The 221,858-nt window shown below is 43.4% G+C and overlaps 6 protein-coding genes, 2 long non-coding RNA genes and 1 other non-coding gene across 20 annotated transcripts; 6 read left to right on the top strand and 3 right to left on the bottom strand.

The window, feature by feature from the left end:
* The first annotated feature begins 19,449 nt into the window (after window positions 1-19,449).
* On the top strand, window positions 19,450-71,147 carry RFX8 (regulatory factor X8). 6 transcript variants are annotated; one of them, XM_072849725.1, is made up of 15 exons: window positions 19,450-19,721; window positions 42,153-42,214; window positions 44,042-44,128; window positions 48,105-48,167; window positions 49,712-49,775; window positions 50,778-50,912; window positions 50,998-51,075; window positions 51,588-51,701; window positions 52,350-52,500; window positions 53,936-53,994; window positions 58,236-58,392; window positions 59,947-60,041; window positions 61,198-61,312; window positions 66,842-67,133; window positions 70,972-71,098. In XM_072849725.1, the coding sequence occupies exons 1-14, from the start codon at window positions 19,683-19,685 to the stop codon at window positions 67,099-67,101; spliced, it is 1,479 nt and encodes a 492-aa protein (XP_072705826.1). In that variant the 5' UTR covers window positions 19,450-19,682; the 3' UTR covers window positions 67,102-67,133; window positions 70,972-71,098. The 6 variants fall into 6 exon arrangements, with proteins under 6 accessions (XP_072705826.1, XP_072705830.1, XP_072705829.1 ...); XM_072849729.1 differs by lacking the exon at window positions 66,842-67,133 and having other exon boundaries at window positions 70,972-71,147; XM_072849728.1 differs by lacking the exon at window positions 44,042-44,128.
* LOC140646187 (uncharacterized) lies at window positions 58,944-74,235 on the bottom strand. The gene is made up of 3 exons (XR_012040355.1): window positions 74,008-74,235; window positions 72,940-73,141; window positions 58,944-64,501 (listed from the first exon to the last, which is right to left on the bottom strand). It is a non-coding gene; the product is annotated as an uncharacterized lncRNA (long non-coding RNA).
* CREG2 (cellular repressor of E1A stimulated genes 2) lies at window positions 73,542-95,376 on the top strand. Of its 2 annotated transcripts, XR_012040354.1 has the most exons (5): window positions 73,542-73,955; window positions 76,289-76,458; window positions 88,213-88,326; window positions 90,147-90,712; window positions 95,140-95,376. XR_012040354.1 is itself a non-coding variant. In XM_072849738.1 (4 exons), exons 1-4 carry the CDS (start codon window positions 73,554-73,556, stop codon window positions 90,292-90,294), a joined length of 834 nt encoding a protein of 277 aa, XP_072705839.1. In that variant the 5' UTR covers window positions 73,542-73,553; the 3' UTR covers window positions 90,295-93,689. The 2 variants fall into 2 exon arrangements, 1 of the variants encoding a protein (XP_072705839.1); XM_072849738.1 differs by lacking the exon at window positions 95,140-95,376 and having other exon boundaries at window positions 90,147-93,689.
* Window positions 95,377-96,979: 1,603 nt separating this feature from the next.
* On the top strand, window positions 96,980-131,307 carry RNF149 (ring finger protein 149). 4 transcript variants are annotated; one of them, XM_072849736.1, is made up of 12 exons: window positions 97,013-97,645; window positions 105,112-105,362; window positions 108,287-108,355; window positions 111,258-111,340; window positions 111,819-111,915; window positions 112,444-112,473; window positions 114,752-114,797; window positions 115,169-117,249; window positions 120,485-120,739; window positions 121,491-121,570; window positions 126,591-126,650; window positions 130,996-131,307. In XM_072849736.1, the coding sequence occupies exons 1-8, from the start codon at window positions 97,186-97,188 to the stop codon at window positions 115,225-115,227; spliced, it is 1,095 nt and encodes a 364-aa protein (XP_072705837.1). In that variant the 5' UTR covers window positions 97,013-97,185; the 3' UTR covers window positions 115,228-117,249; window positions 120,485-120,739; window positions 121,491-121,570; window positions 126,591-126,650; window positions 130,996-131,307. The 4 variants fall into 4 exon arrangements, with proteins under 4 accessions (XP_072705838.1, XP_072705837.1, XP_072705835.1 ...); XM_072849734.1 differs by having other exon boundaries at window positions 97,016-97,645; window positions 114,602-114,797; XM_072849737.1 differs by lacking the exon at window positions 112,444-112,473 and having other exon boundaries at window positions 96,980-97,645; window positions 114,602-114,797.
* On the top strand, window positions 117,567-117,682 carry LOC140646754 (small nucleolar RNA SNORD89). Its single transcript, XR_012040559.1, has one exon. It is a non-coding gene; the product is annotated as a small nucleolar RNA SNORD89 (small nucleolar RNA).
* Window positions 123,565-136,808, bottom strand: CNOT11 (CCR4-NOT transcription complex subunit 11). Of its 2 annotated transcripts, none has more exons than XM_072849733.1 (7): window positions 136,363-136,804; window positions 135,459-135,623; window positions 131,303-131,455; window positions 130,548-130,750; window positions 129,584-129,786; window positions 126,560-126,656; window positions 123,565-123,907 (listed from the first exon to the last, which is right to left on the bottom strand). In XM_072849733.1, the coding sequence occupies exons 1-7, from the start codon at window positions 136,787-136,789 to the stop codon at window positions 123,710-123,712; spliced, it is 1,446 nt and encodes a 481-aa protein (XP_072705834.1). In that variant the 5' UTR covers window positions 136,790-136,804; the 3' UTR covers window positions 123,565-123,709. The 2 variants fall into 2 exon arrangements, with proteins under 2 accessions (XP_072705834.1, XP_072705833.1); XM_072849732.1 differs by lacking the exon at window positions 123,565-123,907 and adding an exon at window positions 123,980-126,003 and having other exon boundaries at window positions 136,363-136,808.
* A 12,698-nt stretch (window positions 136,809-149,506) lies between these two features.
* Window positions 149,507-156,816, top strand: LOC140648005 (uncharacterized). Its single transcript, XR_012041051.1, has 3 exons — window positions 149,507-151,122; window positions 155,691-155,772; window positions 155,882-156,816. It is a non-coding gene; the product is annotated as an uncharacterized lncRNA (long non-coding RNA).
* Window positions 156,817-161,533: 4,717 nt separating this feature from the next.
* TBC1D8 (TBC1 domain family member 8) lies at window positions 161,534-213,724 on the top strand. Of its 2 annotated transcripts, none has more exons than XM_072849703.1 (20): window positions 161,534-161,677; window positions 176,963-177,073; window positions 182,047-182,165; window positions 184,017-184,245; window positions 187,964-188,204; window positions 195,749-195,956; window positions 197,137-197,331; window positions 198,597-198,779; window positions 199,181-199,331; window positions 200,227-200,441; window positions 201,298-201,415; window positions 205,590-205,875; window positions 206,386-206,515; window positions 206,814-206,912; window positions 207,474-207,542; window positions 208,899-209,139; window positions 210,398-210,463; window positions 211,084-211,173; window positions 211,315-211,415; window positions 212,754-213,724. In XM_072849703.1, exons 1-20 carry the CDS (start codon window positions 161,551-161,553, stop codon window positions 213,225-213,227), a joined length of 3,453 nt encoding a protein of 1,150 aa, XP_072705804.1. In that variant the 5' UTR covers window positions 161,534-161,550; the 3' UTR covers window positions 213,228-213,724. The 2 variants fall into 2 exon arrangements, with proteins under 2 accessions (XP_072705804.1, XP_072705803.1); XM_072849702.1 differs by having other exon boundaries at window positions 176,963-177,118.
* Window positions 213,725-214,346: 622 nt separating this feature from the next.
* RPL31 (ribosomal protein L31) lies at window positions 214,347-219,875 on the bottom strand. Its single transcript, XM_072849713.1, has 5 exons — window positions 219,741-219,875; window positions 218,908-219,024; window positions 217,179-217,304; window positions 214,963-215,075; window positions 214,347-214,413 (listed from the first exon to the last, which is right to left on the bottom strand). Exons 2-5 carry the CDS (start codon window positions 219,012-219,014, stop codon window positions 214,382-214,384), a joined length of 378 nt encoding a protein of 125 aa, XP_072705814.1. The 5' UTR covers window positions 219,015-219,024; window positions 219,741-219,875; the 3' UTR covers window positions 214,347-214,381.
* Between the last annotated feature and the right edge of the window lie 1,983 nt (window positions 219,876-221,858).

The raw sequence follows: 221,858 nt of genomic DNA, 5'->3' as shown, positions 1-221,858 counted from the left end.
AAGGAGTGGTGGGCAGTAATGTGAGAGCAGGAATTCCTCAAGTTGTTATTGCACAGAGATCTAGGTATTGTGAAACTATGTCCTAAAAGTTGTTTTGGGGTGAAAGAGTTACCTCAAATGGCATTGCAGTATAGCCTAGGGAGACAAGTCAACCTTAGTCCTGTAATAATTAATATCACAACTGTGCAGCACAGGAGCACCCAGCAGTTCTAACTCGAGCCACATCATGAATGAACATATGACAATATTCTCATGAAAATAACATAATACAGTGTTTATATCTTTATGGTTTTATGCTGGCTGTGGTGAAGAAAGATGGTACCTGGTCCATCTAAAGCTGTAGGACATGAGAAGCTGATAGCTGAAATGGTATGAAGTTTGCCAGGACAATGTGCTCCCAGAGAAATCCGTGAACAAATCCGAACCAGCAGAGTAAAGTTCAGCAATTTGCATCACCTAGCTGGGGCATTTTGAATCTGGTTCTGAACGTGCCCACACAGGATTTACATCCATGCAGCCGCAGCCTCTGCGAGGAGGCTGCTCCCGTCCCTGGAACAGAACAGGACAAGGAGGGGTGATTTCGTGCTGCCACGGTCTTTCGCTGACTCCACATCCCAAATTGATCTTCCCAGACTGAATTCACAGCACAGCCCAGGATCTCACACTTCACATCAGACTGGGAATTGTCAGTCCTGCAGGCAGGATTAAAGCTGGCAAAAATGCATAAACCTGGTATAAAAATACTGTTGCATGCTTGGGCTAATTGAGAAGATCCCGGGTATATTTTTGGACACTGCCTGTGCGCTGAGTTTTAACAAGCTAGCTGTTTCTGGTCCTGCTATCTATCACACAAAGCATGCAATTACCGAGTGTGGCTGGCTGTCACAGGCTATCTCTGCTTGCAGCTAAGCTGGCTTGTAGTTATCTTCCCATGACCCAACTGTGACACTTATTTCACCTCTTATACAGCGCCCTGAGCCATATCTGTAGTGGCTATGACCAAACTTTTTTGCTCCCCGTCTGAGTCAGAACTCCTTGGGAAGTATTGCCCCTCCTCACGTTTGTCTTGATGTGCCTTATCTCACCCAGGGGCACCTGGGGATGCTCACCCAGAGTTTCTGAGATCTGTGCTTCGGGATGACGAGCAAGGCAGAGAGACAACCTACTCACGCCACATTTGTGCCCTGGAATAAGAAAAGGTGCTCTACCAACATGATGGTGACTGTGGCTCTGCAGGCGTTTCTCTGCAGGCAGTGTTTGTGTGAGGACATCCCAACCCTTCTCCACCAAGCACATGTGCACGTGTCCTATGCTTTTCCTCCTGGTCTTTGATTCCTGTCACTGTGCTGTCTTTGTGGTTGTGCTGGTGCCTTTACTTGCAGAGCCATGTGATCAAACAGATCAGAACTGGAAATAACCCTTGTTTTCAGATTTGGGTTTTTTTTATCCAGCTCAGTTATGCTCACGGTGTGGTGAAAGAGCAGAAAAAAGCAAAGCAGTGAGCATGGAGGTGGTTGGATTGCTCTTTCATAAGCCTCCAACTTATATAAACACAGTTCAAGTTGAGTCTGCAAGCCTGCCAGGCTCTTGAGGAGATAGGTGGGGATTACTTCTCGAGAACTTAGGCATTGTTTGGCATGGCCCTGAACAAAGTCTTGATGTGCCATGTACCAAGTCAGAAATGTCACAGTGCCAGGATGCAAAGGACTGAACCTCTATGAATTTACTCTGTCAATTCAAATGTATTAAAAAAATTCTGAAGGAGTCGTTTCATCCCAGAACATCTTCTGACGGAGCAGGTACTGTCAGTCCCCCTGTAGCCAGCTTAAACCTGGTAAAAAAAAGCATAAAGCTGGCACAGAAATATTTCTGTATACTTGGGCTAACTGAACGGAAGGAAGATTGTTGTGTGCTTACATATGATCCAGAGCAAGCTGATCCCAAAAAGCCCTCAGGTAATAACCAACCTGTAACCATGGCCTGAGTTGGTAAAGAAGTCATCGCATTACCAGAATGAAGCCAATGCCATTCTACCAACGGTGGGCTTCTGCAAGAAAGCTGTGAGAGCATAAATTCCCATAGGCCCCGGTTTGAGTACAGCTGCCTTTAATCCTGTGAATTTATCCCTGTGTTGAACTTCATGCGTTGAGCAAACTCCTTGTGAATTCATAAATTTTCAAGGACTGTGGCTTCAGTGGGATAGATTATAGAAATCGAAATTAAAGCGTAAAGCATATATTTTAAACAAACATTAAGGTTACTGAAGCCTGCCCTTTGAAAGCTTTCTTCAGTTTCCAAGTGACTTTTATTTGAATGTTGAAGGGATTTCCATTTTGTGTTATATTTTACAATGAGTAGGGAGTTATGTTTTGAAAGTAACTCTAAAAATGAAGAGTGAATTATCACCAAAATGCAAAAGAAATTTAAAAAAAAAAGCATAGGTGAGAATTAACTGTCCTTTCAAATGAAAAATTAAAAACTCCAGTGCTGTTGAAGGAAACTTAGAACAAAAATGATACCACATCAGGATTTCCACAATTAATACACAGGCTTAATTGGTTTAAGTTTCCCTTTCATTTTATACAGCATGAGGTCCACAGAGGCCATAATTTCATGAAACTCTGGCTTTGTGAGTGAAACTAACTTAAAATTTTCCCTCTCCTCCCTTCCCTGGCACCTCGTACCTGGCTTCACACCGCAGAGCACTGCCCTCTCCGTGGGCAGCTCCTGTTGCCAGAACAAGGGTTTGCAGGGCTGAGCTGCACACTGGCTTAAAAATAACACTCCCCCAGAATAAATTATTTTTAGCATGAATCAGTTCTGATTTCTGGCGTGACCCCACAGACAACGGCAGCGGCATCACCGAGGAGGCCGTGAGGGCAAAGAGGAGCATGTGGGAGACTGAAATGCTGAAATGGCACTGGCAACTTCTTAAGTTGGCTCCGACAGCAAAGCCAAGATCTCATGGAGCTGCTGCTGACACGTCAACAGAAATGCCAGGGAAAGGTCCATGGGAAATGAGAAAGCCTTTAGGCATCACCATGCAGCATACAATTTAACAAAAGACACCCACTGGTCATAATAGATGGTTGAAATGAAAAGTACTAGTCGCCCTTGGGCCAGTGATTGACACAATGTAATCCTCCAGGTATTGGTTTTTTAAACAAAATGTTGTCATCAAAATATAGTAAAAGGTTGAATGTTATGGGGCATTGCTGGGTTTTGATGTGAGGCAAAGTATTTTAGCTACAGTTTGGCTTGAAAGGGCATTTTCTGTCCTTTTCTTCTAGATCTTGTTGATTTACCAGGTGGCTCTTCTGTATGGTACATTTACCCTCTGTGATCTGGTTTTAAGTAAGCCAGTTATTGGGGATGCTGTGACACGGCAGTTTGGTGAAGCTCCTTAGTGTAACTGTTAGTGAAGAACTTCCTGATCAATTATTTTATCTTCTGAAATGTGGAGGCTTTTAGGTGTCTTCTGGTCATAACAAAACACTGAATAAAGAGGGTCTACAGAAACCTATCATCGACGAATAAAACATGTGGGATTCACCTGTCCATTTTGCATGCCTATATCTAAGCTGATCCCCTAAGCTTCCTTTAACAGTTGACACAAAGTAAGCACCTCCACGGTACAAGTTCATCTCATCCTGAAACAGACAGCTGAAGTGGCTCAGAGGAACCGTATCTTAGCCCTGACTGTGAAGAAGGCATGGTGAGTTTGGACACTGAAGCCTGCGCTGAAGACATCTTGGGTCCGTGCGATGAATCCCGTGCAGCTGGTCAATGCTCTTTCTTGCAATGCCAGTTTTTAAGATTTTCAGCTGTGCAGTCCTGCATGCATTGGAAGTTGTTTACCCGTTTGACTAGCAAAGTGAAGTCAAAGGGATGGATATTTAACTGCTGTGAATTCACGTAGCTCTTCTTGTGAAACTGCATGGAAGCTCTGTTGACCAACTTCTCCCATTTAAGACTAGTGTATTTACTATAGGCAGTCATCATCAGAAACAAATATGCTGTTAGGCAATGATGAATAGGCAATTTTCCCTTAGCTCAATTAGCTCTGAAATGGAAAAAGCAGGAAAATTTATACAAAGAATAGAAAAACAGCACATGATTTCCCAACAGCACTTGAAAACCTTTTCTGCTGCTTTGATCGTTCTTGTTCCCTCCTCTCACAAGCCCAGACTGGAGCCGTTACTTGGGCTAGGTGTAAATACGTAGGGACAAATGATGAGATGGAGGCGTACACCACAGGATAAAGTTCCAGTTCAGAAGACAGCTTAAGTACTGAAGACAGTGGGACGTTAATTGCATGCAAATGCGTGCTTCTGAATAAGGGCGTTCCCCCAGATCAGATCCTAAGTACTTGGCAAGAGCACTTTGCAGAGTTCCCCAGGACACTGCCAGATGTACTCAAGCCCTGCCTGCAGTTCCCTTGCTGATCAAGTCCTTGATTTCCTCCAGGAGAGAAAGGATATCTTTACACTAGTGTCGGGATCTGAAATTCTTCTCACTGAGGCTGAATGTGAGCTCACCAAACTAGTTTTCCCTTACTCTTGAATCTTGACAAGGCTGGGGGTAAAAACCTCTGCAGCTGGAACGTTCTTGACCTTCATGAAATCACGCCAGCGCAAGAAGTGGTGGAGATCATGCATCTCCAGCAGAGTGGACACCTGTGCAGCAGAGGAAAAAAGGCCTAGTCTTGGTGTTCACTCATCTCTGCTGGGAAATAACATGTAGATATATTTTCATACCATTGAAAATGCAATACCAAGTGCGTGAAATTACAGAGTTTTAAATAAGGGCCAGTTACCTTAGCGTCAGGCATTCCAAGCATTTTGTAACAGTTAGTCACTTTCCTCTCACCACCAAAATAACATAGGATGGAAACACTACAATTTTTTGATGAAGAAATTTTACACTGGCGAGGTGTAAAATTATAGCTAAATATCAACCTTCTCCCTGCATCACACAGCAGTTTCCAACATGTTTGCATACTACGTTTTACAGGACAACAGCTAATATCTACACTTAATATCACTTAAATCTTATCTAGTTATCAGACATGTCTGAGCACTTTAGAGAAAAAAAAGATTATTGTCTTTATCACAATGCTGAGAAATTGGAGGTCACAAGTTCTTTTATACCAGGAACTAATTTGGGATTTGGGGTGCCTAACTTGAGACAAACTATTTTCATTCAGACTTTGCACACCATTTTCTTGGCAGTTGACTTTATAGACTCTTTCTCAATCCTTCTTTTTCTACAATCCTAACATCCCAAAATGTGTGCAGATCTCTAAAAGTTGTGGCTTCCCTTGAAAAATCCCGGGGCTAAGCTTCTTGCCCAAAGATGACTTGCGTGATGAAATCTGCAGCTATACTGCCTTTTCACAGAAGCCTTGCAGCAACATTAAGGTCAAGCTCCTAGACTGACTGTCTAAGGCACCCAGGACCACACTGCACCCCAGCACCCATACCACCATAGTGTGTTTACGCAACTGGCTTCCTATCGCATGTGCAGGCATCATGCTGCGTAGCCAAACCACCTCTTCCAAGTTTGATCAGTCTTCTGTCCAGATGCTGTCCAGATGCATGCCAGCCAGTGCAAAAAGGGATAACAGTTTTATGCTATGTTGCCTCATCATATTTCAAAAGACAAAACAAGACAGCTCGTGTCATCTTGCAGTGCCCTTCAAAGCATTGGACACTTCAGCATAGGGCCTATCACTGCCAAGGACATATATTACCTCCTTGCTGCTCGTCATTGCAGGCCAAGGACAGTTTATGAGTAAGAAAGTTCAATCAACAGTGTGATGAGGTGAAGATCTTCTGCCCTAGTAAGGTCCTGTTGGTGGATGTATGCAAAGGAATCTGGACTAACAATTGCAAAGGAGGATCTAAGATATCTCCTTACTGAGCCATCTTGTCCTGGCTGCAGTTTTCCACAGCTCTGGACTCAGGGCTGAGGAGCCCGGCCACACAAGGAATCTGTAGGTTTTGGGGCCCTTGACTTTGGCCCAGTGTAGTAGATGAGGTCCCATTACTCAAAGTGCCCTTTAGCTGTAGCCCTGAAATACTCACTGTTGGAATAATAAAGCTGCCCCTAGATTGTGTGTATGAATTTTGAATCTCCAGCGCTCTGGGGTCTGCCTGTCCTTTTCAGTTGTCTGTTTGTTTAGTCCTATTTGTAGGCAAAGAGACGTTCATCAAATTTGACTGCATTTTGTGGTGTGTAAAAATTTACTCTAGGCAATAACAGATAGACTTCTGCACAAGTATCAGAGGTGGGAATCATCCTAAATGCCGTAAGATGTCTACAGTATAGAAGTCCAAACTTGACCTCTTCACATCTCTCTCTCTTCATAACAGTCAGCCGAGAAAGAAAGGCATTTCGTGAGCATGATTCATCTCATGTAAAATAGGTCACATGAATTACTTTCTAGAAATGCCTATTTCTCTGTATTGACTGTGAAGGGAGTCTAGGTGCATAACTCAGGCATAAATGGTTATTCTGCAAATGTCCAGCGTTAGATGGGATGAATCCCACATGCCTCGTCTGGACTTAACACCCTATGGAAAGACTTTTTTCCTCATCTACTCCCATATCAGGTGTGCATTTATCAGCTGCTCAGGTGTCTCTGAGTATCTGCTGCAGAAGAGCTAATCTGTCCCTTCACCCAGGAGTGCCAAACACCACTCCATCAAGATGGTTGAGGGAAAATACAAGTAAGGGTAGTGGGACTTGGCCGCGGGACATGAGGATCAGCAAGCAGGATCACAGAATGGTTAAGGCTGGGAGGCACCTCTGGGAATTGTCTAGTCCGACCCCTGCTCAGAGCAGGATCAGCTAGTGCAGGTTGCTCAAGACTGTGTACAGTCGGGTTTTGAGTATCTCCAAGGATGGAGACTTCACAACCTCTTTGGGTGGTCACCCTTTTAGTAAAGAAGTGTGGGGTTTTTTAATGTTGAAATGGTATTTCTTGTATTTCCATTTATGCCAATTGCCTCTTGTCCTTTTACTGGGCACCACTTAGAGTCTGACGTCATCTTCTTTAGTCGCCCCATTGGGTATTCATACACATGGATCAGATCCCCCCTGAGCCTTCTCCTTCTCCAGGCTGAACAATCCCAGCTCTCTCAGCCTCTCCTCATATGTCAGATGCTCCAGTCCCTTCATCATCTTCATGGCCCTTCGCTGACTTGCTGCAGTAACTTCCTGCCTGTGTTGTACTGGAGAGCCCAAACTGGACCCAGCACCCCTGATGTGTCTACCAGTGCTGAACAGATGGGATAATCACCTCCCTCAGCCGGCTGGCTACCCTCTTCCTAATGCAGCCCAGGGGCTGCTGGCTTCATCTTGAGCAATTGCAATAGACAAGGGCAGAGGGCAGCTGCCAGCATGACTGTAATTCGCTTCCCAGGAATGCCAGAGGCTTCTAGTTAAAGAGCTGCAGCCTTTAGGCAAGCCAAGTACAGCATGCTAGGGAGGATGCTTCGTGGGGAAACTGTATGTGTGGGAGGCCAGGTAGGGAGTTCATAAAGGAGAACCACTGTTCTGGTACTAGCCTTCAGTTGCAGCTGAAAGAAGAGCTATATAGAATCATTTAGGTTGGAAAAGATCTTGTGGTTGGTGGGTGGGTGGTAAGGAAGGGGCAGCTGCTCTCCACACGAAAGGAGATTTGCCCTGTTGCTGGCAGATGGGGTAAACAAAGGAAGAGAGGTAGAGTGTGAAGAGGGGAGAAAGTGGTGGTGAGGCGCAAGCAGGTGTGTCCACAGGCATAGGGTCTCCAAGGGCATGGAGCCTCTGACATTTATGCAGATGGCATTGCCTGTGGTCCTTCTTGACCTGCATTTATCAAGGCTGCTGCCATGGTTGCAGGTGGCTGGAGAGTCCCTTCAAGCATAGGATCCTGCCGGAGGCTCTTGGGTTGGAAGGGGCCCCCACCACCCTTGCCTGGCCTGTGAAGAACACAGATTTACCATGCTGATCGGAAGGGTATTCTCCATTCTGGCTTTGAAGTGATATTGTGCACAGTACTAGCAAGCCTTCAGCCTCTCTTAAAGATCTTCAGGACAGATAAAGATGGAGCACTTGCTCCTGCAGAGATCCTCAGGGAAAAACTGCAGAATACAAAGGATCAATGGCCATGACAGAAAATAATTTCTGCTCTCTGAAACATGCTCCTTTGCCCTATGAGTGGATCACAGTGCATAGGGTCCAAGCGGCCCATTATCTAAAGCATAGGATTATCTAAACAAATATAGCATACAAGTCATTTTTTGGATGTTTTGGTACCACACGCTAGCAAAACTTGTGAGAGAAGCTAGGTTTGTTGTATTAGGAGCTTCAGCAGGTCATTTCATCTCCCCTTGGGCCTTTATTTCTCATCTCTCTCAGAAGGGTGCTGTGAAAAAGAACACGTGGCCGGTGAGCGGCACCGGCAGATGAACCGAGGCTGCTGCTCCACAGCCATCTCATGTCTTCCCAACCAGGTGGGCCCATCTCCTCCCTCATGGCCTGGTAGGTGTTGGGCCAAACCACGGGCAGAAAACAGCTCGGTGTTTTCACCCGGTTAAGGTGATGAAATGGCTGCGGCGAGGACCCAGAGAGCACCAAAGCTGGCACCGAGACAGAGCCGAGCGCCTGGGCAGGGGAGGGCTGGGTGGTGGCAATTCACAGGCACAGCGGCCGAGGCTCTTGCAGGAGGGGAGCCAGCAAAACGCCGTCTTAATTCTTCTGCACGCAAGCTATTTGCCAGTGTCCTGTTAGCTACGAGGGGACATTTGCAAAAGCTTTATCCACCTGCATGAGTCACTGAAGAACGTTGCCTGGAAAGTTTTTTTTTTCTGGTTTGCCCAGTCCACTGAGATGAGTCAGGTACTAGTGGAGATAACAAGAAGTGTTCACCAAAATAAAAAAATGCCAGCGTTCAGCAGGGTGGCACCCCTGCTCAGTGCGTGCTGTAAAATTCCAGCAGGCAAGGCAGGCCGCTTGGCTCTTGCTCAGGAACCGGCAGGAAACAACCCCCACTAAGCCGTGATTCAACACCAAGAGAAAAAAAAAAGAAAACCCTTCCTCTGTAACAGGGAGCATGGATGAACATGGCTGGATTAATAAAGCAATGCTGCCCTGTCACATCTGGAAACCCAGGCTGGGGAAAAAAAAAATCCAATTAGCTCCAACTGTCCTTACCGTAGTGGTCCTAAATCAGTCCCTAGAGAGCCGTTGCATCAGATAACTGCATCCCGCAGTGACTGACTACAGGCTCTACAACATTTGCCCCAGATGGCAGCCCCTGGCCAGCAGAGAGGGGTGCCCATTAGCAGGGAGGCAGAACTCAGCTGAAAGTGCCTCCCCCAGCCTCAGAAAGGTGGTAATGGCATGAAACAGAGCTGCTTGCTAGCAGATGCCCCTCCCATGCAAAAGAGGTTCCTGGTCTAAATTAAAAAAATAAAAAGGAAAAGAAAGAAAGAAAACAGACTCTACAAAATATTCTTCTTTTTTTTTTGCCTTTTTTTTTCCCTTCATGGTAAAGCACCCAGGCAAAGCCAGAGCTTGTAACCTTCCCTTATTCCAGGTGCTAAAGCTTGCTGTGTGCAAAAAAAAAGCACCGTGAGAGACTGGCTGGATTCTCTCAGTTAGCAGGTGTTAGAAGCCTGCAGGGATCTGCAGGTTAATTAATCCTGACTTACCAGGGCTGGGGAGGCTTATTAGCCTCCACCCTAAAAATGAGGAAGACAGGAGGAGCGCTCTGGGGGGAGGCAGGTAGTGTTTGTGGGGAGAAGCTGAGGCAGAGCCAACTCTGGGGAAGAGGCTTTAGGTGGGGCTTATGAATTCATTTCTCATCCCTTTTCTCTCAATGAAAGCAAAGTTCAGAAGAAGTATATTTTTACACTTTAAAACAAGCATCTAATTTGTCGATGGTTAGCGGGAGCTCTGGTCGCTGCCGTGCAGAAGCCAAATGAAATCTCCCCACGCTCTACCGCAGAGCTGGGCAAGCGCTTTGGGGTTACCCACCTTTGGTGTTACCCACCTTTGCTGTCTCAGGCCCTAAATGAGGAATTTTTAAGGCCCCTAAGCAGGTGGGGGGGATATTTGGCTTGCTGTCAGGGCTTGTGAGACCACACGCTTGACTTGATAGAGTTTCTGTGCTCGCCCGCCTGCGTGTCATAGGATATATGTTGCTTTCTAATCAAATCCAAAATGTCAGGGAAGGTATCGCTGGCCAAAACCCTGTTGACTGTGGGGGAGGGAAAGGGGAATGGAAACACCACAGGAGGGGGATGGGCCAGCTGTTTAGCATAGCTACAGCTTCCAGCATCTCTGCGATTGTTTATAGTTCAAACAACTGGCTGATGGCACCCACTTGCACCTTCTTGCTCAACAATGCTTCTATCTCCGCTCTCCCCCCCTCCTCCTTGCCTTTGAGGTGTTGACACCCTGACAAACTCAGCCCTGGCCTCCCCAGGCAGCAGGGCGAGGTTTTCCAGGGAGGGCTGAGCTGTGCATCCCAGCTTCCCAGCTCCTCCCAGCTCTTGCCCACAGCATCCTCTGGGGCAGCTGGGGCAGCTGAGGGTGGCAGGCAGGACGGGGCGGTGGGAGATGGCACACACGCAGCGGGTGTGTGCCAAACTGCAGACCTGATGCCCAGGCAGGTATCAGTGAGGAAGAGGGACCACGGCCCTCCTGGGATGTGCAATTGCGCTGTCTGGGAAAGGAGGAAAAGAGATGCCTGCAGAGCTCCTGCTACGGGAAAACACAGAAAGCCCCGCGCGCGGAGGGATGGGCAACCCAAGGAGCACCCTGGAATAAGGGCAAACAGGAACGGGAGGAAAACACAGAGGTTTAGCATGGAGGGAAGTGAGAAATGGGGAGTAAGCGATTCCTTCAGGGCACCATTGGAAAAGAGGTCAGAAGGGTGGCAGGCATAAAAGTGATCCTTGTGGGGATCACCCTTGTGGGTGTGCTGGGCCTGTGAAAGCTCTTCTCTCCCCCAGTTCATTGGACTCAGACTTCTCATCCATGGTGTGTTCTCAAGGCAAACGCAGGTCAAAATAAGCCCTTAATGACAGTAACCGTTGCCTTTGATAGAGCTTAAAAGGGAAGACTAATACACATTTTTTTCTTTTAAAAAGAAAAGCGTGATTGGTGTTCCAGGGAGGACTACTAGGCTCCAGGCTATCACTTGTCCCGATTCTCAAGGAATAAATCAAGAGAAAACTCCCGGTGTTTCATTTCACGTGAGAAATGAGAAGGAGCTCGTTCCCATTTCAGAGGGTTTGCTGGGATGCCCCTTTCCCTCCTCCAGCATCTGCAATCAAGATCTGAAAATTACAGAAGCGATGAGGGTGGTGCTCACCGCCCAAGGATAATTCCCAAATTCCCCCCACACACACGCACACATCCCACTGAAAGCTGTTGCCTGTAGCGGATTCAATCTTGAGCCACCTAGTGGCATTTGCTAGAAATAGATATTGCAGGCAACATCAGGCTAGGAGCCCCCCAAAAAAGGCCAGAGGTTGAGAAAGAAGTTTAGTGGCAGCTCTGTGGTCCGTCCATGTCTCACCCAAATTGCACTGAAAGCCCTTTTTGTTGCTGGCTGGGACACCCTGTTCCTAGAGCATCCTTTGGGGCACGGACCAAATGCTGAATATCTCAATAGGAGGTAGCAGGGGGTGCAAAGCCATGCAGCCCCTTTCCCAAGACCCAGCTTGTGCTGGTTTCCTGACCCGGCTTGCGTTGGTTTCCTTTGCTCCGAGCTGAAAGCGCTCACGTGTTGCGAATGCCTTAGATGAACAGAAAGCCTTCTCTCCTGTATAGAGGATGTATGGGGGACTGTGTAGGGGCCTTCATGGGGCTCTGGGCAAAGGAATGAAACAAAAAAAAAGGGTTATTGTCCAGAGGCAGGGGAAGGGGAGGTCTGCCTGGTGCCATATGCCTCCAGGCACTGCTGGGGGGGAAGGGGAAGCCAGGGGAAAGGAAGCCCAGGTGGCCCCAGGGTATTTCTTAGGGTGATAAACTGCTGTGGAATGAACGTCCGAGTCTGGAAGTAGCCAGCCTGCATTACTAAGTTTTGAAACATGTGAAGCAAAATTAAACTGGTCAATCTGACCACTACTCATTGCATCATGTCAAAGAATAGCTTGAGTAGTTATTTTTCTCTCCTGCTTTCTCAAGAGGGAAACCCAAATCTGCAAAAATCGTAATTCATTCCCCCTAAAATCAGCACGCACCAAAAAAGGCAGCTCTTTAAATATGCTTTAGCCTTTTCAAGTTCCATGGCTATGAAGCTTTATACAATGCAAATACTTGTTTTACGTGAGAAGATGCTAAGCTTCTCACAAATTCATCACTTGCCAGAGTCAGGGGTTAATAAAAGCACCAAATGTCACAAGACTTACAGTAAAATCATAGAGATTCGCAGTATTAATATATGTTACTTTGTCTTTTGTATTAGTTTCAGCCTTCTGAAAGCCAAAGTTTCCTTTCTTTTTTTTTTTCCTCTGCAGAACATAACCCAAAATATCAAAAAGCCAACTGAGAGTCTGGTTTAAAGAGCAAGATACACAATATGTAGAGGCAAGGGTATGGCAAGAATGCTGTGATTGAACATATCAATCATTTCTATGGCAACAGAGGAGGATATAACAATACCATAGAACTGAGCAGAGGAGACTGGGCAAAAAAAGATCATCATTATACACTACCGATATTTTCATTTACTCGTTGTAGAGATAGAATCACAAAATGCAGAAAACCATACACAAAATATCCAAAATTATTGTTTATATTTCCACATTTATAATTTACAAAAGCAAAAACTATCTTGTATACAATGAGTGTATCCTTGTTCTTCCAGGGAGTGTTTGTAAATCCATATGGCTATAAACAAAGGATATGTTTTGTGAGAGTGTATATAATACAGTATAATATACTGGGGGTGTGTGATGATTGCATGTACAGACACAGAGACTGAACCTTAAATAACCACAAAGCTTTTGCCTTTCTATACTTCTCAGATGAAAATCATAATGTTTAACACAAAGAGTGATCATTTTCATATTTTTCTCATAAATGTATTTATTTCTTCTCTTTTTAGTCACCATGGGTGGGATTTAGCTTGCCTAAATTATAGTGCCTGGATGTGAGATACAGCCTAAACTCCCACAGCAGCCAAGGAAGACTGAGCCCATACGGTCAGTGGAGCCTAGCAAGCTACTCTCCTCCTCCTGAGGTAAACCCCAACGCTTGGTCAGCCAGATTGCTCTCCAGACTCCGCTAACTATATGGTCTAGATCCTTACTGACTGTACCAAGAGCTTAGACACCTTGCTCCCATGCAGACACTTACGTTTAGATACCTGAGGCACACTCCAGCTGCCTGCCTGTCGGTGTCTGACACCGTTTCAGACCCCTTTGGGTAGCTGTGACATCCCCATGGGGCTGGTGGAGGACCTGTGGGAAACTACTGGAGCAGCAGCTCAAGACTCAGCAGGATATCCAACATCAAATGGCACCGGAGCCGAGGTGACAGAATCAAGCCCTTCAGAGGGGAGCAGCAGGCAAGGAGTCAGGTGTGAAGTCCATGTGGGGAGTCCAGGGAGCAAGTCAGGATCAGCAGGGGATGGGGGGAGGACACAGGTACACCTGCAACATAGCTGGGGCAAGGACTGGGCACCAGGGTCTGAGCTCAGAGGCAGCCCCTGGCACAAGGGGTACAGGGTGCATGTCTGGGGGTCCTGTGGGAGGCTGGTCAGGGCAATTAAAACCTCCTACGGTGCACACGGGGCCCTAACACTATAAAATCAGGGTGAGCTGAATCCTCACCCTTGGTGTTTACAGTGCAGAGATCTGCATTTGAGCCCGTCACCCACGCTTCCTCTCCAGTAGCTGGAAAGAAGCAGGCGCTGCCAGGAAGCTCTATCATCTGTTCTGAAGGTGTGCTATCGAAAGAGAGAAATTACACCCTGGAAATACCTATATCTCTCCTCTGCCCACAAAGGGAATCTCAGCGTAGATGGGTTTGCTGTAAAATGAGTCAGATGAGCCCTGCCTGATGTACCTTTAAGAAGATCCAGAATGAGCACAGATGGCAGTAAGCATACATGGGTGTAGCCCCATAATATGGAGCCTTCCTGTCCATTCAGAGGCATTATCTCTATCATGATATTGGAGGCAATATTAACTAAATTTCTTAGATTAAACACTGATGATGTCATGAAAATGTTTACTGTTGGCTGAGTCCTTAAAGGTTATTCCAGTTCCTATCCGGACGACAGAGAAGGTATGTACTGCCTGTCACTGCTGTTCCCCGTGGGTCTGTCCTTGCTGTTTTTCCTCTTTAGCGGCCTCTGCGTGGCAAGGCCATGTTGAAATATTGTTACAGATTTCTGATATCTGTAGTTTTAGAGCAGGGGAGAACAAACAACAAACTCGCACACAAAACGGAGATGGGTATTGGGGGTGATAAGCAGTAGACTGACAGCTCTGTCCTGGAGCCCTTCCTCTGTCAGATAGCACAGGCCCCCTCCCCTTGCCAGACAGCTTCCACGCCTGACCCTGTAAGAGGGCAATACAGCCCCGTATTCCTTTTCTCAAAGAGGTGGTAATTAGTCCTGCACACAGTGGTAGCTTTGGTGATCCTGGCACCTCCATTAACAGAAGTGGGAACAAAAACATCAGCTCTCAGAAGGTTGTCTCTTCTCTCGGAGAAAGCTAGACATGACTGTTTTGAATTAAGGTACAAAACAGCCTCCCACACAAGGCCAGAGATGGTGCTGAAAGTCTCCTGCACACCTACGTATAAACACATCCACCACAGAATAGATCATAGAATAATTCAGTTTGGAAGGGACCTATCTAGCTGCCTCTCATCCCTCTGGTCCATCTCTTCACTAGGGCTCTTTCAGATCAGGTTGCTCAGGGCCTTGGGCAGCTGTGTTGTGAGCATCTCCAAGGACAGGAGTTCCAGAGTCTCACCAGGCAACCAACTCCCCTGTGAGGTTTGGTTTCCCTTTTATCTGATCGGGATTGCCTTTGTGGCAGCCTGTGCCAGTTGCCTCTTGACTTGAGCTTGGTCTTCACTGTAGTCCCTCATAGCATCCTTAGAGCCAAACTGCTGAAACGGATGAGTGGACTGTACGGTGGGTGGAAAGCTGGCTGAACCGCTGGGCTTAAAGGTCTGTGGTCAGAGGTACAAAGTCCCGCTGACAGCTGGTTGCTAGTGGTCTCCCTCAGGGGTTGGTACTGGGGCCAGTGCCATTTAACATCTTTGTTAATGAGCATTGCTCTCCCCTTGTTCAGAGAGCCGGTCATCTCAGCACAGAAGGCAGGCAGGGTGGTCAGGTATGATTTGTCCTTCCTAAGCCCGTGCTGGCTGTTCCCAATTACCTGCTTGTTCTTCATATGTCCAGTCACAGCTTCCAGAAGATATGCTCATAATCTTTCCAGGGACTGAGGTTAGGCCAACCAGCCTGCAGTTCCCTGGATCCTTTCTCACCCTTCAGGTGTGACGTTTGCCTTTTTCCAGTCGTCGGAGGCCTTCCCTGATGACCACAACCTTTCAAAGATGGCAGCCAGCCATGGCTGTCTCCCTCAGCACCCTCAGATGCATCCCAACAAGACCCATGGACTTCTGTCCTGCCTGTCTTCAGACCACGTACATTTTACAATACCAAAACACCATGTCCACCACAATTGGATGTTACACAGCCAGTGCCAGGAAGCGCAATCTTCTAGCTTTGTTTTTCTAGAGAATCTTTCCTATCTTTGTAGTTCTGGCCTGGGAGATTAAACAGAAAATCTTTCTGATCTCCATACTGCTGCTTTGCAACTAAAAGTGGCAGTGTCTGCAGAGAGATGTAAGTCAACCTTGTCTTTCCTAAAAAGGTTTGCAACCACCATCCACCCTGCTCTTAGAAACTTTGCAGTCCTTAAAGGAAAAATTAAACCTCCTCCCTCATAAATGTCTCCAAAAACAACACAACACTCCCTGGAGAATCAGGAACTGGAAAGCAGGTGTGGAAGGTCTGATGGTTTTTCTTCCTTCACACATTCTGCTACTGTAAATAAGCTACTTCTTGTACCAAATCCTGCTGCTTGCTTAGCCACAAAGGGTGGGATGTTCCACGGCCAAACTAGCTGCAGACTTCCACATCTGAGCGCATTGCATGGATCCCTTCACAGTCGATGGAAGGAAGCAGGCTTTCCTACCTTTCCTCATAAGGTAGATACCTAAACCAGGTCAGACGTTCCTCACAGTTACTGGAATGGGACACAGAGGACCAGCTCAGATATAGATGCCTGCACTGAAGGTGCTCAGTGTTAGTTGAGATGGATGCTGCCTGAAATGCATATTAAAAAGTGTCACAGATCTCTAAAAGCATGTTCCTGGCTCCTATACCGGCCCTCCAACTAAACTCTGAGTCACCAGAAGAGTCCTGGTAGAACAACTAAATCTTTGGACATATTAGAGCAAATCTGGAGGGAAGCAAATTCTAATTCCTCCCTGAAAGTGCCTAGCCATTAATACCAAAACCAAGGTGTTAACTTGACTACCTTAGATGATTTTGAAGACAAAGATGATTTCTCAGAAACTGCCAATTCATAAAGAGGTTTTGGGTGTGAGAATACATTTCTTGTGCTAGCTATGTCCTTGTGCCAACTGTCAGAACATGTCCGCTGTATACTAGAAATTATCTCTTTCACTGGCTTGCGTGTGGTGATTTACAGTTAGAAAATAAGTGTAAAACTCTTTGTGTGGCTATAGCTCCATAGGCTTACAGACAGCACAGGATAGAAGACAGTAAGGAATCCAACCCCTTGCTCTCAACAAACATGTTCAGAAGTTGAACGCAGGGATTAGCCTAGATAGATACTCCCTACAATATTACATCAACATCATGTTTGCATGGTTACTCCCAGTCCCAGAACAAACAGTAAGGAAATAGTGAATCAGACCAGAGAGGTTTCCAGAAACCTGAGCAGACAGACTGACTGAGGTGCTTGTGCAATGAATAAAAGTACTGTCACTTCTCTCCAGCCAAACTCACGCAGTAATTTACTCAATGTTGCGTGAAGCACCTGTAAAAGTTTCAACATGAGGGCTTTTATCATTCTGCTAGAGGCTTGAAGTTGAAAAAGTATTCTATTGTCTGAACACACAGTACATCCAAGAAGGATTTTTGCTTCAGGACAGATAATTCCACAATTAACTGAAACCTGTGCTTTCTCAGCTGAGCCATGTCTGCATCCCTACTTCATTGTAGGTCAAGGGCTGTTATCCTGATTTGGGTCATCTATTAGAAGTAAGGAGGATTTCCCCAGAGAAAGTATTGATGAAAGATGGAGGTCTAGAACCAACTGCACTAGACGTTGAAGTGTTTCCATTGCATTAACAGGTATTCTGAGGTGAATCGAAATTCCTTCAAGTCATAATATGCAAAAAGATAAAAAGATATGTGAAAATATTAAAAACAAAAAGATAAATCTTTTTTCATTCCATGAAATTACTTAAGATGTCCCTGGTTTTACTTCATGGCTTTTAATGGACTATTGTCAGAGGGCTATAATCTGTGCTACCCCAACTTTTTTATTTACATATTTATTCTCTAGTGGATCAAGCATCACAGATTCAGCAGCTCCCGTCCTGCATGACTTAAGCTCAGAGAAAGTAAAAGCAGCTGTAATCTGTACCTTTCAGGTATGAAACACTTCCTCTAAAATTAAAAAGACAACAGAAAACAAACAAAAAGAACGCCTTTATCTCTATGCGGAGATAAATCTATCTGTGAAGGTAACACGCGTAATGAGAGAGGAAAAGGTGCCAGTAGACAGGTGTGACCTGGCTTTCTTAGCTATACCTTTATCTAACTGGGTGGGGACACAAAAGAAACAAAATCTTTCTGTTTAGCTGTGTCATTATGGGGTGAGGCACCCTGGCTTTGGTGCACTGAAACTCTGACAGTGGGTACAGTCATGCTCTCCCACTAGCTTCAGTTGCCACATCTCTTTCCCAGCTTCTCAAATGTCCTCACTTTCCCCAGCTTTCCTCATCGCTGGAAAGTGGTTATGTATCCAGAAAGGCACGTCCCTCTATCTCCTTCCAGCATACCAGCGCGTTACAGTACCGCAATTTATCGCTTGCATCTTTCCCCTCATCCCCTTTGGTCATCTGACGGTCTGGGCAATTTGATTCAACAGATGAAATCCAGCTTTCCGATATGCACTCACTGCTCCCACTGGCTCCAGAAGAATTTGTGTGTGCAGTACTAAATGAAGATTTGCTCAAAGGAATTTAACAAGACAGCTTGTCACCTAATACATATGCAACTCCGTCTGTGACAGAAAATATGCCCGTTAATAGTTTCAGAAAGAGGAATTTAGTTTATAGCTCTTTTCAAAGAGCAAATAAAACATTTGGGTGCACAGCGAATAGAACCGTGTAATTTCATTTACTGCAACTTCTAGGATAAGACAATGGTTTGTCTATTGGTGATTAGAAGCCATTCTGCAAATACTTTACTGAATATAGCATGAACTACCTGCAGAAAAGTCAAAAAAGAAGCACAGTGGTGTGCGAGACACTGTTTGTCAGCAGGGAACCTTTAGTCCTACAGTCCTGAAACATGGTGCTTAGCACTCAACGTGAGCTGAGAGTCAAATCCAATAGCTTACAGATATCAAATATTTTGCAAACATCAAATAAAATATTTCACAAACAAACCAGGGTTTGAATATTGTTCCAAAGTATTTGGGCAATACTTTGAAATGTATCTATTCAAAGACAACTGGGAGTTTTCAACTCTTCACTAACTCCAATGGGCCAGCTCCAGCATAAGTATTGTTTTTATCTGTTTATACCAAGAGAGTACAAAAATTCTAACACTTAATATGTTTAGCAAAGCAATGCTATAGCTGGAAGCAGCACAAAGGACATACGGCTTCTCTGTGCTGTCCGGGGATTAAAATTGGCAAACGTGTTTCACTAGCCTGGTTTTCCAACAGAGTCACAGAGCAGAAAACAAGAGAGGCACTTACTGCACTGAGGTATCTCCCTCTCTGAATGAAGGCTTGCTCCTTACGGAGCGCTTCGTGGTGTCAGGGTGAGACCTCACGCAGTGAGATGTCCACCACCTCCCTGGGTGACTGCTGGAGTGCCGAGGAGGCTCTACAGTCTGGTAGAGACCGACCTCCTAAAATAAAACCTGACTTGTGGGCTAGTCCAAGGACAGCTTTCTGTCTTGCCTGGGGTACATAGCCAGGCTTAGCCCGCACCTACGAAGATTTCTAACCACCTCTTCCTACAGCCCCATTAGCACAGCTAACGTGTTGTAAATGCGGTTTTATGAATCACTCCCTGAAGCTTTTCAGATGTCACTGAAGGGTCACGGTAACAGAAAATAGGGACCATATGGCTTACTCACAATGGCTTCCGCTCCTCAGCCCAGAAGAGCAGAGCTGAGACCAACCCCAAACCCTCCAGCGTTTCACAGCCCTCGCAGAGCCCCCGGGAAGCTGGAGGGGGGCTCAGGACACGACTTGTTGCCCGTGCTTGTGTCTAAGCTGCCTCCTGCAGCAGGAGCTCCTGGACTGACTTTAATGGTACTTATATATGGCTCTGTACGAGATGTGGGCTGCCTCCAAACCCCGGGTTACAGCTCTGCAGCATAGCCTCTCATGTGCCCCTCCTTGAAAGTCTTCCCCCGCAGCCGACAGGTAAGGATCATTAATGGGATAATAATCCTGGGATGGGGATCTGGGCAGCTGCAGCCAAAAACTCACCCTCTGCTGGCACTTAAGAGGGATTTTCAATAACCTGGAATACAGGTTGAATTTTCTATGTATAAATACCGGATGCAGCAATGTGATTAATGACAAAGTTATCTCCTGTGATGAAACAGGGAAGTTTGGTCCAGAGCCAGGGCTGGCAGGTGAGGGGAGCTGAAGCTCGGGCAGGGAGAAGGGCCATTACAGCTCCTTCTCCCCTGAGCTTGCAGGTCTGACCAAGCACCACTCAGGTCTCAGCTCTTTTTTTAGGCTTTGCCAGTCAGGTTTAAGTCAAATCTCTGTTAGTCCAGCCCAGCATTAGTGGTCAGAGGTGGTGGTACAAGAGATGCTATGGAGAGGCACTACAGAGAGAAACCCTCAGGAAAAACCCAACCCTGAGTGAAGTGTTTCAGAAACTCCTGATGATCTTTTCCTAAGATAGATCAGGCGCCTCACATCTGATCCCATAGCAGAGAAAGAGGATGTCACAGCAATTGCCTGGAGACAGAGAGACTGTCACACCAAGGACCACCCTTCCCAGACTAGCAATGTGACATGCCCTCTGGTGAGAAACCCATGGAATAAACCAGAAAAATCCCCACATTTTGAGCACTCCCAGATTCACCAGGCCACCGTTAGGACCGGTGATCTTTTTCCCATTTGGTGGAAGACTTAAGGCCAGCCTCTAGCCAGAGGGAGACAAGTCCTTCAGCTGAGCTGGCGTGGCATGAGGCTGTTTCGTACATCCACATCGCTCTGTCCCTGGGGCTCCGCATCCTCCTCTCTCACTGGTCTTTCCCGCGGCATCTGCCGAGCCACTTCCTACGTACAAAGAGCTTTCCACCAGCCCTCATCTCTCCTTTGTGACCGTAGAGCCTCCCTCATCCTCCTTGGCTACAAACACCTCCTTTGTGGCTCTGCCACACCAGGGCAACAGCCCCCAGCCCCAGAAATGGCCTGGCGTGGACCAAAGCTTCTTCCTTGGCCACGCTGCTCGTCTGGTGGCATGGGAGAAGCTGAAGTACGACATGAAAAAACCTGTTTGCCAGAGTTGCCAAAGGTAAGTCTGTTTTGCTTCCTTGTTTGCGGCGCCTTGACGAGGTCAGGTCGAAGCATCTGGCAATGAGTGACTAACTCAAGGCCGCCTTGTGAGTCAGCAGCGCAGCCTGGCAGGGCTCAGGAATGCTGATTGCCGGGTCTTGCAGTCACCACTAGATCATGCTTTCCCTGTGGTTGCCCTAGCAAAGCTCTCACGGGTGAGTACAGTGCAGAAATATCTCCCATAATGAGGATTTCCCACTGCAATTCTTGGCAAAGCTGAATCGCTGCAGATTTATGAGCCTCTGTTCAGATCTTCTCTAATTCCTCTTTTGAAACCCCATTACCTCCATCTGTGTTGCCTTTTGCATCAATCAGCCATTTTTACTTGATGGGCTGTTTTTGTGTTTGTTTTGTTTCTTGCAAACTCTGATAGAATTTCGCCAACTGAATTTTGTAGACTCCTTCATTACTCACATCTTGTGTGCAAACAAATGCAGCCTGCATAAGGAAAAAACACAAATCAGCACAATTTTGGTTTTCTAAGAAAGCAGAGAAGTTCTGAGTTCTACCCAAAGCAAAGCAGTTTCATTGCAAAAAGCAGTAATAACTAAGAAAGATGGCAGTACTACATCCAAACGATTCAGACACATTGCCCAGAAAATCTTTTTCCAGTCCCAGAACTGATTATTTTGCAGCTTCCATTTCAATTGCATTCAATGAATGAAGGTCAAATTCAGCCTCAGTCCCAAATGACGAAGAGTGACCAAACTTAAGCCTAGCAGGGCTGCTGTGGGCCTCCATGTCCTCTCCAGAGGTGATTAAGTGAGAGTTTAAACAGAAACAGTGAGAGTTTGCAGAGGGCCAGTGGATAATCATTTTGCCTTTATAAATCATGTCGTATGGGCAAGAGATGGATGAACAAGTATGTAGGCAGACATCCTCACAAATGAGCAACACCAGGACCATTCTCTGTGGGTAAGGCCAGCTGGGATGGAGCAGCCCACACCCGTTATATTCAACTCCCTTTACTTCTAAAGCGGAGTCTTTACTGGGAAGCAGATCTCGACTGTGCTAGCTCCCAAATCCACTGGAAGAGCATTAGTCCCCGCGGGCCAGGCACTGTTTTAACAAATGAGCAGTGTTGATGACCAGGGGCCAGCGGCTGCGAGTGTCCTTGTCACTGTCTAAGTAATTAATACAGGAGGAGGGGGTCATTCCACAAAACACCAGCCTCATCTGTGCACCGGGCTAGGACGTTATACAACGCTATATACATGCACAGGGCTCGTTCTTATCCCTTCCTTGCAGGTCAGTGCCCTCTCCTCTGCGCCAGCACAATTGCTTACATGATCTGGGGGCTAAGTCGGATCATTTCAGTGACCAGCACTGATCTCAATAAGCACATGTGATGGCACACCCGAGAGGGCGGTGAGCTGAAGTGGGGTGGTGCAGGTGAGGGCTGAAGCGGAGGGGCAAATTTCACAGTGTCAGCCAAATATTGTATTTCTTTTTAAAAAATCTTTACTTTATTGAATTACTGCCTATCTTTAGAACTTGCAGGATTTGGTCTATTCATCCAGCAAGTTACATATTTTTTTACTTATGAGAGATGCTGACATCTAGAATAAAAGAAAAAATTATGATGTGATCACTTTTGAATTAATTTTGTCTGGTGACATGACTTTTCTGAAATGTTTTTGTCACCAGACATTACATTGTAAAAATATTCTCGGTCATTTCAGGTTATGTGGAAGCTTTGCCTTTTGATCATGGCAACTTTAAACCCCCTTGGCAAAGAAGATGATACTTCTTTTTTTTTTCCTTTTCTTTTCCAATTTACAGCAAAACAGTCTGATCACAAAAGCTCCATTCCAGAATCTTTTAGCCAGATTTGATCATGAATTATAGAAATGCATTTCTTTCAAAACAGAACAAAAAATATAATAGAGGTTTTGTCATGTGTTTTAATAGTAAATGTTATTTATGATAACTGTCAGAAAAAATCATGTCATCTAATGGTCACAGGAGATCACTCAGCACTCTGCAGTGCTGCTACTAGTTGTCACCCCTTTTGGGAAGAAATAGCAAGTTGAGACTGATGTTGACATCCCAGCCGAAAAAGCTCTCTTTGAAGATGGCTGTGTAGCAGTACCACCATTGTACCCCTTTGATTACAACCTCGTGTGGCAACCACATGATCATTTGATTCCTTCAGAAAGCACAGCTTAACTAATGCATTTTTCTGTATGCTACATGAGTTTTGATTGCTTATACGTTATATTTCTTATGTGTGGGGAAGGGGAGGGACATGTTTGACAAGTAGTGCCACTTTACTTCATGGGTGCAGTCACAAATCCAGCTTGAAAATGTCCAATATGGTGTGTGAATGCATTTTTTTCCTCAAGGATGGCTCCCAGGCACAACAAGCCTGCTGAAGTTTGCTTTCACTCCATAGTAGCAGGCATTGTGTGGCTCCTACTGATTTGCTGTCTTTGTGTGACTGCTTTTTAGGCCCAGCTTTTCTCTTCCCCTGCTCCTCAGGGTACTGGAGCTACGGGAACCGATTCCAGCCAGCCTTGCACACCACCAGCCCCACTGGAAGTAGTGGTGAAGCCTGGTGGTTTTGTAAAGCTTTGGTCCTTCTCCCTGTCTCTTCTTCCCATGGGTGAAGGAGAACTAGCATTACGGATAACCAGGACTGGCAATGCAGTATTGGAGAAGAAATCTTGCCTTTGCCCTTCAAGCACATAGCAGCGTAATCAGCTCTGGGTACATCCTTTCTATCCAGCTCATGCAGAGCATCAAGATTTTCACACCTGAACAAATTAAAGAAGCTAGTCAGAAGCCATCTACAGGCTCATCTAATAGAAGCTGGATCCTAACTGTGTCCCAATCTGGATTCAGGACAAGACATAGGATAGAAACAGTTTAGATTTTAAGTCAGCATAACCTAAGAAGCCCCAGCTAGCAGCGTTCCTCCTGCAGCTGAGGAGTCAATTACTCAGCAGCCTTATGTTGGCACAGCCTTGAAGTCTGTCATAGGATATAGCCCAGCATGGGAACAGTGTCAGGCTGCTCACAAGAGTCACAGGCTGGCCACCCCGGCTTAGAAAAATTGGTTTCCATCAGTGCCTTTTGAGCAGACATCCATCCCCCTCCTCTGGGAGTCTGTGCTGATATTGTCAGCAATGAGATGCTGTTATTCTGACTTGGGGAAGTAGCAAGAGTCCTGGTTGCACCAAAATAGTGTAAGCTGTTCCCTGCGAGATGCATCAACTGCATATTGGTGTGAAACCACACTTCTGTCATTCGGCCTTCCATTTTTTTGTGTTCCCCCAAAAGCCAGTGCACTTTACAGCTCCATACATGAATACTACCAAATTGGACTTGTATGTCAGCAGTATGATGACCTGTTCCCCATTATACAAGTTTTTGTCAACTGTTGTCTAGACTAAAGCAATGCCATGTATATGAGCAAGAAGTCATGAGCCCTCAGGAAATTCCAGCAAGTACAGAAGGCGGTGACACTCCTTCTCACTAGCACAGACTAGGACAAGTACCCTCTTTCAGTGTTTTCATACAATGCTGAGTCCAGCCCAAGTCTCTTGTCTCCAAAGCACCCAGTGGCCTGAGTCCCAAATTCACCTAAAGTTCCTATGTGAAGACTGTGACGACCAGCTTTGCTCCTCACTTGAAAGAGAACTTCCCATAATGACAAACCTCATCTTACGGGAACTCCCCCAGAAACTATGAACAGTACAAGCCTGCATCTTTTGTGCCAAGTGCAAGACCTCTGCTTTAAGCCTCATTTTTTTACTGTACTGAAGGTCAAACAATTATTTTGGTAAGGCAGGGAGGTCCTCTCATCCCTCATCTGCTGTAGGTAAATGCATGGCAGCCCTATCCACGTGGAAAGCTAACCTTAGCAGCGGTCAGTGTTGTTCCAAGCAGGGCTCAGGCAGGCAGAAGTCAGCAGACCTCCAGTATCCAGCAGCCTCTCCGTGGATTAAAAGCAGGTAAGAGCATGGTCTTAACTGCCTTTGTTCACAAGTGGTAGCAACATTCTGATTTAGACTCCGGATATTCTGATCCATATTCAAATACTCGTCATGTTAAAGTGTGGTGACAAAGCTTTTTTCAGATGTGCTCCCGCATATGTCAATGCATCTGTGACCAAAAGACACAAGCAAAGGTAACCACTTACAATCTGAAAATTGTTTGCTGCAGGAAGGAGAATCCATTCAGGGATGTTAAAACAGTTTTAGATTGTTACCTACAAGGGAAGTGCTCTTTTCTCTTTCTAAAACCCTGGATATCTGGCCCAGTCCTATGGAGACTCCCAAAGTACATCCTCATATGATCCCTCCTATTAAAGGGGAAGGGGTAGTTCCGAGAATTGATCATAGAGTCATCAGGGCCTCATGTTGCTGAATTAATTTCCCCTACTCAAAGCTGTAGTATCATGTTCTATAGGTGGATGGGCTTTCAATATGTATCAAAGGAATAAACATCAGCGTAATTTTTGATCAAAGAAAAAAAGTACTTCCTGCTCCTTGATTTTGTGTTTGTATTGTGTATTTTTCCTCCACAGTCTGAAAAGGCAAACGTTGACTGAAGCCATGAGTGTAGCTGAAGATACTATTCTTAGGATGGGGATTCTTCTGTACTCGTTACTTTAATCAGCCAATTTGAGATAGATAGAGAGAGATAGATATATATGTATGTGAGGGACAAACAGCCAAAAAACATAAATCTTTGCATTTCAAGAACTCCAAAGGCTTGAGCAAGCAAAATGGCAGTCAAGTGTCATTCCCTTCAAATAATCTTTGAACTATAACCACCATGCAGAAAGATATATTTCATAATATAAAAGATAAACAGTGATATAAAAGGCAGATAGGGACATGCAGAAGAGCAGCAGAAATGGCTTTTCCAGGGGTAGTTCTGTCCACAAATTGTTATGCTTTCAGCTGTACAACCTGTGCTTCGCAACACAATATAATATTTCATGACCAAGAGGTGCTAGATTTTATTCAGATCCCTCCTGTACCTCCATTGAAAAGGAGGCCTTGACAGACAGGAGTAAACATTATCCCATCACTAAAGCTGTTTAGTAAAGCTTGGATTCTGTAGATGAAGAAGGATTGTCAGGAAATGTCGTTACGTGTCAGGCTCAAGTCTGCCAGTCTTATACCATGGTCACTGGACAGGGAGAATCTCCTCTGGCACAGCAGGGGTTACCAGGCTTCTTCACTACTTAGCACAGATTAGGAAACAACCTAAGACTAAAGAAACCAGTTGACGAATAAACGCCCTGGCAGTAAGACACTGAAGGTCAAATTCTGAGCCTAGTCTATAGCTCTATTGTATTTGGATATCAAAGCAGATAGCTGAAGTATGCATGAGTATGCATTCATTCATTAATAAGGGGTTACTGTAGTACATTTTCTCCTGATCCTTTTTTTTCCTCAGCTCAGTACTTTCAGCTGTGGTGAGGTCCCCAGAAAGGTTACGCCGATGTAGAATGATAAAGTTGCACTTAGATAATGATGATGAGGCTTTCCAAAGAGCTCAGTTTCCATACGGGCTCATACATGAAACAATCCAAATTTTGCTGAGACCTCGCCCAGAAACGCTAGCTAAACTCAGTCTCTAAGAGTTGCCGAGTTCTGTGTACTAACAAAAGGACAACTATAAGGGCCTGATTAAAAAACCAAGGCAAGTCCCAGTTGTTCCAGACTATCAGAAGTTAGTGTAAGCAGCCATGATTAAAAGCTACATTGGCTTTGCAGGATGACTAGCAGCACCACCGATGAGGCAAGCGTTGAAACTGGCCACAGCATAGGCTTTCTATCCTCTCTGCTTGAGAGGCATATGAACCATTGCTTTTGGGGAAATGCACAAATAGGTTGTTTTTCTCTGAGCTACAAAGCTTGTGGTTAAACCACACTGAGCTGAAAATGTAAAAATCTCACAAGCCTGCAAAATGCTTTTCACTGTCACATGTAGAATTAGCAACAGTATTTGTGAGGGGGGCTGAACAGATAAAATCTGATGTTGTGTGCGCTGATTATTTCTGCCCTTGAACAAAACTTCCCAGGTCCTTATGCTTCAGGCATCTCTGCTAGAGTTGAGAGCAAGTCTTTTACATCTGCGTTAAGCTGCAGTAAAGTCTCTCTACTTTAAGAGCTCAAGCAGACTTTCCTGGTTTTAACCAAACCTGGATATTGCACCTAATAGACAACACTACCTCTCTATTTATCCAGATATTTTTAATGTCTTAGAAGCAGTCATCCATATTATTAGGTGTTTTATAATTAAAATACACAAAAGAACAGGATTAACTGGCAGAACATGAGCAGCTACCTACCGAACAAAAACAGACAGGGCAAAATACCGCATTTAATAATATTACTAATAATGAAAAATTACTTAGGATTTAACCATGCACAGCTTATTTCCCAACCTTTTATCAAAGGGCTAAGGGTTTTTAGCATGCACTAATAGTCAACAAATTGGGCTTCGGGAGACTGAAAAAGCGTTGTCATACACACGCTCAAATGATCTTCCTTTCTTTCAAACTAGCAGACAGTGAATACTAACCTCTCTGCCATTAATGTGTTCATCCATCCCTTATTTGAGGTTCTTCCTAATTCCTTTGATTTCTCCCTGAAGGTGATAATCCACTCTTTAATTTAAGAGTCATGTCTTATTGCATTCATTTTTGCATGAGCAAGAAGAAAGCTGAATCAATCAATCAAACCTGTGCAGAGCAATACTAAACACAGTACCTCTTGATTAAATCTCATTTTCAAAGTAGAATTCGGCCCAAAGAAAGTTAGCATTTCAATAATAATTAATCACAGCATTAAAAAAACAACTTGTCTTTTTATGTAGTTCTAAGACTGTGCTAAATTGCTCACCTTGAATCAAAGCCGTAGATGTGGCTTTGTTTTTTGCCTGTTAAAATATGACGTTACTCTGGCCATCGCTTGTACATTTTAATGCAACTAAGGAGATGATGTACAAGGAAGAACCCTACAAAGCTTTGCCAATGGCTTCTGGTGAGTTTTGTTGTGATTTTTCAGTGTCGACTGAGCAGGGTAGCCCACCATTTATAGGAGTTGCTCAGGAGAACCCTTACTGGAGGTCCCTGGAAATTTCCAGACAGGTTTCAACAACCTCCACAATTTTATTTCACCAAACATGATTCAGTTATTTTCTCAATAGAAGAAGGTTGCCTTTGGGGGAAACAGTAAACATTACTGCGGGTTTGAAACATGTTGAAAGGCTGAACCTCTGTCACTTGCATGAGGAATACTGTAGACTGAGAAATTCTGAAGAGCCATCTCACATTCCCGGAAAGTATTTGATTAAGAATAGTCTGAAGTCCCATCCTCACATCCTAGCTTTTTCCCATTTTCACAGTGACTAAGCCTGGTCTGAACTCAAAAGCAGCAGTAGAAAGTATATTTTCTTTTATAAACAAATTTTGGTAAATTGCAGAAACTTGTTAATACTACACAGAGAATAAAGCACTGTGAATTGTCTATCTGAGGGCAGTAGGAGTGCATTTGAAAGAAAAATATATGAGGTACATTTTCTAAAATGCGCCATAAAGTGAAGTTTTGTCTGCTATTATTCCTGTGATTCTATCTTCCGTGCTGGAAGGATGGTCACACTACCACTGGCTGCAGTTGCAATGAGGCTGCCTGAGCAGAGCGACTGTTCGTTGAAGTTGCCTGGTTAGACTTTAACATTCAGCAGTAATGTCATTCAGAAATACAGGGCAAAACCCATCTCCATACTCTCAGTGCAGAGGCACTGAGCTCTCCAGGTGGACTCCTGCTTAGTAACTAAACAACCCCATCCTGCCTCTCTAACTCACATGCGCTGACCTTACCACAGGATTTTCTGTGGCAGATTTTACCTTGAATCACTTGTAGATCTGCAGTTCATGTCTGAAATGTGCTTGTTATAAAACTGTGACTGAATTACTTCAGTGAATAATTGTAGGTCTGAATTTTGTAATCCAGATGATTGAAATTTTCAACTGGGAATGTACCTTCTGCAATAAATCAAGTAACATTAATTTCTGCCCCATACATCTTTTGATCTACATTGATGTAGTTTTTTAAATTAACAAGTAGAGTGTGAATGTTAATTGTCCCACTGATTGTAACATTGCCAAGTTTTGCTTTGCTTTATCCGCAAGGATCGTAACATTTAATTTGAATAAGTAATCAAAACAAAGTCAATAGAAAATTCTGAACTGCCTTTTGGTGACCCAACATTTGAATTACATGTTTGCTTCCCATGAGTAAGTCACATGGGAATTCTCACAGACAAGTACTATGCTAGCAGAGCTCACATGATCACAGATTCATAGAAAATAAATACGAAAATATTACAGCCACAGTTAAATAGCAGTTCCCTTTTGAATGCAAATGAATATTTAGGGTATGTATTCACTCAAGTGAATACACTCTAGTCCTTGCTCATGCAAAAATCCATCCGTACTAACCAGAGGGCCAGTCCCATGTTAGAAATAGCACACAGTTGAAATAAGAAGTTTGCAGTGATGGAAATGTTTTATGTAAGCCATCTGAGAAATGCTTAGCAGTAAGGAATGTATTTGTAAATGTCAGGAATGATGGAGTGTATTTCAAGATTAGGACCACAAATCAGGACCATAAATCAAGGATATCGACCAGTCCAGAGACCCACCGTGGCTGCTCATACTCCAACACCTCCCAGAGCTCCTTCATGCCAGTGCTGTAGAAAAACTGTAGAAACAACTGTAGAAAAAGCTATGGGGTCAGAGTATAAATACACAAGCTGCTCAGAGGGGGATTTCATATCAAATGTTTCACAAAGGTTGATTTTGTAATTTATTCCAATGGAAACAGAGAGTATAAATTAATATAGAAGGCATCTTCTCATCCTAACCCATATCGGTCTAATCCAATTTGCTAAATGGGGAAAAAGAGACATACTCTCATTCTACCAGAGCAATTGTTCCCAACCTTTGTTCAGCTTCGTGTTTGCCACTTGCTTCAGACCCAACACGATGTGTGTGGGCCCACAATATCTATGTCTGTTCTAGCTGCACCAACTGGCCTAAGAAAAAGATACTATTTATTTCTCTTCATAAAGTTTGTCTTGGCTATATCTTTACACTGCTGCAGCTACAGCAATGCTGCTACTAGCAACATAAATGTATGTTCTACTTGTTTGAACAAAAGCCAAACATGGGCAAGTCACAAATGCTTCAGATGCAATTAAGAAAGAGACCATGCAATGATCATGGAATAATTTAGGTTGCTGGGGATGTCTGGAGGTTTTCTAGTCCACCGCCCTGCTCAAAGCGGGGTCCTAGTGGATGTGAATAACTCAGATGGGTCCTGGGACTTTCAGGTTTCATTATTCCTACAGTGGTTATGTGGTAATGCTTATTAAGTCTGTTAGGGTGTTTTCTCTCTCTCTCGAATTTATTGGTAGTCTCAGATACAAGTATTAAACGAAAATATCATTTAAGTATCTATAAGCAAGGCATAAATCATGCTATCTCCTGCTACATTTTCCAGTCTGAAGGATAAAACAAGATTTGTAAAAGAATAATAGGAATATAGGGCTTGCAAATATGAAATTTGGAGAACAGTTATACAACTGTATACGGTTTTAATCATGTCACTGCTGACACTACATGCACACAGTATTTCTTTGATGTGCCACTTTGGTCTAAGACATTCAGAAGGTGGGAAGATAAAACTACATCACTCGTAATACATGCTTTACCTTCAAAGAACTATTGAGGCAGGATTTTTGTTTGTTATAATAAAAGTCATTCTCAGAGGAGATTAACTGTTAACTGCATCGTCATTTAATTATGTCGAACTTATTATGCTGAAGCTTTCAACAAACACTTTCAAGAAAATTATTGCTTAATCTAGCTATTTAAGTGAAACACTTTTACCTGTCATTTTTAATTTAAAAAAAAAAAAAAAGAAAGCATCTCTTTTCACAGTAAAGTCTGTATTTATTCTGGTGGAGGAGGGAGATGTTTTCTCTCTTTTCAAAACTTTTGTAGCTGGACTTTACCTTGAGCATATTTCAAAGCTGCCCTTAATGCCATTCCTTCCTTCAAAACTAATTGATTCACTGTGTAAACATTCCTGATGCACAAATACAGCCACGGGTCGTTTGCAGGAGGTCTGCAAATCAGGCGCAGGAGCTAATGTCAGAGCTGCTGTTTGATCCACCAGCTCTGAGATAGATTAAGCTTTTCTGTATGACTCACCACTGCTTTTATTGTGAAGAAAAAAATATTTTGTTTCTGTTCGAATTACTGTAACATGCAAAACCAGCATCGCCATTTCAGAGTTCATAGCACAGCCGTTAATAATAGATTGTCCTATTAAACAGAAAGTTAACTCTATTATGCATCCGGCATGTAGAAAACAAAGCAAAAAGCAAAAGAATGAATGGGGGAAGCACAATAAAATGCTACTTAGACTTGGAGGAGCAAACACAGCATCTTCTGCCAAGCAGAAATGAAGCAGCTGCTTTCTCCTGCAAGCATTACCTCAGCCACTTCTGGACAGATAGGCTTTTATCCATATCTCCATCTTCATGAGTCACCGTATAAATTGTTTGGCTGCGCTGAGCGGGTCTAAAGAGGGAGAAATATACAGAGCAGGTGTCATCAGCATATGGTGGAAACCACCGTCCTCAGCTCCATAGTCATCCTCCCAGAGCACTGTGTATATAGGGAGCACAAAGGGCGACCGGCCGAGCCCCGTGGGAAGTGTTCACACCAGAGTCCCTCAGGACAAGAGGGACGGAGTTGCTCAGGTAGACCCTGCTACCACTCGTGGCAGGACCAAAAGCAGTCAAAGAACATGGAGACACCTGGAAATGCTGTCATGGTGCCCTTGTTCTTCATCCTAGTCAAAAGGAGGTCAGTAGCCAACACTGCCCTGGGCAACATCTAGGATGAACATTGAACCAACAGAGACTTAAGTGTTTCAGTTACTGTGTGGAAGAGATTTCCACCCAGTCTCCCCACCAGACACTCCAAAACAGGGTGATTTGAGATGGTGTAAGGACTGGAGCAATTGTCAGTGATTGCCCCCCATCTCAAGTCACCAGACCCTAAGCCTTTCTAATGTCTACCCATCTTTCAAGCGATCTTACTCATGCAATGATTGCATTGTTTGAATCAGTTCATTCTAGTCCCGACACATCCCGATTTACATACTATTTTGTGTTCCCAGCTCTGTCATTAATGTTTAATGCCTTAATTCAGCCATCAATCCCCACTCAGCAAAACGATTCAGCTAAGTACATATTTAAAGTTAAGCGCATTCTTAAATGCTTTGCTGAAATGAAGCGGTCTTACACACATGCTGACATGCTTTGCTGAACTGGGTTTTCATGCACAAGAGTTCACTTGCCATAGGCACTTAGGAGAGGAGCCTTCCTCTCCCTCATTTGCTTTCATGTTGAAGTGTGTGGCTTGTGAAGGACACAGAGTTTTCTATAATGTCAAAGCATTATATTCAAGGAGAAGGTGGTTGCAATCCTGTTTTGGTTTTGCTGCTGCTCCAAACGTCATGACACAACCAGATATAATCTTTTGTATTTTCTGAATTCTGTCAAGTTGATTTATTTTAAACTAAAGTTTGAAAGGTAGCTACGACTCTGAAGATCTCTCTTCACAGTAAACTGATCAGATTGAGGTAATGCCTGATCATTGGCATTATTCAGATCTCAAAGGAAGGAAAAATCAGTAAACCTTTGCACAGATATAATTTTGTCCCTGGTAGGTCAACTAGTAGAGATAAAAAAAAAACCACCAACGAAATGTACTGATTGATTTCTCAAAGCAGGATATTTACCTTTGTCCACCAGGACTCTTACTCCAACACCAAATTCTTTTAACTTTTCACATTGAAAATTTGATAGTATGTTGCTCCAGGGCCTTGGTTTGGTGGGTGGCAGGGAGGGATTTGGTTTCTTGTTTTTACTTTTCCTCTTTTACCCATTTCTTTCTACAGGAGAATGAATGAAATAAATACCATAAAGGCCTTTTCAACTCTAGGGGAATACAATCTACTACAGTCACATATTTTCATTGCTGCTGGTAGTGGTGGAAGGAGTAGTGGATTCACTTGCTTTCATGACTGTTTTATACATACTTTAGCTTAAGTGCTTAAAAATCTTATAAAGCGCTTATTTTAAATATTTTAAGTATTTGAGAGATGTTAGCACTTTACTGTTCCTTTACAAGACAGCTGTCTCCAGCAATAGCTCCTACATGGTCTGTTCACCTCTACAGCAAAGAATAACTCACAAGGTTATTCTCCTCTTGAATACGGGGGGGGGGGGGCTGAGAGGAGGGAGTACTCTGGAGAGGCAATTTTGTGCTGAAGACACTCATTGCAAAATTTTGGAGATGTCTGTTACCTCAAAGTTTGATTTAAAATTGTCCTAGTTACGGGTGAAAGTCAGAGGAAAGAAGCTTCTTTAGCACACCTTTTAATCAGTTCAACCATACTCCTAATTTTAGGTCAAAATTTTGTTCAGTCAAAGTGCATGTTCATTAAATATTCTTTCGTTTTACGCAAGGAGGATGTCCATGACAGCAATAAACTGCTTTGCAACTTTCAGCTTATGCAAGAATAAAGACTTACTACAGCTTGATCTAGTGTACATCCACCCAGTCCTATCTGACTGGATTAAATTGAAGAAGCAGATTTCAGGTTTTCATTCAAATTCTACTAGCAGCCTGGTATTTAAAATCAGAATCCCCCTTCTTTCCCACCCCCCCAGAAGTATTAGATTTATTACAGAAGTTAAAGAGACATTTTCTGAAAATCTGGAAAAACCCTAATCAAATAATAGTAGTTTCAAGATCTGAACAGTACACAGACCCATCTGTCTCGTTACTGTGATCTGGAAATTGGGCAAGAGAAATTCTGTGACCTGCTTTAATCTCTCAAGCCATGGACAGTAACTGGGAAGTTTCTTTGTGCAGCATTCACTTCCTCTCATCAAAACTTTCCTGAGTAGTACGTGTTGTCCAGGGACTTTCTGATCTGTGTGACTCCCCTTGCTTTCAGTCTGTCACCACAGAAACAGTCCATTTATCGTTTTTCAGTTTTAGATAAGTTGTAAATGTTTTTTTCCTGCTAAGGCATCTTTGGACCTAGGGAGCTTCACGAACTTTGTGAAGTTTCAGACAGGCCCAGAAAGCCAATTGTTGGCCATGAACCTTGAGAACTACGACCACACCTGAGAGGCACATGCCAACGTGTAAGCAAGCCAGTTGTTGGAAACTGGAGACGAGGTTTCCTCTTCCCCAGGTACGTTAAGCGGAAGGCACTGCTATGACCACGGTGTGGACAGGCACACCTGAACCGGCAGTGAGTGTGCCAGGCACGGGCACAGCTGCAGTCTGGTAGGGGCGGCACAGTCTTCAGCATCTCCTGGAAAGCCCACCTCAGAAGCTCTGTAGGTACTTACATGGCAAAACCGCACAGGTCTTATGGTTGCTGCAATTTGGTTGCTGCAATTCGATTGCTGCTGGTTCTTATGACAGCTGTTTTAAAGCAACTTGAATAAGCTTTGTATTTGCAGGAGTATTTGCTGTGTAAGCTGAAGGTCAGTAGACTATGGAGACACAAAATCAGACAACAACCAAGAACCGTAACGGAGGGAAGCTTCCACAACAGGTTATTAAGTACAATTATCGATGACAGATTGTACTGGTTACAATGTGTATAGTAACCTGTGTTTTGGGCAGACATCATTTTCAAGGCTTTGGTTCGGGGCCCTGTGAGTGAATAGCATCTTCCCACGGGGTTCTCAACACAGCGCGAGGCTTTACAGATTAAAAGCAACATGTATTATACATGACATCTGCGTGCGCTGCTCCTCAAAAGCAAGCTACATGGAGGGACCGGAAAACCAGCAACCTGCCACTATAAATTCCTCTTTCCTGGTCCCCTGTCGTCCCCCGTCCCCCCCCTTTAATATTGCTGCCTACCCACACGTTGGCTTTGGTCACCTTGTCACAAGGAAGCAAGCCAGCCAAGCCAGCCAGCCTGTGTCATGCGTGGGCTTTCAGCAGCTAATTAGCATGAGGCAGCCATGGGAGTTTCGGAGAAGCTGAGCTCTGGTGTAACCCAATGCCTTCCACTAGGAAGCTTTTAGAGGCTCCAGCCATACATCATTTATTTTTGCCAGTCACACGGCAGTAAAGCGCGTTTTGCATAATGGACACTTGCAATGGAAAAGTGCTTGCAGGGTTGCAGCACGGCAGACAGCCCTTTCATCTACCTCTATCAAAGAGAAATTAAACAATTATGGGAGTTTACAGCATTCGTGTAGAAAACTCGGAAAATAATGCTTTAAAGGCATGCGAAACCTCTTAAGACGGCACCGAGGCCACTCAAACGTAGCGCCGCACGGTTGTTCATTTACGCCTCTTTCCGGCATCTCCGTGCCTCCTGATGGACGGGGAGTTCATCTTCTCACCTGCGGTTCCTATCAAATTCAGACTGGGCCACACAGGACTCGGCGCCGGGAAAGGCTGCAGCCCGGCCGGCGTTAGCACCTGAGCCGCAGGTCGCGCCCAGCCGCCCCCACCCACCCCCAGCCGCCCCCAGCGCTCGGGTGTGCGCCCACGCCCGAGTGGGCGCAGGACCCACGCCCCCGCGCCCCGCCGCCCCCTCTGCAGGCGTGCAGCGGGACGCGGTCAGGCCGCGCCCGCACGGCGAGGAGCGCCCGGCCCCGGGGCAGGGCCGTGCGGCGGGGGGGGCCGGGCCGGCTGCGCCGCCGCCCCGCGACCGGGAACCGGCTCCGACGGCGGAGGCGGCGCGCGGCCACCCGCCGCCCCGCCGGCCGGTACCCAACGGCACGGCACGGCACGGCAGGGCACGGCACGGCAGGGCACGGCCCCGCCCGGGATGGCGGAGGGCAGCCCCACCTCCCTCCTGCACCTCTCCATCATCCGCTGGTGCGTGCTGCCCCCTTCCCCGCCGCCGCGGCCCGAGCCGGCGGGGCGGCCGGGGAGGCCCTGGCCGAGGATGGCGGGGGGAAGGCGGGGGGAGGTGGCGAGGCTGGTCTCCCCCCCCTCGCCCGGGGGTCTCGCAGGGCCTGCCCGGTGGGCTTGCAACAGGGAGGGCAGGAGTCCGACTTTTAACGCATAAGCGCGGTTTCGTAGGACAGAAGTCTGGGTTGCTGTAAAGGCCCCACCATCATGGTGGTTTTGCCATGAAAGCAGGGAAATTTCCCTGAAAGTCCATCTCCCACCACAAGTCTTACTGACGTGGAGGTGGTTTGGCGTGGGGGAAGTGGGATTTTGTCTCAGCCTACCTGCTCACTGGGATCTGGCCGTCGGGCTGCCATCCGCTTGACGCGATGCTGCAGTGCAGATGGCGAGGACCATCCGTGGCCGGACCACTCGAGGCTGGCGTGCTTTTACAGCGCGCCACGGGTGGCTGCGAGGCTGCACGGCCGGTGGCATGCTGCCATTCAGCGTGACGCTGAGCGACCGACATTCTCCGAGGTTATGTTTCCTTGAGGTGCAGGTAATGGTTGAACTCCTCAGTGAGATACTTTCTGTGGTGGAGTAAGGTTGTCACCGTCATCTTCTTGTGCTTTGAGAAGAGTGTCGTCTGCCATGTGACAGCGAAAGAGAAACCAGGGTTACTTTCCTTCTTTCCCCAAGCACAGCTGAGTCCAGCTAGTAAACAGTGTTGGAAATTTGTGTGAAAGAGTAACAACACATGCAAGCAAACTTTTAACTTGACAGCAGCTAATCTTCAATCTTTTTATTCCCCCTCTCAGTAATACCTGAGCAGCGGGAGTTAGTCTGTGCTTTTGCTGTGGCAGAGATACCACTACTCCCATTTTAGAAGGACGGAAGGAAGAGATAATCCAAGGTCACCCAACAAGTTTGAGACACTGCATAAAACTGAGTCACAAACAATCCTCGAAAGGATGAACCGATGATTTTTTCATCACAACAACCTTCTGAATCACCTTTTCATGTTTTGAAAATTTTAAGATATTCACCTTCATTTTACAGTTGGTGCATTGACAATAGCAAACTAGATTTTGGTCCAGAAATAGTTTACCAGCAGACTTGCCTGTGTAACGGCCTGGCTGCCAAGGGTTCACATATAACAGGTAGCAAACCCCAAAACCCTGAAGTCCATTTGAGGGCCTAGAACCAGCAGATAACAATCCCAATGGAAAGCGTGGATAGGAAGTAGTAGATAAATGGAGGAGGTCTTTCCCCGTGTGTTTCTTCTTTATCCTCCATCTTCCTCCCTTACCACTCTTTCCTTTTGATTTTGTTGTCTTTATTAACAGTCTCATTTTGATGCATGCCATAAATGCTCAGGTTTTGAGAACCTCGGGGCTAATAGGCAAGAAGATGAGCGCTGTGCTCTTTGTGGATTTTTTTTCCTGATAGACAGTATTTTTGTGTTATGTGTCAGCACTAAGAATGTGTTTGACTTGTTATTTGAAAAAGGCTGGCAGTTTAATAGACCATAAATTCACGAAGTGAAATTCCCAAGTATTTTGTCACTAAATAGTTAAATGCTGAGGCAAAATTATTGGCAGAAAACAGCTACTGAAGCATGAATTAATTTCTGCTGCACTTCCAATGACTCTTGTGGTGTTATATTAAGGATGAATTTGGACTTAGGTTTAATCTCCTCTGGGACTGCTCAATTACGAAGGGTTTTGAGATGGTTGCTCTAGAAGAAACAAGCATTTCTGCCTGCTGGGAGGCAGAGCTCAGTCAGGACTCTTATCTAGAATAAATTTCATTTACCTTTCAGCCCCATGACGGGACATACCCCATCAACGCAGCAGATCCCCTATCTTTGGTGCAAGTTCCTGCTCATTTCTAGCCGTGAAGGCTTTGCTGTCGGGTGGTGGGGCTGGAGGCGGTGAGGAGCTGGCAGGGAGCCCAGCACAGCTCAGCCCCGGCGCTTGGCAGCCCCAGCCCCTTGGGTTGGTGGGTGACAAGATGGGCTGCGAGGACGTAAAAGTGAGGCATTTCGGGGCCTTTTGCTAGGGAGAGGGGAAACCTGGGGGAGGCAGTCAGCCTTCTTCCCTGCAGAAAGGGGAGGAGGCATGAAGAAAAGGTGAGGTAGACATCGTCAGACTGCACAGCCATCATCTTCTTGCTCAGTCTGTTCTAGCAAACCAGTTGGCTGAAGACCTTACCCACTGTCTACTGCCAATACAGCTAATACAGAAAGATAAACACTGGGTCGCCTGAAATCAGGCTAGTAATAAAAGAGAGGATGCTGACTTAAAATCCAACCGGCTTATCTCACCTGGTGGTTATGAAAAGTCTGCTTTCCCAACCAACTCAATTATCAGTAAAGACACAGTGAGTAACTGGCACTGTGCTGCACTAGCATTCAGCTGATAAATTAATTAAGTATGCATAAATCATTTGGTATAACGGAAGCAGAGTCACAGTAAGAAAACACTGTCATACGATCCGTGTGTCATGCTTTGAAAATTAAGCTCTCCGCTTCTTTGCTCCGGCTTTGCTCCTGCATTTGTACTGCAGGAGGCTATTATCTTCTGCCATCGAAACCACTGGCATTATCTCATAAGTAAAGGTCTCTTTTTTTCTCGTGAAGGTAATACTTTAGGCTAATAAGTAACTAAGTTTATGTCTTCCTCACCTTATTTACACAAGTGCTTGCATTTACTTGACTATGACCATTCTGATAAGTAGGATGAGTAAGGGATTTGGCCAAAGGATGAGTATTTAAACACCTTAACCAGTTTCAGTCCTGGCAGTTCTGTCACATAGTAACTGTAAATTAAAATTCTGTTCTCTCATTAAGCTTGTGCTAAATTCAGTGAAGTTGTAGGAGAACAGAATTTAGTCCTTCATAGTTTGCGCACTCTCTGTCCCAAAACATCATATTGCACATTTTAGATGGAAAAATGCTCGTATTATTATTTTTGGTATAGCAGAGACCTTTATAATGAGAAGATCAAAGTTACATCCTTTGATGTAACAAAGTTACCATATGAGAGATGCTAATACTTTCTGTATCGGTGTTAATGGTATACTGATATTACTAAGTTGCATTTTTTTATTAAAAACAATGTGGTCTAGTTAATTTCTTAGCAGAGTCTCACATGACCTTGGAAACAAGTAAAGCAGAACTTAGAAAGTTAAAACCAAACATAGAATATATGTATGTATGTATATGAAGATGCATCATTTTTTTCCCAGAATACACATTAACATAAAAGTAGTAGCTCTCTTTTTGATTCTACACTTCTATAAAATTGGAGTAACTATTACAGAGTTCACTGTAAACCTCATGAGCTATTAAAATCACAAGCTAACAATTCTTTCTTCTAATTCTGACAGAAACCAATTGATGTTTTTGTTTTAAAGGATAGCTGATAATTTCTATTTGTGCGAAGGATGCACTGTACCCCGTTGGCTACTATATGAATTGTATACGGAAAGCTGCAGTCCAAATTCCAAGTATCAAGTAAATTCAGCCACCTTTGGAAAGGTACAGAGTAGATAGGATATACAAGATAAGAAGCAGAGATACCTGAACAGAGATTCTGATGATCAAATATACACACTGCATATAAAAAGAGATTAAATAACAGAGAAGAATGAATATATAATGTATTATGCTTGTGTCTTTTCTAGTATATTTCTGGTAGGCCCTCATGTAGACATAGTTATACTAGAGAAAAGAGTATTGTCTGTGATGGAGTTTATTTTCTTCAGGGAACTGGTGTATGTTACACTAGCAAAGATTTCTTTTGCCAATATATTTTAGAAAGCTTTACCAGGGTAAACAGTGCAAAGTTAATAAACTCGTCCTGAGGAGCTGATTCTTCTGTCCTTAAAAGACCCCTTTGGTTGTTACATAATTTTATACTTTCCTTTTTAAGTATACTTGGAGAGATTTTGTTCCAAACACACCCTAAAAAAGTTGTTATAGAATCATCCAAGCAAAACAAATGCAGATGTAAAACCCAATCTCCTTTGAACAGTTCCACTCTTCTAATTCGTGGAGGTTGATACAACCCACAGAGCAATTACCACTTAGAAAACCCAATTGCAATTCAGCTTTATTTAACAAATTAAGGAAGATAGAATGCCTTGTGATTATTTGTTGCTCAAGACTTTTTGTTCAGAATTTCCTATTTGTACCACTAATATTATTCTATTAGTGCCCATGATAGCAGCTATTAAGCATTTTTTTAACACAAAACCCAAAATAATTTAAATACAAGTTGTGCCTGAAATAAATTTCATTTGTGGGGATAACCTCGTTTTATGAATCATTTATCTCAACTCAGTTGAATCTAATTTTTTTAACTGGGTAAGTTAAATCACTCTTACTTAAAATTAAGATTGGAATGAGTGATCCAGCATGATTTATTACTGTAGCTTAATGGATCATCACCCATCAGCCGAGCCCATGGGTAGAATTTGCCTGGCTCGGGGTAGATGTCTGCCGTGAAGCTAGTTGCCTTAAAATCTCTTGGTAGTCAATGGAGAGAAATAAGTAGTTACATATGATTCCTCTCACCCTAAATGAGTCATCTCAGGCAGCTTGGATGAGATGTGCCTTGGAACTGCCTGTTTTTCTCCACTGACTACAGAGTCTGCAGCGACTAGCTTAAACATCTCTACCTTGTAACCATGTAGGTAAGATTAATCCCATCCTGTCTGTACACTTTCAGGTGTTCCAGCACGATTGAGTTACCACCTGTAAGCTAAGCCTTCTTGTGGTTTAAGTTAATGCATTTTACTTTTAAGTTGGGACAGGCACGGATGAAGCATGAGTCTGGTCACGCAGAAGAGCTTAGCTGATAAGCCATAGTTGCTGTAGGTTGGTGCTTGCAAGTATTTGCTCACAGCCTTAAGCAACCCAGTGCATTACAGTGCAAGTTAACACCTCCCAAGTGAGCAAGCTGGGGTGCAGCTCCCCAATGGCTTGAAATAGTCTGTCCTTCTGCAGCAGGAGGTGGGACTGTGCAGCAAGAGGCTGAGGAGGGCAGGAACTGCAGCAACGCCGGTTTGAACTAAAGGTGCACATGTAACCGGTTACCACAGCCTAGCTAATGGCTGAGCTATTAATAATTCACCAAGCTGTAGCAACCTGACTGCATTACATGCCTGTGGACTATAAGGACTTTTGCAGTCAAGCCCCGAGTGAATCAAACTGTGATGATTTAAGACACTACTAATCTCCCCTGCCCTACCCCTCTCTGCCCAAATACACCACTGTCTCTGTAGAATAGGCAGTGGGAAGAAGTAATGTGTCTCATGCCACAGAAGCCCCAGTTTCATAGGCTGCCCTTTTAGGAAAATGGGATTACGCTAAAATACCATCTTGAGAAAGGGAGCAGCTGCGGTGGGTGCACGCAGAAACATGCAAAGAACAGGACCAGTCCAACACCATTAAAACTGGAGGTGCATGTTAGTGTGAGTTGAGGAAATTTGTCCCTTAGCAGGCCTTTGGACCAGCAAAGTAGACTTTGCACAGAGTCCGGACTTTGCATTGCTGAGTGGAGGCTCTCCTCACTCCTCACTAATGTTGAGTACTCAATCCTCTGTTCCTGCTATATAGGGAATGTTAGCTCCAGCTATCCGGGGTTAGTCTCCGCCTTCACATTATTCAGCTCATGCAGAATAATCATAGTGAAGTGGATTATTACCCTGACAGTATCTTATTACTCTGTGGGGCCTAACCTTGACAGATGCTGCGTGACCTCAGTTCACATTTACCACTGCGGGTGGTCAAAAGGTTGCTTCGCAGCTTGATGATTCAGGTCCTTTTAAAACAGATAAGTCAGGCCCTATCCTGCAAGTACTCCTTGCAAGAGTGAGTGGGTAGGTGAAGTCCCTTGTGTGAGTAAGTCCTACTTGAATGAGTAAGGCTTGCAAGTCTGGCAGAGTCCTGGAGAATCACGGCACCTTCGAGTTCCCCTAGCTGATATACCCACCTGACTGCGGGTGGTCTCCTGGTGTGTGCACTGACTGTGTTTCAGTGCAAGGTAAAACAGACTAGTCTAAAATTTCCTACCTGAGGGAGATAATCCCTTAAATTACTTAGAGTTGGATCCACAAAAGCCTGATTGAGTTCAGTTGAACAGTTACCATTTGAGAGGTATGTAAGAACAGGTATTAGCCTGCAAATGATGGAAAGCAAAAGAAGAGATTAAGGAGAAAAAAAAATTAGCAAATACGTTTTTGCATTTTAGAATGAATTTACCAAGTATGTCTAATTTTCTGTTTGTTTTTTTTAGCTTGTTCGGTTAGTTTTCCCGGGTCTGGGGACAAGAAGGCTGGGCACAAGAGGGAACACCAGGTATTGGTTTTGCTACCTTTGTTTATAAATGTTATTTATAACTGTTCTAATAAAATTTAAAAATGGCTGAATGTTCAGCTCCAGCACTGTAATACAGCAGCTGAATTGTTGGTTGCAAGTCTGTAATACATCGCAAGATCCAGAGTGATTCGTGATGTCACCAAGAACATTAAAATAGAGTCAATTCATGAAAATCACATCATCAGAGCTGCTTTGGTAGGGCATGAATTCCAGATCAGACTGGTTTTTAAAAAATTAGCCCTTTGAGTTGCAATAGCTTTTACAGCATGGGTTGCATGAGGCATCTGCCAGACATCACAACCTTACTCAGAGCTCTTGAGACACCGGGTCAGGAAAGCCTGGCTCCGGGATCCACGGGGGTGGCAGCCATGATTAATGTCTGTGTTGTGCTTTTCATCCTTGCACATATCTGTGGAGTGACCCAGCACGTACTGGTGGTCAACGGAAACGTTGTAAACAGTTTAAAACCATTTAAATCAGACCACCTCAGATCCTCCTCCTGCATGTCCTTTCTTTTCCCTTCCCTCTCTTCTTCTAGAGCACAGAGAGTTTGATCCTCTTTCATTGATTCAATGTCCAAACTTATAATCGCACTCTGAACATCCAGACTGGAAAAAGGGATGTTTTAAGGGCATTGAGACACAGTAATTTTGGGAGCATTTTGAGTAGCTGTCATGTACTGGCTTTGAGACTGACATGCCCTTACTTGATTGTGACTTTTCTCCACTAGTTTGGACTTGCTATCAGCTTGATCCAGCAAGATCCTTTATTTTGGGAGTGCCTCATCACAGACACTCCCAGGCTTCTCCTCATAGCTGGCAGGATTTGGGACGGTGCGTGATAGCCCCCAGCCTGTATGCTCTCTCTTCCCATCAGCAGAAGGTTCCCCTCTGCTGGCTGCTGGTGGCCCAAAAACCACTGCACTGCTCCCCTGGCTTCCCCGAAACCCAGCCTGGGAAGAGCCAGCTGGTAGCCCCTGGGTAGCAGGGGTGGTGACTCTGCTGCTCACCGAGGTTGGGATAAACCTTAGAGAAGGTCTGGCAGGTTTCTTGGGTTTTAGCTCGTCATGACCACCTATGGGCCACCCAGTACCTAAGCTACTGTGAATGGCTGTGGAACAACTGCACTAGATCCTTCAACTTCGTGGGTGTCGGTCTCTTCTCCCAAGTAACTAGTGATAGGACAAGAGGAAATGGCCTCAAGTTGTGCCAGGAGAGGTTTAGATTGGGTATTAGGAAATATTTCTTTACATAAAGGGTGGTCAAGCATTGGAACAGGCTGCCCAGAGAGGTGGTGGAGTCACCATCCCTGGAGGAGGTCAAAAAACGTGTAGACATGGCACTTCAGGACATGGTTTAGTAGGCATGGAGGTGTTGGGTTAATAGTTGGACTAGATGATCTTAGAGGTCTTTTCCGACCTTAATGATTGTATGATTGTATTGTATGAACTTCCATGGGGATACGGGGTCCTCTGTCAGCTGGGACTCTAGTCCCTGACCTCACTAAGTGTCCTGTACAAATCTGTTGCACCTCATGTGCCAGCTTATGTTTGTTCGTTTAGAAGAAGGTATCGTTCCAGGGCAAAAACTGTTAAAAAGAGTTTCTAAAGAGTTGGTGCAATTATCTTCTGTTGGGGAAAACACATTTTCAACAGAATTTAAAAAAAAACAAATGTAGCTTTTTTTACTTGGTCTTTTCTTGTTTAAATAGGACGATCATCTGCTTTCAAAGGAGGAATATGAATTATTTGCTGACTTGTTGAAAATCATATGCTTGTCAGTTTGTAATTTTTTTTTAATTTTCTAGGTATCATTATGATGGAATAGCTATCAAGAATAACTCTTCCTTTTATGCACGTTATTACTCTCTTCTGTCTGAAAAAAATTATCACAGGTTTGTTTTTTTAAATGTTTTAATCATAAAATGACACATGACAGTCTATATATTGTCTGTATATAAAAGTCTGTAAATCATCTGTTGAACATTGACAACTACTATACTTTTCTTATTATTATGCTATAAAAGTGCTGTGCCATTAAGTGCTGTGCCCTAATAGAGAAGCTCCATTTTGAAAACATGCCCTGCCTCATCAGACTTCCTTGAATTGGACATTTTAGCCATGCAGATCTTAAGAGTAGGAACTCGTGCCAAACCTAAAAGAGGAGCTTAATATATTGAGATTCTAAATGGCAGCTCAAATAAACATATTGACAGTTGCTTCATGACATTGTAGCACCTTACGTACTAAACAGTAGGCTGAAGAGACTTGTATTAAAGTATAAATGCACTTTTGAAGTGTTTTGAAGTCCTACACGCAGTCATGTTATCTAGGTATTTTTGCTACTTGAAACAATGAGGCATATTACTTTGAAAATACTTCCTTCACTTCATTTTAAAATTTCAGATTTTAAAATCACCTCTTGTAAGGAAACAACAATGAGAAAATTTATAAGACAAATATAAATTGATTGCAAAAATTAGAAGTCTGAAAATAATTGATGAACGTAAGATGCTTTGGCAGACTACACTGTAGACATGAGCATGTTCCAGTTGTAGGCAGGTGAGGAAGAGTTCTCATGGTTAAGCTCATGGTTCAGATAAACAAACCACAGGCTTGCGTTTCTCCCCAGAAAAAAGGAAGGGAAATGCTGCCATGCCTTAGCAGCTCTACACTCCTTTTAAACGCACAGAAGAAAAATAGGTGCAGCCTATGCCTCGGACTTTGGAGACCAGGCTCATATCCTCACTCTCTTACAGACTTGTACATGACTTCAACATGTATACGGATAATTTCTGTACTTTGTTTCCATTCTTTAAAAAGGAGATACAGCATTTTTCTATAGCATGAATGTTAGAGGGATACAAGTAAACCTATTAAGCATCCACATATTCTGGTGATGATGAAAGCTGTTCCAGTGTCTGTGATATTTTACAATAGTTACTTAATTGAATGCATGCTCTGCGAGGGAACAAAAATTATACCCATAGGTTTATTGCCCTTCTCCATGGGTTTTACAGCAGAGTAATGTTGCAGCAGTCCACAGAGTAGCAACAGTAAAGAATGGGACAGGGCAGAGGATCAGGTTCTGCAGATGATCAAGTAGCAATCGGTTGTTGTGAGATCAAACAAATTATTCATAGGCAACTTGAGGCTCGTTTCCCATGAGACCCTTACTGAAGTCATATCCCTCGCTACCTGTGCACCCAGTATAACCAGAACAGGCCCAAGATTTGATGTCTGTAACGAAGAAAGGTCTTGGCCACTGCTCAAGGAACATTGCAGGTCTGTGGCTGCCTCTCTGCTGGTATTTCTTCAGGGAAAGAAAGGTGTTTCCCTGCAGCATCACTTGAAAACAGCAATCTCGCTGGGCGTAGTAGGAGAGCTGCTAGTTCTGGTGGCAGAAGAGATGAGAGAGAGAACAGAATAATTTGCATTGTTGCTGTTTTTCCCCCCAGCATAGAAACATGCTGAAAAATTACAAAAAGTAGGAGGAACCAAAGAAGCGATGTTGACTAAGTCCAGGCAGGGTGCAGAAACAAAGCCTTTAGCCACTGCTGGGAGCCAGAAGCACCACATATGCCAGCATAGCTTGTGTTCTTGGCCCCCCTCATGGAAATGAGCCCTGTTCCCCAACCAGCTGGGGAACACGCCATAGCCCATGCTTAACCATAGGGGAGCAGCTGCACTGGCTGCAGGCCTCCCTCTCCTCCACCAGCTGCCAGAGATGCCTGCCTGGACACCTACTCCTAAAAAACTATATTTAATTTGGTCAAACCAAGGAAAAGGAGTTGTACTCCAGGGAAAGGGCTGACATCAACCAGCCATCTAATGATCTTGATATAGTTTCTTGGGATAACTTTTCAGATTAAAAAAAAAAATCAAAATATAAAGATCGTATTCAGACAAAGATCATCTTTTGAGTTGCAACAGAAAAGTCTCTTCACTACAAAATTATCTTGTCTGATGCTTCCTTCATTTGACAGTCACTAAGCTGTTGTGTGAAGCCTGACAGCTGAAATTAGAACAGCTTCCATGTATGTCTAAATGCATGTCCCTGTCCTGAGTCAACGTGCACACCTGCAACACCTGGGCGGCTGGGTCTCACAGTTACTTCTTAGTGTCTGATAAAGGACAGCAGGAAAAAATGGAGAGAAAGCAGTAAAAAAGCACAAAACAGCCAGAGAAGCATGAGTAGTACAACTCCGAAAAAAATGATTAGGCCACGTACAAAATAAGCAGCAGCTTCGATCAAATAAGCGAGTTTGTTTCCATCTGTTTTCAGACTTTTGTACATTCTTTGCAAATAAATAGGAACACATCAAGGAAATACCTCATCTTTACTGTCCTCTCAGTAGGGTTCAGTACTTTTTGAAATCAGAATTGATTTTTCATGATCCAAAGAAGTTGATAAAACCAGCAATGGCAAATTCTAGATTTTTTTTTTAATGAGAAAATTGAAATTTAGAAAAAGAGTAATAGTAATGAAAACTTGAAGACTTTTCTACCTGCAAGAACAGATTTTGTTCTCGCAGAGGTAATCGTATAATTGCAGCAGGGGTATTTGACCTATAACATCTCAATTTTTGAGAGTGTGTTGGTGTGGAAATTTCCAAATTATAGTGAAGAAGATTTTTAATATACCCTTTCAGCGCAGTCCAAATGCTGGTCTGTGGACCAGACCCAGCTAATGGGATATACTTCTCTGGCTTCTTGCCACTTCCCTCTGGCAGAGACAGGGGATGTCTGTTTGAGTAGGGAATGTGTCCTAAATAACTATTGCTCCCTCCCATGCCCGAACAGAGTCCAACATGCAGATGCTTTTTCTGGTGCATCTACCTGAGGGGAAGACGGAGCCGGGAGCCCAGCTGAGAGACCAACACATCCACCCAACCTGCGGGTTGGTGAAGAAAGGGATGGTTTCAAAACTATGATCCATTCCCTCTAGTTACTGAAAAGAATATTTCTTGGCCATATTAAGATAGCTGGCAATTGACATGGTGCTGGTAGTGAGGAACTGGGCCTGTGAAGGCTCTGGCAGGTTGGGAGCTTTGCTTGTTGGTGTAACAGAAATGGCAGTAAGATTTTAATGGTTTGCCTTTGACTACAAAGAAGGCATTTGCATTTTGATAGTCAGCGGGGCCTCGGATGTGTCTGTTGTCTGAGTTGGAGTGATGAGGATGCTCTTATACAGCACCTGTGAGTTGGTTCATTTAGAAATCTTGGACTTTTGACGACGTGTACTGCGACTCTGACGATGATGTTGTGGAAGTAGTGTAAATAAACACAACTGTACCCAATGAGGTCTCCAAACGTATTACGGAGATTTAAGGGAATCTGGTATTTTACTGATTTGTGTTACAATAGGGTAACCTTTAGGAACGGGAGCTTTGAGGGCAAGGTCTCCCTAAAATGGTACTTGCTGTGGCAGATCAAGGAGGCTTGGAGTACAGCAGTGTTAAAAAAATGCCAGTGAGTTCTGGCTTTGCAAGAGTTACTTTGTGGTTCTAGTAATAAGGAAGGTCTGGGCTTCTGACTTTCTAGTGAAGCAAACCCATGATTTTTTAATAAAAAAAATCTGATATGATTCTAGCAAATTAGTTTTTCTAATCTCGGTGTAATCTGACAGTCAACAGCACGCACATTCACCACCCTCTATCCTTTCATTTTTCCTTTGTCCTTCCCGTTCGCCTCCTCCGTTAGTCTTTTTGTCATCCCCACCATTGTATTCCCTGTTTTAGCTCTAGTTCCCACCCCATAGCATCTTCCAAACTCTGCAAGAGACATGGCGAAACTCCTTGTCATTTTGCTGCCACCCATTGTCCCCTTCTCCCACCCACCTCCTCTTTTGTGTGTCCTGCCTTTACCCAGGCACCGCTCTCCAGGGGAAGCGAGCAGCTCTGCCTGTCAGCCGAGCACCTCTGCGGGCACTGGGTGAGTCCGAACCCCCTTTGCTACCAGCGGGAGTGCGTAGATGTTAGCTTTTTCCCTATGTGGTTGCTCTTAATTGTCTCCCAGCTCCCAGCCGGCTGCTGGGGCGCGGGAGGACCCACGCAGCACCCCTTCTCGCACCTCGCCGTCCCCATGGGGGGAGTGGAGCGGGGGGCCAGCCTGCGGCGGGAGCCAGCCCACCGGAGGAGAGCGATGCTGGTACGTGTTGCCATAGCAGCAGCAGCAGAAGATACAGCTGGCCGCCTTCTCGGGGAGAGCAGGAGCTGGGAAACAGTCATTAATTTTGTTTCACAGTCTTTAGAAATCTGCAGGAAGGACCCACTTGAAAGACACGTTATGAAACATCTCTACTTACACATTCTGCCCTTTGTCCAGCCACCGACTCTAAAAAGTCTGGGAGAAAGAGTCAATAGCGTTACCAAACGCACCCAGCGTGAATGTCGTGCCGTGTCTCGGGCAGCCAGCTTGGTTGTTTTGCTGGAGCACTGCCTTCACGGCAGAGTAGTGGCAGAGGGAAAGGTAATTTTTCGGGTGGCAAGGGCCAGTCCTGTGGACAGCAGAGAAGCGAGAGGAGGCATTTTCAGTGGCTTGCGTTTCCAAGCAGATAAGCTGTTACATTTTGTCCTCTGTCCCTTCAGGACGTATGGTGGTACCCTGGTTTATAATACATCACAGCAGCGAAGCCCAGCAGCCAGGATCTGATTAGATAGCCTGAGTGTTGGCAGTCACCAGTGGAAGCACATTTTCTACAAAGCCCCTGCCTGTCACCCTTCAAAACAGCCGAGTCCAAAAGGACCCTGGAGTTTGAAATGCCTTCACAGACAGTGAGCAGGTGTCCGCAGCAGATGGGGGCTTGACTGGAGGAATCCAACTCTCACAGCACGTCCCTTTTGCTAGCATCCCTCCCGTAGGATTAGCCTCAGCAAAACAGGCATGGAGAGAGGCAGGAGATGGTAAAGCAAGAAAGCAGCCTATTGTCCTGCAGCCCTGGCTTTTTAGCCAAAAGCCAGTGGTCAAGCCTTTGCAGGTCCAGGTGAATTCTGACCGTGTGGAACATCACGGCAGGCTTGCAAAGTAGATGGGGGAAAGTCAGAAACAAAATGCCGTCTAAACTGATATAGGGTGCAGAAAATGTAATTACTGTGAAATCAAAGCACAAGGATGATTATGCTTTCATTATTTGCATGTTTATAATCACTATTATCATTCCAAACGAACTGCAACTACAAATACAAACCCACGATTTTGGTGCAAGAAGTTGGAAGACATTGCACTGTTAAATGGCTAATACCTTGCCACCTTTATAACGATGGTTCAGTTTTATCTTAAAATTAAGACATTGGTCTTCAGACTCATTAGAAAATCATGGGGCTGCTGAATGACAGGAAAGAGAGTGGGTTTTGTTTCCCAAACACAATGCTCCGATCTAGTGCACTCTATCCAGTTTGAGCTCGTTTTCTTACTAAATACAGAACAAACTGGTGAGCTTTTTAAAGGTTTTCTTCCTGTTGTATATTTTGCCACAGTGGAAACGCCTGCAGTTATGGAGATGCAGCTGGTTACAACACCAATAGCCAAAAAAAAAGAACAGTGAGTTTCGGATACATTAGACTTATAACAAAATGTCTGTGTGTTTAATTAGAACTGCTATATAATATGTTCTGATGAAATACAGTTAACCCATCATCTTCTTCAAAATAATCTTTGTCTGCGTAATCTCACTAAATGCTTACTTCCCCCACTCCAATTTCACCTGGTAGCTAAATATTTTTGTTGTCTTAACGTCGGCTCAAATAATTTTATCTGTGCTGAGAGGGGAAATTGTGGCTGACAGCCCAGGTTTTGAATATTAGAGGAGTTAATGGGGCACAGCCTTCCTTGCCTGAGGCCCACGGTAACAGACCCTCATGCTGCTGAGCCGGTGTCTTTTCAATGCACTCAGAGTTTACTGGCACGATAAGTATTTAAATACTAGGAAATGATAAAGAAAAAAGAGCTCAGCCCCTGCTCACATAAAAGGGCAGATGCGAGGCTAATCTGTGGCAGTTTCCCATAAGCGTGCTGTCATGGGATGGCTTGACACCAGGGTTGTTGGAAGTCAGCCAGCAGAGCATGAGCCACCAACTTCTGTGGACAAAAGTGAGGAAAAAGGGAGAGACTGGATGTCTGTCTTATTTTTACCGAGCACTTGGGTGCGGTAATGAGTGTTCTGAAGTGGATGTAATGACAGCTGATGAGAAATGTGCTGCCACCCCGACAGCAGAGCCAACTATCTGCAGCCTTATTTAGAAGGTTACAACTGTGACATGAGTGCTATAGGAAATATATGTGGAAGATATGTATAGCATTAAATACTCACTGGTTTTGAAAAGAAATTCATGTACTGTTTAGGATGCAAATAGTCAGCCATGCTTGTTTCTTTCATCCACCCCTACTTTCTAAAAAGAAGGCCAAGCATTCCTCTGAAGAAATACATCTTCTTAAAAAAGCATGTTATACAATTTCAAGAAAGTACTTAATACCTTTAGCAGAACTGACAAGATAATTGTGATCTTTTTTTTTATTGTTCAAAATAAATTCTGATGCATTGAGAGCAAGAATTTGCACTGTTCTCCATCTGTCATTTATCTGAAGACTGAACAAGAGAGATTTCAGTACCCTTGGCCTGAATTCAGCAGATTCTATCTTTGGGAGCAAGAGCTAGGGAAGAAATACCCCTACGAAATGGTACGTTCAAGTATTTGGTCGTCAAGCAAGTTAGCTCTTTGCCTGTGTGATCTTTTTGTACCCTCTTTTTGGTCACCTTCTCCAGGTCGTACTGCTTGCCAGTGAGTACTACAGCCATTGTCAAGATATTTTACATATGGTGAGAAAGAGTGAGCTTGACAAGGTATGCCTTTGCTTTAATAACACTCATTCTGACGACAGCAAACAACTCTAAGGATAAAATTGTTTCTCGTAGCTTATTTACTTGATGGTTTGATCTAAGGTAGATGATCATTTATATACAAAAGGAGCATTCAGTCAAATTATTCGGAAATTCTTAACACAACATGCTCCAAGGATCTGAGTTTGTAGGCATATCCTGAGCGCTCCTGGCACATCAACAGGTCTGAGCCCAGCACAAAACACAAGGCCGTGGACACAGATCTTTCACTATATCCACATATCCATGGCACAATTCTTTCTCTCCTCTTTCTTACGCTGCCTTGTGAGGTTCAGCTTGTTGCCCCAGGATGCTTCCACTTATGCTGGAGCCCGGCCAGGATGGGGCCAGGCCAAGAGCCCGGCTCCACGGTCATTCTTTCACTTCTGTGCTTATGTGTGTTGTTTTACTGAATTACACTTCACATTTCACAAGTGTAAAACCAGGGAAAATTCATAAAGGACTTTGTGCGACAGGTGGAAGACTGTATCATGTCATTCTGGAGGTCTCTGCAGCCTGAAAGAATAGCACTTATGTCCTTGCCAGATGTATGCCAGCTGTTCAGAAGCTATGACAGGCAGCTATTCAAGGTACTGTAGACACACTTGTTTGTTGTAATTATGTTATTACGTGTTTGTGTCTTTTTGGTAGTTCTACCTGAGGAGAAGGGCCAGCTGTTTCTTGTGTGCTGTACAATGGGATTTTCTTTCATACCTCAAGTCTGTTCTTTGGCTTCTTCTGAGAAAGCACAGCATGGATTTTGAAAGGAGCTAGTGGAATTTGAGATAACTTCCATTTTGCTGCTATATATTCCTTTGAAAGTCCCTAATATCAATGGAGTATGCTGTTATAAATGTGGTCTGTGGCTCTGGCATGAGGTTATGTGACTGAAATGTTGACTGATAACTGTTTTCCAAATTACGAGAGTTATTTTTCCTTTGAGAACACTACTGTATTTCTCGGTGACATTCCACATAGACATATGCAGTTTTCTGATCAAAATAATTTGCTTCTTATTTACAGCAGGTCATTAAGTAGTGTCTAGTAATTAATTCAGGAAATGACATTTATTGTTAGGATCTTTTTCCTTCTGCTAATAGCTTAGCTATTGCTTAATTGGAAGAAAAAGCCAGGCTTCTTTACATTTACATTTAAACTATCAATACATTTTTGTTTCATGCTGCTGTAAATATCTGTAGTACTCCAATCATGTGCAGCTCCATGAATTTGTATTCTAGGAAATGGAGAACATCCTACTTCATGATTTCCTGGAGGAACTACCTGTGCAACACATGAAGTCAGTGAGATTGTTCAGTAAAAATGTTGAACTTTGGCTGCTTAATGCTTTGGAAGAGTTTCCATTACTGCTCCAAACATCCAAATCTGAAGGTATGTTGAGTAATAGAGAGATTTTCATAAAATAATCTTTGCTTAAACTGCAGAGAAGATTGTGTTACAAGACTCTTACAGAAATTATTTTAAAAACTTCTTTAGCTGATGTAACTTCGATAGTAGGACTAGAGTTAGTTGGGATACAGTTAAAAATAAATAGTCTCAGATAATGTGTGAGAACAAATTTAAGCCAAAATTATTCCCAATTCATGGTACATGAAAGTGTACTTGAATCTTTTTAAAGATCTGTCTCTTGCCATGATCACTTTGGCTGCGCAGATGACTGAATAATATGCAGTCTACCCTCTGAAATTTAGGTATTGTTCTGTCTCTTCACCTTGCAAGTGGTTTTATGCAGACAAATTCATTAATGGCTACAGCGCAGTTCAATATAAAGGGAAAAAAAGCCATAGTCCCGTAGGGAAACTATGACTCTGTCATTAGAGGTGGATTTGAAAAAAATCTGTACTATACAAAGGTGTCTGTATATGTGTGTGTTTGTAAATATGTACGTACATACATACATATATTTATATATGATGCTAAAGATTCTGGCTAAAAGATAAGGTCGCTCAGTTGCTCATTGAGTGAAGACCAACTCCTCAGTGGCAAAGCAGGGCTCCTGTGTAGACAAAAGATTGTATTAGCATTCATATGCTCGAGGAAGACTTGCAGATAGTCTTAATTCTGGCATTTCTTACATTTGAATGCTTGACAGAGCAAACTTAGTAATATGTTTTTAACATGTGTGTGCATGGAAGTATATGTAATTATTCAGCTGCGACCCTTTGTATATGCATCCTGGTCTTTCTGGTTTGTACAAACTTCAGAGAAACAGAAATTTTCACTTGAAAACCATTGCTTGCCTATGGAAGTTTGTAAGTTGCTTTATACTTGCTTTTCCTGTAACTACAAATCAGTTATTTTATATTTTATTCTTAAAAAAAGATATTATTGGACCATGCTTGTCATAATTACAACACATTATAAACAGGAGAAAGTAGAACCAAAGAAACCAACAGTGCTGCAGAATTACAGATGCATAAAGGTGGAAAGGTAAACTCTAATCGAAATATAGGAGGTTTAGAATTAAAGTTGCTTTCATTCACCTTAAACCATACATGTAGAAGGGTGTTAGTCTTGATAAAGAAGTATTTAATGTAAAAAATATTAGGAGTATTTTTCCTGTGTGTTATGCGTTAACAGATTTGCAGTGAACTAAGAGAGGTGACCTGGGCAGCTTCTGCTTGCAAGCTTTAAACTGCAAGGGTCCCCAGCCCATAAAGCTGGCTCAGTGCCCCTGCTGTGCCCTCCATTAGCCTGTTACTCCCCTAGGGACCTACTTTCTAACTTAAAAGAGCTGTCTTCATTAATGTCTTTTAGACTGTAAAATATTAATGATATGAAACATCTGCCTCTTTTTCTTTAACAGAAGTTACAGTGTTTATAAAAAGACTCAGGAGAAAGACAGACCTTTCTAACATGGCCAAGGTATGTTCCAGAATCCATAGAACAAAAAAGCTGGGCATCTCATTCACTCAAGAAGCCCATCTGCAGTTTGGACTGTTTATGAGATGCTCCATTGTAGGACAACAGCAGCAGCACAGGTATTCTTAGCTGCATACTGACCATGGTCCAAATCATGCTCACCCTCCTACCCATCTCTTCCCACACTGTAAGTATGCTGAGGGGGCCTTTTCCTCCCTATGGATTCATGAAAGCCTCTGAGATACGGTCAATGGTCCCCCATGGAGAGGAGAACATCACAGCAGCTGGAAGGGTCAGATGACAGTTTCCAGTATCTTCGCTCAGCCATGCAAAATCCAGTCAGATAGCACATGCTGGAGTTATTCTAAAATTAATTTTACATAGCATCCTGACCATTCTCTCTGACGAGTGCTGCAGCAGCCTGCACAAGGGAAATCACTAATACGCCGGCTGCAGAGAAGCTGTGTGGTCAGGGAGCAGGGTGTGAGGTCTGTAAGGGCACAAGACCCTCACCTTTTTCATGGATCCCAGGGATCAGCTGGCAAAATCTTCTCCATCCTCTGACCGGACATTGTTGGAAGGAGTGCTGTAGGGAAGCATCCTCTGAAATTTCCTCCTCAGGGTCATCACTCAGACTGGTTTTTTCCTTGGGAAGAAGGAGACAAAAATCTCTCTGACAATTAATATCTCTGCCTGCTTTTTGCTTTACAGTATCATTCTTTTCAGCTACAGTGACAAAGGAGCTGCATCCATTTTAACCCGTTGAACACTACAAAGTAAATCGTTTCATTAGCCTGTACTTACTCAGTTCTGCATTACTATGAGGGGCTGTACCGTCCCTGCAGCCTTCCTTCCACTGGTATCCTTGGATACTTCCAAAACCTTGGGTTTTGACGTGGTCCGGGCCACAACAGAACAGATAGGTCATGAATGGAGAAGAAAGCAGAAGAGAACAGGCGGTATATTGTCTCCTCTTCTTCAAATGGCAAGTACAAGATTTTTCCAACATGCTGCCTGGCTTAAATCACTACACTGTGCCCCCAAAATAGAGGGGAGGAAGGAAGGGAACTGTGGCTTCTTGGACTGCACAGCAGTGTCACGTTCTTCCTTAGTAAATGTAGCTTTTCTTTATGGGAAAACTTCATCACCAGCAAAATATAAAAGACACACCTCACTTTTTAAAAGTTTTTAAAAACAATAATAATGCACAAACACGCATAGGTGCACTAACACAGGCAAAAGGTTGACTTCTGTGAAGGTGCTGAGTACCTGTGGTTCCCATTTGCTGCAGCAGCCCTTGGAGATACTAAATACTTGAAAAGCTCAGCTTCATGTGCTCCTAAACAGTGCTTCTGATGCATCAAAGAACGTGATCCAGCAAGACTGCAAGTGCCAGCTATTCCCAGTCATTTGCATTTGATTTGTGCACTCAGACTTTACATCATTCTTGTGCTCGAGCCATGATGTCAAGGGGCTGGTTGTAGCTTTTTGCTTCTTCCTTGCCTATTCCTAACGTGCAGAAAAGCTGCAGAGTCAACACTGAATTTACACCCTCAAGATTTAGGGCAAGAGAATTTCAGCCTAGTCAGGGGAATTCTCCAGCAGCAGCCTCTGGATGCTCTAAATCCCCTTTACGCTGTTTAACGGGAACAAAGTGAACCTCGCAGACCTGAGAATCTGGCTCAGATCTACACTTAGAGCTGAGCACATTCTGAGCCTGGTTCTTGTTCATGCTAACGAGCTCTTGGCACTGTTCTCACAAGTAAATGATGTTTGCACCTTCTCTAGAGCCTCTTTAAAATACAAGGGAAGGGCAAAGGAGCTCCAGTGTACCTCATGATTAGTCCCATCACAATTTAAAAACAATAGTTCCAATAAATGAAATTATGTAAGTCTTGTAAATGAGCATCCTCATAGTCTTTCAGCGGTCACATAGGCTCTGTTACAACTTCTGTTGGAGATCTTGCCAAAGCCTTGGATACTGGGCTCCAGCAAAACAGCGTAGGAAACAAATACCGGCTGAACATTTTCCTGCAAATGCATCTCCCTGTCCAACGCACACCAGAAAATGGTTAGCTGAACACCGCAGATGTTTGAAACTTTCAGCTTGTGAGAAACATGCAGATGCTTCATGGGGAGGTGGACATCCCTCAGAAAGGACCGCTGAGTGTTTTAGTCAGTCAGACCCGATCCAAGGCTTCTGTGGACTCGTATCCCGTTTCCCCTGGTGGCCCTCATCAGATGCTCATGTGAAGTGGGTATGAGTAGAGCAAGTGATACCTCACTCCTCCTCCATTGTACTCTCCTGGCTTCCAGCCATCTGAGATGAAGGTTATATCCACATCTTGGTATTTAATAGCTTGATTTTGACATCCACAACATCCTGGGGTAGTGAGTTCCAGGGTTTCATTGTTTGTTGTGTGAAAACATACTTTATTATTTTAAAATTTCTACCCTTCTTCATGCAACTCTCCCTGCAAACCTCCATCATGGCCTTCCTCAGTTATTTCCATCCGAAGCTGAAGTTTATCTCATCTTCTCACATAGGAGTCATTTGATATTTCTAATCATCCTTCTCAGTTTTCTCTGTCTAAAATGCACCTGGAATTTCAACTAGAGACTGATGGTCAAAGCAGGTGAGAGTGCTCCTAATGAGAAGTACTACTGAGGAGCTGCGCAGCTGCAGCCTCTGAACAGTGTAACCACACCGTCCCTTGTAGAGTACTTTGCAATAATTTAGCCACCTGGTGAGAAAATAGGAACAATTTTGGCAGGGTCAGCACTCAAAAGAAAAAAAAAGTAACTTTCCCATCATGTGTAGATAAAGCAGGCTGACAGCTGCTACTACCTGGACATGCAGAAGTAATTAGAGCATAAAAAGGTGGAAATTCCCTGCGAGAAAGGAATGTGAATATGATGCTTGTCATTTCCTGGGGCTGATTCCGGCCTCTGGTAAGCTGTATTTAAGCGTTGTCAGAGCTGGCTCTCAGTCACTTAGAGCATGGTATTTAGTATAGTGAAGTGCAATGGCTAAAGGGACCAGCCTAAAACACTGGGGCATGGAATCGGGCGCTAGCAGCATACTGAAGATGCCGCCCCTGGTAGTTCCCAGCCTTTGGGTCATCTGTTCTTGTTGCAAGCAGCAGCTCTTCTTCTGACACTGGAAACTCCAAGTAAAATAAGAAAAAAGACTTTGTCTTTAACTTAGCTGAAGGGGATTACCGAGTGCTTTTGGTATTTCAGTAAAGCTAGCAGAATGATGAAAAAGAAAAATCGCTAGATTGGGAATTATGTTTGCAAACAAACGGTCAGCTGCATTCACTGCTGCTTGTGGGGTTATGGTAAGCACCTGGTGAATGGGATTTGTTAAAACGTTTACGAATCCTGAAGTTTTGTTGAATTTTACAAAAAATATTTTTCCCCTGGAAGGCCCATCTGGACATGGATTATTCATATAAAAGCCCAAAATTCAACAAAGACTTTAGGATCTTACTGATTTCAGTATGGAAGTGAGAGACTAAATGTATGGATTAACAAATTTTAACAGATTCAGGTTTAATTTCCTTCACTGTTTTCATAATTTCATCAAGAATCTGAAACAATACTGTGTGATATTAGCAATTAATTAAAAAAAAAAGTGAAGAGATGAGGATCAAATGTTAGGCTGAAAATTGTTTGCAATATCTATGTGAGTAATACTTTTTGGGACAAATATGAAACCAGATTCATTCACAAATGACTCATAAGCAGATAAATGGGATAAAATCCCAACTAATATTATCTTAACTAATACCATATTTCTAATGTTATTTTTACCTTCTCAAAGGTTTGGGCAGCTTGAGAAAACTTGCCTTTGAATTTAACTGTGCATGTACTAAGGACAGGTAACATCGAGGGAAAGTCAGCCCTGATACACCATTCCATGTTTTGGACAAAATACCATGATTTGGCATAACTATAATAACTTGAGGCAAAACCAATTGCCCAGGCAATTGCCCAGATACTTCAAGCATGTTAGCCTTGTCTGCTCCATCACAGACAGCAACAGAGAGTGTCATTGAAAAGAATATCTCCCAGAACAAAAAAACTCTTGAAGACAACTTAAGATTCATCTCCTTTAATTTTTTTTCCCCCCAGTTTGGAGACTGGTTATATAAAGTCTAGTATTGAATAAGGGAAGCTTTTTGACTGAGTTAAGGGCTTGAGAAAATGAAAGGCATTAACTGTTTTCTTATTCTCTATAGACAATGAGAACAGTCTTGAAGAGCAACAGCAAAGTCACTGTTCTGCGGTCAGACTTGCATGCTGTCATCGATCAGGGATTTCTGGATGTGCCTGGAAACCTCTTTCAAAAGAAGTTTAGGAATCCAGAGGAGCTGCAGAACGATATAGAACTCAAATGTAATGTTTTTTTGCTATATTTTGTCTATCCACTGAAGCCCTTGCTCGTCATTGTTAAAGCTCCAGCATTTCCTTTTGTTTATTCATGGCAGCTGCCCTAATGGGAATTACAGTCTTGCTGTAACCCGAAGTACTGGAAAAGAGCCAATACAAATGAGAATGCAGCATCTAATATTATCCTTTTAACTTTAAAGGTTAAGAATGAAAAGCTTTCCGTTCTGACTCTCTCAAAGCTTTCTGTGGCAGCAGGAGTGGGGTTTGTGTTACTAAACGGTGCATCTTCTAGAAGAAGGTTGACGAACAGGGATATTCATTTTTTATAATTTTCTTTGACAAAAAGAAGTTTCCAAGAGTTGCATTTCACATTTTCCTCTGTTATTAATCGAAGTACACAAAATCATTTCTTGTGGCCAGATTTTTAAAATATTGTATGCTGAACTGGATGAGGGCTATTGGCCTTTCGGCTTTTGTGTCCTTTCACTGTATTGCAGCCCGTGGGATCGATGTGCTGCTGTAAACAATAAAACACACAGTTTGTATGCAGCCATGACATAATGCATTTGCCAGCTTAATGAAAAAGGATGGGAACATAATGGCAAGTTAATTTTTAGATTAATGGGCTGCCATTTAAATTATTAGCAAGAGATGGGCAAGTTGGATGAGGCTGTGCACAGAACTGACGGGGGGAAACCTCAGCTCTTTGTTCCTGGCCCGCCACCGACTCGTTCGCTGACGAGGGATGCGCCACAGCCTTTCTGTGACTGCTTTCAGCAGGAATAATAATTTGCCTTCTTCACAGAACCATCAGGAAAACCATTTAAATGATATTTATATACAGCTTAAAATAAAAAACACTGCACAGAACACTTTTATTACATTTGCTCATTATATTAATAATGGTCATATTCTTTCCAAGGTGGATTTATTGCATTCTCTGTTTTCATTGCTCTTCCAAATTGTTAAGCAAGGTTTCACAGACCGTATCCATATGCCTTCTTGAAGGAAGACGTCTCTGTTAGAAGGGTATAAATTCAGAGAGGTGCTATAGTGTTGTACCGTCTGGCACTGGGTGGTAGGTTCCAACTTTTGGGGGAACAGGTGCATAGGTATTTAGCAATATAATTTACATTTCTGATGGTCTACAGAATATTCTGTATTTTCTGTTATTGTTTTAAAACTGTTTTCTCCCCCTCAACAGATAAAACAAGATTTTTGTTTTTCTCAACGACATAAAATCTCAGATAAGTAAGTTGGTATTGCATATAACCAAATTGCATATAACCAAATTCGCATTTGAAGTGTTTATTCTTGCCATGATGACTAGGTCAGTGTAGATATGGTGGAAATGGACATAAATATGAATTCTGACTGATTCAAAGTAGCGCACTATTCCTCACTAAAGGAATAGTATTATTATATTAATCATAATGCTATAAACAGATGTCTTAATACATTTTAAGCTAAAGAGAAAAGAAAAAAAGCTAAAAACTGAAGAAACAAACCAAAAAGCAAGCCAATCGCTTCAAGTAATGATCTCCCTTCTACATTTCATAGGTTTGAACGACTTAATGTCTTTGCTGGCACCTTCCACAGATATTCGGGTTCTCCTGAACTGTGTGTCTTCAAATCTTCAAGCTTTTGTCATTCAGGTATAAAATTAATTTAATTATTTCAGAAAAGAAAGAGTGATCACATCATTTATCCTGCTACATGCTGACTGCCACTAGTCTGCAGGAGCTACATTGTACACTAGCAACCTGACCAGACTGCAGATTTGCATAAATACAATTTATGCATGCTGCAGAAAAAGGGGGAATTAGTTGTCATACACAAATTCCATCTGTGCAAACAACTACAAGCATATTTCTGCGCATATATCCACTTGGGTGGTTTCAGAATCTGCTCTCATTTTGTAGACACATATTATAACAGTCCCTAATAAACCAAAATTTGGAAGAAAAATGTTAGTAAAAATGAAGAGAACAGTTCATGATTCCTGAAATTGTTGATTCATGAAACTGTTGGCTTTTAGCAGGTGGTAGGAGAGTGATAATTTCTAGTACAATGTCTCTAGCTCTTGTGAAAGATTCAAGTATGATCATCCTCGCATATGCACCTTCCCATAGGTTACCAACGTTACCACCCCTGTTCCATCACTGATTCAGAATTAGCAGTAGCTTGATGGCACCACTGCATTTGGTCGGTTGCCAGACCAATTAATTTGGGTCTGGGCAGTGGTCAAAGTCTTTTTTTCCCCCTTTCTGAAGAAGCAGGGTAAACTGTACTTCTTTAGTTTGATTATTTCCTTTTTTTTTTTTTTAAAATTAAGAATAATGCTTTGTAGTTCTGTGGTGCCTTCATCTTATAGGACCCTCAGCTACCTCATGGGATGGTATAGAGAAGATGGAGCAGGACTTTTCCTGAGGGTTGATAGTTACAGGGCATAAGGCAATAGACACGAATTGCAGCAAAGAAAATTTCCAATAGATAAAAAGAAAAAAAAAAAAACATGACAGTAGTTAAGCATGGGAAGAGGTTATCCGGAAAGGCTGTAGAATCTCCATCCCGGAGGTATTCAGAACTTGGCTGGACAAGGCCTGAACTAAGCTGGCCATGCTTTGAGCAAGAGGTTGGATTAGATGATGTCCAAAAATTCCTTTCAACCTAAGTTATTTTAGGATTCTAACAAAAAAACCCTGCTTGTTCCACCTTTGTATGCAGTTTGTACAGGGAAATACTCTGCAACACAATAAGGAATTCTTTTAGTCAATTTTATCATAAACCAATGTTCTTCTCTATCTGCAGCCAAGCAGGAGTAAAGAGGAGTTTATAAGACTGGCATCGGATTTCCAGTTGAGATGGAGCTTCCTACTGAGTGCAGTAAGCAAGGCTATGACCCTCAACTATGCAGACAGTTTTGGTAAGTAGGATCTTTGTGACTCTCATCTGATACGCCCCTTTGCACCCTGAGATGGCAGAGGCACCAGATTGTAGCGGATTGATGCACGGACTCCGATCGAGGGGTAAATCGAAGACCCTTTATTGAACTATTACATGGCTTATATACTTTCCAATTGTTTGTACGTGCGCTACTGAGAGAACTCTTATTGGTTTATACGTCTTGTTCACGCGTCCTTCATGCGTTCCTTCAGCTAATACAATTGGCTATCTTTTTGCAACTTTGCAGTTCCCTTCTTCACAACAAAAAATCACGAGCTCGCCTTATCTCTCTCCAATGCTATCCACTCCTACTCCTGACACACAGCCTCCTTCCCTCAGGCATAACCCAAACTCTCAGTACTTCAATCTTGTTAACCCTTTTACTCCTGCTATGCCTAATTCCTCCTCAATTCCCCCTTTTTGTTTTTCAACAACATATATTTTTTACACCATTTTCTGCAGCATTCCTTGGACACGTGACAATAAACAGGGTAAAAGCAGCAAGATACATAAAAATATACCGATAACCAATAACCCATTTTTTAATAATTATTTAAGCCACCCACTTATCTCAATCCGCAAAGCGGGCGCTAACATTACTGGTGGTAGAATTACATTTACCTGCAGCTAGCACTCCACTTGCTTCTTTTTGTATTAACCCTACCTCATCTGTAGGCAATCCTACAAGACATGTATGGAATGGTTGTTCCGGTTGTTCCCTAGATACACAAAAAGCAGTTTGATTCAGCGTTCGCGCTAAAGACACCCATATGTTGCTACTGTTCTAGGTTATCGTTGACACGGGGTTCGCTGCTGTTACGGTTGTCAGTGTCAGCAGTCCCTATGTCATTAGCGAGGGCAGGCTCGTTGGTGTCTTCATGATTCGCTTTTTCAAGGGCCGGTCTTACACATCGAGCGGGATGCCAACACCTCCTCCTCGCTGCTTCCTCCTCTTCTTCCTCCAAAGGCGCGGGGACGGGCAAAAGCCTTCGCGTAGCGCGCAGCAGCTCTGCGGTCGCGGGACGGCCCTGCACGTCAGCCCCTGAACGTCTCGAATTACAGGACACGCTATGAGAGCAGCAATATCCTGATCGCCGCTTTTTTCGGCTTGTTGCCGCAACTCCTGCCAATGTTTCCTTGGATTATAATCTGTTTCAACACATTCAAAGTCCCCTCCATTTTTCTCCTTGTACGGGATGACAAATCCATATTCATAGGTGATGGTGGCGGTGGAAAATCGGGCGAGGGAGGTGCAGTGGGCGCTAGTTCGTTAGCTGTGGCAGCCGCCGCTTCTTTTTGTCTTTCTCCTACAGTGGCTGCTGCAGCAGCAGCCGTTACAGTGCGATCTGCCTTTAATTGCTTTAATGAGTCTGTAACTAAGCGCCATGCCGTTAACAAGCCTGTAGCACTGGAATCCCCCCTAGTAGCCGTGTCCCATAAAACCTTTCCAGCTGTTTCCCATGTATGTATTTCAAATATCTCAGTCAATTCTGGAGCTACACCTTGGCCTTTAAGCCAGGCGAGCAGCATGCGCAGTTGCGTCTCATTATACTTAATGCCGCGCTTTTCTAATATCTTCTTAAACATAGTTACCACCGATTTTTCTTCTGCAGACATTGTTGCTCCCATTGTCCCTGGCTGCTCACCTGATCTAGGTGATTACTTTGTCCGGACTTTTCAGCTCCCCAGCCGCTGATTATACGTTCAGCCAGGCTCCGCTACCGGTCGCTCTTTCCTGTGATTCTGTCCAGTAGACTTCAAGTTTCTGTCCCGCAGACTTCAAGTCTCCTGTTCGGGCGCCATTTGTAGCGGATTGATGCACGGACTCCGATCGGGGGGTAAATCGAAGACCCTTTATTGAACTATTGCATGGCTTATATACTTTCCAATTGTTTGTACGTGCGCTACTGAGAGAACTCTTATTGGTTTATACGTCTTGTTCACGTGTCCTTCATGCGTTCCTTCAGCTAATACAATTGCCTATCTTTTTGCAACTTTGCAGTTCCCTTCTTCACAACAAAAAATCACGAGCTCGCCTTATCTCTCTCCAATGCTATCCACTCCTACTCCTGACACACAGCCTCCTTCCCTCAGGCATAACCCAAACTCTCAGTACTTCAATCTTGTTAACCCTTTCACTCCTGCTATGCCTAATTCCTCCTCACCAGATCATTTAAACTGACATAAATTCACGCTACAGTCAATAGGGACATCGCTGCTTCCTACTCCTGTCCTTGCATCAGGCAGCACCATTCGCCTGGTGAGGTAGCTAGCCAGGTCAGGGAAAAGGAACGGTTAGTTTTCAACCAGATTTGTTTTCCGCTCTAAACTCTAGGATGAGCAGAAGGGAGGAAAGTAGGTGCGTGCAGCTGGGGATGGCGGGAAGGGCAGGACTCCTCTTTCTGCAGAAGCTATCATTTGTCTGTGGAAATACGGGGAACAGCAGCCCGAGGTGTGAGCCTCTGCTCTCCGTCCCTACAGGAGCTGCACACCTCAGCAGAAGGGGTCTAATATCTAATATCCCAAACCATAAAAACTCCAGATCTCTCAAGTGGTAGCTCTCAGTCCTTCAGGTTTTTTCTGTATAATCCAGCCAGAGCAGAGCCACTGTGATAACTGCTTGCCAAAAAGGTAATTAGTTCCCCTGACAACAGCTATATGCTCCTTTTCCTTACGCCTCACACTGACATAAGTGTTTGCCTAGCCAGCAGCAGCCTGTTTAAGCCTAGTCACTCCTTTAGCTGGGCTAACTTTCTCTCTGTTTTAGGGCTCTGAGCTGTCAAGCATCAAATCCATCCCACACCAGTGCAAGGCAAGAGAAGCGAAGGGACTGTGCAGTCACATTCACTCCAAGTGGCTTGAAGTGGTACAACCACGTCTTGAATCAGTTCAGTCTCTTCCATTTCTATATTGCATCAACCCTACCTGCCTGTCTCTTAATTTGTAAAACCTTTCAGAGGCTCACTCTCTATTATTCATTCTGCAGAAATGCACCATCTCCTGTGAGTGGCATCTGATCCCAAACTGCATGAACCATTTTTTTAGATTTTCAAAGGAGCACCTTCATATTTTTTCCTCTTCTGTTGGATGGGGCTTCACACAAATAGCCAAAGAAAACCTTATTATCTTCTTTGAAATTCCTCTTCAAAACCGTACTTTCATGTGTTTCCTACAAAGACATAACAAAGGGGTGCGTTAAGGTTGTTGCCTTTTGTATTCTTCAGTATTCTTCCCCCACTAATGTCTGTGTTTCTGCATGTATGTGTGCACCCCTTTTACACATCTAGCTGCTACCTTTTGCCTTATATTTAGATTGTAAACTCTCTGGAGCGGGATCACAGTTTTGTTCTGTGTCTGCAGGGAACATAGCACAGTCGGATCCCTCGTCCATCAGCTGCTGCATTACAGTAATAATAAAATAATCATTCCTTTCTCTCTCTCCAGAGGAGTTCTGCACAAAACTCTCCAATGTTACAGGCAATATTTTGGGCAATGAGGAAATTAGGAATGAATTCCAAGAACAGCACTGGAAGCATAATGTTTATTGAAATTCCCCACGATGATGAAATCCTCTTCCCTCTTTCCACCACAAGAAGAGTTTAATGAATTGCCTCCCTGTTCTGCAGTTGTCGGTGGTTGGGGACACAACTGATGGAGAGCATCCCTTCCTCTGCTGAGCCTTCCTTAAACTAGTTACAAATGATATTTTCATCCCACTTATGACAGTCTTCCTACTATACTTCAGTAACACTACGACTGAAGTTATTCTCACATATGAGAGAGTTAAAAAATGTCTTTAAATCTTTCTCTGTGAAGCTCCAATTAATTTGATCATTATTATCTTCTTTCGTGGTTCTTTAAGATGTTGGGCAATTATGACCTATCAATGTCCCTTCTTTCCCATGTTTCTATTCTGGTAGGATTTCGAGTTTTATCGGACAAGGCTGAAGCCATTATGCTAGCAAGCCATCTGGTGTAAAAGTTCTGTACTCAGGGTCATTGCTTTTCAGAAATTTCTTAAATCTCAGCATTTCTTCCAGGAATGGAGGGCATCCTGCAAGTCGAAATATGTAGCATCCACACTGAGGAAACACAATTACTTTGGGAAATGTGTGAGTGTCATGGTAATGCAGTGTGCCTCCCCCCAAAATAAACCACATACCAGTAACCAAAACCAAACTTACTTCTGCCCAGGGCTCTTGCCTTGGAGCTTGGCACATCTGGCACACATAATACACTGGCATACTCACACCTCTGAATTTAGGATTGACTTTTACACTTTTCCAGCCCAGCCTCCACACGGGTGATGCCCAAGTGTGATCAGAGGAACCGTGCAGTTACCCCCGCGGTAAGGCAGCAAGGAGCAAGTGTGCTACAGCAGCCAGGGCTAATGGGACCTCTACAGCTCTTTCAGCTCCACCTCCTCTCCAGCAAATGTGCCGCTACATATCTCCATCACCGAGCTTCACGTCAGCTGGTACACCTCCATTTCCTTTCCAGTCTCTCTTCCAAGGCATTCAGGGATGTATTGCTGAGCCACGCTGGCTGGACAGTGACCTGTGCATTCCTCTTTTGCAAGCAAGCTGCTCCAGCCTACTCCCTCTTCAAAACTGTGTCCCTCTGTATTATCCCAAGGGACACCTGGACTGATAGTTTTTCTTTCACGCTTACTCTTATTGAACATATTGAAAACACCTGTAGGACTGTTAGAAACACTCAGGGACTGCTAGTGCCAGGTCTGTATAGTTTGAACTCCAAGTATAAAAGTCCCTTTCCTCGTCCCGTGGATAAACAAGTACTTCCACTTACTTTTCTATAATTTAAAGATGTGCAAAAGGACAAACAGCAGAAGCAGCAGCTTCTCAGACACAGATAACATAAAAAGAGGCAGTATTTTTCATTTTTAAAGCTCTGTAAACCTTGGTCATTCATATAAATCTCCTTGTTGTGTCCATGTAAACATGTTTGTGGGATGCAGAGGTTATGAATTGCTTGGTGAATTCCTGTGCAGAGGGCTTTCAACCAAGGTATGATTCAAAAGTCAATGGCCTCAGTGAGTCTCTCCTGGCTTTTAGCAGTTATGCCCCAAGCCGCAAGGTAGGCCATTTAATGTCATAGACACAAGACATACAGATGTCTGCAGGAGGGTTTGCTTGGGAAGAGGTGGAATGATCTGTCCAAGGGGAAAATGGGGATGATATATGACTGTTGATAAGCCTTGTAGTAGCAGTGAATGTGGGGGAAGAACTTGAACAGGAAGGCGAATAAACACAAGTACACGTTCCTCTCTAGCTAAAATAAGGGGAAAAGGCTTTTGCTTATGTTTAAAATCTGCAGCTGGTGCCTATTTTGCTGTGATATTTGGAAGTAGTAAGTACCATTTGATGAGTGCTAGTCTGCTACTTTGTCTAGCCCGTTACTATAATGAAGCCCTTCAAAAAAGAACACATCATGAAGATAAGCAAATGAAGAGGTTGTTAAAATTATTTTTGTTTTTCTTTAAACCTAGGATCCTGGCATTTGTTTAATTTGCTACTCATGGATTTTGTGGCTCACATTTTCCTGTCCTATATAGAGGAGGAGGGAGATGAAAGTTTCTGGGTCGCAAAGCAAAATGAGCCCCATGTTCTGTGGGCTTATGAGCCCAGCCATCTCTGGGGCTATTTTGCAGAGGAGCAACCTCAAGCTAACGCTCCACAGACAGCTCTCATAACTTTGATGCAGAGCCAGAATAACTTCGGATTAAGCAACGTTTTTCCAGAGTTCTGAGTTGTTCGGTGGACACAACCACAGGCAGCAAGGTGAAAAAAACATTAACTTTAAAGAAAATCACACACAAAAAAAAGTTATAAATTGCGTAAATCAGGAGGGATCGGGAGGGGTGTGGTTGGTTGGGGGTTTTCACGTGTGTAAAGTAGAACTAATGAAGTCTAGGTTCGCATGGAGCTGTGTCCACTGTCACCTAAACCTCAAGCCACAAAGCATTCGCCACATCCCGCCCCCACCCCACAATCCTGTCAAGGGATCGTAATCTCCACACCACCCACTCCCCCATCACCGCAGTTCCCCAATTCTTTCCTTAGGTTTCCAGCAGACCTTTGGCTCTCCTTCAGATTCCCCGAGCGTTGTCTAAGCAAGAGCAGTGCTGTTCTGGTGGGCTGGGAGCAGCTTGTGGGCTAGCTGTCAAACAGGCTGCATGTATTTATTGATCAGAAGAGAGAGCGCATGGTGTGGTCTTTTCTCGCTGCTGGAAGCACCAAGAGGCTCTCTTTCCTCCACCTGCCTGTTAGTTTTACCAAAAGATGCAGAAGTATGAAATCCTTGAGAGCCTTCTGCTCCAGCAGACTTTCTTGCAGTCAGTCCACTGCTTCAAACATACTAGCATAAGGGATGACATACAGGTAGAAAACAAGATAGACTCTAAGTCTTCCTAGGATACAAGGCTAAATACAAGGACATATGGGAACACAGATCAAGCCTCTGTGCTTAATAAAAGTGGTGAATTAGACATTCAGCTGTTTTCAGATTTCTCTTCCATGCAGTAACAGCACTTGTCTTAAATCTCAGAGAACATTGTGTTTTCCAGAAAACAGTGCTGGACAAATGTTAATGGCACCAAGACTCACGAAGAAAATTATATTTTGGGGGTGATTCTGCTATAGTTATTTTACTCCCAAGATGTATTCAGCTTCCATAAACTAGGACCAGGACTGGAAATGGATTGTTTTAAAAACACATTTATTAGTTATAAAGACCCTTGGTGGACCCTTGTTTTTTAAATATAAGATACGCTAAAACTAGCTCAGCAATGAAAACTGGAGGGGAGAAAGAAGGCACAAAGGGGACAAACCAAGAACGATTTATACATGTGATGGGCATGTTTAATAGCTTTTGTTATTTTTCAAATGTAATATAATGACCCATCCTGCCATACCACCTTAACATCAAAACCCAAACTGAGCTGGGTGCAGGCTACGAGCGAGGAATCTCTAAACCACTGACGGTCAGAAATTAGGAGATAAACCAGTAGGAATCTTATTCAATGTCTGCCCTGCTTCCTATGCCCTTTCACTGTGCTGCCCATAGGGGCTTTTGCATGGCCCACTCTGCCCATTGCAATGCTCTTATGTGGGTGTCAGCAGACAAGGGTTTGACCCAGGTTTTGTCTGCGTAAGTGATGTGCCTATAAATATGTCTATCAGTTTTGCATATTTTGTACATGATCTCAAGAACAGAGCAAGGCTGATTACAGTGAGGGACGAGGGGTGTCAGTGTAAGAGAGGAAGGGTATAAAATGTGCAATGGGGAGTACGACGACTTGAGAGAAGGTACGGAGGAGGGAAGGAGACAGTGAAGGATTGGGAGAGTGTAGAAGAGCTTAGAGATTAAAGATCCCAACAGCTGATGGATTCTACCAGTCCACGTGCAAGATGCTGATAATGGTGGGATGAAAAAGAGATCCTAGTAAGAGCCTGCTGATGCTGTGGTTCAAGTGTTTGCAGTTTGCGAGGGAGCTGAAAAACTTGAACCTGCAGCTTAAAAGGGTTTCAGGACCGAGTAAGGGTTTCAGGCAGAAGTGAGCACTTCTGCCTACTTGTGTCCTTCAAACGGGTGGTAGCTCCCACCTTGACCATCGCAGGCTCCTTTTTGGGTGTCAATACTAATTCCACACGTTGCTGAAAAACACAGCTGCCAAAAGCATCTCCATCGCCCACCACTTTGTTTGTATCACCATCTCTGTAGATCCTCTGAATAGATTCCCGCTGCACGAGGATTTGTGTTCTGTGACTTTTGATCACCAAAAATCATCATCATGCTCCCAAGCAACCATCTGTCCCTGCTCCTGACTAATCCCCCTTCGGCCACAACCCGTTCTGCGGGGTATCTAAACCCTCAGCAGCCTTAGCGGCATCCACCGGCCACGCTGCTGTTTCCTGGACCACATTTCTGCTGCCTGACATATCGCTCTGTGCATCACGAGTGTATTTCATAATTTTTCCTTTTAACTCCTTTACCTCATGCAGCCTCTGCAGCTCTCTGCGACCCAGTGTCTTTCGTCAGTTCCCATCCTCCACTCCGTCCTCTGCCAACAACACCAACCTCCGTATCTTTTTCATCTTGTCCCACAAGGCATTTCTATGCCTTCTCTACAGCCTGCTTTGCTTGGGAAAAAAATCTGTTCATCGCACCTCCACCCTCATCTCATTGAAATTAGTGCTAAAAACTCAGTTTTGCTAAGAAACCCTGGAAAAACGAGAGGGAGGACTGGTAACAGAAATCAGAAAAGAATCTCCCAACCTCGCCCTGGTATCAGCAGCATCAATATGTGTCTGTGGCTTAGCAGATCCCTTCATGATCTTTTAGTTGTCACCTTCATTCTTCCTCTTCCTTCCCCATCTGTTTTTGGTCCTCCATTCCTAGTTCATGCTGAATGTAAGTTACGCTCCTCGGCAGAGAGACCATGTTTTACCATTTATTTTGAACAGCACAGCACATTTCTGAATCTTTTTTTTTTTAATATATATAACTTGAAGCATGAAAATAATTGTTAATAATCTTGAAAATGGAACACATTCCAAGTTGGTGACAGCTCCCATGGGAAACATTATTTTATATGAAAAAATGTAGAGGGCGGGGAGTGAGACAATACAAGGTTTGAACACACTGGCTTGACGGGGAGTGTGGCAGGTGAAATGCTATATAGCCAAACGCACGTCGTATGAACTAAGAATTGTTGAAACCGGTGGCAGTAATGAAGGTGCTCTGAGCGAGCTGTAAGCTATAAAAGTGCAGCTCAGAGAGCACTGGCCCGATCTTTATTCCTTATCACAGAGGTTGCAGTTGCTTTCTCTCAGCACGAATAGCATTTTTTCATCTAGAAAATCCCATTCTAGGCTTCCTCTCTTTGTTCACTTGTTACCAAATTAAAATCCAATTAAACTGCACACCTGCAGTGGGTTTATCTGCAGAGCACCGTGCTGTAGCTTTTAATCCAATTCCACACCTCCGTAACATACCATATACTGCAAATCAGGGCACAGAGAGACTGAGGTTATGCTGTCCGTAGCTCTGTCGGCAGAGAGCAAATCAAACACTTTGATTTGCTAAAAAGAGAGAAAAAATAAGGACATGGTTAACTACATCACTTGAAGGAATGACGAGTGTTCATCTGAGTGGTCTGTATAATCCAGGATACAGAGATCAAGCGAAATCATTAACTAAAATGATCAAAAAATGAGAATAAAATCTTGACCCTGCTTAAATTCAGTGGCAAAACTTCTGCTGATTTTAAAAAAGCCAGGATTTCACCATGAAAAAGCAGACCCCATCGGGGGAGAGACAGGCTGAGATTATTTGTTTTGAAAAAGAATAGAAGGGTTTATAGCAGACATATAAAGTGTGAATGATGTATTAAAAAGTGGATGTGGCCTCCTATCAGACCTTTGCCACCCTATGAGGAAATCCAATGTGTAGCTCCTCTTGTTGGGTTAATTGATGTAAAATAAGGTTGGGTATCTGCAAAATACCTTGGGTTCAGCAGGAAAGAACAGAGAATACTTTTTTATTCAATGAAGGAAGAAACAACGATTTGCAGTCCCTACAGTCAAAACATTGCCATATTTCTTTTCTAATTTTCAGCTCATCCAGGTCATTTTGGAAGAGCAAATTACTAAAACTTTTACTAAGTTGGATCTCCGGAAGGGAAGCACTTCTTACTCAAAAAGATGGACAGGCACGCTTTATTTTTGCCTCTGATGAACAGCAAATCTTCAGAGAAAACCAGCCTGACTTGAAAATTCTTTATGCTAGACCATTCTTACTGTTTGATACAACTTTAAGAAACACTGTTTTCATTCTCTTAAATGCAAGATCTTCTTCTGGAACTACTAAATGCAAAACTGTGCTAGCAACACAGTTATTTTAAGTTGTCACATGATTTGCTTGTTTGACTTTATTTGAATAAATCTTCAGAAGAAAAAGGTGAAATGTTTGTGGTTTGGTTTTATCTATTTCTTCTATTTTTTTGTCATCAGTAAAGCTGAAGGCCTACCTGAAGTCATTGTGGTAAATTTATCTGGAAGCTACAGAATAGATGAATGACTCTGTGTCAATGCTGCTTTGTGTCTACAGTGCGTAATTTAAAATTGGTATTTATTGCATATGGAATTTAGCATGAATTCCTATGTCTTTAAAAATTCCTGCTTTGTTTCCCATTTCAGCAGGATACAAGAGTCAATATCTCACATGTAATTCTATTAACTGAAACAAAATAGGTTGTATATAATGTTATTGATTTGTTTATGTCAGAAACTAGGTTGTTTGAACTTGTTCTATAAGCAAAGTACAAGCAAAGACTCTATAAAGAGAAACCTTGGAATAAATTGGTATGAACTAGTAAATACAGAGTATGAAATTTGTATCTCGCATGCATCAGATTGCATGAGGAAATTCCCTGAAACACCAAGGAATTGGGGTTTTAAATATTTTTGAAGAGCACATCTGCAGGCAGTTGACCGGGCCTGGTTGTTATTTCAAGAAGGGACAACTGCTTGTTATTTTAAGAAGGGACATTTCCTGAACTAGAAAAAAGCACTTGTCAGGAGCTTAGCAAGCTTTCACTCATATTGGTTTTGGAAAGCTACGTTTATTTTCCACTTGTATCTACATGCTTTTGTCTCAGTTCAAGCACTGGAGTGGGAATCAATATTCCAAAGGGTGGTATTACAGCAGATGTAGTCAGGGCCATGTGCTAAAGGAAAAGAATCATAGAATGGTTTGGGTTGGAAGGGACCTTTACAGGCCATCTAGTCCAAGCCCCCTGCAAGAGCAGGGACATCTTCAAATCGACCAGGTTGCTCAGAGCCCCATCCAGCCTGGCCTTGAATGTTTCCAGGGATGGGGCCTCCACTACCTCTCTGGGCAACCTGTTCCAGTGCCTCACCACCCTCAGTGTAAAAGGCAGTCGTGTATTCAGTTTTGCTGATAAGATTAAGAGTTTTGTGGCAAAATTACATACTCTAGGGAAGTATCTTCACAGTCTGAAAAATTCATTTGGGCCTTAAGGCCCATTATACCCATTTTCACCATTCCTTCAGGTTTCTTATGGTGATGATAAAAAACAAAACAGGGGGTCTAGGAAAAATATAAGCGAAAAATACTCAATATTTCAGTCCACTTCTATTTATAGAAGTTTATATTCTAGATTAGATACGCAGCATATTCTCATGGAGCAATTAAGCAGAAACTGTACCAGCAGACGGACCTTGTGATCTGTTCTTCACACATTAAGGTCGATTAGATGTATCTGAGAACCTTGCGAAAGGCAAAGGCTCCTGTGAGATTCATTCCTGCCTGTCTCCTATTGAACCCGTACTCCTTAATCTGCATGAATGCAATGAAAGTTTACGAGCATATATTTTAAAGAATTGTAAGTTTGCATTGCCATACTGAAGGAATCTACCGCCAAGAACAGAAAAGGCGCAGGGCTGCAAAAGCGCCTTTATTAAATAGGGCCATTGATATAAATTCAAATCTACACGCAAATCTTTGCCTAATTAAAGCCTTGCCTGGGAAAGATATAATTTAATAGCAGCTCCACGTACTTACATGTCAAAACGAATCCGACGAGCACCACAACTAATGAGGCCTGCCCTCCTAGGACCTGGGGTCTTGCTGCTGCTCCACCCCAGTGTCCAAATGAAGCTTTCCCTGCACCGGGAGCGTTCACGTGGGCACGCTCCCGCGTGGATTCTCTCTTTTCTAATAAATGCAGCGATCGCACCGCCTCCGCCTCGGTGGTTTCACGTGCCTGGTTTTGCAGGGCATATAGAGAATTATTTTGTGAAATACCTGCCCGGCCGCACGCCTGACCGAGCCAGCCCAGCCGCCTCCCAAGTCCCCGGCAAATGACACGCAAACACAGCGTAAACCCGCAGCGAGACCCACGTCCCCGGCTCGGCCCCGCGTGGCCGGCGGGCCGAGAGGGGCCGAGTTCCGCCCCGGCTGCTCCCTCTGCGAGCCCACGCCGCGGGTGGCTGCCCCACGGGTGTCACGGGCAGGCGTGGGCAGAGCCAACGCTACGGTTACCCTAGGCGCAGGGGTTGGGGAGGGGGGCAGGAGACGAAGGCGCGACGCCCGGCCGAGCGGGGCGGGCTGCGGGCGAAGCGGCCGCAGGAGGGTGCTGCAGGAGGGTGCTGCGGGCGCGGGCGGTGCCGCAGAAGATGTCGGCGGGGCGGCGGCTGCCGGCGTGGTGGTGGCTGCCGGCGCTGCTGTGGGGCGGCGCGGGGGGCTACGTGGTGGTCAGCTCGGTGTCCTGGCCGCTGCCCGAGGCCGGGGCGGCGGCGGACGAGCTGCACAGCTCCTCCACCGAGGAGGCGCTCCCCGCGCTGCTGGAGGAGGCGGGCGGCCTCTGGAAGCAGAGCTACCCGGCCTCGGCTTACCGGGAGGACGCGGGCCTGGGCTCCGGGCCGGCGGGGCGGCGGCCGGGGCAGGGGGCCGCCCCCTCCAGGATGTTCTCCTACCGACGGGAGGGCGGCGGGGCGCCGGGCCGCGCCGGGACCGCCCGCTTCCTCGCCCGCCACAACACCTGGGGCTTCGTGGCTACGCGGGCCGCGCAAGGAAAGGTACGGTGCCCCCCGGTGCCCACGCCCGCGGGCTGCCGCGGTCACGCGTTACCTGCCAAGGAGCACCAGCCCCCCGGCCGCCCGGCGCGGCCGCCGGCAGCGGCGTTGCGGTCCGTTCCGCCGGCAGCAGCGCCGGTGTCGGCAGCCAGCGAGTGCGCGGAGAAAGCAGTAAGCACTCTTTCTAGGAAGAGGAACCGTGCTTGGAGTGCGGGAGGGCAGGCACGCTAGAAACCCCCGCCGGAGGGGCACGGAAAAAGCAAAAGCTTTGAGCCAGAACCACAGCTGCAGCGCTGGTTTTGGGGAGAGGGCGGTTCACTCCTTGCGGCACCCTCAGCCCGCTCCCGGCCGCGCTGCCGGCCCCGGCCCCCGTGGGGTCCGCGGGGCCCCGGCCCCCCTGGGCTCTGGCTGCCACCCGGCGAGGAGGAGGAGGAGGAGGAGGAGGAGAAGAAGAAGGAGAAGGAGAGCTGCTGGGCTACCACAAAATCTGTCCGTCCCGCAGAGGTCCGGCTATACCAGCTTAAAGGACGATTTCTCTGTCAGAAGCATTAAGCAAAATAGCTGGGCTGCACTGGAGGATCGGGGTCATTATTTTTTCCAGCTTTAAAATATTTCCCTTTTTAAAGTGAAAGGTTGGAATTAGGCACAGCATCCAGTGCCACTCAGACAAGAGGAAAAATTAAAAAAAAAAAAAAGGAAAAGAGAGCTTTAACTTTTTCTTGAAAGTACCCACCGGTTGATTAACGTACAATTTAAAAAATAGACAAAGTTAGAAGCACTTTAATCTTCGCAAAGCTTGGCTGAGTTGCTGGCAGTCTATGTTATTGCAAAATACAAAGCAACAGGTTAAAAAAAGATACCATTAAATAAACTTATACATACACACAAGAGGCTTGTAATTCTGCATCAGTTTGTCAGAAATCCTGTTAAATCATACAGTCTTAACTCTCCTGGTTTATGGTCTCGCCAGAAACCCTCGGTGGGATTACAGCCATAATACAGCTGCAGTTAGCTGTCTCTAGTTACAACACAGAAGGAATACAGAAAAATTGGATTCATAATAAAACTTGGAATTGATGAGGGGGCTGTTGCTGCTGTGAATTGGGGAGTAATGCTGCCTGTGATCGCAATTCTTTTTGAGAATCCGCTGTAACATTAACCATGCATGGCAGGCTGGGCATTTTACGCAATGGAAACATGTCCTGCAATATTACTGACAGCTACTATTTTTTTTATAGTGTCACTCAATAATAAACAAGTATTTTTAGTTTCTAAGTTATGGAGCTTCATTAAAGCATTCCTTCTAAGGAATGCTAACAAGGACCATCTATAAGCACCATAAGCATTAAAATTTTAAAGGCATATAAACATTAAAAATCAGAAAGCATGCAATCCAGGTAATAACATCAGCCAGGGTTTTCTTATTAACTATTCATACTTAATTTGATTTTGCTGTAAAGGATTTACTGGTTACATTGAATTAATGTATCGACTGATAATTTTACTATTTAACATCTAATTGACCATGAGGAAAGAAATATCTGAAGACATGAAAAAACAGTAATTCATTAAGTATATGTCATTGCAATTTATAATGGGATGAAAAGCATAGTAGGAGTATAAACCATTATGGAGAGTATTAATGTGTGTCACTACTGGGCAAGGACATTTTTGCATGCGTTATATCCACTGTGTGTACACAGGTCAGTGTACGGGAGAAAACTTTTTGAAAACTTGGCTCCCTGGTGTCCCTCCTCCGACCAGGGGGGAAGGTTTGCTCTGGCTGGCTTGGTGGTTGGGACCCCCCCCCATAGCTGATGTTCCTGCCCAGGCAGCTGAGCTGAGTTTAAACACAACTCTAGCTAAAACGCCTTCTCCTCTCTCTTGGCAAACGGATGCAACCACATTGCAAATCAAGGCTGAAAGGGGAGGCAAAATTAGTGTAAAAAGGAGGCTGAATCAAGGCTAAATTAGGCTCCATATCTTTTTAGGTTTGAGAAAAGTTTTAGAGTAAACATTTCTTGATGTTGATGGCATTGATTTTAATGCACTTAAACATTTTTAATTTGGTAGTTCCTTTAAGCTCAGTGGAAGAGAAAATGTTCTCTATAGTGTCATGGACAGGACTGGAAAGAAGAAATAAGGGAGAGATCTGTTCCCATAGAAGCATGATAGATCTAATTTAGAAGAAGGTCTGCCTCACGATGACAACAGAAAGTGGGAGACTGAGCAATTGTGGGTGGCCGTCCTCTCTGCTAGCACCCTTGAGGGAATCCCCGACATTGTACACCGACTATGTGCAAAGATGTAACCAGTTGCTTATTTGGATTTTGCAGATCCAAGGTATGCCCTATGGGAACTGTTTACTTCTCAGCGATGGTCCTGTCAATAACAGCACTGGAATCCCTTTCTTTTACGTGACTCCGAAGGATAACACTGTGGCAGATCTCCTGAAGAATCCCGTGGCTTCTCTGACCCTGCCAGAGGCAGACGGAGATTTCTGCAGGTAACAGAGGTTTATCTGCCTACTACCACCTTCAGTGGGAACAGAGTCGTCAGAACAAAATGCTGGGTCCCCACCTTCAATGTCCTGCATTTATTTTTAGCTCTCACCATCAGCTACAAGCTCCTCCTTAGCTTTGTTTTGCAGTAAGTTGCCCCAGTAAAGCATGGTAAAGAAAAGCAGAACTGTCATTGAAGTATATTGTCGCATCAACAGCTGCAGTGGCTTTCAGCTCACACATTAACATACCTAAATTTTAATCTCTTCTGGGAGGTGCCAGATAAAATCTAGGTGTTCAAGATCCCATTATAGCCCATGGCAATCCAGTCAATGAAGTCCATAGAGTTTCGAGGGCTATCCAAGTCACAGTAAAGCAGGCACCCTTGCTCTGCTGAACAGCTCTGGCGGCCCTGCCCATTGCGTTGACAGGGCTCTAGCTCTCCAGGGTCTATAAGGGGACCTCAAGCTCTTAGTTCACAAGTTATACACTCAGGGCTATGCCAATCAGTCTAGTTTCCACCTCTTCAGAGGGTACAATTGAGTGTGGTGTTATCGCAAATTTTTGGCGCTTTGTGTATCATGAACAGTTGGCAAAAGATCTCCCACATAAAGGAAGCCAGGCCTGAGATTTACTGATCTACAGCTGGCCCCAGGTTCGCCTCTCCAGAGACAGCAGTGAGTTGACTTCTTTCTTCCTAATCATGTGTACAAGGAATAACTCCAGATCACTGAAGCTTTACATGTGTAAAATGTATGTACGTAAACGCGAAGATGATTCACTTTTCCCCTCCATGCTTGTCTCCTTGAAAAAGACATATCTCTGCCATATGTTTGTTTACAGTCAAACATGTGGCAAACTTGGCTGGGTCACCCTTGTGTGAAGTGTTATTTCCAAAGGCCTTTTTACGTGACGAGGTGCATGACACCGAAATTGTGTCAGACAGGACTCCGTTACCAAAGCAGATCTTAGCTGATATTCTAAGGAGAGAGAAGAACTGGAAATTAGAGACTGCTTCAGAAAGAAACAGGATTGAAAGTTTTTACCCCAGCTTAAGGTCCTCTTTGGGGGAGGAGTGGTTTATTTTAAGAACTGGATCCCAGATTTCCCCAGCCTTGGGTATGATCCCGCCTCTCAAGCCCACCAGCTGAGAACAACACTGGAAAAAGCAGTGAATGGCAAATATGAAGCACATTACTGTTGCACTTGTCTGTATTTGCTTCCAGAACATACTGTCTGTTTTCTTAAGAGTTATATGGTGGCAAAATGAAATGTTTCTTAGTCCTAAGCAGTACAAGTGATTTCAGGCTTGAGGAGGAATTAGGCATAGCAGGAGTGAAAGGGTTAACAAGATTGAAGTACTGAGAGTTTGGGTTATGCCTGAGGGAAGGAGGCTGTGTGTCAGGAGTAGGAGTGGATAGCATTGGAGAGAGATAAGGCGAGCTCGTGATTTTTTGTTGTGAAGAAAGGAACTGCAAAGTTGCAAAAAGATAGCCAATTGTATTAGCTGAAGGAACGCATGAAGGACGCGTGAACAAGACGTATAAACCAATAAGAGTTCTCTCAGTAGCGCATGTACAAACAATTAGAAAGTATATAAGCCATGTAACAGTTCAATAAAGGGTCTTCGATTTATCCCTCGATCGGAGTCCGTGCATCAATCCGCTACACAGGCTGACATCCCATTCCCAAGGAATGGAAATCATGGCTTCCTTTTGCAACGTCAAACACCTAATAGCAACCTTCTATCGCAACATTTGTTAAGGTAATTCAGTTTTGAATGCTTGAGAAGGTCAACAGAGTGGTGAAGTTAAGACCAGAATGGTTCTGCTTATTCCTTAAAATTATTTCATTAAATATTTTGAATTAATCATTTCAAATTTAAGTAAATGTATCAGTTATTTCATAACAGGCTAAGGGAACTTATTGCTGCATTCTAAGCATTTTCATTCAACCAAATAGTGAGCTGAATATCTAGACCAAGTGCTTAAAAATGTGTGTTAAGCCTGATGTCCTAGCACCTACCCAATGCCCTATTTTCAGAGACTCAAGACTCAGAGCAGCTTCCATTGATGATAACTGCTGGTGTTGAGCACTTCTGAAAACTACGCGCCCATTTAGGCACTTAAGTGTGGCCTTTCATCCCTGACTTTAAACATCCACTCTTGAAAGTCTTTGCCTTTTATGTTTTAGCAACGTCACCACCCGATTTACCTGTTTGGAAAGTGCCAATTCACCAACAAAGGAGCAATGCTGCATGATTTATAGAAATACGAAATTCATACACACCACAACCCTTCGAGAATATTTATTTGCTGTCTTTCTATTAAGTACCCATTAATTTCCAAACCAAACCACTACCCTTCTGTTCCGTGTGCCAGAACGTGCTGCTGTTCGTCTTGCAGCCAGGGCACCCTGGATTCTGCCACCCGACTCTCTAGTTCCCTCCGCAGCCTGAGACCGCACTCTCTGGCGAGAAGAGCTCTCTGGGCACCGCCAAGGAGCTAAGCCTGGATTTCCAAGACAGCTGAGGCCAAACTAATTACCAGTGGCCACATCCCTACTCTCCCTCCCTCCCTCCGGTCGCGTGGTGTCCCCCCGCCCCTCTCTCTCACATCAGCTCTGGGCTTCGCCTGACCCTGAGATGAAACATAAATCTGAAGAAAATTGACCCCATGATGAGAGTAAGGTCTTCTGCCAGTCCTTCTTTTCTTCCCATGGCCGCTGCTGCTGCTGGCCATGCAGTCCCACCCCCTCCCTTCAGCTGACCATATGGTGGGCCTATTTTAGCTCAGTAACCGAGCAGAAACCTCTTCCCTTTTTTTTGCTGGATTAGATTTCTACTGGGTTAGTAACTTGCATCAGCTCCCCAAGAGCCAGAGGAGTGTAAAGGAGAGGGGAAAGGAGAAGGTGGAGGAAAATAGGACATCCTCATTTTAGCATGTAACCGTACTGTAAATATTGAGCTTACTACTGACTTGAGTACACAGATTCAGAGTCTGATCAGTGCTCCTTGCATTATTTATTTTGTTCTTACATTCAGTTTGTTTTTCATTATTTCTGGAGTTCTCATCTGGAACAGATGTTGGCTGGCGTTAGTGCAAAGAACAAGCGAGAGGGAGAGTGAAAAGCTGGGGCATTTGTGGAGCTGCAGTTTGTGGTTTTGATGATAGCTAGGAAAATGTGAGCAACCTTTGGGGCTGTCTCACAGCCAGGACACATGTGGGCACTGAGACTTTGACTTTCTTCTTTCCCTTCCCTGTGTAACCAGGGTCAGAAATGAATGTACATTTTAAACTAGCAACCCGTGAGTGATTTTTACATTTTAAACTAGCAACATCTTAAACTGCAGCCCTGTGCAGCATCCTCCCGTTACCCCACAGAAAGGGCTTCTGTGGGCAGGGCAGCAGTGAAGAAAACAACAAGCGTGCCTGGGCTCTGCTGCCGATGCTTGAGTTGCCTGTCCCCCGCAGTGCCTGCAGCACTGGATGCGCTGCTGCGAACGCAGGCAGCTTGCTAGCTCTGCCGTGGGCGGCCCAAGCGTCCCTTTTGGGGTGCGCTCTACCTGCAGAGATAGCCGGGCTGTGCCATGCAAACAGCGCGTAGCGTCCTTACTGCAGAGCTTTATGTGGCGGCTCAGGTTTTGTATAGCAGGGTTCTTCCACTTCTTTACTCACACTCTGCGAGAGGCAAGACCTTTTACTCTGAGAGACCTCAGGTCCTACTAGTATTAAAACACTATCTGTGAGGTGTTTTTTGCAAAGGAAAGCGTCATTCATAGATGGCTTTAATACCCGAAGTTGTCTTGGTCAAGGGCATCATTAATTGTTTGGGCTTCAAAATAATTATACAAAATAGCTAAATGAATAATGCTCTACGTGAGAAAGTTCATGTCCTCGTACGCCAGCAATAAATCTGTGGCTTGTTTTCATGTGGAATTTTATTAGAATTTCATTATTAACCTACTCGGAGTTGTAAGAATTAAAATAAATGTGAAAGCTGGTCAATGCCTGTAGTCAATGCTCCTGGGAGTATTTGGCACTCTCCTGAAAAATGCTTCTGACCTATTGCACGCAAAAGAAATCTCTGGCCTTTAGAAAGAAAACAGAACTGACATTTCAATAGTCTTCTTGTATCTAATGAGTATCAAGTGACTTGTGTGCGTGTACATCAGTTTGATATTAAATTTATTTAGTAGCAAATTTCATTTGTTTTGTTTCCGAACAGACTCAAGTTTCAAACCTTGACAATAAATATTTTCACTTCCAGGGATGTGAGGAGTCACAGAGTGGCCTTTTTGGTGCTCCAGCCTTAATATTTAATCAGCTGGAGAGAAAATGTGAAAAGCCTAAACTAATAAGACAAATAACATTTAATAATGAAAGAAAGAGAGCTGCGATGCATCTGTAGGCACTAATTGCAAGACATTATAATGCTGCAGCTACAGTCTGGATTCCTCATCCCTGACCTAGAGATTGCCATCTCCCAGAGGGAGACGGGCTGCGCTTCTCTGAGAAGGCTCTCTGACGGCCAGGCTACAGAAAGCATTTGTTAGTAACTACGCTGCATCCTATCTGAAGGCTGATAAATGGATAATAGAGGCAAGAAAAATTAAATGGTTCAGGGCTATAAATAGACAAAGCTGGCATGTCTTTGCCACAGACAAGCTGAAAAGATTGAGTCCCATTCTTATAGCTTTCAGAGGGAGCAAGACCGAGCCCGACATTAAAGAATAGAGCAGCTATTGTTCTAAATGCGTCTCCCAACACACAGGCTGCTCAGAGGATCTCCCTTTCCAAGTAAGCTCCTGGGCCTGCCTCATTACAGCTGCAGTCTGGAAAACAGGCAATTAATTTTAAACGTGTGTCGCCTCCTTGACATCAGGTTCAGCACATTCGTAGGGACCAACTGCAGCTTTCTTAGAGAAGGAGCAGTTACACGGCTGCCGTGAACTAGTTTTCACACAAAGGAAAAAGAAAGAAAAGCAACGAGCTTTGGGGTCAGTCCACCGGTTGGGTTTTCTTTGCTATTGGTTTGGAGGATGGTGTTTCAAATCCACACTGCAGACTGCGAGTGATTTTGAGGGACTCAGATTCCTCTCCTGGTTTATGACCTGCATCAGGGGTGGCTCCATCAGAGCCATTTTACCCACCATGCTCATCTATTGCTTGAGGTAGCAGATTGGCATGACCAGGCAGACATCTGCAGTGGATATAAGCTGGCTCCGTAGGTTTCCTAAACTCTGCACTGAAAAGGCTGACGGGAAGCGCTGAGCATGTCCAGCACTTCTGGATACCACCAGGCCACGGGAAGAGGAGAATAATTCGGTGGGTTAGGGTCCCTGCTGCGTGGTGGATCGGCAGCGTGCATAAACTGCCGACTTCATTCCTGGGCAATCCTGAGAGACGATAAGCCTGCCGTGGATCGCAGACACAACTTTGAGATGTCAGTTGGCCATCCAACATATAGCTGCCTCTGGGTTTGCAGAGTCGCTGTCTGTTAATACGTGGATGAATATAACAAAGAAACTTGGCACTGCACCTTCACACAAAGAGAAATGATGCACGCAGAAGACAAAGGCTGAATCCAGACATCCCTCAGTTTTTGAGATCCACCTCCTGGTTCTGTGGCACAGACGCATTTCTAGTTCTGGTATTTATATTGGCCCTTTTTAGTCACAGGCAAATAATTATGTCAGTAGCTGTTCCTGAAAAATCTGTATTTAAAAAAATCAGGAAGACACCAAATTAGAAAGTCAAATATGAAACCTACTATCATCATGACCCAATGCACACAATATAGCTCTAAATTACTATTTTTACTGTATTCTTAAATAACCAACTTCCCAAAATCCCTTTCTAGTGAAGTAGTACGTGCTTCTCTGACTCTGTTTACAGAAATAGTTGGTGCTGTGATTCTTTTTTTTCCCCTGTGAATTGTCTACGGTTAAACTATATAAAAGCTTCCTGTCTGAAACATAGAGTTCAGCTAAAGAAATGAATTGTTATTGTCAATGAAGACAGACAAACAGACTGACTTCACTTAACAAGTTCTAACTAAAACATTCTAGGAAGGATTATCTTCTAGGAAGAGTGAAATTATTTAAAACACGGAAACAGGTATGCTATGAATACAGGCTCACTTAGACGCAGAATAGCCATTGTACCAACACTCTTCAGCTCCCGAGCCTGGCTTCAGATTCAGAACAGAAGACTGCTCTTCCAAAAGCAAGAGCAAAGATGTCTTTTAACTATCTTTGCTGGCTCTCAAACACGGCTGATAAATTCTTGTCAAAATCAGAGCAGGGCAGGGCAAAACTGCCCAGCTGTATCCAGCTGAAGGCCAGCAACAGCTTTTCAGATTACGAAACTGCTTTCAGCAGAGATTTTGTTTGACGTTCATGCCACGCAGATTAGCAGCACCAATACCTTCTTTCTGCTTCAGAGACTCTGGTAGTTAGTGGTGAGCAAATGAAATGTATGAGGAGGATAACTTGCTTTTCAAAATTAATCACATTTATGAATCAAAATTGTAAGCACTTTACAATAATTCTCTGAGGACATAGCATTTCCTCCCTTCCTTCCTGTCGATTTTAGGGGACAGAAATTCCTACGATGTATGGTATATACTAGAACATAACTCTGAGCCTTCACCTCGTGCCCAGTTTGGGGCTAGGCGAACAGGAGCCCCACGCAGGGCGGCGGGGTGCCTACCTGGCGTCCGTGGGAGATGGCAGGGATGAGCTGCTCCAGCAGCCCGTCCCCATCTCCTCATCGCGCGGCTTCGTATGGCGGCGGCTGCCGCTGCAGGAAGGTTAGGATGTGTGGAGACAGCCCTTACGCCACACAGGAGCTGCATGCTCTGAAGTAGAAAAAAATGTAGGAAAACCGTTCTCTGGGGCTTTCTTCTTGGTGCTCTGGCTCTCCTTTTCTGCAATAGGAGAAAGCTCTTTCCCAGCTTCTTTTCTCTTCCGTTCTGCTCAAGAAATAGAGGGGTAAAAGCAGTGCTTTCTCACAGGGCAGGGAGAACTGCGTTCAGGGGAGATGGGGAGGATTTATGGATCCTGGCAGGGAGGATGGAAGGTCCTGTCTCCTCAGGGGGCTGGGGGAGAAGGATGGCCGCTCCTCTGTGGGAAAAGGAGGCTGGGGAAGAAGAAAAAGAGGGATTCCCTTCCACAGACCCCTGCTTCCTCCCCCAGTCCCTGGAGCATTACTGAACCCTCCCGCCTTCCTCCTACTGATTCCTTCTCGGGGACACCTGGCTCTCCTTCCCAAGTGCCTCCCAAACTCCTGTTTTGCCTTTACTGCTGATCTGTGCCACATCTGTTTCACCTCGCTAACGGACTGCAGAGGCTGAGAATGAAGATAATACTCAGGGATACTTTGGGTCAGAAACCAGGAGACAGAGCATCGTCTGTCAAAGCAGAGATCTCAACTGCGAAAGGGAATCCTAACAAAGTCCCAACATCATCGCCTTGTGTGCCAGTATAACTGCATCAGCCAGAACTATGGGTTCATCAGATCTGGACTTGGCTAGCTGTTGTATAGGAACCTTCTAATTAAAATCCAAGAGATGGCTAGTGTAGTAAACAATTTAATGAGTAGGTGGCACTCTTTGCTCTGAACCGCTCTTGAACCACGACCCAGAAGCGCGGAAGTGGTACGCAGTAACGTCAGTGGGACGTGTTCATCAGCAGTGCGCTTTGAGGCATTGCATCGTTGTTGGGAAACATATTTCGCTTGGACACAGACTGCTCCTTCGTAAACCTCAGTAAAGCTGGCACCTTTGTAAGTGAATGCAGCTCACGTGCTCATCTGACATGCTTGGAAGAGACAGCTGCCTGGACCGGGTCAAACTCTGCATACCTAGGTTGCTCACCGTAAGCAGAGGGAGGGAGACAATCAGTTCTTCTCCCTTCACAAATCAGATGAATAATTAAGACAATCTTGCTTAATGCACTGTATTCTTATAAAATGCATAAACTGAATCTTCTTCCATTTTAATCCGGCTTCCCTCAATTTCTGCAACAAGGTGTATGTATTTTACATAAGCATAAAAAAATAAAGGTGTACCCTACTGCTCGATCTCCTTCCACAATTCCCTGCTTTCTCTTCCCCTCAGTTCCTATTTTATTGTAGCCTTCATGAAATCCTCTCCAGGGAGACAGAGGACCTGATTCTGGTAAAGACAGGGCCTGCAAAGCCACCTCGGGTTTCCTCGACAGGGAGACAGTGTCACCGGCGTGCCGTCTGTCCCCCTGGCTCTGCTTCCGCCTCGCCCCCAGTCAGCAGCGCACAAATGTTATATACAGCCGCTCCTCCGCACCTACTTGTTCTTGTGCCAACAAAGATAAAAGGAACCCAAGGACCGAGAGCTGAATATTATATATACAGAAGGCAAGAAGCGACTAGTGAATGCATGACTAGACCTCTACAGATGTGAGGGAGGAATATTTTAGTAAATATACCTGTTTATCCCTGGTATCCCTTTATTTCCTTTAGTAAAAATATGAGATATATCCCTGGTTATATTGCTTTACTCCTAGGAAGCAAAGGCTGCATTTACTTTAGTTGCACTGGTAACACCACTGAAAATTCAAGACCTGTTCACAATGGAGTTAGAAGTGGTAGCTGTAAGTTTAGTGAATTTTGATGGTTTTAAAAGTATAAAAGTAATCACACATTATTAGGGAAATACTATGCCAAAAACAATGCAGAAACAGGTTTACTTCAGAGTATGAAGGGCTCCTTTGATAAAGAAAATACTAATGCTAATGTAAGATTAGATACAAGGTTCCTATTCTGAAACAGAAAACCTATGATAAGAGGCAGTGCTAAAAGCAAAGTCAACAAAGTAATAACACAGCGTACCGAACTCAATGTGTCTTTGTCCTGTTCAGCTCTTCCAAAACTTCATCTAACATAATCTCAACAAATAATTCGTTTGCCTCATTTCCCAGAAAAACAAACTGACCCTCCAGAATATTATTCCAATGTGCAAAATTCAGTTTGAATAACTTTTACTGGGAAGATAGTATTGTGCGTGTCGATCAGTGTAACACCCTGACTCAGGAGAACATAGAGAAAACTGCAAACAGAAGAAGGAGCCAGGGAAAAAAAACAGGAATAAAACCATTCCAGATATGGGTGTACAGTGTGTGGGTTTTGTTGTCAGCCAAATATGTGGAGAGCAGTTTTTCCTGTAAATCGGGGAAGAGTCACTGCTGACACTAGTCCTATCAGGCAAAACCGTCTCGGCAAAGGCAGGCAGGATTCACTGCTCTAACCACAACAACGTCAGGTCTATTGCCTACTCAAAGTCAGTGAGTACGTTTTTAGAATAAACATGTACTTGCACAAAAAGATCAAATAACTGTAATTTGAGAAAGTGTCAACCCAAAACCTCTCACTTCTCCTGCTCCTGATCACACCCAAATCTATCACCTTGATCCACTCTGTGAAATGCAGACATCCTTTAAATAACAATCCCTTTCTAATTCCTCTCTGAAAGTAATTAACAACATCTTACCTAGGAGCTATACCCAAGAAAGGCACTTGCAGATAACTCATGCTTTTCCCAGCTCTTCAGTTGTTTCACGATACTGTTAGGCTGCGGAGCAAATGGTTTCATACACACAGATACACAGTTATTAGTTTAAAGCAATCTGAACTGAAATTTTGCTAGTGAGAAGTCCCTTCCCTTCCATATTTTTAAGAATCATCTAGTTATAAAGATATAAAGGTATGTAGGGGGTGTTGATACAGTATTAAGATTAAGCACAAAAGATAACACTAGATCAGGAGACCACTTCAAATGGACTTTAAGGCTCTGCTATCCAGGGCCAACAGTTGGAAGAGCGTGGATCCGCGCTGCCCTGGCTGCTGGGCATGCAGGCCCTCGGCTGACACCCTTTGTCTGTGGGATTCAGCTCCCCTCTACAGCTGCATACCCTGTATTTGCCTGTATTTATTCGTGTTTTGGTGGGTGAGCTTCTCGTTGGACCATGGACGCTGAACGGCCACACAACACCCAAAGCCACCAAACACCAAAAGAAATGCCAGGAGCTACGGGTGTCCCCGGGGCATGGAGCTGTGCTGCTTAGGGACAGGACGCTCTCGGGCCACTGTAAGCCAGCTGTGAAACTGCATCTTCAGCATGCCGTAGGAGTTAGCGCTGAGGATCTACAGCGTGCCAAGGTGACCACGTAGACAAGTTTGTACTCTGAATACACACCGATAGAAATAAACCCAGTGCCAGGAAATGCAGATTTTCAGGTGCTCAGAACACCATTCATTTATTACTTCATTAAAAAAAAAAAAAAAGTACTAGAGAAAATTAGACCATTATTTATTGGTGTGCACAGAAAGTCTGAGCTTGATCTTTGGCAGCTGCTCTTCCTCCCATGCAGAAAGCGCGGTAGAGGAAAAAGAGTACGAGTGGAGTTTGTCCAGAGGTCGTTAAGCTGAACACCCCCTTCAGACAACTGCTGCTCCAGACTGAACAGGATGCTGAAAAAACATCCCAGAGATGATGTGACTGCAAACGGCTCTTTGGAGCTCAGGCTACAGATGGTGCCAAGTGCTTCCCGGGCATAGCTGAGTATCAGTCAGCCCGCTATATATACTTTCTTGCGTATCTCTGTTCAGGGCCCTATCTATAAAAGCAGATACTTTATCCAGTGAGCTACACAGTCTTTCATAACCATCTGTGGGGAATCTGCAGGTGTTAAATTAGCTGCAGGAGGATGCCCATATGTTTCCTGCATGCAATAGACACATACTGAGAATTATAACCAAAAAACCCCCAACATTGCAGATTGCACGCAGTTAAGGCTAAAGGGCTCAAGCCAAGATCTTTTAAGTAAAATCGCACACGGATGAGATGTAATTTACTGTGATTTGCTGCTTCCGATTAAAACACAGAGAAGAAGAAATGCAGTCTTCATTTCCTAATGTAGTTTTTCGAGTTTATGTTCTTATGTGGGGAGACGGTCCCATGAGATGCTGAGCAGTCTCAAACTGCTGGCAATGGGACTTGGGGCTGCTCAGCACTTGCCAGGATCAGGCCTTTGCTGTCATTGCATACAACTTTTTTTTTGCGACTGGTCAATTTACTTATGATTTATATCCTTGTATTGTATATGTCAGAGTCAGCAATTGCCCCACAGCTACTAATGGGGGCTATTTATTATTACTGTATAGAAAGAGCCAAAAAGCAACAAGTACCTTCCCCGTCTTGGTCTGAAGGATGAAGGCAGTTGGAGATTTTTTTTTAATAGATCTTACTTGTCTCTTTGGTGTAAAGCAGTTGAAAAATGCATAAAAATGAACAAGGATTGAGTTTCTAGGATAGGCACAAGGAAAAGACCTTACGCTTTACACACAAATGCATGTATGCACACTTATTTTGTAGGCATAGGCACAGACTAACCACCTCACTAGTTCTCTTCAGAATCCTGAATTGAGGTCTGTACATATGTCTGGGAAAACTGCCATTTTCACATGTTTTACAATCTAACATATATTAATCCGGTTTTTAAGAGCATAAATTAAGATTAAGCAAATCTCTACAGCAGAGATCTCTTTCAGGTGAGTATTCCTTCAAGAGCCCCCCCAAATGTTACACCTGCATGTAGAAAAGACCTGCAAGGCTTGACAAAATATCGCAGCTTTTTATATGCGAGCAGGAATTTGTATTTCTCCAAAACCCTTAACAAAGAAGCCAAGCTATTACACATGAGTATTTTTCTCCGTGCACAGAAAAAATGTAATTGATCCGGAGGATCCAAGGTGTGCCAGGCTGACTCTCACGGGACAGATGGTCACGGTGCCTCCAGAGGAAGTGGAATTTGCCAAGCAAGCAATGTTTTCCAGGTCTGTATGTAACAGGCACGTAGTAGAGTGCAACCCACAGGTTTGAGACAAATATACGGATGTGGCCGTTTGGTACGGAAAATCTGAGAAGTAACAAGCCTGGTCTTTACTTTGGGGTCACGAAGCGTGTTGGCTCCTGTGTGGCTTGGAACGACAGGCAGAGCTGTGTGACCTCCTTTTGACTCTTGAGATAACGAAATATGGAAATGCAATTAGTCAGTGTTGGACTCCAGTAAGGCACGTGGTTTATAATCTGCAGATTATGAAAATATTTCACCTGGCTCCGAGGAGAGATTCCATAAATCCAGGCTGTATTTGTTACCTTTAATGATTCTTCCCCAGTTTAGGACAGGTAGTGCTCTTCAGCCACAGCCCCCTACTCAGAGATGGAGCAGAGCTCTGCTGCCTTTGGGCTCGTGCCTGTTTGCAGGGTGGAGCTTATGGGTTTTATTACCTCTCCTGATGTACCATGACAACTGCTACCAAAGCTGTAATACCTACAGAACAGTCTCCTTTGAACAGATGCAAGCATACCACCCTGGCACATACACGCACACCCAGGGTGTGCCCCCGTGCCCTCCAGTGCGTCTTGAGAATAACCGGCGTGAAAAGCCCGAACCTTAGCTGGGGCACGCACCTCCCACACAGGCTGCCAGGGATGGTCCTCCAGGCGTACCCGGCCTGGTCAATCAAATACTGCTGGGAAACTGGGGTAAGCTGGGATCCAGAACAGCCCAGAGCTGATATTCTCTCTGGCCTGCTGGAAGGGGTTAGGGTGGAACCCTGTCAGCAGGTCTCCCATCAATAGCAAAAATGGGACCAGGGATAGACGGGGGCTATATTGGCACACAAGCCTTTCTTACAAACTTTGCAGAAATCAGATTCCTACATGAGCCAGAGTCCACCAGCACCTTGGCAGGGGATGCTCCACTGTCAGGGAGCAAGAGCCAGACCAGCACAGTGAGGGCTGCCAGGGCTCACCCCATCCAATGCCAGCAGCAGCTGGAGCCACTACCCAATGCCGCAGTCGTGGGTGCTCAAAGGGACAACTCAGAAAATGGTGGAAACCCCAGGCCAACCCAGAGGTTGCCAAACCAACCATCTCCTCTGCAGGGGCAGAAGGGCACTAGGCCAACCCTGCCCCAACTTGCACTGCTTTCCCCCTTTCCCCCCTGAACACTGTGGCTCGAGCTGGTGTATCCGCTCCATGCACCGCTGCCAAGCATCCCACAGCATCCTCTGCAGATGCACTTGCGGTGGCTTGGGGACCAGATGTCTGCACTCAGTATTGCTGGTGGGGAGGGTCTCTTCGAGCTAGCTGTAAGGGCAGGCCCAAGAAATGAGACAGAAATAGAGGACAAGAAGGCTCTAGCAGGCAACAGCTCGAAGAGGCTGTGCTCTGCCTGCTAGCCAGTTTTATTAGCTCTCCTGCCGTACCACAGCAACTGCTGCCAAAGATGTAGTATTTTCAGAACACTGTTTCCTTTGAACAGGTACAAGCACAACCCTGACACATGTTCAGAGAATCTCCTCTAACTGTTTTTCACTTACTTGAGACCAAACAACATCTGCCTTTAGAGATGGGGTTCTGCGAAGGGGGAAGGTGGTGTTCGCTGGCTGCCTTCGTTGCAGTTCTCACCAGACTGAGGTGTGGAAGATATAAACCTTACTGGAAGGGAGGGCAAAAAAGATGAATGGTGGTGGTTCTCAGATCTCTGAGGTTTCACTCTGGCTAAGCACACTAGGTTGAACTAAAAAGCAGACTATGCATATGCTTTGGCATATCTTTTAATTTTTTTTTCTTTTCTTTGTCCTTCCAGGCACCCGGTGGTAAGAAAGTGGCCTCGCAGCTATGAGTGGTTCTTCATGAAAATGAACATTGAGCACATCTGGCTTCAAAGCTGGTATGGAGAAGTTTCTGCCATTGCAGTAGAAGAGTATTTAAAAGCAGTTCCAAGTAAAGGATGATTGAATGGGCTTCGAGATAGAGATCTTCTGAGTTTCCTTTCCAAACACTTTTAAAATTTCATGCTGGATGGTTACTTTACACCGATTTTTTTTTCCCCAAAAGGCTTCAAAATAGCCCTGTCTTACGTGGAACAGAGTGAAAATAAACCAACACAGACTTTCAGATTCTAAAGGGGAGGTGGATCCTAGCCCTACCCTGCAATGTACAAACGTGTCATTTCAAATAGGCAATGCATCATCTTTGAATGCTGGTTAACAATGCTTTGTCTGTTTGTTTTGACTTTTATTGCTGTGCACCCACAGGGAAACTACAGTATGTGCTAAAGATAATGATCCGATTTACAGAAAAAGCAAATTGCCTACTCAGAACCCCCTATGCGTTGTGGAGGTATTACTGCTGCTTGGTGTCCCTTGATTTGTAAGTACTCTAAGATAAACTTAATAGCTGCAAATTTAGATATTTTAAGTTTTAAAAAAATATTTTGCTAAAGCTATCCTCATTTGCTAACTTATATTTTCTACATGTGCTTTTCCCTAATTATCTAATTTGATATTTCACTTGGAAATTGAGTAGAAATTCTCTCTTTTAGTAGAAAAAAATGCAAGCAGCTCAAACAACACGGCTCCAGTATAACTTGTCTCTCACTGACACAAAGCTGGTTAAACACATTAAGGGCCCAAACCAAATCAGCCCAACAAGGATTATCCCAATACAAGTATAAACATTCTCATAAGAAGAATTTAAGTAAATGTTCTCAGCTAGCCTGTCCCTGTTATGAGACAGGAAAAGTATTTTTAATAGCCTGTAGTGCAAATTTTTTTGCATCCCTTCTCCAGCCACCGCTTTATTTTTAACTCATTTGTGCAACTGATTTTTGTAAACCATCACTAACTCACATAGGGGTGGAGCCAGTCCCTTAACTCTGTTTCCTCACCAAGCGTTAAAGGGCTTGTTCATGAATTTATTTTTCAAAGAAGCCTAAAGATAGGTAGATATTTCAGGCCATGAAAAACTCATTTTCCTAGTGTGGAAAGTGCAAACTTTGTTGCAAACGCATTATGAATAGGCATCTCGTGATAATACCAAAAGAGTTCCAAGGTATTTTATTCGCCTTCAGCCCTTTCTCTAGATGTCCTGGTAAACTTATTCTGCAGTTCCTAAGGGTATCACAGAAAGAAAGGTCTTGTGGCTAACCAGCCAAGTCATTACACAGTTTGCAAATTATACGGCTGTTCTCCCCGTTACATTAAGAAAGAGACACATTGAGATGGGGTTTCTGTGCCTGCGGGGAAGGTCTTCCAGCATCCCTGGGAGGGCACCCGAGCTCTGGACGCCAGCCCGCACCACGGCTGGGCTGAGAAGGAGCCTGTGTCCCTGGGCGAGTGACCTGAGCTTGTACACGTTAATCCCCGGGCAGAGCTCAGAGGCAGCTGCGTGAGCTGTAACCAGCTGGAAGCCAATTAAATGTAGCTGAGCTTATTTTGGTTCAGGCATGGAGAGAGGGAGTCATTCCCGGAGTGGAGCTGGGCACCACGCTGGTTTAACTACCAGGGGCCACTTAGCCCTTGGGCAAGTTCAGGGCTCTGGGCATCACTACCATACCTGATATTCTGTAAGAATCAAAGACAAATGTGGGGGAAAAACTTTGTTTAGACACTTATAAGCATTTTTTTTCTTGTCTTACTGCCAGAGACTCTGTTAGCAGTGCTGATCTTTTGCAGAGGTAATTACGCAAAAAGAGGAAGCGTCCTGCCTGACTCCATTTCCTTTTTTTTTTCTTGGCAAATGAGCAGCATTTTCCCATTTGAGTTTGCCCCAAAATCTTGCACTGTGTAGTACTGAAGCAAAACAGCCCATGCTGTACAGATTTATAGAATAACATCAAGTGAAATCCTCCTCGATTAATATCATTTTGCCGTAGAGAGCTTTGTCCACTATGGATTTGATACTTTGCCCATTAGGATTAATGGGACTTTAAAAACTGAGTTCAATAGGCAGAGCACTAGACCCTGTACGGGAATCTCCACAGGTCTCACACACACACACACATACATATTAAGTAAATCCAGTGTCCAAGCTTAATGTTTAAACAAGCTGAAGAAGAGAGGAAGAATTTTCAAAATCTGCTGTTACTATATTCTCAATTTCACTTACATCTTTAGGCAGCCTGGTAACAGTGAGATGGTCCTATGTCCTATCCGCTAACCTATTAACACTCTTGCCTTAAAGCAGTCAGGGATTGTATCAACGATGTTTAGTAGAGCTTTACCTGTTTAAGAAGCTAGCATGCACTAAGAAAGGTTTTGAATTTACAATACCCTACTTGCTATAGGCTGTCTCCCTGCACACCTAATTAACTGGAACAGCTTCTGTATTGTAAATTGACACATTCATCAAGAAGCTTTTCTACATGGACCTGCCGTGAGGCTCTTCACAGAACCTCAAAACATGAAACAGCGATGGCACGTAAAGTGACAAAAGGGGCTTCATGAAGAAATGCCGTCTTAAATCACCTGTTCTCATTTCATGCTTCCTTCTCCCAAGGAATAGCTACCATAAAAGTCCTTGAAAGTCTGTAGAAATTCATCAAAAATATGACCTGTAGGTTTTGAATGGAATTTTCTGGAGCAAAAAAAGGAGAGGAGATGGTAGTTTGCTTAATTGGGCTTTACGTTATTAATTATATACTAGTTCCAATTTTTGTTTAAACTGACAAATGTCTCAAGTGATATTGGTCATCGTGTGGTAAGTGATGTTTGTTAGAGCTTTTAACCCAAAGAGTGTTACTGACATACCATAACAAAATCATAGTTCCTTGAGACTGTAAAGGGTCTGATCTTGCTTCAGTTCAAGTCAATAGCAAAAATCCTATTTATTTGTTGTGCTTTAATTATTATATCAAATAACCATTTTTATAAAAGGTCTTGATAAGCCCTTGTGAATTTATTAAGCATTTCAACTAGCTGATGTGTAATTTATTTCCATGTGTTCTCTATTTTAGTTATTTCTGTAGCTTCCTCCAAAAAGCTTGTTGTGCAACATGTATTATTTAAAACTTTAACTGTGGTTTTGCAATATTTAAGAGATGCATTTAGTCATGTCTGTATACTTGCTGAAAAAAGGAAGACAAAGTTCTAAACTTGGGTTCTCACTTTTTGCTAATTTGTGCAAACATAATGCATGTACAGGATTTAAGCACAGCTAGTTTAAACTGCTGTTCTTATTTAACCAAAGAATGCTCCATTTCTGATGAAATTGTCATCATTTCAGTGGATGAAATGCAACGTGTCTCATTTCTGGATGTGTACTGGGATTTGCAATGTATTTTGATTTCTAAAGATACTGAATGTTGTTAACGAAATGCCTATTGAGGAGAAATGCAAATAAAACAAATTTCAAAGTGGAAGCTGCAGTTAGAATATTCTTGAGTCTGCAGTGTAGCATTAGCCAGAGTAACTGACCTTTTGCTGACAGACATTAGAATTTCTATCTAATCTGAACATCTGCCTTTTTTTTTTTCAGTTTTCCTGAACCAAGCTAATTTCTCTCAAAATACTTCTGGGAATTGAGACTCAGATCTGCATTAGTACAGCCTCGCTTTTCTCTGGGGAGAAAAGTCTAGCCAAGCACCTTTCATCTTTCCTTCATCTTCTCATTACTGTCAGCTTTGCTTTCACCGTGGCAGTTAAATGTCACTCTTAACAATGTTTGCTCTTCTTTTCTGCACGTGGGGACTGAGCACTCACCTCTCAGGTGCGCATTAATGGTGCTTTGGAAGTTTCCTCAGTGCTACTTCTTCCCTTGCTAGCTTTGCTCTTACAAGTTCTTGTTACAGCTTGTTCTCCACTGTCTACTTTCCTCTGGCACGTTTTCTTAAGCCAAGGCTGACAATTTACCTTTTCATCTTGCTTTCCCGCACCATCTCCTTTCAACAAAATTCAAGCTCTCCGACTAAAATTCCCACTTCATATCTGATAAAGGTTATAGGAAACAGCCTGTGTTTCCTATTTATGCCTTACAGTCTTTGTCTTGCCACTGGTTGGACGGCATTCGCTGTGAGGACCGTGACAACAGTTTCCTAACCTGTACAAATCACAGTCAACATCAGTTTCCTATTTCCAGTGCCTCCATACTCTTAAAAGAACATTTCCTGCAGCTGTTCTTTTCCTTTTTACTGACTCTTTTTACTTTTATCCCATTTCCGGAGTGATGTCTATTCTCATTACACTAAGTGTCTTTCACTTTTTTTACCAAAAAAATCTCATTTGAACAACATTTCTAGACTCACTAAAGTACTGTCACTTTTTTTGATCTGCTTTTTGCCAAACACTAAATTCGTGCTCCTTCTGAATTGCCTGTCACTTGCCGTCCTTCAACACAGCTCACTCTTTGTAAGCTGCCTCTACTCTGCCACCACCTCCACATGCCCTCTCCCATCTAACATTCTCCTGTTCCTCTGTTGCCGTATCCGCTTTTTCCTGATTTTTTTCTTCATTAACTCTAGTTTTTCTGTGTTCTTCCCTCAGCTTCCAATTCCTTCTCCACAGCCCCTTACACATTACTTTGTCTGCTCAGTCCTGGCTGTCTTCTTGATTTTGCTACTTCAATCTTGTTCTCACAATGCTCAGTGCCTTTGGAGAGAGTCCTAACACTGCCAAGTATTTTGGGAGAATGCTAAAGAGTTACTTTAACGAATACTTCGGGTTTGAAATTTATTTATTTATTTAAACACCGACTCTGGAACAGAAATGGGAACATACAGGCCTTGGTGCCAGCACAGAGTAGGGCAGTTCACCGAGCTCACGGCTTTTGTCTGATGACACCTTCTGCACAAACTATTCCAGGCTCTACTAGACCCCGTCTGTGTCAGCAGCCACAACATATAATCGTGACTAGGAAGGAAAGGACATTACCTAAGTTTGACAACATAGGTAACCATGTATGATCACACAACTGTTGCTTCTGAAGGAAAAATGGGTGTATGAGACCGTTCAAAAAGGACTGGTAGCTGGTGAAAACAAGCGATCCATTTCAGAAGCTGGAAAAAGGTACAGATGTCTTGTATGAAAAAGTAGGTAAGACTTTAAACGTGTTTATTTAAGAAGTATATATCAAATATTTCTAGTTAATGGAAAACGAGTCCATAAAACGATCATGTTTATTCACTACCTTTATCTCTTACTGCAATACATTTTTCTCCACTTTTTTTTTACATGGGACTAACCCTCTTACTGTTTTTCATCTTTCTGAAAGGAGCTCCCCTCAGTACAACAGCACAGGCACCTTTCCTATCCGAACCTTGAGTGGCTTTGCTCCCTTTCTCCTGCCCTGCCGCACATCACGCTGCTCCTGGCTGGCTTCATCCTCGGTTTCAATACAGGCTGGGGGATGATGTGATCAAGAGCAGCCCTGCGGAAAAGGACTTGGGGGTACTGGTGGACAAAAAGCTGGACATGAGCCAACAATGTGCACTCGCAGCCCAGAAGGCCAACCCTATCCTGGGCTGCATCAAAAGCAGCGTGGCCAGCAGGTCGAGGGAGGTGATTCTGCCCCTCTGCTCCGCTCTGCTGAGACCCCACCTGCAGTGCTGCGTCCAGCCCTGGGGTCCTCGGCACAGGAAGGACATGGAGCTGTTGGAGCAGATCCAGAGGAGGGCCACGAAGATGATGCGAGGGCTGGAGCACCTCTCCTATGAGGACAGGCTGAGAGAGTTGGGGTTGTTCAGCCTGGAGAAGAGAAGGCTGCGGGGAGACCTTGCTGTGGCCTTCCGGTACTTAAAGGGGGCCTATAGGAAAGACGGGGACAGACTTTTTAGCAAGGCCTGTTGTGATGGGACAAGGAGCAATGGTTTTAAATCAAGGGAGGGCAGATTTAGACTGGATTTAAGAAAGACATTTTTTACAATGAGGGTGGTGAGGCACTGGAACGGGTTGCCCAGAGAGGTAGTGGAGGCCCCATGCCTGGAAACATTCAAGGCCAGGCTGGACGGGGCTCTGAGCAACCTGATCTAGTGAAAGATGTCCCTGCTCTTGCAGGAGGCTTGGACTAGATGGCCTGTGAAGGTCCCTTCCAACCCACACCATTCTATAGATTCTCACCAGCCCTTCTCCCCGTCCGGCCTTGTTTCCCGCACACCAGCTGCCTGCCACTCGGGAGGACCCACTTCACCCCGGAGGGAGGGCGAGGTGTGCCCCGGCGGGTGGAGGAGTGACTCATTTACGGTCACGCCAAGTTGATGGACTGGACTTAAAACTGCCACCCATCGCTAGGGTTAAAGGCCAAGCAACGTCCAAGGGCTCGTTGCTACGGGGAGGCCGGCGCGGGGAAAGCTGCAGCGGACGCTCTCCGCGCAGGAGGCGCTTGAGGCTAATCCCCCGCGGGCACCGGTTCGGCGCAGGGGGCCGGCTTGCTCCCCTGCCCCGAGCTTGTGCCCCCCGACCAGGCCCGGCCCAGGGCGGGCCCCTCACCGCCGGGCCGAGGCCGAGCGAGGCCGCACGCGCCGCGCCGCGGGCGCGCGCCAGCAGCCCCGGGGGCGGGGCCGGCGGCGAAGGGGGCGGGGCGCCCCTCGCGGCGCGGCAACGGCCGCTCGCCCCGCCCCGCCCCCTCCCGTCTCCTCCCGGAGGGAGGGGAACCCCAAGGGGCGGGGCCGCGCCTGCGCGGCCGGGCGGGCGGGGCGGGGAGGCCCGGCCTCCGCCTCGCCATTAGCCGCGGCGGCGGGCGGGCTCCGCCCGGGGCGGGCAGCGGGCGGTGCGGGGTTACCTGCGCGGCGCGGGGCGGCCGCGGGGCTAGAGCGAGGCGCGGGGGCGGCGGAGCGGCCTCCTCCCGCTCCTCCCGCTCTTCCCGCTCCTGTTGGCGGCGGGCCGCGTCGCGGCGGCGGCGGCGGCCGGGCCATGGTGCGGCGCGCCCGGCTGGCGCTGGTGGCGGCGGCGCTGGTGGCGCTGGGAGCGCCGGTGGGTCAGGGCGCGCGGGCCCTGGAGTGGTACACGGCGTGGGTGAGCACGGCCTACGTGGAGCCGCTGAGCAACCGCACGGTGCGGGGCAACACGGAGAGCGGCCGCTACGGGGACAGCTCGCCCAAGGAGAGCGCCCAGGGCCTGGTGGGCATCCCCCGCGGCGCCTCGCCGCGGCACATGGAGGGCTGCGCCACCGACACCGACTACGACGTGCCGCTGCCGCCCGGCGGCCGCGGGCCCCCCGAGGGCGACCCGCCGCCCTGGATCGCCTTGGTGGCCCGCGGCGGCTGCACCTTCAAGGACAAGGTCACCAACGCGGCGCGGAAGCGGGCGGCCGCCGTGGTCATCTACAACGAGGCCCGCTTCGGCAACAGCACCGTCTCCATGTCCCACCTGGGTGAGCGGGGACGTGGCTGGGCGCTCCCCGCGCTTGCGGAGGGGCCGGGGGGGGCTGAGGGCTGGCGGCTTTGTCTACCGCCGGTCCGCCTCGGTGGCGCGGGAGCGCGGCTCTGCGCGGGGAGGGATGGGGATGGGGGACGGGGGGCAGAAATCCCCGTAAAAACGGTCCAAAGAGCCGGGTTTTTGTTTCCTCTTCCCCCGTCCTTTAAACCCCGCTGGGGGAGCGCCGGGACCAGCTTCTGTCTTCTAAGTTACAGCCCGGGTGCCAGGGAGAAGATGCGGCGAAGCCATCGAAACGGGCAGCCGTGTAATAGACTGCGGGCGGAGGCACTGGGGGGCACGGGTTCGTTTAGAGCTACCTTTTTGCTTTGTACCCCCTGGCAGAAGGGCTACAGCGGTGACAGGTAGGCTGCTTTCCGCAGGCAATGTGGAAACATGCCAGGTATCCTGAAGATGCCTTCTGGTGCCTTTGAAGGCAGAGCCGTAGCTATTTGAAGATAGCTTTTGGTCCAGGCTTTATTGGAATAGCTTCATCGTCCTCTCCTGCGCAGGTCTGTAAAGGATGGGAGAGAGATATAAGCATCAGGTAATTCTTAAACGCTTGCAAATGCGGCAGGAAAACTGAAGCCTAGAGAAAGATGTTGACTCGCTTGTCTGAGCGTGCTGATGATCTGTACCTACAGATCTGTGATTTTTGCTGAGATAAGAACCCAGATGTTGTGTTGCTGCAGTCTCTGCTTGGGCTGTAACACTAAAAGTCTTGCTGGATTTTTATGAACATGACAACATCAAATGCTTAAATCAAAGGGGGAAAAACCCTCAAAACTCTGCTATAAAATGTGTTTGTATTTTTCGACTTCTGAGGAATTGGAAGGCCTTCAGAGGAGGATATGAAGACAAAGCAAACTAAGTAAAAAAAAAAAAGCTGCAAATGTGTGTTTCAGATGGTCTTGGTATAAGGAGTTTGTAATGCCCAGGCTATCCTTGGTGGTGAGGAAGGGGAAGATGAGGGAATTAGTTGAAGTAGAACTGTAATGCGTTTCTAAAGAAAACAAACTTACTTTAATATAGTGAGCTGAAAATCTTAGTTAGGGAGCTGTTGCTTCATAGCACGTAGGATATATCGGACAGAAAACAATGCTCTCTTCTTGGAATACCAAGTGGCACCAACTTGGGGGTTGGACGTGTGATTACCGTTCAGGCTCTTAGCCTGCTGCTTGCTTGGGTAGATCTGCCTGGCCCATCTCTTGTGTTCTTAATCCACTGTGAGAGTGGAGGTGGGATGCTAGGTAAGATGTACCTTTGATTTTGATCCCATGTGGCAATTAAGGTACTTTGGGCAGTAATTCTTTCCTCTTTACCAGCTCTTGGTTTCTTTTTGTGGCTGTCACTCTGTATTGGCCAATCAGTACAAAATTTATTTTTCCTCCCTGTGGAAATTTTCCCATGTTCTCTATGCCCCATCGTAGCCTCTCATAAATATTATTTGCTCTTTTTGTGGAATCTCTTCCTCGTTTTCTCATCTTGCTTATTGTATCAAATTTTTCTGATTTTTCTCTTTTTTGCTATCATCTCTGTGCTGCGGAAGACCTTCTTAAGCTTATGTTCAGGTTTTGACTTGCTGGTATAGTTACATCTATCAGTGGTATAAAGAAAAGCACTACCTGACTGCTGGCTGTTTTTTTTCTTCTTAAACTGGCAGAATGTTGCTGAGAAAAGCTCTACCTATGTAAAGAGTGTGATTTAGTATAGTGTATATACAAGAATACATTTGTACTTACTTATACTGACTTTGCAAATGCAGGTTGGACCTCAGAATGGTTTGTATGGGGCAGGAATATAATAATATATCACAATATAATCACTAGCTCTGCTGCAGTAACAAATCTTTGTTTCATGGTCGAAACTTTCAAACATGTGAATGTTTAAATTTTTCAGTGCACTTTGGGAATATGGGGAAGAATTACTATTAGTATATCCACGGACTGGATTCACAGATCCAAGAAATATCTTGGATTTTTTGAAGGAGAAAAAGTCTGTGGAAGACAGATAAGAGAAAACGTGGAATGTAAAGCTGTATTTTACAGGATCCAAGTTTGCCACTCTGGTGAAGGGATTTGTGAACTGACACATGAGGAAACAAACCCTGCTTCTGGGAGGAGTGCTGAGAACAAATACTCTGGGAAATCTGCAGTACTGTAACTAAGGAGTAGAGTTATATGCATAAGGAACAGCCACTTAATGGATTTGCAGTTAGTGGCACTGAAAATGATGTGAGATTGAGCAATGGTTATGGCCGATAGAGGTGCAGCCTGAATTACGTGAGGGTGATAAATGGGTAACTTTTCTGATCTCCAAGTTTCATCTTTTCATCCTTCTAAAAAAAAAAAAAAGGGGCCTTTGAATTTTCTGGTGTGTGTGATGCGTGTGTGCTTTTGTTGTTGTTTTTGGTGTTTTTAGACTTATTCCAACTTGAGTAAAAAGAGAGATTCTTGATTAGACAAAGTGATTTGCTCTAGCTGGTGTCAAAGCATTTGATAAAGGACAAATACTGCAAATATTCTGCAGTTCAGTTTTTTGTTTCATGGATACCTTGGGCGCTTTGTGAGTGCAGAGAGTAGGGATTTTAATTAAAGTTTTGGAACAGCAGAGCCCAGAGTTTGAATATATAGCCTTGCAATCCTGTCCTTCCTTCCAAAAGAAGGTTCTTCAAATACCACTCTACTGATGTGTCTCGTGTTTTTCAGGCCTTTGCTCTCTGCCTGAATTACATTGTTCAAAATGCTGGATGATTTCCCTCCTTGAGGGAAGTAATAGTGAAACAACTTCACGTGTGGCTGAGGAGTTTTTTTCCAGTGGAAGATATTAATTTTAGCCAAATGACTAAAGGAGTTGTACTTCAGTTATTGAGTCTGAATAGTATAAACTCAAACTTCAGTTTTACAGGAATATAGACTTTGCAGGCAGTCTTAATTCTGTTCCCTTGTGGTGGTGGTGGTGAACTTAATATAATACAGAGGCTTTTAATTCCTTTCCAAAACCAAAATAAATATTGTATGTAAATATTAGCTGGGAGTGGGTTGGAGAGGAGTCTGGAGAAGCAAGGTGTGGAGTATTGTGGAGAGCAGACTAAGGAGAGTTAGTGGCTCAGTGCTGGGTGAGAAATTAGGGGGAGGCAGAGGTGTATTGCAGTGGAAAGAAAAAAGGGTCTTCTGATTCTGTATTTTTCTGATATACTTCATGCTGGGCATCTAGCCATCTCTGAATCCCCTCTCAGGCTAGGATTTGGTGATTCTGATCAGAACGTAAGTTTGATACCTTGAAGACTATGGAATAACATACTGTGCTTGACAGCCATGTGATGTTGTGGAGGAAGGGGGACTGGCCGTAGTCATTTGAAGATAGATCTGGAGTGGAGCTTTGGTGCATGGCTTGTGGGTTTAAGGGAAGCTTGGAACTTAGCTTGAGTATATGACTTTGGCTACGTAAAGAAAATGGTCTTTGATTTGGTGCAGCCTTGCCGAAATACACCCAACTAGTTCTTTCCTTCATTGTCATGGTTTTTTTACACAGGTATATTGAACAAAACAGATGCGAACAACTTTGTACTCATGATTTTAAAAGCTCGTGCTAGCTCCAAAGTGGCAGTTAGGGTTATTTTGGCATGTACTTCAACTCTTTGCTACATTGCTTTCACTACTACTTGGGATTCCCAAGTGGTGCATAACTTTTGTATTACTGATGCTTTCTACCGAAAGCTTCTGGTACTGTACTACTAAAATCAGTGGCTTGTTTAACTCAGACAGTGACTGTATGATGTTGAGCTGCTATGTTCTGAAGAACAGGAATAACTTCAAAATGCTTATACCTATTTTATATGTTAAGAGTGCATATGTGTTGGAAACCTATCTGGAAAGAGGAATGTGTACCAGTGTTGATTGCTTGACTACTTGACTCTTCTGGTTACGCATCCTTCTTCTTGAGGCAGGTGAAAACACAACATGCAGCAGGGATTTGGTGAGATGAGGTTGGGGTAGGTGGTCAAGACAAAGCTTGTAATTGGATTGTTAGTGTATGTGTTGGATTAATGTGTTTGGTAATCCAACATTTGGTAATTCCAATCCTGGAATCAAGATCTATATCTGTACTACTTTTTCCTCTTCAGGAGAGTGTCGTTTTCCTTTTGCAAGAGAAGACTAGCAATACTAGCAGTAAAACTGACCTTGGCACACTGGCAGGAAACATAGCTTCATCTTCAGAATTCCAAATTTGCCCTCCTTTCCAGGTATCCTAAGGATCTGCCAGCTCACTCCTTTATTTGGATGATAATGTTAAAAAAAAAAAGTACATACCAGATTTCAAATCTACCCAATTCCACTGAAGCATCAATCGAACCTAGAAAATAAAACAAGTTTACTCTGGCAGAGTAAAAATATGGTTATTTATTGCAAAATTAGAAAGTTATAGAAAGGTAAAGCCAACAAAACATGCTCTCAGTAGATACGTGTATGTGACATTTGGAGTTCTTTCATAAATGCGATTTGAGGTCTCTGAGTTGTGTTGCAGCTGAAGAAGCTGGTGGAATGACTCAACAGCATTTCAGTCTTTGAATAATGTGCTTCAGAACAGAAGTCTAAAATTAGCGAGGAATGAGTTAAAGCCCTTAGTCTTACAGGCTGCTCAGGGCAGCTGCTTCTCTGAGACTGTTCTTGTTCCTTTTGTAATAGTGGATTACAATTATTTTTTTTCTTCCCCCTCCTTCTGTCTTGTGACCTTCAAGGCCGTCGTGTTATTTGCATGTATTTTTAATGGCAGGTTCATCACCAAGTCTTTGAAACTGTTAAAATGTTTTTAATGGGCATTTATTTAAAAATGTATGGCATACTTGTGTTCTAAGACTAGAAGGTGTCACAGTGTCTAGCAGCCATTGCACAAAAGTATCCTGACTTCCATTTCAAGGAAATAACTGGCTGATAGTTGGACATGTTAGTGACAAAACACAGAAAGGCATTACTGATTGTTGTGGGGTTTTTAAATACTTCTTTGTTAGAAATTGTGCAGAGAACTAGATAGCAGGGTTAAACTGATTTAAGATTTTGGGATTGAGGAGGAAACCTTTATTGATTGAAAAATTCAGGCTGCCTCTAGTCTTGAGACTTTCTTTTCTTCCCCAAGCCTGAATGAAACAACATAAATCTTCCCAGCACTCCTGTACCATTCGCTAGCCACCCTTAGGCATCCCTCCTGTTATTTGTAATTCTTACAGTTGATTAAGGACGTAGGACCTAATCTCCTGATTTAGGTATGTGGATAACGGTTTTCAGCAATGTGAGATAAATTTCTGCCTTCATATATTCTTTTCTTGTTAATGCCCTGCGAGATTGTGCAGGGTCAGAAAGCAAGGAGCGTTTCATGCACTCTCTTCTCTACGAGATTCACGAGTCTCTCTGATAATTATTTCATGCTGGTTCAGAGAGGAGAATAATATTAATTAACCAATTCTTAGTATGCTTGGACTTGTGGTATCATGTGGATCGGTACACTGTTGGTGAGTAGAACTAATTAGCGGAGCCTGGTTGCCTGTGGATTTGTCCTGTTGGTCTTCAGCTTCGCTGCTTCATGTCCCCTAATGCACCCACCAGGCAAGGCAACACGTGCTGGGAGCTGGGGGGGTGCTGCTGGCGAGCCGAGTGGGGTGCCTGAGGGGAGGCACAAGTAGGGCCTTTCCCCAGTAGCATCTTTTTCTTTGTCTCTCCGCACCATCCTCAAAACTTCCAGAAATGTAGCCCCGTTTGGAAAATCTGCTCTCTTGCTGGGCCGAGATCTGGCAGACTGGTATAATGGATCTTACAGTAGGTGACCAGAAGTGGGATGGTTGTGTAAGGTGAAGCTGAAAAAGGGTAACTGGCATTGAGATAGGAGGGTTGTTCAACTAATAACTGGAACCTTTAGTATTTCATCCACAGCAGACCGTCTGCACCTTATGGAGGGAGGAGCTGCTATGTACAGGAGTGAAACTTCCGCAAGTTCCCCTTGGCATGGTAGCAGAGTGGCCAGGTTGATGAGGTGTCACAGCCAGAACTGACTCAACTAAAGGAGTTTGTTTTAAACATTTCAGGCAAATAACTCTTTATCTTAGTAGGCAGAGAGGTGGGTGAGTCTGGAATGCTGCTTTGACTTTTGAAAATCCCCAGGTGATATAATGTTATGAATTAGGCAACCGTTTACTTTGACGTAGCTTCTCAGTAGTGAGTCTAACACAGCCGAGGGGGAAAAAGGCTTTAAGTCTTCAGTGGGAGGTCTTGTTGCAGGTCAGTAATCTTGTGAATCTAAAAAGGTAGCTGTGACATTACAGCTTTAGCTTTCTGGCTAGGAAAACCCCTCTCTTTCTTCTTTCCCTGCTTTCTCTCTGAATCAAGCTTAGTTTCACTTCTCAGAGGTAGGCACGCAAAGTAAGCTATAAAGCCATGACTTACCAAGGGCATATAGCAGTGCTGGTATGCACAAAGTAAGAAGTAATCAAATAAAAATAGCATAGACCAGTGAAAAGGTGACATTTTTAACAAGTACATTTGCTTGTAATTTATTTTGTAATACTTAGGTTAGAGGTTCCTGAGACAATACTAGAGATGCCTCCAGACAAAATGGAATAAAACTCTAGTCCCAGAGGATCTTTGGTTTCTGCTAGTCAGTCTTGACAGTGTCTTATTGTTTTTGGTGGCAGTATAGTACTTAAAGTTTGGGGGTTTTTTTAATTAGGTGCTTCTTCATATGGATTGAGTGCTTTCGAGTTCTAATATAGTAGAAAAATCCTTTGGTTCCATGCTCCTGAAAGAGTCCCAAAGTATTTCTTGACAAGTCCTTGTCATGAAGTCTCATTACATTTTTGAATATTTAGTATTGAAGAATCTTTAAGTATTTCAATGTTTAATGTGATTTAATATTAAATATCTGAATCTTTTTTCTCTCTCTGTTCACATACCCAGTGTAATTGTGCTATGGATTCAGATTCAAACTTAATTGAATGTGTCTCTCTTCATGGTATTCACATACTGTCTCCAGCTGCAGCTAAAATTCCCACACTGACAAATAAAAGACCAGCTGTTCCTGAGTTGCATGTTAGAACTTCAGCAACTTCAAGAGGAGATGTGTATAACTTGCCTGGGTTTTTTGCATGGCATCCACATCCCACCTCACTGTGTGCAATAAGGAGTATAGGACCTTGAACAGTAAAGATGCATCTGTTGAAGTTTATCTTGTGTTTGAGAGTTTCATAAAGTAAATAAAGGGTTCTTTATTAGTAAACTTTATATCAAGTCTGCTATGCCTGACAAAAACTCAGAGCTTTTCCTATAACTTTGCTCGCTGATCTTAACTGAAGAGGCCCAGATTACCATAAAGCCAGAATGCCTAAATTTTTACTGTGATGACTGACTTTTTTTTTCTTTTTCCCCCTCACAACAGGAACAGGAAATACAGTGGTGATAATGGTTGGCTATCCAAAAGGAATAGAGATATTGGAGCCAGTACGAAGAGGGATTCCAGTAAAAATGACTATTGTTGTTGGCACGCGACACGTGCAGGAGTATATTAGTGGTCAGTCGGTTGTGTTTGTAGCCATCGCCTTCATCACCATGATGATTATATCACTCGCTTGGCTCATATTTTACTATATACAACGTTTCCTGTATACAGGATCCCAGTTTGGAAACCAGGTAATTGGAGATGGTGATGCTTTAGAGCATTTGCCATCTTCTCATGTCAAATCAGTTGCCTAACTTTGCTTGTTTATTGAAGCATTCTTGAAGATCTTTGCCTTCTTGCTACTCTAATAGCTGTGAATGCTACTCAGTAATGGTTAGTGAGGCTAATAAGCAGTGTGCTAATTGGCATCACAAGTTTGGCTAGTTGTAATTATTAGATACCTGTATGAAGTGGTGGGAAGTACATTTAGTCACTTGTCAACAACTGACTAAAGGCAGCTTCTTGTGTGATTTGTCACCTAACTTAACTTCCTTCCTTTTGACATTAAAAATTATTTTCATTCTTCTGTAACTTTCATTCTGAAAGTACTAATTTCCCTAACCAGATTTTTTTTCTAATGGAGAGGCACCATGGTAATTTTTTTTCTTAAGACCCACAAGTAATTAGGACTAAAATTTTGTTTCTAAAGCTTTATGAAAATTGCTTTTGATACTTGTAATCCTACTACTCTACTGTAGAGTACTGAATGGCAGCAGACGAGAAGGAGCGTGTGTGGTGAGATTCAGCTCTTTTGGACTATCTGATGCACTGAGAGTGGTGGGAGTACTGGGAAGATCAGGAAGGAATAACTTTGCTCCTTAATTTGCCCTTTCCAAATCGCTGCTGTTCTTTGACAGGTTAAAAAAAAAGTCAGCTTTACTTTTTTCCCCTGAGGGAAGTACTTCATCATAGAATAATTTAGGTTGGAAGGGACCTCTGGAGGCTATCTGGTTCAAACCCCTGCACTCAAGAGAACAACTTACATGAAGTTGTTGAGGACCTAGTCCAGCTGAGTTTTTAAAATATCTTAGGATGGCACTTCCTGTGCTTTTCAACTCTTGCAAATAGGTTAGGTTTCTTCTGTGGTCATCAGCAGCTCTACCACAGTTCTCTACTAACAGTGAAAAAGAAAGTTGCACTTGTTTTTCTTTGCAAGCAATTCTCTGGCGTTTTTTATCCTCAGTTCAGAACAACAAAAAAAATTGTTTCAAACGACTGCTTATCATGTGGACTTCCTCTGCCTTCTGTTTGAACATGTAGATTCTAGCTTTGGGGGAGGAGGGAAGGGAGTTTTTGTTTGCCTTCAGGAGTCTGAGCTCTGATTAGGACTTACAGGACTCTTCTAGGAAAATACTTAATTTCTCTTTTCAGTAACTGAGGATAACACATAGGACTTCTGTATTGGTTAAGCTGGCGGTCTACTTGAAATGTTGATTCCCCAGAGTCTTTTTTACTAAGCTTTAAGTCTGAGAACTCACATTCTGAGAATACTTCCAAGAAAACAAAATTTTTGAGAAGTATTTATTGAAAAAGGGGTGTGTTCTTGTGTTGTAACAGTTGTTTGAAGACAGTTGCTTCTTCCTGTTATATTGGCTTTAGGATAGCTCATGCTAAGGCAAGTTCAAATGCTTTATCAGTAGTCTTAAGAGCGTTTTTTAGGTTGAATGTGATGTTTCCTAGAAATGTGTACCACAAACTTGTAATAGATTTTGCCATTGGGCTTGTCATCTAAATGCCTTTTAAATGAAATTGTGTAGCATTAGAAGGTTATGCCGCTTTCCTCAATTCTCCTTCTTTTAAAATGGCCATTGAAAACAAAAATTTATAAAACTTTGCGAACAGGTTGAAAATGTTGTGAATATGTTGGTCAAGATATGTCAAGAAGTCTTAAAAGAAACAAAAAGCCACTTTTCTAACTGAAGTGTTATTTTGCTTGGCTTATTGACTCCAGTATAAGTAAAACTTGGAGTTAAGTATGCCAGGCTTTTAAGCAAGTTACTGTGTAGCTGCTAAGTGAAGGTGAAGACGGGTATCTTAAGATTTATTCTAACATCAGTTTAGCAGTAAATCTTTGGAAGACCTCCTTGCTACTGAAGATGAAACAGGACTGTGCAGAAAACCCTGAGCTGATACAGAAGGTGAAATAGACTGCTGCTGCTGGTTGTCTGTCCATTTCTGAGAGAACTTTCAGACTAGCTCTTTTAACACCATAAAAAAAATTTAAAAAATCCCAATTTTCAATACTGTAAGCTTGTAAAATTCTATAAGTCACTGTAATTATTACAGAAAAAAAGCTGCCACTATTGTTTTTTGATTCCTTTATGGTATTTCATCAGTGAGGGTTGCTGCTAGACAGATGAACATCTGTTAATCGGGAGCATTTAGTTTCTCAATTTCTAGCAGTAGCTAGCACTTTGTCTTGGAATACAGTGCTACTTTCTTTTCTTGCTTCCCCTCTAAGCATAATTAGGACTGTTACTGTATAGAAGTCCAGTATGGTGTCTCATGTCTGTTAAGCCTTTCTTGTCATCTCCTTTGCATAATGTGTCCTTTCAGTGCAAAGCTTTGTACAATGTGTGGACAGTGTTTAACTGAGGGGAGGCATTAATAGCTACAAGCAGCCTTTTGACCTGGTGGCCAGCTGTAGGCTGCCCGGCGGGATTCCACCTTCTCTCAAGCTTGTGCAAAATGTAAGGTGTGCTTGCTCATGGACTTGCCTAACTAGAAGGTCTGGTTATACAGCTGTTGTTTCAGCTCTGATGCCTCTAAAGCCTAAATTAGTGTCAATTTTCCTGTGCGGGAAGGCCCTTGATGCAGGTAGTCACGATACAAGGCTATGTATGTCAACTTGGTCCGCCTAGTTCTGCACTGGTTGAGTTCATTGTAGGAGCACTGTGCTTATAGATCACGTTTGCTGCTGTGCCCCAAGAATGCAAAACTTGCAGTTCTTCAACATCTGCTGGCTGGAAGTATTTTGTAAACAAATTAGCTGGCCAGAGATGAACCTTTAAATGCATTCAGAAGACTTAGTAATCTATGTGGAAAGTATTTAAAAGGTTTGAAATGTAACACTTAAAACTAACTTGTGTACTAATATTTAAAATCTTTATTCAAGGGACATAGGAAAGAAACCAAGAAAGCAATCAGTCAGCTTCAGCTGCATACTGTGAAACGTGGAGAAAAGGTAATTCAGTGGCTCTGGTTATTGCTGTATGATTTAAAAACTGTTGTAATGTCTTTATAGAATTTAAACTAAAATTCTTACAGTGTAATTGCAGTATGACTTAAAATTTTAGGCTCAATTTAGCACCTTTGCTTAGAAGGCCAAGCTTAAAATTGAAGAGTCAAATATGAACTACTTATTATGTGCAGCAGAACAGCCTTACATTTCATATCTGGTTATACAGAATGTTGCAGGAGACTACAGGGCTGATACTGTAAAGATGAGGAAACACTAATATCTTATCAGCACTTGAAAACATCAACAAGTGGATTGCAAAATACTTCCTAGGACATATTGATTGCACAGTTCTTACAGCTGATGTAATGTTTTCTTTTCTTAAAAGAACATCCATCTTTTTATTGATCAGAAGGCCTTACAAATCTAAAAAGCTTTGTAAAATGAGACACTTGTTCCATCTTCTGACATACAATACATTAAGGAGCTGTATAGACTTGAAGCATAAATTTTTTAGAAGTACATTTCTATCTGTTAAAATAAAGCTATTCTAAAAATTAAAACAGCTTTCAAAAAGTTAGCTTTGACAGCATACGGCCTAAACTCATAGCTGTATTAGAATAACTGAAGTAGAAAAAGCCAAAGTTTTGAAAGAAAATATTTTAGTCGGAGTTTCAGGCAGCTCTGATCCTAGATGTTAGATTCTAGTAGGTTCTGCTACTACATAGACATTTTTTTCCACCCTTATTTGTCTTATTTGATTAGTTTTTACTTAAGGACTAATTTGCTCAGGAATGAAAAACAAGGATTAGTTTTTTAATCCATGAATAAAATTAAGGTGAGAGAGAACATTTATGTGTAAGAACTTCAAAAGCTGTGGTTCAACAGCAGCTGTTCAGCTCAGGTCACATGCTACAGAGAATATGTCCTTCGTTTAGTAAATCAGTTTTGAAATGAAAAAACCCAACTGTCTTTGAACTTACCTCTTTTCCTTTTATGCATTCACCATGTTTAAGTAGCATTTTATGAGTATTTGTTACTTTTAATTATATTCTAAATTCCATCAAAAAGTAATCTATTTCAAGCTGTGAACAGAGGGATGTTCATACTTCTGTTCATACAATGGTGAGATCAGAGATCAAGAAAGATGGAATTGAACCAAAACTTGTGTAAATATCAAAGTGTAACATCAGCATAGGAAGAAATGGATGTAAAAGGGTCATGATGAAACCTATGGTGAGAACCACAAGGAAGCTGTTAACTGCTTTTAAGTTGATGTTCAGTAAACCTCTAAAAAGGATTTGTATTACAAGATTTTTGAAGTGCAGCAGGTAGTTCCTTCCCATCAATATACCTTTGACTAAAATAAATAAAATGGGGGCATGTAACTTGTTATGTAACTTGAATGTAACTTGTTATGCTGGTTGTAACTACGAATGCCATGTTAGTTAAGCAGAGTAGAATGAGATTAGATTAAAATCTCTATTAGAGGGTTTTGTGCTTGGTAAATCATGTCTTCTAACTTGATTTGAATCAGCCTACTATCAGCAAATTTATGTAACTTAATGATGCAGAGGTACTTTCATGAACTAATGTAAATTTATCTGGAAATACAGTCCTATCTACTCTGTAAATGTGCACTTTTTCTTTAAATGTTTCCTTTCTGCCATAAGATTAAAAGAGTGTATTTCTTTTATTGTGACGCAGTACAGTCTTTCATTATCACTTCACTTGGGGTTGAGGTATTTAACTAAAAATAGGTCAATATTTTAAAAGTGTATTTGCTATCATGTAGATCTTCCCTGAGAAGCTTATGGGATTATTGTAAAATGGACACTCATTTGAGCATGTGCTACATATGGTATGCTTGGACTTTGCCTCTTGTACAGAATAAAAAATACTTGTTATAGAATAAATACTTGTCTTAACTTTGCTTATGTAAGAAAAACATAGTCTTAATTTTATTTACTTGAGAATTTAAGGCACTAACTATGTAAATTGATAGCATGCAAAGGAGGGAAAAACTTGCCTTGAACTTGAAAATTTGCTTGCAGTACTAATTCATTTGAGTGTTTGGGGTAAATGAAATTGAAGTGCTTCAGTAAGCAGTAAACACAAAATACTTATTTTGTGGGGCATGAAAGGGAAGAAGTTGGCCCACTGTCTGTTCTTCTAATACTTATGTTTTATACAACCCAATTAACATTTAATTATTTCTCTTGTATCTGGAGATATCCATCATATTGCACTGCAACTGTAAGCATGGCTTCAAGAAGGCAGTAAGACCTGTTAGGAAAGATATTTAACCCTTAGAAAGAAACAAATTGAAGTGGGGAAATACTGTGTTTTGACGGTCTCTCTGGTGTAAGCTTGGAGAGAAGTTTTAAAAACCATCCCAAATTGCATGCTTCAGTTCTCTTCTAGCTACCAAGGGATATCTGCTAGGATGTGGTAGAAAAAGAAAAAAGTGGGGAAGAAGGGGTATGCAGTGTTCAACCCCAAGAATCTCATCCTACTTAAGCACTTGCAAGTCTTTGGGACTATCAGTTAAGAATTAGATTGTGCGCTTTCCTCTAAGCTGACCTCTTTTAAAATTTTTGTTTTATAGTTACTTTAAACTGAAATTTTACTGTGCTCCCATGAGCAAAGCCAATGTTTGAGACGTAACAAACTACTTAAGGCACCATGTATAGCTATTTAAATTCGAAAATCCAAGTTTGGCTGCTTTTAATATTTGGTATCACTTGATCAAATTGCCTGTTGATGGAATCTTGAATTAAATGAGGGAGATGTTTTTATTTGCTAAACCATTTTATACATATTACATTCTGTGAAGCTAGCTATTGCACAAAGCTTGTTCTGTAATGAAATATGGATGTAATGCATTTAAATGTGTTGTCATCTTTAGGGTTTAGATGTTGATGTGGAAAACTGTGCTGTGTGCATTGAGAACTATAAACTGAAAGATACTGTCCGAATTCTGCCATGCAAGTAAGTTGCCATAATTATTCTTTTCTCTTTAGCTTGTTTTCCCTAAGAAATGTGTGATGAGCTTTCTGGAAACTTCTGAAACTCTGGCAGCAGAGCTGAAGCTGTGCCATTTGTATGGCCTTTTACACGTTGAAGGGCACTGGGAGACCATTTAGCACTTCATATCTATGCAGGAAGAGGGAGCAATTGGGAGAAGTGTAGGAATGAAGGAGAGCTTGCTTAGTATCAAGCTAGAACTGTACACTGCTGAACTGGTATCTCTGTGGTGTCCTTGTGGTTAGTAACATCTCTTATTTCAGAAAGCCGGCATGAAAGAAGATGCTTCCAGAACTATGTCTGTCCTAGTAAATTAAGCAGTACCTAATTGTGAAGGTTATAAAGGAATGAGTTTATTCTTTAATGCAGTAACTTGCACTTCGTTTGAAGGAATAGTGTGTGGCTTTCATGGTAAGTTCTAAAGGGCATTTCTTTTCTTTAGGCACATCTTCCATAGAACGTGCATTGACCCTTGGCTTTTGGACCACCGAACTTGTCCAATGTGTAAACTAGATGTTATCAAAGCTTTGGGATACTGGGTATGTTGCACACTTACTTTAAACTTCAAGGTAGAAGTACAGTGCGGGAGGCAAGACTTCATGTAACTGTTCAGAATGAGAGCAGTCGTTACTTGATGAGACTGAAGAAGCTGGGCAAAGATGCAAGAGTAATTGAGTGAGAACCAGAAAAATAAGGGAATTTTATGGGTAAGAGCTTAAACAGTGTATCAAGCAGCTTCCTGAATCCTCTGTGTACTCTTCTGTGATAACCAGTTTTTTCTATCTCCAGCTGATGATATTAAGAAAGTTGAAGCAGAGGTGAGGCAATTTGCCCAAGCTGCAAAAATATAACTTAATTCAGTAGATCTAGAGCATATATTTGATCTTGTTGAGAATGGCAATTCAAAGGAAGAAATTACAGTTTTTCTATCTTGAGTGTTTGTGTACTTCCACATATGCCCAGTGTTTTATCCCTGTAAATGAGCCAGTACTTAGAACCTTCCTAAAGACATTCACCAGAAATTGGTTAAGTAGAGAAAATGATGTGCTCTCATTTCTTTCTGACAGCACCAGAAAAGAGAGATGAAGACACATGCGGTAGGTTACTCGGTCACTGTTGATAAATAGTCTTGAGTTCCACTAACATGCCATAGGCATGAAATGTACTTCTCTTTTACTGATCTACAGAGATCTTCAGAAAACAAGGGTGTTCCTTGGTTTCAGGGACCTTCCTTTCATAGATTAGGTCTGCATTTTGACTAGCTTTCCTCTTATTTCGTTGCAGAGACTTAGCAGATCTATAGAAGACTTTTATGAATTACTTGTTTGTTTTGTCAAAGGTGACAATACTCTTGCTGTGTAATATATACCAGATAGTGGTGCTTCTGTGTATAATCGGACTTTACCCAAGAGTTGCAATCTTTTTATCATGTGAAATAGCTATTACTACTGTAATACTGTTATGTTAGCAGCTTATTTTTTGCTCACGTTCAGTTCTTGGAGTTGATGTAACTTGTGTTATATGCAGAAGGGTATATATCCTTTTCTATACAGTCTGAAAACTGAAATACTAGAACCTTCAGAACACTTACTCTGTGAATTCATGCTGTTGCAGAGGATACTGATACCAAGCCTAACCAGGAGGAATAATACCTCCTCTGCTTGTTAGGCAACATTAATGCTGGAAAGCAGGTTGAATGGAATTATATTGAATACAGAAGCCCAGCTCTTTTTTCTAATGGAATGGCGGAAATGTCTTGCTTATGCATCAATCATTCAAGTCCTACTGAAGCTAGTAATGTGGGAAATCATTCAGCATTTTTTTCTAGCTTAGTTTTCAGCCTGATCCAGGTTGCCCAGATTGTGTGAATTTTTTACTGATGTGAGGGGAAAAAAGGTGCAAAGAGCAAGGCAGCTTCTTTCAGCAGTGTGCTTGCTGAGTGGCATAACTGCAGACAAGAATGTGCAGCCTTGTTATAGAACTTTACTAAACCTTCTGCAAAGAGGCTGAAGGCTCAATTCAGTTTTATGGAAAATAAATACTTTGGATGCTTCCATTTTTAAGACAGAAGGGACTAAGTCCTATTACCTGGCTTTTCTTTTGTAAAGAGTGGACTTCAGTGGGCTAGTTCTGCATTATGCTATTTCTTACAAGAAAAGAACTGCAGTTCAACATGTCTGACTTAGGGTGTAGTTGAATCTTGTAGTTTTAGTGCTTATTTAACTGCGTAAGATTTGGAAACCAAAATCATTAATGCCCTCCACCCACATACCTAGTGATTAGTATCATGTGCCTTAACTTGTGTTCAACGGTAGCAGTTCTATAGCTTATTAAAATTCAGTACATTTTAAAATATGCTGCTCTGGTGCTAAAGAAAGGATCAGCCTAGAATTTCTTAAATCTTAAGATGGGCCCTTGCTAGTTGTTTGAGGAGGGGGGAAAAATACTCATTATGAAGCCCACAGAATAGCTACTTGTACTGCAGTATACTTGCTTATATATAAGTAATGTCAGTATATCAATGGCAATAGCGTAATGAAGGTAGTCTGTTTAATTTGAGGAACAGAATTGTGCATGTAGGACTTCTAATTAACTTTCAGAATGGATCAGAAATAGCTCATGCTATACAGTAGGTGAAATAAATTCCTTTGCCTGTGCTGCAGATGTTTTGTTCCTGCAAAGTGACAAGCCAGCATATTTGCATTTTTGAAACAGACTTAAAGTTAGGCTGGAGGTAGAGGAGGAGGGAAGCTTGTTCCGATGTCAAATGTTTGCTCGCCCCAGTAAAAAAAAAAAGTCTAAGCTTTCCCAACTCTATTATGAAAAACAGCGGCTTCCACAAACTCACGAAGGATCGATAGGTTTGCTCAGCAAAGACTTTGTATGTGCTGAGCCTGCTCCTAACCAGACTGGTGCAATACTGTTGCTACAGTGTTGAAATTGTCAATCTAAAAGGCTGGCTGGTTTGACTCTTGCCGTTGCTGTTCATTACTTTGGAGTGGCTTTGAAAAGTGGCTTTTCTTTTGCTTGGCTTTGTATCTTTGCAGTCAGACAATAACATCAAAAGCAGACGCTGCTCAACACTGTACCCATGAGCGCATAGATAATAGGCCAAAAAAAGATGGTCTTTTTTCCAATAAGGTGAGGTTACAAAGTGGTAACGTGGAGGAGTGTTGATGCCTAATGGTAGACAAAAGTGTCAGTTAAATATATTTAATTTTGAAGGGGGACCCTGAAGATGTACTTGAAGTTCCAATACCTGAATCAATAAGCGGCAGTGTTTCAGTCGGAAGTCTGAGTATTGCTTTACAAGATGATGACAGAAATGAAGTAAGCGAATTGTCAGCTTCCTCTACTAATGAATCTGTATTGCAGTGTACCAGTTTAAAAGAGGACGCAGGTGAAACCACAGCATTACTTGGTAAGTCATAATTTGGTTTATCACTTGACAATTCTTAATGCTATTCATTGCATTAGAAGAAGCCATTCTCTAAGTGATGTTGGTAGTGTTAGTATTGCACTGCAGACCAGACTGAGTGGTGACACTACTGGTGTTCAGAAAACACAAGTAGGTAGATTTTGAGAGAATTCTATCGAGCTGGAGAAAATTGGTCTTGAGAGGAAAAAAAAAAATGTAACAGTGTCTTAGGAGTATTACTTAGACAGAATCTTGAGAACCTTAGGTATATATGGCTATGAAATTTGTTGCCAGAGTTTGGATTAATGTAACAGATGAAAAATTGTTTGTTGATTTACCATTTTAATACATTTTTTCTAATTCCTGGCTTCTAGATGTGGATGTCAGTAATAACCGGCATGGAGAACATCTGTCTAATGGAAATTTCCACTGAACTGCTTCATGGAAGATATCTTGAATAGACTGTCGAAGAACTATTATTTTTTATTTAATTAGTATGGACTTTTGTCTAGTTAATGGAAAAAATAACAATGTAAATTATTTTACCTTTCAAACTTTTCTAGCTGGTGTTCCAAAAGGGCTAATAACTAAGAATTTTGTACACAGGAGGATTTTATAAAATCTCCTCTGGATATCTCATCCTAAAAAAAGATGCAATAACCCTTTTTCTGTAAGCATTGTTACAATGTCATTGTGTTCCAGAGGGCTGTAACAAAGATGAAGACTAGGCAGTGAAAAAAATGTAGAATGTCTAATGGATAAGTATTTTGGATGCACTATTTACATTCAGTATGTACACATGAAGAACACTTACAAGACTACAACTATTAAAATGTTCTGAAAGTTCTGATCTGTTGCAATCAGAGATGGATATTCTTAGAAAAGACATAATCTAACCTTGAAAGAATCAAATAACTTCATGGATATGTTGCATATCCTTTTTTGTGATGAAAAAATCGCTAGTTGCAACTTTCCTTACGTGTAACAAATACTAATCTGACCTTGTAATGTGTTCTGCTTGGAGTGGATGCTGAGAGAAAAGGAGACTTTCTCCATCTTGCTAGCTTTTATACTGAATTTGGCAGTAATAGGTTGTGCTAGGTGGTCTTCACGTGCTGAGCATGTAGACTTATTTAGGTATATGCACACTGGTTACCTCTTTCAATCTTAAACTCAGTAGAACAGAGGTAAAGGGCTAATTATGGCTAAAATATATTTATTAGTCTATTTATAAGAATTTACTTAATTCTTTCTTATTCCTGCTCCCATCCTGTCCCACTTTATGTACAAATTGAAACTGTTTCTTAGGATCTACAGAGTTCGGTTTTGTTTTGTTTTTTCTTTTCCTTTGCATAGAGATGCTGGAATTCTTCTCTTGGATATTCCACATTAGGAGTTTTGACTGGGTTTGCCATTAGCTTTTATTCCTTTCTTTTAGATTAGCAGTATTGTGCCTTATAGTAAAACACTTAAGAAACCTGAAGCATCTGAGAGTAAATATAAACCCTGGCATCTCCCATTAAGACCTCTTACTCAAATATTTATATACTGTAAGTGGTATAAGGAATTGCTAAACTGTTTTGTAAAGAAATATGTATATTTAAAACACTACTTATTAAGAGTGTGAAGTGAATTGTTTAGGATTTTAGCACTGTCATGTTATAAATAATAGATGCTACATTCCTCAATTTTCTTTTGTAAAGCTGTTACTACAGGTTGCTTAAAACAGTGTCTTTTACTAGACATTTGTTTTAGAGTGCATTTTGTTTTTAAAATGTATATTTGGAATGTTTTTAAGAAAATATGCAATTCTTTTTCTAACTTATATTGAGCTTCAATAGAAGCAATAACTTTTTTTAATTTCAGAATGAATGTTCCAGAAATGACAGAGGTTTCAGCTGGGGAAATATAATCTGAACTTCTACTTTGCAGAGCAGATGTTTCACCCTAAATTTCCTTCAAAATATTCCTATTAATGCCTACTTTAAAAAAAAAAAATCTGTCTCTTCCCTGTAGGAGTGTAACTTTTAGGTTTACTGGAAAATTGTCAGGTTGTAGTTCTGATGTCACCAGCAGGTGCAAGTTTTTGTGATGCCTTTATCTTACAAGAAGCACATGAGAATGGAGTATGACTGACCAACCATCTCAAACTGAACAAATAAAAAAAAACAACCCACAACTAAACCAAACAATGTATAGGGACATTTATGTCTCCAAAAGAAGCTTATCAACGTTTCCAGAACTGCCTTTTTAACTATCTCTTCAATATTAAAATCTAAGTCTTCTCCCTCTTCCTTAACACAAAACTGAACATTGATGTAGTAAATGTTGAGAGGGTTTAAACTCTAGCTCAAGGAGGAACCAAAAGGCGTTATCAACAGAAGTCTTGTCAGTCTGTGGATTGTGTCTTGCTGATACCTGCAGCGCAATATTCATGCTGGAGGGGAGAAATGTGGTAAGTAGTTCAGCATTTATGTCATACCTGTAAAACCAAAAGCTTTTCTCAAAGCTGAGATCTGGCAGAAAGCTGGAAGAAAAGCTAGGGAACCTGCAAACTGAAAAGTGTGCTTATAAAATCTGAAGTGTAAGTAATACTACTGACTTGGGAAAAGATTGGGAAAAGTATGAAGATTCCTGGAGTACGTTTCTAATGCTGGCACTACACTGGTTTTGTTTCCGCCTTTCACAAGCATAGTTGCAGTTGTTTCAGTGAAATCGGTTTGCACATAGTTCATCTTCGCTATAGTTAAGTCTCGTAAGGCCAGCTGTGCTGCTGAGGAATGATGACAATAAAAGGCCGAATTGCAGTGCCTCCAGCAAGCAGTTTGCTCTCCTCGGAAGCACGATGACAAAAATTGTCCGAAGCGAATCATTAGTCTGACCTCAGTCAAAAAGCTGACATGCATTAGCAAAAAGCAGTAGGCTAAAAAGTACGGGACAGGAAAGAGACAATCTGTGGAGCTTAAAACAGTAGCAAGAGAGGATTAGAAATGTGGAGCTTATCACCTACTGTTATCTCAAGTTGATTACTTTTAGAGTAAATGGGTGTAAGCAGCTATAGGTAAGTACAGGTTCCCAGACTTTGCTGATCTGGACCTACTGTATTGGATCAAACTTGTATTTCTAGTTTCTAGCACTTTAACTACCAGAAGTTTATATGAAGGTCAGAACTAATGAGTCTTTCCATGCTATGGATGTTTCTGCAGGATAGGTGCCTTGTGACTCCCTTCCCTCCCATGTGGAGTATCTTTAATCTGCCTCTTCTGCTTAGGCTATGCCCTGCCTAATGTGGGAGCTGATGCTGTACGTGTTTTGGGTTCCTTCTGCCCCCCTGGCCCAACCTCTTTCTGTTCCTAGCTGGGCATTTTTCATAAAACATGCAGGAACTTGTCTGGGGTCTCTGTCTCTTTGTCAGATTTTACTGAAATCAGGCAGAGGGTTTCTTACTAGAGGCATTCATGTGGGATGATTATGCAAAGCTAAAGCATGGTGCCCACATGAAGTAGACAGCCTCCCAATGGCGATGTTGAATAAAACAGTTGGGGAAAATCCCAGGCCAGGACTAGGGGATGTTGTAGAATGAGTTTTGTTAGTATCAAGTTCATCGGTATGGCTTCGTTAGTTCTGGTGTTACTGTGAGGGAGAAAACTGGTAATGTTCAAGTGATTTTAAAAAGGAGCTATCTACAAGTCAGAATGGACTGGTGTTTAAAGTGAGGCTAGAGGCCCTCTTTGTTCAGAAATCTTAGTTTATTAATAAATTCTCCAATTTAACATTTGTAGACTAAATTTGATAGTAAATAAATGTTTAAACTAGTTTCAGCTTTCAGACTCAATAGCAAGCAAAAATGATCAGAAATGTCTACGGTTCTAAATGCATGTTAATAGTGAGTTTAATTACCTGCAGTACCAATTTAACTAGAAAATTTGGATTTTCTTTTACTGACTACCCCTAGACTGGATTCTTCTTTGGCTCTAAGCAATGCTTGGAGGAGATTCTTTGCATGTATTAGGGAAGTTTGATTAGATAGCAGTAAGTCCTTCCCCCTACCCCTCACCCCCCCCCCGAGTATGTGAATGTAGTCCAGTAACCTGTTGCCAGTAATTAGTGCTAGATTCTGGAGGTATGCCAGAGGAGTTGTAGGATAATTTAACTACAGTGAGAATGCTTTTAATCCATGCTGACTTAATAAATTGAGCACTGGTATATTCCTGCCAAAGCTGGGCTGTTACACTTTGGGAATTCCAGTCCTGTGCTAGAGTGTTAACTGGCATGGAGAAGCACTGTTGCAACAACTTTGTCAAACATGCAAAGACTCTTTTTAATCACTTCGTTAATCACTCAGGAGTGGTCATTCTGGTTTTCTGCCTGGCCTGCAAAGCTTTCTCTAAGATGAGGCAGGCAGTAGTAGCTGTGCAGAGAGGAGCCCAGCAAGTGTGTAGCGATGGTTACCCCACTTCCCATGCCCTGTGGTTCAGAGGATGTCTGAGGCAGAGGCAGTATCTACCCTTGGAGGTTTTGATGAGCTTGATCAGAAGCAAAAGGTGTTGGTTTTACATTGATGGCAACAGATAGGACACAACAGGTTGGGCTGATTATTTAGCTGCCCCATAAAAGCAGACTTCTGTCTAGACATGCACCTCTTGTTAGTAACATCAACCGTACTTTGCAGTATACACCAGTAGGTTAAGAATGGCATTCTGAATTTGTGGAATATTTTTTCAGTTGTTGCCACAACATGTAATAAAGATATGTTTTTGTTATACATCAACATCCCAAGGGTTCAGTAAAACTGGGAACTCTTGCTCAACAGAACCTTTAGCACCCTAAATCAAGCCAGTAATGATGATACTGTGGTGATGGGGGTGTGTGGGTGTTTGGGGGTTTTGTTTGCTTTTTGGGGTTTTTTGTTTTGTTTTTGTTGGTTTTTTTTGGTGTGGGGTTTTTGTTTTTTGAGTGGAGAGGTTATATGTGCAGTTTTCATTGGTTTGATTTTCATCACTCGGCACTGAATGCAGTGTTTCTGTGCTGGATGAAGATACTGAGATCAAGAAGAACGTACTGAAATCTAGTAGAGGAGTCAGCTGGCAATATCTCATTGGGTTAACCTGGAGGGAATGGAGTTCTTGGTGTTGGCTGCTGGGTGAATCAAATTGTGTTTGCAGCTGGACAAGAGACTGTTCTCTTCTCTATGTCTCCCTTCAGCCACCGGGCTGGGTGAGACTTTGCACAGTGGCTTAGACCAATTTAATAGCTTCCTGCTACAAGGAGAGAGAGTGGTCCTTTCTGGTTTCCTTTTCTGCTCTATTTACTTCGCTCTGTCTTGCATTCAGATTAAGAGTATGCGATAAACTAATTAAGCTTAAGTGGCAGAAAATTAAATCTATCAAAGCTGTATTTGGACAAGCTAGGAAACTGAATATCCTTACTGTGCAATTGGCTGAGTTTTAGAGCTGGGCTAAGGGGATGAGGAGTTGAGGTGGAGGAGGGAAGAGCAAGACTCTCCCCTTGGGTAAGTTGAAGAGATGCAGTTTTCCAGTAGGGCCATGGTGAATTACAATTCCTGAAATGAAAGGTGGCAGTGGCATAGTTTTTTGGGTTTTCTTTTTAATCAGAATGGCTATAAAAATTGTAATATGTCTTCTGTCCTTGAGACTGATCTTTACTAGATGTGTTCTTTTCTCTCATAGGTGATATGTGAAGATTTGGGAATTGGAATTGTAGATGAAACATGCACAAATCAAGCTGAAGGCTTTTGTTTTTTTCAGTATGGGTCCTGATCTCTCTCCTCAGATATCCTGCTGTATTGCAAAACTTGATTTGAGAAAGTTTTAAAAGTAGAATGTCTCTATAATTGCATGTGTTTGTGTGAAGAATGCATTGCCTGGAAAATGTCCACTATACTTCCATTGGACCTGAAGCTACTTTTCACCATCTGAAACATGGTAATGATACTGCATTTTTAAATGATCATATCCTACTTAATTCAGAAGAGCAAAATAATTTGAGTTTCCATTGTTTTGTTAGTCTGAAGCTTAAGTCCAAAACTTTGAAGCCAGTTACTTCTACTATAAACACAGCTGCAGAGAACCATTTGAACTTGCTAGTCTGTCAACAACTATTCACAATCGACTGTCTTTTATGGTAACCTTGTACTAACTTGGTTGCATTGTTTGGATTAAGCACTGGGCTATGTCTTTTCCACTGTGTATGTACAACTAAGAATGTCAAGTTATGCATTATTGTTGTTGTAACTTAATGGCTAAAAGCTCAAATTCCATAATAAATTATACAGACCTTTTAAAAAGCAATGTTTGAGAAGCTTGAGGGTTTTGTTTTCTTTGCTACACTTATGTCAATGGATCTTGGACACTCAAGCAGCACAGCACAAAACAAGCTTAACTTTATGCTGGGTAGCTAAGGGGAAGATCCTTTTGCATGTTGTAGAGTTTACCCCACCACACCCAGGTATTGGTTACATGGGGAAACCTTGGCTGGCTGCTAGATACCCACCCAGCTGCTCTCACTCTTCCTCCTCAATAGGACAGGGGAAGAAAATAAAATGGAAAAACTCATGGGTCAAGACAGTTACCATCACAGGCAAAACAGACTTGATGAAGATTAATTTTAATTTATTGCCATTTAAAAACAGAGTAGGACAAGGACAAAACTAAAACTACCTTTCTTTTCCCCCAGGTCTTCCTAGGCTCACCTCTATTCCTTCACTCCTGACTCTTCTACCTCTCCTTTCCCTGTGAGTGGTGGCAGGGGGCTAGGTAAGGAGAGTTGTGGTCAGTGCATAACCTTTGGTCTCTGCTGTTCTTTCCTCACACAGTTCCCCTGCTCCAGTGTGGGGTCCCTCCCATAGGCTGCAGTTCTTAAAGAACAGCTCCACTGTGGATCCTCTCTATGGGGTGCATGGAGTTATCACAGAGGTGCCACCAGCCTGGCTGAGGGGCTCACTTGTGCCAGCTGGTACTGGTTGGGTCTGGCACAGGGCAGCCCTGGCTTCTCCTCACAGAGGCCACCTTGCAGCCCCTCCACTACCACAACCTTGCCACATAAACCTGATATACCAGGGAATGTGGGAACCTTCCCTCCTAACAAGCAAACAATGCAAAAGCATACAGCAGCAAATTCACTAACAAGTTTGAATGTTTTCATCAATGCACAGGGCTCTGAAATTAATGGACTGTGCCTGTTTCCCAAGTACAGAAATAATTAGAGAAGTACCTATGATAAAAATTGTAAGACTTTCTTGATAATTGATTTGATGATTTGATAATTTTGAAAAAATTGATTATTTTTTAGTTACAGGACAAATCCAGGGATTGGGGATTTACATAAATAAATTTTTCAAGCAAATACTGTGAAGAGGCAGAACAGCTAGGCTTTTGCTATAGCATCATAGTAGCAACCTACATTTTTTTTTGTCAAGGCTTAAATTCTTTTAAAGTAATTCATAAAATCATAAGGTAGATTACTACTGCTTCAAGGCATTGCAATCACTATTACTTTGTTATAAGCTGTAGAAACTAAATTCCAAGCAAAAGCCTAAAACCATAGAAGATAGTCAAACTGTACTTCAGCTTTAGATGTAAAGCATTAAGGTACAAATTTAGTGCACAAGCTAGGTTAACTGTTGCTGCTAACAATGACTTACAGCAAGTGTCTTGGGTTTTAGAAGGAATGTCTAGAATTGGAACAGACCTTAAATAAATGCTACTTTAGTTGGCCTAATACATTTTAACTCTGGGAAGCTATACAAGTCTAACCCCTAATGACTGGAGAACACTTCTCACAGGACTTCATACCAAAAGATTATGCTGCATGAGATGAGAGATCAATGGGATTTTCAATCCAAGCAATTTAGCAACTTAAATTACTTGGAAAGAAAAAGCTAAGAGACAGTCTGACCTTGCATTATTGATCTTGCACTTCATAAAAATTTGAGAAGCAGATGCAGATTTAAAACAGCTTTCATTTATCAAGCAGCATTAAATTAGAACTAGCTAGCTTTTCAAGTTATTTTCCTTTTCAGTCTCAGGGCTTAAACAACAGCAGCTATTCTACCATCAGTTTAAAATAATACTTCAGCAGACTCCTTCCCCAGTTTCCCCAACACCAGGCATCTAACACTTGAATGGTACTCTGACCGTGCTTTAGAAGGAAGAGGCTATTTTAATTTTGGTAGCCACAGAGCAACTGCCTATGCAAGCCTTGAAGTGAGAAGAGGCTCATGACTTGGATTTTTATGGAAGAAATGGGACCATCTTTCCTCAGAGAAACATTCTCACAAGCATGAAATAGCTGTGGTACTTCAACTACTGATGGTATGAGGCCAGTATTCTGGAAAAATGCAGCGATCTTGAAAAAGAGAGTACTGCTCTGAGCCTACAGCACCCAACACTTTGTTTCTGCCATGTAACAATAAGCCTTTAGCTTTTTTTTAGACATCAAGACAGACTTTTCCTTACTTGCTGGAAACAGCATGCATCATTAGAAGTTGTATCCAGCTTCTGGGTGGTCTTACACAGTAAAGAAAGGGCAAACAGGAACTGAAGTTACTTACTTCAGTTGACTTTTTGACACAAGGACAGTGAGTGCCAGATTAATACTTAAGTTTGCTGTGAAATGGCAAGTATCATTTACTTCTCCTCTGGAATTAAAGCCTGTAGTTCAGGATATGCATATCACATACAGAGCTTAACCCATAGTCAAAACCAGCATAAGTGTAAGGCCTAACACATTTCACAAACTCAAGCATATGTATCAGAAAAAGCATTATTTATTGTTTAAATGCATAAAATGCTATTTATAGTGTATTACATCATTAATCCAGTGATTTAAGTTTAAAATATACAAGTAATTGGTGTAGAACACTGGTGCAGGGGGGGTTGCCAGTGACACAGTGGTTATTTTGATGTTTTTGTCTCTGATGGATTTTCCCCAGTGTCTAGTGTCTTCAGCAATCTGAAAAGGCCAGCTGCTTCTCGTATCCGACTGAACTCAATACAGAATGCTTGCACTTCTATAAACAAGTCCTGTACATTAATAATTTTGTTTCTGATTAAAGACTGAAGAAAGACACAAACAAGACGTACCAGGCGGTTCTGAAACAGAAGAGATACAGTTTCATAATCCAAATAAATGTTTGTAACCAAGTCAGTTAAAGGACTGTTGGCCCTGAGGCATTTCAGGAGCAATTTAGCTTCAGTAATAATCTTGTTCCCAAGCTTTGTACCTGCTGCCCCTACTTTTCTACCTCCCATACTGCTACTGTATTTAAAAAAATGGACTCCTCTGCTTTATAGTACTTTACTTCAGGATACAGAAGCTTTCTCAAGATTAATCCCATGCACAAATGAAGCACCAGATCTACATATGCACTGTACTTCATTTATTATGTAATCTCTGAATAAAGTTGGAGAGAAGGGGTCATAGCCCAAGATGATGTCATCACCAGGGTCACCCCTCTTGCTTAGTCTTATCTTCTACAATAACACCATAAAGAAAAATGAACAAGTTTCACATCTCCAAATTCCCCAGTCACCACATGATTAAGGCACTCCAGCTGGGAAGTGACAACAGCAGAACTGATCCCAAACTTGCTTTGTGGGAAGTGCTCTATCGCTGAATTAGCACATGACCCTCTTGCTCTATCTTAGAAGGAAAGACAGTACCAGGGACACCTAATCCAAGACAACACTTCAGAGCTCATGGCTGTGAGCTGTGATTTTTCCACCTGCACCAGTGAAAAGATGGGATCTCAGAAGTGTTTCTCCTTCCTAAGGGCTGCTTAGGTAACACCTCGTAGAGCACACTGGGAGCTGGGGAGACCTAGGAACTGGCACCTACAATTTGTCATACACAGATCCAGCCACTAACCATCTGCTTTATACAGAGTACATTTTTCCTCAAGGACAAAAGCAGATCTTACTTTATCATTAAAGCAGTCTCATACTTCACAGTGTGAGAAAGTGTTGAATCCAAACCTTTCTCTAAAAGCAACTACATACATGAACGATGTTTATCAGACAGAACTGAGGGGACTTGATAGATTAAGTGTCCAAAGTATTTTAGATTATTTGACACTGAAAATAAGCTACCAACTATTTTTACAGAAACTCAGCATACTACTGCAAAATTTGCTACCTATACCAAGAGAATTCCGAAACTGAACAAGTTATTTCCTTCACTGCAATCAAAAGGAATCACATGTTTTCTCTGCAACACAAATTAAGTTACAAGAGTAATAACTGAGGAACATGGAACTCAGAACAAAAGTACAAATGCAAGATGCTGGCTGACTCCCAATCTCCGAGGATTGTGCCTCTTTCACTTCCAATAGGAGTGTTTTTGTACCGTGCTTTTCAACAAAACATCTTGTGTCTCAGTTGCTGCAAGGCCTCATATACAGTATTAACAAATGTTAGAGCTCACAAGCTTCTCATGCTACTTGGTGATCAGTATGTGTTCCTTGACCTTCTGTGCTTTTTTATCCCCCATGTGCCTGAAGCACAGCTGCTGTATGCTCTCAGCAGCCCCTCTGAGCACAATGTCCCACTCTGTGGGCATATTGTCAGCTGCAGCCCAGGTCTGCTGCTATTTTCCTATTCTGTAATAGGCAGAGCTATTCAGCAGGTCACAGATCAAGCCACCCATGTGTTATCTGGCAGAGTCCCAAAGCAGAGAAGCATCAGCAGCCACCAAAAGATAACAAATTGTTAGTCATCATCTGGAAGGGTACTGAGAACAAGACAGAGGGGTTTTTGCTGCTATGTAAAACCACATTGCACCCATATCCTGTGTACTGCACGCAATTTTTGTCTCTGCAGTTTAAGTACAGCTAGAGAAGGCACTAGAGAAGGACAGCAGCAAAGCTTAAGAGATAGGAACAGCTGCCTTGTTTCAAGAGACTAGAGAGGTTGCAGTCCTTCAGTACTGAGAGGAAAAAGCTGAGGCAGGACTTGGTCGAGATTCACAAAGCCTTGGCTAACTGAACATGGAACTGTTTTTCACCAATGATGTATCCAAGAAAACAAGTTCTACTGGGCACTTGGTGAAACCAACAGATCGGTTTAGGATAGAAGTACCTTGCACAGCATGTAGACAAACTTGTGTGCCAAAGGCGTGGAAACCTCCCCAGGGAGTAAAGATCCTTGAAGTGGCTACAACTTGCATGCTGGTACTGAGGAAGTATGACAGGCTTGGGAAGCAGAGAGTATGGTGTTAGGAAGACAGAAAACAGAATGTTTGTAGGTCTTTGAGGAGATCTGCAAGCTGCTGTAGGTCAGTAATAATCATGACTGAAGGGCAAGACTTCCACGTGAGTTTTGTAACATCACCTCAAAGGTCTGGAAGTGGTGGGCACACTTGTACAGAAAATAAACTTGAAGCTTCAAACTAAGCAGAAGCCAAACAACTAATACTGGGGGTGAAGAAAAGGCACACTGAATGACAGATAAACCTTTTGCTTGGGAGAACCTGAGTCACATAAAACAGCAGTTTTGCCAGGGAGAAGTGTATTATGTCTACAGAAAAACAGGGAACAGTAATTACCTGTGAAGTCTCAAAAAGGTGAAGAAACATCTGTTAAGCACTATAAAGAACTGCATAGTGTGTTAGGAAAAAAATGTGCCTTTGAAATAAGGAACCAGTAGGACAGAATAACTTAATGCTATCAGCCTTATAAAATCTCAGCACATATTACACAGAGCAATATAGGGGACCCTTTTTCCTAACCAATTTACTAACATACTCACCTGCATATATTTGTCTTTAATCTGTTCACAGGTGGAGATACAATTGGAGATATAGAGATGAATAAATTCAGGCGGGAGATCAACTGCAGTAGTAAGCCTGTTCAAATTAAAAATATCCAGCGGTTTATGTAGCCATAAATCTAGCACTTGCATTGCAAAACAGATGAGTTAGACCTGTGATACTAGTTTATTCCCAGTCATGTCATACAGAGCTGATTTCCGACAGCTTCCACAGACATACTTCTAATCATTTAAATTTCTTTATTAAGAGTCCAAAACTTTAACTCTGACACAGTACAAAGCTCACTTAGATTGGTTTCTAGTATATTTGACACACCTACAAACATTTGCTATATATTACACAAATGAGTCAGTGATACTAGTTTACAATTTACGATGAAGCCCCCAAGCTGTCCAAGTACCAAGATTCTTCTGCAATAAGCACTGCAATACAGTTTTGCTTATTCATATTTGAATTTCAAGTACTGAATCTAGATGCTGAACTCAAACTTTAAGTATACAACCAGAATAACTCCTTTGTTACAGCAAAAGATCAGTTTCCTTAGTTCCTTCAGATCCAAATTGTAGTCCTAGGAATTGAAACAATACTAGTATCTACAGCTCAAATAAAGAAACCCTGACTAGATGAAAATGTTAACTAGAGATGCACGATAATCTCAGAAGCTTCTTGCTACAGAAGAACTGGAGAACTATTGCAAAGAATGGTATTAGTGTACTTTTTAGGATTAACAGCAAAGCATACCTACTTGTGGTTTAACAATACTGACTACTAAAGTATTTGAGCTGCCACTGTTTCGTAATTGAAAAAGCAGTACAGCTCTCTCAAGATAACAACATACACTAAATGTAGAACTGCCATAAAGTTACAACAGAATTTGACCAAAGTAACTCTAATCACAGTCCTATCTCAAGTGGGGGGGAGGGGGACAATAGGGAAAGCACTGCATGTTTTAGACATTTCAGTTTCAAGTTTTTGCCTTATTTCACATAAAAATCAGTGTCTCCCTGTTTGCATTGACAGTCATTTTGCAGTTTGAGAAAAGTTGTTCCCATGGTAGTTACGCTGTGGGAGACCAGCATGCCTGACTGGTGGCATAGCTATCCTGCACAGGAGTAAAAGCTCTTTTCTTACCACTCTTTCGGCATGTTGTGATCATTAGCCCAACTTCAGGGCAGTAACTGCTGTCAGTCTGCACCAGTAGGGAGGGATTTATTTCAAATATCATTTGAGGAAAGAAACATTTCTAAGGTGCAATTCAATTCTGCTGGAAAGAGACTGCTGAATAAGGCTGATCTGGTATTTCACATTCAATAATTGCCAAGAAATTAAGTGGGAGAGATGTACTTTTGTAGTTTGTGGGGATTAGCTGTCTGCAAAGTTTTCCCATTGAAGGGGCTAGCATTCTGTTAAGAAAATGGGTTGTACCCATATGCAGAAGTTATTCCCAGTGAAGACAGGGCATGAACATAAAGCAGGATGGCTATTTAATAATGCCGCCTTTTGTCCACTTAAGCTGCATCAAGAATGCAAGTTGTGTTTAAGCAGATTAGCTGTGTGGCATTAACTTTTTGTGGGGGATTCTCACAACAACTGCCCTTTGTCCCACTGTAGTCTTCTATCTTCCACACAAGCATACCTCAAGAAGGATCAAAACCAACATTTCCAGATATCCTAATAAAACACAACTGCTACCTCAGTTGAAAAAGAGAAGACAGAAGCTCAAGATGAGGCTAATTTTTAAGATACGAGAAAAGAACGTGAATTCTTCATCAGGCATGGCTGGATTGTGACCCATTACAGGGAGTGACAGTCACTACAGTGACAAAACCGTACACATCCAGTAACTGGTCATTTTGCAAGCCAGTAACTAACCTTGCAGCTTCCTGGGACATAGGACATGTACTTGCTAGTGAAATGTATACATTAACCAGGAACCTGATGTCTGAATAAAACTTTAGGCATACTGTAGATTGCAGTGACAGACTCCCTTAAGTGATAGCCATTTTAAATAGTGTTTTGAGCTGGACATATCAAACAGTTTGATAAAATGATTTTCTAGTAATTATCGACTCCAGTTGAAGTTACCCACAAGACAATATGTATTTCCCCATTCTTTTCAAAGTAGAAACACTTTGCTAATATTAAAGAGTAAAACTCTTTTGTTTGAATAAGACTCTCCATTCTTGGAGCAGGGACTGAAAGATTAACTAGCATAGCACCTGTGCAAGAAATGTGCTTTTTACCATACCTAATACAGTAAAATATAGTATGTTATAAATAATTAATATAAAATTATTAATTAAAATATTTACTTATATAAAATTATTTATAATTAGTATTAAATGTAATATATATGCCTCCACCATCACATCCTTCTGATGGGAAATTGTGGGTTTTTTTCCTGTTAAGTTGCAGCTTTGCTACTGCTAATAGGAAGCTGGTACGGTTAGAGTAATATTTTAAAATAGCACTGCTGTAAAAAGGAACTTAAAAAATGGCGGCATTCTCTGAACTTAGCACTGAAGATGTTAGAAAGCTCAATTCTTTATTACCAACCCACAGCTAACTTTACAAACAGTCTGGACTAAAATAAGAGGTTTTTTCTTTAACTACATGCACCACCAATAAGGAACTACACAAAAAGCAAGTAAAGCCTTTATGAAAGAAACAGACAGTCCAGTAGTTGTAGAAAGCAACAAATCCACAGCACTCTCTTCCTCTGCAGGATTAATCAGAGCACACTAAGTCTTATTATTAAAAGAGTATTAAGAAAAACAAACCAACACAAACAGCATAGAGAAATTGAAAAGGGAATGATAGTTCGATACTCCTTTCCTTCACTGTAATCTGACTAGTCATTTCTTCAATTCCTGTTACTTTTGGTAGTCTTTGGAATGCATCCAAATACAGCCCTGTGGCCAGCCTCACAATCACTTCATAACTGTTCAGGTATTTATTTTATATACTTAAGGAAACCTTCTTAGATTTGAGATAGTACTCACCGATTTACAACTTCCATTGAATGTAAGGACATGTCCATGTTGACCAAGACAGAAAAATACTCTGTTATCTGACTAGACTGCATCAGTTTCAGCAACATTTCTATAGCTACTAAAGGATTGTTTTCAACCAGGTCTGGCAATTTGGCAGGAGTAAGACCAATATGGTAAACAAGCTTGGGGTCCTTTTCTAGTTCTCCAAGGAGCTGTAAAGAAAAAAAAAAAAAGACGTGGGGTTTTTTTTCTTAACTATTCACAGTACTGCTTGAAGAAACTGCTATAATACATCTAAGCTACAGGAGAATGATAACCATTTAGATTTAGGCATCTCTGTTGCAAGAGACTGGAGGTATACTTTAAAATTTCCGTGTAAAGGCAACTGTGCCCATAAAACCTTTAATAAGGCATTTAGTACTCTTTCATCAGTGGGGGGCAAGGAAGGGAGGAAAAAAAACATGAGAAGTTTCAGCCTTCTTTAGTTTCCTGTCCAGCAGAAAGAAACCTCAATTTCGAGTTCATTGTTGTCAGAAAAAGTTCTGCAAATAAAGGATATTTTATAGTGCTAGCATAATGACTATCAAAAAAGCACACTGAAATCAGGGGTAATACTATCAAATGGGGGGAGGGGGGGGGGAATCAATGTTGGCATTTCTGAAATAATTACTTATCAAAAGCTTCCACAGAAGCATAAACAACTTTGTTATAAGAAGATTTTTTCCATGCAGAAAAATATTGGTGCCACTTTTTCATCAACTGTAACTATGTCCAGTCAATGCTACGAAATTTAAAGATTTCTTTCTTATTCATACAAACCCAGGTCAAAACTCTTGGGTTTTTACAATTTAAAGTCCTTGGAGCTTCCTGAATCCAAACACAAATCAATTAAAGTGATCCAAGTTTTCTAAAATACATGAGTTAGACAGCTTGTTAGAAAATCATTTTAGACAGAGAAGTGCATGATCCTTACCTGTGTTTGCTGTGGGGAAGTCAAGGGACTTTTAAAAGCTTTTGCCATGATTCTTTTTATCTCAACTCCAGTGCTGTTCTTAACGCACATTGACTTATCCCACTGAATTGTGTGATCTGGCTCTATTGGATTTAACCATGCCAATTCATCCTCACATATATGGAGTGGAGGCGGTGGTCGAATAAACTCTGGTCGAAAGTGACCTAAAATGGCAACAACGTGAAACGTTTAAGCTTCAGGTATTCAGTTTTACATCAGTACAAAAAGACAACCCCTGAAGCCCCCATTTCTTTAAGCTATTATAACACTGAGAACAGCATTACAATCTTATTTGCCTCCCAGAAAAACATTTATTTATGATTTTCAGTGATGCTGTTACATCAGCCTGTTTTTCCTCTTGATTCAGATCACTAAGTTATTGATTCTATGGTCTTTTTTCCTTCCACAGTAACTGCTTCCCAGTCCATGCAGATCTTAGGGGACTAAGATCGGAGAGGCATCAGACCCAGTGTTTTAGCCAACAGAGGACACAGGTAACAGCTTGAAGACAGACTCCAGATTTTTAAAAGCCTGGAAATGTGAACCATGGAGTCTGATCTGGAGACAGCCTGACAAAGTTTTGTACTGTTTCATTCATCTTCATTGCCACTTCATACCTTGAAAATACTTCTGAATTACATTACATTTCATCTGGAAAAGTATAACAACATAGCATGTCATGAGTTACAGAAACAAAGATGTGAAAGTGCACATACTTTCTATAGGAGGTTTTGGTCCACTCACTAAGGCTTCCGTGATCTGGGAGGCAACGGAGCTGTCAAAACCGGAGTTGGAAGAATCTGGGTCAGGATCGCTGAGAATGCTGGGGAAGCTGGCCTTGCTCTGTGTTGGCAACTCGGACTGACGTTCTGAAAGAATAATATTAAAGCATAAAATTGAAACAGAGATGCCTGGAATACTAAAAGTAGTGAGAAACAATCAGCTTTAGAGAAGAGCTAGCTTAAAACAGATAACATCAACATGAAATTTAGTACTGTGTCAGGCAGTTAGTACTCAAGAGTGCCAGCTGACAGGCGAGGGACAGAAGCATACAGCAAAGACAAAGAAGAAATAGAAATGAATCTGAAACATAGTCTTGACTTTAGAAAAGGTACATAACTGATGTAATCTGCATCTGAAAGCACATTAGTAGATTCACATGGTACTCATGAAAGAGTTCACATGCTATATCTAATTTTGCAATCACTTCTCAGAGCAGGGAAGTGAAAAATCTGCAGAGATACATTTACAGACTCCACAACAATAATGGTCATACTAGACCTGAAGTTAGCTATTCAAATTTATCCAACACATTTCAGTGGCATTGTCTAAGCTACTTTTGCATTCGCTGTCAAGCTACAGCAAGTGCTTGTGTGGGAAAAGATGGAGTTTAATTGTTAGGTGATTCTACATACATCGTCATTAAATCAAACCTGAGAAGAGCTGAAAGCACCCCTTTAAAGGCCAAATTACAAAACAGAAACAAGTTACATAAAAATAATATTAAGTTTAACTGAAGACTTGAAGAAACTGGCCAAAAATAAACTACGGGGCTCAATACTTGCATTGTCAGATTTTAGGTGTTCTTCTATCACAGTCTATCACTCTTCTGTATCTGAAGACTTAATAGCTGATCTTCTATATTCTCTGTACTATTTTGAGAGATCATGTTTTCCATTGCTTTGGCAAAAAAACCCCAACAGACAAAAACCAGAAAAAACCCACTACAGAACACCACCTGACACTCCTTCCCCACCCACCCCCTTAACAGAGAACATTAAGCAGCACATTAAGCCTTAAGTAATCTGAAGTCCAAAATTGTTGGTACCACACAAGGAATCCCTTGAAAAAGTTCCGTGTGAAACTAAACACCACTTTTCCTGTCTAAGTGCAGTGCTGTCAGATTTAGTGTACTGTCCCTATCACCTCTAAGCAAAGTGTGCTTTGGATATGGATATGGATAGGAACCATTTCATACGACTCCAGCCAAATCCACGAGATGCCAAAACTGTGAGTGACAAAAGCATCATCAAAACAAAGCACCACCCATTGCTAATTTCTTTTTTGGCTTTCTGTCCTACCTTATCCAATTACTTCAGATCATGCAAACATTTGCATATATGCTCACTGAAGCAGCACAGCGGGGTATGTTTTTCTGGCAACAACTAGCATACTTTTCAGTTATTTCCAAAAAAACAAGTTTTAAAGTCAAAGTCCAGATGAGCTGGTTTATAAAACACGTCTTCTACTTCATAAACTGTTTCAAACTCCAGCTTGTAAGTACTTTCATGTAGCCACTGAACAGAAGGGTTGATTTAACAAATGAAGTTCTATGGAAAAAAGGTATTGGGTATCTTTTTTCAGTCTTTTTATTTACAGTCTAGAACTTAAATTTATCAGTTGGTAGAAGTAAATCACTGATGTGTTTGTATCCCCATAGTCTCAAATGATTAATGATGCTTAATTAGAAATAGAAAAGTTTAAGATACAGTCCTTCAATCACTGATTTTAGAAGTCTGCATGAGTCCTTAGTTATATGCATTGACGCTCAAAGGCTCACCCTCACTGCTTCAGGAATTAGGCCTGGATCAACAGTTTCAGGTAAGCAGAAGCGAGAATTAGAACATGCTGCTTTAACAGGAAAGAACATAGCATCCTGAACCAAGACATTTAACTTTGCCAGAAGACCCACCCCTGCAACTAGGAGAAAGCGACTTTTTATATAGTTACACACCAGATGAACAAAACCAAGTTAAAGGAAGAGATGGGTGCTTGAATGAACATTCTGTAGACCAAAAGGAGAACAGAACAAAGCAAGTTTTAATACGCATTCCCAAGATGCTCTATTCCAACACTCTACTTTTGGGGGGAAAAAACCCAACCCAAACCAACCAAACAAGAGAAAAGCACACCCAGAAAAACTACCAATACAGTTGCAAGTGAATTGTCACAATATGCTCAAGTTCAGAAGACAAGCCATGTATTTTTTCCTCCCTTTACAAAAAAAGGATTGGTATAGATACACTGATTGAAAAAAATTAATGCTAAATTATTTAAGTTGATTTTGCAGGTATATTCTAAAGCAAGTCAAAATCATCCTGCTTTAAGTAGCCCTGAATTCATCTCAGGGACCACAATGTTGAAGGGCCACCAAGTCTTACAACTGTTATGTTCTATGAAATGTGGGGGGAAAGGGTGTAAATGCAACCCCTGAAACATTGTACTAAGCACGATAATACAAGTATTTATGCACTGTGAGCAGCATAGCTTCATCCTGCATATTGAATCATTAGGAGAGATATACTGGAAAAAATTCACAGACCTTCTGAAACATGACAAATAGACAGTCAAGAAGCATCACAATGTTAAAATGAGCAAAAGATTTATCTTCTAAGAAAGTGAATAGAAATCAGACATTTATTCTGGGGAGCTACAGCAAGAAGCCTGAGAAAGACAGCATGAAGCTTTTTCAGATGCAGCCTGTTTTGTTACATAACTCCTACAACTGCTCGTAAGCAATTATGCACATTTACTGTATTGTGTAAATAATGATACAAGCACATCTTACAGGGCTTCATTTTGCAAAGTCCCATTAATGACTTTATACTGTACTTTGAGCCATCAGCATCTTCTGTTTTAAATCTAGGCCATGCATTTTAATTTGTCCTTGAGTACCCATCCATACAATTACAGTTTTGAGGTTCTCTACATGTTTTATTTTTAACGAGAACAAACCGTTCAGAAGGCAAACACAGTACCAAGGGGAAAACACGTAAAAACAAATGAAAAAACTCCAGGCTTCTTCAAGGCATCACATATGCCTTATATGCTAAAAATCACAAGTTACCTGAAGTTTCACAAAATCTGAATTCACAAAAGTATTCTAGAAAACACAGACAGGATGAACAGAACAAGAACCAGAAGGGTTTGTTTCCCCCTTGAAGTTATGTTAGGGTATTCAATTTGCATTTTCAAAAGATCCCGCAGTCTGGAAATAGTAGCTGAGGAGGACACCGGAGAACATTTGTACACTGTGAACAAGCCAGTAACAGATTCTACAGAAATAACGATGATACCAAGATACAACTGCAGGATGGAGAAAGCCTAGTTAGTGCCTGACCTCAGAGCAGTAAACCACATTGTACAGATATAGAAGTGGGACGGTCAGTTTTCAAGCAAGTAGGTCCATTTGCACGTACCTAGGAAAAAACCACTATTTTTTGCTGTCCAAACTGGCTCCTTGTTCCCAACAATATTTTCTATTTCAGATTAGCTCCAGATGTGACTCATCAGTCAACGTGATCAGAACAATCATGTTCCTGCTCCTTTCTCCTGTCAAAGGATAAGCATCACATTGCTTTTCTTTTCAATCCAGTACGAGTAGACCACCTTCCCACTCTTGAGCTAACGCTGTAAGATGTGACTATTTTATAAAACTGAAGATATAATTCTAATAGCCAACTTGTCAGCTGCAGCTGACATACCGGCATGTGACAGTGTGACAGTTATGCTATGTTCTCTCATACTAGAAACACTGCAAAGAGTGAAAAGGGATAAAAATACACCAAAAAAAAAAATCACCCAAAAAACCCCCCACAAAGCTTTAGATGAAGATCTTCCTGTACTTGCAAAATGTTCTCATGTTTAAGGCAGTGACATATATACTTAAAAAGCTGCTTGTTAGGTAGGATAAAACAGTTAAGGTGTAATCTCTGCTTGATGTTTCTCTGTGTGCTTGAACATGGGCTTGAAGACCCTAAAGCATAGTTCAACTTTTTCATATTTAGGATAGACAAGAACATTTCTCAGGTCACTCATAGCCATGTTACAATTTCCATTTGGAACTGAACCACAGCCACAAATCTTCCTTACCTGCTAATGCCAGCTGAAGCCCACTGATATCCACTGACTGGGCCATGTTCCCCACGTCCATTGAAGCAATCTGCCGAGGAGTCTTCTTGAACAGTTCTCTAGGGGGGGCCAACATCAGCTGAGAAAGAAAGAATTTTTCTGGAGGAGTTATGGGAGGTAAGAAGCCTGCGGAGACACAACGAAAAACAATCCCCGATTTTTAAGGCAGTAGCATTAATGGTTTCCATATGCTTCATGTAGAACAAGCAAAAATAAAACGCAAGCTAACGTGTTATTTATGGGAAGATCAGTGCAACCCAGGAGTCTTCAGGAATACATACAAAACCGTGATCTGCTCAGCTGCTGAGGTGATCTAAAACACAATGGTATACTGATCGGTATGATGCATCTCAACATGCAACACCTGATGCCAAGTCTGTCATAACTGTTTCTTTACATGTTTTCTAATTTAGACAACTAGCGAGCTATTTAATATGACGAGATGTTGCAATTCATATTGTAAGTTATAATTTTTTAGAAACTGATCTACCCATCGCTGTCACGCATGTATTTACTGAAGCGGGAAAGAGTGTTTTATGTCTTTCTTTAAGCGGTTTGTTTCACAGTTACAAAGGTGGCAAAAGCCTCCTGTTACCCCCGGGTTCTTGTAACGGCTCACTCCCAAAACTCCGCGTTGCGGCCCCAGCAAGTGGCCTGTCCGACGTCAAGCCTAGAGACGCCGGCCCCGAAAGGAAGACTCCCACCGCTTCCTCCCACGCCGGAAAGCGCAAGAGCCACCGGCGGGAAGCCGAGGGCGGGCAGCGGTGCCGAAGCCCCGCCGCTGAGCGCGGCCTCCGCCAGCTCCTGCCCCGCCGGCAGCCCCGCCCGGGCTCCTCGGCCCCGGCCCCCCGGCGGCGGGACGCACCTGAGAGCGGCGTGCGCTCCGCCTCGTCGCCGCCGCGCTCGGGCGCCGGGTTGAGGAGGTGGGCGAAGACGGCGGCGAAGGGGTTGGCGGCGAGGGGCTCGGTGCGGTACATCTCCCAGAGGAGGTAGAGGGCGGTGAGGCGCTGCGCGGGGCTAGGCAGCAGGTCGGGCTGCTGCAGCAGGAGGACGAGGACGGAGCCCAGGCGGAAGTGCTCGGCCTTGCCGAAGTAGTGGTGGAAGGCGCTGGAGAGGCCCTCGAAGGTGCTGCCGCCCGCCTCCTCCGACACGATACTCAGCAGGCTCGACAGCTCCTTCGGCGACAGGCTCATCCTGCCGCCCGCCGGCCCGCCGCCCGCCGCTCCGCCCGACTCGCCCGCCTCCGCTCCCACCTGAGTGCCGGGCGCCGGGCTCCCCCCGCCCCCGGGCATCCGCCCCCGCCCGCCGCCGCCCGCTCCGGCCCGGCCCGGCCCCGCCGCTCCCCGCTGCCGTCACGCCGCGCGCTGTCGCGCCGGCCCTGCTTTACGGCGCGGCCGTAAGGCGACGGGGCGTTCCGGCTCGGCGCCGGGGCGACGAGGGGGCGCGCAGGCGATTGGCCGCGCGGCGGGGAGCCGCCCTCCGGCCCGCTGTCCCGCATCGCGGAACGCGATTGGCCCGAGCCGCCCGGCGGGGGCGGGGCGGCCGCGGGCGATTGGCTGCCGCCGCGGGCTCCGCGCGCTCCCGTGGGGGCGGGCGGGGGCGCGGCGGCCGTTGGGGCCGGCAGGGGGAGTCCGGCGGCGCGCGGCGGCGGGGCGAGCCCGTCCCTGAGAGCGGCGGGAACGGGGAGCCGGCCCGGCCGTCTTCCGTCAGCGGCCGTGGCAGCCCGGCCTTGCCGGTGGTGACAGAAGGGAAGGGTGCCGGCCACCTCCGCGCCCGGCGCACCTCCGCCCTGCCCAAGGGGCGGCCTGCAGGGCAGTGTCCGCCGCAGTCCGTGCAGCTGAGAGCTCGCCGCTTTGCGGGTGGGGTTCTCGGCAGAGCCGAAGGAGAGCGAGCTGCCGTAGCGCGGGTGGCTGGAAGTCGGGGGTGGAGGAACGTCGCTGTCAAGTGCGGCGGTCTGCTCCGCCAGCTCGTCGTGCGGAAGAGCATCCTGGGGGACAGCAGCTCCCAGACAGATCGGGCATAGCCTGGAGAAGTGCTGGGGGCATGGCCTGGAGGCAGAGCTTCCTGTGGTGCGTGCGGAGAGAGGAAAGGCTTGGAAAGTCCTGAGAGCAGAGCCTGCTTCTGCTGTCTGATCCTTCTAGTATCAGTACTCCTGCCAAGTCACCCAGCCCAGGAGACCTTGGCTTTCTAGTTAGCCGTGCTGCCGTAAGAGATGGGATTCAGCTTCCAAAATAATACGAATTGAAAGCTAGTGTTCTGAGTACAGGCCAAGTAACTGATGTGTTCTTTAATTCACATTATTGATGGGAAAGAAACCAAGATCTGACAGGTGTAAAGGCTTCACGTACATATACAGATGTTAAAAAATTATGACTTTGGGGAAAACCAGGGTCTGCAGCCATGTGAGGTGTGATCTGAAAGCCTTGTTGATAGAACAGCTACTCACCAGCTGACTAGATCGCAGGGGGAGGTCTGCTTGCAAGATACACAGCTAGAATAGTAAAGCAGATGGAAGAGGATGCCAGTGAGCTTCCTGCCGTGGCCAGCGGATTCAAGGAAACAAAGGAGTCCTTGGAAGTTTGGGCCAATTCAGAATTTACTAACAACTGCAGCGAGGGCTTTAATGGTAAGATTTAGGAAGAAGATCAAAGGATTGCAAATTTCTGAGGAAGTAATCTGTGTCGGTGTGCAGTAGGGCTAGCTGGAGAACTTGGGGAACATGGACATAAACAAGAGCTTTCCACCCTTGTGATGTATAGAGAGAAGACGTTGAATATCTTCAGTCAAATAATGGGAAGGCTCAGTAGTTCAGAGAGGAAGACTCTGTGGGAGAAGGTTCCTCATAACTCATATGGATTTCTGTGTAAGTAGGTAGAAAGATGAACTTTGTCAGCTGACTTGAACGCTCAGTCCGTGAGAAAACATTTCAGTTTACAGAGGAGCTGAGGATATGCAGAACAGGCCAACTTTGTCTTCCCCTCTGTCTTGCTGACCTGTAGAGAAATTGTAGTTCTCTGTTCCTGTCAGAGAAAGAGGTTTGGTTCTGTGGGGTTGAAAAACTATTGTAGTAGACTGGGAAGGTGAAAAAGACTTGAGAGAGTGATAGCTTATTGAAGTGAAACTAAGTGTTCCTGATAGGAGTGACTGGTCTAAAAGAAAGAAACTCGTGTGCTTAGCTGTGGCTATAAGTGTCCATAACTGTACACAAAAACATAGGGTGATGTTCATCCAGCTCAGCATCTTGTCCATGACTGCTAGCAGAAGCGTCTAGTGTACACTTGGCTTCTGGCCATCTGCCATTTAGGTACTTCCCGAGTCAAAGGTTGAATGCTCATTGTTGTGATTCCCAGCCCCAATGAAAATTTTCTTCCCTGAGCTCAACTTAAGTGCTCTATGAACCCATTTATATTTTTGGCGTGCAATGAGTTCTGCAGTTTAAGAACCATGCTGTGCAAATCAGTACTTCCTTCTCCACTCTGTTCATTGCTCATCGTTCTGTGCATCTCTTACCATGTCTTACCTCGGTTGTTTCTCTCTAAGGTCATGTCCCCTTCTGTGGCATCCTTGTTCTGCTATCCTTGCTGCTGTTCTCTTTCGTTTCTACTTCTACTGTATCCTTTTTGAGGAGGGACCAAGCTTGCATCCAGTGTTCAAGCTGTGAGTGTCCCATAGATTTATACACAGTTATAGTATGAGTCCTGTTTATTTCTCTTTTCCTTTTTCATGTTTGCTCTTTTGAGCCGTGAACCTGACACTACAAAAGAACTGGCCTCGATGACTTCCTCAGTGGGAATAGATAGGTAGCACCCACCACTACAAAAGGGAAGGATTCCTTCCCTTCCACTCCACCCTCATTGCAGTATTTTACTTTCCATTTAGCAAATATTTGCTTTCACTGCCATTTAATTCAGTCATTTAATATTATTAAAATCTCCTGCAGCACCTTCCTGACAGTTTTTGTTTTTACAGTCCTGAATTATTTTTTTTCACCACGAAACTTAGCATGTACCCGGGAAGACTGCTTCATCCGTCCCTTTACGCACACACGGGGGTTACTCCTCAGTCCAACCTGTGTGCGCACAAGTTCTGGTCATTGCTGTAGTTTCATGCAATTTTCTCAGTATAGAAATTGGACTTGGTGGCTTATAGTTTGTTGGATTATCTCCACGGCCTTTTTAAAGATTGGTATCAGACTTGCCATCCTTATTTCTTTGATACTGAGACCATTTTGATGAGCAGGTTGCACATCGCAGTTCATAGTTTAGCATCTTCATCCCTCAGCTGATAAAAATCTCTTGGGTGAATCCCATCTGATCCTGGTGATGAATAGTGACTCATTTTATGCATTTCATTTCACATCTCTTACTAACACTTCACTGTGAGACAGTTCTCTTCACTTGTACCCCATCAGTAAAGGTTCTTGTCTGGGAACATCTCCAAGATCCCATGTAGAGATGCAAAGAATTAATTTAGCTTTTCTCCGATAGCCTCCTTCCTTGACGCTTTTGTTGTGCTGTATGCTGTATGCTGTTGAGTGTGTGCTGTATGCTGTATGAGGCTGTATGTTGTGCTCATCTGTTGACCTCAGACTGATCAGCAGATTTTCTGTTTCTGATGTGCTGGCAAAAGTTGTATTTGTTCATTTTTGGGATGAAGTTTATGGTTGGAAATGATCACGCCTAAAATTGTGCCTTAAATTGAGGGATGTTTTGCTGGGTGCTAATCCACAGTCAAATAGACCTGTGGTGCTTCTGTCCAAGTGGTCTTTTTTGTACAGCATGCTCCTAATAACAAACTGCTGAAGATAGCAGAGCAAAAAGAAGCAGCATGGTTAGAAAGAGAAAGCTGCCTCTTCTTTTCCGAAAAAATTCAGAAATGTAAGCCACTCTTGGATAATGTAGTTACTGGAATAATGGATGTAGAATTGCAGAAATTGACTTCAGAGCAATAAAAAGTTTCCCCAATGACTGAGATAGCAAAAAAATTGTGTGACTCATATGTGGCTAATGCAGCCCTCTGAAATTATTCTATGCAAATTAAAAGGTTTCTGGTCACAACAGGAAAGCTAACAGTTTAGAAGATGGAGTACTTCATAGGAAGTGGGATGGGCACAAGCATCAGTTGACAAAGGGGATTCTAAAGTCATGATGATTTTAAAACAGATTGCCATTTCATGGTAGCAAAAAACTCAGAAATCTGAGAAAAAGATGGGGGTAAACTATTCCTGTGGCAGGAATTGTAGTAAATGTGTTGCAAAAGAGGCTTTCTGTAACTGCACAGGGTGCTGTATTTTGTGGGCATGTGAGTGTGTTGGATATTCTTGGGTTCAAAACTTGTGTAATGAAGAAGCAAGAGTATGTGATACTAGTGCAGACTCAAATACATGAGTTCTCAGTCAGATTTGATTTCTGAAATGGATCACATTACACTCAAGGAGGAAGGTTGGGGCCTCAGCTACCTCAGTGGGTCTGGGTGGGTCAGATTCCGCAGGAGATACATCACTGCAGCACAGCCTCGTGGTGTAAAGGGAAAGGTTCAGTTTTCTGCCTTTGCAGAAGAGCTCCTCCGGGACCAGGCTGAGCATATTCCATTTCTTTTAGATGGCTTGTAGAATAGCTATTAAATGGTCAATAAAAGCATAAAATATACCCGTCATTCTTTATGTTCAGGTTTGAGTAAGAACCTCAGTAAAAATCATGCTTTGAGTTCCTAAAGAGGGATAAAGAGATTTGGGCTATACTTAAATTACAGACTCTCAGTCTCCTTGTCTAACTCTGTCCTGTTGCCTCATAAATGCTAATACAGATGCACAGATTCCAAACTAAAAGTGACACAGACAATCTAGCTTGGCAGGTAACCCTTTGCAAATACAAATAAACCTTTACAAATGATTTGACTGTTAGTATGCAATTGTTTTAGTATTTAAATGAACACCAGCCTTTGATAAATTGTAATTGTTGCTGGAAAATTAGATCCACGACCAAAGGAGCACGTTCAGTTTGATTTGATTTGATTTCCTGAGCTAAGGGAAAGGCTGTGTAATTTAACTGTAGAAGTTGTTTTTCCTTCTTTCCTTATTAAAATTTATTATGTTATTGTTTTCTATTGTATTTTAGATGACAGACAAGGAACATGAACTGCATGGTGGGCACTAGAAAAAAGACTACTAATGAAGGAGCAATAGAAAAAGACAGCATTTGGAAGGAGAAAGAAAAAGTGGCAAAGATGATGTATTAAATTGACTTGCTCTGCAGCAAGTATTTGAGTTTCTTCTAGCAAAGAGGCTGAATACGTAGGAAACAACTCCCACCAGCATATCTCTTATCCCACATTTCATTTGGGACAGACACAGTGGGAAGGAATTAAATCACACCTTAAAGTCAAAGGGGAAATTAAAGCACTTCCAGATTGTTCTGTTTATTCTCATGAGACCTCTCTTGTACACAAATTCCCTTCCATAATCATTTAAGTGACCTATCCCATCTACAGTGTATTTTAAATAGCAACATATCAGAAAGAGGAAGGAGTAGGTGCGTTTTGTATGCATCTCTTCATGTGTATCTTTCTCGTGACCATTGCATGTTTTTCTTCCGAGTTCATCTCTTCAATTCAAAACACAAGATGGGACCACCAATGCAGAAACTGATTCTGTTATTCCTGGGGTAATCAACAATGTTGGCACACTAACAATGCCTAAAAGCCTTCCTGAGTAACTGTATGAGAACGCATCTTCACTTGTTAGTCAGACCTCAAAGATGCCAAGGGATTCTTGGATACAGCTTGAAGAGCACTTAAGAAACACCAAAAATATCATAGCATGAATGGCTTCATAAGTGCTGAACGCTCGGTGGCTTAGAAGTAAACATGTTCGTTGCTGAATTCTTTAACTACTGTGAATTTTAGTGATACCTCTGCATTTTAAGCCAGTTTTCAAATGGCGGATGCTCACATATGTAAATTAATGTTTGTCCACTCACTTGGTTTCTTGAGTGTTAGACACTTCCAGAAGAGATGGTGCTTTGGCCCCAATTAAAATCAATGGTGAAACTCCAGCAGGGTCATATTGGCACATAAAAGCAGCATACAGTATGGCTATTTGCATATATATCTTTATGTAGACCCTTCTTCTGACTGGGAAACCCTTCCCTGATAACTCAGAAATATTTTTTCCTCAACAAATGATTTGAAGCAAAGTGATATTTTCATTTGTCCTTTTTTCTTACTGTTTAATCAGGCAGGGATTTTTTAAAAATCCATCTGTAATTCTAAAATAGCTGAGCACGTGTTTTGTGTGAAAACATTCAGTATATGCATTGCTTGGGAACTCTTCACTGTTAACTTTAATTTGAGGACTCAGCATTTATGATTTGAGCTATGCAATTGCACATCTGACTCAAATGGCACTATTTCCATTCCCTGGCTCGATGAATTGATTTATGCTTTATGTTCCTGTTTTCATCCAAAATCCATTTCAGTTGAATCTTTACCTATGCAGATAAAATTGCAGGAGGAAGGACTTTATGCTTAAGCTACAAATTTGAAATCCACCTTCTGAAAGAGTATTCAATAATTCAGAGCTGATTAGAGAGCTCTTGTCCAGGAAATGGGAGATTCAGGTTCTCTTTCTTCCTCTGCCTCTAGAGTTTTAAAGTCCAGCCCAGGCTATGGCTATTAGGAGCAGAGGGGAGTGTTCACCTCCTCTGGCTGAAGTTACTTTGCTTTGTTTACAGGGATTAAAGATTCACTGCAAGGGAAAGGGAGCAAAAGCAGGCTCTGATGGTTTTAGAGTGTGCTTGGTGAGATGCAGGACGGTGGTCTGTGCTCTAGTCCTGCTCCAGGAACAAGGCAAGCGTGTGCTCAATGACAATCGGATATAAAACCATAAAAATACATGTGTGTAGGGGCTGGAAATCTGTTGTCCCTCTTGCCCATTTAAACTCCCATCCATTAGGAGAGTCACTTCTTCCCATTCTTTCCCTGCAGAAAGATAATTTCAGAAGTTTAGTAAGGAAGCTCTCTTTCTCTCATATGTATATAATTGTATATGTACGCACTTATTCATGTATAAACATACACACATATTTAAATATTAAACCAAAAGTTTCTCATTAGAAATCTATTTCAGATAGGGAAGAAGTAGGTTAGAGTATCTGCTGATGTGACACTTTTCCACGTGACATTTGACCAGAAAGATGCTTGGAAAAGCTAATTTTTAAATGTGCTTTCAGGACCTGATACAATCCTTTTGTGCAAGAAGGCAAAATGTCAGTAGTATTTTTAGGGTCATTACTGAGCATTGTGGTGTAGTGATATATATAGACCAGGCAAAGAGAGAACCTCAAACTGCAAAGACCCATTTATAAAAGTATCTTTAAAAATAGTTGACGATTTTGTTTTCCTCCAGCAGTGGTGCAGCTCCGCTGATTTGTATCCTCAGGGTTCTGCGTCATTCGTTTTCTCATGTTCCCATATGTTTCAAACACCCAGTGAGCTCTTTGCTTTCCAACTACCTACAAAGTTTCTCTTGTGCCTGACTCTTTATTGCCTTCTAAGTATCCTGCACATCCTCAAAGTGTCTTGTTATTCATCCCATCTCCTGTTTTATGCTGAAAGCTTTTAAATACATTTTAATGATGCATAACAGCAATATAATGAGCCTAATAGCATGCTATTGATTTTCATTTGAAACACTGACATTTGAACATTTCAATAGCCTTTTAACAGTGTGTATATTTAATGTGATTCAAAGACAAGGCAAATGCAACACAATATCTGTCTACTAAAAAAACTCCACAATCTCTATCTACTGAATGTCTCCCCACCTCACCCGCAATCTGTTTGTTGCCATCAGCCACATTAGAAGTGCATAATTTTCAATGTCTTAAAACAAGCAAGCCATAATCCTTGGTACAAGGAAATAAAAGGGAAAGACACAAAATCACTGTATCCAGCAGCAGCTTTGCTTATCTGCCCTGGTCACGATGAAGATATTAATGATTCAGATCCAGTCAGTGCTGTCAGAGAATGCAACGTTAGCTCCATAGTGAAGTAAATTGCCCAAGGATGCCCTCTAGATAGGAGATAGCTGAGTTATGGGACACCCTAACTCAGGCTAAGTGGGTGGACTAAGAAACACAAAAAAGAAAAATGAAACCAGCAAACATACACATCAACATAAAATAATGGTTCCCTTTTGATGAATAACTCAGTAATTGCATCCTATGGAGAGTGAAGTTTTCAGGAGAGGTTTCTGAGAAGTCAATGAGCAGGATGTGAAGCAGCCATACAGTGCCCTGACTAGCCTGCATGTGTGGCTAGTCAGACATAAAACTAACAGCAGCATTGCCAGGCTGCATCAGCCATGTATTTTCCTTGTGTTATAAGTAAAGACCTTCTTTTTCCAGTGCTGTGACATGTTTTTTCAGGGAGTATTTATAACAAACGAATACAAGTCAAGTTTACATCAAGTATTAACCTTACCCTTCTGCCTTTTCACAGCATCACTCGTATTCTTTGCACACCAGTTGTCTGTATGGCAACATAAATGTGCATGACACTATCAAGATATTAGGAAATACAGTTTCTGCCCTATGGGTTGATTGAACATAAGGTAATACAGAGAGAGAGAGAAAAACAAAGGACCAGGGAAACAAGGAAGACATGCTTTTGTAAGGTCTTCAGTTTGCTTGCTCTCCCAATGTGCAGCTGTTGGTTTGTAACCACATCAACCAAGAGGGATCATCTGACGAGTCATGACTCAGACTTTATTGCAGTTGAGTATAATTAGACAGGATTTTTGATTTTGAGCTTAAAAAAACCCCCATCTGCTTTGATTACCATTTTGTTCATATTTTTTCCAATCTCTGTGCTTTGCTTTCAAGATCATGAGAGTATTTCGGAGAATACGTAAGTGATTAGTGTAAGTGAATAGTGTAAGTCTAAGATGCTTTTTGAATTAGTAGTAGTTCCCAGTGTGCAAGTTAGGCTAAAATTAAGATACACGATTCTCAGAGGTTACCTAAGAAATTCAAAGCTATTTAACAAATAAAGTACGTAAGACAGGCATGGGCACATGTTTTGTGATTAAAATGTAAGTAAAGTTCTATTTTTTCCTATATCAGAGACTCTGACTTCTAACTACTGACAGAGATGATCAAGAAGACCATCTTCATCTGGTTGACAAATTTGGAAATGGGAAAAATAGTCTATCTTGAATAGATGGTGGTAGTAATGAGTAACTCTGCTGAAAGCAGTAGAGTGGAGCATGGGTTTTAAACCAGTCTGAGAAGAAATCTCAGATGCATATAATTGTAGACAGAAGAAATGGCTGTTATAATTTTATTTAAGGTAGGACACATGAATGGTCTCCTGGAAGTACCTAATTCTCTTGGGTGACCGTGGAGGGATTATAGAATGATCAGCTCAGATGTCTCATTTTTTACCTTGAAGTTAGGACAGATCAATCCCATCCCTAAAGCCGTGCTGAATCCCCCGGAGAAGCAAGAATCAAGTCTGAAGCCAAGTTGAGGCTAAGTCCTAGTGAGAGCCCCAGTTACACCTGCAGGCAAGATATATGTTCCTTTTCTTATCTTCCAACGGTGTACTGTGTCTGTTTTTCCCAGACTGTGCTGGTCTTCCATATTTTAAATGTAAATTCTTCAGGACGAGGACTGCCTCTAGTGACATGTTTACATAGTCTTTAGCGCAGTGATTGCTGGGACTGCAAAGTATCCCTGTAATGGAAATTCTAGCATGTCTCAGGAAGAAGGGGCTTCCGTGCATAGGCCATTGAAGCAAAAACTAAAAGGTAGTGCAAAAGCAAAGGAGATGGACGATACAGCCACTTCTATTCTGCCAACCCACTATGAGGGAAGCCCCCCTCGGCTCCTGCTGTATGAACCTTTCTCCTGTTAAGTATGACTATAAAAGCCCAAGTCACAATGCTGCCTGTTCAATGAAACCAAAAGGTAGTAAATTCAAATCTTGTTAACAAAAAGCATTTTATGTACAGCATGCATAAAACGAACTTACTGCCTCAGACTGTCACCGAGGCCAAGGTTGTAAGGAGGCATATGACATTTTCAAAGATAACAAAAATATCTAGTATAAGTGCTTCTTCAGCTTACACAATCTATTAATGATGGATGAGACCCTTTTGGGAGTATTTCCTCTGAAGTAGCTAGTCTTGGTCACCGTCAGACAGGAATCTCTAGACCACAAATCCGATCAAATATAGCAATTTCCGTGTTGCTCCCTTACACCTGTGAGAGTCTGCTGACTTCAGAGTGCATGAAGGATTTGGTCTAAAGCACATCATCCATCATCAGTGCAGAAGTGCATTCATTCTGTGGCAGTGTGAAAAATTGCCCAATGGGCAGTTGGTTTGCAGGCCAACAATGTATACACATGGGTAACGTGGCATTGGTGTACAAGAGCCTGCATTCGTTGCTGTGCTGTCGTCTGTCCAAAAGGATCCCAGGTTTTGAAATTCACGCACCTCCTGCTCTTCCTTTTAATTCTCTGCTCAAAATCCAGTGCAAACTTCCTCTCCCATCCTGACTATTTATAAGTATACATAGAAACAAATGTTTTGTAAAGATGTGAGAGACATTCTGCTTTATTCCCAGGGGTAAATAAAGCCTTTTATTTTTAGCCCAGTTTCCTAAGGAAATGAGACTGATGCAATCACATTGTCTATTTGTCTGTCTATCAAATCAGCCCCCTTCCCCCCTTCCCTCCCCCATCAACTTCTGACCATTAATCTTTCCAGCCAGATCTGACAGAGAGGCAAAATTCTTTCAAAAGTGTTAAATGCACGGAAGCTTTATGAAAAAGAGTGGCTGGGCCAGAGGAGAGACCTTACCAGTTCCCCCACTGGAGAAGTACTGGTTGAATTCAGCAGGTCGGCAGCGACACGCTGGCAAGTCACCTTGCGTGTGGCTGTAACCCTGCCGTGATGGACGCTGTCTCCCGAAGGTGCAAGAACAAGAGGGACTGGGGTGGCAGTTCAGAGGTGCTTCTGGAGGGGCTCTCCTGGGTACTTGGCAGTAGTTCTGGGGTGGAGAGAGAGAGGTGGCACAGGGGAAGGGAAGGAGCGGGGTTGTTGGACACGTGGGAGGCAGGGGTCAGAGCACTCTTTGGGGTTTTTCTTTATATCCCAAAGTGACTGAATTTTAAGGTCATGTTCTGGGGAGCTTCTCAGTGGTGGCTCAAGGAACAGGGTGGAAAAGAAATGCAAAGCCAGTGCTAGAGAATGGTCATCACTGTCTTTGCCATTACCTGACAGATGTTTCCTGGGTAATTCCTGTCATGAAGAATAAGTATGGACTGGAGAAATAGGGGCAGGTTCACATCTAACCAGTCATTTAATAAACCCTTTGCACGTGCATCTGCTGCCTCAAATGGAGAGTGCAGATTTGCCCCCATATTAAGTTGTGGGCAGCCTCTGAGCTTTTCCGGTGTCCCTGTTGGGAGACTTTTACCTACCGAACATACCAAGTATATTCGGACCAAGGCAAAAGCCCAGCCTGTCCCCTGGCTGCCTGTAAGGTATGGTCCTGAGCAGCATGTGTGTTTCTGTGTTGGAGGGAAGTATATAGCATAATTATTTATTTACTCTACCTGTGTTTGCAGTGATGTCTGGAAAATAGTTCAGATGCCTGGAAAATAGTCTTAAGATAACGCTAATATTATAAGCCTAGTGAACATCAGTTCGTATTTCCACTGTGACATATATATTCTCTTATCTTTCAGCAGCACAGCATTGTCCCCACTGACCTGTGTTTTAAGTCTCAGTGGCAATGGAAGTGCATAAACACCTTGGAGATGTATAGCATGATGCCACATTATGGGAGAAGGGCGCACAGCTAAAAGGAAAAGCAGATTTGGTTTTCAGAGAGCTTCTCCAACTTAGTCTTACATCTGCCAATGCCTTCCTAACATCCTTATTATGATGTTTGAGAATTTTTTTTAATAGAGAAATTGGTAAGATCATTTAAGAGACTAAGCTTTCTTTAGTTCTTCCCAATTCAGTAATATGCTGGTCAGCAGATAATGTTTAAACATATTTTTAGCGAAGAGATAAGGTCTCTTGTCACAGTTCTGGAAGCAGCTTCTTCTGTTAGGGAATTCCAACAAGTCAGTACCCTAAAAATGTATTTAAAACAGTATTGGTGATATGCCTTTTCTTCAGTTGTCCTACCCTTCCTCATTAAACTTGTGCTACTTGCTTCCCAAATTCTTTCAAGCCTAAATCTGAAGTATCTGAGTGTCTGGAAACTACTGTCTTGCAGGGGATTTGGAACAGAATAATGGGTGGAGATGAGATAAAAGAGAGACCAAAAAAAGCAGTAGCCCTGTTGTGATGAAAAATGTAAATAAGAAAATTCTCCCCCTCCTCCAACAAAAAAAGAAGCTTTCTTAGTAGAGGGAATAGAATACAGTTTTCTTCTTGGATAAGATGACAGGGCAGGAATCTGTTGGGGGGGGAATAAAGGTTCCCCTTCTCCTGAAAATGATTAGTGATCTTGGACACAGATCCAAATTATTTTGAATGTGCTTCACCCTGGAGTGCATGGGAAAGGAAGAAGAGTCAAGAAGTACCTACAGCATGAAACTCTTCCTCTCGCATACACAAATTGTGATGCACGCAAGTGCACAAGCATGCCACTTGCAGTACGGAGATACGAGACCCTGTGGCATCCCTGATTTCTCTTGCTGTCCCTGCCTATCACAGAAGACTGGTGTCCTTAACTGACACCCTCGCAGAAGCTGTGAAGGTGCAGAGTGCTGTGTTAACACAAATGGCACGGAGCACAGTGGCATCCAAACAAGTTTGAAGGCTGGGCCATTTTGCCTTCAGCAACTGAAACCGTTCTGCACATATTTAATATATAATTAAACCTTCTGTTCCCATCAGGTGGTCTGACATCAGCATATAACTTTGCATGCCAGGACAGAAGATGGTGAGGTGGGTCAAATAATGTAATAATGGGCAGAAACATCCTATTTGTAAGTATATTACTGGAAATAAACTGAGTCCCTTCTCCAAAGGGGAAACCCTAGGTTTCCTCAGGATCCTTGTTTCAAGCACTATGCATCCCGTGCTTGTGTCCGTAAATGTTTCCCTGTGACCAGCCACCATCTGCAGATCTATGTCCCTGACTGCCAGTCATTCTTGTTTCTTGCAGAGATCACACCAAGGACACACACATGCAGTCAGTGTAGCTGGAAAAGTGCACTCTCTCCCAGCCAGCTACTATTTCATGTGTATTAGCCACCGGAGCCTGTGGTTTGGCATCAGCAACCACAGCACAAACATCTTACTATCACAGCATTAGCAGTTGTCTAATCAACACGAAAACGGTTACCTAAGCCTGGCATAGCCATCTCCCGATTAGTGGCGATGACCCATTCGTGCACTGGCCCCCCTCCCTGGTTTATTATAGCACCTGTGGGTCAGAGCAAGCTCTTCACAGGGCTTTCACTGTGCAATAACTCTGTAGCTGCTGCTCATCACCCCTACTCTAGATCCTGATGCAGTTTCACAACCCTGTGGCACCAGAGACCTCAGCTGGTGAGGGCTGAGGCAAACAACAGCTGTCTCCCTTCTGCTACGTCAGCAGCACTGTTTCTTTGCTAGGAACTATCACTGTCAAATAAGGGTTAAAAAAAATGCTGCTGAAATGCCCTTCATGGCCAGAGCCTTCTGTGTGCATCCTTCTGAAATAACATCACAGTCCAAAACAGGAACAGCTCATTCCCTGCTGCAGGATCCATGCCTGGGCAGCAGCTGGAGAGGACACAAGGGAGAAAATGCTGAATCAGAAGTATTTTTTTTTGGTAGTTTAATAATGGACTAGGAACGTCTGGGAGCAGGAGTTGAGGAAAGACAAACACATCTTTCTGCAGCACGCAGTGAAACAGTTCCTTAGGTAGTTCATACCGGTGATGCTTTGAAGTCCTAGCCACTCTCCCAAAACTCCTCGCGTGGACTTGCATATAGAACTGTGAACCAAATGTGTGCTTTTGGGCAAGTTTGGTTTGTCTGGGTATCCACGCCCACATATGTAAGCCAGGCTAAATCCTACAGCGAGAAGCGGGCAGAAGTCTAACTTGCCAGACCTGCAAATGTGTTGCAGAACTGAAAGCGTCAGGTCCTCCAAGTCCTAGGGCTGCTTCTCGGCCAAGAGAAGGGCAGAGCGGTAACACAACTAGCTTAATTTCAGTTCCCCCATTAGTTCACTGCTTTCTCCATGTAGGTATACAAAGTGCCTGTATGGATGTAATGTTCCTGTATTTTTGCAGATATGTTGTCTTTAGAAGATGGCATGCCCCAGCAAGCTCCTCGGTTTACAACATCCTTCCTCTGGCCAGAAGGAGTTACTGCAGCTTCCACAGGCCATGCTGGGGCTGAGTAAACTTTATGTCACATTGGCACAAGGTAGATGGGCGGAGAGCTACTATAGGATAGTCTGATAGCATGAAAATGCTTCTGAAAATGCTTTTTTGTTAAGGTCCTGAGTCTTGTTCCTGGAGAACATAAGCACTTCTGAGACAAGCCACGGTGTCCTTCAGAAGACTTAATCTGTACCACGAATGGATCAACTCGCATGCACCTGCCACTGTGAGTACAACCTTGTAAAAAGGAGCACAGTGAAATGTCAATCCTGTACTTAGATAAATGGTTTCAAGCAAAGAGTGAGTTTTCTCAGTGCTGTTTATTTATGATCTGAACATTCAGAGCATTGCAAACGTCTACTTGATCAACAAAGGAAGAAACCAACTCTGTATTTACACAGCCTCGTGCCAACCTCCCTGTTCCCAGTAACTCTTAAACCTGTGGCTAATTTCAACCAAAGCAGAGAGAGGGGCAGAGGCCTGGAAGAGATGGAGCTGTACAAGCTCTGTCAGCTGGAAGCTTGCTGGGAGGAAGGGCTCTACCGTGGAGTCCGCCCTCATTTTTGCTCTTCGGTCTCTCAAGTCTAACCAATTTTCATGCTCTCACTTCTTGGCCACTCTGCAGCTGTGTCGGACCAGCCAGCCTCAGCACGGAGGCCTTGGGAGGGAGTCCAGGACCATGCTGGAAGGAGGGGAGACAGGAGGCATTGCGGGAAGGGGGGACTGAAGCTGTAAAGGCAATGTGGGGATCTGGGGAGGGGCTACAGGGAGACTATTACAGTGAGGGAAGGCAGAGAGGAGAGCGGAGGCTGTTACAGGTTTTGCTGGTTCTGCTGCCCGCAAAATCCTCTTATTTGGCTTGTGAAAGGAATGTGAAGGTGCAAGACAATGGGAATTAATAAATAATCAGTGATACTTGGTGCTTTTCAGTTCCAAGTGTTTTATAAACATTAATGAACCTTCATGGGCTGTTGGAGAGGTATTTAAGCTGTATTCCATTTTCATAGATAAGGAGATGAAAGCTCTGGCTTAAGTCCAAAGTTTTCAAAAGCAGAAACTACTTTTAAGAGCTCCCCTTGATGCTCAGCACCAGAACTCCAAAGGGACTGATTTCACAGTTGCCATCATTGTCAGCTATATGCTGATTACTTCTGCAAAGCTAGGTCTAAACCTGTGCATTCAAAAGCAGCAATAGCTTCTGAAAATTCAGGCTCTGTTGGCTTGTTGGATTTTCCCAAAGTGTATACGGAGAGACTGATTTATGAGAGAAACAGATATGTAAAAACATTTTAATTTGTTGCTATTGCACCATGACAAGAATGGAAACAAAGACTTTGTGGGCTTAAGACCCTTACAAAAAGGGCAAAGTAAAACAAAGATTAAAAGAAAAGACTTCCAAGCAAACCCATTCATCTGTGTAAATGGGAAGGGAAGCAGAGCATGTTTTCAAATCTTTCTACATCTTCCATAAAGACTAGGCAGATGGTTTGGGTGCATTTCTGTAAGTGTGTGATGAATATTTTATTTCTGAAAAGAACAGAAAACATGGATGTGTATGTAGTCACCAGCTTCACTGAAGTGAGGGAGAAACGACGCAGGTCTTCATGAGAAATCATGTGAATTGGTAGTCCAGAGAAGAAAAAAAAAATTTTTTATATAGCAGTATAATAAAAAAAGGAAGAGAGATTTCTAGTTATTTTCTCTGGAATGATGCATTCCCAATTTTAATTGTTGTGTGGCTATGTTTGTTTCAAAGACTAACGTCTTGTTTGCCTACCTGCAAAAACATGGGTGGTGAAAAAGCCTCCAAATTCTGTAGAAATGGAGGGTGTCACGTTTAAATTAGCCAGCAGCCAAAACAGGAGGAAATCACAGAGCTTTCACACAGAATATAGCAGTCAGGTAGAAGCAGAAATGCAGTACTGATCAAAGAGAGCAGGTTCAAACCCAGTCGTAGGCATGTGCAGCACGGTTCCTACCCGGCAATATCAGCGACGTGCCGAGTACAGTCTCAGCATAACCCTGAGTGTCATAGCAGATCAGTGGGAAGATGTAAGAATCACAACAGAAATGCTCCTTTGGGGATCCTCAGCGCACAAAAATGAATAAAAAATTGCCAAAAAAAATTATCTTAAAGGGTACCTCAAAGGCACTCACATACACATTTTAAAACTCGCCTCCAAGCGCTGACAGCTCTGTGACAATCAGGTTTGTGCTGTGACACAGTTTTGCAGCCGCAGCTCCCCACGGGTGGTTTCAGATCCTCAGGAGGTGAGCAGAAACGGCGGTTCCTCCCTACGCCTTCTGCCGCACTGCCGTGCCCAGCCCCGGCAGCCCCGGCAGCCCCGGCACGCTCACCCCGACGCTGCTGGGGTGGTAATGTGGCGTCAAGCTCTACGGTGGGAGATGCTGACTCCTCCACAGCTGCCAAACAGGTGCGCAGGATTCACGAAAATGGAAAGCAGTGGAGTTTTGTGCGGCTTCAAGCTGGTCATAGAGTCCCTGTGTGTGCAGGCTTATGACAAATCCCATGGAACAGGAGTACGGCACCAGACCCTGCTGTGTATAGGCAGGACGGAAACCATAATAACTTTAATGAGACAATATACTTTCATGTCTTTCTGTTCTGCAACTCTTGTGAGCCTTCAGTCATCTCTGACTGAGAAAAAGGCATGGTTATTTCACGATTTCAAAAAGGTTTCACTGTCTACACGGACGATATTCCAGGGGATGGATGTTCAAAGGAAAAACAGGGTAAGCACCTAAAGGAAATCTTTAAAACAAAAAGAACCTCTGGCTCCAAGTGCAGCGAAGCAAAGTGGAAATTCTGCCAGCTTTCTAGGCCATACTTTTAGTGAAGGTGGATTGTACCCAGATCCAGCAAAAGACAGCTATGGTAGAAATACCACTGCCCATCTTCATATGGAAACAAGATGGGGCACTATAAACAATGCTGGCATACTTTTGGAGGTGGTTTGGGTTTTGTTTTTTTTTTCCAAAAATCACCTGACTATTGCTGAACTCCTGAAGACTTTTTGATCTTGGAAGATGAATTAGAATGGGGATTTTGGATCAGGAAACAGCCCTGGAGGAAGTTGCTGCTAATACTGGCCGCTCCACTTCAGGCTTCCTTTGAGACTGCCTAGCACGAGTGAATGCCAGCAGCTACGCTTTCAGTAGTGTGTTAGTGCAGCAATACCTTTTTCCTATCAAGGTCATTTGCTTTTGCTGCTGAAACACCACTGCTCTACAGAAAATTGCAGTTAGAAAACAGGCAGGTCAAAACTTCCATTTAGGAAGTTTTGTCCTCTCTGCTCTGGGCTTTTCACCTTGTCACAGGTTGAAGAGCCCTTGCACCTTTACCTCTGATTCTACCACCTTTGTTCCTGGCACTGCTAATTTGTACAGTTGTTCAAGATCCTGTATCACTGAGTTTAATTCGTTACATTCTAAAAGGTATCATCAAATCCCCTGGCTGCCTCCTTCATTCTCCTTAAAGAGTGCCAATGTATTTTAGGAGGCCAGCTCTTCCGTTCCCACTGCACTATAGTGACTATGCCATGCCAAAAATAAATGGTATTCTTGGAATGCAGTTTCTTATATCGGGCTGGGCATTCTTCTCCTTTTGTACCAGTATAATTTTAGTGTCTCATTTCAATGTCAAACTGGATGATATATAAAAGTCCTGAGTGGATGGGGTCTATTCATAGCTATGTCTTTGAGAATGAAAACACCTGTGAGATGAGGGGTCGAGCCCCTGGAGGATGGACAAGGAGGGCAATAGGAGAAGTACCTTCTTCTTTCCATGATACCAGAAGTCATCAACAGCATCTCCTCTCAGCTTCCCAGGGTCATCACCAATGGGGCTGGACAAGCTGTGATGAAGAGAGGTCTTCTGCACCTGCTGAAGGTGGAGAGGAAAGCAGGCATGACTCAACTCTGGTGGACTGCAGAAGCATTATTAAGCATTGTAGGGGGGTGTCAAGTGATTGGCAGGCAAGTCATGGTCACAGTCCTCTGCTGTCCTTTGCAGAAACAGTGGCCATGAAGCACTTGCCTGGGTTTCCCCTCTATCACCTGCATGCTCTGCAGGGATTTGCTGTATGTGAGTATAGGGCTAACGGACTGTTTTTTCCTCCAGTGTTTTGGAGAACTGGAAGTTGAGGGAGACAAGAAAAAAGTTGGAGAATTACTGCCTTAAACCACATGCACGTATTATTTTAATTACATGTCCTGAGAGGGGTGTCTTCTTAGGAAATGTTTGTCAAACCCCTTGAAATGGGATAGCCCTTCCAGTGTTACAGTAACCGTGTGGTTCCCAGAAGAGATTTGGCAGTCCTAAATTGCAGAAATGGGTTTTGCAACTGGAAGTCAGGGAGCGATGCTAGGAGTAAAACAAGAAGTGGAATCAGCAGCAGAAACATTTTGGACATTGCTATCCTAAATAGTTCATCAAAAGACCTAGCACTTGAATGCGTTTGGCCAGCTGAGATATAAAAATGCACATTATAATGTTGACAGGGAAAAAGCCATGAAATATTATTGCATAAAACTGTGAGTCAAGACCTCTAATCTGTTTTTACAGTGTTGTCTTTAGTTTAATTGTGCTTGCTCCTGATAGTGTATTAGATCTTCTTATATCTTCATTATTACACAGACATTAATTTAATCAGAGATAATAAATTAAACCTCTGGAATTAATTACAGGTCGTAATAGTTTTGTTACTTTACTAGAGCAGGCAGGAAGACAAAAACATGTGGACCCATAAACATGAACTATCTTTTGCAATCCAGTCATTACAGGGTGAAGATGATGAAGATGAAATAACTTGGAAATGTAGCTGAGAGTGGTCAGGCATTTCCACAGCAGTTCTTGGTATGGAAGACCTCAAGTACCTTTGCCATCTCCTGGATCCTTTCAAACCCAAATGCATCTTGTGTTTGAATCTATTTAAAAGATCTAAGCTTAAGAATTGCTTTTGCAGATTCCTGGGATCTGACACGTCTGGCAGGAGGGGTCTTTGCAGCGTGGTTTCAATGGAGGCATGCTGCCAGGAGTTGGGAGCTGCGTGTGGATTACCGTGATTTCCCTTTGGGCCCTCTCGTTTCTGCCAAATTTGAAGTGGACTTTTTGCAAGTGAGAAGCAAACATGGCCCCTTTCCAACAGGACAATGTCTGGGAGGGTGTCTGACCTGAAAAACCTTGCAGCGGAGCCTTTCAAAGCATCTTTAAAAATCCCCTCTTGTAGGGGATTTCTTGTAGTGAAGAAAGTCATTAGCTGGGCATAGGAGGCAAAGGACATCTTACTTGGTTGCCTAATCTCTCTGAATCTCAACTGAAAGTAACTCCGTCTTATACTATTTCTAAAATGCCTCTAGTCCCTTGGTACACTATTCAGCACAGTGAAAAACTTCCTGGTCAGCAGGATTTGCTTAGTATTTAATCTAACCTTTCCTTTTTGAAAAAAAAAAATCTCCTACTGCTTTGAGTGAAGTGCTTTTTAAATGCAATAAATACATCATCTTCTTTGTGTTTAACACACCGATACTTGTAGGCAGCTATTTTGTGCTCCGCTTCAGCTGTCACTTTCAGCCGAGGTACACATATATCAGACCCATCCAATCTGAGCTCGCAAGTCAGCTTTAAACCCTTAATCACTTCTGTTGTTCTTTGTTAAACTGCCTCCACTAGATCTACATCGTTCAAGCACCGAATTACTCTGAAATTAATATGATATATCAAGAAAGGTCCCTTCGGACTTCTGTAGAGCAGTACTGTTATCTACCTGGTCTATGATGCGGATTTGTCTCCACAATGCAAGAAATATGATCCTATGTTACATGGAAAGCCTGGCAGTCTTAGCAGTGGGGGATTTTGGATTTTGAGGGTCCTTTCAAGGGTGACCCTGTGCCTGGAGCAGTGTGCTGAGGGCTTAAGGCTGCTGCCGGGTGCTGACCAAACGTCTCACCACGTCTGCTCCTTAGTTCGGTGTAGGGAGATAAGGTCTTTTCAAAATCCAGCCATGTATCAATGGAGAATCCATCGATATGGAGAATCCGAAGACTTGTGGCTTCAGTTCTTCAGAAAAAATCCCTTCCCTGCTGTCGGAGTTCTCCATGGTTTTCAGCCAGAGGGCTGCAGACCTCCACATGGGCGGGTGGCTTCAAGGGGACATGCCACTAAGAAAAGCAAATGTATTGATGCCTGCTGACAACTGGTCTACAGGAGGCTGAAACCGTAGTGGAAAACTTTGGGGGCTGCAGAAAATAAAGGGTTGAAAACAGCAGCTGTTGATTAATCTCTGTGAGGCTTTTTTTTTGTCTCCTGGTATAAGTATATTTTAGTTATTTTTCCCTAGATGTATTCACCAGCAGTTTGAATTTCCAAAGTTAGATTCACTAATGTGTATTATTTCCCTAGCACCCTAAACATTATTTCTCTGCACTCAATTCTGCCTCTAGTATGTCCAAACTTGGGATCATCTGAGAATTTTATCAATTGTGTCTTGGGAATTGAATTAGCTCACTGATTAGGGCTTTTTCAGACACTAATAAAGACACAAGATAAAGACTCAACACTGGAAACATGGAGATGATTGGATTGTGCACCTGCAGAATGCTAGCCAAATTCCATCTAATTTGTTGCTATAAGTATAAATAAATTAATAAGCTCCATCTTTAGGCTCTCATTTCGTGATAAATGCAAATGAATCTCCCTACGGTCTCCTGTCTGAAAGATCAGCCTGGTTTTTTTCCCCCAGCCCAGGACGTGCATTTTCACCCTAGTTTTCCTACAATCACAACATGACTAAAGAACTAACCTATCCAAAACATTTACATAAATAAAAGTTAGTTTTCAACTAGTTTAGTTAATGCAATTTACTAGAGGAGGTCTGGTTGAGGGGGGAGCATGGACAACCTGTTCTGGTGGCCGCCCATGTGTGTATCAGCTTCAACTATGCAACTGCAAGCCTCGGAGCCTATCCTAGAGCATCGCACGCTCTCCTAAGTATGTTCAAGCTTTTCCAGCCCCCCGCCGATGTAGGCTCAGAGGGTTCGGTACCCTCTGCAGAGGGCCAGGCAGGCAGGAGGCCCAGACCACCGCAGCTGCCTGTTTCCTGCCCATGGAGGCATCATTCGTTTTATGCACATGAGGAATCCGCCTTCCCCAAGCATCTTGGTGACATCCAGAATAAAAATGATATATGTGCTTGATGGATGAAAAAGATGAAGCTGTGGGAAGGTAAAGGGCATGCCTAGGGCTGGGAAGGCAGTCACTGACAAAGGCAAGAAGGGAATGCAAAGTTTTCCCTGTGCCTGTCTCCTGTGCAGTCTGTACTCTGTTTCACGGATGCTCAGGATCTCTGCAGCTTATTCCAGGTACGACAGAGGCTGTGCTCTAACGTAGTCTGAACGGCAGACTGCCTACCTTGTGCTATTTGGTGCTGAAATCTAGGAGGGATACATAGCACCATAAATAACCCAAACACAGTCATTTCAGAGCACATGTTAAGGGTGGCATAAGGCCAGAAACCTCATTTTCTTTCAGTTCTTTCCTTTCAAATACATCTTCATTTTTTCTAAAGCTATTTTTCTCCTGCCTACTAATTTTAAATACTTTCAGGCAATTGAGTAAGATAGTCCTATCTTTTCTAGACTATATCAGAGAACATATAAAAAGGTGTATGACTTCTCACAGCACCCTATTTTCTGCCTAATAATCTAGATTCCCGTCCTCCCTGGTTTTATTTACCTCTCTAGACACTAGCGTTATAAAACTGTTGCCTCACAGGAAATTTCAGAAGATCCTCAGATCATCCAAATCCTGGTGAAATAGCCAGTACATAGCTGCAAGAATTTCTCCATGAACATAAACCTTTTGTTAGCTGTTGCCAAAGACTATATAGTTAGCAGGTAGAGGCTGCGCCATTTGGTGATGAGACATATACGTGTGGGGTCTTTTTTCCTTGCCCGTTTTTGGTTAAATAATATAATAAGCATGTTCAACTTTTTTCTGCAAGCCTTTTTGACTTGGAGGTTATGGGTGCCTGTTTCGGTGCTGAAGCAGCTGTGTTACTGCTTCCTCATGCCTGTGGCTGCCCGTCTGTCTGAGGTTAGGAGCGACGCAGAAGAGCCAGAGGAAGGATGTGTGTGAACGGTCCTCAGCCGTGCTGCAGCCAAGGCCAGGGACCATTCGAAAGACCTGGCCTGGCGGTGTACGGGACGTGATGCACACTGAATGCTTCACGCTGAAGTGGCTCCGGTGAGTTTGTGTGTCCTGCTGACTTCCGTGGGGAAGGAGATGCCCGGGGGGCAGGCGTGAGGGTGGGTAGTATCCTAAAACTCACAGCATGTTGGCAACGAGCACCTCTCTGCAGCCTCCTCGGGATGTCAGGGAATGCTGCACGCAATGCCACATTGAGAAAGAAGTACACTCCTCCTTTCAGTAGATGTGAAGTTGTTTATTACAATATGTATTACAAAGTGCTTTGTTTTACTCTGTTGTCCTGGATCAGTTTTCCCTCTTCTCATCCATCCCCCTTTTCCCCCTCTGAAGCCATTTCTCAGAGGCTCTTTGCTAATTACCTTCCACCGGTTCCATGTGTTGAAAAAGCTGCTTATTTAGAAAGCATGACTGATACCGTTTTCATTGAATGATTGTCGGGCCAACTTGGATGTGGTTACAAAGCCCATGACTTTGAAGGAGTACTGTCGGTGGGGTTCAACCGGAAGCGTGTCTCAAGATGTAATTAACAGAAAACCAACTGCTTTGCTCTTTTGCTAACTCTCAAGCTCAAAAGCAGCTCAAAGGTCAGCAATCTGCTTGGTCCTCTTCTCAATTACGTCTCAAATCAGCGTGCCCGAAACCCAAGGTTGAATGGAAAAAACGCTCCAAAAACAATAACAGAACTTAATATTCAAATATCTGGAAAGGGAAGAAATATTCACCATCTCACTCACTGAGCATTTAAACTTTAGAGACTTACATGTCTTCAGGATTGTTTTGGGGGCAGGGGAAACCTCTGAGCTATTCTTATCCTGAAAGAGCATTTTAAATAACTCCTTCTTACATTCTCATTAATTTTTAAATACATTGTTATGTGGTTGTCCATCATCTCCTCCTTTTAACAACTTTTATTTGTATATCAGACAAGTAGTACGCTTCCATTCGATGTATAAAAGTGAAATCATTGCTTTACACCGAAATGGTGAAGAACACGGATCGCACAGCCTTGACTAGATTGCAGCTGAGTCCAGAATTTTGCCTGCTAAATGTTCCCACTGGCAGCTGGAAACCAGTCCACACGGGCACCTTCCAAATCCCAGTTAGTACTTACCGCTGGCTGTGCTGAGGAGCCCCGGGCAGCATCAGTCCCTTGCAAAGAGTTGGGAAGTTCACAGCTCACGTCATGATAGCTTCACCTTGGTAAAGTGAAGCTCACGTCCATTTCCATAATCAAAATTCTCTACTAAGAGGGATCTTTGCCCAAATTATGAGGTTGTGATTTAACCCACAGCGACTGAGGTCTTTAATCCAAATGAAGAGTATGTGAGGTTTGGCTGCCTGCTACTGCAGTGGTTATAAAGAAATTATTTAACGTTCGCTGTTAATCGGAAGCGGAACGTGACTGAGAGAAAGTACACTGCTCATGTTTTAATGGCAATCCGAGTTACTGAAAATGTAAGGTGCAGTGTCAGAGCATTACCAATGTAAGGTGCTGCAGCAGTAACCATTCCTGCAGGTTCAAAACCGATCCTACCGACAGCTCAACCGCAAGCAGTGCCGGCTTATTTCTTAAATGGAAAAAACCCCAACCCTGTAAAATTAAGATTCTGACTTTTCAGTTGAGATAAGAAGTTTCAAGCACTGGCATTCAAACATCAAAGTAAATAGCTGCGGGCTGGCGCTTTAAGCTGTGATCTAGAAGAAAACAGGAAAGCAGAGCTCCCCCCGCCGAAGCCAAGGCACCTTTTCCTTCCCGCCATCCCTGACGGCTCCCCGCGGCGGGGGCCGGGAGACACAGACCCACGGGTGTGGGTGTGCACCTGTGGGCCACATGCCGAGTGTGCCGGCACAGGCTGGGGAGACCCGGGGGCCTGATCCAGACGCTACCGGCTGTAAAGGGGGAAGGCGGGTGCCGTCCCCGCGCACACCGGCGGCCGTCCGGCCCCAGGCTGCCGTACGCCGGGCTGCAGTGCGGGTGCAGGGGGTACGCCAGGACCCCGCGGTGCCGTGGGAACCCCAACGTGCCGCGTGTGGGGCTCGGGGCGCCATGAGACCCCCGAGAGGGAGAACCGGCCCCCCCCGCCCCGCTCCCCCTCCCTCCGGTCGGAGTCCCCCCCATCTCCGCCGTAACTGCCCGGCGGCACGCAGCGGCGCGGATGGCGGGAGCCGCCGCCGCACAAAGCCCCCGGCTCCGCGGGGAGGGCGGCCCGCACCCGGGCTCCGCCTTCGGCCCCTCCCCGGCGGCCGGGCCCGCGCGGAGGGAGCTGGAGCTGGAGCCGGAGCCGGAGCGGGCGTCGCGCCGCGCAGCCCGCGGGGGGCGATGTGACTCGGGCGGCCGCGGTGCGGTGCGGAGCGGCGGGGGGCAGGCGGGCGGGCTTGGGGGGCGGGAGGGGGGGGAAGAGAGAGAGGCACTCGAGCCGGGGAAAGATGTGGCTGAAGCCCGAGGAGGTGCTGCTGAAAAACGCCCTCAAGCTGTGGGTCACGCAGAAGAGCAGCGGCTACTTCATCCTGCAGCGGCGTCGGGGCCACGGAGACGGCGGCGGCCGCTTCACGGGTACCTGGTGGCGCGGGGGGCTCGGCGGGGCGCCGGGCGGGCCGGGCGGCGGGTCCCCCCGCCTCTGCTCTGCCCCGCGGGAACTTGGCCGCGCCGGGGGGACCCGCCGGCGGGGCGGGAGGCGGGAGCGGCCTCTTTGTTCGGCCCGCGGCGGGGCCCCTCGCCGGGCCGGCTCGGCATGGCTCGGTTCGGCACGGCTCGGTTCGGCACGGCGCAGCTCGGCTCGGGGGACAGCGCGAAGCGGAGAGGGCGGGGGCGCGGGGCGGGCGAGGGTCGCCGCCGGCCCGGGGCATCGCGGCTCCCCCGCCGCGGGCGGTGCGGAGGCTGCCGCCGGCCGGGCCGTGGGGACGGCCCCGGCTCCCCCCGAGTTGCCCCGGGAGCAGCTTCGCGCTTCTGTAGCCTTGAGCGCCGCTAAAGCCACTTTTATTTTTATTTCCCCTCTCTCCCCTCCCGGTGGCTTGCTTAAACGTGACTAAGGGCAAGCTCGGAGCCCGAGGAGGAGCCGCCGTGCGGAGGAGCCGCGCCGGTGCCCGGGGCCGGTGGAGTTGGCTGGGGGGAGCCGCCGGGAGGTCGGGGCCGGCCCCGCTCCGCGCAGGGCTGGCTGCAGCCCGAGCGGGCACCGGGCGGAGGTCCCTGGGCTCGGCGGAGGGAGGCGGAGGGATGGCGGGGGTCTGCTGGCGGCAGCGCGGCTGGGCTGTGCCCCCTGTGCCCCCCGGACCGGCAGCCACCGGCGCTGGGCTCCGCCCCCCCCCCCTTTATATAATGGGAGTTATAGAAATGCATACAGGACTTGTGACTTTTGGCCGATCCGTACATTACGGGGAGGGGGTTGTTAATTCAGTGTTGTGGAAAAGTGGGTCCTGACTTATTTGTGCATTAAGTGTACTACGGCTTATGTGGCTGTAGGTAGGGCACGTTATATCCATGTGGCACTCTAGGTACGCGTAGCGAGGGATATATATGAAGAACAAGGATCACGCTCTACCCTCTCAACAGTATAGAGCCGTGAATAACTCCAGCGAGAACATCGCGTTGGGCTGCATTGATGTTGTAGAGTAACTGAGTGAGGAATTTGGGCCAAACTTTTGGTTCAAAGACATCAACAACTGAATTCAAACAAACAAACAATACTTTGGAGAAATAATACAGTTTCACAGTGTAGTTCTTGCTTAAAAGCAGATGAGGCTGTTTTGTGCCTTCTAAAAATCAGAATTTTTAATGGTGGCTTGTATATTTGAAAGAATAGTCGGGTATTTTCAAAATCAATATTTTCTAGGCAGTTTAAGAAGCTACAGTATCAGGTTTGATATTTATTTTATTGAAACCTTTTGCTCCTGAACCATTGCCCCTTGCCAGTCGATAACACCGCTTTCTGCATGAGTTGGTTTTTGTTTTGTTTTGTTTTTTTTAAATCAGAGCTTCTTCTAGCTGTGGAGTCATAAAGGAGCACAAAACTTAATTGTGGCTTGGTGGATCCCATGTTATCAATGTATTACTAATGAAATGCTAGCTGTGATAAGGTTAATGGAAGTTTTGCCATCGAGTTAAACAACCGTCTACCCTCATATTTTCCCCTGCCCCCTGTGTGGAAGTCATAGGCTACTCTTTTGTGATTGTAAGGACGATGTGGATTAATTTTCAGAGTTAAAAATAGCCGTTTACAGCTGCTTGATTTAGGTCCAGGACAATCATGAGGTTCAGCTCCACAAATGTTAACTCCTCGTGCCTGAGCTTTTCGCAGCAGAAATTTGCAAGCTTAAACCAAGCAAACTGCTTTTCTCTCTGGTTAAGTTTCAGGTGAATCATTTTGCTGAATCTACAGTGCACGGGCTTGCATAAATCTCTTTTGGCTGGCAAAGGAAAGCCGCTCCTGTCAGACAACGTTTTCCGAAGGAACTGTAAATTCTGACAGTCTCTTAAACCTTTTGGAAATGCTTGTATTTAAAAGGGCTTAGAAATTAGAGTCCTATAAACAAAAAGCAAGTGTGGGGGAGCATTAAGCATAGCTGGAGTTAGATGGATAGCTTAATTTTTTTTCACAGTTTTTACTTGGGATGAGCGAAATGGAGCCCTGTGCTGAGAAACAGTTGGGCTTTGCTGGGAGCTCTGCTTTCGATGCAAAGCTTACCTCCTGATTCTTGCTGTATGTGACTGTAGAGACACTTTATTAGTACCTGCCTTTTCCAAACTGACAGATACAAAGGGCAGTTCAGCACTACCATATTTCAGAGTATGGTCTACCAAGCTGTAGAGCCGTAAGTTAGAAGATTTTGTTTGTTTTACTGGGGAAGCAAAGCTTAAGTGAGAACAATATCCCTATCTGTTTTCTTTTCCCTTTAGTAACTTGAGCCCTGGCCAGTTGCAGTTACGTTTGATGGAAAGGTAGAAGTTTCAAAGATCTGAAGATCCTGTACGTGAAAGCAGGTGCCGTGGTAAAAGAGAATCTCATAGCTCCTCTGGTGAGGAGGAGGAGGCTGCCCGTCCTCAGGCTGTGTTAGACCCATGCGGGATCAGCAGAACAAAACCCCCAGAAGACTAGATTTCATGAGTAAAGAGTGCAGGTGGGGCAGCGGACCACCTGTAACGTAATTTGCTTTAAACAGGGTGGAAGGGTGCGATGCCTGAGCTGCCCTTGCGCGGGTACAGTGCAACTGCAGCATGGTATTTGCACTGAACCTATGTGAGGACAGCTGTTTTATGGCCCTATTACTTTATTCACATGGGTTTTTTTCTTCTAGGATGCTTCTCTGTCCTTACCAGGGCATTTTATCCATTATGTAAGAGTAAGTTAGCACAGCTGGAGGGTATATTTTATGTGGATTTAATTCCTGAAGGATGGACTAGAGAAGATCTCTCACACAGAATCGCTTTTCTTCCATATCGACATTTGTTTCTTTGAGTACTGTGTTTCAGTCAGACTCTGAGCAGATGTTTGTAAGAGAGAGACTATTTACTGCTGTTATTTAATGTGCGTCCTAGGGCAGTTACTGAATGCACACTGGGCTTGCAAGCAGTGGGTACAAAAAAATGATGGAGGCTGTGTTTAACTCTTCATTACCTGACCAGTGTCATTCTGGTTTCTGTCTTCCTGAGGGCTATGCTTTTCAAGTAAATGTTTAACTTGCCACTTTACCTGGATCTCCACTTGAGAGCTCTGTTGGATCAGAGACTTAGGAAGGAAATTGGTAATGTTTTAGAAAAAAATTACAGAAATGGAATTATAATTTTTTAACTAAAACTACTTTTATAGATTTTAAAAAACTATTTAGCTCAGCAATTTCTGTTGGCTCTGGGTTTTTTTTTGCCTAATTGGAGACCTCTGGCTATCCCTACAAAAAGACTTGTGATGTAGCCATGATTAACAGGTCAAAGTTGTTGGATTTGGTACTTGCCCATATCTTTGGTTCTGAGGTTACATATTAATGATAAGCTTGAGATGCCATCAGTAGTCAAAAATACTGTCAAATCCCTTATGGTAGAATAGTGCAAGATGGTTTAGCCTGTAAGGGAGTCACTACTTTCATTTTTATTAGGGGATGCTGAAAGCTTCATTCACCTTCCTGTTTGATTAGATTAGTTTTGTGCATTTTGACAGCAACGCTGCTTGTTCTAGGAGGTGTTGGGAATGATTTCATCACGGGCACTGGATGGAGAGTAGGTTTTCACTCTTCGCAAGCAGCTAGCTTTGCAGTTGCTGTTTACACAGCACTTCACATTGCACACTCTTAGTAGAAAAAAACCCACTTGGGATTCCTTCAAATACTTGTGAATTTTCCCTTTTATAAATAAGGTTAAATGAAGTTTTAAAATGACCTCTTGTTTCAAGCGGCTTTTTGTCTTTACTTTTTGAGATGCAGTGCTGCTTTCACTTCTTGCTTGAAGTAGATCAATAAAAGATTGTTTTGTTCCCATTTTACCTGTGTTTTTAATTTAGTTATGATATTTCCCCCTACTATTCTTCCAGTCTCCATTTTCAGATCAGGGCACTTTCCAAGCTGGTTGTGGTCTTACATCGTTTGCAACTTGCAGAGGATGAACATTTTGAAAAGAAATTAATTTCTCCTTCAGCTCATATAAACCTTTATGGTTCACAACTTTAAATATAAGATAATACACTGGCAAAAAGAAGCATCTTCTGTATATGAATCTGAACCTTGTTATTGCTTTAATAAAAATAAATGCAGAAGGCACAATAAATACACTTCCTTGAGCTATATGCCAGCAATTGAAGTAATCTCCCATCTTAGGATTTTTTTTTTTCTTTTAAATAAAGTTCTTGCAGGGTGATAGCTTTCAAACTGATCTGTAGAGCACCTCTTGGTTGTGAATGGAGATCGGACTAGTTACATGATAAGCCCTCTTCCTTATTTTCCCTTTGCCTGGATTTTAATTTTTGATGCATACGGAAAAATGGCTATTGATTAGCTCTTTGTCCTTTTTATGGAAATTAAAAAAGCAAAAGATCTTTTGCTGCTCTTTCATACTCTCTAGTCCAACCAGTACTGTAATCATCGTAAATACATCAGCTTTTAGTAGCCCTGTGCATCTCCCAAGGTCTGGGTAAATAATTTTGTAATAGAGCCTATTTCAGAGAAAGGCAGCGAGGGGACCACGGAGGTTCAGGGTTCCCATGACTCAGATGGGATAGCCATCTAGGTTGCCCCTGTTAGTTACATTGTAGCAGGAGAGGGTCAAAAATATGGTGAAGATTTGGATTTTTAGTAGGGAACGCAAATGGGTATCCCCATAAACTTTTTTACCTTTTGGAGGGGTGAAAGGCAAAATGAGTAGCATATTAAAAGATCTGTCCCTATACAGTCTTCAAAACAGCTTGCCTTTTCGTCTTAAAATACGTCCGAGATACCAAAACAAGTTACTGATAGATAAAGGCTCAATCTGAGCTCTAATTTAAAAAAAAAACCAAAAAGTGCTTTTATTTTAAATGCAGCAGATTGAGGAGAGGAAGACGCCACGATAATGATGTTAATAAGGGATATTGGTAGTGCTCACTGTCTGTGTTTGTGGTTTTGTTTTCTTAAGGAAGAGCTCTCTCTCAAGCCTTGCACAAGGAGAGGGGGAAATCCAAATACTTTACTGAAAGCTTGGGCTCCTGTCAAAATGTTATCTAGCCTTGCCCACAGCTGGAATTCAGGTTGGCAGGTTTTTTTTCCCCCTTTTATTTTTTTTTTCTCTTTATTTTACTGTAACTTTTTTTTAAGGAGAATGCATGCTTATAAGCTCTTTCCTAAGAGGGTGGCTTCTCCGTCAGAGCGTTTGGCCAGGAGGCGTGAGCTGGAAGGAGGGATAGCAGCGGGAGGGTCAGGCTCCTACCTGCAAAGCCGGGCACCCCGATTCCTGACCCCCAAGCCTCCTGAACTGTGCGTGCTGCTCTGGCTCCCTCTGCTTGCCTTTCTGGAGTGGGTTTCCTGCTCCTAAGGCCCAGCTGAGATGGGTAAGGCGAAACGCAGGTGCCTGTGTTGAAATGCTAACGTTGTGTTAAATACTAATATTAAAGGCAAGGATGTACCTGTGCGTGTAGAGGTGGGGCTGGGCTGTGTCTGCTCAGAGACTGACCACCAGCCTGCACAACATTGTAATCCAGCGAACAGCTATGATGCCTTTTTATTTTCGTGTTGTGGAGGCCAAATGGCACAGAAAAAGGCAGGAAAATCACAGAGTGGTTTGGGTTGGAAGGGATCTTCAAAGATCATCTAGTCCAAGCCCTCTGCCATGGGCAGGGACATCTTCCACTAGATAAGGTTGCTCAAAGCCCCATCCAGCCTGACCTTGAACACTTCCAGGGATGGGGCATCCACACCTGGGAAACCTCCAGTGTTTTGCCACCCTCATAGGAAAACATGTCTTCCTTATAAAATAATTGAGCATGTCTCTAGTGGCAGAGTTTAAGTAACGCTAGATTGGTCTCTTCAGCATTATTTACAGCACCCGCCAAAAACGAGAGATTGCCCCAGGTAGTGCCCTGTGTCGGGGCAGTTTACAGGACTGCAGCAGCAGCTTGTTTGTTCCCCCCTTCTTGTCCATTTTCAGGTGGAAAACAGTTTCAGGTATTTTCACTTGTAACGTGAGAATCGAAGCATTTGGCTCTGCAGCCTTTGGAGCTATAAAAATAGGCTTGGCCTGACCTGGACTGATGGCAGAGGACTGAGATAAGCAGCTGCGAGAGCTGTGCCGCGGCAGCACGCCCGCCTGGGGAAATGGCCCATGGGAAGTGGGGCCGAGGAGAAATAACCAGTGCCACAGGGCTGCGGTGCTGTTCCTGCCATCCCGGGAGAGCGGGTGCACGGTTCAGCTCGCTTCTCTTTCCCTGGTGTGGTCTTTCTCTCCCCACATGGTGGTCTGGTGCCGGAGCAAGATCTCGGTGTCACACCCAGGGATAAGGGAGTCACGGGGACCACAGGACACTGACCTCTGCAGTGAAATGCCCAAACTCCCCTCATTTCTCATGTCCAGCCTCCCTGGAGTGCTGGGACTGAGAAATAACGATTAAAAAACTTGTTTCAATTCATTTCTACATGCCAGATTGAAAAAAAAACCAAAACCAAAAAAACCCCAACAAAACCCAATTTACCTAGTGACAGTGTTTGATCTGGCAAAGCCCACGTTGGAAGTAATGTAAGGGCTTGAATGTTGATATTTCCATGGGTGAATAAATGCTTGGAGCATTAGGTCCTTACACTGAAATCTAATGTTGTCTGTGCTTATCTTCAAGTATGGTGAGCCCTTATCGTTACAAAGGAAACACAGCCTTCCTGCAGCCCTTGGAGGAGTGCTCCTTCATCCTTCTTCTTACGTACTTGCCCAAATAAGTTCTGCAACTTTTTTTTTGGTGGGGGAAGCCTAATAAATTCTCATGGGTGCTGTATTGTATCAAAACCTGTTTATATAGTTTTGCAGAATTCAGCAAAGACAGTGGCCGGTGCAAAGCCAAAACGTTGAGCTGCTGTTGTTAGTGGCCTTGCATAACTGATGGCAAAACATAGATTTTGGGGAGGCCTGGGTGAAAGTAACAACCTGTTAAACATCTGAGTTTTGAACTTTTAAAGAAATCAAATCAAGATGGTAGAAAAGACCTAGAGACATCCCCAAACATTTATGCTGTAGCTTCATGCTCACTATCCTGGGCTGTATCCTGCCTCGGTGCGTCTTGAAAGCCTCCACCCTAGCCTACAATGCCCGGTGCCCGTGGGATGAGTGGCGCTTTCTGGCTGGGCTGTAAGAGGTGAGGATGAAGACAGTGGTGGTCCTCAATGCATCTCAGCTCCGGGTCTTGCCTTGGGCCAGTGCCGGGGTTGTGGTCAACAGTTAGGGCTCCTACATGGTGGGGTGGTTGAGGCGGGAGCCGGCTTCATAACCCCCCATCCCTCTCTCAGCAAGGACGTTGTTCCTAGGGAGCACTTCTGAGATGCCTCCCTCACAGAGCCAGGCGAGCAACCCCTGCTATTTGGTGCCGTCCCGGGAGTGTCCTTTTGAGGTTATCCTGGTGGATGTGAAAACCACCTTTCTGCTGCAGCTGGAGCATGGGGACAGCGGGGGGGCTGGGGAACGGGGACATCCACGTATCCTTCCCGGTTCTGCTGCGTGGTGGTGGGCTGCTCGTTCAGCTGCCCCATTGCTGCCTGCCGTGGCTATTGTGACACTAATTGTTTGCAAATCATTGCGAGATGGCAGAAACTATGTGCAGAAGTGTAATTAGGATTCAGGGTATGGAGTGCTGCTCTGCCTCAAAGAGCCAAGATTAATTCTGCTTTATTGAAGCTGTTAGTTCAATTTCACTGTCCTAAAAACCCCCCAACTTGTTTTTTATGATCATCTGAATTGTTTGATTTGCTCTCTTCTCAGAATTCGCATGCCTGAACAGCTTAGAGTGCCTCTTGCCGCTATTAACTCTCGTTGCGAAACTGTATCCTCTGGGAAGCAACCTGTACTGTTGGCTCCTTCCACTTCCCAGGAAGAGCTTTCTCCTTTTGGGCAAAGTATTCATTTTGTCAGACTGCTGCTTTTGCTTCTTGGGCTTGTTTTTCTTTCAGCCCCCAGCTTTCTGATGGAGGCGCAGAAATAGCGAGGAGCAATGAAAAGCAACAGCGAGCTCCCGACGATGAATTCAGATGCTTTACGCTTCGTGGCTTTGTACTGGAGTGGGAGCCTGGCGGGATGCTGGACTGTGGCTGTAATTGTAAATCCCTCAATTTGGTGGATTTGCCTTAGAAAAATAACCTAGTCTGATTGAAAAAAAGGGTATGAGTATTAAAAATGGGGATTTTAGTGTGACACAGGTGAGCATAGCCACCAACTGCCCTTCTGCACAGCTCTGCAGAGCAGCCACCGAGCAGTGACTGCAAGTCCCGAGACCACGTGGTGCCACCGCTTTTCTGACCTTCGGAAGTGCCAGGTGCCTGCGGCTGAGAGCAGCCTCAGCTTTGGAGGAGCTGAGCATCTTGGCAAATGGGTTTGGGTCCAGGTACTGTGGTGGTGGTCCTCTGCCTGTTTTCTCAGAAGGGCTTGATGAGATAGGCAGGCCTTGTTGCACATCTGTCCAGCTGTGCTGGTCTCAGGTGCAATGGAGACCTCAAGTCTTTTTTTTTTTTTTTTTCCCCGAGTAGACCAAGGAGAAGTGGAAAGGCAGTTTTCTCTCTGCTTCAGACTTCTGCAGTAGTTGGTTTGCTTGTACAGTGGCTAAAGCTGTTCCCCAGGATGCTGGAGATGCAGGCTGGGCTCTGTCTTCTGTGTGACCCCTTTGGTTTTGGGAGAGCGGGTGTAAGCGCTTGATCTGGGTGGCACATGGGTGGGAAGAGGGACCTTCTTCTGCCTTGCATCCAGCCCGCTGCTCCCCAGCTTTTAAAAGTGTTGTAAGAATTTCTTACCAGCTAACTGCAGATACCACATGTTATTGCTGCTTTGAACTACATTGACCTTCACTTCCCGCTTTGTAATGAATTTATGAGTTTGCGTTAAACAAAAGATCCTGGCTGTGGGGACGAGGTGTCTTATTTAAAAACAAAGTAAAACCATAAGGGTAACGTTGCTCAATATTGTGGTACTGCAGGCTTCCTTGTCACTTAGTCTTAGATTTAACTCCACTTCCCCCCCCCCAAAAAAAAAAAAAAAGCAATAGCGGCTTTGGCCTTTTGCCTTTTTGTTTTATTTTTTGAGGATTTTATTAGCTTATTGGTCCCAGACTCCTAAGTGATCAGTCGAAGTCCCTCTGCCTTGCAGCATGGCTTAGCTGCTGAAGTGACCACCCCATTTATGGGAAGGCACTTGAATAGTTCTGAAAAATTTCCCTTTAAGGCCTTTAAAATATGATGGAGGTAAGCAGAAATCGTCTCACTTTATGTAGAGCGTGCCTTAATTCATGTGCTGTTGAGCCAGGCAGAATTGTTAGCGCCTTGGACTGTCTCTTGAGTATTGTCCTAAAAGATGGACATAATAGATAGTTTTTCAGTTCCAGTTTTTAGTTTGAGTTCAGCTTTAATCACCCTCTGCCCAGTGTCTCAGAAGTTTAAAAGAATTTTTGAAATACCCCGTGGATAATTAACACCAATCTGGGAAAGGAGCCTGCATTCTTTAGTTTGAAAGATACGGTATGTTTAGTAGAAATTGGTGTTAGATTAACTTACTGTAAACATGCTCCTTTTTCTAGATTAGTTATGAGCACGGCACAGGGTAACTTGTAATGGGATCTTTTATCTTTCTGGGGGCGTATAAGGAACCATGTGTTTAAAGATGAAGAGTGGTGCACTTGTGATAGTTCATTTGAGAACCCGATTGTTATAAAATATCCTTGACTTTTTTTTTCCTGTGAAGAAATGCTCACCAAGCTCGTTGTGTGTGATGGTCCCATTGGGTTACAGGCTGACCTCTGTGAAAGGGAGACACTCTCTACCTGTTGCAGAAGTTGAAATGATTCCTTGCTGATTTTTATACTTGAGTTTATTTGTGGCATTGTATCCATAATACACATGTAAATTTGATTAAAATCAGTTTGCGATTAGAAGTACAACGCTCTTGTTTTACTTTGAGATATTCCGATTTCCTGTATTGAAGCAATAAAATATGCACAAAAGTAGATGTTTCAGTGAAAGAAAAACTACCGAGTAAGGTGTGGGATTTGTAGTGAGTTTTCCAGATTTGTTTTCTAGATCTAATTCTGAAAAAAACATAGATAGATGTTCCCTCTACCTGAAATCCACCTTACAGCTAAAGTAATCAGATTTATTGAGGAGAAGCATATAATTTCAGTAGAAGTGTGTCCTTTTCCACTTCTTCTGTCCTCTCCTCCATATTTGGCAGAAGTATACATTAAACCTGAAACTCACGTATGAACTTTAGCCTGGAAATATTCTTTCTGCATGAAGAAACTTGTACCTTTTGAGGAATCTGCGATGTTCTGTCAGCGGTCTTTAGCAGAAGGCTTTGCAAACCTACGTCTGCAGCTTTCCTTAGTGCAGTTACTGTACAGTTAACTGCTTTCCTGAAATACTTCTGCATCTGGGGAGGTCAAAAAGCAGATGAGAACTTGGTGGAGTGGCTTGGTAAAGGGAAAGAGGTACTCTGGATTTTAAGGTCCTCCCAGAAATCTTGTCCACATAGAGTAAAAAAAACAAACCACAAAATGATGAGAATTTTGGGAAGGAAACCAGTGTAGCAATTCTTCCCTCTTTTCCCCCTCTGCTTCTGTTTCCTTTTAATTTTTGACTGTCCTGTAGGTATAAATGGTTTGACTCTTGCCTGTGATACAGAAGAGGTCTGCTGCATCCTAACTGAAGGCATGCTAATGCATCACCATGTGAGCCAGAGACCCTTTGTATAATTTATATGTACGTGTGAGCCAGAAACCTTTTTATTTTATAAAGAGGCCCTATTTTATAAGAGAACCTTCCATGGAACAAGCTCTTAGGACATTTTATTAGAAAGGTGCTTGTTTCAAAGTTATTTTTCAAAGCGTGTTTCAAAATCAGTGTACTGCGTAAAGTTTCTTGTTTGTTTGTTTGTTCAGGGATTTTTAGGTTGTTTACTTTTCAATGCTTCAGTGAGAAGCGCAAGGCAAGTGTTACGATTCGAAAGTTCCCCCAAATGAGTACGAGGCAACTTGCACTGGAAAAATTTTGCCTTTAGTTTTAGTAATTTTCATGCTACTTCAGTTTCAACTAAATTATCATATTAGGCCTGGGTGTATTTATTAGCGTCGAATCCTTTTCACGCTCCTGCAAATGCACTCCTAGTAATTCCCTTTCCCCTCCTCTCTGCTTCTGTCAGTCTCTCCTTTATTTTTCCGCACTTGAGCATCAGCTTCACGTGCAGCTGAGCCATGGCAGAGGTAGAGGTGCTAAACCAGAGTCATGGGGTCCTGCCAAACAAGGTTGCTGCTCTGTGTTTGGCAGGCTTGGTTTTAGCGGTACTCACTTTTATTTCCCCCCGCTGTCCTTATGTCCCTTCTGGAGAGACCCCACTGCAAGCCCCCCTGGCAGAGGACGGGATGGGACCCCCGTCAGCCGCAGCGCTGGCTCCGGGTGGTCGAGGCGTCGGGCACAGCACCCTTGTGAACCCTCGCGGGGACGCCCAACGCGCGGCCGGGATGCTTGGGCTTTATTCTGGCAGGTATCCTGATGCCCACGCTCGTTTTTTTCTTCTCTTTGATTCTTAGTTCTGGCTGCTCTTTGTTGTCCTTAGTTAATATTTTAGCTATGGGTAGTTTAGCCAAGGGAGGTGATTTTTTCTTTGCACAGCTGAAGGAGGAAACTTTTTAATAGTTGGTAAGCAAAATGGAAATTGTAAGCAGAAGTAAACAGTGAGAAGAGGAATTGGTTTTTCTGGTCAGTTATTCAGGAACAGAAAAAGGAATTAATTTTGCACAGGCTAAGAAGTAAAAACAAAATTTTGCAGCTACTTCTGTGCTTTCATGTGTTTTTTTTCATAATTTCTGAAGAAAAAAAGTATTTCACAAATCAGACATTCATTAAGCGTTCTCTTGGGATTTTGGTAGCACTTACTGTTAGTTGACTTTTTTCCATGGCTTTAGTGAAAATGAAGAAGAAATCTTTCTCCTAAACCTATCATCAGGGGAAAATGTGCACAGCACTTAGTAAGTTTCTTCTTCTTTCTCTTTCTTGTAATGTCTCAAGTCTTTTGAAATTTGAAAGTTAAGCCCTACTTTCGTTCTCTGCATCATTTGATGCTATCTTACTGGCTTTAATCCAGCTGTTTTGAAGACTGCACGCTGAAGTTGGTGCTCTGTTTTCTGTGAGCACAGGGAATTTGCTACCTTTTATACTTGGATGAATTCTTGTATCTTTTTCTTGCAGTTACAGGAGAGTATTTATCATTTTCTGATACTATACGTATTATTGGTCTCCAAATTCAGGTCTCAATTTTAAATAGATGGGTGTAATATCTGGACATGTATTTAGCTGAGAAGCAAACTGGCGCTGAATAATGTCTCACTGTACACTTTTACAACATATTTTAAAAACATGTTAAAGCCTTTGACACAGCCCCCCACAACATCCTTCTCTCTAAATTGGAGAGATACGGATTTGATGTGTGGACTGTTCAGTGGATAACGAATGGTCACATCCTTATGGTCACATCCAGAGGGTAGTGGTCAATGACTCAATCTCCAGATGGAGATCGTGACGAGTGGTGTCCCTCAGGGGTCCGTACTGGGACCAGTGCTGTTCAATATTTTCATCAATGACATTGACAGCGAGATCGAGTGCACCCTCAGCAAGTTTGCAGATGACACCAAGCTGAGTGGTGCAGGTGACATGCCAGAAGGACGGGATGTCATCCAGAGGGACCTGGACAAACTGGAGAAGTGGGCCTGTGTGAACCTCATGAGGTTCCACAAGGCCAAGTGCAAGGTCCTACACCTGGGTCGGGGCAATCCTTGGTTTCAATACAGGCTGGGGGATGATGTGATTGAGAGCAGCGCTGTGGAGAAGGACTTGGGGGTACTGGTGGACAAAAAGCTGGACATGAGCCGGCAATGTGCGCTGGCAGCCCAGAAAGCCAACCATGTCCTGGGCTGCATCAAAAGCAGCGTGGCCAGCAGGTGGAGGGAGGTGATTCTGCCCCTCTGCTCCGCTCTGGTGAGACCCCACCTGCAGTGCTGCGTCCAGCCCTGGGGTCCTCAGCACAGGAAAGACATGGAGCTGTTGGAGCGGGTCCAGAGGAGGGACACAAAAATGATCACAGGGCTGGAACGCCTCTCCTATGAGGACAGGCTGAGAGAGTTGGGGTTGTTCAGCCTGGAGAAGAGAAGGCTCCGGGGAGACCTTACAGCAGCCTTCCAGTACTTAAAGGGAGCCTATAGGAAAGACGGGGACAGACTTTTTAGCAAGGCCTGTTGTGACGGGACAAGGAGCAATGGTTTTAAACTAAAGGAGGGCAGATTTAGACTGGATTTAAGAAACAAATTTTTTACGATGAGGGTGGTGAGGCACTGGAACAGGTTGCCCAGAGAGGTGGTAGATGCCCCATGCCTGGAAACATTCAAGGCCAGGCTGGACGGGGCTCTGAGCAACCTGATCTAGTGAAAGATGTCCCTGCTCTGGCAGGGGAGTTGGACTAGATGGCCTGTAAAGGTCCCTTCCAACCCAAACCATTCTGTGATTCCATGATACTGTATCCAACTTCTGGTTGGCTTTCAAAGCATCATCAACGGTGTGTGTGAATGCAAGGAGGAAGTACTTGATGTAATTTTCTTTGCTCTTGGAAGGTTTTTGATGCTGTTCCATGTGAGCTTCTTACACCTCCTAGACCAGAAAGTGGTTACGCTGCTGCTTTGTTGTGCTGTACTCAAATTAATTAGCCGTGGTTTGTTGTCCAAGTGAGAAGGCATTTCAAATGAGGGCTTTGTAGGTCTCATTTTATTGTTTCCATTAATCACTTAGGCAATGGACTGGAGAATGCAATTACAAAAACTGCACGTGGTGCCAAGGGCTGGCAAAACTTCTGGAGGCTGAGAATAGTTCCTTTTATGTTGAGTTAATGGTGAAGGAACAAAAATACAACAGGTTGGAAAAATTAAATGTGCAAAGGGAAAATGTAGTATTGCAGAAGACTTCCTAGATACTCCAGTGGCTTAAGCAAACATGGTAAAGCCATTCCTCGCTGTCTGCCATCCCTCTCTGTAGGAGGTCGTGTCACTGCAAGACATACAGTATAGGGCAACTGGATATAAAGCTACTCCTGAATTGCTTTGGTAGGTGACATAAACCAATTCTGAGTTATTTTAATATGCCAGCTTGCAAATCATGGCATTTGAATAACTTTTTCACGCATAGCTTGGTTCTGCCTGCTGGGGGGAGGTAATGGGAAAGGCCAGCAGCTCCAGCTGGCCTCCAGACTGGAAAGCCTTTTTTGGGGGCAGCAATTACTCCAGCTCTCCTGAATGAGTTTGCCTGTATTTATGTCAAATACCGATTTACAGCGGGATACTGCTGCAAGCATTCTTGGATATGGTGGTGTGTATACAGGATACAGGAGGTGATTTTCCACTCTTCTTACGGCTGAGACCTTACTGGTAGTGAGCATCATGTCCAGTTTGGAGTGTCACGCTTAAAGGTTAGCTGGGGAGATTCCAGTTCAAGCTCAAGAACAATGAGCTGTTTGAAAAATATGACCCATAAGGATGAGATGAGGCAATTTGGGTTTCTTTAGAAAAAGAGAAATCATTACAAGGTGGGCAATTATGATGATACTTTTTCAGTATGTCAAGCATTAACGTAAAAAATGCTTGTGGCCAATTACTCTCCATGTTCTGGGGCGCAGGATTAATTTCCAGCAAGAAAGTTTAAGATTGTAGTGGTTGGATTGTTTGTTTGGGGTTTTTTTTGCTGTAAGAATACTTAATGAAAATAGTGGAAGAGGCTAGCTGGGGAAGTTGTTGCATCTTGCTTGTGGGAGGTTTTGAAGAACAGGTTAGACAAACACCACTTATGGCATAGGTGTAGTTATCCAGCTTCAGAGCGGGGCTGTAACAGTAACTTCCCAAGGTGTCTTCAGGTCTTTCCACTTCAATTCTGTGATTATATAGATATATATGAGGCAAAACCGGAAACGCAAAGAACTCGATATGCTTTTGATCTCGTAATCTGGTTTGCCTTTCGCATTTTGAGCATCTGTACATCGCAGCATAAAATAGGGAAGAATTGTTATCGTTATGTTCTGTAGTTTAATTTTACAGCTTTAGATGTGAAAAGACTTTCATGCTACAGAAGTGAAAGTTGGCACTAATTCTCTTTTCCCCCTTTTTCTTTGCAGGTCGCTTGGTTGGTGCCCTGGACGCCGTGTTAGACTCTAACGCACGCGTTGCTCCGTTTCGAATTTTACTCCAAGTTCCAGGCTCACAGGTTTACTCTGCCATTGCATGTGGTGAGTTATTGAATGGATCAGAAGTTTACTGGGCCGTAGCTATTGGTGAGTCACAGACAAAAAACTCCAAACCGATTCTGAGCATGGTCAGTGTCTGCATGTCCAAGAAGCTCAAGGTAACCCCAGCTAGTAGTGTGTGTGTGGAAAGCTATTGCCTATAGCTTGTTTAACAACCAAATTAACCTCTAGTTAAAATCCCAGATTAGAATTGTGAAAAAGTGCTAACTAGGAACATTAAGTTTCTACAGAAAGCTTGTATAGCTGAGAGTGTTTTGCGTTGATTTTCTATCTCTTGCAAAGTAGTGTGGTTCTGTTCATATGCATGTGTTTTCCTACAGTAGTAATAGTTCCTTGCAGCAGGAAGCTACTTAGTCTAGGCTTTCACCAGTCTAGTTTTTCGCTTGCTTACTATGAAATGTCTTACCACACTTGGTTATAATGAAATATGACTGGAACATTTGGAAGATGCTACATGATTTAGGAGGTAAAGTTGCCAGGGGGGAATGTCTAATTGCCTGGTCTGTTGTGCAGTAATCCCTTTTGCAGTGTTTCTGCAACCTCTGACGGTCGAGCTTATCTTCAGGAAAGTGGTATCAATGTGAACTGCAGCAGCCTGGCCATGGCACACTAAAGACCATCTTGCACTTGTTCCATTCATCCTGTTCTTGCTTGGCCAGTCTGCAGGGCTGTTCTCATCCCTTCTTCTCCAGCCTGTAAAATCCTAGCATTGAAATTTACAGCAGGTTTTCCTTTGGGAATGGTTCAAAGCTGCATCAGGGGAGGTTCAGACTCGATATTAGGAAACTTTTTTTTACTGAGAGGGTGGTCAAACCCTGGAACAGGCTTCCTAGAGGGGTTGATGCCCCAAGCCTGTCAGTGTTTAAGAGGCATTTGGACAATGCCCTTAAGAATATATTTTACCTTCTGGTCAGCCCTGAAGTGGTCAGGCAGTTGGACTAGATGATCATTGTAGTCCCTTCCCACTGGACTATTCTATTCTACTCTATTCTATTCTATTCTATTCTATTCTGTTCTGTTCTGTTCTGTTCTATTCTTGCCCTTCGTATATGGATCAAGCCATGAAATAGTTAGCTAATGTAAGTTTTGACATGTTGTTGATGGTGTTTGACACAGTAGTCCTTTAAATGGAAGGGGCAATCCGTATTTTTGCCCCCTTCCTCTCTACAAGCTCATTCAGCATTTCTTCCTTGGTTCAGCAGAGACTCCTCTGCATGTTCCCCATTAATACTGGGAATTTTTCCGTGTGCCAGATGTGTGTGAAGAAACTTGTGTAAAGTCTATTTGTGCTATTTTTGTTGTGGCTAGGTTTTCTTGGTTTTGCAATTGCTCTGTGCTTTACATTCCTACCCCCCTGCTTTTTATATTTAAATAATGCCATCTCATGGAGAAATTTAAGAGCTTCATGCTGTTATAGTCCTCTCATGAAGCCAGGTAGCTTTCACTGGAAAAGCAAGCTCAGTTTTGCTGTTGTGGGCTTCTTGATAATTTGAATATAAGTAATATTCCTTTCTGGGGCTGATCCTTGCCCTAGTCACACTCTTATTCCCACAGTTTTGGGGGTTTTTTTGTATGTTGTTGGTTTTTTTTAATATGTATATTAAAGAAGCTACAAATAAAAAACTTGCCTGGTTGGAATGGTTGAGGATTTTGCTGAGATAAACTTATTTGACTAACGTTTTCTAGAATTCTCTTTGGCTCTTCTGAACGGATGCTCAGCCCTGAGAAAATGAGATTTATAGTAACAGAGTGGAAAGCAGAGGGCTCTGTTTTGTATGCTGCGTGGGTAGGACATACGCGGTTGCCAGAGCTGCACAGAAATTAAGAACCATGGTAGCAGAAGTTGTTTCTGAATAATATCTCTGCTGTGAAACCCTGACGTGAGTATCCAGGGGAGAGCTGGTGCTGGCAATAGGAGTCAGAGGAGCAGCATGACCCGACCCTTTTCTTAGTGTGCTGATTTTGGCTGGGATAGAGTTAATTTTCTTCATAGTAGCTAGTATGGGGCTATGTTTTGATTTGTCCTGAAAACAGTGTTGATAGTACAGGGATGTTTTAGTTGTTGCTAAGTAGAGCTTATACTAAATCAAGGACTTCTCAGCTTCCCATGCTCTGCCAGGCGCACAAGAAGCTGGGAGGGGACACGGCTGGGACAGCTGACCCCAGCTGGCCAAAGGGCTATTCCATACCATATGGCATCATGCTCAGCGTATAAAGCTGGGGTAGAAGAAGGAAGGGGGGGACATTAGGAGTGATGGTGTTTGTCTTCCCAAGTAACCCTTACGCCTGATGAAGCCCTGCTTTCCTGGAGATGGCTGGAATGAATTCCTTGCTTTGCTTTGCATGTGCGGCTTTTGCTTTCCCTATTAAACTGTCTTTATCTCAACCCATGAGTTTTGTCACTTTTGCTCTTCTGATTCTCTCCTCCATCCCACCGGGGGGGAGTGAGCGAGTGACTGTGGGGAGCTTGGTTGCTGGCTGGGGTTGAACCATGACACTGAGAAAGCTGGAGGACTTTCCCTGCGCAGAAGTGGCCGTTGCTGCTTGCCCAGCTCTGCCCTGTCTGAGCGAGGTGCTTTCATGCAAACATGGCATTAAGAGTTTTGTTACTGGATTTGGAAGGAGCAGCGAGTCAAATTAAGGTTCCTGCTGTATAGCAAGGACAAGGAGCAGCTCCAGGAGCTCCTTCCAGTCTCCTGGAGTAACTTCATTAGGGATAGCCATCATGTCATTAGGCAGTTAATTAAAATGACATTTTTTAATTGTATGTTGGTAGTCCTCTGTTCCAGGAGCTGTAGGCTTAAATGATAATATATGCCTGAGGGTCATATCTGTGTTACAGACTTTTGCAAATCTCCAAGGGCTGCTAGGAAGTCTGATCCCTGCCCCGCATGGCTGTTCTGGCAGAGATGTTTTAATCCAGATGGTTAATCATGTTACACCAGTACAGAAAAAAAAAAAGCCTAACCTCAGCCCTAGCGTAGAGCTGCTTCGGACTTTCTTTTCAGAAGGCTTGCGGACAAAACAGAAACCCTGGTCACAGTTAAATGAAGTAGCTTTTGGGAGAGGGAGAACAAAAAGGTTTGGTGAGAAGTGGGTTTAAAGAAGAGATTATGAGAAGAGAGGATGTGGTTAGACTAAATATACATTTGGCACAGGCACATAAAGAAGGTGGGTAAAAGGTGGAATAAAATGCTGTGAGAGCATTGGCGCAGGAAGAGGAATAAGGAAGAGATTGGCAATGCTTGGGTCAGATCACAGGACAACTTTTAAGCCATGAAATGGAAATCAGAAATAAAGAAGGGACCCGAAAAGCTGAGGAGTTGGCCTGACCAAATGAAAGGGGCAAAGAGATCTTTCAGTATTTGAGCAGAATCCCTGGAGATCCCTCAAGGCAGGCAGGAGAGATTGCAGTAGCTCCCGTGGGAGATAGCCACTGCCAGAGCCCAGGCTCAGAGCAGTCCAAGCCATGTGGATGCTGCTGTGAAAGGTGTCTTGCTCATGGCTTATTTCACAAGAGGCAGCCCACCAGCTCTCCCATACAGTTGGTATCTTCAGGTTGCTCAGAAATAAGAATTCAACTCAGTATTTGCTTTGCAGAGCCATTTCAATATAAAATGACTGGATTTGTGGTGTTCTTTACCATTGATATAACTTGTTTTCTTTACCTAAAGGGCATTTAAGTGTCTCTTCTTTTGTGATTATTATTATTATTTTTTTAATTTAACCTTGATTAATGATATTTATGAAGTTCCATCACAAGACCTTCCTGTCAAGGAAGTTAAAGCTTGGAAAGTTTCCTTGCCAGTTGGCATTCTGCATGGAAAACAGAGCAGAGGAAAGTGGAAAATCCTTAGCTAAATCTGTCATTTTTTTGTTGTGAGGCAACATGATGCATCTCTAATGTACACACAAATCAAATCTTGAGATAACGGGTCTTCTATTTGAGATTAATTTTATTATTATTTTCATCTGTGATTTGTATGTCTCTTACATCCAGCTACTTCTCTCTTCCACTAGCAGGGCATTAGGAAAAGCAACTTTTGCTGCCTTTACTTTTTTACCTATAACATTTAATCACTGACCAGTAAGATCTGGAGGGGCCAGATTTTCCTCTGATTGCCCTGTATGTTGCCCGTCTTGCTCTGACTTTGCTGTCGTGTGATGCTGCGACAGTTCAGTTTCAAACAGAAACAGCCAAAGCAAATAGGTGGTGACTGAAATACTATTTCTGGAATTAGTGTGAACACATTGCATTTAAAACAACAACAGCAAACTCCTCAAATAAATCCTTAGAGGAGGAAGCCTTAAAGATTTGAAAATCCGTATTTGTCAAAGATTTTCTGTTCACTGTATTTCTTCCCCAAACTGCAGAGATGTGCTCTTGTAGACCTTTTAGGTGTTGCTGAAGCAAACTCTTTTATTTTTAGATACTTTAATTATTACAGAGAGCTTTTCAAATAGGATGCAGATTATGACCGTGTATATTCCTCTCAAAGGGCGTGCATGTGTGTGTGTGGGGGGTGTGTATGCATGTGCGTACCGAGGGAGGGAGAAAGGAAGATCAGGGACTTTTGGGAACAGGACGTAAATCAAAGGTTTCCAGTGCTGCTTAAGGAACGTCATGTCAAAATAAGCTGCAGTCTAGCAGCTCAGAATGAGTTTTGCTGGTTTTTCTGCTTTGACTTTTAATGCAGCATTTGCTGGCTGAGAGCATTTGAGAAGATAAAACTAAAAGCACTAAAACTAATTCTCTAAAACAATGAGGGTTTTGTTTTTCTCTAACTATACTGCTACGAATGAGACCTTTTTGTCCTGTTTGCTACCAAGAATTTTGAGGTTGAAAGTTCAGTTTCTCATAATGAATTTATGAAATAGTGCATTTTATTACTTTTTTCTTCCTTTGAATTTATTGTGTAGGATGAGTTTCAATACACTACTTTTTGCTTTTCTAGGTGCCACTGCGGAGGAGATAAACCAGCACTGGGAATGGCTGGAACAAAACTTGCTCCATACTTTGTCTGTGTTTGACAATAAAGAAGATATTGTTAATTTTGTCAAAGGGAAAGTGAAGGTAAGGAAACTGTCTTACTTTCACCCTTCCCTGCCCGATTACATGTGGTTTATTAGAAATAATGTCATGAACTTGTTGTCATTCATATTTGGTTTTGTCCGTCTAAACATTATTTATTGGTTTTCTGTGTGGCACTTGCACCTGATGTGGCTGGCATCTGTGCATCTTTACTCACATTTCCTTGGAAACATCTCAAAACTGAAGTATCTAATTTAATCTTTATCCCACCCATCCCTTTCCAGCTTCATTGTTCTTCTCTTCCCTGTGATGTGCAGGTGAGCTTTCTTCAGCATCTGCTTTCAGTTCCTCTGCCTCTGCAAAACATTATGTTAAATACCTTCCCTTCCTATATCTCAGCTTTTCCTCCTTACTGCTCCTCCTATCTCCCGTGTTTTTCCTAGCTTTATCCCACCGGTTTCTCCTGCCCGTTTCTGCCCATTTCCATACTCCTGTCCCTCTTGATGGGGCTCAGAGGTGTCAGCAGGTGATAGCCACAGTGCATGGATCTGCTGGCAGCACACCCATGCGGACGACGATGCAGTCCCCGCAGCACAGGGACTGGGGACAAGGCCCTTGTGCAACATCATCCGTGTCGTAAGGGTCCGGCACGGAAGCTGCCGGTGGCTTTGCAGGATGCGAGAGTCGTGGCCAGGCACTGCAGTGAAGCTGCTGGCTGGCTGCAGGGATGCAGAAATGAGCATCCTTTTGGGAGGCTAAAGAATTTTAAAAGTAAGGGAATTCGGTGACTGAAGACCGGATTTAAAATAATGGCATGTGCAGTAAAACTTGGAAAGCCTGGCGCCTTGTGCTCTGCTTTTAGTAAAATACACGCTCCAAGAGGAGCTTGGTGATGGCCGGCGGGGGTGCGGGTCTGCTGGTGACTACTGTACCTCAGGTTCTGCTGCAAGCTTTTCCTTGCCAAGAGTTTTAGTGAGGTGCTCTTCCCCTCATACCCCCTTTTTTGGTCTGGAAAATTTGTAGGAACATGATGATGATTTTTGGAGAATTTCAACCCTGCCGCTGTGATCTCAGTGGGCTCTGAAGGTGGGGAAGAAGGGGACAGGCAAAACATCACCGTGCAAATCTTAGTTTTTATCTTGCTTTCCTAAAAGAACCACTTTGTCTAAGTGGACCAAAAGGCTTGAATACAATTACTCTCTCTTGATAACGCTGTGGCAGCCTGTTACCTAGCACAGCGCATATTTAAAATTCTTCAGGTTTCATTAGTTAATGTTAAGTCCAAGTTTTGGACCCTCACCTCTGCTGTAGACTTTTGGCATATTAGGACTGCTTGGTAATTGCAAATTATACCAGGTGCTGTAACATACAGATTATCTGTCTGAACGGTGCAGTACATACTTAACTCCTTTCTTGTAATACCGCTATTAAAATTCTCAACACTTAATTATATTTACATAGATGTTCTTGAAACCATGTTTTTAATAGTTTCAAGCATGTTACAAGTTACTGACACATCTCACTGCATTGCCTCTTCATAGGAAAATAGTGCTGGTCAGTATACACAATTGTTACTCTACCTTTGCTCTGTATACACCCAACAGCAGCAATCATAAGCCGTAGTGAAACTGTAAATATATGGTTCTGCGAGACTCATTGAAAAAATTGTAATAAAAAAGAAAGGCCCCAAAAGTCTTGATTTGGAAGCATTCGAAATGTGTGAGACGTGCAAACACTGCAGAAATGTCTCCTTTTGTGAAAACTGCAAATCGACTTGAATTTCTTTGTAAGAAAGGGTTGCGTTATTAAAATTTGAATGGGTAGCTTGTAGCAACTTGCTTGAGTGTGAATGCCGTAGCTTTATCCTGATATATTATCTCGTTATGGACTCAGGCGCTGATTGCAGAGGAAACGAGCAGCAAGCTCGCCGAGCAGGAGGAAGACCCCGAGAAGTTCCGAGAAGCCCTGGTGAAATTTGAATCCAGATTTAATTTTCCTGAAGCTGAGAAGTTGATCACCTATTATTCCTGTTGCTGTTGGAAAGGAAAAGTTCCTCGGCAAGGCTGGCTTTATTTGAGCATCAATCATCTCTGTTTTTATTCTTTCTTCCTGGGCAAAGAATGTAAGTGTAAATGCGTAAGAAACCTAATGCTGGGGAGAGAGATAAATATAACTATTTTTAAAAGCAAGAGTAACTAGAATTTTTATGAAAAGCCTAGTTCGCCTCTGAAGTTTAGTTTCTGAGCTTTTTGTTGTTCAGCTGAAAGATCCTGTTTAATTTAGTTTTCACTTCAGCCTTTATGCTTATATTTTAGTAAAAATCCGGCAATAAAAATGAGACTATAGGAGTATGCAGACACAGCTGCTATCCGGTTCTTTTTCTTGCCATGGTGAAGCAGCCTTAAAATGTAACAGACCTCCTACAGATTCTGAGACTTTTAGTGCCCCAAGGGGTGAGGAAGGACGGGTCCCTCCCACAGGCGGGGAAGTACGGTGATTGCTGCGAGCGGCAGGGCGAGGGCTGGTGGGGCCAGGGATGCTGGAGTCCGGCTGCCTGCCTGCAAATAGCCCAGGAAACATAACAGGGCTGTGCCCTGGAGAACCAGGTGAAAATTCAGAGTTTTTAAGGGAAAACAGCAGCAATTTAGGGATTTCTTTGTGTTTCTGAACGGCAGCGACGGAACGTCACAAGAAGTGCGTCCTGGGGCTTTTAGACCTGCAGACGGTGGCAAAGTTGTGCATGATAGTGACTGTAACAAATGTACACTTTTCAGAAGCGAGTTGGAAGACTTTGGTCATGGTGTTCCTCTACAGAGGAATGGCCATGTGATTATGAAAAGCCTGTCAGAATAGATATTAGAAGGTAAAAATGAATGTAATAGATATTAGAAGGTAAAAAGGAATGTAGCCACTTAAACTCTATAGCATTTCTCTGTTGGGTAAGGTTGTTCATGAACTGATGGCATTTTAAGTCCTCTTTATCCTGCTGCAACTTCAGGGAGGACAGTAATATAAACCTATACTGCTATAAATATAGCAAGAATTGTCAGTTGTAACAATTAGGAAAACTTTACCATTTAGTGTCTGGATTTAATATTGGGATGGATAGTCAAGTAAAACTGTAGATTTAAAAATGAAGTACATTAATGTGAAAATAAGAAAGGTGGTAATTTCTAAGACTTAAAACATAGAGAGACATGTTAGAGGTCCTTTTTTTTCCTTATATTGTTTCAGGCCCATTAGTTTGTCATATCTGCCAAAGGTGGCAGAGTTAGATTTAAAGTGCTGGTATAAAAACAAAAGTTGAGTTTTGCTGGGAAGGCTGTAATGGAGTTTCTTGATACATAGGAGATACCTGAGTTCTGGTTTAATCTCCTTGTTTTCTGTTTAGTATCAAATAATATCCTTTGTGAATTATTTCTTCTTGCTATCATTGTAGGCTTTCTCTCATTAAATCTGAGATATCCAGTCTGCCAAAGTACACAAAGCAAAAATGATACTTATTAATGATAGATAATGGGGGAAGGAGGAGGGAAAGAGAAAAATCCTTCATATCATTCCAAATGTTTTGTTTATGCAACACCACAGAGCATTAAATGATACTGGAAGTACAACATCACACTGTGTTATTTAAGAAGAAATCACTTCTCAGGTCTTTTAATAATAATTCGTTATGAAAATGCAAAAAAACCCCAAACAACTCCATGTTTGCAACTTTTCATTTTGACCATGGAAAATACACTGTTCATTTACTGTTACAGTTGGTTGCATTGCCTTTGTGTTCCCATGCATTTGCATGGAAATGTGAAATAAAAACCTGAATTTTCTTTTGGTTAAACAAAACTTTCCTAGCTCGACGGGAAGCATTATATGCTGAAACGCTTCCCACCTCCCCGATCCTGATAAAGCAGATTGCTTCTGTTTCAAAGCTAGTATTTTGTCACATTTATTAAATACTTGTATTACATTCAATAATCCAGATTTACTATAGTCCTGCTTGTTACTGTTGGAGAAGCTGATGCCGATTATATGTAAAACAAGTCATTCATTGTCTTTTTTTTCAGGTAGTAATCACAAATTAAATCTGGTTAAATCTGGTCTAGAAAATATTGCTAAGGAATCACATTTAATGCATTCGTCAATACAGCACAGGGAAAAACCCCAATATATGATTTGCACTAAAAATAGTTCTTATGTGTGTTTTAACTATAAAAATCCCCCCAGATTGTAGACTGAAATCCCTTTATAGGCAAAACATTAAGTCTTCTGCTTCTGGCAAGACTGTTCCCTTCCCCTTGTTTTATTTTATGTTGAAATGACCTGGAATGCAATATTGGAACCTGTTTTCAGTTTCTCATAAAATTAACTTACGGCTTATGCGAGCGTAAACTCCATGGAACATTTTTTTCCAGGACAAGTCCCCTTTTATCTAAGCCTCGAAGTATTTGCAGAATTTCAGAGGCTTAGAACGTCAGATTTCTTGAAAGGACGTGCCAGGGTTTCTTCACAATTTTTAATTAAACTTGTGTTTTCCTAAAACTTGGAAGACTTTGTACCTTTCATCAGAAGTTTGGGCCCCTTACAGTCTGCTGTGCTGTTTCTATAACCAACACTGTGGAGCCTCTGTGATTCCGACCTGCGTGAACAATAGTGCTATTGCTACGGCGCTATTTAAACTTTCTTCCCTTGGCTGTGCCCGTACAGATGATTTTATGACCATTCGCAACAGTTTGTGCGTGTTGACGCAGCTGTGCTTTATTTAAGTAAGAAAAAAATGTAATCTGCGAATAATCTTGACAGCTGTGGTTCATGTACAGAGAACTTGCTGAGGGTAGCTCGTTAGGTAATGAAGGATCATGGATAAGTGTCATGTATATATGACAATGTTTGTTATTACTGCCTTTTTATTGCTTTATTGGCATCAGGAGACCTGCTAGGGATGTTAGGGGGTGTAGTCTTGATGTTATGGGCACAGAGAACCCTGGGAAGCTTCCAGCAGTTGTTAAGTAGAAATTTAATCTGTTTTAAAGTCCTTTCCAGCCTAATTTCTACCCAGAGATTCATATGAGAGAGGCAAGTAACATCCTGCAGTGGTTATATAAAACAAGCTGATTCTGTTTACCATTTGTATTTATATGATTCAGCGGTGTTTCAGTATAGAGAACAGCGTCCTATACTTTTTCTTTTCTGTAAACAGGTCTGACTACAGCTAATGTTTAGGGCAAGATTTGCTTGTGCACCTTTTAAGTAAAAAGTAACCAAAATGGGAAGATCCCAATGCCTAGGTGGCTTTTTTGTTTGAACGCCCTGTTTATAGTAGCACTTAAACTTTATAAAAATGTCCATGTGCAAAAGCTTCCTTTTGTATGGGAGTTAGCTTTATTTGAAAAGTCAAAGTACTGTGCATGTCATTGGGTTTCCACCTGCCTACAGTTTTATTTCTGGGAGATTACAAAATCTTCCCTTATTTTCTTCCTACTCTTGAGACGAACCATTTCTTCTGGTAGTAATGAAGCAGGCTGCAGAAATGACTTGTAAAGGAGTTAGGAGCACAGCGTATGGCAGGTTTTCTGCAAAGGCAGAACTCTCCAGTTCAGCACTTCTTATGAAAATAGGTAAAATTTTGAGGGAGAGATGCTGGAAAAGACAGTCTTTTGGCGTGGGGGAGAATGAATGTAGAGTAATAACAGGCCTTTCAGCTTTTGCTTGGTCTTTGTCTGTAAAAATGGGTGTCTCTCCTCTTTGATTGTTTGCATTTCATTCTGAATTGGCTTATTTCCCAAATCTGAAAAATGTAAGCAGAGTTTCCAACCCACTTTTGCTTTTTTCTCTGATGGCAGTGAAACTTATCATTCCTTGGGTTGAGGTCCAGAAGCTGGAAAGAACCTCCAACGTCTTCATGACTGACACAGTCCGTGTCACCACTCCAAATAAAGAGCGCGACTTCTCCACGTTCCTTAATATCGCTGAGGCTTTCAGGATCATGGAGCAACTGGCAGATGTGACGCTCCGAAGGCTGCTGGATAATGAGATCTTTGAACTGGATCCAGGCCTACAGGATCCTACCCAGATTACCAAGAGGTAAAAAGCCAAATTGTTCTCCCTTGTGTGAGCAGAGGTTCAGCGGTGGGCTTCATGGTTTGCTTTGTGAGCTGGGTAAGATTTCAAAGGTTTACTTGGTTGGGCGAAGAAGAGATTTTATGGTGTACTACGGTGTATCAAGTGGGTGCATTTTAACTTGTGTGCAAGACACTTTTTTCCATTTTATATTCTTCCCTTAAACATTGCTGTGGTTTTTTGTTTGTTTGCTTTAAAAGTACCATTCCCAGTAGAAGGGTAGATTGCAGCAAGGGATATTTTCCATCTTCCCTGAAGAGCAACATTATTTTGCTTATAATTTTGGCAACGTGTAGGCTTTCCCAGTGCCGTCAATTCTGTAGAATTACTGCTTTTGATCATATCTGAAACATGGAATTTCACACTAGTGTAATTGCCATAGCCGACTTACCAAGCAGTTATAGGACTTAAAAAACCCACAGGCAGTCGCAACAGATTAATATGCTGTTGTCAGCTCTACCCGATGCGTCCCCAAGATGCATCTCTGCATTCCTCTCCCACTACAGAAATGCACTGGGTTCTCAGGGAGAAGATTGATAACTATGTCTCTGCCAGTAGCACAACAGACAACTCTGTGTTTTATTTGCTGCTGTGGGAAAGGGGAAGGGAAACAGCCCAGAGGAATTTTAGGTGGGCAGGATGGAATAGCCCAAACTGCAATTTTCCTGGAGCGTCAGGGTTAAGGTGCTGGTTTAAAATACTTCTTTTCTGAATGGGGTGTGAGTAGAGCGCTTATCCCCTCCTGAATCATACCCTCGTCTGCTCTTCCTTCCTCTCCCTCTGCCAGAGGTATGAAGGGAGTGACCCAGGTGTTGCTTCCTGGCTAAAACATAAGGAATGGGTGGTATCCTTTCCCAAAAAATAGAGGCATGCCCAGTAGCTGTTTCACTGTTTCCGAGGGGCATTTTTGCAGTGGTGTTGGGCATACATCGCGGCTAAACATTTCTGCAAAGTCTCATAATGGAGTTTAAAACAATAAAATGCACTTTCTCTGCAATTTCCTATGTACACATGATAAGGAAAATCACTGACGCCAGGATTTCATCCATGATATCATCAAGGAATTCATTTGAGGTGATACAATGGTGAGCAGCCATGAACATCTTCACAGGCTTTTTTTCTGTAGCCAGGGTTCCTTTAAACACAAGAGCGACTGTTGTTCTTACAATGTATGTGTAACTGGATGTTGTTAACATCGTAGGCTTTTAACACAAGAGCGACTGTTGTTCTTACAATGTATGTGTAACTGGATGTTGTTAACATCGTAGGCTTTTGACCCAAGAAATGTAGGATGTGGACTTTGACTAATGTAGGATATGGCTTCGAGTGATAGGTTGTATCTAAGCCCTCTTCCATGCTTTACCATTCCATCCTCCTCCGCTTTTGGACCGAAAAGTTAGATGCACGAAGCGAGGAAGGTAAATCCAGAGGAGATGTAACAAAAAACTGGGGGGAGATATTTTCAGCATCTACTGATTTTTAACTCATCATTGTCACTTCTCAAAAGAGTCTTTGAATCAGGGGTATTGACTGAACGGAAAATGACAAAGAAACTAAAATTACAGTTGCAAAGAAAAGTATAAGCTTGGAAATATGCTGTAATAAGGAGGTTCCCAGGGTATCAACCTGTAAGTACCTTGTGGCATTTTTCAAAAGTAGTGTGTCTATTAGCAAACAAGCAACAGAAACCATCCCACACATTTATTCAAACAGTTTTTTTCCTCTCCTTCCCTCCAACTTAAAAGAAAAAAAGGGGCAGGGGGCAGAGGAGAAGGAAGGATAAAAATATATTTACTGGAGAGTTCCTAGGCAAGATGTACTCTCACCTGTGCTGATGCTGATGTGCTGTAACTTCATATGGCAGAAAGGAAACATGGAAACATGGAAGATGCCAAAATCCCATTTCCCCTGCATGAATTAGGTAGTGGTTGGATAAGTTGTTATTTCTGGTGCCCTTTGTCACACTTCAGCAACCACTTTGATGTAGCGTGATTAGGCAAGACTGTAGTTTGAATAGTGGATAAACTGGTTTTTAATGCTAACATGTTTTGGGGGGGGTTGAACTTTTTTGGCGTGTGAAGTTTTTGTTGCTGCTTTTTTTCCTGAAGCCATTGTAGTACTACAAGAACAACTCTTTTTCACTTGACATTTTTTCCCTAATAATTGTCTTTGTTAGTTCTTGTGCATGATTTGGAAGCAAATAGTAGTGTATCAAAATGAAAGCAATAATCCACGCATCATTAAAACTATTCCAGCCCTGTCAAGTTAATGAAGTTGCTGTAGATTTCTTTTGTTCGTTAGGCTTTCCTTTGCAAGAAGCTCATCTCAGTATCTTTATTTTTAAAAAAACGCATTTTTAGTGTCGTCATGGTCTCTATATTCTACATTCTGAAACCCAGAAACCTTTGCTGCTGTTCCTGAGGCTCTTGGGGTCATCCTGCTGAGCAGTGGGGAGTCGGGACTCAGGGATTAGGCCCACAGTCTGTGACACAAATTATATCATGGCCAGAGTCAAACAAGTTAATATACAAGTTTCCGTGCTGCTTAATGAGAGGATAAGGCTCGGAATAACGGATTACAAAGGGATTAATGGCAGTTAAGTTAATTGCCATAAAAAGCAAAGTAAAGCTGAGGTGTTTGATAACTACAAATGCCATTACTTGCAGATATATTTATGTGCCATACAATTTTACTGGAACATACGGTAGCTATTTTTTCTTTTTTAATAGGAAGGTCCCTAAAATCTCTGGTGTAGGTTTCTTGTACCTCCTGTTTCCATCTCTTTCAGGATGCAAGAATATCCATTGCATTCCTCAAACGTAGCAAGGAAATTGGCCAGAGCAGAACACGCGATTTAAAAGCTTTAGTGGTGGTGTGAGTAAGGTTGCAAAAGTATGATACGTTTCTCCAGGCTCTAACCACCTCGGTTTCTTTTCTTCATGTCTAACTGTGAATTGCCAATGAGGATGGCTTTGCTTCATATGAAGGCAAAGAAGGTTTTAACACTGATCTAAGCTGAACGGAAACCGTTTGAAGTATCTTCAATCGTAAATGTCACTTCAGTCCGCATTAATCCCTTCAGAGAGGGAATCCAAGAATGCCGTAAACCTTGAGCAACAAGGAGGATGTGACTAGAAAGAACCTCCTTTTATTGCATCTGCCCAGCAAAAGGCAGGGTTTGGATTATCTCTGTGTGTCACTCGTGAGAGATGATTGCCTGACCTGTTTTTAAGGATTTCCAGTAACGGAATTACCAGGATCCATACCGGTGCTTCACTGTCCTATCCTTGAAAAGTCTTTCTGAAGTCTAACTTGAATCTTTTGTGCTGCTTTTTGAGTTTATTACTTCTTGTCCTGTCCAGTACTAATGAAGAGATTAGATGTTCTCTCTTTCTTTAGAGCAAGCACTTGTGTATTTGGAGATTGGTATGCGTCTCCTCTCTCTTTTCTTCTTTAAACTGCACTACCCTAGTTCAGCCAGGTTTTTCTTACCGGTCCTGATTTTAGCCCTTCTGGTCGCTCTTCTCTGGACATTTGTCACTTATGCCATGCGGCTGCAGGCGTGGGGTGGTGGGATACAGGATTGCCCCCGACGCCTCGCTGGTCCTGACCAGGGCGGGAGCAGCATGACTGTCTCTGCAGCAACTCCGGGACTGCTGTGCTGCATCTTGGTGGCCGTGCACTTCTGCAGCCTAATGCGGTGCTCCTCTTCCTCCTGTGAGCATGAGGCTGTTGGCTCATGTTCAACTTGTGATCCCGTGTAACCCCTAGGTCTTTTCTTTTTTGCTGAATGGCTGCCGGTGGAGTTGGATCTCCATGCTGCATTTGTGCAGCTTATGACGTACAGCTGAAAATACTTGTAATGCTTTTTTTCCCCACCATTCCTTAAGTTTATGAATATCAGTCTGAATCTGATCCTGTTCTTCTGCTCATTAGCCTCTACCAGCCTCGTGTCATGTGCAAGTTTAATAACAACAATCTCTTGATCCATCATGCAGATTGCTGATGAAGACATTGAACAGAAGCTAGTCCAGGACAGACCCCCAAGGAGGTCCTCTCGATATAGCCTTCCAATTTACCAAGGAGACTTTGAGGGCTCCTTTTTGGAGTACTCTTTCAACTGGCTTGGTACAACAGCTTTTCACTTCAATTCAGTTTTATTAGTTCCCATGTGAAGAAATACCAAGACTTTCATAAAGTCTGGCTAAAATATCCATTGCATCTCCTCCACCTACAAGTCCAGTGTTCCTGCTACCTAAGGGAATTATGTTGGGTTTACATTTGTCCTGACAAGTCCATATTGGCTCTTCTCAGATGACTTCTCCTGGCTTGCTTATGAGAATCCTGTCTTGCTGCACAAATTTAACATTTCTTCCAATAAACAAGATCTATATAATTGGATGTGTTATTTCCAAAATCTAACTTTCTGGAGTCTGAATAGCAAGAAGAGTCCAGTAATCGGTCTCTAAAAGCAAGAGGTCAACCAGCTTGTTTAGATTTTAGATAGGCAGCAAGTGACTCAGCAGAGCTAAAATCTTGCCAAGTTGACTTCTGTTAGATTTAAAGCAGAGAAAAACATTTGACAGTGAGGACATAATTTTAAGTGTCCTGATACTTTTAGGCATTTTGTTAGTCTTGCGTGTTATTTCCTTTAATTTAAAACTCTTGGAAGGTAACATAGGGGTCACACACAAGGAGTTATCGCAGTTCAGACTTGCCGTTCACTTTGAAGTGCTGGAGTTGGAGGCAGGCCAGGATCCCATAACGTGCAAGTCGGGAACTGCGCTTGGAAAGAATTGCTGAGTTTTCTGAAAAGTAGGGAACAAGGCAATTGCATCTTCTCGCCTTTTATTCTTCTGATGCATCTGTGAACACTCAATAAACATTAATTTTACATAACGATAGCATTCCTTCTTTTTCTTAGGTACAGCTCAGTACGCTGCATTGGCTTAAAAACTAAACCACCATGGAAGTTGTTAAGCTAGAGAAGAAAATTTCAAACAGATTGGGCCGCAGGTAGAAAGGCTGTGTTTCTGTTCAGCATTGGAGGTATTGTGAAACTCAAAATGGAAGCTGTGGGACCTGTGCCGGTCGCTGCATCTTTAACATGTTTGAACAATTGCCTGTCTTGTTTTAGGAGCTAATTTCATTTGCGAGCTTTTTTGAAGAGTTACAGGGTTTGGGGTTTTTTAACCAGCTCTAATTTTGTTTGGCTCTATTTATGAAGGGACGCAATTGCTTTAAGCCCTAGAATTTGCCTGCCTAACAGGAAATATTTTCACGGGGTGCCACTTTCTAATAAAGCCTCTTATTTGAGCCCACAGCGGTAGGTGCTGACAGCATTTCATCCTGTGCTACCATTTCTCTTTCCGCGATCCCTCCCGCCAGCAGGCTGGCCCCTGTTTCGGCACTTGTCTCTGGGGCAGCTCTGGCTGCGGTGCGGTCTCTGCGGTGGCCCTGCGTGACCCAGTGCTGTGAGTCACGGGGACAGGCGGTTCCAGGGATGTTGGGGTTGGCAGCCTTCCCCCGGTACGGGGTGAGGGGGCTGGATGCAGTGCTTGGTGAATTTACTTAGTTTCAGATACAGGAAATGTCATTCTTCAGCTTCAAAACCTGTGGCTTCTTGTCTGAAAGGCCGCACACCTGGAGCCTGCAGCCCCAAGAGATGCAGCAAAATCCGGAAAACTCAGAAACTGCAGATTTTGGAGCATTAGAAACAGCAGTCTCTTAAAGAACAGACAATCTCTGCCTCAACAGAGGTCCCACTTCTGTATAATGCCTCTTTTCACATAAAGGTATAGAAATTTTCACAACCGAGTAGATCCAGGGAGGGTCTTACCTTCTTGGCACAATAGCGGGAGACCCGGACCTGACTGCAGATGCTATCAGCAGCATTCATCTGTGCTGTGCAGAAATGGAAAATATTTTAGTGGTGAGTTAACTAGGAGGCATATCCTGATCCAGCTTTGTCACAATAGCAGATCGCTGTGGGCACTTATCAGAGTTGCTCTCGCTGTGGAATTTTAACTCGGGAGCAAACTTTTTGTCTTCCTTCACAAAGAGGGTTTCTCTTTGTTCTTTGTGAAAAAACAGGAGATGATTTGTCTGTTTTCCTTGGATAATCTTGTTAAGGAAGATAATGCTTGAGAAGGAAACAGCGGCCGAACACTGGTTGAGCACATTCTGTCTTTTCTGTTGGTCACAGATGCAGGTCCACCCTTCTCAGGTCTCGGTTTGTTCTCTGTTGCCTTCCTCCCTGTTTCACATGGCTTTAGTTTTCCTGACGGATTAAACTGAAATAAACCCCCCCCCAAAACTGATTTACTTACTGAAGCAGAGGCTTCATCTGTCTCAAGTTATTTTTAAATATCAGGGCTGGGGTAGGGGGAAGGTGTCTGCAGAAGAGGAGGGTGAAGGAAGGAGCGGAGAGGAGATTTACAGCACCAAGGTACCACTCCCTGTTATGCTTCAGCCCACGCTTTAAATTCTTTCAATGGAACAAAGTCAAGCTCCCCACCCCCCCCCCGCCCCAAGGTGAATCATGTTTGGAAAAATTTACTTGTAGTAAAGAAAATGATAGAATTTAAGCCCTAATGTTTCTGGAGTTGCTGTTGGTAAGCTAATAGCTGTGGCCTGTTTATAATATAATTGCATAGCTCTCTAAATTAGTGCAGGCTTTTTCATTAAAAAAGGAGGAGAAAAAAAAAATCCCCAAAGCCAAGTCTGTATAACCATAGCTCAGTAATGAAAGCTTCATTTATTTAAACTTTTTCTCTCCACATAAATGTGGATGGGTGACTGGAAGGAAGCCAAGTCCAAATTGAATGTAGCTGGTGCTGTTATTCCCAACTGAGTCTGTAAGTGACCTGAAACTGTTCTGCATTTTGCAACTGTTCTGAGGGCTCTCAGAGGCTGGTACCTCTGCAAGTCAAGGATGCGATGATGTAAATGCCACCATCATTAACTTTTCTATTGCTGACCACTTTGGAAGTACTCATTGAGCAAATGCATTACTTTTGGGTGCAGGTGCAAATCCGTGGGGTGATGTTGGTAATGCTACTGTGAAGGGAAACAAGGAACATAAAGCTAATCTCCGTTGCTCAACGCACGTTCATCAGATGAAAGATTTCGTTATGTCCTGGGCGTTGAAACCTGTAACTCTTTGAGGCTGGAAAGTGGTAGAGCACCCATAGGAAATGCATGGGTAAATAATCATTTTAAAAAACCCCAGCAAAACAGCTGATTTAAATTGGTGTCCTTTCCTTTCCTAGTCACTACAGTAGTTGCTTTTGATCTTACTGTTAAACAAGCAAGTGTTGATAATGATTCTTTTTGTATGTCAAAGTCGGTCTTTTATCAATCTGTTCACATAGGCAGTGACAATTGCTGTGCACGGTGATTTTATTCTGTGTCCCTCGCTCTTGGTGAGGCTAACAAGAAAATGAACCTTGTGCTGGATGTCCTGGCTTTCGGGGTCTTGTGATTTGCTCTTACTGCTTTCTCTTAAGGGATCTTGAAGCCAGAGCGCAGAATGAATTCTTTCGGGCCTTCTTCAGATTGCCCAGGAAGGAGAAGCTGCATGAAGTTGTAGACTGTTCTCTCTGGACGCCGTTTAGTCGCTGTCACACAGCGGGAAGGATGTATACTTCAGACAGTTATATCTGTTTTGCCAGCAAAGAAAATGGCTGCTGCAATGTTATCATCCCACTTAGAGAGGTAGAGTTGTTTGTTTGTTTCATTTCGGGTCTCTATCTGCCTTTTTCTGCCGTAAGCATCCGCTGTCACTTGACTTATCTGCAAACTACCATTTGATGAAAAAGAGTAGGATGTTTGTGTGTATCGTGCCTACAGAATTGTTGTAAAGCTTGTTCTGGGACTCATGAGGACACGAGTTCCTAAAAATCTGGGTGATTCAACATGATCCTCAAAGTGAAGTATGGACAGGTAATGCAGCAGGACAGACCACAGCAAAACCAGAGTCTGCTCAGCCCAAGCCTTGGACAGTGCTCCCCTCCCAGTTCCACAAACACATATGTCCAGCTTGATGTTGATGGAGACTTCAGCTTGGACCCATTCTAGCAATATAAAAGCATCCTTGCCTGGGATCAACACTTAGAAGTGTTGAAGTTGTCCCTCCATAGACAAACTCTAGCAAACCTGTGAATACTTTGCAAACCTGTAAGGCAGAGAGAAAAAGAGGATGTTCTGGAGGCAATGACGAGCTACCACATTTCCATGAAATCAGAGACTTAAATGGAATGGAGGATGCATGGGAAGGTGGTGGGAGCAGAGGAGAAGGAAGCTGTCAGCAAACACCTGCCTGATCTGCTGTGGATACAAGGCTGTTATGATCTTTTAATTAAAGCTTTCCTTTCATTGTCGCCTAATAACAGAGTAACATCGAAATATCCTAACTGTAGCAACTTATTTTCCACTCTTACAGAAATAGAAAACAATAAGAGAGCAGTGTTATATACTTAAGCAGAAACAGCAAAACAACTGTTTTCCCCTGTCCTCAGGAGTGTGAAAGTAAATTCTCTCCTCCAATTCCCCCAGAATTTGATCAAGTTGATCCTTTTCTAAATCTTGTTTTAATCATCACTCCCCTTTCTTTCTTTCCCCTCAGTCCACTCTCCAGAAATGGGCCTCAAAGTCATTTAAAAAAAGGAAAAAAAGCAGCTGGGATACTTTTTGGTGCCTGCTTTGAGCTTCTAAAGAGACCATAAGCTTCAGGTGGTAGGATGTGTCTGATCAAGGAAAGCCAATATGAATAACCATGTTTAAAGCATGTGTATAAATGAATGCTGTGTCTGTACATTTTGGTACCTGTAGAATATTTGAAGACGTTTCTGTGGATGTGGTGCATAATGTGTTTTCTATAATGTTTCTGGAAAAGGTAATCAGTATAGAGAAGATGGAGGACACAAGCCTTCTCCCTCATCCCATCATTGTCAGCATAAGGAGCAAGATGGCCTTTCAGTTCATTGAGCTGAAGGACCGGGATACTTTGGTGGAGAACCTGCTCCAGAGGCTAAAAGAAGTGAACTCCAGCAACCCAGTGCACTGTAACAACTTGCAAAATAAGAACCAGGTACTGAACTTCTGGGGTTTTTTTGGTTTATGAATTCAATGTGTTTATCCATTGGTCTGTTGTCCTGCCTTCCTCAGGGGGTTGATCTCAGGCCAGTGCTGTCTGATGCCTTCTTTAATGACCTGCCTGATGGGATGGAGCATGCCCGCAGCACGGTTGTGATTTACGCAGTGGGGGAGCAGTGAATACGCTGGGGGACAGGGCTGCCCTTCACAGAGACCTCAGCGATCTGGTGGAATGGGCTGACAGAGACCTCATGAAGTTCAACAAAAGCAAATGTGAAGCCTGGCAGAGTAACCCCATGCAAGGGGAGGGTCTGGGAGCTGGCTGGCTGGAGAGCAGCCATGTGGAAAAGGCAGGGGAGTCATGGCGGACAACAGGTTGAGCTTATAAATCAGCAGTGTGCTCTTACAGCAAAGAGGGCCAACAGCATATGGGGTTGTACTAGCAGGAGAGTAACCGGCAGGTCAAGGGATGTTACTATTCCCTTTTATTCAGCACTTCTGAGGCTGATCAGGAGTACTGTGTCCAGTTTTGATCTACCCCACCACACAAGAAAAGCATTGACAAATTGGAGTAGAGTCTAGTGGAGGGCCACAAGATGGTCAGGGGCTGGAGCACATGCTTTCTGAGGAGAGGTTGAGGGAGCAGGGCTTGTTCAGGCTGTCTTCCACTAGCTAATGGGGAGTTACAGAGAAGATGGAGCCAGACTCTTCTTGGAGGTGCCAGCTAAAAGACGAGCGGCAACAGTTGCAAGTAGCAGCAAGGGAAAATCCGAATAGATAAAAAGAGAAAGATCTCCCCTCAAGGGTGGGCAGAGCTGGACCAGGCTGCCCAGAGAGGCTGTGGACTCCCCTTCCTTGGAGCTGCTCAACTCAACTGGACACAGCCCCCAGCAACATGGTCTGAGGAGCCCTACTTTGAGCAGGGGATTGAAAAAGATGGTTCCTTCTAACCTAAATTGTTCTCTGATTTTGTTTTTCAAATCCTTACCAAAGTAGAAGCTTGTCATCAAGGTTTGGTAGCTTGTCATCGAGGACACTTATAATTTACTAACAACTTCTGTTTTAAAGTAACAACCCTTTTTCTGACATACAAATGAATGATAATTTGAATAAAGTCTTGAGTAAGGCCTTTCCTCTTGAAAGGTGTGAAACGTTTTGATGTAGAAGGCAAAGGCTAACCCAGCTCTGTGTCTTGAAGACAGTTGAGGACGTAGTTCTTGGCCTCTTTTCGGTCATTACTGCTTTGATTCTGTGTTGCAGAACAGTCCTGCCTTTGGATCCACGTGCGTGCTCAGGGACGGTGAGCCTGCGCGTCCAGGAACAGAGGCTTCACAAAGCAACGAGAGGAGTGAATGCGGAAAGGAGAGCAGCTATTTGCTCAATGCAGAAGCTCTAAGGTCGGACTTTCATCAGTCAGGAATGGCAGGCCTTGATTTTGGAAGGGTATGTAAAATTTGAGGGAAGTTGTAAGATTTAAAAAAAAAAAAAGCTGGGGTGACATTCAAACAGATACTCATTTTTAGTAAAATGAACTCTGTATTGGCTGGAGAAGTTAGATATGGGATAACAGCTTTTCTATTTGCTTGGAGTTTTTTCTTCTCCCTCCCCCCCATTTCTTTCTGGTAAATATTTATAATTTTTCTCCCTGTCTGATCAGTTCTGCTCTCCCCTGTGTAGTGAATTCCATATGCAAAATGGGGAAGGTTGTAGTCCTTCGAGCAGACTTCCCATATCCATTGGTAATGGAAATACCTTGCGGAATTTCTAATATGTGGAATGTTTCTGTTTACCAGTTCTCACATGCACAGGATTTGTTCTTTTAAAATATATCTTCTTGTTCGCAGTCTAGGGAGCAGATCAAGGAGAGTCTGTGGGATGACCATTTTGTAGAATACGGCAGAACCGTGTGCATGTTTCGCACAGAGAAGATCAGGAAACTTGTTGCAATGGGAATCCCTGAATCCTTAAGAGGCAAACTCTGGCTGCTTTTTTCAGGTGAGCACTCTTAGAAATGTTGGCTGTAGCATCATCTGATTCTGACCATGGCAAAACATTTAGGCAAGAAAACTCCCAAGGGCAATTAAATGTCATTTACATGGAGCTTATGATAGTGCTTACAGAAGAGAGAAGATCAGCTACTGAACTAATAAGTGCAGGGAAGTACCTAGGTAGATCTGTAAAAATTTTATCTCTGGATAATATGACATGATGCGCAGAAGAATTGAAATAGCATCTGCTTCATCTGTGTAATTTAAAATTAACGTCATGTTTTCATAAAATAATGTTCGTCTTCAAGCAACAATTAGATCGTAGCATAAATATTGATTTAACCCTAGACAAATCAAATTATTGCAAAATAATGACATCTTGAAGTCAGCAGTCCTGCTGCTGCTTCTTGTTGAATGTTGGCAGGGGTAATAGAAACTGGAGATGGAAAAAACAACTCGTTTCATCCACAGATCTGGCAGAGCCAGAATGTGCTTACAATATGATCTCAAATTTAGTCCTTAACCACGTATATGACATGTTCAAACATTTGTAAAAAGTATTCCTTCACGTGGAGTTTTTCCTCCTTGGAGGGTGTGAACGGCGCTGAGTACCTTTCTCCCAGTAATGCTGTCTACTGGGGAGGTTTTCTGCTCAGTATCAATAGTAAGGTGTTTTGAATGATATTGGGTCATATAAGCTTTGCTAATATTGATTTTGTTTTCAAGACACGTATTCTGCTAGGACTTTATTTCTTTTAGGTCTGGAGATTTCATTAAATTCATGGACCTTGGGGAGAACCATCTTGCGTACATCCTTACGAGCAGTAATACCCACAACACTAAGTTTAGCGTCATCGTAATCCACTTGCGTCTTCCTCTTTCTCTCTCCCTGCTGCCTTCAGACGCCGTGACGGATCTCGCCTCGCATCCCGGTTACTACGTACATTTGGTGGAGGCGTCCATGGGCAAGTGCTGCATGGCGACGGAGGAGATCGAGCGTGACCTCCACCGCTCGCTGCCCGAGCACCCCGCCTTCCAGAGCGAGACAGGGATAGCCGCCCTGCGGAGGGTGCTCACAGCGTACGCGCACAGGAACCCCAAAATAGGATACTGCCAGGTGAAACCCCCAGCGGGGTAACGCTTGCTGCCCTTTTTCCTCTTTCCACTCTCTCAGTTTTATCGTTCTCTTGGGAGTATTTTTAATGGTACTTTTGATAAATAATGTCTTTTTAATTATGAAAAATACATAATTTTAGATGTTATATGTGATTTACTCTGGAAGACAAGGGCATACGCTGGTACTCTGGCGTAACAGAAGTCTTCGCTCCGCATTTTGCAAATTGTAATTAGAGTTAAAGGAGGGGAAAAAATGTTTCTGACGCTTGTTTGTTCGAAAGTGCGTTTCTTACCCAATAGTTGGAGACAGTGCAAAGTAAACTGGCCTGCACAGATGAGATTCACGTAGAACACTGGGGCAGAGGTTTAATGAACTAAAGTTCTGCTCCTTTCTGCCAAAATTGATGACAAATTATGAAATACTTTAGCCAGCTGGCCAGCTAAAATAATAACTTTACCTTCTGTGCAGCTCCCTGAATTCTGATTAACATCAGACCGGTTCCAGGTCCCTTATCTTCTTTGGAAATACAAGTACGGGGAGGGGGGGAGAGCAGCCCCAAAATATCTTGCACTGTCAGTTACCTACTTTGTACCTGGGCAAATCCAGTACTGTGCTTTTCTCTGTTGCTTCCTATTGCTCTAAGGAAAAGCAGTATACATAAGCTTGAAAAACTTGTTATGCCTTTAGGTTGCAATTATGTATTCACTGTCTATTACCTTTCTCTTGCTGCTTTTCTTTTAGTTGTTTACGTCATGTTAGGCTACTTTTCTTTCTTTTAAAATAGCCACAATTTAGCTTTTGTCAGTAGGATTTGCTTACAACTAACAAATTCCAATTTCTTCTTTGCCCTTGTAAGTCTATGAATATTTTGACCTCCGTGTTGCTGTTGTACGCCAAAGAGGAAGAAGCCTTTTGGCTGCTGGTTGCTGTGTGTGAGCGAATGCTGCCGGATTACTTCAATCACCGAGTGATAGGTGAGCTCCTGTCTCTCTTCTTGCTAACTGGGAAGGGGCAGCCAAATGGCACTGGGGTGAGTAAAATGCTCAAGGTCTTTTGAGGTCCAGACCCCACAGGTGAGGTGGTCCATCGACTTGTGTGGTGTGCAGGGACAGCAGCGGTGGCTGCTCAGGTTCCAGCTAGGGTTGCTTTTGGTTTGAAGGGTTTGAACTGCAAGAACTATAAATACAAGCTCAGTTTTTACTGTTTTTTTTTTTCCCCTTCCTGTTGGTCAGAAGGCGGTGGCGCTTTTGCCTGTTAGGTAAAAATAGAAGACCTTGCATGTCTTGTTCAGGAGTGTTCAGTGTTAGAGACTTGAGCTGTTTCAGATGGACCTAGGAAAGATCTGTGAGGGTAGCTATTTCTGGTCTGACCTGTCTCCATTGCCTGGCTGCTGGAGTAATACAGGCTTGCATCTAAACTGGCCCTTTGTAATGAGGGCTGATACAAAACCCTCTGAATGCGAGATGCTGCATTAAGAAATAAGCCCAGTCCCTCTGCAGTACGTGCCTTGTACTGCATGTGCTATGTCTCTTGTTCTTTGCAATGCAACTATTTTTAAGACTGTTGTGCAAACATCTGCCTAATGCACAGAAAAAGAGGGGCTGAGCAGCTTGACGCAGTAATTGCAGGTATGCATACAAGAAAGAGTATTTGTTCTTTGCAGTCACTTTACTTCCTCCTCTTACAGAAATGTTTGATAGCTTTTCCCTCGTTAATGCTAACCTTACTCTTTAGTTACAGTGTCTGCTGTTACACCATCTCCGTAGCAAAGGGAGGGGTCAGGGTCACTTGTGAGGAGGTGGGGATAGGAGGAAATCCCTGGCGATAGTGGTTCTGGGAGCTAGAAATGGTGCAGACACTCATGTACTGCCTAGGGAGCAGAAGATTTCCAATCTTTTGCTTGGAGGATGGGATTGTCATACCTCCCTCCTGACACTGTGCTGCTGCAGTTACTGTCTTGTCACTGAACTGGCAGGTAAGGTAAGTTAAAGCAGAGTTGTTCCGAAGTTAGCTGGATGCTTAGGATGTGTTGTGGTGCTTTGAATGCCATTGGTATTTTCAACTAGTGGATTGGGCACTGTAACTGTCCCACTTGTCAGAACTTTGGTTCTTGTCTCCAAACGTGACTTTAAACTGCCATCTCAATGATTTACTCCCACGTTTGTCTGTCTCCTTCCTTGATTAAAAAAGAAACACAGCTTTATCTGTCCTTGTGCATTTCTAGATATCATCAGCCGAGGGCCTGCCTTGAGTTACGGATGACTTTGGTGCTTGCTAAGTTATTGCCCATAAGTAGCATTCTTCACACCCAAATAAACTTGAATGGTTCCACGTGGACGGCCGTATCACTGCCCTAAGTTGTACTTAATTTTGGGTTTCTATCTTGCCTGTCACTTGCCATGGCTACAGCCTACGTTGTTTGAGTGCTTATAGTCTTGGTCGTCCTGGCTCTCCGTTTTCCTGTCCTCTGTATCTAAAGGAAAGGGCGAGTAGTACCGTGACTCTAAAAGAGGTACTGCCATGGCTCACCGCAGTGCAAAGAGCTAGGGGCTTCAGCTCAGAAGTTGCCCTGCTCCCCATGGTCAAATGGCAGCAGTGTAGTTGTGCAGCTCGGTTGCTTCACTGAGCAGTTACTTCTGCAGCTTTGATTTGCCCTAGACCTTAGCGTGGCCAAGTCGGTGCTACTGATCTTCTCCAGCCTGCTGCTCCTCTGGTTCCTGTTGCTTGAGTTAGTGTTGCTGGCTTCACATTTCAGTTGACCTTCTTTTTTGATTTGCAACCAGCTCTTGTCTAAACTTTGTATTGTTTCTTCCTGCATAACACTTTCAAGACACAACTTTTCCTCTTTGTCCACACTGCCAACACTGCCAACTGTCCGCACTGCCAACAAATTTTGATCTCTCTGTAACTTTGGTGATCTTTGACCTTGGTACCCATCGCTGTGCTTTTCCTCTTCAGTGGCAGCCAGTAACCTCTACAGTAAAAACAGCTACTGAATTAATGACCTTGGTTATAACAGGCCTTCTTAGCTCCATCTTCTCTGTCTTTTAACAAGCCTTTTCATCGTTTCACTGCTTGCAAATGGGAAAAGCCTGCAGGCAGGGCCGGCACCCATTATCTCCTACTTCAGGAACTCCCTCTGTTCTTCTCCCTTCTGCAATGCATAGAGAAAATTGTAAGCAGATAGCTGGAAGATGGAAACAAGTTGTACTTGGGCCAAGAGTGGTGGTAAGGGTCATGCACATCCTATTCTCAGGTTAGCATGACTTTTCCATCCTCTCCATAAAACAGCAGGCCATCTCACCCCACTTCATCTGTTAGACTGTCATCATCTTGCTATTACAATTCTTGAAACAGTGAAAAGCTCACTTTGTTTCTCCGATTTGCCTTTTCAGTCTTGGAGATGTCATTTAGTTCGCGTCTTGGGCCATCATTTTTTAAATGGATACCCTGGTGTTCTCCTACCTCATTATGGTTTCATGCTATAATAAATTAGAGATCAGTTGCTCACATATCATGGTTTCTGGGAGCCTAATGAAAACGTGGGCATAAAAGTAACTTTGAATACACCTGCTTGGCTCTTGTCTACAGTGTCAACACTTAATTATAACATGATCTTCTGCAAAAGATCTGGGTAGCATTGCACATTCCTTTTAAACCTCTGCTTTTGCCAGTCTCTCCCGTGCTGCCTCTGAGTCTGGAATGATCTTTTTATATGTATCTGCCTATCTGTCTCTGGCTTCCTTCAAATACCCCTAAAATGGGCTCTATTTTTTTTTTGGTCTATGTTAACTATGGCTATTAAATTGTTTGTATTAAGCTTGTTAAAAAAAAAACGAACAAAAACCTGCCCTCTGTTGAGTAACCCCAGTCCGTTTTCTCCTTTGTTTTCTTTACCCTTCTTATTTATGATCATCTGACGTGAGAAGGCTATCTCTTCAAAGCAAAGCACTGTGCTTGATGTGTTTCTCAAAAGCTCTTTGCATGTCCCTGGGCACTTATTTTTGATTTGTGGTGTTGTAATGTTTGTTTAGCCACCAGCAGAAGCTTTTTGTGGCTTGATGTGAAAAGTTCTAAAGACAGAGAAATGTCTTATCTCGTTTTTTATGATTTGGATGCAAAGCCAAAAGATGCTGGCGCTCTGCCACAAATTCTCCAGGTTATATTCTGCTTTTGGACAACAGAAGTTTTGAGTGCTAAGGGTACATATGTCTCAGGAATTTCATAGCAATTAAAGTTGTCTGCTAATATTAACAGAATATGGACTATGAGAAAGAAATGAAATAACTTGAAAGACAAAATAATTGAAAAGCTAACTGCATTTTATATTCAGGAACATTTTTAACTTCTAGTGTCTTTGGTTAAAGCTCCCAACGTGGCAGATCTGGTTTGTAGACACAGGCCACTTCAACAATATGAAACTATATTGATTCTACAATAGCTGCTGACAAAAGCAGGACTGAGCTAGTCGCTAAAACAGAAGGAACAGAGCCCAGATCTGCTCCTTTTGGAAAGACTGGTTGGGACAGTTAGGAAAGCTTGTATCTGAGCACTGCAGAAATCTTTTGTTCTTTTTACATATATATATATATATATATATATGCATGCAAGTATATATTTATATCTGTGCCTATATTTATGTGTAAATGTTTTTCTTCCTGCTTAGTGTGTGTAGCCATATCTGGATTTCCGTCTTATATTTTCTCACTTAGAATGAAAGCTCTGCTGCCTGCTTGCTTGAGTACATACACTGGAGAGGAATGTGTACTGTCTTACTTTCATTGCATAGATCCCAAGTCAAACAGTAAAATGCTTTAAGATTGCTTTCGCTAGCAGTTAATTATTATGTGCTCTTTTACCCGAAAACAGCAGCTGCTGCTATTACTATTTCATTGCACTCTAAAGGCCCTTAGCAGGATCAACATGGTCTTTTTGCAGAAAGCTGTACAGTAAGGATTATGGACATGAGGGTTGGGGCTGATATCCCAGCAGGAGGATAATGGGATTTTTCATTGTAGATGTGTGCATATCTTGTCAGATTAAATTTTAAGAAAGTCTTGCAGTTCATAGTTGACAGCAATCATTAGCTTTAAAGAATATTTTTTCCTGTGTCAGTCCTGGCTAATACTGTTTCTTTATGAGTTGCAGGTGCTCAGGTAGACCAGTCAGTGTTTGAAGAGCTTATAAAAGAGCAACTTCCAGAGCTGGCTGAACATATGAAGGATCTGACAACCTTAGCTTCCATCTCTCTTTCGTGGTTCCTTACCCTTTTCCTTAGCATCATGCCCCTGGAAAGTGCTGTGAATGTTGTGGACTGCTTCTTCTATGACGGGATCAAAGCCATTTTCCAGCTGGGCTTGGCCATACTGGAAGCCAATGCCGTGGATCTGTGTAACAGCAAGGACGATGGGCAGGCCCTGATGATCCTGAGCAGGTATGGCAACGCAGGAGTGCTCCTTCCATCGCGGAGCTTTCTGCCGTAAAACAAAGGCATTTGGGTGCCTTTGTGATATCGATGGTGCTCTGTAGGCACCGGTGGGACCCTCCATGTTACCTTGCTGCTGCTGCTTTCAGTGTCTGCCTTAAACAATGGGCTTTGTAACGTTGGACGAGTAGATGTCCTGTGAAATTTCCTGGCAGTGCTGAGACATGCATCAATTGCGTCAATGTGCAATATTTACTGTTGATCTTCGTGCCTTCCCTAGAGTGACAGGCTTCCTGCTCCAGACTTCAAGGAGACAGAAGTTTTCTTCCTTGGGCAGCATTTAGTCATTTGGCTGGCTTGCCGTTCCTCGGATGAGTAATCATGAAGGCATTTTTAGAAAGCCTAGCAGCCCAAAAGCCAATTTATTTCTAAGCCTGAGCCATAAGACTTGTTGGCTTATTTATATTGAGAAGAGCACAGTGCAGAGTAATCTGTGTTGCTTATATTTCTTCCCTTCAGGTTTTTAGAGCATGTCAAAAACGAGGAAAGCCCTCTGCCACCTATTGGTAATCACCATGCGTTCTTCAGCGACGACCAGGAAGCCTCTCCAGTGACTGAAATAGCTAACCTGATTCATGACTCCTATGAGGTAAAAGACAGCTCTGTGTTTACTGGTCAGTTAAGTTACAATTTTTAAAAAGAAAAAGGTTAAATTTAACATGGGTGTTTTGAAAGTTAATACATATCTTTACAGATTCCTTGAATAAGCGCTCAAATGCACAAGGCTAGGTGTAGTATAAATACCTACACTGACAGATCAATTAGAGACTGGGTACGCTTTTTCTTCAAGGACTCACAATACTTCAAAAGTTGTATTTCCAGTAAATAAGAAATACAAATATCATAAAATACTATAAAAATAATAAACTTCTGTTCCTCCCTTGTAGAAATTTGGAGACCACTCTGTGGCGCAGATAGAGCACATGCGCTACAAACACCGAATCCGTGTCCTGCAAAGCCACGAAGACACAACCAAGCAAAATGTGGTGAGTAGAGTATTGTTTTGACTGAGGTAGCTTAACATCTCCTCTCTGGACGCAGACAGCTTTCGTTTTTTAAAAGGCACCACCAGATCTTGAAAAAAGGAAGAATCATTACTGACTCTGGAAAAAGCTCTTTCCTGGGGTGCTGATGGGTTTGGTTTTTCTTTTGCGGCCACGTGCATAATTTTCTAGGGTGGCTTTAATGTTAAGACCAACTGCAGGACCATGCAGCCCAGTGCCTTGTCTCTGACCGTGGCCCTAGGCAGATGCCTGGGGAAGAGTGTAAGAAGAGAGCGAGCGCGATGCGATGCTTCCCCAGCCTCCTGTGACCTGTAGCTTAGGGACTTCCCATCTTTGTTTCTAATAGCCCTTGAAGGATTTCTCTTTTCATGGATCTGTCCAACCAGTGAACCTGAAGAAGGGGGAAAAATGGCAAAGATTTTTCAATACCATGGTTTTCAGCTGTACCACATAAATACAGTCCCTGCGGGGCTCGTGGGCCTGCCCGTGTCAGTGCTGATGGGAGACAAGATTGTCACTAACATGATTTTCTTTCTTTTTAAGCTCCGAGTTGTCATCCCAGATGTTTCGATTCTTCCTGAAGATTTAGAGGAATTATATGACTTGTTCAAGGTTGGTCTCCCTGAAAAGCAGGGGATGCACCTATTTGAGCCTTCCGGGCGTAACTTCCAGCTGTCGCTTTGCAGTGCTGCCTCAGACCTCGTGTCCTCTGCCTGGGCGGCACTATTCGGATGGGATCTTGTCATTTTGTCCTTTCTGTGGTTGCCCAGGTGTTAAAGAGGAATAGTGATGTACTGATCCTTCAAAGAAGAATTGCTTCAGAATTTCCTTTCTAACTTGCTGCTTGGAAATGGTCCATGAGGAATTAGGTTCTGGTAACTTTCACATGCAGAATAAATTAAATAATACGTAGCTCTGCTCACTGGGAGCTCTGCAGTACTTCTAAGTCCTGCTCTCTTAATGCTCTTTAAAGGCAGACTCTTTTCCATGGGGGAAAAAATTCCCCACAAACTTGTGTCCTTGCTATTCGTTCCCAATTTTCTAATATTTTTAATTTTGTTTTTAGAATGAAAAGCAGTTTCTACTTCAGTTCCTTTCTGTCAAGCTGATGTTTGAAAGAACTATTATAAAAGTTATTTGGAGACAGGGACATCTAAGCTTATACAACTATACTTGATTTAGAGGTCCAAGCATGTAATTATCACCCTTAATGGACCATTTCTTTTGTGTATTGTTCATAGCCATAAATACTAGGTACTGAGAATATGACTCTGGTATGTTCTTAGTGTTACGTAGCTTTGTGGCGAAGAGCAGCTGTATCCTCTCGCCATTAGTGGTTGTAAGACGATGCTGCTGGGCCTTGCTCTTCAGTGCTTCCCTCCTGCTCCTTGCTGCTCCATTTTTGAGCTTTGACTGGCTTGCACTCCTCCCCTTTCCTTATTTTGTTTCTCGGTGGTGGTTCCTTTTTTGTTAGCTCCCTTGCTCCCCCGGGACAGCTCATTTTGTTAGGACTCTGTTTTGCATCAGCCTGTCCCTAAGGGAAGACTAATAGGTATGGTATCCAAATTGAGAGGTCTGAGAGAGAATAAATGAGCAGGTCAAGCATGTATAATGCTTACCCTGGATTTTCTCTGACCCTCTGTACCTTTGGCTGGTTAGAAACATCCCGGGCCAGATGTGGCTAATAGAGTTTCAGTAGCCTGCAGTGAATTTCTTCCAAGGATCTGCCCAGTCTCCCTTCAAATTTAATTATCCATTGGAAATGATGAGAGTGTTTGGCTGCTCTAATTAAGATTCATACTTTGCTTTTTCCCACAGAGATGGTCTTGGTATCGTTATAACACCTCGTGCAAAGAGAATTTTGAGCATTTCCAACATACTTTGATGTGAATGCCTTTTTCTGCCGGTCGCGCTCTCCCTGATACCGCACACCGCAATCCCCCCTCTCCCACCTCTGATTTCTCCTAGAGGGAACACTTAATAAGGTGTTACTGGGACATGACGAGTCCGGTCGTCGAGCGACACGACCCCAGCAGACCGTACGCCGAGCAGTACCGCATCGATGCCCAGCAGTTCGCTAACCTGTACAGGCTGGTCTCCCCCTGGACCTGCGGGGAGCACACCGACGTCCTCGCCCAAAGGACCTTCCGGCTCCTGGATGAGAACATGGACCGGCTGATTGAATTCAAGGGTCTCGCCAGCTGCTTAGGTATCGGCTTCCCTGCGGGGCGGAAGGTGGGCAGAGGTGGAGGGCGGCATGTGGGTGAGACACGGATGTTAAAATGCCATACAACGAGCAGGGGAGGATGGGGGCAGATGGTTTTCTTGGGCTTGTAATTAGCCTAACCAGTCACCTTTACTAATTTTTTGTGTTCAAATCACCTGAAGTTGATTAGATTTAAAAGACAGCCTAAGGACATGATTGAATATTGTATTAAAATATTTGATTTCTTGGACAATAGTAATTTTGTTGAAAATATTTTATGAATTAAAATTATACTTGGGTCTGCATGGAAGGCGAGGAAATCCTCTCTACCAGATTGTTGCGCTGAGTATACCTTTGAAATCTCAGTATAACTCTTTGTAACTGCTTCTTGAAGACTTAATCTTACACAACTGACTGCTGCATGCCTTGTATGTTGACAATAAGCCCAACAAAAAAGAATCTGGCCAGCAGAGACTGAGAGCTATGCTAGGGTTGGTCTTGAGGCCACCAGCTGCTCCAGTGAGATGATGCTGCCCATCCCAAAATCTGGCTGAAGAAGAAAGTGCCACATCTCAACTGTTGCCCAACTCCACGTGAAACAAATGAATTGACATTCAAAGCTTCAGTAAAAATCAGTAAATCAGTATTCTCACCACTTAAGCTTTCTAGAATTTTTTAATGTGAACCAAGCCAACCTCTATTATATTGTTATATGATTTTGATTCTTAGAGGGATGCAACTTTAAAAATTAAAAAGTTCTTCACAGTATTTCAGTGCATTTGGAAGTTTAGAATCTCATTTCTACTGGTCATTGAAAAGATGAATTATATTACATGTGAAGTAGTTACCTCTTTTGGGCTTATGCTACAGAACAGCAGGAGGGCTGAAGGGGAGAAATATTAAGAACATGATGGCCCCAAAGGGAGTTTTCTGTCTCTCCCCTCTCACAGCCCTGTTAATCTGTGGCAGCAAACAGCCTTTGCCATTCTCCTTGATATTTTTAAATGATGCTGAAGCTCCATAGGCTTAGGTACTGCCAGTCTATTTTACAAGAACAAAGACCAAACCAGATGGCTCTCACCTGCTGTTCCACATTGACAGGCACAACTTAAAATATTGCAGTGTAATGTACTGGCCGTATGTTTTCCTGTATTGTCCATGCAAACAATTATCTTTTGTCAACAGAGATGCCGGATTTATTTTAAGCTGTGGAAGTAAAAGCTCTGGTCCACTTCCTTCTTGTTCTTTTTTTTTTTTGCAGATGTTATGTATAATGGAGAAATGAATGAAAAGATAAAGTTACTATATAAGCTGCATATCCCACCTGGTAAGAAATTTGAAAGGGAGTGAATACCTCAGTTTACCTCGAAACTCTTGCTTAAAGCTTTTGGGAAAAGGCTGCTTAATGAAGAACCTTATCTTGCTTCCTTCAGCTCGGAGCATATAGGATTTGCATTTGTAGTTATGCTCACCGCATTTTCAAATTTACTCCAGTCAAAACCTTTTTGGGTGAAATTTACAGATATACAACGTCAAGGCTCACATCTGCTGCATTCAGAGATCTTTTGCAGCCAATTATATGGTTACTTCTAGACAAAATATTGAACTGGAATAAAATTTCTGCATGGCTGGTACTCCATGTACAGTAGAAATCTCCTTATCACATCTTCATCCAGTTCTGATTAGGTGACAAAATTCTGTGGTAGTTTCTCTGTGCAAAGTTTTTAATTAAATGTGCCGTTCTTGGCGAACTTCCAACTCTCTCACTGCAGCACCAGTCTTACTTACATTAACATAATTTTACAGTACGATTTCATGAAGTACTGTTTAAAAGCATCTTCGCCCAATTATTTTGCTTTCTTTGAATATGTAAATTTTAAAAGCATAAATAACCATTATGCAGCATTGGAAGGGTTAATCATTACAGTTTTCACTTTTTTTGGCTAGCTCTCACGGAAAATGAACGAGACAGCCAGTCACCATTAAAGAATCCCTTGCTGTCAACTTCAAGACCACTAGTCATTGGAAAAGCAAACGGTATGTCCAAAATGGTTCTCTAATGTGTGTGCATGAGATAACCAACTCCATTATTTCTACTCTCTGGGTTTTATTTTGAAATGTCAATTTACTCCAGTGACTTTAAAACTAATTCTCCTTTTTGCATCTGCTCCAACAAAGGTGATGCAGTAGATTACCAAAAGCAGTTGAAGCAGATGCTGAAGGATCTAGCCAAAGAAAAGGACACTAAAACTGAAAAAGAATTGCCAAAAATGAGCCAGGTATGTATACTAGGGGCTATAGTCTGTTTTTAAAGAAGTGGAGAGTACTCAAAAATGCAATGACTAAATACAACAGTTTAGCTCTTTCTGAGACAGTGTAACTTAAGCCTGAGCTTAGATTCAGTCCTTTAGATATCAGGGATTGTGCTACTCTGATCCAGGGAGCAGGCATCATGTTTAAAAACTCTCAGCCACCTTTCCAGCAGCTCCCTTGCCTCAGACTGCCTGGTGAATAGAAAGAATTTCAGACTTACCCTCACCTGCAGCCTAACAGGCTGGAAAACAGGCTCATTCAGGCTGGAAAAAGCCCTCCTGCCAAGCCCAGAGAATTCCTGAGAATGCACATTGCTGTTCTGTCTTCCCTGACCTCCTCTCCGCCAAACTGGTAACTTCTTAGTCCATTGCCAACTGGGACTTGCCCTGTCATAGCCAAACGCTGACCAGAATTGCATTAAGACAGACAGCTGAAGGCTCTCATCATCTTACCATCTCCTCCCTAATGCCAGTAGAGCTTTGTGTATGTTGTTGACATGAGGAAATCTACTGGAGGGGAAGGGTCCCATATTAGTAAAACAAATGTATGGACATGCAAAGAAAGATGGGACTACCCCCAGAATCTCTTCTGTGCTGGCATGGCTAAAGTTTTAAATTGTTGGCATGTACCTAACCTTTCAGCTCAGCAGGGCCACATAATCTCTCAGAAAGGCATCAGTTGATGGAACTTCTGAGGTCCCTTCCAACTGAATTATCCATCCTATGACTGTATGAAACTCGAGGGCTCACAGATTTCATAATAGGGTATGGAAACGCCCTCTCACAGCCTGATAATCATCTGTGATGGGTGAGCAAGGGAAGGAAGGAGAGAAAGGGGTTGGGCAGGGAAGATGTCTGCATTTTATTATTAGAAGAAAAAGAGCTGGGTAAAGATGGAGAGAAATGGCAGAAGGGACGCTGCTGGCAAGCCTGTGGATGGCTGCTTTGGTTGCAATTCGTTCTGTAGAAGAGCCACCAGTTTTCCACCAGTAACAGATCGTATCCCTTGCACTGTATCTCACTTGGCGTTTGGTCATCTGGGAGGTCCTGATCTCCTTCATCAAGGCAGCAAAATACTTTTCTGCTCCGTTCCCTTTTTGATTTGCAGCACAAAGGTTTCCTAGCATCAGTGGGGGTTGAAACCCCTTTGCTAACATTTTTTAAAATGCAGGCAGAAGCTATAAACGATTGAGTCTGTACACAGCATTCTGCCTTCCTTTGCAGTACTGCGCCCTCGCCTGACTCCTCCAGTTACCCATAGCGTGGCTGTTCAGTAGTTTGATTTTGGCTTTTCATCCTTTACAGAGGGAATTCATTCAGTTCTGCAAAACCTTGTATAGCATGTTTCATGAAGATCCAGAGGAGAATGATTTGTATCAAGCTATTGCAACTGTGACCACACTGTTACTTCAGATCGGAGAAGTAGGACAAAGAAGCATCAGCCTGGGGAGTGGATCGGACGAGTTCACTGAGGACTTACAGCCCGAGGCCTCACAGCCTGAGGCCTCTGCTTCAGACCAGGATGCTGTTTTTACTGACACTGTGAAGACCCCTCACAAAGACTCTCAACCTTCACCTGTGACTGAAGGGGACTGGACTGTCTCTTTTGAACATATTTTAGCATCCCTCTTGACTGAACAGTCGTTAGTTAACTTCTTTGAAAAACCCTTAGAACTGAAGCCAAAACTTGAGAATGCAAAGCTAAATCAGTATAGTCTCAAAACAAATGGAATGAGCTGCCAGTCACGGGGTGAACATACAAAACCAAACACACAGTAGTAGATCTGTCAAAAATTAAATGCACTGAAATTATGCCAAAGCACATACTATAAAAGGCTTTCAGTTAGCAGTGGACTTTTGATAAAAAATTTGTTGGTCTGTGGTTTTCAGTTTAAAAGCTTTAAAAGCTAAAGGGTGTGTAGGTTTGTTTTGTACCACTGATCTATTAATTATGTTCTTGTTTTGAATGTAAAAGGAAACATCTGTCTACAGTGTGAAGACACTGAAGCCCTCTTCCGCACAGGGAGAGCAGAGGCTGGCTCCAGTTTTGGTTTTTTTGTTTTTTTTTTTTTAAAACAGGGGAAAACACTTCTCAGCTACTGTCCGCAGTTTGTTTGGGTTGCCTTTTTTGCACTAATACTGAAAACTGTTTCAATGCTGGTAATTGAAACTATTTTAATATATTTGATTGTATTCCAATTTGTATGTCTTGCTGAAATGTTAAGTGTACATGGACTGTGCTTCTGATGTTGGTCTGTGGAAACATGCACTTTTCAATAAACCCTTTTTGTACTAGACTTGCATTGACAGTATTTATTGATTTATGCAAGGTAAGTGCCTTTAGTCCCTACTTCATTAAACAAATTGCCTGAGCTAGCACACTCACAATTAATTCACTGGTCAGAACCCTGTGTTTCAGTGTAGTGCACAGACTTGCTTGGGAGAAGCCTACTGATTCTGCCTAGAGGACCAGCGGGAGACCAAATACAGGGAGTTTTACTTTATCCACAAGAGATTATATGTATTAAGTATTGACCTAACAGTTTTGGGAGGGTTTTTTGGGTTTTTTTTGGGGGGGTGGGGGGTGAGGGGTTTGTTTTTGTTTTTTAAAACAAACTTGGCCTTAACTTAAAATACCTGTGTAGTGGCTCTTTATCCCTATAGGAACAAAACAAGAACACTAGGACTTTGCTACCCACGTAGGAACATTCGCATCTCCTCCTTATTCCATTCACATGTAACAGAAGTCTACAGTATCTTTAAGAAAATTACACCATTATGTACAAGCCCAAAGAAAGCAAAATACTTTTAAGAGTTTGTCACCTGTTCAACTCAACGTTTCACAGATGAGAGCTTGAAGAGACTGGACAATTAAAAAAAAACACCTTAGGAGTAAACTTTCTTTTTATCCTTTTATTGTAATGAAAATCAGTTTAATTTTCATCCACATTGACTGTCTGTAGACCTGCAAAACAAGAAATTGTATCACCACTTATTACTAGGACAATTCCCTTTATGTATATGCAACATATGTATATTCACAAATGCACCTACAGTTTCAAAGCTAGTTTGCTGATCTACTTCTGGAAGAGCAAACTATATAGGCAGGTATTTCACCAAACGTTAAAACAAAACCTTCATGTTAAATCAATTCTGCAAATAAGATACTTTTCAGATGACAAGCAGAAAAGGCTCAACCTGCTTGAGCTTTTGACATGAGAGGATGTATTTATACAGGAAAACATAAACCTTAAACTAGCCTAACAACTATGGCCAGTGTTTTTTATTCTCTCAAAATGTACAGTATTATTTCACCGAATTCTGTATTTGCCTTTTAACACTGATCAGGCAAGCTAGCAGCCCTGTTCTCTACAGCAGAGCTAGTTTAAGCCAGCAGTTTGACCCCTTCAGCATGCATTTCATCTGAATTTTACATTGCAGGAGGAGCTGTCCCACTTTGCTACTTGCTCAGAAAACCATGGCATGGAGGAAGAGAGACGGCATGCAACCTTACCTTTGAATGTTGTGACTGGTACGTAGGTAACCAGTGTGTATAGCTTGTTTGGTGAATCTTCATCCTCATTGCGCTTTCTGGACAAACGCACACGGATACGGTAAGGAACATTCCTAAAATTAAGACAACAGATTAATTTTCAATAAAATATGTACTGAACTCTATTAATTCATAGAAAAGAAAAGTTCACCCCTCCATGGTTACTACTCCCGCCCAAATTCCTAGGCTTTGCCTATTTGTGCAAAGACACAATGAGTCGATTCTGTTTCTATCTCAGCATCATAACAAGAACAAAATCCTGTACCTTAGAGATTGTACTGTTTGCCTTAGAGGAGCTTTTTGTTTTGTATTGTTGAAGTCGGCAGGTAAGATTTAACTGAGCCTTGAATAAGATGAATTCATAATCCAGTGTGAGCATAAAGTTAGAATTGCATCATCAGTCCACTACTCATCCAGGAAATATACTATGAAGATGATCATGAAGCACAGCATGACTATGATCAGCAAGCAGCTGTTACTAACAAGCATTTCTTACTTGAATAGAAAACAGTGAGGAAAAAAACCCCCAACAATCTGTTCTGAAAGCCTGAGGCCATCAGAGTACTGCCCAATCTGTATGCCAGAAGTCATGTGGAAATTCTAGTGAGCATTAGACCTGAACCAAGATCTTGTTTATGGGCATACAACTGATCAACATTTCTTCCTCACAAAGCCCACGGAACCCCAACTAAATTGCTTAGATGATTTTGTTCTTAACAGGCAAGTCACAGCTTAGCATCCTCCTCTAATACTGCCCAAAATATGCTGCTGAGGGAAGGCACAAAATTATTTGTCCACACCATTTTTAAAGTAACCTCCCACCTCAAACGAACTCAGGATTTTGGGAAACTCCTGTTCAGAGTACTTTGTTCCACAGAATAAGAGAAGGAACTTCCTCCTTGCTGTATGTTCTCGGAGCATACTTACTAAATCAGATGGATGCAATAATTAAGACACAGGAACTTGCTTCGATTTACTCCCTTCTTGAAACAAGTCAAAAGCATTTTTCACTACTTCTATCACTGACTATCACACTAGCCAACATGGTGATTTCAGCCTCTCCTGATCCTTCCAGAGGCAGGTATTTTACTTTGCAGACATTATCTATGCTAACTAGTGAAAACTGCAGTTAAACTCACGCTGGAAAGACAGATGTGATGGCTCCCTGCTCCACAGAACGTACTTCTACCAGTTCATATAAGGAAGTCATGGTTAGTAGCCTCACCACTAAGCTCTGAAGTTATGCCATCACCTGGCTCAATTGCTACTTCTTCATTGCATGTGAACTGGAACAGCTCAACAGGAAGGCCAGAGAACCCCTGCCCAGAAGACCCAGTAACTTAGTCCCATCTTCCCACTCTGTTTTTGAAGGACGGGTTGGCCTAAGCACACAACTCCAGGTAAAGGATTGTAAGTATGTCATAGGCTAGACTCAGGAATCTAATTCCTAGAAGACATGGTTTAAAACAAGGGTTCATGCATATCCAGTGTATCACTCACAGTATTAATCCCTACCAGTTAACCTTTTATTATGATTTAAGAGGTCCCACTCCTCACAGGAGTCCCTTTGGACCATCTTCATGCATGTCAGCTGCCCCTGTACCAGCAATTTAACAGAAGCTGTAATTTTTTGGTCCCCAAACTACTTATCCTTTCAAGAGAAGATTAATGGCCCTATTTAAAACACAGCTCATTATTTCTTTGTGTAGCATTTATCAATTCAGCATGCTTCGAAACCTAATCCTGTTCAGACACATTACACAAATCCCAGGTACTTAGCCTGGGACTGTAGGTAGCACTAAAAAGCCTTGTTTCTAAAAACTGTCTGCTACAATAGGGATTGGGGTACTACAGTATTACAGTACCCCAATCCTCACCCCCCGCCCCCCTGCATTCCTTCTTTCCTTTGCTTTATTCTTATTAGAGGCAGAATGAAGTTCTTTCAATTCCAGACTTTACCGAAGCTTTGCTACAAGTACACTGAGGGAGCTGACCAGAACGTAGAAGTGACAGAAAGATTAGCTTAGCACACACATTGTAAGAAAGAAAGCATTTGCAAAGAAAATGCAAATACTGCAAGGAGGATACAAATTTTTCTACCCCTCCAAGTCCTGCACCTCCACATACACAGTTAAAAGGTTCTTCCTCACCCAATAACGAAAGCTGCAGAAACCTACCTTATTCCTTTAGCCCAGACTGCTTTGTTCAATCTGGTGTCAATGCGAACATCAGGAGTACCCATCTCCTTCATCGCAAATTTACGGATTTCCTTGAGAGCACGCGGTGCTCGTTTCTTGAAGCCCCTAGGACAAACACAAGAGCAATGGCTTTGACTTCAAAAACTGTCAGCATTGGACACTTGTTGCAGCACTCAACCACTGACGTTCTCAAAACGTACAGTCAGAATTGTCCTCAACAACAGTTCAGTAGCTGCATCGTAGAATGAACAGACCTTTACTCTGGTAGGTACCTGCTAACCTTAATGTCTATGCCTAATAGAAACCACTATAGTTATGTCGAATAATTTCAGTAAAATTCTGCAACTGCAAGATCTCCTGGATCTTAAGTTTTATTTACAACATGTTGACATGAAAACTTTTTGCAATATTACTGAAGAGATCAGAGCTTTCACAGATATGCTAAATGAAAGGCCTATGAAAAAAGCAGTGTGACAGTGGTAACGACAGAACTGTTCAGTATTGAAATAAACAGCAGAAGAACAAAACTGATGCTATTCTGAGTAACAGCTTCTGCTAAACAGTGTTTGATGGTTACCTTCTTCATGTCATCATGACTGGACCACCATCAGAACTGTTTTTTTTACAAGTATAGCTTGTCTCATGCCTATTACAGGCAGATGCTGCACGACTGGGCATTTACACTGAAAGTTACAGCTGCACCGCGAGTGCTTTGCTGTAGATATTATACCCCCACTGTGACATGCAACTATAGTGTCAGTAGGGTCTAAGGTCCCACAGTAGGTTATATGTAGTATTATTTGTACACTACTGTTGATATTTAGTGCTAGAAATCGGGGGTGGGCGAGCGATTACAAGCAAGACAAGCATTAAACAAAAAGTATTTCACCCCTAGTACTTCATGCCTAAAGAGAAAAGAGGACAGCAGGGTTGTCATCATTAAGAATAGACTGAATTGCCATAAACAATCAGCAGGCAAGGCCAGAACATCTTCTTGCTATTTAAAGGTACCACTGCCTCCCATCCTCATCCATAGTTTTGTAATAAGTCCACTGTGTCATTTCTCTCCTAAGTTAATTTCAGCAATTTCATCAGTTGTTTTGATTCGGATATAGTCTTCTTCCACATGACTGCAGCCATACACAAACAGAGAGAATTCAAAGGGAGATGCAGTTTCTCAGCAAGTCCTCTCAAGCACTTTTACCACTACACGGTTGTATGAGGTTCAACATTTTGTCAGGTAAAAAGTTACTCTCATCTACACACAAATAATATTGTTTAACTCAAATCATACCCCAATTTACACCTCACACAACTGAGTGATAAGCACGGAGCCAATCATTTGATTACAACAATATTTAATTTCTAAAACTTACTATAGTGGGCTCAGTTATAAACTTTGTTTGCCAAAGAATGACAACCTGTGCAGAGAGGTAAATTGCTGTAACTTCAAATTACGTCCAGGAACACTCACAAAAAAACCCCCCAAGCTTGTTCCTGAAAGCCACCTGCAAGTACAGGTCTGCACAGGTACAGAGCTGCTTCCTCGGGACACAACATGCACATGAAGCACAAGGGACTACAACATCACGCATCAGCATCGGTGCCGGTAAGGACTGTCGTCCTCTGCAGTTTAAAACCTACCGAACCCGTTTCCAAACGCCACTTTACATAAGGCCAATTTCACTGATACAAAGCAAGAACTTACACGCCGTGGATCCGCTTGTGAATGTTGATGGTATATTCCCTAGTTACCACCTCATTGATGGCAGAGCGTCCCTTCTTCTTCTCGCCACCCTTCTTTGCAGGAGCCATTTGAGCAACGCTGAAAAGCATCCGTGCACGCGTCAAATGCAGGCCCCGCTTCCCTCAGACTCTTCCCCTGTCACCTTCCCTCCTCCCATCCCCCCCAGCTCCTTACAACCCACACAACTCCCACATTCAGAAACTTATTTAAAATTAATTCATCCCCGGGCTCGCACCAGTTGCAGATTTTAAGCAGCAACTTTTCAGCATCACAAAAGCTTTACTCCCGTCTCCCTGACAAGAGCGTGAAACACATCTGAGACTCTTCGGCCACTTCTCAAGACGACCGGGCTCCGGGCCAGCCCCAAGCACCCTTAAAACCACCCCTTCCTGCTTCCATATGTTCAAGCCCCTTCGTTCTCCAAGGCGACCCAGGAGGGCAGCTCGGCCCCTCCCGGAAAGGACATGACGGTGCCACGGAGGCTCCTTCCAAGGACTGACGGCGGCCTACGGCTTCCTCCTCCCTCGCCAAGGGCCAGCACGGGCCGTAACCCCCTCACAAGCGCCCCGCAGGCCTCCCCGGGCCTGCACCCTGGACGGCTCAGCGCAGTCCTGGGGGAGCAGGGAGATGGGCCCCAGCCCCGCCGAACGCGGACCCGCCGAGAGGAGCCACCCGGTGCCCCCCGCGCCGGGCCGCCCCCCGCGCCGGGCCAGGCCGAGGATCCCCCCCGCCGCGGTGGTCTGCCAGGCGGATGGAGGCGGATTCGGCAGGACGCCCCCCGGGCGGCCACTCACCCTGCCCGGGCACAGGCCGGAAAGGAGCGCGCAAGGGACTGTGGGAGCCAGGAGCGCTTCCGGGATGCGGCTGGAGCCGACTGCGCCGGCGCCAACCGGCGGCGGTGGTGCGCATGCGCGCGAGCAGCGGGCGGGGGCTTCGGGCTCGTCCGCCGGTGCGTTGTCTGCCTGTCGGTACCGGGCAGCGGGGAGGGGCAGGCGGGGCCCTGTCGCCGCTTGTCCCGGGGGGGCTGCTGACCCCGGAGGGAGCGGCCCCCGCCTCTTCCGCCCCGACCGCTAGGCGGCCGTTGAGCTACTTCTGGCGCAGCCTCCGGCCGAAGCCCTGAGGCAGCGTTCGCAGGCGGAGTGAGGGGCTGGCCCTCCCTCGGGTGGCTGCCTACGCGCTTGCCCCCTACTTAGGGATCTTTCTTTTCGGTGGTACGTTGTGTGGGGAGCTCGGCTTGGGGGCGGTTGTGCTTCTAGCAAGGGGGTTGCCCTGCTCAGAGCTGCAGCTCCCGTTCCTGAGGCAGAATGCCCGAGCGCGGGGCCGCAGTCTGCAGCAGCCGCCCGCTCTGGCCGCCTGCCCAGAGAAGTGACCCAGGCTGAGGCACGATGTTGGAACAAGACGGGTCTCGGCTATAAGGAGCTAGAACAACAGCCCAGCTCCATGAAGAGGGCTGGCATTGCGTTGTGCGTGCAGCAGGGAACAAGTGCAGTAATCCAAAGCCAGACCGAGTGTACAGGGGAGAAAGGATACACAGCATGAAAAACTAGGTATTGATGTAAATCTCTTCTTGCCAGTGCTCTGTATCTTTCCAAACAATGTAATAAGCCAGTTTATTGGAATGCAGCCCCACCCTATTTACAGCTTCTCCCTGTTAACAAATTACAGTACTGCTGGTTTTGAAAAGATAACTGCTTGCTCAGAGGCCGAGCTTGGTTTGGATGTACCCGCTGGCAATCGGGAGAGATGTGGAGGTATTATAATTATCCCTGCAAGTAGAATAAATTCTTAAAGGAATTTTCTCTTCCTGTGACTTCCATCATAGTAGTTGAGATCCATCAAGTGCTGCTTCCATAGGTATTTCCTCTGAGGTGCTCACATTCCTTCATTACCTCTTTCCTGCATGAACTTTTTGGCCTACAAGCAGACAAATTTCCTCTCCCCTTTCCCAGAATAAGCCCTTCCAGGAGTGGGTGGTGTTGATGAAGTTAGCCTGTAGCTTAGCTGACGGGTGTTCGCTAAGGTTTGTCTATAGTTAATGGAAAGAGAGAAGTTCCTTCAGACATCAAGTGAAAGCACCTTAGGGTTTAGCTCTTCAGTCTTCATCTGGTGGGGTCACTCTTGTTTCACTGAATGCAAGAATTTAAAGAGATGAGCAGGCTAACTCAGACCGGTACCTGAAGTTAGCTGTAAAAACACTTAAGAGACCACATCTGATCTCTATAAACACTTTTTAGAGACCAGATACTTGATTCCATCATCTTCCTTCAATGAAGTAAAACAAAAGGATTGTATGGACTGAAATGCACGTGCACCAATCAGTCCTACCAGCCAGTCTTGCTGGGAAGCAGCAGGGTCATTTTGACAGTGGGTTTTCTCCAGGAGATTTTTAGGTTTTTTAGAAGGTTTTTCAGAACTTAGGGCAAATTACTCTTTTTTTTATTTTTCTGAAAGTTTACTTTTAGCCTTTCTAGCTCCCAGCCCAATTATCTCCATTGTTCCTCCATGGCATAGAAACCAGAGCTGAACATGTGGGCCCTGGTGACCTGATCCTTGGTACTAAAGGGCAGGAAGGGCAGCATGGTCTGCACTCTCTTGAAGCTAATGCTGGCTTGGGCAGCTGCAAGCTGCCCTGAGGGCCATCCCCTTTCAATCTTGCTGCGGTGAATGAAAACATTACTATGCTCAGTTATCCATCTCGTTCTGTGTTGGAAGTTGCTGCTTCTGCAGCAGAGGGAAAGCAGACCTGTACCTTGGCTGCTCCATCCTGTAGTCAATTTGAATTTAACGTGAAAAAGAGTCTGCACAAGGATACCAAAGTGGAAACTAGACTGTCTACAGTGTGGGCATGGTAGCAATTCCAACAGAGATGTATCGCCAAACTCAGGACAGCGATGTCTTAAAACACTGAAGCT

The sequence above is a fragment of the Ciconia boyciana genome, chromosome 1 (genome assembly GCF_034638445.1).
Source record: "Ciconia boyciana chromosome 1, ASM3463844v1, whole genome shotgun sequence".
Lineage (NCBI taxonomy): Eukaryota > Metazoa > Chordata > Aves > Ciconiiformes > Ciconiidae > Ciconia > Ciconia boyciana.
Note: the sequence above shows the minus strand (reverse complement) of the source record. Positions and strands in the feature narration are given on the sequence as shown.

Excerpts from the sequence above, each read along its gene's own strand:
- RFX8 (XM_072849725.1), top strand. The coding sequence starts at position 19,683 with ATGTGCCCCTCCTTGAAAGTCTTCCCCCGCAGCCGACAG. Across the intron at positions 48,168-49,711 it reads AGCACCTCTGCGGGCACTGG|TGGAAACGCCTGCAGTTATG; the intron begins GTGAGTCCGAAC and ends ATTTTGCCACAG. Across the intron at positions 52,501-53,935 it reads CCAAACATCCAAATCTGAAG|AAGTTACAGTGTTTATAAAA; the intron begins GTATGTTGAGTA and ends TTTCTTTAACAG.
- CREG2 (XM_072849738.1), top strand. The coding sequence starts at position 73,554 with ATGTCGGCGGGGCGGCGGCTGCCGGCGTGGTGGTGGCTGCCGGCGCTG. Across the intron at positions 76,459-88,212 it reads GCAGACGGAGATTTCTGCAG|AAAAAATGTAATTGATCCGG; the intron begins GTAACAGAGGTT and ends CTCCGTGCACAG. Across the intron at positions 88,327-90,146 it reads AAGCAAGCAATGTTTTCCAG|GCACCCGGTGGTAAGAAAGT; the intron begins GTCTGTATGTAA and ends TTGTCCTTCCAG.
- RNF149 (XM_072849735.1), top strand. The coding sequence starts at position 97,186 with ATGGTGCGGCGCGCCCGGCTGGCGCTGGTGGCGGCGGCGCTGGTGGCG. Across the intron at positions 108,356-111,257 it reads CTGTGAAACGTGGAGAAAAG|GGTTTAGATGTTGATGTGGA; the intron begins GTAATTCAGTGG and ends TGTCATCTTTAG. Across the intron at positions 111,916-112,443 it reads TCAAAGCTTTGGGATACTGG|CACCAGAAAAGAGAGATGAA; the intron begins GTATGTTGCACA and ends TCTTTCTGACAG.
- CNOT11 (XM_072849732.1), bottom strand. The coding sequence starts at position 136,789 with ATGCCCGGGGGCGGGGGGAGCCCGGCGCCCGGCACTCAGGTGGGAGCG. Across the intron at positions 126,657-129,583 it reads TCAATGGAAGTTGTAAATCG|GCTTACTACTGCAGTTGATC; the intron begins GTGAGTACTATC and ends TAATTTGAACAG. Across the intron at positions 126,004-126,559 it reads TTAAAGACAAATATATGCAG|CCTGTCATACTTCCTCAGTA; the intron begins GTGAGTATGTTA and ends CTGCTTCCCAAG.
- TBC1D8 (XM_072849702.1), top strand. The coding sequence starts at position 161,551 with ATGTGGCTGAAGCCCGAGGAGGTGCTGCTGAAAAACGCCCTCAAGCTG. Across the intron at positions 188,205-195,748 it reads CCTACCCAGATTACCAAGAG|GGATCTTGAAGCCAGAGCGC; the intron begins GTAAAAAGCCAA and ends CTTTCTCTTAAG. Across the intron at positions 195,957-197,136 it reads TTATCATCCCACTTAGAGAG|GTAATCAGTATAGAGAAGAT; the intron begins GTAGAGTTGTTT and ends TTTCTGGAAAAG.
- RPL31 (XM_072849713.1), bottom strand. The coding sequence starts at position 219,014 with ATGGCTCCTGCAAAGAAGGGTGGCGAGAAGAAGAAGGGACGCTCTGCC. Across the intron at positions 217,305-218,907 it reads CACAAGCGGATCCACGGCGT|GGGCTTCAAGAAACGAGCAC; the intron begins GTAAGTTCTTGC and ends TGTTTGTCCTAG. Across the intron at positions 214,414-214,962 it reads ACCAGTCACAACATTCAAAG|GTCTACAGACAGTCAATGTG; the intron begins GTAAGGTTGCAT and ends CTTGTTTTGCAG.